Source organism: Pseudophryne corroboree, chromosome 6, assembly GCF_028390025.1.
Source record: "Pseudophryne corroboree isolate aPseCor3 chromosome 6, aPseCor3.hap2, whole genome shotgun sequence".
In the NCBI taxonomy this organism is placed as follows: domain Eukaryota; kingdom Metazoa; phylum Chordata; class Amphibia; order Anura; family Myobatrachidae; genus Pseudophryne; species Pseudophryne corroboree.
The window spans coordinates 7,372,488-7,616,406 of record NC_086449.1 but is presented as its reverse complement, the minus strand read 5'-3'; the positions used below and the strand labels follow the sequence as shown (position 1 = coordinate 7,616,406).

The window sequence follows — 243,919 nt, the reverse complement described above, 5'->3', positions numbered from 1 at the left end:
ATTGCATTACATGCACATGGGGGAGTGTTTATATTCGGAAAAGCATCTGATAGAATTACTCTAAAGAGAGTGGGTAAGGTTTCTTATGTTGATTCTTCTCTATAACATTGCGGCAGGCTGCCGAGCGTATACAGGAGGTGTGGCCGGGGGAATGCTGAGGCTGACTCCGAGAGATACTGGAATGTTTTCCTGTGACGGTGTACCGCTGTTTGGGGATGCCTCAGTTCAGTCAATCTCGGCGGAGACTGCTGGTAAATATAACTTCGTGAGTTAGTCTCCTTCACAGCGGTTGGTGACGCATTCTTTTGTGGAATGCAGTCGTTTTAACCGCTTCGATGCCGTTCTTTTTTCCTTTTCTGTGCAGACAGTGGAAGGTGAAAAGGTAAGAGTTCTGCAGCCTTGTGAGGTTCGCAGAAGCGGAGGTCGTTTTCTGTTTCTACCACATCCACCACATGTCGCTGGGTCTATCTGGCTGGAGCCCACTCCGGTGGGGACTCATCTACTACTTTTCAGTCAGTCCGGGAATAGACTAAGACCTGTGAGTTAATTATAGAATCAAACGGGGGGACATTCTGGCGTTACAGATGTTTCCCCTCACTGATTTTTCTAATAGATCTTGCCGTTTACCCTCTGGAAGGGGAGGTAGTACGCGACGCTGTACCAGAAGTGCGTCAGGTTCAGGGCATTGTCCTGCTGTCCCTGTTTAAAAGAAAATCTGAGAGGTTTAAATGCGTTGTTCTCCGCATTCAGATTACCTGGGTGGATATCCAGGATTGTCTTTGCCATTTCACCGGAGTGATGGCAGTGGGATGGTTTTCTTTCAATAGTAAGAGCCATTGTTGTTCTGTACTGGAACACTCTCCTGTTTAAGGCGAAGGCAGGACACAAGTGCAAATCGTTGGTTTCTCTCTGACTGTTTTTCAACACAAGGGACGGCGGTTGTTCCCAACGACGCACGCGTCGGAGGTGGGTATCAGAGTAGATACGGAACGGTTGAAGTTCTGTGTGTTCCTGTGGAAAGAAGTCTGAGGATCCAGAGTCGGATCAGATTTGCAGTGACAATCCATCAATATGTTCTGTTGATGAAGAAGAGGGTGCGGCCTAAGAGGCCTTTTTCGGTGAGCAGGTCAAATGCCAGACTGGTTTTCACGTGGCCAGTCGGAAATGTGGTCCGGGTCTCACCTGCGCATGCGCCGGAAGATACTCTTCATGGCCAGGGTTTCGCTCCTGTGGTGTCGGCTCAGTTCTCACCTCCTAGAGGGATGAAGGTGGAGCTATTGTCAATGAACATATGCTTCGTGATCTGTCCGTGTTAATTCTGTCGGACGACTTGACAGCAGTGGCGTAAGTAAGCCACTAGGGCAGAACAAGAAGCAAAGCGGCAATGGCAGATGCGAAAAAAAGAAAAAGTTTCCGCTGGGTGGAAAGACTGGTAAACGCTATATTAGCAGTCTTCGTTCCGGATGTGAGCGACAGAGACTTAGATTCCTCTGCAGACGCGAACTCCATCCGGGAGAAATACGGTTGTCATCGAAAAGTTTTCACTGAAGCGACAAGTCTTCGAGGAGTGCCTCAATTGGACATGTTGGCGTCTCGCCTCGACGAGAGATCTCAGTGATATTGTTCCGGGTCAGAAGACACTCAAGCTATAGCAGTGGACGTCCTCGGGACTACTTGGGTGTTTTCAGTTGGTCTATGTGTCCCCTCCGTTTTCACTCTTCTGAAGGTAATAAACGTAAGAAGAACGAAGGTTCTGGTGATCCTCATTGTTCCGGTCTAAACAAGGGGGGCTTGGTATCCAGTTCTTCAGGATGTACTCATAGAGGATCCCTGGCCTCTTCCTCTACGTGAGGAACTGTTACAACAAGATCCGGGCGTGTATCAAACCTTACCGCGGCTGCGTTTGATGGCGTGGCGGTTGAACACCATATCCTAACCAGAAAGGATATTCCCAGTGAAGTAATTTCCACACTTCTTCGGGCTTAGAAAGAAGTAACGGTAAAGCCTTACCACCGTGTTTGGAGAAAATATGTGTCTTGGTGTGAATCCAAGAAGGCTACTACGGAATATTTCAGCTGAGTCGTTCTTCTCCATTCTTTGCAAGCCAGTGTGGGTGCAGGCCTGAAGTTAGGCTCCATTTCAGTGCGTATTGGCCTTATAAATTTTCTTTCGAGAAAGACTTGACAACCTTTTTGAAAGTTCGGTCCTTCGTGGAAGGAGTACTGCACGTACAACCTCCATTTGTGCCCCTATTGGCACCGTGGGACCGTGACGTTGTGTTGCGTTTTCTTGTGTCAGAATGTTTGGCACCTTTATAAAAGGTTGTGTTAAAAATTCTCTCTTAGAGAGTGGTCATGCTTTGCCTTTGGCGTCCACAGGGCGGATGTCGGAAATAGCGTCTGGGTCTCATAAGAGCCCCTGTTTGATTTTCCAGGTGGATAAAGAGGAATTGAGAACTCGGATAATAGTTCTGCCAAAAGTGGTTTCTGTGTTTCGCAGAAACCGGCCTATTTGATGCCTGTGGTTGTTTAAGCATTGGCTGATTCAAGGTCTCTAGATGTAGTCAGGGCTTTAAATATTTATATCGCCAATTTGGCTCAGATTGGGGAAACAGAGGCTCTGTTTGTCCGGTGGCCCCAGCGTGATTGGGGCGCCTGCGTCTATGCAGTCTGTTACACGCTGGATCTGGGATACGATTCGGCGTGCTCGCTCTACGGCTGGATTGCCGTTACCGAAGTCGGTGGTGACCCATTCTGCTAGGTAGATGGGCTCTTCTTGGGCGGATGCCCGAGGAGTCTCGCGGTTTCAACGTGGCCGAGCGGATACTTGGTCGGGTTCAAACACTTTGGCTAAGCTATACAAGTTTGATACCCTGGCTGATGGGGACCTCATGTTTGCTAAATCGGTGCTGCAGAGTTGTCCGCACTCTCCCGCCCGGTCTGGAGCTTTGGTATAAACCCCATGGTTCTTACGGAGTCCCCAGCATCCTCTAGGACGTATGAGAAAATAGGATTTTAATACCTACCGGTAAATCCTTTTCTCTCAGTCCGTAGAGGATGCTGGGCGCCCGTCCCAATGCGTACTGTGTCTGCAGTTACTGGTTATGGTTACACTCTTGTGGTGTTTCTTTTCTGTCAGGCTGTTGCTGACGTTGTTCATGCCATGGCATGCAGTGTCTTATTATTGGTTGTGTTGACACACTGGTTGTGTTATGTAGTCTCTCAGCGTGTCGCTGTGTATTGTTCATGCCGTTGGCTGGTATTCTATTGAATGCCACGTTCTGCGGTATGTTCGTGGGGTGAGCTGGTATGACACTCACCGTGTTTAAACAATAAATTCTTTCCTCTAAATGTCCGTCTCCCTGGGCACAGTTTCTAACTGAGGTCTGGAGGAGGGGCATAGAGAGAGGAGCCAGTTCACACCCAGTCAAAGTCTTTTAGTGTGCCCATGTCTCCTGCGGATCCCGTCTATACCCCATGGTCCTTATGGAGTCCCCAGCATCCTCTACGGACTAAGAGAAAAGGATTTACCGGTAGGTATTAAAATCCTATTTTTATTATGGATCTGCCAAAATCCTCAAAATGTTCAGTCATCTGGGTGGTTGTTGACCGCTTTAGTAAAATGGCTCATTTCGCCCCTTTGACTAAACTACCTAGTGCCAAGGATCTTGCCACCTTATTCATCTTTCATATCTTCAGAATTCATGGTTTACCTCAGGACATTGTCTCTGATAGGTGGACCCAATTTATTGCTCTTTTTGGAGGGCTTTTTGTTCCGAGTTAGGAATTAACCTCAGTTTTTCGTCAGGTTACCACCCACAGTTCAATGGGCAAACTGAACATGTTAATCAGTCCCTTGAACAATATCTACGATGTTATGTCTCCAAGTGTCAGAACGATTGGGTTGATAATCTACCTTTTGCAGAATTTGCTCACAACAATTCTGAACATTGCTCTACTTCCAAGTCTCCATTCTTTTGTGTTTTCGGCCTGCATCCCAAATCGAATACCTTCATTCCTTCTCAGAAAGCAGATTAATCTTCCTCTACTACCTCGCATTTTAGGAAGATTTGGAAGAAGGTACAGTACATCAAGTATAGGAGAATTCTGCGGTCCGGTCTAAGAAGTTTGCGGATAAATTCTGGAGACCGTGTACGTTCAAAACGGGAGTTATGGTGTGGCTGTCTACTCAGAACATTAAACTTCGACAGCCATCCCAGAAGTTGGGGCCCCGTTATATTGGTCCGTTTCAAATCATTCAGCAAGTCAATCCTGTGGCCTTCCGTTTGCAGTTACCCAGATCCCTGACAATGAATAACACTTTTCATTGTTCCTTGCTTAAACCTGCAATTGTCTCCAGGAGGTTTTGGGCCAGAAGGACGAGGAGACCTGCTCCAGTCTTGGTTCATGGACATCAGTAGTATGTGGTGGAGAAGATCTTAGATTCCAAGTTTGTGCGTGGTCAGGTTCACTTTCTGGTCCATTGGAAGGGCTATGGTCCTGAGGAGATTCCTGAGAGAGGTCTCCATGCTCCTAGACTAAAAAGACTTTTCTTTAGAGAGTTTCCCGGGAAACCAGGATCTAGGGGTTTCATAACCCCTCGTCAAGGGGGGATGGGGGTACTGTTACAAGCCGCTAGCAGCGCGTCTGTGTTCAGCCTCAGCTGCTGTATAATTAGTAATTGGGGTAATTGCGTGAGCATCACCTAGTACCACCTAATAACCCAGATAACTGAGTAGTCTTCGTGACAATATGGCAGCAAATTTTGTTCTGGAGATGTTATTTATTCCCCCATATTTATTCACGAGCTACTCAAAGCCTGGGAACCCACTGGCCTTTACTGTACTGTCACGTCTAGTCACAGATATGTAGTGAATAGTAACAAATCATCAGTTGGGTGAGGGAGGCCATAGATACCACTGATGAAGTCCGGCCCTTTTTCACTCAGGAAGTAACCAAAACCCTGGTCCATACTCTCATGATCTCCAGATATTCCGCAACCTCCTCCATGTCTTCCTCCTCTCCAGTCCGTGCAGAATGCTCCGATGAGGCAGATCTTCCTCTACCATCACACCTCATGCACCTCCTCACTGGTTCCCATTCCCTTCAGAATTCACTCCAAGCTGCTTAACCTTCCCTACAAAGCCCGAGCACTACTGTAGTTTTGTGCTACTCATCACTGTTCCTGTGCAACTCGCACTTGTTTTTGTGCCACTCGTCTTGTCGGTTTGCTTAATTTGCACTTGTACGTGCTGCGGGTTTTTTGGTGCCATCGAAACAAACTAAACTGATGGTGAAGACTCAGACAAAACGCGTAGGGTACCCTCATGTAAGGCTCTGTCTGAATGCTATATAGACAATGGGCTTTATTCAGGTTTACTAGCAAACCAAAAAAGCAAACTAATGGCCAAAACCATGTGATCTGCAGGTGGGGCAGATGTAACATGTGCAGAGAGAGTTAGATTTGGGTGGGGGGTGTTCAAACTGAAATCTAAATTGCAGTTTAAAAATAAAGCAGCCAGTATTTACCCTGCACAGAAACGAAATAACCCACCCAAATCTAACTCTCTCTGCACAAGTTACATCTGCCCCACCTGCAGTGCACCATGGTGTTACCCAGTTGTGTGCTTTTTTGATATGCTAACAAACCTGAATAACCCACAATATACGTACTGCAAAATGAGTCGGTGTTGGCTCATTACTTTAAAGAATTTACGGGCAGATGTATTAACCTGGAGAAGGCATAAGGAAGTGATAAACCAGTGATAAATGCACAGTGATAAACGCACCAGCCAATCAGCTCCAATATGTAAATTAACAGTTAGGAGCTGATTGGCTGGTGCATTATCACCTTGCACTTATCACTGGTTTATCACTTCCTTATGCCGTCTCCAGGTTAATACATCTGCCTATTAGTGTATAACAAGATTGGGAGGTGAACGCATCTCCGCAGCATTTGACGGGCAGCAGAATGAGCAGAATGGAGTGTTCGCATGTAAGATAACCTCTGAGGTTGAGCATACCGAGATCTCCTGCGCCAAGGCTAGAGGCGGTGCAATTAATAGTGATGACAGCTACTGAGAGACACGGAGGGCTGAGAGTGGGGCTGTCTCATAGACACGGATAAAACTCGAAAACAGTCGCACTTTCAACATATTATCACTGATATTAAATATTTCACTGTAATCTTCAGGTACATGAGCCGTGTAAATATAATGCTAAATAAAGCAATTATTATGTTTTCCTCTGGTGTAGCGTCTATGGAATATTCCGGTGTGCACCACTCGTACATAATAATACGATAATAGGATTTTAATACCTACCGGTAAATACTTTTCTCTTAGTCCGTAGAGGATGCTGGGGACACTTCAAGAACCATGGGATATAGACGGGATCCACAGGAGACATGGGCACTTTAAGACTTTCAAAGGGGTATGAACTGGCTCCTCCCTCTATGCCACTCCTCCAGACTCCAGTTATAGGAACTGTGCCCAGGGAGACGGACATTTCGAGGAAAAGGATTTATTGTTAAACTAAGGTGAGATACATACCAGCTCACACCTCAAGCACGCCGTACAACATGGCATTTAATACAACGCAAGTCAACGGCATGAACAACATCAGCAGCAGGCTGACTATAACGTAACACAACATGTGTGTAACCATAACTAATAACTGCAGATACAGTACGCACTGGGACGGGCGCCCAGCATCCTCTACTGACTAAGAGAAAAGGATTTATCGGTAGGTATTAAAATCCTATTTTCTCATACGTCCTAGAGGATGCTGGGGACACTTCAAGAACCATGGGGTTTATACCAAAGCTCTAGAACGGGCGGGAGAGTGCGGATGACTCTGCAGCACCGATTGACCAAACATGAGGTCCTCATCAGCCAGGGTATCAAACTTGTAGTGTCACGATCTAGGTAATTCCTTATCAGTATTTACCTTCCAAATGCCTCCTGAGACTGTCCCAGTGTTCCAAGCCTGGATTCCATCTGCACTGTCTGTGTGCAGCACGCTGCATCTCATTGTCTCAAAACTCTTCACTGTGATTCTGGCAGCTTCATGGTTAAAGCTCACATTCAAGTTACAAACAATCTTTCCCTCCAAAAGCTACCATGGGCGCAGCCATGTTTTCCTAATCACATGTTACCTTTCAGCCTATCAGCTGCACTCTGCTCCCAGCCTGATTACACAGCAGCTGCACTCTGGTCTCTGGTTAATCAGCCAGCCAATCCCTGCTTCCTAGCAGGTATAAATATCCTGTTCCTGGGGTGGAAAGATGTCAGTGCTTCAATTGTCTTCAGTGATTCCAGTGTGCAGTTCTCCCATGGACTTTCTCTGCAGTACAGCCTGACTCCCTGGTGATTATACTCTGCAGTGTAACCTGACACTCCAGTGATTAACCCTCTACAGTCTACCCTGATTCACCTGTGTCTGAACTCCGGCTTCCCAGCAGCCATTCTCCAGCGATCCCCAGCATCACTTCATGCTTCACCTGTGCGTCTAAGTACAATAGTGCATTTCTATCTGCGAACCCCAGCTTCACTCAAAGCTTACCAACGATCCCAAAGTAACCATCCGTGTTCCGTCATCGATTCCAAGTCACCATCGGTGTTCCGTCATCGATCCCAAGTATTTCTCTGAACTGTGTTTCCTATTACCAGTACCAAGTCATCAGTATTCCTCTGAACTGTGTTTAATAAAACCTTTGAACTTTCCCTTGTTGTCGTGGTCACGCCTTCGGGCATTTGTTCTAAAGGTTCCCTGCATGTCCAAGAACCCTGTACTGCCTCCCAGGTACACATATACCTCAGCCCCTACAACTGAGGCTTCCCCCTGGTCAGCACCAGCCCTCAGTTGTGACATGTAGAACTTCGCAAAGGTGTTTGAACCCGACCAAGTAGCTGCTCGGCAAAGTTGTAAAGCCGAGACCCCTCGGGCAGCCGCCCAGGATGAGCCCACCTTTCTGGTAGAATGGGCCTTCACCGATTTCGGTAACGGCACACCAGCCATAGAATGAGCCTGCTGAATCGTATGACAGATCCAGCGCGCAATAGTCTGCTTGGAAGCAGGAGTCCCAATTTTATTGTGAGCATACAGGACAAACAGAGCCTCTGTTTTCCTAAACTGAGCCGTTCTGGCGACATAAATTTTCAAAGCTCTTAAGACATCGAGAAGCTTCGATTCCAGCAAGGCGTCAGTAGCCACTGGCACCACAATAGGTTGGTTCAAGTGGAACGATGAAACCACTTTCGGCAGAAACTGCTGATGAGTCCTCAATTCTGCTCTATCTTCATGGAAGATCAAATAAGGGCTCTTGTGAGACAAGGCCGCCAATTCAGACACCCGCCTTGCGGATGCCACAGCATGACCACTTTCCAAGTAAGGAATTTCAACTCTACCTCCTGTAAAGGCTCAAACCAATGAGATTGAAGGAACTGCAACACCACGTTAAGATCCCATGGTGCCACAGGGGGCACAAAGGGAGGTTGGATGTGCAATACGCCTTTCACGAAGGTCTGAACTTCTGGAAAGGAGGCCAATTGTTTTTGGAAGAAAACCGATAAAGCCGAAATTTGCACTTTAATTGAGCCCAACTTTAGGCCCGCATCCACACCGGCTTGTAGAAAATGGAGAAAACGTCCTAACTGAAATTCTTCCGTAGGAGCTTTCTAGGATTCACACCAAGACACGTATTTTCTCCAAATACAGTGGTAATGTTTAGACGTTACTCCTTTTCTGGCCTGAATAAGAGTGGGGATGACTTCCTTGGGAATACCCTTTCAGGCTAGGATCCAGCGTTCAACCTCCAAGCCGTCAAACGAAGTCGCAGTAAGTCTTGGGACACGCACGGCCCCTGCCGTAATAGATCCTCCCTCAGAGGAAGAGGCCAGGGATCTCCTATGAGTAATTCCTGAAGATCTGGATACCAAGCCCTCCTTGGCCAATCTGGAACAATGAGGATCGCTTGAACCTTTGTTCTTCTTATGATCTTTATCACTTTTGGAATGAGTGGAAGCGGAGGAAACACGTACACCGACCGAAACACCCACGGTGTCACTAGGGCGTCCACTGCTATTGCTTGAGGGTCTCTCGACCTGGAACAATATCTCCAAAGTTTATTGTTGAGGCGAGTCGCCATCATGTCTATTTGAGGAATTCCCCAACGACTTGTCACTTCTGCAAAGACCTCTTGATGAAGACCCCACTCTCCTGGATGGAGATCGTGTCTGCTGAGGAAGTCTGCTTCCCAGTTGTCCACTCCTGGAATGAAGATCGCTGATAGAGTGCTTGCATGCCTGTCCGCCCAACGGAGCACCTTTGTGGCCTCTGCCATTGTCGCTCTGCTCTTTGTTCCGCCCTGGCGGTTTATGTACGCTACTGCTGTTATGTTGTCCAACTGAATCAAGACGGGCCGATTGCGAAGAAGATGTTCCGCTTGCAGAAGGCCGTTATGAATGGCCCTTAACTCCAGAACGTTTATGAGTAGACACATTTCCTGGCTTAACCATTTTACCTGGAAGTTTTCCCCCTGCGTGACTGCTCCCCAGCCTCGGAGACTCGCATCCCTGGTCACTACGATCCAGTCCTGGACCCCGAACCTGCGTCCCTCTAGGAGGTGAGAGCTGCGCAGCCACCACAGGAGTGAGATTCTGGTCTTGGAGGACAGGGTTATCCTTCGTTGCATGTGCAGATGGGACCCGGACCACTTGTCCAATAGGTCCCACTGAAACACTCTGGCATGGAATCTGCCAAACTGAATGGCCTCGTAGGCCGCCACCATCTTCCCCAGCAACCGAGTGCATTGATGGATCGATACTCTTGCTGGTTTCAGAATTTGTTTGACCAGGTTCTGAATTTCCAGAGCCTTTTCCACTGGAAGAAAAACTCTCTGTAATTCTGTGTCCAGAATAATTCGACAGCCGTGTCGTCGGAACCACCTGCGATTTTGTCAAGTTTAGGAGCCAACCATGTTGCTGCAGAATTGTCAGGGAGAGCGCAATGTTCTGCAGTAATAGGTCTCTGGATCTCGCCTTTATCAGGAGATCGTCCAAGTACCGGATAATTGTGACTCCTTGTTTGCGCAGGAGAACCATCATTTCGGCCATTACTTTGGTGAAAACCCTCGGAGCCGTGGACAGACCAAACGGCAACGTCTGAAATTGGTAATGACAATCCTGAACTGCAAACCTCAGGTAAGCCTGATGTGGAGGATAAATGGGAACATGTAAGTAGGCATCCTTTATGTCTACCGTCCTTTATGTCTACCGACACCATAAAATCCCCCTCCTCCAGACTGGAGATCACAGCCCGGAGAGATTCCATCTTGAATTTGAATTTTCTCAGGTAGAAATTGAGGGATTTGAGGTTCAGGATTGGTCTGACTGAGCTGTCCGGCTTCGGTACCACGAACAGGCTCGAATAAAAGCCTTCTCCCTGTTGCGACGGGGGAACCCTGACAATGACGTGATTTCGACACAATTTTTGTATTGCAGCGCATACCACTTCCCTGTCTGAAAGAGAGCTGCTAAGGCTGATTTGAAAAATCGGTGAGGGGGGACGTCTTGAAACTCCAGTTTGTACCCTTGGGAGACTATTTCTAAAACCTATGGGTCCAGGCCCGAACGAGCCCAGAACTGACTGAAGAGCCTGAGACTGCCCCCCACTGGTGCGGACTCCCACGGAGGAGCCACAGCGTCATGCGGTGGACTTGGCAGAAGCCAGGGAGGAATTCTGCTCTTGGGAACCGGCCACGGCCGGTGATCGCTTACCCTTTCCCTTTCCTCTAGTAGCAAGGAAGGAAGACCCCCGGCCTTTTCTGTATTTATAGGGCCGAAAGGACTGCATCTGATATTGGTGTGCTTTCTTTTGTGGTGCAGGCACATAAGGTAAAAATTATGACTTACCCGCGGTAGCCGTAGATACCAACTCAGCGAGGCCGTCACCAAACAATACACCACCTTTATACGGTTGAGACTCCATAGCTTTCTTGGAGTAAGCATCAGCATTCCATTGATGAATCACCAATGCTCTCCTAGCTGAGACTGCCATGGCATTGGCCCGTGATCCCAAGAGGCCAATATCTCTCGCAGCTTCCTTTAGGTAGACTGCAGCGTCCCTGATATGACCTAGTGTCAGAAGAATGCTATCCCTATCCAGGGTATCCAATTCAGATGACAGGTTTTCTGCCCATTTTTCGATAGCACTACTCACCCACGCAGATGCAATGGCTGGTCTGAGTAGCGTACCCGTGGAGATATAAATGGATTTCAATGTATTTTCCTGCCTACGATCTGCAGGATCCTTTAGGGCTGCCGTGTCAGGAGACGGAAGAGCCACCTTTTTGGACAGCCGTGATAGAGCTTTGTCCACAATGGGGGGTGACTCCCATTTGTCCCTATCCCCAGAGGGAAATGGATACGCCACTACAATCCTTTTGGGAATCTGAAACATTTTGTCAGGATTTTCCCAAACCTTTTCACAAAGCGCGTTCAGTTCATGAGAGGGAGGAAATGTTACCTCAAGTTTCTTTCCTTTATACATACAGACCCTAGTATCAGGAACAGCAGGGTCCTCAGTGATATGTAATACATCTTTTATAGCCACAATCATGTACTGAATGCTCTTTGCCAGTTTTGGATCTAATCTGGCATCACTATAGTCGACACTTGAGTCAGTGTCCGTGTCGGTATCCGTGTCTGCCAACTGGGCAAATGAACGTTTTTGTGACCCCGAAGGGGTCTGGACTTGAAACAACACATCCTCTACGGATTTCTTCCAAGCTTGGTTCTGAGACTCAGATTTATCCAATCTTTTATTTATCAGAGCCACATTTGCATTCAAAGCACTCAAAACATTGACCCAATCCGGTGTCGGCGGTGCCGACAGGGTCACTCCCACAGCCTTTTGTGTCCCTAACACAGTCTCCTCCTGGAAAGAGCACTCCGCCTCAGACATGCCGACACACGTGCACCCACCACATGTAGATACACTGGGCCTACAGGGGACAGACCTACAGTAAAGCCTGTCAGAGAGACACAGAAGGAGATATAGCCAGCTCACACCCCAGCGCCCAAACCCGGTCTGAACACTACAGACAATGTCCCAGACCTGAAGCGCTTTTATAAACTAATATAATGCACCAAAATCGCTGTGCCCCCCCACCCCCCGTTTTTCACCCTGTTACTTGTACAGCAGTGTGAGGAAGGACCAGCGTCTCTGCAGCTTGTGAAGAGAAAATGGCGCCGGGCTGTATGCTGTGAGGGCTAAGCCCCGCGCCCGTACTGGCGCGCTTCAGACCCGCTCATTTTTAAACTTTTTTACATTGCCCAGGCACTTAGTCCGCTGTTGCCAGATAGACATTGTTACGATTCCCGTACTCCAGACCAGAGGAGATCTTATGGCAGAGGTCTGAGTACTGGAAAGATATACTGGGTGTGGGAGCAGGAGAGCCTAGTAACCCCTGGCGCCCTAACTCCGTTGTCTCGCCCGTGTTATCAGAAATCCCCTGCGAGACTATGGTTGCTTGAGCCCATGGCAGCCGCGTTCGAAGGGCGGATTATGTCTGCCCAACCCCGATGCCCCCTCAGGTCTTAATGGGAGACAAAGGGAAATCCGAGACAGGGTGATAACAAGGGGCCCTCTGACTAAGCAACCAGGCCAGGGGTTACAAGCTAACTAACTAAACCAAAAAGTATGTGCGGACTAGCCGCCAGGGAAAAGGACAACCAAAGATCCACTGATCCGTCACTCCTATCCAGCACCGCTGGATACCAGAGTGGATCAGGGGGAGCGGAATCCTCCGCAAAAGCTCCAGAACACAAAGATACAAAATAATAAACAGTAAGCGGTCAGGCCGCAACACACGGCTAGGCCGCGACTCACGAACACCACAGGATGTTAAAGGTGCTCGGTCAGACTTCAGGAAAGATGACAACTTCCGAGTACAGGATCACTGAGGACAGGAACAACCGGATTGAGCAGGACTGGAAACTCTCTGTAACCGACACAGGCAAACAGGAAGCTATCACCGGCGTCTGTGAGAAGTCCAAAGGGTGCTTATAACTGTGAGCTCCCCAATCAGGAGCCAGACTGGGTAATCACAAGTAATGCCGTGCAGCTTGCATGCTGCACGGCCAGCACACAATTATACAATTAGAAAAGACCCAGCAACGGGGAACGCGGCCCGAACGTGGCGTCCCCGTTGCTAGGGTCTGCGCGGCTCCGTGCGCCCGGCGTCCAGCGTTGCCAGGGAGCCGGCGGCTGTACGCGCACGGCGTCCCTGGTTGCTAGGCGCCGGGCCGCACCGACGAGCGGACCCCGGCGCCTAACAGTACCCCCCCCTTGAGGAGGGGTCAAGGAACCCCTAAAGCCAGGTTTCCGAGGAAATTTTCGAAAAAATGCCCTCTTGAGCCTCGGGGCATGGAGATCCTTATCCAGGACCCAAGACCTTTCTTCTGGACCATAACCTCTCCAATGCACCAAAGAATAAAGCCGACCCCGGGACAACTTGGAATCGAGAACCTTCTCCACCAAGAACTCCTGCTGACCCTGTACATCTATTGGTGATCTCCCCTGAGATGTCTTACGAGGAAATCTACTGGACGAAACATATGGTTTCAGCAATGAGCAATGGAAAGTATTTCCGATCCGTAAAGTTTTTGGTAAACGTAACCGGAAGGCAACTGGATTGACTTTTTTGATAATGTGAAATGGTCCAATAAATTTAGGACCCAATCTGGCTGAGGTTTGTCGAAGTTTAATGTTGCGAGTCGACAACCATACCCTATCTCCTACTTTAAAAGTGCACGGCCGCCGGAGCCTGTCAGAAAATCTCTTTTCCTGAAATGCCGCTTTTCTGAGAGCCAGGTGCACCTTTCTCCAAATGAGCCTAAGATGAGAGGTCAAGGTCAGTGAGGAGACAGAGGAATGTTGAAAAAAGGAATTAGCTCTGGGGTGAAAACCAAAAACTGCAAAAAATGGAGACACATTGGTGGAGGAATGACAGGCATTATTGTAAGCGAACTCCGCCAATGGAAGAAACTCAGACCAATCATTTTGGAGTTTGGCCGAGTACAACCGCAAATATTGTTTTAGTGATTGATTAACTCGCTCAGTCTGCCCGTTGGATTGGGGATGGTAGCCTGACGTTAAAGATAATTTCATCTTCAATGAGACACAAAAAGATTTCCAAAACTGTGCAATGAATTGTGGACCCCGATCGGAAACAATATCAGTGGGTAACCCATGGAGTCTGAAAACATGGCGGAGGAACAAGACTGCCAATCCCTGGGCAGATGGCAATCGGGGAAGAGCAATGAAATGGGCCATTTTACTAAAACGGTCCACTACCACCCATATGACTCGGCATCCGGCTGACAGAGGGAGGTCCACCACAAAATCCATGGAGATATGAGACCATGGCCTAAGAGGAACATTCAAGGGCATAAGCTGACCGATAGGCAAAGAACGGGAAACTTTATGCTGTGCACAGACCTGACACGAAAAAACAAACTCCTTAATGTCTTTGGAAAGACCAGGCCACCATACTGAGCGGGAGACTAATTCCAAAGTCTTAGCGATTCCCGGATGCCCGGCAACTTTGCTATCATGAAACTCCGTCAAAACAGTTGCTCTCAAAAACTCAGGGACAAAAAGACGACCAGCAGGAGTATTTCCAGGAGCTTGATGTTGAAGCAGCTTTAACTGGGTAAATAAATCCTGTGTGAGGCCTGCCCGAATGACTGAAGACGGAAGTATGGGAGTAACAGGACTGTTGTCTTGAACTGGAAGAAAACTGCGTGACAGGGCATCTGCCTTGGTATTCTTGGAACCTGGCCTGAAGGTGATAATGAATTTGAAACGAGTAAAAAATAAAGCCCAACGAGCCTGCCGGGCATTCAGTCGTTTAGCTGATTCAATGTATTGAAGATTTTTGTGATCAGTCAAAACTGAAATGATATGAGTCGCTCCCTCAAGCCAATGCCTCCACTCCTCGAAAGCCCATTTAATAGCCAGCAATTCCCGGTTACCAACATCGTAGTTGGATTCAGCAGAAGAGAATTTCCTGGACATAAAGGCACAAGGATGTAATTCAAGGGAATCCGGATCATTCTGAGATAGGATAGCCCCTACTCCAACCTCTGAGGCATCAACCTCAACAATGAAAGGCAATTCTGGGTTGGGGTGTCTGAGGACAGGGGCTGAGACAAAGGCTTGTTTCAAGGCCTGAAAAGATAACTCAGCTTCACGTGACCAATTGGTAGGATCTGCTCCCTTTTTTGTCAGTGCCACAATGGGAGCAACTAGGTCAGAGAAAGAGTGAATAAATCTTCTATGGTAGTTCGCAAACCCTAAAAAGCGCTGAATTGCTTTTAAGTTGGTGGGTTGCGCCCAACTAAGGATGGCTTGGAGCTTCTTTGGTTCCATACGGAATCCCCGAGGGGAAATAATGTATCCTAAAAAGGATACCTCCGTGACATGAAATTCACACTTCTCCAGCTTGGCATATAGGTGATTTTCACGTAATTTTTTTAGAACCTGACGCACCTGGGTAACATGTTGTTCTACAGAGTCAGAATAAATCAAAATATCGTCTAAGTAGACTACAACGAATTTTCCAAGAAATTCACGGAGCACATCGTTAATGAGATCCTGGAAAACTGCCGGAGCGTTAGACAGGCCAAATGGCATAACCAGATACTCATAGTGGCCTGACTGAGTACTGAATGCCGTTTTCCACTCATCCCCTGACTTGATTCTGATGAGGTTATATGCTCCTCTCAGGTCAATCTTAGAAAAAATCACAGCCGAACGTAGCTGACCAAAGAGGACAGAGATCAGTGGCAGAGGGTAAGTATTTTTTACTGAGATTTTATTCAAGGCTCTAAAGTCAATGCAGGGTCTGAGTGAACCATCCTTCTTCTCTACGAAGAAGAAGCCTGCACTTAAAGGGGATTTAGATGGCCTGATAAATCCTTTCCCTAGGCTTTCTTTAACATACTCATTCATGGCCACAGTTTCAGGTCCGGACAATGCATATAACCTTCCCTTAGGCAAAGTGGCACCAGGAATTAGCTCAATAGCACAATCATAAGGCCTATGGGGAGGCAGAATATCCGCATTGCCCTTGGAAAAAACATCAACAAAATCCTGGTATTCCACAGGAATGGGTGCGGGAATGGCAGCAGCTATTCTGATGGGAAGCGTAATACATTCCTTATTACAGATGGTACCCCATTGTGAGATCTCCCCCGACTGCCAATCAATGATGGGATTATGAAAGGCCAGCCAAGGGTGACCCAGAACCACTGGAACTGCTGGGCAATGGGTGAGGAAAAACTCAATTTTTTCAGAATGCAGAGCTCCTACCGAGAGTAGAACAGGAGGTGTACAGAGAGAAATAACCCCATTGGACAAGGGACTCCCATCTAAACCATGCATGGTGATACACCTACCCAAGGCTAACTGAGGAATACCTAAGGTCTTGGCCCATGTTAAATCCATAAAGTTCCCTGCAGCTCCACTGTCCACAAAAACAGAGACCGAAGAACAGAGGCTGCCAAAGGAAACTTTAGCTGGGACTAACAGTGAATTTTTTGAGGAGATAAGCTGCAGACCAAAGTGAACCCCCTCCCAATTCACTTGGTCGAGACGTTTCCCGACTTGTTCGGACAACTACGGGCAAAATGTCCCTTACCTCCACAGTATAAACAAAGACCAGAATTTTGCCTTCTGGTTCTTTCTTCAGGAGACAGTTTGGAGAGACCTATCTGCATAGGCTCCTCTATGTCCACAGGGATGGAAAAAACACAAGGAGTTGACCCGACAGATGCTCCTTTTTCAGCCCTCCGCTCTCTGAGCCGACGATCAATCTTAATAGAGAGCTCCATGAGTTTATCGAGAGTCTCAGGAGCGGGATACTGAAGGAGACTGTCTTTTATAGACTCAGATAAGCCGAGGCGAAACTGACTGCGCAGGGCTGGGTCATTCCACCCACAGTCGTTCGACCAACGGCGAAACTCCGTACAATAAATCTCTGCGGGATTCCTACCCTGTCTGAGAGCACGTAACTGACTCTCGGCGGATGCCTCTCTATCAGGGTCGTCATACAATAGCCCTAAAGACTTTAGAAAGGCGTCTACAGAAAATAAAGCCGGATCGTCTGTCTTTAAACCAAAAGCCCAGGTCTGAGGATCCCCCTGAAGCAGAGAAATAATAATTCCAACCCGCTGAGCCTCCGTACCTGAGGAGACTGGTCTCAAACGAAAATAAAGTTTACAAGACTCTTTAAAATTAAAAAACTGTTTTCTATCCCCAGAAAAACGGTCAGGCAGATGCATTTTTGGTTCAGGAATGACCCTCGGGGAAGTCCGTAACAGATCTTCCTGTGACCTCATCTGATTAAGTTCTTGAATCTGGCTAACTAGAAGCTGGCCAGGATTTGGCCCGACACCGGTGGGATTCATGAGGCCGACAAATCTCCCAACTGAACAAGGGAAAAATTACTCCTGTTTAATTTTAAATTTTAGTCTGCCGGTGATAATGTTACGATTCCCGTACTCCAGACCAGAGGAGATCTTATGGCAGAGGTCTGAGTACTGGAAAGATATACTGGGTGTGGGAGCAGGAGAGCCTAGTAACCCCTGGCGCCCTAACTCCGTTGTCTCGCCCGTGTTATCAGAAATCCCCTGCGAGACTATGGTTGCTTGAGCCCATGGCAGCCGCGTTCGAAGGGCGGATTATGTCTGCCCAACCCCGATGCCCCCTCAGGTCTTAATGGGAGACAAAGGGAAATCCGAGACAGGGTGATAACAAGGGGCCCGCTGACTAAGCAACCAGGCCAGGGGTTACAAGCTAACTAACTAAACCAAAAAGTATGTGCGGACTAGCCGCCAGGGAAAAGGACAACCAAAGATCCACTGATCCGTCACTCCTATCCAGCACCGCTGGATACCAGAGTGGATCAGGGGGAGCGGAATCCTCCGCAAAAGCTCCAGAACACAAAGATACAAAATAATAAACAGTAAGCGGTCAGGCCGCAACACACGGCTAGGCCGCGACTCACGAACACCACAGGATGTTAAAGGTGCTCGGTCAGACTTCAGGAAAGATGACAACTTCCGAGTACAGGATCACTGAGGACAGGAACAACCGGATTGAGCAGGACTGGAAACTCTCTGTAACCGACACAGGCAAACAGGAAGCTATCACCGGCGTCTGTGAGAAGTCCAAAGGGTGCTTATAACTGTGAGCTCCCCAATCAGGAGCCAGACTGGGTAATCACAAGTAATGCCGTGCAGCTTGCATGCTGCACGGCCAGCACACAATTATACAATTAGAAAAGACCCAGCAACGGGGAACGCGGCCCGAACGTGGCGTCCCCGTTGCTAGGGTCTGCGCGGCTCCGTGCGCCCGGCGTCCAGCGTTGCCAGGGAGCCGGCGGCTGTACGCGCACGGCGTCCCTGGTTGCTAGGCGCCGGGCCGCACCGACGAGCGGACCCCGGCGCCTAACAGACATATGAGGTTTCTATGCTGCCCAGGGCGCCCCCCCGCGCCCTGCACCCTGTAGTGCTGTTGTGTGTGGGAGCATGGCGCGCAGCGCGGCCGCTGTGCGGTACCTCAAAGCCGTCACTGAAGTCTTCTGATCTTCTTCTACTCACCTGTCTTCTGACTTCTGGCTCTGCAAGGGGGGTAACGGCGGGCTCTGGGAATGAACCCCTAGGCGTACCTAGTGTTCCAAACCCTCAGGAGCTAATGGTGTCCTGTAGCTAAAAAAGCAGAGCCTTTGAACTCACTAGAAGTAGGTCTGACTTCTCTCCCCTAAGTCCCACGATGCAGTGAGACTGTTGCCAGCAGTGCCCCCTGAAAATAAAAAACCTAACATAAAGTCTTTTCAGAGAAACTCAGTAGAGCTCCTCAGTGTGCATCCAGTCTGCCTGGGCACAGATTCTAAACTGGAGTCTGGAGGAGGGGCATAGAGGGAGGAGCCAGTTCACACCCCTTTGAAAGTCTTAAAGTGCCCATGTCTCCTGTGGATCCCGTCTATACCCCATGGTTCTTGAAGTGTCCCCAGCATCCTCTAGGACATATGAGAAAATAACATTTAAAATTGTTATTTGTGATTCTTTATAGTTGCCATGTACGGGTCAACCTGTTTGCTCTATGGATGTACCTGTAACTCTAAAGCAAGGTGAGGAAGAGGAGACACTGATGCAGTGACCTTTACCCTCTCACTGACACTACACACATCAAACTTCCTGCTCACTGTGTGTCTCCCTCCTCCACCCTCATACAACCACGCCACCCTCATACAACCACGCCACCCTCATACAACCACACCACCCTCATACAACCACACCACCCTCATACAACCACGCCACCCTCATACAACCACACCACCCTCATACAACCACACCACCCTCATACAACCACGCCACCCTCATACAACCACGCCACCCTCATACAACCACGCCACCCTCATACAACCACGCCACCCTCATACAACCACGCCACCCTCATACAACCACGCCACCCTCATACAACCACACCACCCTCATACAACCACGCCACCCTCATACAACCACGCCACCCTCATACAACCACACCACCCTCATACAACCATACAGCTACTCTCCAGTGGATGAAACCGAGACAACACGAAGTGTGATTACTGGCTCCATGTAGCCTTCTGAAACCTTAACAAGCCTCTCTCCTGCCATCGCTGCCTCCATCTTGCACAGAAACCAGATGCATCTCTCCAGAATCTCATTTCCTCAGCATCTAACTACGGCGGTACCTGGACAATAAGGCGTCTTTGCCATACAAGCTGCCTGGGCACTGACACCACTGCAGTTAGTGGTGAGGGGGAAACTCTAAGGAAATCACTCTTCCAACAATGGAGACCCACACAAGGTAAGTGTCTGTGGGGTGGGTGGAGCTGTTACATTGACCGTTCCGCGGCGGCAACAGTGCAAGCAGACAGAACCACTCTGTCGTGTGGGAGTGACCTGGATGTGAAGCTCCGTGTGATCGTGAGTGGTGCATGCGGGGGAAAGGAAGCCTGTCTCTGTTGCGCCTAACATGCGGCTGCTGCAAACGCAGATATAACGGCTGGAGTATAATCAATAGGCAGCATGGGTTCCACCTTCCACACACGCAAACCCCCGCATTAGCTGAATAGATACTAGCATCGGCATAAGGTAGTAAGTCAGGCTTCTGCGGTTGGCCGCAACTATAGACACACTGCATAGGCAAATGCAGGGGGGGGGAGGGGGTTCCAGTTGCCCGGAAACCCCCCTTCCCTGGCCAGCAGCCACTACATGGAGCAGATTTTCCTACGAAGCAGGAAAATAGCTTGTTACATGCTAATTATGCATCCTTAACGATGATCGCTCTAAAATCAAACATTTGGAATACCCCACTCTAGCAATCCTATGTTTGCACCTGCACTGCCTGCGACTCAGAACCCACCTTCCACCCACGCGAGCTGTGCAGGTTAGGCCCGCGGGGGCAGGTACTGTAGTGATGATGATGATGATGAGAATGTATTGGTAGCTGGGTTATTTTCTGCTTGCCTGTGTGGGTGTACCCCATGAATGGCGGCTGGTAGAGCTGTCTTGTGGTAGCGTCTATGCCCCGAGATTCTTACGGACACTGGGCAGCCTTCAGTGCACCACCCGGTATAGAGAAGAAACACCTCTGGGGACACTTACCCCAAAGGGGCCTTGCTGTGGTGAGGTGCTGAACACTCTGATGCAGTCATCTCTGTGGTCGCCTGTGATGTCCAGGAAATAGGGCAAATCCTCCTGCTGATCCCGAACGTTGGCCACATCTGTTTGCGCCTCTTCCCTAAACTTAAAGTCGGGGATCTCATAACCTCTGCACTTCATAGCCCTCTGCCTGTGAGAGAAAGCAAAGGGTGGGACTAGGATGAAGGAGAATGGCGTGTACAGTGGGATCTATGGAGTATTTGTACTGTGTTCTGTAGTTGTATCATACTCTAGTTCAGGCCTTTACTAGGGTGGTGCGGCCGGTGCAGCTGCACATAGCGCAGAATGCCCTGGGGGGTGGAACCGGCCGCTGCCACCATCTCCCTCTGCCCCTCATTGTCTCTACTTTCTCTCTTTCTTCCTCTACTCCCACTGAGACTTTGCCCTGATCTACAGATAGACCAGTTAGGAAAGATCATCACTTCCCTGGAGCTTACAAGTGTGGCCAGGAGAGAAGTGACCTAGAACCTGGGGATTGGCCGCATGTTATGTAACTCAGAAATAGACTAAGCCTGAGGTTCAGGCCAGATTAGTGGCAGAAAACGTAGGCGCATGCAACATTTGGATGTCAAATACACCTTCTGCCTGTCTCTACTGTGGGTCATCTATAGCTTGACTGAACTGACCTGAGTCCCCTCACAAAACAGCCATGAAGGCCCAAGCAGCCAGAAGTTCACTACAATGTGTAAAATACATCCCCCTATCATTAGCACAGGAAGACTAGGGTCACTTACTCGGCACAAGGAGACTAGGGTCACTTACTCGGCACAAGGAGACTAGGGTCACTTACCCGGCCACCCCAAGGGTCCTGAAGTGGACGTTTTGGGGCTGTTTTATTCATTACTGATATTAAGGGTAACATGTATCCATGTTGGAGGAAATATATTAGGTTGCGCATCATTGGCCTATGGCCTGCCTACTAATGAGGAGTGAGATTGTCCTTACGTATCTTCTTCCGTTATTACCTACAAAGTATCTCTGAATCATAATGAGCCGTGTTAGATTAGTTACTAAGGGCCTGATCATAGCCGCGTGCAAAGCCGATGTTCAGGCAGCATCGGATCACCTGCAACACGATCGACTGGCTGCATGACCCATTGTGTTGCACAAGCCGACCGCCACAGCTCCTACAAAGAGACCAATCGGAAATCCTGGCCTTGGCATTCCCCCAAAACGGAGGCGACACACCAGGGAGTTTGTTGGCCGCTTGCAGACCGGCAATAGACGTTGCTGCCTGCGCTTTAGCGTGCCACCCTGAATAAGTTCCCCCATGCTTGGCAGAGGTCAGAGATGAGAATGCACTGTGACTGACTGTTCTAGACTGCTCTGCTTCTGCCTGAGCTCCTGGATATGATGCTGCACCGCCATTACTCTCTTCTCATTTCCCAGCTTCTTCTTCCTCCTCTTCCCCCTGCACAGTTCAGATGGAGGCGGCAGAGTCTCCAGGCTCGGCGTGTTCAGGCTGCGCAGTTCCTCATTCGCACTCCATACCGGATAGCTGGAAATCTTCATGGGGTGACAGAGACAAGGAGAAGAATAAGTCAATGTAGAAAACTTTCTTTTTACGTGACAAATTGTTCTGTTCCGTATTCCCATTTATATTTATACTCTATTTCATTTTTTATTTTTTTTATACGTACGATGAAAGATTGTCAATGTTAAAATAAGAATTTACTTACCGATAATTCTATTTCTCATAGTCCGTAGTGGATGCTGGGGACTCCGTAAGGACCATGGGGAATAGCGGCTCCGCAGGAGACTGGGCACATCTAAAGAAAGCTTTAGGACTATCTGGTGTGCACTGGCTCCTCCCCCCATGACCCTCCTCCAAGCCTCAATTAGGATACTGTGCCCGGACGAGCGTACACAATAAGGAAGGATTTTGAATCCCGGGTAAGACTCATACCAGCCACACCAATCACACCATATAACTTGTGATCTGAACCCAGTTAACAGCATGATAACAGAGGAGCCTCTGAAAGATGGCTCACAACAATAATAACCCGATTTTTGTAACAATAACTATGTACAAGTATTGCAGACAATCCGCACTTGGGATGGGCGCCCAGCATCCACTACGGACTATGAGAAATAGAATTATCGGTAAGTAAATTCTTATTTTCTCTAACGTCCTAAGTGGATGCTGGGGACTCCGTAAGGACCATGGGGATTATACCAAAGCTCCCAAACGGGCGGGAGGGTGCGGATGACTCTGCAGCACCAAATGAGAGAACTCCAGGTCCTCCTCAGCCAGGATATCAATTTTGTAGAATTTTACAAACGTATTTGCTCCTGACCAAGTAGCTGCTCGGCAAAGTTGTAAAGCCGAGACCCCTCGGGCAGCCGCCCAAGATGAGCCCACCTTCCTTGTGGAGTGGGCATTACAGATTTTTGGCTGTGGCAGGCCTGCCACAGAATGTGCAAGCTGAATTGTACCACAAATCCAACGAGCAATAGTCTGCTTAGAAGCAGGAGCACCCAGCTTGTTGGGTGCATACAGGATAAACAGCGAGTCAGATTTCCTGACTCCAGCCCTCCTGGAAACATATTTTCTCTATCGTCCTAGTGGATGCTGGGGTTCCTGAAAGGACCATGGGGAATAGCGGCTCCGCAGGAGACAGGGCACAAAAGTAAAGCTTTCCGATCAGGTGGTGTGCACTGGCTCCTCCCCCTATGACCCTCCTCCAAGCCAGTTAGATTTTTGTGCCCGGCCGAGAAGGGTGCAATCTAGGTGGCTCTCCTAAAGAGCTGCTTAGAAAAGTTTAGCTTAGGTTTTTTATTTTACAGTGAGTCCTGCTGGCAACAGGATCACTGCAACGAGGGACTTAGGGGAGAAGAAGTGAACTCACCTGCGTGCAGGATGGATTGGCTTCTTGGCTACTGGACATCAGCTCCAGAGGGACGATCACAGGTACAGCCTGGATGGTCACCGGAGCCTTGCCGCCGGCCCCCTTGCAGATGCTGAAGTAAGAAGAGGTCCAGAATCGGCGGCAGAAGACTCCTCAGTCTTCTAAAGGTAGCGCACAGCACTGCAGCTGTGCGCCATTTTCCTCTCAGCACACTTCACACGGCAGTCACTGAGGGTGCAGGGCGCTGGGAGGGGGGCGCCCTGGGAGGCAAATGAATACCTATTTTGGCTAAAAATACCTCACATATAGCCTCCGGAGGCTATATGGAGATATTTAACCCCTGCCAGAATCCGTTAAGAGCGGGAGACGAGGCCGCCGAAAAAGGGGCGGGGCCTATCTCCTCAGCACACAGCGCCATTTTCCCTCACAGAAAGGCTGGAGGGAAGGCTCCCAGGCTCTCCCCTGCACTGCACTACAGAAACAGGGTTAAAACAGAGAGGGGGGGCACTAAATTGGCGTTAGAAATATATAAAAAAGATGCTATAAGGGAAAACACTTATATAAGGTTGTCCCTATATAATTATAGCGTTTTTGGTGTGTGCTGGTAAACTCTCCCTCTGTCTCTCCAAAGGGCTAGTGGGTCCTGTCCTCTATCAGAGCATTCCCTGTGTGTGTGCTGTGTGTCGGTACGTGTGTGTCGACATGTATGAGGACGATGTTGGTGAGGAGGCGGAGCAATTGCCTGTAATGGTGATGTCACTCTCTAGGGAGTCGACACCGGAATGGATGGCTTATTTAGGAAATTACGTGATAATGTCAACACGCTGCAAGGTCGGTTGACGACATGAGACGGCCGACAAACAATTAGTACCGGTCCAGACGTCTCAAAAACACCGTCAGGGGTTTTAAAACGCCCGTTTACTTTAGTCGGTCGACACAGACAGGGACACTGAATCCAGTGTCGACGGTGAATAAACAAACGTATTCCTTATTAGGGCCACACGTTAAAGGCAATGAAGGAGGTGTTACATATTTCTGATACTACAAGTACCACAAAAGAGGGTATTATGTGGGATGTGAAAAAACTACCGTAGTTTTTCCTGAATCAGATAAATTAAATAAAGTGTGTGATGATGCGTGGGTTCCCCCCGATAGAAAATTATGGGCGGTATACCCTTTCCCGCCAGAAGTTAGGGCGCGTTGGGAAACACCCCTTAGGGTGGATGAGGCGCTCACACGCTTATCCAAACAAGTGGCGGTACCGTCTATAGATAGGGCCGTCCTCAAGGACCAGCTGACAGGAGGCTGGAAAATATCATAAAAAGTATATACACACATACTGGTGTTATACTGCGACCAGCGATCGCCTCAGCCTGGATGTGCAGAGCTGGGGTGGCTTGGTCGGATTCCCTGACTAAAAATATTGATACCCTTGACAGGGACAGTATTTTATTGACTATAGAGCATTTAAAGGATGCATTTCTATATATGCGAGATGCACAGAGGGATATTTGCACTCTGGCATCAAGAGTAAATGCGATGTCCATATCTGCCAGAAGATGTTATGGACACGACAGTGGTCAGGTGATGCAGATTCCAAACGGCACAAAGGTGTATTGCCGTATAAAGGAAGAGGAGTTATTTGGGGTCGGTCCATCGGACCTGGTGGCCACGGCAACTGCTGGAAAATCCGCCGTTTTTACCCTAAGTCACATCTCTGCAGAAAAAGACACCGTCTTTTCAGCCTCAGTCCTTTCGTCCCTATAAGATCATATCTGCCCAGGGATAGAGGAAAGAGAAGAAGACTGCAGCAGGCAGCCCATTCCCAGGAACAGAAGCGTTCCACCGCTTCTGACAAGTTCTCAGCATGGCGCTGAGACCGTACAGGACCCCTGGATCCTACAAGTAGTATCCCAGGGGTACAGATTGGAATGTCGAGACGTTTCCCCTTCGCAGGCTCCTGAAGTCTGCTTTACCAAGGTCTCCCTCCGACAAGGAGGCAGTATGGGAAAAAATTCACAAGCTGTATTCCCAGCAGGTGATAATTAAATTACCCCTCCTACTACAAGAAAAGGGGTATTATTCCACACTATATTGTGGTACTGAAGCCAGAAGGCTAGGTGAGACTTATTCTAAAAATTTTTTTGAACACTTACAAAGGTTCAAATCAAGATGGAGTCACTCAGAGCAGTGATAACGAACCAGGAAGAAGGGGACTATATAGTGTCCCGGGACATCAGGGATGCTTACCTCTATGTCCCAAATTTGCCCTTCTCACTAAGGGTACCTCAGGTTCGTGGTGCAGAACTGTCACTATCAGTTTCAGACGCTGCCGTTTGGATTGTCCACGGCACCCCGGGTCTTTACCAAGGTAATGGCCGAAATGATGATTCTTCTTCGAAGAAAAGGCGTCTTAATTATCCCTTACTTGGACGATCTCCTGATAAGGGCATAGTCCAGGGAACAGTTGGAGGTCGGAGTAGCACTATCTCGGATACTGCTACAACAGCACGGGTGGATTCTAAATATTCCAAAATCGCAGCTGATCCCGACGACACGTCTGCTGTGCCTAGGGATGATTCTGGACACAGTCCAGAAAAAGGTGTTTCTCCCGGAAGAGAAAGCCAGGGAGTTATCCGAGCTAGTCAGGAACCTCCTAAAAACAGTGCATCATTGCACAAGGGTCCTGGTAAAAATGGTGGCTTCCTACGAAGCAATTCCATTCGGCAGATTTCACGCAAGAACTTTTCAGTGGGATCTGCTGGACAAATGGTCCGGATCGCATCTTCAGATGCATCAGCGGATAACCCTATATCCAAGGACAAGGGTGTCTCTCCTGTGGTGGTTATAGAGTGCTCATCTTCTAGAGGGCCGCAGATTCGGCATTCAGGATTGGATGCTGGTGACCACGGAGCCCAGCCCGAGAGGCTGGGGAGCAGTCACACAAGGAAAAAATTTCCAGGGAGTGTGATCAAGTCTGGAGACTTTTCTCCACATAAATATACTGGAGCTAAGGGTAAATTTATAATGCTCTAAGCTTAGCAAGACCTCTGCTTCAAGGTCAGCCGGTATTGATCCAGTGGGAAAAACATCACGGCAGTCGCCCACGTAAACAGACAGGGCGACACAAGAAGCAGGAGGGCAATGGCAAAAACTGCAAGGACTTTTCGCTGGGCGGAAAATCATGTGATAGCACTGTCAGCAGTGTTTCATCCCGGGAATGGAAACTGGGAAGCAGACTTCCTCAGCAGGCACGACCTCCACCCGGGAGAGTGGAAACTTCATCGGGAAGTTTTTTCCACATGATTGTAAACCGTTGGGAAATACCAAAGGTGGACATGATGGCGTCCCGTCTGAACAAAAAACGGGACAGGTATTGCGCCAGGTCAAGAGACCCTCAGGCAATAGCTGTGGACGTTCTGGTAACACCGTGGGTGTACCAGTCGGTGTATGTGTTCCCTCCTCTGCTTCTCATACCTAAGGTGCTGAGAATTATAAGACGTAGAGGAGTAAGAACTATACTCATGGCTCCGGATTGGCCAAGAAGGACTTGGTACCCGGAACTTCAAGAGATGCTTACAGAGGTCTTATGGCCTCTGCCGCTAAGAAGGGACTTGCTTCAGCAAGTACCATGTCTGTTCCAAGACTTACCGCAGCTGCGTTTGTCGGCATGGCGGTGGAAAGCCGGATCCTAAGGGAAAAAGGCATTCCGGAAGAGGTCATTCCTACCCTGGTCAAAGCCAGAAAGGAGGTGACCGCACAACATTATCACCACATGTGGCGAAAATATGTTGCGTGGTGTGAGGCCAGGAAGGCCCCACAAAGAAATTTCAACTCGGTCGTTTCCTGCATTTCCTGCAAACAGGAGTGTCTATGGGCCTCAAATTGGGGTCCATTAAGGTTCAAATTTCGGCCCTGTCGATTTTCTTCCAGAAAGAATTGGCTTCAGTTCCTGAAGTCCAGAAGTTTGTCAAGGGAGTATTGCATATACAACCCCCTTTTGTGCCTCCAGTGGCACTGTGGGATCTCAACGTAGTTCTGGGATTCCTCAAATCACATTGGTTTAAAACCAGTCAAATCTGTGGATTTGAAGCATCTCACATGAAAAGTGACCATGCTCTTGGCCCTGGCCTGGACCAGGCGAGTGTCAAATTGGTGGTTTTTTCTCAAAAAAGCCCATATCTGTTTGTCCATTCGGACAGGGCAGAGCTGTGGACTCGTCCCCAGTTCTCTCCCTAAGGTGGTGTCAGTGTTTCACCTGAACCAGCTTATTGTGGTGCCTTGCACCTACTAGGGACTTGGAGGACTCCAAGTTGCTAGATGTTGTCAGGGCCCTGAAAATATGTTCCAGGACGGCTGGAGTCAGGAAAACTGACTTGCTGTTATCCTGTATGCACCCAACAAACTGGGTGCTCTTGCTTCTAAGCAGACTATTGCTAGTTGGATGTGTAATACAATTCAGCTTGCACATTCTGTGGCAGGCCTGCCACAGCCAAAATATGTAAATGCCCATTCCACAAGGAAGGTGGGCTCATCTTGGGCGGCTGCCCGAGGGGTCTCGGCTTTACAACTTTGCCGAGCAGCTACTTGGTCAGGGGCAAACACGTTTGCTAAATTCTACAAATTTGATACCCTGGCTAAGGAGGACCTGGAGTTCTCTCATTCGGTGCTGCAGAGTCATCCGCACTCTCCCGCCCGTTTGGGAGCTTTGGTATAATCCCCATGGTCCTTTCAGGAACCCCAGCATCCACTAGGACGATAGAGAAAATAAGAATTTACTTACCGATAATTCTATTTCTCGGAGTCCGTAGTGGATGCTGGGCGCCCATCCCAAGTGCGGATTATCTGCAATACTTGTACATAGTTACAAAAATCGGGTTATTATTGTTGTGAGCCATCCTTTCAGAGGCTCCGCTGTTATCATACTGTTAACTGGGTTTAGATCACAAGTTGTACGGTGTGATTGGTGTGGCTGGTATGAGTCTTACCCGGGATTCAAAATTCCTCCCTTATTGTGTACGCTCGTCCGGGCACAGTACCTAACTGGCTTGGAGGAGGGTCATAGGGGGAGGAGCCAGTGCACACCACCTGATCGGAAAGCTTTACTTTTGTGCCCTGTCTCCTGCGGAGCCGCTATTCCCCATGGTCCTTTCAGGAACCCCAGCATCCACTACGGACTCCGAGAAATAGAATTATCGGTAAGTAAATTCTTATTTTCAGGGCCCTGACAACGTCTAGCAACTTGGAGTCCTCCAAGTCCCTAGTAGCCGCAGGCACCACAAATAGGTTGGTTCAGGTGAAACGCTGAAACCACCTTAGGGAGAAACTGAGGACGAGTCCTCAATTCCGCCCTGTCCAAATGGAACATCAGATAAGGGCTTTTTCAGGATAAAGCCGCCAATTTTGACACGCGCCTGGCCCAGGCCAGGGCCAACAGCATGACCACTTTCCATGTGAGATATTTTAACTTCACAGATTTAAGTGGTTCAAACCAATGTGACTTTTGGAACCCAAAACTACATTGAGATCCCAAAGTGCCACTGGAGGCACAAAAGGAGGCTGTATATGCAGTACCCCTTTTACAAACGTCTGAACTTCAGGGACTGAAGCTAGTTCTTTTTGGAAGAAAATTGACAGGGCCGAAATTTGAACCTTAATGGACCCCAATTTCAGGCCCATAGACACTCCTGTTTGCAGGAAATGTAGGAATCGACCCAGTTGAATTTCCACCGTCGGGCCTTACTGGCCTCGCACCACGCAACATATTTTCGCCAATTGCGGTGATAATGTTTTTGCGGTTACATCCTTCCTGGCTTTGATCAGGATAGGGATGACTTCATCCGGAATGCCTTTTTTCCTTCAGGATCCGGCGTTCAACCGCCATGCCGTCAAACGCAGCCGCGGTAAGTCTTGGGACAGACAGGGTCCTTGCTGGAGCAGGTCCCTTCTTAGAGGTAGAGGCCACGGATCCTCCGTGAGCATCTCTTGAAGTTCCGGTTACCAAATCCTTCTTGGCCAATCCGGAGCCACGAATATAGTGCTTACTCCTCTCCATCTTATCAATCTCAGTACCTTGGGTATGAGAGGCAGAGGAGGGAACACATACCCTGACTGGTACACCCACGGTGTTACCAGAGCGTCTACAGCTATTGCCTGAGGGTCCCTGGACCTGGCGCAATACCTGTCGAGTTTTTCCCAACAGTTTATAATCATGTGGAAGACTTCTGGGTGAAGTCCCCACTCTCCCGGGTGGAGGTCGTGCTGAGGAAGTCTGCTTCCCAGTTGTCCACTCCCGGAATGAATACTGCTGACAGTGCTATCACATGATTTTCCGCCCAGCGAAGAATCCTTGCAGCTTCTGCCATTGTCCTGCTTCTTGTGCCACCCTGTCTGTTTACGTGGGTGACTGCCGTGATGTTGTCCGACTGGATCAACACCGGCTGACCTTGAAGCAGAGGTCTTGCTAAGCTTAGAGCATTGTAAATGTCCCTTAGCTTCAGGATATTTATGTGAAGTGATGTCTCCAGGCTTGACCATAAGTCCTGGATATTCCTTCCCTGTGTGACTGCTCCCCAGCCTCGCAGGCTGGCATCCGTGGTTACCAGGACCCAGTCCTGAATGCCGAATCTGCGGCCCTCTAGAAGATGAGCACTCCGCAACCACCACAGGAGGGACACCCTTGTCCTTGGTGACAGGGTTATCCGCTGATGCATCTGAAGATGCGACCCGGACCATTTGTCCAGCAGGTCCCACTGGAAAGTTCTTGCGTGGAATCTGCGGAATAGGATTGCTTCGTAGGAAGCCACCCTTTTACCCAGAACCCTTGTGCATTGATGCATGGAGACTTGGCTCGGTTTTAGGAGGTTCCTGACTAGCTCGGATAACTCCCTGGCTTTCTCCTCCAGGAGAAACACCTTTTTCTGGACTGTGTCCAGGATCATCCCTAGGAACAGAAGACAAGTCGTCGGAACCAGCTGCGATTTTGGAATATTGAGAGTCCAACCGTGCTGCAGCAACACTACCTGAGATAGTGCTACACCGACCTCCAACTGTTCCCTGGATCTTACCCTTATCAGGGAATTGTCCAAGTAAGGGATAACTAAAATTCCCTTCCTTTGAAGGAATATCATCATTTCGGCCATTACCTTGGTAAAGACCCGGGGTGCCGTGGACCATCCATACGGCAGCGTCTGAACTGATAGTGACAGTTCTGTACCATAAACCTGAGGTACCCTTGGTGAGAAGGGTAAATTTTGACATGAAGGTAAGCATCCTTGATGTCCCGAGACATCATGTAGTCCCCTTCTTCCAGGTTCGCAATCACTGCTCTGAGTGACTCAATCTTGAATTTGAACCTCTGTATGTAAGTGTTCAAAGATTTTAGATTTAGAATCGGTCTCACCGAGCCATCCGGCTTCGGTACCACAACAGTGTGGAATAATACCCCGTTCCCTGTTGCAGGAGGGGTATCGTGAATATCACCTGCTGGGAATACAGCTTGTGAATGGCTTCCAAAACTGTCTCCTTGTCAGAAGGAGACATCGGTAAAGCCGACTTTAGGAAACGGCGAGGGGGAGACGTCTCGAATTCTAATTTGTACCCCTGAGATATCACCTGAAGGATCCAGGGGTCTACTTGCGAGTGAGCCCACTGCGCGCTGAAATTCATTGAGACGGGCCCCCCACCGTGCCTGATTCTGCTTGTAAAGCCCCAGCGTATACTGAGGGCTTGGCAGAGGCGGGAGAGGGTTTCTGTTCCTGGGAACTGGCTGATTTCTGCAGCCTTTTTCCTCTCCCTCTGTCACGGGGCAGAAATGAGGAACCTTTTGCCCGCTTATCCACGAAAAGACTGCGCCTGATAATACGGCGTCTTCTCATGTTGAGAGGCGACCTGGGGTACAAACGTGGATTTCCCAGCTGTTGCCGTGGCCACCAGGTCTGAAAGACCGACCCCAAATAACTCCTCCCCTTAATAAGGCAATACTTCCAAATGCCGTTTGGAATACGCATCACCTGACCACTGACGTGTCCATAACCCTCTACTGGTAGAAATGGACAACGCACTTAGACTTGATGCCAGTCGGCAAATATTCCGCTGTGCATCACGCATATATAGAAATGCATCTTTCAAATGCTCTATAGGCAAAAATATACTGTCCCTATCTAGGGTATCAATATTTTCAGTCAGGGAATCCGACCACGCCAACCCAGCACTGCACATCCAGGCTGAGGCGATTGCTGGTCGCAGTATAACACCAGTATGTGTGTAAATACATTTTAGGATACCCTCCTGCTTTCTATCAGCAGGATCCTTAAGGGCGGCCATCTCAGGAGAGGATAGAGCCCTTACAAGCGTGTGAGCGCTTTATCCACCCTAGGGGGTGTTTCCCAACGCACCCTAACCTCTGGCGGGAAAGGATATAATGCCAATAACATTTTAGAAATTATCAGTTGTTATCGGGGGAAACCCACGCATCATCACACACCTCATTTAATTTCTCAGATTCAGGAAAACTACAGGTAGTTTTTCCTCACCGAACATAATACCCCTTTTTGGTGGTACTCGTATTATCAGAAATGTGTAAAACATTTTTCATTGCCTCAATCATGTAACGTGTGGCCCTACTGGAAGTCACATTTGTCTCTTCACCGTCGACACTGGAGTCAGTATCCGTGTCGGCGTCTATATCTGCCATCTGAGGTAACGGGCGCTTTAGAGCCCCTGACGGCCTATGAGACTTCTGGACAGGCACAAGCTGAGTAGCCGGCTGTCTCATGTCAACCACTGTCTTTTATACAGAGCTGACACTGTCACGTAATTTCTTCCAACAGTTCATCCACTCAGGTGTCGACCTCCTAGGGGGTGACATCACTATTACAGGCAATCTGCTCCGTCTCCACATCATTTTTCTCCTCATACATGTCGACACAAAAGTACCGACATACAGCACACACACAGGGAATGCTCTGATAGAGGACAGGACCCCACTAGCCCTTTGGGGAGACAGAGGGAGAGTTTGCCAGCACACACCAGAGCGCTATATATATACAGGGATAACCTTATATAAGTGTTTTTCCCCTTATAGCTGCTGTATAGTTAATACTGCGCCTAATTTGTGCCCCCCTCTCTTTTTTAACCCTTTCTGTAGTGTAGTGACTGCAGGGGAGAGCCAGGGAGCTTCCCTCCAACGGAGCTGTGAGGGAAAATGGCGCCAGTGTGCTGAGGAGATAGGCTCCGCCCCCTTATCGGCGGCCTTATCTCACGTTTTTTTATGTATTTTGGCAGGGGTTAAATGCATCCATATAGCCCAGGAGCTATATGTGATGCATTTTTTGCCATCCAAGGTGTTTATTATTGCGTCTCAGGGCGCCCCCCCCAGCGCCCTGCACCCTCAGTGACCGGAGTGTTAAGTGTGCTGAGAGCAATGGCGCACAGCTGCAGTGCTGTGCGCTACCTTGTTGAAGACAGGACGTCTTCTGCCGCCGATTTTCCGGACCTCTTCTGCCTTCTGGCTCTGTAAGGGGGCCGGCGACGCGGCTCTGGGACCCATCCAAGCTGGGCCTGTGATCGTCCCTCTGGAGCTAATGTCCAGTAGCCTAAGAAGCCCAATCCACTCTGCACGCAGGTGAGTTCGCTTCTTCTCCCCTTAGTCCCTCGATGCAGTGAGCCTGTTGCCAGCAGGTCTCACTGAAAATAAAAAACCTAAACTAAAACTTTCACTAAGAAGCTCAGGAGAGCCCCTAGTGTGCACCCTTCTCGTTCGGGCACAGAGATCTAACTGAGGCTTGGAGGAGGGTCATAGGGGGAGGAGCCAGTGCACACCAGATAGTCCTAAAGCTTTCTTTAGATGTGCCCAGTCTCCTGCGGAGCCGCTATTCCCCATGGTCCTTACGGAGTCCCCAGCATCCACTTAGGACGTTAGAGAAAATAACATGGAGGAATACAGAACCAAAGATCGTGTTGGGGCGGGTCACTTTGTGTTCATTATATTCCAATGTAAAATGCATAGTTATTGGCATAAGGCATACCATGCGCACAACAATGAAGTGGAAGTATGTATTATCCCATCACACCTGATCATTAACAAAGACGACCACGTTTCTCAAAACATTTTCAGAAAGGGTTCTAGGGAAGAGATACAGTTGTGTAACAGCAGTTGCCACTGATAGGGGCCAAATGCCAAGGCCCGGACCACCAGGATGGAGACAACATGAGTGGTTCCTGGATAATAATTCTAAGTGGTGCATGTTACAGGCAGCACTGTATATCACAGTAACATACCATTTATTTAGAACCCATGTATCAATGTTTTAAGATGGACGTGCCTCTAACCTTAACCTCGCCCCCTTGTTGCTTATAGTGAGGCCTCCGTAGCAAACACTGCTAGGTGATTGTACCATGTACAAACTTAACTGTAGCACTCTCCCCAGTGCCTAACCCTCCCATCCCACAGCCTAACCCTAACACTCTCCCTAGTGCCTAATCCTCCCCTCCCACAGCCTAACCCTAACACTCTCTTTAGTACTTAATCCTCTCCCACATCCTTACCTTAAACCCTCCCCCTAGTGCCTAACCCTCCCACCCTATAGCTTAACCCTAACACTCTCCCTAGTGCCTAACCCTCCAACCCTGTAGCTTAACCCTAACACTCTCCCTAGTCCCTAACCCTCCTCTCCCACAGCCTAACACTCCCCCTAGTGCCTAACCCTCACCTCCCACACCCTAACACTCCCCCTAGTGCCTAACCCTCCCCTCCCACAGCCTAACAGTCCCCCTAGTGCCTAACCCTCCCCTCCCACAGCCTAACTCTCCCCCTAGTGCCTAACCCTCCCCTCCCACAGCCTAACAGTCCCCCTAGTGCCTAACCCTCCCCTCCCACACCCTAACACTCCCCCTAGTGCCTAACCCTCCCACCCTATAGCTTAACCCTAACACTCTCCCTAGTGCCTAACCCTCCAACCCTGTAGCTTAACCCTAACACTCTCCCTAACCCTAACACTCTCCCTAGTCCCTAACCCTCCTCTCCCACAGCCTAACCCTCCCCCTAGTGCCTAACCCTCCCCTCCCACAGCCTAACACTCCCCCTAGTGCCTAACCCTCCCCTCCCACAGCCTAACAGTCCCCCTAGTGCCTAACCCTCCCCTCCCACAGCCTAACTCTCCCCCTAGTGCCTAACCCTCCCCTCACAAAGCCTAACTCTCCCCCTAGTGCCTAACCCTCCCCTCCCACAGCCTAACCCTCCCCCTAGTGCCTAACCCTCCCCTCCCACAGCCTAACCCTCCCCCTAGTGCCTAACCCTCCCCTCCCACAGCCTAACTCTCCCCCTAGTGCCTAACCCTCCCCTCCCACAGCCTAACTCTCTCCCTAGTGCCTAACCCTCCCCTCACAAAGCCACTCTCCCCCTAGTGCCTAACCCTCCCCTCACAAAGCCTAACTCTCCCCCTAGTGCCTAACCCTCCCCTCCCACAGCCTAACACTCCCCCTAGTGCCTAACCCTCCCCTCCCACTGCCTAACACTCCCCCTAGTGCCTAACCCTCCCCTCACAAAGCCTAACTCTCCCCCTAGTGCCTAACCCTCCCCTCCCACAGCCTAACCCTCCCCCTAGTGCCTAACCCTCCCCTCCCACAACCTAACCCTCCCCCTAGTGCCTAACCCTCCCCTCCCACAGCCTAACTCTCCCCCTAGTGCCTAACCCACCCCTCCCACAGCCTAACCCTCCCTCTAGTGCCTAACCCTGCCCTCCCACAGCCTAACCCTCCCCCTAGTGCCTAACCCTCCCCTCCCACAGCCTAACTCTCCCAATAGTGCCTAACCCTCCCCTCCCACAGCCTAACTCTCCCCCTAGTGCCTAACCCTCCTCTCCCACAGCCTAACTCTCCCCCTAGTGCCTAACCCTCCCCTCCCACAGCCTAACTCTCCCCCTAGTGCCTAACCCTCCCCTCACAAAGCCTAACTCTCCCCCTAGTGCCTAACCCTCCCCTCCCACAGCTTAACTCTCCCCCTAGTGCCTAACCCTCCCCTCCCACAGCCTAACTCTCCCCCTAGTGCCTAACCCTCCCCTCCCACAGCCTAACTCTCCCCCTAGTGCCTAACCCTCCCCTCACAAAGCCTAACTCTCCCCCTAGTGCCTAACCCTCCCCTCCCACAGCCCAACTCTCCCCCTAGTGCCTAACCCTCCCCTCCCACAGCCTAACACTCCCCCTAGTGCCTAACCCTCCTCTCCCACAGCCTAACCCTCCCCCTAGTGCCTAACCCTCCCCCCCCACAGCCTAACTCTCCCCCTAGTGCCTAACCCTACCCTCCCACAGCCTAAACCTCCCCCTAGTGCCTAACCCTCCCACAGCCTAACACTCCCCCTAGTGCCTAACCCTCCCCTCCCACAGCCTAACTCTCTCCCTAGTGCCTAACCCTCCCCTCCCACAGCCTAACACTCCCCCTAGTTCCTAACCCTCCCCTCACAAAGCCTAACTCTCCCCCTAGTGCCTAACCCTCCCCTCACAAAGCCTAACTCTCCCCCTAGTGCCTAACCCTCCCCTCCCACAGCATAACCCTCCCCCTAGTGCCTAACCCTCCCCTCCCACAGCCTTACCCTCCCCCTAGTGCCTAACCCTCCCCTCCCACAGCCTAACTCTCCCCCTAGTGCCTAACCCTCCCCTCCCACAGCCTAACTCTCCCCCTAGTCCCTAACCCTTCCCTCCCATAGCCTAACTCTCCCCCTAGTGCCTAACCCTCCCCTCACAAAGGTTAACTCTCCCCCTAGTGCCTAACCCTCCCCTCCCACAGCCTAACTCTGCCCCTAGTGCCTAACCCTCCCCTCCCACAGCCTAACACTCCCCCTAGTGCCTAACCCTCCCCTCCCACAGCCTAACTCTCCCCCTAGTGCCTAACCCTCCCCTCCCACAGCCTAACTCTCCCCCTAGTGCCTAACCTGCCTCTCCCACAGCCTAACCCTCCCCCTAGTGCCTAACCCTCCCCTCCCACAGCCTAACCCTCCCCCTAGTGCCTAACCCTCCCCTCCCACAGCCTAACTCTCCCCCTAGTGCCTAACCCTCCCCTCCCACAGCCTAACCCTCCACCTAGTGCCTAACCCTCCCCTCCCACAGCCTAACACTCCCCCTAGTACCTAACCCCTCCCACAGCCTAACCCTCCCCCTAGTGCCTAACCCTCCCCTCACAAAGCCTAACTCTCCCCCTAGTGCCTAACCCTCCCCTCCCACAGCCTAACCCTCCCCCTAGTGCCTAACCCTCCCCTCACAAAGCCTAACTCTCCCCCTAGTGCCTAACCCTCCCCTCCCACAGCCTAACTCTCCCCCTAGTGCCTAACCCTCCCCTCCCACAGCCTAACACTCCCCCTAGTGCCTAACCCTACCCTCCCACAGCCTAACTCTCCCCCTTGCCTAACCCTCCCCTCCCACAGCCTAACTCTCCCCCTAGTGCCTAACCCTCCTCTCCCACAGCCTAACCCTCCCCCTAGTGCCTAACCCTCCCCTCCCACAGCCTAACACTCCCCCTAGTGCCTAACCCTCCCCTCCCACAGCCTAACTCTCCCCCTAGTGCCTAACCCTCCCCTCCCACAGCCTAACCCTCCCCCTAGTGCCTAACCCTCCCCTCCCACAGCCTAACACTCCCCCTAGTGCCTAACCCTCCTCTCCCACAGCCTAACCCTCCCCCTAGTGCCTAACCCTCGCCTCACAAAGCCTAACTCTCCCCCTAGTGCCTAACCCTCCTCTCCCACAGCCTAACCCTCCCCCTAGTGCCTAACCCTCCCCTCCCACAGCCTAACCCTCCCCCTAGTGCCTAACCCTCCCCTCCCACAGCCTAACCCTCCTCTGCCGGTCCATGCTAGAACGACAATATTTTGCATCGTCGACATTCTGCAGGTGCCAACATGTTCAGTGTCGACACCATAATGGTCAACATTGTGATTCCGACATTACAAATGTCTACACTGTAAATGTCACATTGCAACTACATCCCAGATTTCATCTAGCTTTGCCCTCAGAGTGGATGCTAGAACTGAACGGGATCCGGTCTGAAGGTCGACACTGTCTAGGTCGACAATGTTTAGGTCGACCACTATAGGTCGACATGGATGGAAGGTCGACAGAGTTTCTAGTTCGACATGTGCTAGGTCGACAGGTCTAAAGGTCGACATGAGTTTTTCTTTTTTTTTAATTTTTTCATACTTAACGATCCACGTGGACTACGATTGGAACAGTAATCTGTGCCGAGCGAAGCGAAGGCACCATGCCCGAAGCATGGCGAGCGAAGCGAGCTATGCGAGGGGACGCGGTGCACTAATTAAGGGTTCCCGGTCACTCTACGAAGAAAACGACACCCAAAAAAAATTTAAACCTCATGTCGACCTTTAGACCTGTCGACCTAGCACATGTCGACCTAGAAACCCTGTCGACCTTCCATCCATGTCGACCTAGTGACTGTCGACCTATAGTTGTCGACCTAAACATTGTCGACCTAGGTACTGTCGATTTGATGAACCACACCCAACCGAACGGCAGGTAACGTGGAATGAAGGAAAGGCAACGTGGCACCAGCAGCTGGAATCCTGACCCCAAAAACACCAGTGTGACACAATGCAGAATCCGATAGGGGTACAGCAGGTGCAGCGTTTTGATGGGACTGTCCCAGAAACAGACCTAGTGAGCACAAAGGAAATATAAGCACTTAAGTGATCTGGCATATTAACAGTGCGAAGAGTGAGACTACAGCTCAAAGACAAGGGGCACAGCCCATTAAAAGGGTGGTCATGTGACCAGATTTTTAAATTCCTGGCATTGCCATCTACAATTAGTGAGCTCGGTGATGCCAGAGAGGGGTGCCTTAGTTCCTGCCCCTCTCGGAGGTTGACACGATGACTGTTGTGCCCGTAGTCTCCTCACTGGCACTTGTTGCTTCTCTAGGGGCAGATACGGCAGTAGCTGTCTCTATACCACAGATATTACACGGTGTTCCTGCTTGCGCAGTGAGGTCTGTGACACACACTTCCTGGTATCCTATTACCAGTATTTAATTCTGACTTATTGGCATCCTGTTACCAGAATGCAATCCTGCATTATTGGCATATTGTTTAACAAATGCAATCCTGAGTTCCTGGCATTCCGTTACCAGGATACAATTCAGAGTCCTTAACATCCTGTTACTGGTATTCAGCATTAAGTTCCTGGCATCATGTTACCAATATGCTGTTCTGAGTTTCTGGCACCCTGCTACCAATGTGCAATCATCAATTTTCTGGCACATTGCTACCTTTGTGCAATCTTGAGTTCCTGGTACCTTTTTAACAGTGTGAATTCCTAATATTTGGGCATCCAGCTACTAGTGTAAAGTATTGGGTTCCTGATTCTTTGCTATCTGCATTTTTTCCTAAATTCCCGACACCCTGCTACATGTGTGCACTGCTGAGTTCCTGGCACACTGCCTCCAGTATGCAATCCTGATATCTTGAGTCTCTGCTAATGATTGGCAATTCTGAGATTGTGTAATTCTGCTATCTAAGGGCAATTCTTGACACTATGCTACCTGTGTGCAATCACGGGATCTGACACTCTGCTATCTTTGTGTAATTCTGACATGTTACTAATGTGTACAATCCTGAGTTGTTGCAATTTGCTACCCATGTGCAATCTTGAATCCTTGGCATACTGTTACACTGTGTACAATCCTGACCTCTTGAGACTCTGCTACCAGTATGCAATCCTGAGTTTTTGACACACAGCTACCTAGGCACCATGTTACCTTTGTGCAATTCAAGTCATATGCAGTCCAAGCCTGCAGAACATAATGAGATCAACCAAGGAGCAGAAAATTGCAAAACAAATCTTGTAGGCGATCAATTAATTTTAGATTAATCTATGTTGTCTTATTAGATAAAAATAAAGTGGAAGTCAGTGAAAGATATAAAAAAAAAAGTATCATTTTAATAAGCAATTTCTAAACTGGGGTAAAAGTTGCAGTATGCAATAGGTTGCGATTGAGAAGATACCAATGTAATTCTCCTGTGACTTCCAGTGAGTGGGCGCAAGCTACAGCTTGTGAGAAATTGCCAAAATCAGATGGTAAGTTTCATTACACACTGTAGAATGCACTGGAAATGAGAAGTCAAGCGAGTTTGACCTTATTAGCCCTGTTTGAGCCTTGCGTGCACATAAGATTGGGAAGGAAATAGGAGAAAAGGAGAGAGGCGAGGAAGGCCAAGAGGTTCAGTTGTTGAGAAGTTTTTATAGTAATAAAATAATTTTTGTTTTGTGACTTAAAGATATTTTCTCTTACGTCCTAGTGGATACTGGGGAACTGTACTTTAGTACCATGGGGTATAGATCGGGTCCACTGGAGCCTGGTACTTCAAAACCTTTAGTGTGTGTATGTGTGCGCTGCCTCCTCCCCTCTATGCCCCCACCCCACCAGACTCAGTTTAGAAAAATGTGCCCAAGGAGCCGGGTGCATTTCTCTGGAGCTCCAGAGAGTTTCCTTAATTTTTTATTTTAGTTATTTATTTTCAGGTAGTACTGGTTGGCAACCAGTCTACTTGCTTCGTGGGACTTAGAGGGGGGACCGAACCAACCTCCTGAGGGTTAGTGGTTCGTAATCCCAGCTGACAGGACACTGAGCTCCTGAGGTGCTGTTTCACACACCACACTGTGTGTGCCCACACCAGCAGCTTCCCGCCACCCTCTTAACAGATTCTGAAGAGTCACAGGTGCGGTGAGTGTTAACACCGGGGTCCCGGTTAGCGGGTCCCCAGTGCGGTTTGGCGGCGTGACAGAGGCGGTCACGGGCAACGAGCTACGGTGTCCACCGTGGACCACACTGGCTCAGCAGGGCGTTATGCTCCACAGGGTGCTCAGCATCTGTCAGTAGGCATTATGTTTTGCTGTATATAAACATTTCAGCCAGTATAAAACTAAGTGGGACCGCGCGCCATTACAGGGCTTCCCGGAGAGCGAGACCAGAGGCGGGAAGGCGCCATTTCCTGCTGCTGCGGATCACAAGGCTGCATGCACGCTGCTCCTCCATCGACCCAAGCTGTTACAGAATCTGTACTGGTACCAGGGGGTCATAGCAAGGGGGGAGCACATCAGCGGTAGCGCCGCTGCAAATAAGTTAATGTGATACACATACTTTACTACACACTGCGCTGCTGTGTTTGTGTGCTGGTCTCCATTTTCTCTGTGTCACTCCAGGGGCTCTCTGGGCTCTGTGTGGAGGTGTTTCAGTGGTTCTTTTGCTGTATTATCATTGTGTACAATATGTCTGTTGACATGGTTATGTGTGCTGCTGGTAACTCTACCCCTTCTTCTGCGGGGTCCCTCATTTGTGAGAGTGCTCATTATCTCCACAGGGACACAGTTCACAGGCACCTGACTGGCTAGATACTTTTAAGAGCATGATTCACAATGTGAATTCAGAACTAGCTGCAGCTAGGAAGGAGAGACAGGTGTTAAAACAGTCTGTTGATTGTATGGCTAAAGCAGCAGATTACAGAAAGGCTTTTCAGCCCCCTCTGTTGGTTTCCCATAAATGCTCACTGCAACAGGTGCTCCAATCTGATTCTGATCAGCCTGATGTAGATGACACTGATGATATGGATGAGGACAGCTCTCTGTCCCCGGGGGTGGAGGCCCTCATTTATGCTGTAAGAGAGGTTCTTCACATACCAATCAGGAGGCAAAACCAGATGAAGAGTTGTGCTTTAATGTAAAACCCAAAACCGCAGCCACGTTTCCTTTGTCAAAGGAATGGAACTACCTGGGTGAACCCTGACAAAAAATGCAAAACTCCTCAGAGGTTTTTATCTTTCTTTCCCCTCCCCGCTGATGACAGGAAGGTATGGGAAAACCCCTCCATCAGTCGATACGTCTGTGTCCAGACTGTCTAGAAAATTGGTACTGCCGGTACTGGGGGCTATATCCTTAAAAGACCCTGCTGACCGTAAGATTGAGACCACTCTTAAAGCAATATATACCGCAGCGGGCATAGCACAGCGCCCCACAATAGTTTGTGGTTGGATTTCAAGAGTAGTAGTCAAGTGGTCTGATAATATTATTAATGGACTGGACACTCTGCCCCAGGATGAGGTCATTACTCTGCTGCAACACATACAGGATGCTGCAAATTTTATGAGCAAAGCTATAAAAGAATTGTGTAAGATAAATGGCCGCACTACTGCTATGGCGGTTTCGGCCCACAGAACTCTGTGGTTACGTCAATGGTCAGCGGACGCTGATTCCAAAAAGGGTGTAGAAAATCTTCCCTTTACAGGTGATGCCTTGTTTGGAGACGAGTTAAATAAATTGATCTCTCAGGCAACAGCGGGTAAGTCTACCTATCTGCCGTCGGCTGCGCCACCTGCCAGACGTTCTTACTCAGGATCCTTCTTGCAGTCCTTTCGTGTGGCAAGGTTCAGAGACAGGGGCCGAGGGGTCTCCACCACTCCCAGAGGATCTCGTGGTAAGTCCCGCAAACCTGCAACTGCTGCATCCCTGGACCAGACCACCAGATTCTCTGCCACTAAGCCTTCCGTGTGACGGTTGGCCCCAGCAGCAGGGCGACATTCAGGTAGGTGATCGCCTTCACACTTCGCCCATGTGTGAGCGAAGTCCTGCCGGGATCCTTTGGTGAGGGACCTCATTTCCCAGGGATACCGGCTGGAATTTCAAGCACTTCCTCCTCACAGATTTTTCAAGTCAGGCTTACCAGCTTCACCCGCAGCACAAGTTACCTTGCAAGAAGCTATTCAAAAACTTTTGCAGACGGGAGTGGTGGGTCCAGTACCTCCTCCGTTACACAACAGGGGTTTTTACTCCAGTCTTTTTGTCGTTCCAAAAACCAGACGGTTCGGTGCGACCCATCTTGAACATGAAGTCCCTGAACCCATATCTACGGGTGTTCAAACTCAAAAGGGAATCCCTGTGGGCAGTGGTGGAGGAGGGGAAATTCCCGGTATCACTAGATGTCAAGGATGCTTACCTGCACATTCCCATGTGCCCCCTCATCAGGCTTACCTCGGGTTCGCCATATTGGACAACCATTTCCAGTTTCAGGCCTTACCCTTTGGCCTCTCCACAGCTCCAAGGGTCTTCACAAAGGTCATGGCGGGGATGATGCTGCAACTGCGCATGATGGGAGACAACATAGTCCCCTACTTGGATTATCTCTTGATCAAAGTTCTGTCCAGGGAATGTCTACTGCACAGCATTAACCTGACGACTCGCCTGCTTACGGATCATGGGTGGATCTTACATTTTTCGGAAATCTCACCTGGAACCTTCCCAACGACTTCAGTTCCTGGGAATGATACTGGATACAGTGTCTCAAAAGGTGTTTCTTCTAATGGACAAGGCCTTGACTATCCATGCTATGGTCCGCTCAGTACTCCGCCCTCGCAGGGTATCAATACATCTTTGCATACGCTTGCTGGGCAGGATGGTAGCTGCTTATGAGGCAATCCAATACGGCAGGTTTCATGCCCGGCCATTTCAGCTGAATTTGCTGGACAAATGGTCAGGGTCTCACCATCACATGCATCAGGACGTGACCTTATCTCCCTAACCTAGTAGAAGGCAGGAGTTTCAATATCCAGTTGTGGATTTTACTGACAACAGATGCCAGCCTTCGGGGTTGGGGGGCTGTGACCCCAGGGGCCCAGTTCCAGGGTATATGGTCAAGTCCGGAATCTGCTCTGCCGATAAACATCCTGGAACTCAGGGCGATTTACTATGCCCTTCTGCAAGCTTCCCATCTCCTGAGGGATCAAGCGATCCAGGTTCAATCGGACAGGGATCCGGTCTCTATGTCGACAGTAACTAGGTCGACAGTGTCTAGGTCGACCACTGTTAGTCGACAGTAACTAGGTCGACAGGGTTTCTAGGTCGACAGGGTCTTTAGGTCGACATGGTCTAGGTCGACAGATCAAAAGGTCGACATGAGTTTTTCACAATTTTTTTCTTTTTTTGAACTTTTTCATACTTAACGATCCACGTGGACTACGATTGGAATGGTAATCTGTGCCGAGCGAAGCGAGGCACCTTGCCCGAAGCATGGCGTGTGAAACGAGCCATGCGAGGGGACACGGTGCACTAATTGGGGTTCCCGGTCACTCTACGAAGAAAACGACACAAAAAAATATAAAAAACTCATGTCGACCTTTTGAACTATCGACCTAGACCATGTCGACCTAAAGACCCTGTCGACCTAGCGACCCTGTCAACCTAGTTACTGTCGGCCAATAGTGGTCGACCTAGACACTGTTGACCTAGTTACTATCTACCTTCCATACTACACCCAATCGGACAACACCACGGCAGTAGCGTATAAAAATCGACAAGGAGGAACAAGAAGCAGAGTGGCAATGCGAGAAGTGTCAAAGATACTCTTCTGGGCGGAGGCCAACGCAAAGGTCATTTCATTCCAGGAGTGGACAACTGGGAAGCAGACTTCCTCAGCAGACACGATCTCCATCCGGGGGAATGGAGCCTACGTCCTCGGGTGTTTCAACAGTTGATTCACCAGTGGGGCTGTCCTCAGATAGATCTGATGGCTTCTCATCTCAACAAGAAGCTACGCCGTTACTGTTCCAAAACGAGGGATCCGCAGGCTGTAGCAGTGGACGCGCTGGCGACACCATGGACGTACCAGTTTGTGTACCTGTTTCCTCCAATACCGCTAATCCCAAGGGTTCTAAAAAGACTAAGAAGGGAAGGCATTCAAGCAATTCTAATTGCCCTGGATTGGCCTCAACGGGTGTGGTATTCAGCCCTCCTAACCATGGCTCTGGAGGATCCCTGGCCTCTGCCGCTTCAACAGGATCTTCTTCAGCAAGGTCCGTTCGTCTATCCAGACTTACCGTGGCTACGTTTGATGGCTTGGAAGTTGAGAGGGAGATCCTAGCAAGAAAAGGTCTTCCCTCCTGGGTTATTTCCACCATGGTCCAGGCCAGGAAGATGGTTACGTCAAAATATTATCATCGTATCTGGAAAAAGTATGTTTCGTGGTGTGAAAGTAGAAAGGTTTCTTTCGTGGAATTTAGAATTGGTCGCTTTCTACTTTTCCTGCAAGTGGGAGTGGATATGGGCCTACGTTTAGGCTCCATCAAAGTGCAGATTTCGGAGCTCTCTATTTTCTTCCAGAAGTACAGACCTTCCTGAAAGGCGTTCTTCATATGCGACCGCCTTTTGTACTTCCACGGCTCCGTGGGATCTGAATGTGGTTTTGTCCTTCCTTCAGTCGGACTGGTTTGAACCCTTACATAGAGTGGAAATGAAATTTCTTACCTGGAAGACTGTGATGTTACTAGCATTGGCGTCTGCCAGACATGTCTCTGAATTGGGGGCCTTATCCTGTTATAGCCCTTATTTGATTTTTCATGAAAATAAGGCGGAACTCAGGACCCTGCCTCAGTTTTTGCCGAAAGTGGTGTCAGCTTTTCACGTGAATCAACCCATTATGGTTCCAGTGTTATCTGACGCTTCCGTTAGCCCAGAGTCCTTGGATGTGGTGAGGGCTCTGAAGATTTATGTCAAAAGGACTGCTCGTCATCAGAAATCTGATTCGCTGTTTGTCATTTATGATGCCACCAAGATTGGTCGTCCTGCTTCAAAGCAATATATTGCTCGTTGGCTCAGGTTGACCATTCAACAAGCCTATACTTCGGCGGCTCTGCCTTTGCCAACATTTATTGAGGCCCACTCAATGAGATCAGTGGGTACTTCCTGGGCGGATGCCCAGGGTCTCTCGGCCTTACAGTTGTGCCGAGCTGCTACATGGTCTGGTTCGAACACTTTTGTTAAGTTCTATAGGTTCGACACCTTGTCCAAGGATGACCTTCGGTTTGGTCAGGTGGTTCTGCAGGGGTCTCAGCACTCTCCCACCTGTTTGGGAGCTTTGGGACTTCTCCATGGTACTAAAGTACAGTTCCCCAGTATCCACTAAGACGTAATAGAAAATAGGAACCTGTAATTCCTTTTCTCGTAGTCCGTTGTGGATACTGTGCCCGCCTCTGTGCTTCGAATTCCTGCTTACCTGGGTAAGTGTTTTGGTTGGCCCGCCTTTGCGGTCCCCTTATGATGTTGGGGTAGCTTTGCTATCCTAGTTATGGTTGGTGTTGCTATTCTCTGTTCTGGTTAGCGTCCTCCTTTTTTCGGTTATGGTTGTGTGTTGGCTTGGTGCCTCACCGCTGTGGTACCCGTTTTATTCTCTCGTGGTATGTCCGTCTCCTCGGGCAGAGTTTCCTGGACTGAGTCTGGTGGGGGAGGCATATAGGGGAGGAGCCAGCACACACATACACACACTAAAGGTTTTGGGGTGCAGGCTTCTGTAGACCCGATCTATACCCCATGGTACTAAAGTACAGTTCCCCAGTATCCACTACGGACTACGAGAAAAGGAGATTTATGGTAGACTTACCATTGTTAAATCTCTCTCTGCGAGGTACACTGGATTCCACAGGGAATAACATTGGGGTGTAGAGTAGGATCTTGATCCGAGGCACCAACATGCTAAAGCTTTGACTGTTCCCAGGATGCACTGCACCGCCTTCTCTATAGCCCCGCCTCCAGGCACTGGAGCTCAGTTTTGTTAACCAGTCCAATGCAGTAGCAGGTAAGAGAGACGGTAGATGTGAGTCACATAGACCCACAGTCTCACGACAGGAGAAGGGACTAGCGGCTAATGCCATACAAACCCAAAGAAGCTAAGTGGGTCACGGTGGGCGCCTTGTGGAATCCAGTGTACCTCGCAGAAAGAGATTTAACAATGGTAAGTCTACCATAAATCTCCTTTTCTGCAATGGGGTACACTGGTATTCCACAGGGAATAACATCAGGGATGTCCTAAAGCAGTTCCTCATGAGAGGGGATGCACTGTAGCGGGCACAAGAATACGGGGTCCAAAGGAAGCATCCTGGGAGGCGGAAGTATCAAAGGCATAGAACCTGATGAACGTGTTCACTGAGGACCACGTAGCCGCCTTGCACAATTGTTCTGCGGACGCGCCACGGCGGGCCGCCCCAGAAGGTCCAACAGACCGAGTAGAATGGGCTTTGATAGCAGCAGGAGCTGGGAGCCCAGCCTGCGCATATGCTTGTGCAATCACCATTCTAATCCATCTGGCCAAGGTCTGCTTATTCGCAGGCCAACCATGTTTGTGAAAACCACAAAGTACAAAAAGAGAATCTGACCTCCTGATAGAGGCAGTCCTTTCCACATAAATACGGAGAGCCCGTACCACATCCAAAGATCTTTCTATGGATGACATACCAGAAGAGATGAAGGTCGGAACCACACTCTCCTGGTTAAGGTGAAAAGATGATACCACCTTAGGCAAATAACCTTGGCGAGTTCGAAGAACTGCCCAGTCACGGTGAAAAATCAGAAAGCGTGGACAACAGGACAAAGCGCCTAAGTCTGACACCCTCCTAGCAGTGGCAATAGCCAATAGAAATACGACCTTAAGCGTAAGGTATTTAAGGCCACAGACTCAAGAGGTTCAAATGGAGACTCTTGTAGGGCATTCAGAACAACAGACAGATCCCATGAAGCTACAGGAGGGACATAGGGAGGTTGAATACGTATAACACCCTGAGTGAAAGTGTGAACGTCAGGAAGAGATGCAATTTTTCTCTGAAACAACACTGACAAGGCAGATATATGGACCTTGAGGGAGGCCAGATGAAGGCCCAAGCCTAGGACTTGTCATAGAAAAGCCAGAAGCCTGGAAGTTCTGAAAGTATATGCATCATAATTCTTAGTAGCACACCAGGTGAAGTAAGAATTCCAGACCCTGTAATAAATCCTAGCCGAAGCTAGCTTACGGGCATTCATCATAGTTTGAATGACCGCCTCAGAGAATCCTTTTGCTCTCAGGAATGAAGCTTCAAGAGCCACGCCGTCAAAGCCAGTCTGGCCAGGTCCTGTACACACAAGGGCCCTGAACGAGGAGGTCTGGGCGTCGAGGAAGTAGAAGAGGACGCTCTATCGATAAACCCTGCAGGTCTGGGCCACGCTGGAGCGACTAGAAGTAGTATTCCTCCTTCTTGCTTGAACTTATGAATTACCCTGGGCAGGAGTGATACCGGAGGGAACACGTATGGCAGCCGAAAGTTCCATGGAATTGCCAGTGCATCCACGAATGCTGCTTGAGGATCCCTTGTCCTTGCGCCGAAGACCAGAACCATTGTGATTGTGTCGAGACGCCACCAGGTCTACATCTGGTAGGCCCCACTTGTCCACTAGGAGTTGAAAGACTTCTGGATGAAGACTCCATTCTCCGGAGTGTACGTCCTGACGACTGAGGAAGTCCGCTTCCCAGTTGAGGACTCCTGGAATGAACACTGCTGATATGGCTGGTAGATGGCCTCCCGCCCATTGGAGGATTTTTGACACTTCCATCATTGCCATGCGGCTTCGAGTGCCGTCCTGATGATTTATGTACGCCACCGTGTTGGCGTTGTCTGATTGTACTTGAACAGGCCTGTTCTGTACCAGAGGCATTGAACACTGCCCGCAATTCCAGAATGTTTATCTGGAGGAGAGATTCCTCCCTGGTCCACCAACCCTGGAAAGAGTGTTGCTCCAACACCACGCCCCAACCTCGCAGACTGGTGTCCGTTGTCAGGAGGACCCAGTTGGAGATCCAGAAGGGATGGCCCCTGCCCAATTGTTTGTCCTGTAGCCACCAGCTCAGTGGCAAATGGACCTCCGGAGTCAAGGAGATCATTTGAGACCTGATCCAATGAGGCAGGCCGTCCCACTTGGAAAGGATTAACCTCTGCAGAGGGCGGGAATGAAATTGAGCGTACTCTACCATGTCGAAAGCCGACACCATGAGGCCTAGTACTTGCATCGCTGAGTGTACCAACACTCTCGGGCGAGAGAGGAAGTATCTGATCTTGTACTCAAGTTTCAGGACCTTCTCCGGAGACAGATACAGTCTTTGGCTGTGTGTGTCCAGCAGCGCCCCCAGGTGCACCATGCTCCGAGCAGGGACCAGCGAGGACTTCTTCCAATTGATGAGCCACCCGTGGGCTTGTAGGAATTGGACCGACATCTCCAGTTGACTGAGGAGGACCTCTTTGGAGTTTGCCATAATCAACAAGTCGTCCAGATACGGCAGGATCCTTATTCCCTGACGACGGAGGAAAGACGTCATCACTGCCATGACCTTGGTGAAAATCCGAGGTGCCGTAACCAGTCCAAACAGTAGAGCTTGGAATTGAAAATGAAGGATGCCAATAGCAAACCGCAGATATTGGTGATGCGAAATGACAATAGGTATGTGCAGGTAAGCATCCTGTACTGTATGTCCAGGGATACCATATAGTCCATGGGTTCCATGGCCAACACAATAGAGCTCAGGGTTTCCATACGGAATTTAGACACTCTCACAAACTTGTTCAATGATTTGAGGTTGAGGATAGGCCGGAAAGACCCATTTGGTTTCGGAACAAGAAACAGGGTTGAATAGTAACCCCTGCCTCTCTGGGACAAAGGTACCGGGACCACCACTCCTGTTTCCAGGAGGGATTGTACAACCAGGTGTAGAGCTTGCGCTTTCAACGGATCCGAGGGGATAACCGTTGAAGAGAACTGGTGAGGGGGACATCGCTTGAAAGAGATTGTGTACCCGTGAGAGACAACTTCCCGCACCCAGGCGTCTGAAGTGGTCTTTAGCCAGGTCTGGGTGAACTGCAGAAGTCGGCCTCGCACCCTGGGGTCCCCCAGGGGGAGGCCCGCCCCATCATGCAGCAGGCATGTCTTGTTTGGAAGCAGGCTGGCGGGCGGCCCAGGATTGTTTAGATTTGGGCTTAGTGGTTTTGAAAGAACGAGCCTGTCTCGGGTACGCCTGACCTTTTGCTTTCCCCGGAGGTTGAAAGGACCGAAAAGTTGTACTCTTAGCCTTCGGAGCAGAAGGATTAGTACTAGGGAGAAACGCAGTCTTGGCCATCACCAAGTCAGTCACAATCTTGTTTAGAGCCTCCCCAAATAGTATGTCTCCCTTGAAAGATAGCACCTCCAAGGTCTTTTTAGAGTCTAGGTCTACTTTCCAGGACCTTAACCACAGAATCCGTCGAGCTAGGATAGATGTAATGGATGCCTTGGCCACCATGGCCCCTGCATCAGAGGCCGCCTCCTGAATATAGTGAGAGGCTGTGGTAATATACAACAGATATTGTCTGGCAGTGTCAGAAAAATCCTGAGGCAGCTCATCCTCAACTACCTGAACCCATGCTTCAATTATTTTTGCCCCCCAAGAGGCAGCCATAGTGGGTCTATATACAGCACCAGCAAGAGTGTAAATGTTAGCCAGCGCCTGACCATTGCTAAGCAACGGTCCCGGCGCGTCACGGCCGCCGCGCCTCCTCCGGTTCCCCGCACGGCGCATGGTAACGCCGGGACACCGTGCGTGCTGAGCCGCCGGGTCCATAGCAACGGGGACGCCACAGGCGGACTGCGTTCCCCGTTGCTATCCAATTAATCAAGCACCTGTCAGCGTGTGGTCGTGCAGCAGGGCAGCTGCACGACATTTTCTAATTAGGTTCTCTGCAGCCATTGGTACAGAGACCTGTTATATTCTCCCTCAGTGCTTTACACAGACGCCAGTGATAGCTTCCTGTGAGCTGTCCCTGCTCTGGAGAAATTCCCTGTCTGGTGTTCTGTGGTCTGGTCTACCTCGTCTGGTCTACCTCGTTCCTGTGGTGCTGACTCCTGGGGTCCTTCCAGCCTTCCTGTTGGTAGAAACCTGTCTTCAGATCTCGAGGTTCCTGCTCACCTGCGGTTGTTCCCCGGGGTGGACAGTGTTACCTTTGTTGCATTTTCCATTGGCGGCCTTGCCGCACATACGTTTAGTTTTTTAGTTCTGCAGTAACCCCTAGCTCTGTGTTTTGTTTAGTTAGAGGTCCCCTTGTTTCTATCCAGTCTCAGTTTACGCCTTGTCTCGTACTAAGACCGGGGGGCATCGGAGTTGGGCAGACCTAATCCGCCCTTCAAACACGGCTGCCGTGGGCCCAAGAACACATAGTCTCGCAGGCGTAGACTGACCACGTGGGTGGAACAACGGAGTTAGGGTGCTAGGGGTACTGCTTTACTTTGTCCTGAATATCAGCGTCACGTTCCTGTGCTCGGGACTTACCCACTCAATATCTTACGTTCGGAGCACAGAGAACGTAACAGTAAATAGACTTCAAGCATCCCTCCACACGCTTATCCGTCAGTTCTTTCAGTGAGGTGACAGTGGAGACAGGCAGAGTAGATGACACTACAAGACGGGCGACGTGAGAGTCCACCAGCGGTGGAGTTTCCAACTTGTTACTCAACTCCGCAGGGATAGCATAACGAGCTAGCATCTTTTTAGACAGGGAAAACTTCTTTCCTGGAGATGACCAGGATTCCTGACGTATGTCAATTAAAAGATTAGAATTTTGTAAAACTATTTTAGTAACTTTCTGCCATTTGAACTTATCCGGTTTCTTAGACGTAGCGGGGGGGGCTCAATGTCCTCATCAATTTGGAGAATCAGCTTGATAGCCTCCATTAGGTCGGGAACATCAACTTGAGTTGTAGATTCCTCATCAGAAACAACTGTATCAGTGTCTGACGGATCAGTATAATCCCCATCCTCATCGGAAGAATCATCCGAAATATTAGTGGATTGCAAGGAAGAAATGGCCCACTTAGATGACCCCTTGGCCCCAGTAGGGCGAGGGGTAGGTTTTTGTCTAACCAAAGACTGATTTAATTGTTGTAACTGGGTAGACAGAGTATCTGCCCAAGGCGGGTTTACTACAGGGACAATATGTGGCTGTAATGGCACAGGAGGTCCCACAGGGGGCGTAAGCCGTGTTACAAGCGTAGTCAGCATATTTGAAAATGCAGCCCAAGGTGGGTCTTGGTGTGCCACAGGTGCTGCAGACTGACTGGAAGGTACAGGGGACCCAGTACCTGAACCCTCGGCTGAAACCTTTTCCTCAGTCAAATCCGTGGCACCAGCACTGCATGATGCAGGAGTGTCTGCGGATTTCCCGCCTTGTGTAGCAGACATTATTGGGAATGTAGCCTTAGGGCGTAACAGTACAATATAGCCAGACAAACACAATACCTGCAAAAAAAAACCTGTATTATGTGATAGCAAATGCAGAGCACAAACAGAGGATTTAAGCGGTGTGAGTTGACTGAAACGCACAGTGACAAATACCAAACAGTATATCCTGCGGCACACTATGGGGGTCATTCCGAGTTGATCGTAGCTGTGCTAAATTTAGCACAGCTACGATCATTCACACTGACATGAGCGGGGACGCCCAGCACAGGGCTAGTCCACCTCGCATGTCAGTGCCGTCCCCCCCCCTCCCGCGCAAAAGTGCAAAGTCATCGCACAGCGGCGATGCCTTTGCACTTCAAGAGTAGCTCCCGACCAGCGCAGCTTTAGCGTGCTGGCCAGGTGCTACTCGTCGCTCCCCGGCCTGTGGCGGCTGCGTGTGATGTCACGCAGCCGCCGCAGACCGCCCCCCCCCCCAACAGTCTGGTCATGCCTGCGTTGGCCGGACCACGCCCCCTAAACGGCAGCTTCCCCTCCCGCCCAGCGACCCCCTCTGCCTCAGAGGCGATTGCTAGGCAATGACGGCTGCCATGCGCCGGCGCACTGTGACGCCCGTTCATGCACAGTTTTGACCCGATCACTGCGATGCGAGAAACTGCAGCGAGCGATCGGGTCGGAATGACCCCCTATATGTTATATGAGACCCTGACACACTGAGCCCCCCAGGGTACGGAATATAGAGATAGCAAAACGTGTGATACACAGAATAGAATCCACACAGCAGCTATAGGCACACTCAGTCACAGGTACAATGCAGAAATTATCACATATAATACAATAAAACTGCACTGGACTCGTAAATCTACAAATAGATTTGTCTGTATAGAGATATAACAATGCACAGTAAACACTGGATGTATATCACAGAATACTTGTACTAAATATTCATATAGCAGTACACTTGTTCTTAACTAACGCTGTTTAAAATGACATGTAGAATACTTAAGTGTCCTGTAAATGCACAGCGCTGGTGATGCAGGCGGTTTTACAGAGGAGACATCACCCAGCAGTCCCGGAGATCAGTCCAGCTAGTAGTGAAGATGGCGCCAAAATCTCAGCAGGGAGTGAGGGAGAGAGAGATGCAGCTCCAGGGCGGGAACACCAGCAGTAGATGGCGCCCGGAGCTGGCGGAGGGGCTACAGGTCAGCGCCTTATCCCCTCTGCTGGACTTCACCACCGGGTACTGTGGAGCCTATTACAAACAAATTTTAGTAAATCCGACCTGTGCACCCTGCCCTGGTGGATATAGTGGGGTCCCTGTACGGCCACAGTGTCCACGCCAGCTGCGCGGTCTGTCTCCTGGGACTGCGTCCGGATCGCGATTTACCGGAGGGTCCCACCTGAGGGACCCTCTTACCTCCTCCCTGTCATGCAGCCGGCAATTCAGGAGAGCAGCAGATGCGTCCTCACTGCAAGTACCCGGGAACCAGGCCGCGGGAGTATGCAGCGCCACTGAGGGAGGTGATGGAGCCACAGCACAACATGTCAGAATGACATAAAAGTGCTGCGGCCCTTGAAATCTTCCAAAAGCTCTTTTCAGGGGGATCCGGTCTCTAAGTCGACAGTAACTAAGTCGACAATGTCTAGGTCGACCACTATTGGTCCACATTAACTAGGTCGACAGGGTGTCTAGGTCGACAGGGTCTTTAGGTCGACATGTTCTAGGTCGACAGGTCAAAAGGTCGACATGAGTTTTTCACTATTGTTTTCTTTTTTGAACCTTTTCATACTTAACGATCCACGTGGACTATGATTGGAACGGTAATCTGTGCCGAGCGAAGCGGTAGCGGAGCGAAGGCACCATGCCCGAAGCATGGCGAGCGAAGCGAGCCATGCGAGGGGACCCGGTGCACTAATTGGGGTTCCCGGTCACTCTACGAAGAAAACGACACCAAAATAATATCAAAAACTCATGTCGACCTTTTGACCCTGTCGGCCTAGATACCCTGTCGACCTAGTTACTGTCGACCAATAGTGGTCGACCTAGACATTGTCGACCTAGTTACTGTCGACCTTCAATACCACACCCCTTTTCAGGGCTGCCTAGCGCAGCCCCACCTGTTAGTGACCTGCACTGCAGGCACCAATTTACAAACTGAGCTCCAGTGCCTGGAGGCGGGGCTATAGAGGAGGCGGTGCAGTGCATCCTGGGAACAGTCAAAGCTTTAGCCTGTTGGTGCCTCGGATCAAGATACAACTCTACACCCCGATGTTATTCTCTGTGGAATACCAGTGTACCCCGCTGCAGAAAAGGGATTACCGGTAGGTATTAAATTGCCATTTTTACGTATTACATCTAAGTAGACATTAGTGTGTTTACTCAAATTTTGCATTCTTTATTTTCTAAAAACCATATAAAACACACAAGGTCTGTACCGTGCCCTTAGTACACAAAATGAACTGATCAAACATGGTATTGTCACTTCATCCATTTCTCTGAGTACAATTTCAACCTCACAATGATTATCTACATACAGGGGAGACTGAATAACCACTTGGCTAATATTTTTTCCACAATCCTCTCCAAATGTTTTTTTTTTTTCTTTTTTTAAATGATTGAATTAGGCTAAAAATACTTAAAACGTATACAATATGACTTTATTAAAGAATTAGTTTTTTTTTTTAATTTGTAAAATACCTATTTATTTTTTTCAAACTTTTTCAAGACATTTCTGTAACTGTGCATCTTAATCGCAACTCGGCCTTTGTGCGTAGGAGTTTTTAGGGATATTGGCACAAAAAAGTCACTCAGCTTCTGTATGTGAACACCGCCATTGGGTGCGGCTCTGAATCGGGCCAATTCCCCTATTAAATGTGCTCTTCCCTTACCATTTATATATGTAAAACACATCAGGAATAACTGGTTTTATTAACCTACATACTTAAACATTTACTGTACTTTTCCCTGCACAAAATGACATATTCATTAAACAAGTATACATCCAAATGCACATAAACCATGAAAGAGATGGAACACTGGATAACTAACTTTATAAAGTGTATTTGGAAGGTGCAAGGGTCATTATATCGGTAGTATGACTGGCCGCTGGATCTCCACCGGTGGCGGCTCCAGGGAATCAAATGAGGGAGTCACACTAGCTGCCCCCCCCCCCCCGCCTCAAACACTGCCAAACAACATCGCTGGTCGGGACACAATGGCAGTTGGTACGGCTCCTTATTTGAATTTAGGACTATGCTGCAGCCCCACCTCCTTTGCCGTGACCAGTCTTTAGGTCGTCCCTGTCTAGGTCGACAGTCATTGGGTCGACCACTGAAGGTCGACAGTAAGTAGGTCAACACTGACTGAAGGTCGACACATGACTAGGTCAACAGGTATGGATGGTCGACATGGTCATTAGGTCAACATAGGAAAGGTCGACACAAAAAGTCAACACCATTTTTGGGGGGTTTCAGGACCTTTTTATATCTCCTCTGTCCAAGTGGGCTTAGTGTTAGTTATGGTGAGTGTAGCGAGCCAGCGTGCCCGAAGCGAGTCCCGCGAGGGGACGCGTTTCACCTGTCGGTGGTCCCAGATGACAATTCGGGTCAGAAAACCCCCCCAAAAAAACAAAAAAAATGTGTCGATCTTTTGTGTATAAAACTAATGACCATGTTGACCTTCCATACCTGTCGACCTAGTCGTGTCGACCTTAAGTCAGTATCGACCTACTTACTCTGTTGGCAGAGGGAAGGAGATGTTGGTATAAGTGAGGGAAGAGGGCCCTGCTCGTGAGAGCTTACACTCTACAGGGAAATGCAAACTACAGATTTAATAGACTTACCGCGCCGCAAACCCCAGTTTTGCAAACACTGGAAATAAAAAAATTACACGTTATTTTACCAGGAATAAGAAGAGAAAAAAAAGAGGGAGGCGACAAGGATGAGGTGCAGAGGACAACGGAGGTGGATGAGGGATGGACAGACATCACAGCAGTGACAGGGATGAGTGTAGAGGACAACGGAGGTGGACGAGGGATGGACAGACATCACAGCAGTGACAGGGATGAGGTGCAGAGGACAACGGAGGTGGACGAGGGATGGACAGACATCACAGCAGTGACAGGGATGAGTGTAGAGGACAACGGAGGTGGATGAGGGATGGACAGACATCACAGCAGTGACATGGATGAGGTGCAGAGGACAACGGAGGTGGATGAGGGATGGACAGACATCACAGCAGTGACAAGGATGAGGTGCAGAGGACAACGGAGGTGGATGAGGGATGGACAGACATCACAGCAGTGACAGGGATGAGGTGCAGAGGACAACGGAGGTGGATGAGGGATGGACAGACATCACAGCAGTGACAAGGATGAGGTGCAGAGGACAACGGAGGTGGATGAGGGATGGACAGACATCACAGCAGTGACAAGGATGAGGTGCAGAGGACAATGGAGGTGGACGAAGGATGCACAGACATCATAGCAGAGACCGGGATGAGGGGAGAAGAGGTATCTTACCACGGCTGTCTGATCAGTCTCTCCCAGAAATCAGGTCCATAGCGTTCTTTAAGAGGAGACAATGGTGAATTGGAGATAATGGGCAGTGGTTGAAATCGTGTCACTACCTGAGATCGTCTGCAGGAAGAAATATAACTAGGATTACCATACTATCCCTTTAAACTGGGACACCATGAATTACGGAGGCTCTGTGGCTGATTAAAACCAGGTGAATGCAGGCTTGAAGTCAGCCAGTCACAGAACCTGTAGAATTCATGAGTGTCTTGGTTTAAAGGGATAGTATGGCAAGCTAAATATAAGACACAGAATGCAGTCATAACGTAGGCAATAACATATAGACAATGAGGGCCTGATCCAAAGGTGGACGGAGTTGCAGCTGTGAGTGCGTCTTTTGCCGCAAGTGCGGCGCTAATCCATCACTGTGAGCATTAAGACCCTGTGGAGGCGCAGAATCTGTGCCTGAATGTCGGCCCATGTCAGTGCTACTGCATCTTTAGATTCCCACGCCTGGCTAGCCAGCTTCATTGCCACCCAGAAACACCTCTGAATCAGACCTGTAGCATTCATCATGAAATCCCAGACATCACTGGAATGCAGTAGAGCGATGCAATATTTCTGGGTTGTTGTCAGGACATTATTCATTGATGCTGTCATGATTCTGAATAACACTTATAGAACTGAAGTCCTCAACAGTCAACCTTCCCATTCCCACATCTCTCGTTTTGACCCCAGTTTGTCTTCACCGAGTGGGGAATATCAATACAGGGTCTCACCTCAGAACCTCTCTTGTCGAGAAGAGTTCTGGTGGCACTTCCCCACTGGGTCCTAAATACAGCCATGTGATTATAAACTGTGAAACATGCATTTGTTTGGAATGATAGCCATTCTCTAAAAGAACTACGACCACAGTTTGGAAACCATGTTGTCACAAACTTTCAGTGATTGCCCCAAAAAACGGTTGCTGACCCTGGTCACCACAAGTAATGGCACTTTCTTCCACAGCGGCTGGTCCCCATGAGCCTGGAGCTCCAGGAGACACTCAGGAGTTAAGCTGGGAGGACTACACTGGGATGGCCCAATTTCAAGCATTTGTTGTGCAAGGTCCATGCTCATAACAAGAGACACATATCGCTATAAGTCAAAGAGCCGTCCACAGCAGGCTGCCCCAGAATATATGTGAAACAGGACCTGGCCCTTGCCCAGCTTCGGAGATAAAGGGGTACAAAGCAAGATAAGAGTGGTATCCATTTCCCTCCCATACCCAGTACCAGGATGACCAAGAGCACCAGAGACATTCATGCTGACTGTGTCGACTGTGGGGTTACAGTTCCTGTTGGACTGGTCAAGAGGCGCCCATTGGATAACGTGGAGTTTCTTTGACATGTGTGGTTGTAGCACAGTGGGACTGATTCAGGTGTGGTTGAAGGAACTGTTGCTAGTGCTTATACAGATGCAGCATCAATAGCACTAATATAGTAATACATTAAGGAACGTTGCGCCTCCTGCTGCATTTACTGATCCCAGCTACATCCTAGAATGCAATATCGGATCATCTGCGGCACCATCATCTGGCCGCACCACCCATAGGGAAGCGCAAGCCAGCCGCCGCATCTACCTCACAGAGGCCAAATAAACGCAGGATTTTTTTTGCAATTTGGCCTCGCGCCTGCGCATTACAATCCGTGCGCACCAACAGTCATTCAGTAATCGGCCGCTGTGCAATTTCGCACAACAGCGTTCAGGTCTGAATTAGGCCGTTAAATCTATACCTTTCATGCCAGTGATTCCAAATTGGGATAAGTTCCTACAGCTGCATTCTCATTTTCCTCAGGCCAACCGAGTACTGGTGAGCAAAACGCGTTTCATGGGAAGGGGCTGCTAGAGCAATGACCTGGTTCTAGAAATCATTTCCCACCCACGTTGTCACCACTGCAACCAACTGTCCCTTTTTTTTGCAATCATTTATTATCGTTATCTACACTATAAATGATATATTTCATAAACTTACATTGCAAATGGCATTAATATTTCAAAATCATCCTCCATCTTCACAATTCAAAATTTCCAAATATTTCTACAGAAAAGCAAAAAACAAAACATTGACTAATGACAATGTCACAATGCGTCTCCTATCGGTCATCTTCGTACTAACGTTCCCTTTAACTCTTTTACTTACGCCTTTGTAACCCTTGCTGTAAATCCGCAATTGACTTGGTATACCTCCTACATTTTAAGGGGTATGGGTCGTTGGATCGACTCAACTTAGGTCGACAGTAATTGGGTCGACCACGATAGGTCAACACGCATTAGGTCGACTGGGTAACTAGGTTGACATGGTCGTTAGGTCGACCTGTACTTGGTCGACAGGTAAAAAGGTCGACATGATTTTTTGGTGTTGTTTTCTTCGTAAAGTGAAGTGACGGGGAACCCCAATTAGTGCACCGTGTCCCCTCACATGGCTTGCTTCGCTTGTCATGCTTCAGGCAAGGTTACCGTTCCCAATCGTAGTCCACGTTGATCGTAAAGTATGAAAAAGTCCAAAAAATGGGGAAAAAAGTGAAAAACTCATGTCGATCTTTTGACCTGTCGAACTAGTACAGGTCAACCTAATGACCATGTCGACCTAGTTACCCTGTAGACCTTACACATGTCCTATCGTGGTCGACCCAATGACTGTCGACCTAAGTTGAGTCGACCTAACGACCTTATCCCATTTTAAGGAGTCACTCACAGTCAATAACATTTGACACAAGCACTAACTCCCCATTACCCGGATTTTTCTTGGAAATTTTTATTTAAAAAAAAATACCATTTAGCAGATTTTATTTTAGTCTTTTATTTGCAGTGGCCAGTTTTCTGGCAGAGCTGTCCAGACAACTGCGTACATGTCCTAGTATTTGGGGGGTAATTCCAAGTTGATCGCAGCAGGAAATTTTTTAGCAGTTGGGCAAAACCATGTGCACTGCAGGGGGGCAGATATAACAGTTGCAGAGAGAGTTAGATTTGGGTGGGTTATTTTGTTTCTGTGCAGGGTAAATACTGGCAGCTTTATTTTTACACTGCAATTTAGATTTCAGACTGAACTCACCACACCCAAATCTATCTCTCTCTGCAAATGTTATATCTGCCCCCCCTGCAGTGCACATGGTTTTGCCCAACTGCTAACAAAGATCCTGCTGCGATCAACTCAGAATTACCCCCTTGGTCTCCTCTATTGCCAACAGGTGGAAGAGGCACAGTAGGTGAGAAGAGTGGACACTAGGTTGCAAGCCGTTGACAAAGGACCAAGTTCCGAAACACAGTTTTTTTTTTAATATCACTGGAATGTATGATGACGTCTAGGTTCCTGATGGTCTTCTCCTGGTTCTGGACTTTATCACTTTTGACCACTGCGGCTATTATACAAGTGTACTGAATGTTTCTATCCTGCAAGTCAGGTATTACTTTGTCTTTATAATAAAATCTAGCCTGTTATATTCCGTACTTTCATCGTCCAATCATTTTATACACAAGTTTGATGGTCCCACATCCTGGACGCTGGTAAGTGGAGGACCAGCACCGGTAGGGAAAAAATGGTCAGCTTGCGAAAATATGAACTGACCAAGCACACCAAACTGTGGGCATATTTACAGTTGAACGTATCTTACACTTGTAGTCTGGGGCATTCATGCCGGGGGCTGTACAGTCAGGGTTTGGAGGAGACGCAAGATAACCACCCTCCTTCATTGCATCTTGTTATGACTGACATGCAGTTTGATGACAGTTGTATTATCAGGAAGCATATTACCGCAGGTCCCACAGGACATGAAGTATTTTTCCGTGTGCACAGTGACGCCTAGATCCTAGCTGTTGGACAAATCTAAACGGGGTTCACGCAATTGCATGCGCAGCTGTGATTTTGCACACAGACTTGCAAAAATATGCTAATAACCCAGACGCCATCTTGTGCTTATGCTGTATGTACAAAAGCGTGAACAACCATTGCACCTTCACCAAACGCACTTTGCAAATAAATCCTCGGTGTATGCACCGCCGCTAATCCATCGCCACACGTGCGCATTATGGCTTTGGCACATGCAGTGCAGCAAAACATCGCTCCGCTGTGTCCGCAATGAACATTGTGTGCACCCTGAATCAAGCAGATCTATCCTCAAATCCCTCCCCAACTTCACTTCATATCGCCCCATTTGTTTCTGTTTTATTCATCTTTGCTAGGTGCCATATCATAGTGTATTTTTGCCTTTACCAATGCTGTGGCATTTTAGCGCTGACTGATGCTCTGTGGATTATAGAATAATAGATATCAATTACAAATATATAGACAAGGAGAAGGTTACCAGGAACACACACACACAAAAAAAACCCATTATACTGTACATGGTAAAACATAGGCAAAGTTCCATAGAAAGATAGTAGGATAATATTTATGAAATGACTGCAGGCTCTCCTAGATGTGGTTAGCAAAGGTCTATAATCAGCAGAAGCAAGTTCTTAGTAATTGCCGAGATGCTCCGATTTGCAGCAATCAGGGGTGATACCTTATATCCATACATTGGTATTGTGCGAATAGTATCGTGTCTTATTGGAACTGTACTGTAGATGCTCCTCTATGGGATACGCTTACTTCCTTTTCCACTTATTAGCTTCATTCATTATGGTTTCTGTAAACGTGGGAGTTCTGCAATCTGTATCATACATTCACAACCAAAAATATACAGATTACAGTCATCTTTAGGCACCTTAATGTCACTATAAACCCGCAATAATGGTAATTTTCCTTATTGTCCATCTACTTCTGTAGGTTCTTAGAAGCAGAGGTCGTTCCAGGTGATCTTTATCTGATTTGCACTCTACAAACCTAACTTGTAAGGAAAGAGTCTCTTTCAATACCAGCGTTTCATGGGCTACTTTCTCCCCCTGTGCCCACTTTTCCTTTCAGAGGTCCCATTAGATATTCTCTAAGATGTCTGTATTTCCTGCTGGGAAGTTTTTAGTCTAGAACATTACATGAATGCAGTGGAAGCTGTCTCTTCTCTGCTTGGCATCTTTTAAGAGCCATCGTTTCACTCTCATTTGGGGGGTCATTCCGAGTTGATTGCACGCTAGCAATTTTTTGCAGCGCACCGATCAGATAGTCGCCGCCTATGGGGGAGTGTATTTTCGCATTGCAAGTGTGCGAACGCTTGTGCAGCTGTGCGGTACAAAATTTTTTTTTGCAGTTTCTGAGTAGCTCAGGACTTACTGAGCCGCTGCGATCACTTCAGCCTGTTCATGTCCGGAATTGACGTCAGACACCCGCCCTGCAAACGCCTGGACACGCCTGCGTTTTTCCAAACACTCCCACAAAACGGTCAGTTGACACCCACAAACGCCCTCTTTCTGTCAGTCACCTTGCGATCGCCCGTGCGAATGGATTCATTAAATCCATCGCTAGGCGCCGATCCGCTTTGCACTCGTAGGACGCACCTGCGCATTGCAGTACATGAGAATGCGCAGTCCGGACCTGATCGCTGCGCTGCGAAAATCCGCAGCGTGCGATCAGGTCGGAATGACCCCCTTTATTCAAGATGCACTCTTTTTTTTTTTTAAAGTCTGTTTTTCAATCTCTCTCATTGTATCATTTTGTCAATTAAACTTTTAAGGAATACAGTCCCGATTCCATACTCTTATAAAAGTAGCGCACATCTGCACCATCACCGTACCCGATATCTGCATTTGCTACATCCGCAAAAAAAAACGGACTTGCATGCAACTTTGAATCGGCCCCATTGTAACCGCACAGCAAACTTAACTGCAACAAAATTATTTTGCATACATATTTTCTGTCTGCTGTATCTCTAAACAAAAAACGTCCACTTGACACTCACAGTTGTAGTACTTTTTAAATCTTCAGTCTTGCTGTTTATCTTCACAGCAACCTTTGGTCACCCTGGCTTGTAAGCCAAAACATCCACTACTGCAGAGATTACAGTTTCTGTAATCTACATTGCATAGCAAGTGGAGGAGCCGCACCATAGGAAAACCAGTTAATGTCTCCTGTATCAAACATTCACAACCAAAAATATACAGATTATAATAATCTTTAGGCACCTTAATGTCACTAACCCGCAATAATGGTAATTTTCCTTATTGTCCATCTACTTCTGTAGGTTCTTACAAGCAGAGGTAGTTCCAGGTGATCTTTATCTGATTTGCACTCTACAAACCTAACTTGTAAGGAAAGAGTCTCTTTCAATACTTTCTCTCCCTGTGCCCACTGTTCCACTCATTGGTCCCATTAGACATTCTCTAAGGTGTCTATTTCCTGCAAAACATCCACTACTGCTGTAATCTACATTACATAGCAAGTGGAGGAGCCGAACCATTGGAAAACCAGTTAAGAACCATATGAAAGGTTGGAATCCCATAAAGAAGTAGGCTTTTTTTAACTAGAACTAGAAGGAGTAAGTTTTGAGTTGATGAACACACTCTATGATTGGCTGTAAATTAGGAACCGGGCATCTGTTCTTGTCGGGAAAATGTACCGAAAAGAGGACCTCCTCAAACTGTCTCTGTCTTTGATAGAGATTTTAGTGAATTTGCTAAACACCGAATCAATTGCTGGAGCCTCGGAAGATGGCACAGAAGTATCGGACGGTTATTGTGGGCAAATTTTCCCCTGAGCAACCGAACCAGCCAATCTTGACAACTTGACACAAAAATCCTCAGGAAGGTCTCCAGATCCTATGCATTTTTCCAGTTGACTGTGTGTGATGAGCTAGGGAAAAGTTGAGAATATAAGTTGAGATGAATAAGACTTTGGATAGGTCCCTCCAGACCCTGGAAACAAATTCCGAGAGCAGAGATTCTTTTTTTTTTTTTTTTAAGAGTCTTTTTATTAAAAAAAATTTTTAAAGAGGAAAATCAATAGTGATACAATGTACAGAACATTAAAGGTCTAAACACTGTGAACAAGGACAGCAGGAGAGAGAGGAGAATGAGACCAAAAAACAGTATAACAACATTCAGAGACTATTTCAGGAGGTCATACAAGTATGCAAAATGAAGAGCACATATTTTAATTACAGTCCACCCCTATCTAATTATTGCTAAACCTTTGTTAGGGGATAAATCCGATTAATTCTATTGAGATAGTAGTAAAGGTCAGAGAGGATGCTGTTTTGTTGTCTTAAGCTGGATACAGTGAATACAGGCTGCAATTATTTCATGCACATTGCAGAATAGTGAGCCCAATGTAATAATCTTGGTCTTAAATAGGCCAAAACAAAGGTCTTCCTGAGAGGAAGGATCATGGAAGTGGTCACTGTGGTGTCAAGAATATATTTGGTTTCCAAAATGGTCCGACTTTCAGTTGAGGTCTCAATGTGTTTAGAGTCCAATGATCAGGACAGGTCATCATCTTAGGTCATCATCTTACGATTTCTATTTCCCAAGTACAAAATAGGAATTTAATACCTACCGGTAATTCCTTTTCTCGTAGTCAGTAGGTAATACTGGGATGGTCTTAGTACCATAGGGGTATAGATAGGGTACATTGGAGCATGGTACTTTAAAAATTCTTCAGAGTGTGCTGGCTCCTCCCCTCTATGCCCCTCCTGCAGACTCAGTCTAGGAAAACTGTGCCCGAGGAGACGGACGTACTTTGAGAGAAGGAAAATTGACAAGCAAAGTGGTGAGAACCGAACCAGCATACAACACAACAAGAGGATAGCCATGTTAACCACAACTTGCAACAAGGGTCAGTAACAGCAGACCCAACCAAGAAATACAAGAACAAGGCTTGCAGGAAAACAAATGAAGCACAGAGGCAGGCGCCCAGTATCCCCTACGGACTGCGAGAAAAGGAATTACCGGTAGGTATTAAATTCTTATTTTCTCTAACGTCCTAGGTGATACTGGGATGGTCTTAGTACCATGCGAAGTCCCAAAGCTCCCAGACTGTGTGAGAGAGTGCTGAGACCCCTGTAAAACCGAGTGACCAAACTGAAGGTCCCCTTTAGCCAAGGTATCGAACTTGTAAAACTTTACAAATGTGTTTGAAAAAGACCAAGTAGCTGCTCGACACAACTGTAAAGCCAAGACACCACAGGCAGCCGCCCATACAGAACCCACCGACTGTGTGGAGTGGGCCTGAACCGATCTCGGCAGTGGCAAGGCTGCCGAAGAGTAAGCCTGTTGGACAGTCAGACGGATCCAACGAGCAATGGACTGCTTCGCAGCAGGACATCCAATTTTGATAGCGTCATAGAGAACGAACAGCGAGTCAGATTTCCTGTGATGAGCCATCCTCTTGACATAAATCTTCAAAGCTCGAACCATGTCCAGGGACTTCAGCATAACTGACGTGTCAGACACCACGGGAACCACTATTGGTTGATTGATGTGAAACGCCGACACTACCTTAGGCAAAAACTGCGGGCGAGGCCTGAGCTCCGCTCTATCCTCATGGAACACCAGATAAAGGCTCTTACAGGATATAACCCCCAATTCCGATACACGCCTTGCAGAGGCCAAGGCCAATAACACGACAGACTTCCAAGTCAAATACTTCATGTCCACCCTATGTAATAGTTCAAACCAATCCGACTGAAGAAAGGTCAGGACCAAATTGAGATCCCACGGAGCCATGGGAGGCACAAAGGGCGGTTGAATATGAAGGACACCCTTCAAAACCGTCTGGACCTCTGGGATCACAGCCAACTGCCTTTGGAAGAAGATAGACAAGGCCGAGATCTGAACCTTAATGTAGCCTAAACGTATGCCCATATCCAAATCTGCCTGTAGGAAGAGTAAGATGGCCAAGATGAAAATCTACAGTAGAATACTGTCGGCCCTCACACCAAAAAACATATTTTTTCCATATGCGGTGGTAATGTTTAGATGTTACCACCTTCCTGGCCAGGACCATAGTCGAGATAACCTTGGCGGGAAGCCCTTTCCTGGCTACAATCTCCCTTTCAACCTCCATGCCATCAAATGAAGCCATGGTAAGTCTGGATAGACGAACGGCCCTTGCTAAAGAAGACCTTCTTGAAGCAGCAGAGACCAGAGCTCCCCGAGGAACATGGCCAGGAGGTCCGCATACCAATTCGTGGCAATGAGAATTGCCTGAAAGCTTTCCCATTTTAGTCTTTTGAGAACTCTGGGAATGAGAGGAAGTGGAGGGAACAGATAGACGAACTGGTAAACCCACTGCCCCGTCAGAGCGTCCACCGCTGCAGCCTGTGGATCCCTCATCCTGGAGCAGTAGCAATGCAGCTTCTTGTTGAGGTGAGAAGCCATCATATCGATCAGCGGGCAGCCGTTGAACCAACAGTTGACCCAACAGTTCAAACACCTGCGGGTGAAAGCCCCATTCCCCCGAGTGCAGATTGTGTCTGCTGAGGAAGTCCGCTTCCCAGTTGTCAACTCCTGGAATGAATATGGCCGACATGGCCCTGGCATTGCGTTCCACCAAGAGGAGTATCCTGGACACTTCTCGCATTGCGGCCCTGTTTTTTGTTCCTCCCTGTCGGTTTATGTACGCCACTGCCGTGGGGTTGTCCGACTGGACCTGTATGGCCTGATGTTGAAGGAGGGAAGAGGCTTGCAGAAGGGCATTGTAAATCGCCTGGAGTTCCAGAATGTTTATCGGAAGGGAAGGCTCTTAGGGCGACCACCTTCCCTGAAACTGAGCCCCTTGCATCACAGCCCCTCAACCGCGGAGGCTCGCATCTGTTGTCAACAGAATCCATGACTGAATTCCGAACCATCTGCCTTCCACTAGGTGGGAGATCTGCAACAACCATAGAAGGGAGATCCTTGCCTTTGGGGAAAAGGATATCCTCTGGTGCATGTGGTAATGTGATCCTGCCACTTGTCCAGCTGGTCTAGCTGGAACGGACGGGCATGGAATCTTCTGTACTGAATAGCCTCGTAGGAGGCCACTATCTTGCCTAGTAGGCGGATGCAATGATTAACCGAGATCTTGTGTGGTTTCAGAATGGAGCGGACCATAGACTGGAGTGTCAAGGCTTTGTCCATAGGCAAGAACACCTTCTGAGACACCATGTCCAGTATCATCCCCAGGAACTGAAGTCTCTGCGAAGGTTCCCGGTGTGATTTTTGCAGATTGAGAATCCACCCGTGACTTTGTGAGAAGTCGCATAGTCAGGTTGATGCTTTCCAACAACTGAGCCCTGGACACAGCTTTTATGAGGAGATCTTCCAAGTATGGGACGATGTTCACCCCCAACATATGGAGTTGCAACATCATCTCCGCCATATCCTTCGTGAACACTCTCTGTGCCATGGAGACAGCAAAAGGCAAGGCCTGAAACGGGAAGTGGCTGTCCTGCAGTGCAAGTCTGAGGCAATGTGAAGATCGGGATGTGAAGGTACGCATCCTTGATATCCACAGATACCAGGAACTCCCCTTCCTCTAGGCCAGAGACCACCGCTCTCAGAGTTTCCATTTTGAACTTGAACACCCGTAGGTACGGGTTCAGAGATTTCAAGTTCAAGATCAGTCGTACCAAACCGCCCAGCTTTGGTACCACGAACAGGCTTGAATAAAATTCTTTGTTTCGAAGTAGAGGAGGGACTGGGACAATAACCTGCGTTAACAGCAGTTTTGGTATGGTGTCTTGCAAGGTAACTCTTGCCACAGGTGAAACTGGTAAGCCCGACTTGAAGAATCTGTGAGGAGGGAGCGTTTGAAACTCCAACCGGTATCCTTGTGAGATTAGGCCTCGCACACAAGGATTCCGGAAAGACTCCACCCAAACCTGTTGGAAATATTAAAGCCGAGCACCCACCTGAAACTCCCCCTGCAGCTTTGGCCAACCGTCACGCGGAGGGCTTCGTTGAGGAAGAACCTGAATTCTGCTCCAGTGATCCAGCGGCCGCTGGTCTGAAGGGTTTACCTCAATTCCCTCTAGCTGCATTTGGGGCACCCATGGCCCTGCCTCTGAATCGGGGCACAAGAAAGGACTGTAGAGAGTAAGCCCATCTAGCCGGAGGAGCCACAGACGGCAGATAGGTGGACTTACCAGCCGTTGCTTGTGAAATCCACTTGTTTATTTCCTCGCTAAACAGAGCCTCCCCCATCAAGGGAAGATTCTCCATGCCCCTTTTGTACTCAGCATCCTCTGTCCACTGTAGCAGCCATTGAGCCCTGCGAGCAAACACAGCCATAGCAAGGCACGTGAATTGATTAGGCCAATCTCCTTGATTGCCTCACTCATGAAGTTAGCAGAATCCTTATTATATACAATAGAAATATTACAACCACCTGCGCACCTTGCTAATGAAAGACTGCTGGTACTTAATGTGACTTACACCAATCATGAGAATGTAGATAGAACAAAGAATAGTAGTTCCTGCACACTTATCCATAAGGGTATATGACACTTCAAATAAAATGCCTAAAATGTCTTAATTGGACATTTTAGGCATTTTATTTGACATGTCATATACCCTTAAGGATAAGTGTGCAGGAACTACTGTACTATTCTTTGTTCTATCTACAAATCCTGAATATGTTGTAGGAGTGTCAGAAGTTCATACTGAGGCATAGTGTCAAAACCCTCTATCACATTACCAGACTATTTAACAATGGCTCTAGAGATCCAACCATAAACAATGGTGGGTCTTTGTGCGACTCCCACTGCAGTGTAAATGGATTTGAGTGTAGTCTCAATCTTACGATCAGCAGGGTCTTTTAAGGAGATAACACCAGGTACAGGCAGTACAATTTTACGTGGCAGCCTGGATACTGAGGTATCCACAGATGGAGGATTCTCCCACACCTTCCTATCCTCAGGGAGAAAAGGGAAGGAGGTTAGCAGCCGCTTAGGGGTTTGAAATTTCTTGTCAGGATTAACCCACATCTCTTTAAAAAGTGTGTTTAATTCCTTAGAGACAGGAAAGGTAGCAGTAAACTTTTGTTTTACATTAAAAAACAATACCTCATCAGGTTCTGCCTCTTTATTAGGGATGTTCAGGATCTCTCTAATAGAATAGGTAAGTGCTTCCACACCCTGAGACAGAGTACTGTCTCCTTTATCAACCTCTACTTTCCCTAACACTAAATCTGGCATCTTATTATCAGAGTCAGACTGGAGCACATGGGGCAGCGTGCGTGTCTGAGAAACCAGCATAGGGGGTTGAGAGGCAGGTCTGAGATCAGAAGTCTGAACCAGAAAATCATCCATAGATTTTTTTATGGCTGGAGGACCCATCGGCCACATGGTTAATGGCAGCCACGGCACGTAAGGGGTTAACCCTTAAAGTGCCCGGCGCCATTTTAAGGACAATAGGCGCTTGGCGTCTCTGTTAAATGTACTTACGGCGCTGGGTGCGGACTGTTTAAAAATATGTTTAATAATGTGTTTTAACATGTCATATGTAGTGCTCTGTGCAGAGTTGTAGGATTGCATGTTTAAATGTATTTATATTTAAGATGTGGTCACCTGTATTTTAAAGGGAAAACGAGATTTATGGCAAGAACTTTCCGTTGTTAAATCTCTTTCTGCGAGATACAGTGGGCTCCACAGGGAATGACACTGGGGTGTAGAGTAGGATCTTGATCCGAGGCACCAACAGGCTAAAAGCCTTTACTGTTCCCAGAATGCATAGCACCGCTTCCTCTATAACCCCGCCTCCGTGCACAGGAGCTCAGTTTTTGTTAACCAGTCCAATGCAGTAGCAGGTAAAAGAGATGACAACCGGTAGTAGCCACATACATCACACTCTCACGACAGTAGAAGTGTCAGCGGCTAATGCCATACCACCCAAAGAAGCTAAGTGCGTCAGGGTGGGTGCCCTGTGGAGCCCAGTGTACCTCGCAGAAAGAGATTTAACAACGGTAAGTTCTTACCATAAATCTCATTTTCTGCTGCGGGGTACACTGGGCTCCACAGGGAATGACATTGGGGATGTCCTAAAGCGGTTCCTCATGGGAGGGGATGCACTGTAGCGGGCACAAGAACCCGGCGTCCAAAGGAAGCATCCTGGGAGGCGGAAGTTTTGAAGGCATAGAACCTTATGAACGTGTTCACTGAGGACCACATAGCCGCCTTGCACAATTGATCAAGGGTCGCACCATGGCGGGCCGCCCAAGAAGGTCCAACAGACCGAGTAGAATGGGCCTTGATGGGAGCAGGAGCTGGAAGGCCAGCCTGTACATAAGCATGTGCAATCACCATTCTAATCCATCTGGCCAGGGTCTGCTTGTGAGCAGGTCAGCCAAGTTTGTGAAAACCAAACAGTACAAAGAGAGAATCAGACTTCCGAAGGGATGCAGTTCTCTTCACATAGATACAGAGAGCCCGTAAAACATCCAAAGACCGCTCTTTGGAAGACAAGTCAGGAGAGGCAAAGGCCGGAACCATGATCTCCTGATTAAGGTGGAAAGAAGACACCACCTTAGGTAAGTACCTGGGTCGTGTTCTAAGAACCGCCCGGTCACGGTGAAAAATCAGATATGGGGACCTACAAGACAAGGCACCCAGATCCGACACCCGTCTAGCAGAGGCAATAGCCAGCAGAAACAATACCTTAAGAGAAAGCCACTTAAGGTCTGCAGGTTCAAGAGGCTCAAACGGAGACCCTTGCAACGCCTCCAGAACCACCAAGTCCCAAGGAGCCACAGGCGGCACATAAGGAGGTTGAATCCGCAACACACCCTGAGTGAACGTATGAACATCAGGTAAAGTCACAATTTTTCTCTGGAACCAAACCGACAAGGCAGAAATATGAACCTTGGTGGAAGCCAGACGAAGGCCCAAGTCCAGGCCCTGTTGTAGAAAGACCAAAAGTTTGGCCGTACTAAACTTGTATACGTCATGATTATTAGTGGCGCACCAAGCAAAGTAAGAATTCCAGACCCTGTGATAAATCCGAGCAGAAGCCGGTTTCTGGGCCTTCAACATGGTTTGAATGACCGCCTCAAAAAATCCTTTGGCCCTCAGGACGGAAGCTTCAAGAGCCATGCCGTCAAAGCCAACTGGGCTAAATCCTGATATACACAGGGGCCCTGAACGAGGAGATCTGGGCGCTGTGGAAGTAGAAGGGGTCGCTCTATCGAGAGACCCTTAAGATCTGAGAACCAATGCCGTCTGGGCCACGTGGGAGCGATCAGAAGTAGGTTCTTGCTTGAACTTCCTTATTACTCTGGGCAGGAGTGACACCGGAGGGAACACGTATGGCAGCTGAAAGTTCAATAGAATTGCCAGCGCGTCCACGAGCGCTGCTTGAGGATCCCTTGTCCTTGCTCCGAAGACCGGAACCTTGTTTTTGTGTCGAGACGCCATCAGTTCCACATCTGGAAGGCCCCACTTGTCCATGAGGAGTTGAAACACTTCTGGATGGACGCTCCACTCTCCGGCGTGTACGTCCTGGTGACTGAGAAAGTCTGCTTCCCAGTTTAGGACCCCCGGAATGAATACTGTTGATATGGCTGGCAGATGGGGTTCTGCCCACTGAAGAATCCTTGATACTTTCCTCATTGCCATGCGGCTTCAAGTGCCGCTTTGATGATTGATGTATGCCACCGTGGTGGCGTTGTCCGACTGTACTTGAACAGGTCTGTTCTGCATTAAATGCTGGGCCAAGTTCAGTGAGTTTAACACCGCCCGCAGTTTCAGAATGTTTATTGGGAGGAGAGACTCCTCCCTGGTCCACCGACCCGTAAGGGAGTGTTGCTCCAACACCGCACCCCAACCTCTCAGACTGGCATCCGTCATAAGAAGGACCCAGTTGGAGATCCAGAAGGGACAACCTCAATCGATGGTCCTGCAGCCACCATCTTAGTGACAGACGGACCTCCGGAGACAAGGATATCATTTGCGACCTGATCCGGTGAGGCAGGCCGTTCCACCTGGCAAGAATCAGCTTCCGCAGAGGGCGGGAATGGAATTGAGCGTACTCCACCATGTCGAAAGCCGACACCATGAGACCTAGCACTTGCATTGCCGAATGTATCGACACTTGTGGACGAGATAGGAAGCATCGAATCCTGTCCTGAAGCTTCAGGACTTTCTCCTGAGACAAGAACAACCGCTGGTTGTGAGTGTCCAACAACGCCCCCAGGTGCACCATGCTCTGAGCAGGGACCAGGGAAGATTTCTTCCAGTTGATGAGCCACCCGTCGGCATGCAGAAACCGTATAGTCAGATCCAGATGGCGTAGGAGAATTTCTGGGGAATTTGCCAGAATCAACAAGTCGTCCAAATACGGCTGGATTCTGACCCCTTGACGGAGTACAGCCGTCATTACCGCCATGACCTTGGTGAAGACTCGCGGAGCCGTGGTCAAACCAAAAGGTAATGCCCGAAATTGGTAATGGAGGTTGCCAACCGCAAACCTCAGGTACTGCTGATGTGACATTGCAATGGGAATATGCAGGTAAGCATCCTGTACGTCCAGGGAGACCATATAATCCCCAGGTTCCAAGGCCAGAACAATAGAGCGAAGAGTTTCCATACGAAACTTGGGAGACCCTCACAAATTTGTTCAATGACTTGAGGTTGAGAATGGGCCAGGAGGACCCATTCAGTTTTGGGACTAGGAACAGCGTTTAATAGTACCCCTTGCCTCTCTGAGCCAGAGGCACCTGTACTACCACTCCTGTGTCCAGGAGGGACTGTACCACCGAATGAAGAGTCTTTGCCTTCACCTTATCCAAAGGGACGTCTGTCAGGCAAAATTGATGAGGGGGATGATTTTTGAAGGATACGGCGTAACCTCGAGTGACAACTTCCCGTACCCAGGCATCGAAAGTGGTCTTCAACCATTCCTGGGTAAACCCTAGAAGTCAGCCATCCACCCTGGGATTCCCCAGAGGGAGGCTCGCCCCGTCATGCGGCAGGCTTGTCAGTCTTGGAAGCAGACTGACGGGCAGCCCAGGCCCGTTTCGGTTTGGGCTTAGTAGGTTTGGAAGTGCGAGCCTATTTTGGGTACGCCTGACCCTTTGCTTTCCCTGAAGGACGAAAGGAGTGAAAGGAAGTATTCTTAGCCTTCTGTACCGAAAGAGCAGTACTAGGTAGACATGCTGTTTTAGCAGACGCTAAGTCAGCCACTATTTTGTTGAGGTCTTCTCCGAAAAGAATGTCTCCCTTAAAAGGGAGCACCTCCAGGGTTTTCTTAGAGTCCAAATCCACAGACCAGGACCACAATCAGAGAATCCGTCGAGCCAGTATGGACGTAGTAGAAGCCTTGGCTGCCAGAATACCGGCATCAGAAGCCGCCTCCTTAATGTAATGAGAAGCTGTGACAATATACGAAAGACATTGTCTAGCATGATCAGAAACGTTGGAAGGCATCTCAGCTTCCAACTCCTGAGCCACACTTCAATAGCCTCTGCAGCCCAAGTCGCTGCAATGGTGGGCCGATGCGCAGCACCTGCTAGGGGGTAAATCGCCTTTAAACAACCCTCCACATGCTTATCCGTCGGCTCTTTCAGAGACGTGACAGTAGTCACAGGCAGAGCGGAGGGTACCACCAACCGCGCCACGAGGGGATAGCGTGCCAGCATTTTCTTGTGAGTCGTGAATTTCTTTCCTGTATTTTCCCAGGATTCCTGACGTATGTCAACTAAATGGTAAGAATGAGGTAAAAATAAGATTTTAAACCTACCGGTAAATCTTTTTCTCGTAGTCCGTAGAGGATGCATAGACGGGCTCCGCAGGAGACATGGGCACTTTAAGAAAGACTTTAGGTCTGGGTGTGCACTGGCTCCTCCCTCTATGCCCCTCCTCTAGACCTCAGTTAGAGAAACTGTGCCCAGAGGAGATGGACAGTACGAGGAAAGGATTTTTGTTAATCCAAGGGCAAGATTCATACCAGCCACACCAATCACACCGTATAACTTGTGTATCAAGTAAACAGTATGAAAAAATAACGTAGCATCAGTCCAACCTGATGGAACTATGGCCCTCATTCCGAGTTGATCGCTCGCAAGGCGATTTTAGCAGAGTTGCTCACGCTAAGCCGCCGCCTACTGGGAGTGAATCTTAGCATCTTAAAATTGCGACCGAAGTAATCGCAATATTGCGATTACACACCTCGTAGCAGTTTCTGAGTAGCTCCAGACTTACTCGGCATCTGCGATCAGTTCAGTGCTTGTCGTTCCTGGTTTGACGTCACAAACACACCCAGCGTTCGCCCAGACACTCCTCCGTTTCTCCGGCCACTCCTGCGTTTTTTCCGGAAACGGTAGCGTTTTTTCCCACACGCCCATAAAACGGCCTGTTTCCGCCCAGTAACACCCATTTCCTGTCAATCACATTACGATCGCCAGAACGATGAAAAAGCCGTGATTAAAATTACTAAGTGCATAGCAAATTTACTTGGCGCAGTCGCAGTGCGAACATTGCGCATGCGCACTAAGCGGAAAATCGCTGCGATGCGATGAAATTTACCGAGCGAACAACTCGGAATGAGGGCCCATAACATAACCCTTATGTAAGCAAAACTATATACAAGTCTCGCAGAAGTAGTCCGCACTTGGGACGGGCGCCCAGCATCCTCTACGGACTACGAGAAAAAGATTTACCGGTAGGTTTAAAATCTTATTTTCTTTAACGTCCTAGAGGATGCTGGGGACTCCGTAAGGACCATGGGGATTATACCAAAGCTCCCAAACGGGCGGGAGAGTGCGGAGGACTCTGCAGCACCGATTGAGCAAACAGGAGGTCCTCCTCAGCCAGGGTATCAAACTTATAGAACTTTGCAAAGGTGTTTGACCCCGACCAAGTAGCAGCTCGGCACAGCTGTAGTGCCGAGACCCCTCGGGCAGCCGCCCAAGACGAGCCCACCTTCCTAGTGGAATGGGCCTTAACCGATTTCGGTAATGGCAATCCTGCTGTAGAATGCGCCTGCTGAATCGTGTTACAGATCCAGCGAGCAATAGTCTGCTTTGAAGCAGGGCCGCCAACCTTGTTGGCTGCATACAGGACAAACAGTGCTTCTGTTTTTCTGATCCTAGCCGTTCTGGCCACGTAAATTTTCAAAGCCCTGACCACATCCAGGGACTCGGAATCCTCCAAGTCACGTGTAGCCACAGGCACGACAATAGGTTGGTTCATATGAAAGGATGAGACCACCTTAGGTAGGAATTGAGGACGGGTCCGCAATTCCGCTCTATCCATAAAAACCAGATAGGGGCTTTTATGTGATAAAGCCGCCAATTCCGAAACTCGCCTAGCCGAAGCCAAGGCTAACAACTTGACCACCTTCCAAGTGAGATATTTCAACTCCACTGTTTTAAGTGGTTCAAACCAATGTGACTTAAGGAAACTTAACACCACGTTAGGTCCCAAGGCGCCACCGGAGGTACAAAAGGAGGCTGAATATGCAGTACTCCCTTCACAAAAGTCTGTACTTCAGGTAAAGAGGCCAATTCCTTTTGAAAGAAAATGGATAAGGCCGAAATCTGAACTTTAATGGAGCCTAATTTTAGGCCCAAATTCACTCCAGTTTGTAGGAAGTGAAGAAAACGGCCTAGATGGAATTCTTCCGTAGGAGCATTCCTGGCCTCACACCAAGAAACATATTTACGCCATATTCGGTGATAATGTTTAGATGTCACGTCCTTCCTAGCCTTTATCAGCGTAGGAATGACCTCATCTGGAATTCCTTTTTCCGCTAGGATCCGGCGTTCAACCGCCATGCCGTCAAACGCAGCCGCGGTAAGTCTTGGAACAGACATGGCCCCTGTTGTAACAGGTCCTGTCGTAGAGGAAGAGGCCACGGATCTTCTGTGAGCATTTCCAGCAGATCCGGATACCAGGTCTGTGAGCATCTCCTGAAGATCTGAACACCAGGCCCTTCGAGGACAATCTGGAACAATGAGAATTGTTCTCACTCCTCATTTTCTTATTATTCTCAATACCTTGAATATGAGAGGAAGAGGAGGAAACACATAAACCGACTGGAACACCCACGGTGTCACCAGGGCGACTACTGCTACCGCCTGAGAATCTTTTGATCTGGCGCAATACCTCTGCAGCTTTTTGTTGAGACGGGATGCCATCATGTCTATCTGGGGCAGTCCCCACTGACTTGCAATCTGTGCGAAGACTTCCCGATGAAGTCCCCACTCCCCTGGATTCAGGTTGTGTCTGCTGAGGAAGTCTGCTTCCCAGTTGTCCACTCCCGGAATGAACACAGCTGACAGTGCGCTTACATGATTTTCCGCCCAGCGAAGAATCTTGGTGGCTTCCGCCATTGCCACCCTGCTCCTTGTGCCGCCTTGGCGGTTTACATGAGCCACTGCGGTGATGTTGTCTGACTGGATCAGAACTGGTTGGTCGCCTGACGTAGGGCGTTGTATATGGCCCTCAGTTCCAGGATGTTGATGTGAAGACAAGTCTCTTGACTTGTCCAGAGTCCTTGGAAGTTTATTCCCCTTGTGACTGCTCCCCACCCTCTGAGGCTCGCGTCCGTGGTCACCAGGATCCAATCCTGAATGCCGAACCTGCGTCCTTCCAAAAGGTGAGCACTCTGCAGCCACCACAGGAGAGATACCCTGGCCCTGGGGGACAGGGTGATCCGCTGATGAATTTGTAGATGTGATCCGGACCACTTGTCCAATAGGTCCCATTGGAAAGTCCTTGCATGGAACCTGCCGAAGGGAATGGCCTCGTATGTTGCCACCATTTTTCCCAGGACTTGAGTGCAATGATGCACAGGCACTTGGTTTGGCTTCAATAGGTTCTTGACTAGAATCATGAGTTCCTGAGCCTTTTCTATCGGGAGAAAAACCTTTTTCTGGTCTGTGTCCAGAACCATGCCCAAGAAGCTCAGACGAGTCGTAGGAACCAGCTGCGACTTCGGGATATTGAGTATCCAGCCGTGTTGCTGTAACACCTTCACTGAAAGTGACACACTGTTCAGTAACTTCTCTCGTGATCTCGCTTTTATGAGGAGATCGTCCAAGTACGGGATAATTGTGACACCCTGCTTGCGCAGGAGCACCATCATTTCCGCCATTACCTTTGTGAAAATCCTCGGGCCGTGGAAAGCCCAAACGGCAACGTCTGAAATTGGTAATGACAATCCTGTACCGCAAATCTCAGGTACGCCTGATGAGGTGGCTATATGGGAACATGAAGGTATGCATCCTTTATGTCCAGGGATACCATAAAATCTCTGAGCGATTCCATTTTGAACTTGAACCGTTTTAAGTATAGGTTCAGGGATTTTAAATTCAATATGGGTCTGACCGAACCGTCCGGTTTCGGAACTACAAACAGGGTGGAGTAGTATCCCTTCCCTCTCTGAAGTAGGGGAACTTCGACCACCACTTGTTGAAGACACAATTTGTGAATAGCATTTAACACTATCTCCCTTTCCAGGGGAGAAGTCGGTAGAGCCGATTTGAAAAACCGGCGAGGAGGCACCTCTTCGAATTCCAGCTTGTATCCCTGAGAAACAATTTGTATTGCCCAGGGATCCACCTGTGAATGAACCCAGATGTGGCTGAAAAGTCGAAGACGTGCCCCCACTGGGGCGGACTCCCCCAGCGTCATGCGGTGGATTTTGCAGAGGCCGGGGAGGATTTCTGTTCCTGGGAACTAGCTGTGCTGTGCAGCTTTTTACCTCTGCCCTTACCTCTGGCAAGAAAGGACGATCCACGCACTCTTTTGCTTTTATTTGAACGAAAGGACTGCATTTGATAATGTGGCGCTTTCTTAGGTTGTGAGGGAACATAAGGCAAAAAATTAGATTTACCTGCCGTAGCTGTGGAGACCAGGTCCGAGAGACCTTCCCCAAACAATTCCTCCCCCTTGTAAGGTAAAACCTCCATAGGTCTTTTTGAGTCGGCATCACCTGTCCACTGCCGGGTCCAGAGGACTCGTCTAGCAGAGATTGACATAGCGTTTATTCTGGAACCCAGTAAACTAATGTCTCTTTGAGCATCCCTCATATATAAGACAGCATCCTTTATATGGCCTAGGGTCAATAAAATGGTATCCTTATCTAGGGTTTCAATCTCCGCCGATAAAGAATCTGTCCATGCTGCAACCGCGCTACAAACCCAAGCCGACGCAATTGCCGGTCTGAGTAATGTACCAGAATGTGTGTAAATGGATTTCAAGGTAATCTCCTGCTTGCGGTCTTGAGGGTAGCCGTATCTTGTGATGGCAGTGCTATCTTTTTTGACAAGCGTGTCAACGCTTTGTCCACCTTAGGGGATGATTCCCACCGTACCCTGTCCGTTGGCGGGAAAGGGTACGCCATAAGAATCCTTTTGGGAATCTGCAATTTTTTGTCTGGAGATTCCCAAGCTTTTTCACATAATTCGTTCAACTCATGTGAGGAGGGAAAAGTTACCTCTGGCTTTTTTCCCTTATACATGTGTACCCTCGTGTCAGGGACAGGGGGTTCCTCTGTGATATGCAACACTTCTTTTATTGCAATAATCATATATCGAATACATTTAGCCACTTTCGGCTGTAACTTTACATCATCGTAGTCGACACTGGAGTCCGAATCCGTGTCGGTATCAGTGTCTGCTATTTGGGATAGTGGGCGCTTCTGAGACCCTGAAGATCCCGGCGACATAGGGCCAGACACGGGTTCACTCCCTGACTGTTCCTTAGCCTCAGCTTTGTCTACTCTCTTGTGCAATAAGTTCACACTAGCACTTAAAACATTCCACATATCCACCCAGTCAGGTGTCGGCACCGCCGACGGAGACCTCACATTCATACGCTCCTCCTCCTCTCTAGGTGAGCCTTCTACCTCAGACATGTCGTCACACGCGTACCGACACACCACACACACAGGGAACCTCTTATCTGAAGACAGTTTCCCCACCAGGCCCTTTGGAGAGACAGAGAGAGAGTATGCCAGCACACACCCCAGCGCTGTATGACCCAGGACAAAAACACAATAATATTATGTTTACCCAGATAGCGCTGTTTACATATACAATATGCGCCAATTTTGTGCCCCCCTCCTCTTTAAAACCCTCTGTCTACCGTGGTATAAGCAGGGGAGGGTCCGGGGAGCTTCCTCTCAGCGGTGCTGTGGAGAAAAAATGGCGCTGTGAGTGCTGAGGGAGAAGCCCCGCCCCCTCGGCGGCGGGCTTCTGTCCCGCTGAAAATCTTAAAATTTGGCGGGGGCTCTTATATATGTACAGTGCCCAGCTGTACATATACTTATTTTTGCCAAAAGAGGTCTATATGCTGCCCAGGGCACCCCCCCTACGCCCTGCACCCTTACAGTGACTTCCGTGTGTGAGGTGTATGGGAGCAATGGCGCACAGCTGCAGTGCTGTGCGTTACCTCAGCGAAGATCATGAAGTCTTCTGCCGCCTCTGAAGTCTTCTTTTCTTCTCATACTCACCCGGCTTCTATCTTCCGGCTCTGCGAGGGGGGCGGCGGCGCGGCTCTGGGACGGACGGCGAGGGTGAGACCTGCGTACCAATCCCTCTGGAGCTAATGGTGTCCAGTAGCCTAAGAAGCAGAGCCTTGAAACTCACAGAAGTAGGTCTGCTTCTCTCCCCTCAGTCCCTCGATGCAGGGAGTCTGTTGCCAGCAGGCTCCCTGAAAATAAAAAACCTAACAAATATACTTTCTGTCAGGAAGCTCAAGAGAGCTCCCTGCAGTGCACCCATCTCCTCTGGGCACAGTATCAAACTGAGGTCTAGAGGAGGGGCATAGAGGGAGGAGCCAGTGCACACCCAGACCTAAAGTCTTTCTTAAAGTGCCCATGTCTCCTGCGGAGCCCGTCTATCCCCATGGCCCTTATGGAGTCCCCAGCATCCTCTAGGACGATTAGAGAAACTTGTTTAACCACTTTCTGATGTTTAAACCTGTCCGGTTTCTAAGGGGCAGCATCAGGCTCTGGGTCATCAGTAATTTGAAGAATCAGCCTGATAGCCTCCAATAAGTCAGGAACATCCACCTGTGAAACAGATTCCCGATCAGAAGTATCAGGATCAGAATCTGTGGGGTCAGTATATACACCATCCTCATCAGACGAGGTGTCTGGGAAGTTGGTGGATTGTGAGGAAGTAATGGCCCGCTTAGAGGACCCCTTGGTCTTAGGCGGGAGAGGGTTAGATTTCTGTTTAGTCAGTGATTGGTTCAATTGCTGTAACTGAGTGGACAGTTGATCTGCCCATGGCGAATTAATCACAGGGACCACAATCGGTTGTACCGGCACAGGAGGTCCCATAGGGGGTGTAAATCTAGTTACCAGCGTATTCAATAGCGTTGAAAAAGTAGCCCAAGGTGGGTTATTTTGAACCCCCGTTGCTACGGTCTCACTGGGTGGTAAGGAACCCCCAGAACCTGAACCCTCTACAACTATATTAACCTCGAACGTGTCTGCAGCGTCACCACCACTCACTGTGGGATCAGCCCCAGCTCAGTCGCCCCTTGTAGCTGACATATCTGAAAGATCAATTCAAGGCAACCCAGTACAATATCAGCAGCACAGTACCCCCTGTGTAGTGTATTAGCACAAACAGAGAATTCCAGAAGTATATGGTAGCTAAAAATCACAGAGAAAAATATACAATAAGTATATCTTGTGAAACACCTATATTAAATAATAACCCTCATGCACTTAGCCCCCTCAGGTTATAGAATATAGGGATAGCAATCTGAGTGAGATACACGAAATGGAGGTCACACAGCAGCTATATGCACACACACGTAGTCACATTGTACAATGCAGAAATTAAGACATGCAATAAAACTGCACTGGACTAGCAATACAGAGTAATACTAAGTATAGCTATACACTCAATAGTGTATAGTAAAGATGCACAGTAAAGACTGGATGTATATCACAGGGTACTTGTACTACATAACCCTGACTAAATGCACTCTTTCTTAACTAACACTGTCAGCAGACATATAGAATACTTACTGTAAGTGTCCTGTAAAATGCACAGCGCTGACATGCAGGCGGCTTTACAGAGGAGGATTTACCCAATCAGTCCCAGGATCAGCTCAGCTTGTCCTAATGGTGCCCAAACGCTGACAGGGAGTGAGGGAGATATGGAGCTCCAGGGTGGGAACATTTACTATAATTGGCGCCCTGGGGCTGGCGGACGGGCTACAGGTCAAAGCCTTATCCCCCTGCTGGACTTCACCACCGGGTACTGTGGGCTATATAATAAATGGTTTTTAATAAAACTGACCTGTGCCCTTGCCTGGTCTAGTGGGGTCTCTGTACTGCCACAGTGTCCAGGCCAGCGCGCTCGGCCTGCCTTCCACCGGCCGCACCGGATCTCGGTTTCCAGAAGCTCCGCCTGGGGGACCCTCTTACCTCCTCCCTGAGTGCGGCCACGCGATCCTGGAGAGCAGTGGTGGTGTGTGACTAACGGAGAAAAACCGGAGCCTCCGCTGTAAGTACCCGGCAACCAGGGCGCGGGAGTATACAGTGATGGAGCTGCAGCAAGCGATGTATGACTGACATATAACACTCACAGTGTCACTGCTGCAGCCCTTGAAGTCTTCGATTTTTCACTTTAAAAAGCTCTTCTCAAGGCTGCTGGCGCAGCCCCCTTGTTGTATGCACTGCACTGCATGGTACCAACTACAAAACTGAGCTCCTGTGCACGGAGGCGGGGTTATAGAGGAGGCAGAGCTATGCATTCTGGGAACAGTCAAAGCTTTTAGCCTGTTGGTGCCTCAGATCAAGATCCTACTCTACACCCCAATGTCATTCCCTGTGGAGCCCACTGTACCCCGCAGCAGAAAAATGCACTTATCCCTGTCTTCTGGGAATAGGAAATAGCATGCTAATTGCAGTCTGCTAGCAGATGGGGGGAATGACAAAACCTTTTGATGTTGGACAGTGCACCGCAGGTAAAGGCTGGGTGTAAGTTCCTTAGAGAAAAATGTTAATCACAGGGAATTTCCTTATCCCATATGTAAAGTGGTATGGATTGGTATGGGTTTGGAAACCTGTATTTATTTATGTAGCTGGTTTAATTGATATACGAATCCTGAATGGTATATGCAGGAAGTATGAGAAAATAAGATTTTACTCACCGGTAAATCTATTTCTCGTAGTCCGTAGTGGATGCTGGGGACTCCGTAAGGACCATGGGGAATAGACGGCTCCGCAGGAGACTGGGCACATCTAAAGAAAGATTTAGGACTATCTGGTGTGCACTGGCTCCTCCCCCTATGACCCTCCTCCAAGCCTCAGTTAGGAACTGTGCCCGGAAGAGCTGACACAATAAGGAAGGATTTTGAATCCCTGGTAAGACTCATACCAGCCACACCAATCACACCATATAACACGTGATAGGAACCCCGGTTAACAGTATGATAACAATTGGAGCCTCTGAAGAGATGGCTCACAACAAAACCCGATTTTTGTAACAATAACTATGTACAAGTATTGCAGACAATCAGCACTTGGGATGGGGGCCCAGCATCCACTACGGACTACGAGAAATAGATTTACCGGTGAGTAAAATCTTATTTTCTCTGACGTCCTAGTGGATGCTGGGGACTCCGTAAGGACCATGGGGATTATACCAAAGCTCCCAAACGGGCGGGAGAGTGCGGATGACTCTGCAGCACCGAATGAGAGAACTCCAGGTCCTCCTCAGCCAGGGAATCAAATTTGTAGAATTTAGCAAACGTGTTTGCCCCTGACCAAGTAGCTGCTCGGCAAAGTTGTAAAGCCGAGACCCCTCGGGCAGCCGCCCAAGATGAGCCCACCTTCCTTGTGGAATGGGCTTTTATTGATTTAGGCTGCGGTAATCCTACCGCAGAATGCGCCAGCTGAATAGTGCTACAAATCCAGCGCGCAATAGACTGCTTAGAAGCAGGAGCACCCAGCTTGTTGGGTGCATACAGGATAAACAGCGAGTCAGTTTTTCTGACTCCAGCCGTCCTGGAACATAAATTTTCAGGGCCCTGACTACGTCCAGCAACTTGGAATCCTCCAAGTCCCTAGTAGCCGCAGGCACCACAATAGGTTGGTTCAAGTGAAAAGCTGAGACCACCTTCGGGATAAACTTAGGACGAGTCCTCAATTCTGCCCTATCCATCTGGAAAATCAGATAAGGGCTTTTTCAAGACAAAGCCTCCAAATCTGAAACCCGCCTGGCCGAAGCCAGGGCCAACAGTATGACCACTTTCCACGTGAGATATTTTAAGTCCACAGTCTTAAGTGGTTCGAACCAATGTGATTTCAGGAAAGCCAAAACCACATTGAGATCCCAAGGTGCCACTGGGGGCACAAAAGGAGGCTGAATATGCAGAACTCCTTTGACAAAAGACTGAACTTCAGGCAGTGAAGCCAGTTCTTTCTGGAAGAAAATCGACAGAGCCGAAATCTGGACCTTGATGGACCCCAATTTGAGGCCCAACGTCACCCCTGCTTGCAGGAAGTGTAGGAATCGACCCAGTTGAAATTCCTCCTTCGGGGCCTTCATGGCCTCACACCAAGCAACATATTTCCGCCAAATGTGGTAATAATGTCTTGCGGTGACATCCTTCCTGGCTTTGATCAGGGTAGGGATGACTTCCTCCGGAATACCCTTTTCCTTTAGGATCCGGTGTTCAACCGCCATGCCGTCAAACGCAGCCGCGGTAAGTCTTGGAACAGACAGGGTCCCTGCTGCAGCAGGTCTTGTCTGAGCGGCAGAGGCCAAGGGTCCTCTGCCAGCATCTCTTGAAGTTTCGGGTACCAAGCTCTTCTTGGCCAATCCGGAACCATGAGTATGGTTTTCACTCCTCGCAGTCTTATTATTCTCAGCACCCTGGGTATGAGAGGTAGAGGAGGAAACACATAAACCGACTGGTACACCCACGGTGTCACTAGAGCGTCCACAGCGATCGCCTGAGGGTCCCTTGACCTGGCGCAATATCTTTTCAACTTTTTGTTGAGGCGGGACGCCATCATGTCCACCCATGGTCATTCCCAACGGTTTACCCGCATTTGGAAAACTTCTGGAAGAAGTCCCCATTCTCCCGGGTGTAGGTCGCCCATCGGAGAATCCTTGTGGCTTCTGCCATCGCCATCCTGCTTCTTGTGCCGCCCTGTCTGTTTACATGGGCGACCGCCGTGATGTTGTCTGAATGGATCAGTACCGGCTGGTTCTGAAGCAGGGGCCTTGCTTGGCTTAGGGCATTGTAAATGGCCCTTAGCTCCAGAATAATTATGTGAAGCGAAATCTCCTTGGAAATTTCTTCCCTGCGTGACTGCACCCCAGCCCCGAAGGCTGGCCTCCGTGGTCACCAGGACCCAGTCCTGTATTCCGAATCTGCGGCCCTCTAGTAGATGAGCCCTCTGCAGCCACCACAGCAGCGACACCCTGTTTCTTGCCGACAGGGTTATCCGCTGTTGTATCTGTAGATGGGACCCGGACCATTTGTCCCACAGGTCCCACTGGAACGTCCTTGCGTGGAACCTTCCGAATAGAATTATGCTTCGTACGAAGCTACCATTTTTTCTAGGACTCGTGTGCTTCCACTGGAAGAAACACTCTTTTCTGGTCTGTGTCCAGAATCATTCCCAGGAACAGAAGACGTGTCGTCGGGACCAGCTGTGACTTTGGAATATTGAGAATCCAGCCATGCTGTTGTAGCACTTCCCGAGAGAGTGCTACCCCTACTACCAACTGTTCTTTGGACCTCGCCTTTATCAGGAGATCGTCCAAGTACGGGATAATAAAAACTTCCATCTTGCGAAGGAGTATCATCATTTCGGCCGTTACCTTGGTAAAGACCTTCGGTGCCGTGGACAACTCCAACGGCAGCGTCTGGAACTGATAGTGACAGTCCTGTACCACACATCTGAGGTACTCCTGGTGAGGAGGGTAAATGGGGACATGCAGGTACGCATCCTTGATGTCCAGGGAGACCCTGTAATCCCCCTCGTCCAGGCTCGTAATAACCGCCCTGAGCGATTCCATCTCGAACTTGAATCTTCTGATATAAAAGTTCAAGTATTTTAATTTTAAGATGGGTCTCACCGAACCGTTCTGTTTCGGTACCACAACCATTGTGGAATAGTAACCCCTTCCTTGCTGAAGGAGGGGCACCTTGACAATCACTTGTTGTGATTATAGTGTTGAATAGCCACCAACACCGCCTCCCTGGCAGAGGGAGGTGCCGGTAAGGCAGATTTTAGGAAACGGCGGGGGGAAGAACGTCTCGAACTCCAGCCTGTACCCCTGAGATACTACTTGAAGGACCCAGGGATCCATGTGAGAGAGCTCACTGGGCGCTGAAATTTCTGAGACGGGCCCCCACCGTACCCGGGTCCGCCTGAGCAGCCCCAGCGTCATGCTGTGGACTTACCGGACGCAGGGAGGACTTCTGCTCTTGGGAACTAGCTGTGCGCTGCAGCTCTTTCCTCTACCTTTGCCTCTCGGCAGAAAGGATGAGCCTCTAGCCCTCTTGCTTTTCTGGGGCCGAAAGGACTGTACTTGATGATACGGTGCTTTCTTTTGTTGTGGGGTAGCCTGTGGCAAAAAAGTCGATTTCCCAGCAGTAGCTGTGGAAACGAGGTCTGAAAGACCATCCCCAAACAGTTTTACCCCCTTATAGGGCAAAACTTCCATGTGCCGATTCGAGTCGGCATCGCCTGACCATTGCCGAGTCCATAACCCCCGTCTGGCGGCAATGGACCTAGCGCTTATTTTTGATGCCAGCCGGCAAATATCCCTCTGTGCATCACGCATGTATAAGACCACGTCTTTTATATGCTCTATTGTCAGCAAAATATTGTCCCTATCCATAGTTATTTTCCGACAGGGAATCTGACCACGCAGCGGGAGCACTGCACATCCATGCCGAAGCAATGGCTGGTCGCAATATAATGCCCGAGTGTGTGACTATATCTCTCAGGGTAACCCCCTGCTTTTTATCAGCAGGTTCCTTCAGGGCGGCCGTATCCGGAGACGGTAGTGCCACCTTTTCTGATAAGCGTGTAAGCGCTGTATCTACCCTATGGGGTGTTTCCCAACGTGACCTATCCTCTGGCGGGAAAGGGTACGCTGCCAATAACCGTTTAGAAATTATCAATTTCTTACCGGGGGAAGACCACGCTTCCTCACACACCTCATTTAATTTCTCAGATGCAGGAAAAACTACTGGTAGTTTTCTGTCACCAAATATAATACCCTTTTATGTGGTACCTGGGGTATTATCATAAATGTGTAATACATTTTTCATTGCCTCAATCATGTAACGGGTGGACCTATTTGAAGGGTACACTAGTCTCATCGTCGTCGACACTGGAGTCGGTATCCGTGTCGACATCTGTTTCTGCCATCTGAGGTAGCGGGCGTTTTTAGAGCCCCCCATGACATTTGAGACGCTGGAACAGGCACAAGTTGAGTAGCCGGCTGTTCTGTGTCGTCGACCTTTTGTGTAAGGAGTTGACACTTTCACGTAATCCTTCCATAAGTCCAACCACACCGGTGTCGATCCCGCAGGGGGTGACATCACATTTACAGGCATTCGCTCCGCCTCCACATCATTATCCTCCTCATACATGTCGACACAGCCGTACCGACACACAGCATACACACAGGGAATGCTCTGACAGAGGACAGGACCCCACAAAGCCCTTTGGGGAGACAGAGGGAGAGTATGCCAGCACACACCAGGGCGCTATATATCACAGGGATATCACATATAAAGAGTGTTTTCCCTTATAGCTGCCTATATACATTGTATACTGCGCCTAAATTGTGCCCCCCCTCTCTTTTTAACCCTTTCTGTAGTGTATTGACTGCAGGGGAGAGCCAGGGAGCTTCCCTCCAACGGAGCTGTGAGGGAAAAATGGCGCCAGTGTGCTGAAGGAGATAGCTCCGCCCCTTTTTCGCGGACTTTCTCCCGCATTTTATGGATTCTGGCAGGGGTTAAAAAGCACCTATATAGCCTCTGGGGCTATATATGGTGCCAGTTTGCCAGCCAAGGTGTCAGTATTGCTGCTCAGGGCGCCCCCCCCAGCGCCCTGCACCCATCAGTGACCGGAGTGTGAGGTGTGCATGAGGAGCAATGGCGCACAGCTGCAGTGCTGTGCGCTACCTTGGAGAAGACCGAAGTCTTCAGCCGCCGATTTTCCGGACCACCTTCTTGCTCTGTAAGGGGGACGGCGGCGCGGCTCCGGGAACGGACGACGAGGTCGGGTCCTGTGTTCGATCCCTCTGGAGCTAATGGTGTCCAGTAGCCTAAGAAGCCCAAGCTACCACCACTTAGGTAGGTTCGCTTCTTCTCCCCTTAGTCCCTCGATGCAGTGAGCCTGTTGCCAGCAGGTCTCACTGAAAATAAAAAACCTAACAAACACTTTCTTCCTAGGAGCTCAGGAGAGCCCCTAGTGTGCATCCAGCTCAGCCGGGCACAGAAATCTAACTGAGGCTTGGAGGAGGGTCATAGGGGGAGGAGCCAGTGCACACCAGATAGTCCTAAATCTTTCTTTAGATGTGCCCAGTCTCCTGCGGAGCCGTCTATTCCCCATGGTCCTTACGGAGTCCCCAGCATCCACTAGGACGTCAGAGAAACATTTATATTTTGAAGCTATGTGTGAAATGTCTCAAAGTGGAAGTGTAAGCTATCAGGTGGTAAGGAATGGAGTTTAAATGACCAAACTTTGGGGGTCATTCCGAGTTGTTCGCTCGTTGCCGATTTTCGCTATATTGCGATTAGTCGCTAACTGCGCATGCGCAAGGTTCGCAAGGCGCATGCGCTTAGTTATTTTATACAAAAGTTAGGTATTTTACTCACGGCATAACGAGGATTTTTCATCGTTCTGGTGATCGTACTGTGATTGACAGGAAGTGGGTGTTTCTGGGCGGAAACTTGCCGTTTTCTGGGCGTGTGCGAAAAAACGCTGGCGTTTCTGGGAAAAACGTGGGAGTGTCTGAAGAAACGGGGGAGTGTCTGGGCGAACGCTGGGTGTGTTTGTGACGTCAAACAAGGAATGAAACTGACTGAACTGATCGCAATGGCTAAGTCTGGAGCTACTCAGAAACTGCTAAGAAATTTCTATTCGCAATTCTGCTAATCTTTCGTTCGCAATTCTGCTAAGCTAAGATACACTCCCAGGGGGCGGCGGCTTAGCGTGTGCAATGCTGCTAAAAGCAGCTAGTGAGCGAACAACTCGGAATGAGGGCCTTTGTGTGTGACAGGAAGGAGGAAATTTCTTCATACACTTATATCCTTTTAAAAATGTAATTTATTTATATTTTGTAAGTTATCCTGATTAGATGGAAAGGACTCAGGGGAAACTACCCACTGAGATGCATTGTGGTATAACTGTATAAAAAGAGGAGGCCTGTGAGCTTCAGAGTGTATTATACCAACTATTTTCTGCTGTAACATCTTGCTGTATTGCTGTTGCCCCTAGCAATAGGGAAGAGTTATCTTTAGAACTATTGCAAATAAACACAATTTGCCTCAAGACGACTGCTTCATCTTGTGACCTGCAGGGCTAGGCGAAACCTAGCTCCGTTTTCCGGCTGTCCAGGGTGTAACCAGCGTCTCCAAGTTCCGCCTTCCGCCAGCTACCAGCAGAGGCCTAGTCAAACGACTAGTGGGGATTCGTCAGCACCACACAGGTGTGGTAAGGCGGCGTGTCGATGCATACAGAGCAGAACCGTGGTTCCAGACGCCACGGCAGGTTAGGAGTTTGGTTGTGGCAGCGCAGAACCCGCCCACAGGCGGTTACTGATGGTAAGCGGGAATCTCCTATGAGGCCCGGTCCCGTGTGACCTAAACATCCATTCTGTGTACTGGGGACGGGACGCGAAAGCGGTGAGTGCTTTCGTACGGGACCGTCCGGTCACAACTTGTCTTTCCTGCTTGGCAGTAGCCAGTTCAGATGATATGTTAGACATCATCCCTTTAATTTAATCCAGCCATTCTGGTTCCTGTGTGCTGCTTCCCTGTGAAGGGAGACTGCACTGAGTACACAACAGAGACTACAGGACTGACATATCACTTTCTTGCCCTATCATGTTTATACAGCAGTACACACACACAGGAGCAATGAAATATACACAGTAACCCAAATACAGCCTGGATGGAGAGAGACAGAGAGATAAACCAGCACACCCCTGCCTCAAACAGCCTATGCACAAACTAGAACCTTAGATAAGGTAACTAGTTTTTTTAGACAATATATTGCTCCCCCCTTCTACAAAACCCCCTGGTACCAGTTTACGGTGCTTTTGAGGGTCCTTGGAGGAACAGCGCTTCCCTGCATGCAGCCTGTAGTATGATGCAGCAGGAAATGGCGCCTCTGAGTTGCTGGTCCCGCTCTCATGGAAGCCCAAGCCCCCTTAATGGCGCGCGGTCCTGTACTTTATTATACTGGCAAGTCTCTCTAAGTTACAGAAAATGGGGTTAAAACCCCTTTGCTGTGTCAGTGCCAGTGTGGGTATATGCAGCAGGCACCGCAGTGCTGCGTGCCCTTATGCCACCATGTGAACCGGGGACCCGCTAACCAGGACCCCGATTCTTGTACTCGCCAGACCAGCGTCTTCAGCTGTTAGGGGTGGCGATGCTGTTGGAGTGCGCGCACACCCTGGGGGCAAGCGAAACAACACCTCAGGAGATATGTCCTGTCAGTGGTGATCCGTGCCATTAACCCTTCAAGAGGTTGGTCCGGTCCCCCCTCTAAGTCCCACGACGCAGGCAGACTGCTGCCAACCAGTGCTGCCCGAAAATAAACTAAAATAAAGTTTTGAAGAAAACTCTCTGGAGCTCCAGAGAATGCACCCAGCTCCTTGGGCACATTTTTCTAAACTGAGTCTGCAGGAGGGGCGTAGAGGGGAGGAGCCAGCACACTCTAAAGATTTTTTAAAGTGCCAGGCTCTAATGGACCCCATCTATACCCCCACGTTATAGATGAAAATAGGATTTTAATTGCATACCGGTAAATCCTTTTCTCGTAGTCTGTAGAGGATACTGGGGTTCCATTTAATACCATGGGGTATAGACAGGTCCACTAGGAGCCATGGGCACTTTAAGCATTTGATAGTGTGGGCTGGCTCCTCCCTCTATGCCCCTCCTACCAGACTCATTCTAGGAAACTGCCTGAGGAGACGGACATACTTTGAGAGAAGGATAAAGATAGTGGTGAGATTCCGAACCAGCACACACAAAACACAGAGGAAAGCCAAGCTAATCCAACTTTAAACAGGAACAGCAACAGCTGAACCAACATTACTTACCAAGTAACAGTGCAGGAAGAACGAAGCACCGGGCGGGCACCCAGTATCCTCTACGGACTACGAGAAAAGGATTTACCGGTAGGTAATTAAAAATAAGATTTTACTCACCGGTAAATCTATTTCTCGTAGTCCGTAGTGGATGCTGGGAACTCCGTAAGGACCATGGGGGGGAATAGCGGCTCCGCAGGAGACTGGGCACAACTAAAGAAAGCTTTAGGACTACCTGGTGTGCACTGGCTCCTCCCTCTATGACCCTCCTCCAGACCTCAGTTAGGATACTGTGCCCGGAAGAGCTGACACAATAAGGAAGGATTTTAAATCCCGGGTAAGACTCATACCAGCCACACCAATCACACCGTATAACTCGTGATACTATACCCAGTTAACAGTATGATAACAACTGAGCCTCTCAACAGATGGCTCAACAATAACCCTTTAGTTAGGCAATAACTATATACAAGTATTGCAGACAATCCGCACTTGGGATGGGCGCCCAGCATCCACTACGGACTACGAGAAATAGATTTACCGGTGAGTAAAATCTTATTTTCTCTGACGTCCTAGTGGATGCTGGGAACTCCGTAAGGACCATGGGGATTATACCAAAGCTCCCAAACGGGCGGGAGAGTGCGGATGACTCTGCAGCACCGAATGAGCAAACTCTAGGTCCTCCTCAGCCAGGGTATCAAACTTGTAGACTTTTGCAAAAATGTTTGAACCCGACCAAGTAACAGCTCGGCAAAGTTGTAAAGCCGAGACCCCTCGGGCAGCCGCCCAAGAAGAGCCCACTTTCCTCGTGGAATGGGCTTTTACAGATTTAGGGTGCGGCAATCCAGCCGCAGAATGTGCAAGTTGAATCGTGCTACAAATCCAGCGAGCAATAGTCTGCTTAGAAGCAGGAGCACCCAGCTTGTTGGGTGCATACAGGATAAATAGCGAGTCAGTTTTCCTGACTCCAGCCGTCCTGGAAACATATATTTTCAGGGCCCTGACTACGTCCAGTAACTTTAAGTCCTCCAAGTCCCACGTAGCCGCAAGCACCACAATAGGTTGGTTCACATGAAAAGCTGATACCACCTTAGGAAGCAATTGGGAACGAGTCCTCAATTCCGCCCTATCCATATGAAAATCAGATAATGGCTTTTTCATGACAAAGCCGCCAATTCTGATACACGCCTGGCCGACGCCAAGGCCAACAGCATGACCACTTTCCACGTGGGGTATTTTAGCTCTACGGATTTAAGTGGCTCAACCCAATGCGACTTCAGGAAATCCAACACCACGTTGAGATCCCACGGTGCCAATAGAGGCACAAACGGGGGCTGAATATGCAGCACTCCCTTAACAAAAGTCTGAACTTCAGGCAGTGAAGCCAGTTCTTTTTGGAAGAAAATGTACAGAGCCGAAATCTGGACCTTAATGGAACCCAATTTTAGGCCCGTAGTCACTACTGACTGTAGGAAGTGCAGAAATCGACCCAGTTGAAATTCCTCCGTTGGGGCCTTCCTGGCCTCACACCAAGCAACATATTTTTGCCATATGCGGTGATAATATTTTGCGATCACATCTTTCCTAGCCTTAATCAGCGTAGGAATGACTTCCTCCGGAATGCCTTTTTCCTTTAGGATCTGGTGTTCAACCACCATGCCGTCAAACACAGCCGTGGTAAGTCTTAGAACAGGCAGGGCCCCTGCTGCAGCAGGTCCTGTCTGAGCGGCAGAAGCCATGGGTCCTCTGAGATCATTTCTTGAAGTTCTGGGTACCAAGCTCTTCTTGGCCAATCCGGAACCACGAGTATAGTTCTTACTCCTCTACTTCTTAGTATTCTCAGTACCTTGGGTATGAGAGGCAAAGGAAGGAACACATACACCGACTGGTACACCCACGGTGTTACCAGAGCGTCCACAGCTATCGCCTGAGGGTCCCTTGACCTGGCGCAATATCTTTTTGTTGAGGCGGGACGCCATCATGTCCACCTGTGGCCTTTCCCAATGGTGTACAATAATTTTGAAGACTTCTGGATGAAGTCCCCACTCTCCCGGGTGGAGGTCGTGCCTGCTGAGAAAGTCTGCTTCCCAGTTGTCCACTCCGGGAATGAACACTGCTGACAGTGCTAACACATGATTTTCCGCCCATCGGAAAATCCTTGTGGCTTCTGCCATCACCATCCTGCTTCTTGTGCCGCCCTGCTGGTTTACATGGGCGACCGCCGTGATGTTGTCTGACTGGATCAGCACCGGCTGGTGTTGAAGCAGGGGTCTAGCCTGACTTAGGGCATTGTGAATGGCCCTTAGTCCCAGAATATCTATGTGTAGGGAAGTCTCCTGACTTGACCACAGTCCCTGGATGTTTCTTCCCTGTGTGACTGCCCCCTAGCCTCGAAGGCTGGCATCCGTGGTCACCAGGACCCAGTCCTGTATGCCGAATCTGCGGCCCTCTAGAAGATGAGCACTCTGCAGCCACCACAACATCGACACCCTGGCCCTTGGAGACAGGGTTATCAGCCGATGCATCTGAAGATGCGACCCGGACCACTTGTCCAACAGATCCCACTGGAAGATCCTTGCATGGAACCTGCCGAATGGAATTTCTTCGTAAGAAGCTACCATCTTTCCCAGGACTCGCGTGCATTGATGCACCGACACCTGTATTTGTATTAGGAGGTCTCTGACTAGAGATGACAACTCCTTGGCCTTCTCCTCCGGGAGAAACCCTTTTTCCTGTTCTGTGTCCAGAACCATACCCAGGAACAGTAGACGCGTCGTAGGAACCAGCTGCGACTTTGGACTATTCAGAATCCAGCCGTGCTGTTGTAGCACTTCCCGAGATAGTGCTACTCCGACGAACAACTGCTCCCTGGACCTCGCCTTTATAAGGAGATCGTCCAAGTACGGGATAATCATAACTCCCTTTTTTCGAAGGAGTATCATCATTTCGGCCATTACCTTGGTAAATACCCACGGTGCCGGGGACAGACCAACGGCAACGTCTGGAATTGGTAATGACAGTCCTGTACCACAATTTTGAGGTACTCCTGGTGAGGAGGGTAAATGGGGACATGCAGGTAAGCATCCTTGATGTCCAGTGATACCATGTAGTCCCCTTCGTCCAGGCTTGCAATAACCGCCCTGAGCGATTCCATTTTGAACTTGAACCTTCGTATATAAGTGTTCAAGGATTTCAATTTTAGAATGGGTCTCACCGAACCGTCTGGTTTCGGTACCACAAACATTGTGGAATAGTAACCCCGGCCTTGTTGAAGGAGGGGTACCTTGATTATCACCTGCTGGAAGTACAGCTTGTGAATTGCCGCCAGTACTACCTCTCCTCGAGGGCAGCAGGCAAGGCTGATTTGAGGTAACGGCGAGGGGGAGTCGCCTCGAACTCCAGCTTGTATCCCTGTGATACTACTTGCAGAACCCAGGGATCCACCTGTGAGCGAGCACACTGGTCGCTGAAGTTCCCGAGACGTGCCCCCACCGCACCTGGCTCCACCTGTGGAGCCCCAGCGTCATGCGGTGGACTCAGAGGAAGCGGGGGAAGATTTTTGATCCTGGGAACTGGCTGTCTGGTGCAGCTTTTTCCCTCTTCCCTTGTCTCTGTGCAGAAAGGAAGCGCCTTTGACCCGCTTGCTTTTCTGAAGCCGAAAGGACTGTACCTTATAATACGGTGCTTTCTTAGGCTGTGAGGAAACTTGAGGTAAATTTTTTCCTTCCCAGCTGTTGCTGTGGATACGAGGTCCCAGAGACCATCCCCAAACAATTCCTCACCCTTATAAGGCAGAATCTTCATGTGCCTTCTAAAGTCAGCATCGCCTGTCCACTGCCGGGTCCCTAATACCCTCCTGGCAGAATGGACATTGCATTAATTCTGGATGCCAGCCGGCAAATATCCCTCTGTGCATCCCTCATATATAAGACGACGTCTTTAATATGCTCTATGGTTAGCAAATAGTATCCCTGTCCTGACAGGGTAATAGACCACGCTGCAGCAGCACTATCCATGCTGAGGCAATTGCAGGTCTCAGTATAGTACCTGAGTGTGTATATACAGATTTCAGAATAGCCTCCTGCTTTTTATCAGCAGGCTCCTTCAAAGTGGCCATATTCTAAGACGGCAGTGCCACCTTTTTTGACAAACGTGTGAGCGCCTTATCCACCCTAGGGGATATCTCCTCTGGCGGGAAAGGGTACGCCATCAGTAACTTTTTAGAAATTACCAGTTTCTTATCGGGGGAACCCACGCTTCTTCACACACTTCATTCACTCATCTGATGGGGGAACAAAACACGGTCTGCTTTTTCTCCCCAAACATAAAACCCCTTTTTTGTGGTACCTGGGTTAATGTCAGAAATGTGTAACACATTTTTCATTGCCGAGATCATGCAACGGATGTTCCTAGTGGATTGTGTATATGTCTCAACCTCGTCGACACTGGAGTCAGACTCCGTGTCGACATCTGTGTCTGCCATCTGAGGTAGCGGGCGTTTTGATGGCCTTTGAGACGCCTGGGCAGGCGCGGGCTGAGAAGCCGGCTGTCCCACAGCTGTTACGTCTTCCAGCCTTTTATGTAAGGAGTTGACACTGTCGGTTAATACCTTCCACCTATCCATCCACTCTGGTGTCGGCCCCACAGGGGGCGACATCACATTTATCGGCATCTGCTCCGCCTCCACATAAGCCTCATCAACCATGTCGACACAGCCGTACCGACACACCGCACACACACAGGGAATGCTCTGACTGAGGACAGGACCCCACAAAGTCCTTTGGGGAGACAGAGAGAGAGTATGCCAGCACACACCAGAGCGCTATATAATGCAGGGATTCACACTACCCACAGTGATTTTTCCCTTATAGCTGCTATAATACACAGATTTGCGCCTAAATGTAGTGCCCCCCCTCTCTTTTTAACCCTTTGAGCCTGAAAACTACAGGGGAGAGCCTGGGGAGCTGTCTTCCAGCTGCACTGTGAAGAGAAAATGGCGCCAGTGTGCTGAGGGAGATAGCCCCGCCCCTTTTTCGGCGGACTTTCTCCCGCTTTTTTATGGATCCTGGCAGGGGTATTTTACACATATATAGCCTCTAGGACTATATATTGTGATTATTTTGCCAGACAAGGTGTTAATATTGCTGCTCAGGGCGCCCCCCCCCCAGCGCCCTGCACCCATCAGTGACCGGAGTGTGAGGTGTGCATGAGGAGCAATGGCGCACAGCTGCAGTGCTGTGCGCTACCTTGTTGAAGAACGAAGTCTTCTGCCGCCGATTTTCAGGACCATCTTCTTGCTTCTGGCTCTGTAAGGGGGACGGCGGCGCGGCTCCGGGACCGGCCGATCGAGGTCGGGCCCTGTGTTCGATCCCTCTGGAGCTAATGGTGTCCAGTAGCCTAAGAAGCCCAAGCTAGCTGCAAGCAGGTAGGTTCGCTTCTTCTCCCCTTAGTCCCTCGTAGCAGTGAGTCTGTTGCCAGCAGATCTCACTGAAAATAAAAAACCTAAAATAAACTTTCTTTTTCTAGGAGCTCAGGAGAGCCCCTAGTGTGCATCCAGCTCAGCCGGGCACACGATTCTAACTGAGGTCTGGAGGAGGGTCATGGAGGGAGGAGCCAGTGCACACCAGGTAGTCCTAAAGCTTTCTTTAGCTGTGCCCAGTCTCCTGCGGAGCCGCTATTCCCCCCCATGGTCCTTACGGAGTTCCCAGCATCCACTAGGACGTCAAAGAAATCCTATTTTCTCTTACATCCTAGAGGATACTGGGGTTCCACTTAGTACCATGGGGATGTACCAAAGCTCCCAAACCGGATGGGAGAGTGCTGAGGTTCCTGCAGAACTGATTGACCAAACTGAAGGTCCTCTGAGAGAACTTAGCAAGCGTGTTCGAACCTGACCAAGTAGCTGCTCGGCAGAGCTGTAAAGCAGAGACACCCCTGGCAGCCACTCAGGAAGAACCCACTGACCTAGTAGAGTGGCCCTGTTCAGATTTCTGAACCGGCAAACTTGCCATGGAATAAGCATGCTAGATAGTGAGCCTGATCCAGCGTGCAATTGTCTGCTTTGAAGCAGGATACCCAATTTTATTGGGATCATAGAGAACAAACAGTGAGTCAGATTTTCTGTGACGAGCTGTTCTCTTTACATACACCTTCAAAGACCTCACAACATCCGAAGACTTTGAAGTAGCAGAGCACAGCAGAATATTTTCTGCCCTCAGAGATGTATTTCTTCCAAATACGGTGGTAATGTTTAGACGTTACCCCCTTCCTGGCTTGGATCATAGTCAGGATAACTTTGTTAGGGCTCCCTCTTCTGGCTAGAATCAGCCGTTCAACTTCCATGCCGTCAAACGTAGCCGTGGTAAGTCCTGATAGACGAACGGGCTCTGTTGCAGATCCTCGTGAAGAGGTAGAGGCCACGGATCTTTGAGGAGCATCTCCAGAAGGTCCGCGTACCAGGCCCTTCTTGGCCAGTCCGGACCAATGAGTATTGCTTGAACCTTTTCCCTTTTTATCCTTTTGAGAATTATTGGGATCAAAGGAAGTGGAGGAAACACGTACACCATCTGATAGACCCATGGAGTCGTCAGAGCGTCTGCCGCCACTGCCTGTGGGTCTCTCGACCTGGAACAGTGCCGCTTGAGCTTCTTGTTGAGACGAGAGGCCATCATGTCGATGTGTGGATATCCCCACCGACATATCAAGCACCTGAACACTTCCGGATGAAGGCCCCACTCCCCCGGGTGCAGGTCATGTCTGCTGAGGAAGTCTGCTACCCAGTTGTCTACTCCAGGAATGAAGACCGCTGACAACGCCACAGTGGGTTTTTCTGCCCAGAGGAGAATTCTTGACACCTCTGACATTGCTGCTCTGCTTTTCATTCCGCCCTGTCGGTTTATGTACGTCACTGCCGTCACATTGTCCGACTGAACCTGAATGGCCCGATCCTGAAGAAGATAAGAGGCCTGCAGAAGGGCATTGTATATGGCCCTGAGTTCCTGAATGTTGATTGGTAGGGTGACTTCCTGACTTGACCATCGTCCTTGAGACTGCACCCCCTTGGTGACTGCTCCCCAACCTCTTAGGCTTGCATCCGTGCTTAACAGGATCCAGTCCTGAATTCCGAACCTCGATGAGGTGAGAAATCTGTAGCCACCACAGAAGGGAGATCCTGGCTTTTGGCGACAGACGGATCCTCTTGTGCATGTGAAGATGCGATCTGGACCATTTGTCCAACAGGTCGAGCTGGAACGGTCTTGATGAAACCTTTCGTAAGAGGCCACCATGTTCCCCAAAAGGCGAATGCATAGCTGCACCGATATCTGGGTTGGCTTCAGGACATCCCGAACCATCGCATTGAAGACCAATGCCTTTTCCAACGGAAGGAACACTTTCTGCAACTCCGTGTCCAGTATCATTCCCAGGAATGGGAGCCTCCGAGATGGCTCTAGGTGAGATTTCGGAAGGTTCAGACTCCACCCGTGATCCTGGAGAAGTTTGGTTGAGAGGCCAATGCTGTCCAACAACCTCTCCCTGGACGGCGCCTTTATCAGAAGATCATCCAGGTACGGAACTATGTTCACTCCCTGCTTGCGAAGGAGAAACATTATCTCTGCCATCACTTTGGTGAATACCCTCGGTGCCGCGGAGTGACCAAATGGCAAAGCCTGGAACTGGCAGTGACAGTCCTGCAGTGCAAACCGTAGATAAGCCCGATGAGGCAACCAGATCGGAACGTGATGGTACGTATCCCTGACACCCAGACACAAGGAATTCCCCTTCCTCCAGACCTGAGATCACCACTCTCAGAGACTCCATCTTGAACTTCAACACTCTTAAGAACGGATTCAAGGACTTGAGATTCAGAATTGGTCATACCGAACCGTCCGGTTTCGGCACTACAAACAAGCTGGAACAGTAACCCCCCTCCCCGTTGTGCAGATGAGTTGAACTAGAACAATGACTTGAGTCTGCCCCAGTCTTTGGATGGCCTGCCGTAAAGTTATACTTGCATCTTGGGAAGCTGGGAAGCCTGATTTGAAGAATCTGTGAGGTCTTGGAACTCCAGTCTGTAGCCCTGGGAAATAAGATCTATGATCCAGGGATCCCGGCCCGAACTTGACTAGATGTGACTGAAGAATTTTAGTCGGGCTCCCACCTGACAGCCCTCCAGGCATCGCGGTCCGTCATGTTGAAGGCTTTGAGGAAGCAGAGCCTGAGCTCTGTTCCTGAGCTCCTGCAGTTGCTGGTTTGCGTGGTTTACCTCTTGCATCTCTGGAAGACGTAGAATCATCTCTGGATTTTCCCTTAAACTTGGCTTCCCAAAAGGACTGTAAATTTGAAGCTGAATAAGCTTTCCTGGCTGGGGGAGCTATGGAAGGAAGATACGTAGACTTACCCGCAATAGCTTTGGAGATAAATTTGTCTAGTTCATCTCCAAACAAGGACTCTGCTGTGAATGGGCCTTCCACGCCTTTCCTGGAGTCTGCATCAGCAGTCCACTGGCGTAGCCACAAGCTCCTGTGTGCTGACACTAACATAGCAGTTATTTGCTGCAGGAGTAAAACAACATTCCCCCTAGACAAGGAATCTAAACCCTCAATTAGGGTACCTGACCATTAAGCAATGGCTTTTGTGATCCACGCACATGCAATAGGGGGTCTTTGGGCCACCTCAGCAACTATGTACAATGATTTGAGTGTAGTCTCAATCTTACGATCAGCCGTATCTTTTAGGGAGGCTGCACCAGGGACTGGCAATACAATTTTACGTGACAGCCTAGAGACTGATGCGTCCACTATTTTTTCCTATTCTCTAGGGGAAAAGATGAGAGTAACCTTTTAGGGATTTGAAATTTCTTATCAGGATTAACCAACGGTTCTTCAAACAGGGTATTCAATTCCTTTGACACAGGAAAAGTGACTGAGGATTTCTTTTTTACATTAAAATACGATTCCTCACACTCCTCTGACACCTTATCCAGAATTTGCAGAACATCTCTGATAGCCTCTATAAGAGCCTCTATTCCCTGTGACAGAGTAGCATCGCCTTCCTCCAAATCCACCTCACCCTCCTCCATGTCTGATCCGTGAGCGTCAGACTGCAGGATATGGGCCAGAGATCGTTTTTGCAGACAAATGGGAGGGGATTGAGACGCTGGTTTGGGGACTGAGTCTCTATTCATAAACTCATCCACAGTCTGTCTTAAGTATTGCGTCTCTTTCTCATTGCGGGATAGCTTTGTAGAAATATTTGAGATCATTCCCTTAATGGAAGTAATCCAATCCTGTTCAGCCCCGCTATTCTGAGAAGGTGCACTGCCGTGAGTACCCAGTAGTGAGCCCCCTGGTGAAGAGGAACACTCCGCTGTACAAGACACACACTCTTTGCCTGACATAATGTAAATGTGACAGCACACACACAGGAAAATGTTAAGCACAACTAACCCACAAAGAGCCCTTCAGGGAGACACAGAGTTATTTGGAGCTAGCCCCCACCGCGCCCTTATCGCTAATGCCAAGCTTAGCCGGGTCGCAGACTAAGTACCCTGATAGGGGACTTAGTACACTAAGAATCGCTCCCCCTCTGCTATGTCCCCCTGGTACCGCTGAGGTAATCCTCTCCAGAGGAGCTGCACATCCCTGTCAGTCAGCGTCTGTGTCCACTGCAGAGGGAAAATGTCGCTGGTGAGCTGCTGGATCCGCTCAAAGTGAAGGCCCCTCCCCTTCAGTGGTGCACGGTCTTCTCGATTTTTTTTATACTGGCTGAAGTAATCTGGTGCTTAAAATGGAGAGAAAATAAGATTTTAAACCTACCGGTAAATCTTTTTCTCCTAGTCCGTAGAGGATGCTGGGGACTCCGTAAGGACCATGGGGTATAGACGGGCTCCGCAGGAGACATGGGCACTTTAAGACCTTTAATGTGCGTGAACTGGCTCCTTCCTCTATGCCCCTCCTCCAGACTCCAGTTATAGGAACTGTGCCCAGAGGAGACGGACATTTCGAGGAAAAGGATTTTGTTAATCAAGGGTGATACACATACCAGCTCACACCACAAACACACTGTACAACATGGTATATAAGTAAACCAGTTAACAGTATGAACAACAACAGAAAACAGCAACAGCCTGATTTCAACAGTAACACAACCTGTGTGTAATCTTATCAATAACTATGTACAATTATTGCAGATTTCAATCCGCACTGGGACGGGCGCCCAGCATCCTCTACGAACTAGGAGAAAAAGATTTACCGGTAGGTTTAAAATCGTATTTTCTCTTACGTCCTAGAGGATGCTGGGGACACTTCAAGAACCATGGGGTTTATACCAAAGCTCCAGACCGGGCGGGAGAGTGCGGATGACTCTGCAGCACCGATTGAGCAAACATGAGGTCCTCATCAGCCAGGGTATCAAACTTATAGAATTTTGCAAAAGTGTTTGAACCCGACCAAGTAGCCGCTCGGCAAAGCTGTAACGCCGAGACACCACGGGCAGCCGCCCAAGAAGAACCCACCTTCCTAGTGGAATGGGCCTTTACCGATTTTGGTAACGGCAATCCAGCCGTAGAATGAGCCTGCTGAATCGTGTTACAGATCCGTGCAATAGTCTGCTTGGAAGCAGGCGCGCCAATCTTGTTGGCCGCATACAGGACAAACAGTGCCTCTGTTTTCATAATACGAGCCGTTCTGGCTACATAGGTTTTTAAAGCCCTGACCTCATCAAGGGACTTGGAATCCTCCAATACATCCGTAGCCACCGGCACCACAATAGGTTGGTTCATGTGAAACGACGAAACCACCTTGGGTGGAAATTGAGGACGAGTTCTCGCCGAAGCCAATAACATGACCACTTTCCAAGTGAGAAATTTCAAGACAACAGTCTGAAGAGGTTCAAACCAATGTGATTTAAGGAACTGTAACACCACGTTAAGGTCCCACGGTGCCACTGGGGTCACAAAAGGAGGTTGGATGTGTAGTACTCCCTTCACAAAAGTCTGGACTTCTGGAAGAGAAGCCAATTCCTTCTGAAAGAATATTGATAAGGCCGAAATCTGCACCTTAATGGAGCCTGACTTCAGGCCCATATCCACTTCTGTCTCTAGAAAATGGAGAAAACGACCCAGCTGGAAATCCTCCGTAGGAGCATTCTTGGATTCACACCAAGACACATACTTCCTCCAGATACGGTGATAGTGCTTCGCCGTTACCTCCTTCCTAGCTTTAAGTAGAGTAGGGATGACTTCCCCTGGAATACCTTTCCTAGCTAGGATCTGGTGTACAACCGCCATGCCGTCAAACGTAATTGCGGTAAGTCCTGGAACACACACGGCCCCTGTTGTAACAGGTCCTCTCTGAGAGGAAGAGGCCAAGGATCTTCCGTGAGCATTTCCTGAAGATCTGGATACCAGGCCCTTCGAGACCAATCTGGAACAATGAGTATCGTCTGAACTTTTGTTCTTCTTATGATTCTCAATATTTTTGAGATGAGTGGAAGCGGAGGGAACACATACACCGCCTGATACACCCATGGTGTTACCAGCGCGTCCACCGCTATCGCCTGAGGGTCCCTTGTCCTTGAACAATACGTCCGAAGCTTCTTGCCTATTTTAGGGAGTCCCCAGCAACTTGTCACTTCTGCCAAGACCTCTTGATGAAGTCCCCACTCTCCTGGATGGAGATCGTGTCTGCTGAGGAAGTTTGCTTCCCAGTTGTCCACTCTCGGAATGAATACTGCTGACAGGGCGCTCACGTGATTTTCCGCCCAGCGAAGAATCCTGGTGGCCTCTGCCATTGCTGCTCTGCTCCTTGTTCCGCCTTGTCGGTTTACATGCGCCACGGCTGTGACGTTGTCTGACTGGATCAGAACCGGTAGGTTGCGAAGAAGGTGCTCCGCCTGTCTTAGGGCGTTGTATATGGCCCTTAATTCCAGCACATTTATGTGGACAAGCCTTCTGGCTTGACCATATCCCCTAAAAGTTTATTCCCTGTGTGACCGCTCCCCATCCTCGGAGGCTCGCGTCCGTGGTCACGAGAACCCAATCCTGAATTCCGAACCTGCGACCCTCTAGAAAGTGAGCCCCCTGGAGCCACCACAGGAGAGAGATCCTGGCCCTGGGGGACAGGCATATCAACCGATGCATTTGGAGATGGGACCCTGACCACTTGTTCAGTAGGTCCCACTGAAAAGCTCTTGCATGAAACCTGCGAAACGGAATGGCCTCGTAGGCCGCCACCATCTTTCCCAACACTCGAGTGCATTGATGAATCGATAATCTTTTCGGTTTTAGCAGAGCCTTGACCATGTTCTGGATTTCCTGAGCTTTTTCCACTGGAAGAAAAACCCTCTGTCTTTCTGTATCCAGAATCATGCCCAAGAACGACAGCCGAGTTGTCGGAACCAACTGCGACTTTTGCAAATTTAGAAGCCAGCCGTGTTGTCAGTAATTGTTCTCTTGATCTAGCTTTTATCAGGAGATCGTCCAAATACGGGATAATTGTGACACCGTCGTTTCTGCCATTACCTTGGTGAAAATTCTCGGGGCCGTGGAAAGCCCAAACGGCAACGTCTGAAATTGGTAATGACAATCCTGCACAGCGAGTCTCAGGAATGCCTGATGAGGAGGGTATATGGGGACATGAAGGTATGCATCCTTTATGTCCAGCGAGACCATAAACTCCCCCCCCCACCACCACCCCCCCGTCCAGACTGGAGATCACCGATCGGAGAGATTCCATCTTGAATTTGAATCTCCTCAAATACAGGTTTAGGGATTTTAGGTTTAGAATTGGTCTGACCGAGCCGTCCGGCTTCGGGACCACGAACAGAGTTGAATAAAACCCCTTCCCCTGTTGTAACCAGGGAACCATGATAATCACTTGCTGTTGACACAGCTTTTGTATTGCCGCTGCAACTATTGTCCTCTCTAAGAGAGAAGCTGGTAAGGCCGATTTGAAAAATCGGTGTGGAGGCACGCCTTCGAACTCCAGTTTGTACCCTTGGGTCACAATTCCTGGCACCCAAGGATCCAGGTCCGACTGAACCCAGACCTGGCTGAAGAGCCGAAGACGTGCCCCCACCGGTGCAGACTCCCGCAGGAAAAGAACCATCAAGAACAAAGCTTCCAAGATCACAAAGACAAACAGCAGCCACCCACGCACACAAGTGTCAGGTGGCCTAAGAACGGGTGGTGTAATGGTTAGCATTATTGCCTCATGGCGATGAGGTCATGGTTTCAATTCCCACCATAGCCCTGTGTGGAGTTTGTATATTCTCCTCATGCTTGTGTGGGTTTCCCCCAGGTGCACCGGTTTCTTATCACAATCCAAATATATACTGGTAGGTTAATTGGCTACTGACAATTTTTTTTAACCCTGTTGTGTAAGTGTGTGTGTACATGTGTTAAGGGCAGACTAGATGGGCCAAGTGGTTCTTATCTGCTGTCAAACTCTACGGCCCTAACTTTCAAATCAAAAGGAAAGCCTGTTTTTAGGTGCAAAATGCCTCTAAAGGCTCCATATCTTGAAGAAAATAAGATTTTACTTACCGATAAATCTATTTCTCGGAGTCCGTAGTGGATGCTGGGGTTCCTGAAAGGACCATGGGGAATAGCGGCTCCGCAGGAGACAGGGCACAAAAAGTAAAGCTTTTCCAGATCAGGTGGTGTGCACTGGCTCCTCCCCCCATGACCCTCCTCCAGACTCCAGTTAGGTACTGTGCCCGGACGAGCGTACACAATAAGGGAGGATTTTGAATCCCGGGTAAGACTCATACCAGCCACACCAATCACACCGTACAACTTGTGATCTAAACCCAGTTAACAGTATGATAACAGCGGAGCCTCTGAAAGATGGCTTCCTTCAACAATAACCCGAATTAGTTAATAATAACTATGTACAATTATTGCAGATAATCCGCACTTGGGATGGGCGCCCAGCATCCACTACGGACTCCGAGAAATAGATTTATCGGTAAGTAAATTCTTATTTTCTCTATCGTCCTAGTGGATGCTGGGGTTCCTGAAAGGACCATGGGGATTATACCAAAGCTCCCAAACGGGCGGGAGAGTGCGGATGACTCTGCAGCACCGAATGAGAGAACTCCAGGTCCTCCTTAGCCAGAGTATCAAATTTGTAAAATTTTACAAACGTGTTCTCCCCTGACCACGTAGCTGCTCGGCAAAGTTGTAATGCCGAGACCCCTCGGGCAGCCGCCCAAGATGAGCCCACCTTCCTTGTGGAGTGGGCCTTTACAGATTTAGGCTGTGGCAGGCCTGCCACAGAATGTGCAAGTTGGATTGTGCTACAGATCCAACGAGCAATCGTCTGCTTAGACGCAGGAGCACCCATCTTGTTGGGTGCATACAATATAAACAACGAGTCAGATTTTCTGACTCCAGCTGTCCTTGCAATATATATTTTTAATGCTCTGACAACGTCCAGTAACTTGGAGTCCTCCAAGTCACTTGTAGCCGCAGGCACTACAATAGGCTGGTTCAGATGAAATGCTGACACCACCTTAGGGAGAAAATGCGGACGAGTCCGCAGTTCTGCCCTGTCCGAATGGAAAATCAGATATGGGCTTTTGTAAGATAAAGCTGCCAGTTCTGACACTCTCCTGGCCGAAGCCAGGGCTAGAAGCATGGTCACTTTCCATGTGAGATATTTCAAATCCACCTTTTTTAGTGGTTCAAACCAATGAGATTTTAGAAAGTCCAAAACCACATTGAGATCCCACGGTGCCACTGGAGGCACCACAGGAGGCTGTATATGTAGCACTCCCTTAACAAAGGTCTGGACTTCAGGGACTGAAGCCAATTCTTTTTGAAAGAAAATCGACAGGGCCGAAATTTGAACCTTAATAGATCCCAATTTGAGACCCATAGACAATCCTGATTGCAGGAAATGTAGGAATCGGCCCAGTTGAAATTCCTCCGTCGGAGCACTCCGATCTTCGCACCACGCAACATATTTTCGCCAAATTCGGTGATAATGTTGCACGGTTACTTCCTTCCTTGCTTTAATCAAAGTAGGAATGACTTCTTCCGGCATGCCTTTTTCCTTTAGGATCCGGCGTTCAACCGCCATGCCGTCAAACGCAGCCGCGGTAAGTCTTGAAACAGACAGGGACCCTGCTGAAGCAAGTCCCTCCTTAGAGGTAGAGGCCACGGATCTTCCGTGATCATCTCTTGAAGTTCCGGGTACCAAGTCCTTCTTGGCCAATCCGGAACCACTAGTATCGTTCTTACGCCTCTTTGCCGTATAATTCTCAATACTTTTGGTATGAGAGGCAGAGGAGGAAACACATACACCGACTGGTACACCCAAGGCGTTACCAGCGCGTCCACAGCTATTGCCTGCGGATCTCTTGACCTGGCGCAATACCTGTCCAGTTTTTTGTTGAGGCGAGACGCCATCATGTCCACCATTGGTCTTTCCCAACGGGTTACCAGCATGTGGAAGACTTCTGGATGAAGTCCCCACTCTCCCGGGTGAAGATCGTGTCTGCTGAGGAAGTCTGCTTCCCAGTTGTCCACTCCCGGGATGAACACTGCTGACAGTGCTATCACATGATTCTCTGCCCAGCGAAGAATCCTTGCAGCTTCTGCCATTGCACTCCTGCTTCTTGTGCCGCCCTGTCTGTTCACATGGGCGACTGCCGTGATGTTGTCCGACTGGATCAACACCGGTTTTCCCTGAAGCAGAGGTTCTGCCTGGCTTAGAGCATTGTATATTGCTCTTAGTTCCAGAATGTTTATGTGAAGAGACGTTTCCAGGCTCGTCCATACTCCCTGGAAGTTTCTTCCTTGTGTGACTGCTCCCCAGCCTCTCAGGCTGGCGTCCGTGGTCACCAGGATCCAATCCTGTATGCCGAATCTGCGGCCCTCCAATAGATGAGCACTCTGCAACCACCACAGAAGAGACACCCTTGTCCTTGGAGACAGGGTTATCCGCAGGTGCATCTGAAGATGCGACCCTGACCATTTGTCCAACAGATCCCTTTGGAAAATTCTTGCGTGGAATCTGCCGAATGGAATTGCTTCGTAAGAAGCCACCATTTTTCCCAGGACTCTTGTGCATTGATGTACAGACACCTTTCCTGGTTTTAGGAGGTTCCTGACAAGCTCGGATAACTCCTTGGCTTTTTCCTCCGGGAGAAAAACCTTTTTCTGAACCGTGTCCAGAATCATCCCTAGGAACAGCAGACGAGTTGTCGGCATTAACTGTGATTTTGGAATATTCAGAATCCACCCGTGCTGTTTTAGCACTTCTTGAGACAGTGCTAATCCCATCTCTAGCTGTTCTCTGGACCTTGCCCTTATTAGGAGATCGTCCAAGTATGGGATAATTAATATGCCTTTTCTTCGAAGAATCATCATCTCGGCCATTACCTTTGTAAAGACCCGAGGTGCCGTGGACAATCCGAACGGCAGCGTCTGAAACTGATAGTGACAGTTTTGTACAACGAACCTGAGGTACCCCTGGTGTGAGGGGTAAATTGGAACGTGGAGATACGCATCCTTGATGTCCAAGGATACCATAAAGTCCCCTTCTTCCAGGTTCGCTATCACTGCTCTGAGTGACTCCATCTTGAACTTGAACTTCTTTATGTACAGGTTCAAGGACTTCAGATTTAGAATAGGCCTTACCGAGCCATCCGGCTTCGGTACCACAAATAGAGTGGAATAATACCCCTTCCCTTGTTGTAGAAGAGGTACCTTGACTATCACCTGCTGAGAGTACAGCTTGTGAATGGCTTCCAAAACCGTCTCCCTTTCGGAGGGGGACGTTGGTAAAGCAGACTTCAGGAAACGGCGAGGTGGATCTGTCTCTAATTCCAACCTGTACCCCTGAGATATTATCTGCAGGATCCAGGGATCTACCTGTGAGTGAGCCCACTGCGCGCTGTAATTTTTGAGACGACCGCCCACCGTCCCCGAGTCCGCTTGAGAAGCCCCAGCGTCATGCTGAGGCTTTTGTAGAAGCCGGGGAGGGCTTCTGTTCCTGGGAAGGAGCTGCCTGTTGCTGTCTCTTCCCTCGACCTCTGCCTCGTGGCAGATATGAATAGCCCTTTGCTCTCTTATTTTTAAAGGAACGAAAGGGCTGCGGTTGAAAAGTCGGTGCCTTTTTCTGTTGGGGAGTGACTTGAGGTAGAAAGGTGGATTTCCCGGCTGTAGCCGTGGCCACCAATTCTGATAGACCGACTCCAAATAACTCCTCCCCTTTATACGGCAAAACTTCCATATGCCGTTTTGAATCCGCATCGCCTGTCCACTGTCGCGTCCATAAAGCTCTTCTGGCCGAAATGGACATAGCACTTACCCGTGATGCCAGTGTGCAGATATCCCTCTGTGCATCACGCATATAAAGAAATGCATCCTTTATTTGTTCTAACGACAGTAAAATATTGTCCCTGTCCAGGGTATCAATATTTTCAATCAGGGACTCTGACCAAACTACCCCAGCACTGCACATCCAGGCAGTCGCTATAGCTGGTCGTAGTATAACACCTGCATGTGTGTATATACTTTTTTGGATATTTTCCATCCTCCTATCTGATGGATCTTTAAGTGCGGCCGTCTCAGGAGAGGGTAACGCCACTTGTTTAGATAAGCGTGTTAGCGCCTTGTCCACCCTAGGAGGTGTTTCCCAGCGCTCCCTAACCTCTGGCGGGAAAGGGTATAATGCCAATAATTTCTTTGAAATTATCAGCTTTTTATCAGGGGCAACCCACGCTTCATTACACACGTCATTTAATTCTTCTGATTCAGGAAAAACTATAGGTAGTTTTTTCACACCCCACATAATACCCTGTTTAGTGGTACCTGTAGTATCAGCTAAATGTAACGCCTCCTTCATTGCCAAAATCATATAACGTGTGGCCCTACTGGAAAATACGGTTGATTCGTCACCGTCACCACTGGAGTCAGTGCCTGTGTCTGGGTCGACCGACTGAGGCAAAGGGCGTTTCACAGCCCCTGACGGTGTTTGAGTCGCCTGGACAGGCACTAATTGATTGTCCGGCCGTCTCATGTCGTCAAACGACTGCTTTAGCGTGTTGACACTATCCCGTAGTTCCATAAATAAAGGCATCCATTCTGGTGTCGACTCCCTAGGGGGTGACATCCTCATATTTGGCAATTGCTCCGCCTCCACACCAATATCGTCCTCATACATGTCGACACACACGTACCGACACACAGCAGACACACAGGGAATGCTCCTAACGAAGACAGGACCCACTAGCCCTTTGGGGAGACAGAGGGAGAGTTTGCCAGCACACACCAAAAGCGCTATATATAACAGGGATAGCCTTATAATAAGTGCTCCCTTATAGCTGCTTTATATATATCAAAATATCGCCATAAATTTGCCCCCCCTCTCTGTTTTACCCTGTTTCTGTAGTGCAGTGCAGGGGAGAGACCTGGGAGCCGTCCTGACCAGCGGAGCTGTGAGAGGAAATGGCGCCGTGTGCTGAGGAGATAGGCCCCGCCCCTTTTTTGGCGGGCTCGTCTCCCGCTATTTAGTGAATCCAGGCAGGGGTTAAATATCTCCATATAGCCTCTGGGGGCTATATGTGAGGTATTTTTAGCCTTTATATAGGTTACATTTGCCTCCCAGGGCGCCCCCCCCCAGCGCCCTGCACCCTCAGTGACTGCGTGTGAAGTGTGCTGAGAGGAAAATGGCGCACAGCTGCAGTGCTGTGCGCTACCTTTAGAAGACTGCAGGAGTCTTCAGCCGCCGATTCTGGACCTCTTCTGACTTCAGCATCTGCAAGGGGGCCGGCGGCGCGGCTCCGGTGACCATCCAGGCTGTACCTGTGATCGTCCCTCTGGAGCTGATGTCCAGTAGCCAAGAAGCCAATCCATCCTGCACGCAGGTGAGTTCACGTCTTCTCCCCTCAGTCCCTCGTTGCAGTGATCCTGTTGCCAGCAGGACTCACTGTAAAATAAAAAACCTAAGCTAAACTTTTTCTAAGCAGCTCTTTAGGAGAGCCACCTAGATTGCACCCTTCTCGGCCGGGCACAAAAATCTAACTGAGGCTTGGAGGAGGGTCATAGGGGGAGGAGCCAGTGCACACCACCTGATCCTAAAGCTTTACTTTTTGTGCCCTGTCTCCTGCGGAGCCGCTATTCCCCATGGTCCTTTCAGGAACCCCAGCATCCACTAGGACGATAGAGAAAGCGTTTTTCTGGGTCAGGGCAGGGGGAGGATCGGCATTTGACCTGGACTGCAGCATACAGATGTGTCTTCATACATCTAGCCTAGTCATATAAGAGTAATCAGCACAGTCTAATTCTTAGGATTGGCCATCGACCATCAATGATAAGAAACCATCGATGGCGGAAACCTGAATGGTTCCCCGCCACTGATGGTAGCCTTGGGCCCGAAGGTTTTTTTATTTTTAATGCTTATCGAGTGTTGCTGTGAAGATCTACTAGACGCTGTCTGCGGACACAGGAAGAGGTGTGATGGGACTGCCAGGAAGTGAGTAGGGCCGGACAGCTACAGGCCTCCTACGAGCAGCGTCTGAGTAATCTGGAGCCTTGATGGAGCAGCTGCAGCAAGGCTAGCACAGCCACAGGAGCTGCACATATCTTCTGCACACTCATAAAACGTCGATGGTAAGAACCATCAAGTGTACGTTATAGCACAGTTGTATACCGTTGATGGCTCTTGACAAGTTTTCCATTGATGGCAACCATACTGACGGCCGTCCCTACTCCTGCATTTTTGGAAGAAAAGACGGCCGCCACGAGCAGTTTTACAGGACCTGGCACGACAAGGGGCTATTTGGTGTGACTGCAGCAATTATGTATGAAGACACAGCTGTACCATAGGGGTCTATTCAATGCATGTCGGATCTTCTACGACGGAGAGTATCTGACAATGCAGTATTCAATTTGCTGGTAAATCCAACTGGTTTTGCGTTATCGACAATGCCAAATTTCAGTTTCCTTTTATGTTTTATGTATCAGGGAATAACGTATTTCATTTCCACAGGACCTAAAATGACCTAATGGGGGTGTTAGTACCTAAAGTGGCCTAGTTTGACTGTTAGAACCTAAAAAGACCTTGGGGGTCATTCCGAGTTGTTCGCTCGGTAAAAATCTTCGCATCGCAGCGATTTTCCGCTTAATGCGCATGCGCAATGTCCGCACTGCGACTGCGCCAAGTAAATTTGCTATGCACTTAGGAATTTTACTCACGGCTTTTTCTTCGTTCTGGCGATCGTAATGTGATTGACAGGAAATGGGTGTTACTGGGCGGAAACAGGCCGTTTTATGGGCGTGTGGGAACAAACGCTACCGTTTCCGGAAAAAACGCAGGAGTGGCCGGAGAAACGGGGGAGTGTATGGGCGAACGCTGGGTGTGTTTGTGACGTCAAACCAGGAACGACAAGCACTGAACTGATCGCAGATGCCGAGTAAGTCTGAAGCTACTCAGAAACTGCTACGAGGTGTGTAATCGCAATATTGCGAATACATCGTTCGCAATTTTAAGATGCTAAGATTCACTCCCAGTAGGCGGCGGCTTAGCATGAGCAAATCTGCTAAAATCCGCTTGCGAGCGAACAACTCGGAATGACCCCCCTAATTCTGTTACTTGTGATGAAACTATATACAGTAAAATAAGAATTTACTTACCGATAATTCTATTTCTCGTAGTCCGTAGTGGATGCTGGGGACTCCGTCAGGACCATGGGGAATAGCGGGCTCCGCAGGAGACAGGGCACATCTAAAAAAGCTTTTAGGTCACATGGTGTGTACTGGCTCCTCCCCCTATGACCCTCCTCCAAGCCTCAGTTAGGTACTGTGCCCGGACGAGCGTACACAATAAGGAAGGATCTTGAATCCCGGGTAAGACTCATACCAGCCACACCAATCACACCGTACCACTTGTGATCTGAACCCAGTTAACAGTATGATAACAAAACGAAGTAGCCTCTGGAAAGATGGCTCACAACAAGAATAACCCGATTTTTGTAACAATAACTATGTACAAGCATTGCAGACAATCCGCACTTGGGATGGGCGCCCAGCATCCACTACGGACTACGAGAAATAGAATTATCGGTAAGTAAATTCTTATTTTCTCTAACGTCCTAGTGGATGCTGGGGACTCCGTCAGGACCATGGGGATTATACCAAAGCTCCCAAACGGGCGGGAGAGTGCGGATGACTCTGCAGCACCGAATGAGAGAACTCCAGGTCCTCCTTAGCCAGAGTATCAAATTTGTAAAATTTTACAAACGTGTTCTCCCCTGACCACGTAGCTGCTCGGCAAAGTTGTAATGCCGAGACCCCTCGGGCAGCCGCCCAAGATGCGCCCACTTTCCTAGTGGAGTGGGCCTTTACAGATTTAGGCTGTGGCACGCCTGCCACAGAATGTGCAAGTTGGATTGTGCTACAGATCCAACGTGCAATCGTCTGTTTAGACGCAGGAGCACCCATCTTGTTGGGTGCATACAATATAAACAGCAAGTCAGACTTTCTGACTCCAGCCGTCCTAAACTATATATATATATATATATATATTTTTAGGGTCCTGACAACGTCTATTAACCTGGAGTCCTCCAAGTCCCTAGAAGCCGCAGGCACCATAATAGGTTGTTTCAGGTGAAAAACCTGACACCCCCTTAGGAAGAAAACTGGAGACGAGTCCCAGTTCTGCCCTGTCCGAATGGAAATTTAAATATGGGCTTTTGTAAGACAAAGCCGCCCATTCTGACAATCGCCTGGCCGAGGCCAGGACCAACAGCATGGTCACTGTCCATGTGAGATATTGGTCAACAGCATGTTCACTTTCCATGTGATATATTTCAAATCCACAGATTTGAGCGGTTCAAACCAATATGATTTTAAGGAATCCCAACACTATGTTGAGATCCCATGGTGCCACTAGAGGCACAAAAAGGGGTGTATATGCAATACTCCCTTGACAATCTGGACTTCAGGAACTGAAGTCAATTCTTTTCGGAAGAAATTCTACAGGGCCGAAACTTAAAACCTTAAAGAACCCCAATTTTAGGCTCAAAACACTCCTGTTTTCAGGAAGTGTAGAATTCGACCTAGTTGAATTTTCTTCGTGGGGCCTTCCTGGCCTCACCCACGCAACATATTTTCACCACATGTGGTGATGACGTTGTGCGGTCACCTCCTTCCTGGCTTTGACCAGGGTAGGTATGACCTCTTATGTAATGCCTTTTTCCTTCAGGATCCGGCATTCAACCGCCATGCCGTCAAACGCAGCCGCGGTAAGTCTTGGAATAGACATGGTACCTGCTGAAGCAAGTCCCTTCTTAGCTCCCCAGGCCCTTAGTCCTCTGTGAGCATCTCTTGAAGTTCCGGGTACCAAGTCCCTCTTGGCCAATCCGGAGTCACGAGTATAGTTCATACTCCTCTATGTCTTATAATTCTCAATACCTTGGTTATGAGAAGCAGAGGAGGGAACACATACACCGACTGTTACACCCACGGTGTTACTAGGACATCCACAGCTATCGCCTGAAGGTCTCATGACCTGGCGCAATACCTGTCCCGTTTTTTGTTCGGGCGGGACGCCATCATTTCCACCTTTGGTCTTTGCCAATGGCTCACAATCATGCGGAAAAACTTCCCTATGAAGTTCCCACTCTCCCAGGTGGAGGTCATGCCTGCTGAGGAAGTCTGCTTCCCAGTCGTCCACTCCCGGAGAGAACACTGCTGACAGTGCTATCACATGATTTTCCGCCTAGCGAAAAATCCTTGCAGTTTTTTCACTGCCCTCCAGCTTCTTGTGTCGCCCTTTCTGTTTTCGTGGGCGACTGCCGTGATGTTATCCCACTGGATCAATACCGGCTGACCTTGAAGCAGAGGTCTTGCTAAGTTTAGAGCCTTATAATTTTGCTCTTATCTCCATCTATGTGGAGAGAATTCTCCAGACTTGATCACACTTTCCTGGAAATTTTTTCCCTGTGTGACTGCTCCCCAGCCTCTCAGGCTGGCCTCCGTGGTCACCAGCATCCAATCCTGAATGCTGAATCTGTGGCCCTCTAGAAGATGAGCACTCTGTAATCACCACAGGAGAGACACCCTTGTCCTTGGATATAGGGTTATCCGCTGATGCATCTGAAGATGCGATCCGGACCATTTGTCCAGCAGATCCCACTGAAGAGTTCTTGCGTGAAATCTGCCGAATGGAATTGCTTCGTAATAAGCCACCATTTTTACCAGGACTCTTGTGCAATGATGCACTGACACTTTTCCTGGTTTTAGGAGGATCCCGATTAGCTCGGATAACTCCCTGGCTTTCTCCTCTGGGAGAAACACCTTTTTCTGGACTGTGTCCAGAATCATCCCTAGGAACAGTAGACGTGTCCTCGGAAAAGCTACGATTTTGGAATATTTAGAATCCACTCGTGCTGTCGTAGAACTATTAAAGATAGTGCTACTCCGACCTCCAACTGTTCTCTGGACCTTGCCCTTATCAGGAAAGCGTCCAAGTTTCTTTTAAGAAGAATCATCATTTCGGCCATTACCTTGGTAAAGACCCGGGGCGCCGTGGACAATCCAAACGGCAGCGTCTGAACTGATAGTGACAGTTCTGTACCACGAACCTGAAGTACCCTTGGTGAGAAGGGCAAATTTGGACATGTAGGTAAATGTCCCTGATATCCAGTGACACCATCTCGTCCCCTTCTTCCTGGTTCGCTATCACTGCTCTGAGTGACTCCATCTTGATTTGAACGCTTGTATGTAAGTGTTCAAATATTTCAGATCTCACCGAGCCGTTTGGCTTCAGTACCACAATATAGTGTGGAATAATACCCCCTCCCTTGTTGTAGGAGGGGTACTTTGATTATCACCTGCTGGGAATACAGCCTGTGAATTGTTTCCAATACTGCCTCCCTGTCGGAGGTAGACGTTGGTAAAACAGACTTCCGGAACTTGTGAGGAGGAGACGTCTCGAATTTCCAATGTACACCTGGGATATTACATGTAGGATCCAGGAGTCCCCTTGCGAGTGAGCCCACTGCGTGCTGAAACTCTTGAGATGACCCCCTACCGCACCTGAGTCCGCTTGTACTGCCCCAGCGTCATGCTGCGGACTTGGCAGAAGCTGTGAAGGGCTTCTGTTCCTGGGAATGGGCTGCTTGCTGCAGTCTTCTTCCCGTTCCTCTACCCCTGGGCAGATATGACTGGCCTTTGCCCGCCTGCCCGTATGGGGACGAAAGGACTGAGACTGAAAAGACTGTGTCCTTTTCTGCTGAGATGTGACTCGGGGAACAAAAGGTGGATTTTTCAGCTGTTGCCATGGCCACCAGGTCCGATGGACCGCCCCTTTATACGGCAATACTTCCATGTGCCGTCTGGAATCTGCCTCACCTGACCACTGTCGTGTCTTCGTCTGGCAGATATGGACATCACATTTACTCTTGATGCCAGAATGCAAATATCCCTCTGCGCATCACGCATATATAGAAATGCATCCTTAAAATGCTCTATAGACAATAAAATCTTGTCCCTGTCAAGGGTATCAAAATTTTCAGTCAGGAAATCCGACCAAGCCCCCTCAGCGCTGCACATCCAGTCTGAGGCGATTGCTGGTCGTAGTATAACACCAGTATGTGTGTATATACTTCTTAGGCTATTTTTCAGCTTCCTATCAGCTGGCTCCTTGAGGGCGGCCGTATCTGGAGACGGTAACGCCACTTGTTTTTATAAGCGTGTGAGCGCCTTATCCACCCTAAGGTGTGTTTCCCAACTCGCCCTTACTTCTGGCGGGAAAGGGTATACCGCCCATAACTTTCTATCGGAGGAACCCCACGTATCATCACACACTTCATTTAATTTATCTGATTCAGGCAAAACTACAAGTAGTTTATTCACACCCTACAAAATACCCTTATTTGTGGTACTTGTAGTATCAGAAATATGTAACACCTCCTTCATGCCCTTAACATGTAACGTGTGGCCCTAAAGGAAAATACGTTTGTTTCTTCACCGTCGACACTGGAGTCAGTGTCCGTGAGGTAAATGGGCGTTTTTACAAGCCCCTGACGGTGTCTGAGACGCCTGGACAGGTACTAATTTGTTTGCCGGTCGTCTCATGTCGTCAACCGGCTCGCAGCGTGTTGACATGATCACGTACTTCCACAAGTAAGCCATCCATTCCGGTGTCGACTCCCTAGAGAGTGACATCACCATTACAGGCAATTTGCTCCGCCTCCTCACCAACATTTTCCTCATACATGTCGACACACACGTACCGACATACAGCACACACACAGGGAATGCTCTGATAGAGGACAGGACCCACTAGCCCTTTGGGGAGACAGAGGGAGAGTTTGCCAGCACACACCAAAATGCTATAATTATACAGGGACAACCTTTATAAAAGTGTTCCTCCCTTATAGCATTTAATATATATTTATATCGCCAAATCAGTGCCCCCCCTCTCTGTTTTAACCCTGTTTCTGTAGTGCAGTGCAGGGGAGAGCCTGGGAGCCTTCCCCTCAGCCTTTCTGTGAGGGAAAATGGCGCTGTGTGCTGAGGAGAATAAGCTCCGCCCCCTTTTCGGCGGGCTTTTTCTCCCGGTTTTTAAGAACTGGCCTGGGTTAAAATACATACATATAGCCTTAATGGCTATATGTGATGTATTTATTTTGCCAATAAGGTACTTATATTGCTGCCCAGGGCGCCCCCAGCAGCGCCCTGCACCCTCCGTGACTAGGTCAGTGAGCCGTGTGACAACAATGGCGCACAGCTGCAGTGCTGTGCGCTACCTTCATGAAGACTGTGAAGTCTTCTGCCGCCTGTTTCCGGACCTCCGTTCTGCCGTCTTCTTCAGCGTCTGTAAGGGGGATCGGCGGCGCGGCTCCGGGACGAACCCCAGGCTGACCTGTGTTCCGACTCCCTCTGGAGCTCAGTGTCCAGTAGCCTAAGATCCCAATCCATCCTGCACGCAGGTGAGTTGGAGATCTCTCCCCTAAGTCCCTCGTTGCAGTGATCCTGTTGCCAGCAGGAATCACTGAATGAAACCTAAAAAAAACTTTTCTAAACAGCTCTTTAGGAGAGCCACCTAGCTTGCACCCTTCTCGGACGGGCACAAAAACCTAACTGAGGCTTGGAGGAGGGTCATAGGGGGAGGAGCCAGTACACACCATGTGACCTAAAAGCTTTTTTAGATGTGCCCTGTCTCCTGCGGAGCCCGCTATTCCCCATGGTCCTGACGGAGTCCCCAGCATCCACTAGGACGTTAGAGAAATTTACTGTGGGAATGATTAGTTTTCATATGTATTTCAGATATAAAACTCAGATATATAAATGTGTCCTGTTACAGATTGCTGCGTAGCGTATGCAGCGCTCATCCAGCCCCCGAGATTCACCGGTGCAAGCTTACGCACACACCCACAATCTATTTGCTTCGATGGGAAAGCCATGGCCGTGAATGGATCGCAGCCTCCCACGGCATAGCGCATTGCAGGTGCAAAGGCTGCCAGGAAATAGGACACAACTTTAATAAAGGCACAGTGTTTCACACAAAATGATATGTTGATTGGTTTTGTTTTATTTTCATAAATCCCTAAACTGAGGTTTTTAAAACCTATAAAAATCTAAAACATGGATTAAAAAAAATATATAATTTTAGTTTTTTAGATCCTAAAAATCCGGGGCCAAGTTATGAGTTATGAGTAAATTGCTGGGCACATTGCCATCTGTAAACCTTCAGTATCCGGACTCCAGGTCGACAACAAAAAGGTCGACACACCTTAGGTTGACATGGACAAAAGGTCGACAGGAACAAGGTCGACACGAGTTTTTCAAATTTTTTTACTTTTTTGGAACCTTTTCATACATAACGATCCACGTGGACTACGATTGGAACGGTAATCTGTGCCGAGGGGACGCAGTGCACTAATTAGGGTTCCCGGTCACTCCACGAAGAAAACGACACAAACCCCCCCCCCATAAAAAACTCATGTCGACCTTTTGTCCATGTCGACCTAAGGTGTGTCGACCAATTGGCGTCGACCTAAGGTGTGTCGATCTTTTTGTTGTCAACCTGGAGTCCCAGACCCAAACCTTCTTGAAACTGATCATCTGTGTATTGGGCCATAATAGGAAAATATTTTGGAAAATAATCTGCAAATTCTATAATCACTGTAATGAGCCCTACACACTTGACGATGTGTATGATCGATATGAACCAACGATGAGCGTCCCTGCGTCGTTCATTGTTGGTCTTCCCACGTTTAGCATAGCAAGCCAAATTGGACGATGGTTGTTAATCGTTGAAAACGAACATCGTTCAAATTGGAAATATCAGCAAGTGTGTAGGTCTATAACACTATAAGACCGATAAATTCAAGTCAACACACAACCGTCTGCACCTTTTCCTGGCCCATCTGCAGACCTGTACTGGAGACAGTGTAAACAAGTAAGGGCATATGACATTGTTCAGATACACAACCTGTCCTTTCCCCAGCCTCCTCTCCCCTCACACCCTGTCCTCTCCTCTCCCGCCCTGTCCTCTCCCCTCACACCCTGTCCTCTCCCAGCCTCCTCTCTCCTCACACCCTGTCCTCTCCCGGCCTCCTCTCCCCTCACACCCTGTCCTCTCCCGGCCTCCTCTCCCCTCACACCCTGTCCTCTCCCAGCCTCCTCTCCCCTCACACCCTGTCCTCTCCCGGCCTCCTCTCCCCTCACACCCTGTCCTCCCCCGGCCTCCTCTTCCCTCACACTCTGTCCTCTCCCCTCACACCCTGTCCTCTCCCGGCCTCCTCTTCCCTCACACCCTGTCCTCTCCCGGCCTCCTCTCCCCTCACACCCTGTCCTCTCCCCTCACACCCTATCCTCTCCCGGCCTCCTCTACCCTCACACCCCGTCCTCTCAGCCTCCTCTCCCCTCACACCCTGTCCTCTCAGCCTCCTCTCCCCTCACACCCTGTCGTCTCCCAGCCTCCTCTCCCCTCACACCCTGTCCTCTCAGCCTCCTCTCCCCTCACACCGTCGTCTCCCAGCCTCCTCTCCCCTCACACCCTGTCCTCTCAGCCTCCTCTCCCCTCACACCCTGTCCTCTCAGCCTCCTCTCCCCTCACACCCTGTCGTCTCCTAGCCTCCCCTCCTCTCTCAGCCTCCTCTCCCCTCACACCCTGTCCTCTCAGCCTCCTCTCCCCTCACACCGTCGTCTCCCAGCCTCTCCTCCCCTCACACCCAGTCCTCTCCCAGCCTCCACTCTCCTTACACTATGGGGCAGATGTATTAACCCGGAGAAGGCATAAGGAAGTGATAAATCAGTGATATGTGCAAGGTGATAAAGGCACCAGCCAATCAGATCCAGTTAATTTACATATTGGAGCTGATTGGCTGGTACATTTATCACCTTGCACATATTTATCACTCCCTTATGCCTTCTCCAGGTTAATACATCTCACACTCTGTCCTCTTTTGGCCTCCCCTCTCCTCACACCCTGTCCTCTTCCGGCCTCCCCTCTCCTCACACCCTGTCCTCTCCAGGCCTCCTCTCACCGTCGTCTCCAGGCCTCCTCTCCTCAAACCCTGTCCTCTCCAGGCCTCCTCTCCCCTCACACCCTGTCTTCTCCTCTCCCGGCCTCCTTTTCCCTCACACCCTGTCCTCTCCTCTCCCGGCCTCCTCTTCCCTCACACCCTGTCCTCTCCTCTCCCGGCCTCCTCTTCCCTCACACCCTGTCCTCTCCCCTCACACCCTATCCTCTCCCGGCCTCCTCTCCTCTCACACCCTGTCCTCTCCCCTCACGCCCTGTCCTCTCCCGGCCTCCTCTCCCCTCACACCCTGTCCTCTCCCAGCCTCCTCTCCCCTCACACCCTGTCCTCTCCCGGCCTCCTCTCCCCTCACACCCTGTCCTCTCCCGGTCTCCTCTCCCCTCACACACTGTCCTTTCCCGGCCTCCTCTTCCCTCACACCCTGTCCTCTCCTGGCCTCCTCTCCCCTCACACCCTGTCCTCTCCTGGCCTCCTCTCCCCTCACACCCTGTCCTCTCCTGGCCTCCTCTCCCCTCACACCCTGTCCTCTCCCGGCCTCCTCTCTCCTCACACCCTGTCCTCCTCTCCCCTCACACCCTGTCCTCTCCCGGCCTCCTCTCCCCTCACACCCTGTCCTCTCCCGGCCTCCTCTCTCCTCACACCCTGTCCTCCTCTCCCCTCACACCCTGTCCTCCTCTCTCCTCACACCCTGTCCTCCTCTCCCCTCACACCCTGTCCTCTCCCGGCCTCCTCTCCCCTCACACCCTGTCTTCTCCTCTCCCGGCCTCCTTTTCCCTCACACCCTGTCCTCTTTTCTCCCGGCCTACTCTTCCCTCACACCCTGTCCTCTCCTCTCCCGGCCTCCTCTTCCCTCACACCCTGTCCTCTCCCGGCCTCCTCTCCCTCACACCCTGTCCTCTCCCCTCACACCCTATCCTCTCCCGGCCTCCTCTCCTCTCACACCCTGTCCTCTCCAGGCCTCCTCTCCCCTCACACCCTGTCCTCTCCAGGCCTCCTCTCCCCTCACACCCTGTCCTCTCCAGGCCTCCTCTCCCCTCACACCCTGTCCTCTCCCGGCCTCCTCTCTCCTCACACCCTGTCCTCTCCAGGCCTCCTCTCCCCTCACACCCTGCCTCACACCCTGTCCTCTCAGCCTCCTCTCCCCTCACACCCTGTCGTCTCCCAGCCTCCTCTCCCCTCACACCCTGTCCTCTCAGCCTCCTCTCCCCTCACACCCTGTCGTCTCCCAGCCTCCTCTCCCCTCACACCCTGTCCTCTCAGCCTCCTCTCCCCTCACACCCTGTCCTCTCAGCCTCCTCTCCCCTCACACCCTGTCCTCTCCCCTCACACCCTGTCGTCTCCTAGCCTCCCCTCCTCTCTCAGCCTCCTCTCCCCTCACACCCTGTCCTCTCAGCCTCCTCTCCCCTCACACCGTCGTCTCCCAGCCTCTCCTCCCCTCACACCCAGTCCTCTCCCAGCCTCCACTCTCCTTACACTATGGGGCAGATGTATTAACCCGGAGAAGGCATAAGGAAGTGATAAATCAGTGATATGTGCAAGGTGATAAAGGCACCAGCCAATCAGATCCAGTTAATTTACATATTGGAGCTGATTGGCTGGTACCTTTATCACCTTGCACATATTTATCACTCCCTTATGCCTTCTCCAGGTTAATACATCTCACACTCTGTCCTCTCTTGGCCTCCCCTCTCCTCACACCCTGTCCTCTTCCGGCCTCCCCTCTCACCCTGTCCTCTCCAGGCCTCCTCTCACCGTCGTCTCCAGGCCTCCTCTCCTCAAACCCTGTCCTCTCCAGGCCTCCTCTCCCCTCACACCCTGTCTTCTCCTCTCCCGGCCTCCTTTTCCCTCACACCCTGTCCTCTCCTCTCCCGGCCTCCTCTTCCCTCACACCCTGTCCTCTCCTCTCCCGGCCTCCTCTTCCCTCACACCCTGTCCTCTCCCGTCCTCCTCTCCCTCACACCCTGTCCTCTCCCGGCCTCCTCTCCCTCACACCCTGTCCTCTCCCGGCCTCCTCTCCTCTCACACCCTGTCCTCTCCCCTCACACCCTGTCCTCTCCTCTCACGCCCTGTCCTCTCCTCTCACGCCCTGTCCTCTCCTCTCACGCCCTGTCCTCTCCTCTCACGCCCTGTCCTCTCCTCTCACGCCCTGTCCTCTTCCCTCACACCCTGTCCTCTCCCGGCCTCCTCTCCCCTCACACCCTGTCCTCTCCCGGCCTCCTCTCCCCTCACACCCTGTCCTTTCCCAGCCTCCTCTCCCCTCACACCCTGTCCTCTCCCGGCCTCCTCTCCCCTCACACCCTGTCCTCTCCCGGTCTCTTCTCCCCTCACACCCTGTCCTTTCCCGGCCTCCTCTTCCCTCACACCCTGTCCTCTCCTGGCCTCCTCTCTCCTCACACCCTGTCCTCTCCTGGCCTCCTCTCCCCTCACACCCTGTCCTCTCCCGGCCTCCTCTCTCCTCACACCCTGTCCTCCTCTCCCCTCACACCCTGTCCTCTCCCGGCCTCCTCTCCCCTCACACCCTGTCCTCTCCCCTCACATCCTGTCCTCTACCGGCCTCCTCTCTCCTCACACCCTGTCCTCCTCTCCCCTCACACCCTGTCCTCTCCCGGCCTCCTCTCTCCTCACACCCTGTCCTCCTCTCCCCTCACACCCTGTCCTCTCCCGGCCTCCTCTCCCCTCACACCCTGTCTTCTCCTCTCCCGGCCTTCTTTTCCCTCACACCCTGTCCTCTCCTCTCCCGGCCTCCTCTTCCCTCACACCCTGTCCTCTCCTCTCCCGGCCTCCTCTTCCCTCACACCCTGTCCTCTCCCGGCCTCCTCTCCCTCACACCCTGTCCTCTCCCCTCACACCCTATCCTCTCCCGGCCTCCTCTCCCTCACACCCTGTCCTCTCCCCTCACACCCTATCCTCTCCCGGCCTCCTCTCTCCTCACACCCTGTCCTCCTCTCCCCTCACACCCTGTCCTCTCCCGGCCTCCTCTCTCCTCACACCCTGTCCTCTCCAGGCCTCCTCTCCCCTCACACCCTGTCCTCTCCAGGCCTCCTCTCCCCTCACACCCTGTCCTCCTCTCCCCTCACACCCTGTCCTCTCCCGGCCTCCTCTCTCCTCACACCCTGTCCTCTCCCGGCCTCCTCTCTCCTCACACCCTGTCCTCTCCAGGCCTCCTCTCTCCTCACACCCTGTCCTCTCCCGGCCTCCTCTCCCCTCACACCCTGTCCTCTCCCGGCCTCCTCTCCCCTCACACCCTGTCCTCTCCCGGCCTCCTCTCTCCTCACACCCTGTCCTCTCCCCTCACACCCTGTCCTCTCCAGGCCTCCTCTCCCCTCACACCCTGTCCTCTCCAGGCCTCCTCTCCCCTCACACCCTGTCCTCTCCAGGCCTCCTCTCCCCTCACACCCTGTCCTCTCCAGGCCTCCTCTCCCCTCACACCCTGTCCTCTCCAGGCCTCCTCTCCCCTCACACCCTGTCCTCTCCAGGCCTCCTCTCCCTTCACACCCTGTCCTCTCCAGGCCTCCTCTCCCCTCACACCCTGTCCTCTCCCGGCCTCCTCTCTCCTCACACCCTGTCCTCTCCAGGCCTCCTCTCCCCTCACACCCTGTCCTCTCCAGGCCTCCTCTCCCCTCACACCCTGTCCTCTCCCGGCCTCCTCTCTCTTCACACCCTGTCCTCTCCCCTCACACCCTGTCCTCTCCAGACCTCCTCTCCCCTCACACCCTGTCCTCTCCAGGCCTCCTCTCCCCTCACACCCTGTCCTCTCCAGGCCTCCTCTCCCCTCACACCCTGTCCTCTCCCGGCCTCCTCTCTCTTCACACCCTGTCCTCTCCCCTCACACCCTGTCCTCTCCAGACCTCCTCTCCCCTCACACCCTGTCCTCTCCAGGCCTCCTCTCCCCTCACAACCTGTCCTCTCCAGGCCTCCTCTCCCCTCACACCCTGTCCTCTCCAGGCCTCCTCTTCCCTCACACCCTGTCCTCTCCAGGCCTCCTCTCCCCTCACACCCTGTCCTCTCCCGGCCTCCTCTCTCCTCCTCGTCGTCACCTTCTCTTCTTAATCGCTGAGCTCTCCCGCGTTATTTTGACTGACAGGTGACGCAGCGATAGGCGGGGTAATAAGGGTGAGTGACAGGTGATAAAGGGGTGGGCGGGATTATCAGTATGACTGACAGGTGACGCAGCGATAGGCGGGGTAATAAGGGTGAGTGACAGGTGATAAAAGGGGTGGGCGGGATTATCAGTATGACTGACAGGTGACGCAGCGATGGGCGGGGTAATAAGGGTGAGTGACAGGAGACAACGGGGTGGGCGGGATTATCAGTATGACTGACAGGGCACTCGGGAGAAAGTGTGACGCAAACTAGGCGTGGGCTCAGGGCGGCTACGTGATGACGTCGATCAGTGGGCGGGGTTTCCCGTCTCGGTGATGGCGGCTCCGGCCGGGTTAAGCAGCTGATGAGACGAGGAGGAGCCGCCGGGCACAAGATCAGGAGGAGGCCCCAACTCCCGGGAGAGGGTCCCAGGCTCCGTGTCCAGACCCAGCAACGGTACGTCTATGCCCGGGTGTAGGAACCATTACTCCCACCTAATACACTGTATACCCGGGTGTAGGGAGCATTACTCCCCCCTAATACACTGTATACCCGGGTGTAGGGAGCATTACTCCCCCTCATACACTGTATACCCGGGTTTAGGGAGCATTACTCCCCCCTAATACACTGTATACCCGGGTGTAGGGAGCATTACTCCCCTCATACACTGTATACCCGGGTTTAGGGAGCATTACTCCCCCCTAATACACTGTATACCCGGGTGTAGGGAGCATTACTCCCCTCATACACTGTATACCCGGGTTTAGGGAGCATTACTCCCCCCTAATACACTGTATACCCGGGTGTAGGGAGCATTACTCCCCTCATACACTGTATACCCGGGTTTAGGGAGCATTACTCCCCTCATACACTGTATACCCGGGTGTAGGGAGCATTACTCCCCCCTAATACACTGTATACCCGGGTGTAGGGAGCATTACTCCCCCCTAATACACTGTATACCCGGGTGTAGGGAGCATTACTCCCCCCTAATACACTGTATACCCGGGTGTAGGGAGCATTACTCCCCCCTAATACACTGTATACCCGGGTGTAGGGAGCATTACTCCCCCCTAATACACTGTATACCCGGGTGTAGGGAGCATTACTCCCCCCTAATACACTGTATACCCGGGTGTAGGGAGCATTACTCCCCCCTAATACACTGTATACCCGGGTGTAGGGAGCATTACTCCCCCCTAATACACTGTATACCCGGGTGTAGGGAGCATTACTCCCCCCTAATACACTGTATACCCGGGTGTAGGGAGCATTACTCCCCCCTAATACACTGTATACCCGGGTGTAGGGAGCATTACTCCCCCCTAATACACTGTATACCCGGGTGTAGGGAGCATTACTCCCCCCTAATACACTGTATACCCGGGTGTAGGGAGCATTACTCCCCTCATACACTGTATACCCGGGTGTAGGGAGCATTACTCCCCCTCATACACTGTATACCCGGGTGTAGGGAGCATTACTCCCCCTCATACACTGTATACCCGGGTGTAGGGATCATTACTCTCCTCATACACTGTATACCCGGGTGTAGGGAGCATTACACTCATCATACACTATATACCCGGGTGTAGGGATCATTACTACACTCATACACTGTATGGCCGGGTGTAGGGATCAAGAGACAGCCAGGGGCCGGTGCACCGATCGTTACACACAGCAGAGACAGCCAGGGGCCGGTGCACCGATCGTTACACACAGCAGAGACAGCCAGGGGCCGGTGCACCGATCGTTACACACAGCAGAGACAGCCAGGGGCCGGTGCACTGATACATTCCTGGTGTGTTCCGTTCTAACATCTCTCTCTCTCTCTCTCTCTCTCGTGCAGATTCTAAGGACAGAAGCCGCGTTTTCCCGTCTGAGAGCGCACAGTGATGGCGGCCACATGAGTACATACATTGGGAGACACTCTGGATTTATGTCACTTATTATATTATAATAGATCCCTCTGCATTCCCCCGGGATGTGCTGAATGATGACACACAGAACTAGCAGGACCTGTGGTGTCGTTCTCGCTTGGGTTAGGAAATCCCATTTGTCCTAATGTAACGGAGGAATAAGGATCCTGACTGGTTGTATATATTTCCCTGGCGCCTGGATAATCGTCTAGCCTCGCACTGTCCTAGAAGGATCCTAGTAGCCCAAACAACGCATCTGGTAGCCACTCTAATCTGCACGTGCTATATCGCCTCTGATGAGGATTGAGCGGATCTCTGAGGAATCTTATACGGGGTCTTTGTCTTACCCGGCTCCTGGTGATCTCTCACTATAGCAGTCTAGTTGTTTATGTAACGCGCTGCCTGGGGGAAGCTGATGGAGTGACAGGAATTGGATAACAGGGTAAGAGGTGCAGAACATTTGTTACATTGTGTCTGTCATTCTGTGCGCAAATCCAATTTATTTTTGATGAAAAACCTATCCCTTCACTAGTACACAGTGACATCACTGAGAGTGCAGCCTATCCCTTTAATAGTACACAGTGACATCACAGAGTGCACCCTATCCCTTCACTAGTACACAGTGACATCGCTGAGAGTGCAGCCTGTCCCTTCACTAGTACACAGTGACATCATTGAGAGTGCAGCCTGTCCCTTCACTAGTACACAGTGACATCGCTGAGAATGCAGCCTATCCAGTCACTAGTACACAGTGACATCACTGAGAATGCAGCCTCTCCCTTCACTAGTACACAGTGACATCGCTGAGAGTGCAGCCTGTCCCTTCACTAGTACACAGTGACATCGCTGAGAGTGCAGCCTGTCCCTTCACTAGTACACAGTGACATCGCTGAGAGTGCAGCCTGTCCCTTCACTAGTACACAGTGACATCACTGAGAGTGCAGCCTGTCCCTTCACTAGTACACAGTGACATCACTGAGAGTGCAGCCTCTCCCTTCACTAGTACACAGTGACATCACTGAGAGTGCAGCCTATGCCTTCACTAGTACACAGTGACATCACTGAGAATGCAGCCTATCCAGTCACTAGTAAACAGTGACATCACTGAGAATGCAGCCTATCCCTACACTAGTACACAGTGACATCACTGAGAATGCAGCCTATCCCTTCACTAGTACACAGTGACATCACTGAGTGCAGCCTATCCAGTCACTAGTACACAGTGACATCAGAGTGCAGCCTATCCCTTCACTAGTACACAGTGACATCACTGAGAGTGCAGCCTGTCCCTTCACTAGTACACCGTGACATCACTGAGAGTGCAGCCTATCCCTTCACTAGTACACAGTGACATCACTGAGAATGCAGCCTATCCCTTCACTAGTACACAGTGACATCACTGAGAATGCAGCCTATCCCTTCACTAGTACACAGTGACATCACTGAGAATGCAGCCTATCCCTTCACTAGTACACAGTGACATCACTGAGAATGCAGCCTATCCCTTCACTAGTACACAGTGACATCACTGAGAGTGCAGCCTATCCCTTCACTAATACACCGTGACATCACTGAGAATGCAGCCTATCCAGTCACTAGTACACAGTGACATCACTGAGAATGCAGCCTATCCCTTCACTAGTACACAGTGACATCACAGAGTGCAGCCTATCCCTTCACTAGTACACCGTGACATCACTGAGAGTGCAGCCTATCCCTTCACTAGTACACAGTGACATCACTGAGTGCAGCCTATCCCTTCACTAGTACACAGTGACATCACTGAGTGCAGCCTATCCCTTCACTAGTACACAGTGACATCACTGAGTGCAGCCTATCCCTTCACTAGTACACAGTGACATCACTGAGTGCAGCCTATCCCTTCACTAGTACACAGTGACATCACTGAGTGCAGCCTATCCCTTCACTAGTACACAGTGACATCACTGAGTGCAGCCTATCCCTTCACTAGTACACAGTGACATCACTGAGAATGCAGCCTGTCCCTTCACTAGTACACAGTGACATCACATCACTGAGAGTGCAGCCTATCCCTTCACTAGTACACAGTGACATCACTGTGAGTGCGGCCTGTCCCCTCACTAGTGCACAGTGACGTCACAGAAATGGCGTTATTACTGCATGTGTTTGGCTCCTCCCCTCTCGCACTATCTTACTCCAGCAATAGTCTCCACGTTACATGGTAGTGCAGCATTCTCCTAGACTTTGGGATAATGCCTCCACATTGCGGCAGGTGAGTAGAGCTCCTGCAGAATGTCCGTCTGCTCCACCGCCTCGCTCCTGAATCCCGCGTTGCCTTGCGCTGCTGGTGCGGCCGCTGCTGCCGCCATAGTTGGCGATGTTACGGCTGCGGTTGTTCCTGTGCTGGCTGACGGAGCTGATGAGGACGTCAGGGTTACTGAGGGGCAGATTTATTAAGCTCGGTGAAGTGATAAAGTGGAAGGTGATAAAGGACCAGCCAATCAGATCCTTACTGTCATGTCACAAGCTGGGTTTGAAAAATTACAGTTTGGAGCTGACTGGCTGGTGCTTTATCACCTTCCACTTTATCACTTCACCGAGCTTAATAAATCTGCCCCTCAGCCACGTAAATGGCTCGGAGGAGAGCTGCACTGAGCTGTGAACAGATCTGTGTGCTGGACTTTGCCCCAGCTCCTGGGCTCATTACGTCCCCCCTGTTGGTAAACAGTGACGGGTCAGACGCCTTGTACAATGCGAGGGTGGCATGACAGCTGGAGATTGTGTCACTCCTGATGTTTCTGTCCTGCCCAGGTCTTGGCTCTGATCAGAGGACACTACAGTCTCTCTATAATCCCTTCTAGTGATTGCAAAGCGTCCAAACTAGTCCGGCCAGCTGCTGATAACCAGCCCTGTAGAAGCAACTTGAAATATCTCTGGTCACGTGACATTTGTCCACATGACGGACTGGTGAAGACCAGGAGCAGATGTCGCCTCTTCACGTGAGTGGAGTGGTCAGCACTGGGTCACGGAGGACAGCGCGTCAGAAGAACGGGGGTCTGTGACAGGGGAATTGGCCGGGAGAGCCCTCCTCGCATGATACGGCGTTGTGACTTATTTATAGACGGGAAGCGTGCCAGCTGCAATTAAGGCGCTCTCTCACAGGATCCCTAATTTACAGGTCACCTCCGCTCCAAAGGTCAGGTGTTAGGTGTCCTCTGCAGAATTGCACACCCAGATATGTACAGATGAGGTTTTACAACGCTCACGCAGACGTGGGAATGATGGTCCACCCCGGGGGGGGGGGGGGCTGAGTGCAATTAGCCGGGACAAGGAATGGTCTCCGTGGCCTATGGAGGTGCAGCCTTCTGTATGAGGAAGCTGTCCTCCCTGGATCGTAACACCGGGGGGTGTACTGATCCTCCCTGGGGCTCATTGTTACTGCATTATGGGAGCCATGTTGCTATACTATGAACCAGGAGTGACTATATTTGGGTTATGGGTAACCGGGTCCCCCTCTCCCAGGATGGGACCCCCCCCCCCCGTGCACCACCAGGGGGAGTTACTTTAATGTGGTTGCAGTGTGCGTAGCCGCTGCTTTCTTGTAATGGCGCAAGGTACAGAACAGCGGTACATAGCGCTTGTCACATAATTGCGACCGGGACCTGAAGCGCGCGCCCCCCCCCCTTATACGTGACTGGTGTAGTGCTTGGCTGTCTGTTGTATAAAGTGATAGTTGTTGCCTCTCGGGCACCCAAAACGTTCACTTTTCACACACTTCTGCACTCCGCGTCCGGAGGCAGCGAGCAGACCGTTTGCGCTCAAACGGAGCAACAATAGAATTCCCATCTTGTAGTCGGTAACAGGAGTTCCTGGAATAATAATACCAACTGCAGCAAATAGGATCAGCAAGCCAAAGGAAATTCCCTGTTGGGGAACGCAGTAGTGATCTGCTAACCAGTTACTAGCTGATACTTCCCTAAAGTAATACCCAGAAGCTGAAGCCAAGTATAAAGACCACAAAATGTGAACAAATACCAGTAAGACATATTAAATGCTTTGCTCCGTTCGCTACAGTCTGTGTGATAATCCGAGTGAGAGTTTGCACCGTAATCTATAAACCTGTAATGTGGATTCTGTATGTAATATGCACTGATGAATCGGTAAGTAATAATGCCTGGTGTATAAATATATACTGCTAAATAGGAAGTCCTCATCCGTTATAACTCCCAGAGGCAGACAGTGTATTCCCTTAAGATACATTCATTCTGTTTATTTAGTTGATACATTGTAGCGCCGGTGACTGCCCAGGGGGGCCATGTGTAACAGTGTAGCGCCGGCGACTGCCAGGGGCCATGTGTAACAGTGTAGCGCCGGTGACTGCCCAGGGGGCCCCCGTGTAACAGTGTAGCGCCGGTGACTGCCCAGGGGGCCATGTGTAACAGTGTAGCGCCGGTGACTGCCCAGGGGGGCCCCGTGTAACTGTGTAGCGCCGCGAGTGCCCAGGGGGCCCTGCGTAACAGCGTAGCGCCGGCGACTGACATGACGCCCTGTGTAACAGTGTAGCGACTGCGCAGGGGGGCCCCCGCGTGGCGCCGGCGACTGACATGACGCCCTGTGTAACTGTATCACATTGTAGCACTAATTACAACACATTACACAACACAAGTAACACAGTAACTGAAATTACTGTAAACCTGGAATAGTTGGCACCAGGATGCAATAAGACAGGCTGGCGGCAGTGCTGCCGGAATCCCTGCGTCCTGGCGTTCATGTGGATGTTACTGTGACACCTACCTAACCACTGCAGCAGACCATGTCCACTCCCTAATGACAGCGGTGTGCCCTGACGGCATTGGCCTGTGTCGGCAGGATAATGCGCCTTGCCTTCCTGCAGAATGGTGTGAGGAACATGATAAAGTGTAAGGTGCTGACATGGCCTCCGGATCTCTATCCGATGGAGTATGTCTGGGATGTACTGGAAAAACCAGTCCGAGCCATGGAGGCCGCACCTCGCGCCTTACAGGACTTAAAAGGATCTACTGCTAACAATGGGCCAGAGCTGTTTGGGGCACGAGTGGGGCCTACACAATAGGCAGGTGGCTTTAATATTGTAGGCTATAGAACCTGTGTGCTCGCCACGCTGCCGGCATACTGTCAGCTGGGATACCATCGTCTGTATACTGACGGCCGGCGTCCCGACCATTCATTTATTAACAGTTTCTTATATAGCGCAGCGTATTCCGTTGCGTTTTGTACTGATTCCCCCCCCTTCCCCTGCATCTATCACAACCCCTGCAGTTCCCCTTTCCTGCTTGGGATCTCTCTCTCTCTCTCTCTCTCTCTCTCTCTCTCTCTCTCTCTCTCTCTCTCTCTCCTCTCTCTCTCTCTCTCTCTCTCTCTCTTCTCTCTCTCTCTCTCTCTCTCTCTCTCTCTCGTGCTTCTAGCACACTGTGGGTTATAGCTCAGTGGTAGAATGAACACTAAATGCCCGTGCCAGCTGTGTATGAGCGGTAACAGTATGATATCCCGGCGGCGAGTGCATTGTGTACCCTCGCGGGCCTGCTGCACTTGTCACGCTTTCGGTTCCCCGGAGGTTGTGGTTTGGACCTACCACCCAAGTGGGGATTCTAGCTGGGTGTCAGGATTCCGGTGTCTGTATCCCGACAGCCGGCAAATTGAATGGCTCCTGTATGAGCGTCTCTTTGGCATATGATCCTGTAATCACATTCCTGTTTCATTAGGAGAGAGCTGAGCTAGTGCAGTGCGCGTCTTCATAGCGGTCGCGTCTCCGGGGTTCTGTGTGCTAGGATCGGGAATCGGAGGTCTGGCTTGGATACCAGGAGAATGTAGGAAGCTGGAAGCCTGATGAGGATCCTCCTCATTTGGGTGATGAGTACCAGGGTTTGCAGTATATAGTGTGGAAGTGCTGCAGAGCCCGCACTCGGTCCTGGATGGATGCAGGAACTGGTATTGGTACACCGTGTAGAGTGGATGTAGATACTCGCTGGAATGAACGTTTCCCTCACTCTAGTAATACAGTATTGCAAAGAATACACCACACTGGGCTTACTAGATGAGCACAGCAGCAAAGAACGGGAACTGGTACTTGCAGCGTGAGGTGCGCTGTGTAAATAGGTTCTGGTACTTGCAGCGTCAGGTGCACAGTGTAAATAGGTACTGGTACTTGCAGCGTGAGGTGCGTGGCGTAAATAGGTTCTGGTACTTGCAGCACGAGGTGCGCTGTGTAAATAGGTTCTGGTACTTGCAGCGTGAGGTGCGCTGTGTAAATAGGTTCTGGTACTTGCAGCGTGAGGTGCGCGGTGTAAATAGGTTCTGGTACTTGCAGCGTGAGGTGCGCGGTGTAAATAGGTTCTGGTACTTGCAGCGTGAGGTGCGCGGTATAAATAGGTACTGGTACTTGCAGCGTGAGGTGCGCGGTGTAAATAGGTTCTGGTACTTGCAGCACGAGGTGCGCGGTGTAAATAGGTTCTGGTGCTTGCAGCGTGAGGTGCGCGGTATAAATAGGTTCTGGTGCTTGCAGCGTGAGGTGCGCGGTGTAAATAGGTTCTGGTGCTTGCAGCGTCGGGTGCGCGGTATAAATAGGTACTGGTACTTGCAGCGTCAGGTGCGTGGCGTAAATAGGTTCTGGTACTTGCAGCGTCAGGTGCGCGGTGTAAATAGGTACTGGTACTTGCAGCGTCAGGTGCGCGGTGTAAATAGGTTCTGGTACTTGCAGCGTCAGGTGCGCGGTGTAAATAGGTTCTGGTACTTGCAGCGTCAGGTGCGCGGTGTAATTAGTACTGGTACTGGCAGCGTCAGGTGCGCGGTGTAATTAGGTACTGGTACTTGCAGCGTCAAGGTGCGCGGTGTAATTAGGTACTGGTACTTGCAGCGTCAGGTGCGCGGTGTAATTAGGTACTGGTACTGGCAGCGTCAGGTGCGCGGTGTAATTAGGTACTGGTACTGGCAGCGTCAGGTGCGCGGTGTAATTAGGTTCTGGTACTTGCAGCGTCAGGTGCGCGGTGTAATTAGGTACTGGTACTGGCAGCGCCAGGTGCGCGGTGTAAATAGGTTCTGGTACTGGCAGCGTGAGGTGCGCGGTGTAAATAGGTTCTGGTACTGGCAGCGTGAGGTGCGCGGTGTAATTAGGTTCTGGTACTTGCAGCGTCAGGTGCGCGGTGTAATTAGGTTCTGGTACTTGCAGCGTCAGGTGCGCGGTGTAAATAGGTTCTGGTGCTTGCAGCGTGAGGTGCGCGGTGTAATTAGGTACTGGTACTGGCAGCGTCAGGTGCGCGGTGTAATTAGGTTCTGGTACTGGCAGCGTGAGGTGCGCGGTGTAATTAGGTTCTGGTACTTGCAGCGTGAGGTGCGCGGTGTAATTAGGTACTGGTACTGGCAGCGTCAGGTGCGCGGTGTAATTAGGTTCTGGTACTTGCAGCACCAGGTGCGCGGTGTAAATAGGTTCTGGTACTGGCAGCGTCAGGTGCGCGGTGTAATTAGGTACTGGTACTGGCAGCGCCAGGTGCATGGTGTAAATAGGTTCTGGTGCTTGCAGCGTCAGGTGCGCGGTGTAAATAGGTTCTGGTACTTGCAGCACCAGGTGCGCGGTGTAAATAGGTTCTGGTACTTGCAGCGTCAGTGCATCTTCTGGTTGGTGATCAGCGAGTCAGCTGACAGCAATCAAGATGGCGGCGCTCATGCACCACCAGTATGTGAGATGATGCTAGAGCTTTGCCAACCACCCGGCTGATAGACCGATACAAGACTCAGCGGCCCGTGGAAGCTCCTAAGGCAATGGAGCACAAACTGCATGCTGTGGCGTCCCGGGGGGCTGTGGGCCACTTAGAAAGCCGCCACTGGTCGGTGATCCAGGACCACATGAAATGATTAGGGTCATGTGACGGGCAGCCGCCAGTGCTGGTTTTACCTCTCATTAAATGTTTGGACAAGCAGAAGCGCATTCCTGCCCACCAACACATAAGTGACCCTAAGGGTGTCAAACAGTTTACTTTATAAGCCTTTGGCCTAGGGGTGCAGTGGAAATCAGCGCTGATACTCTGCGGGTGCCGTGATGTAAGAAAGCATTGGGCGCCACGGTCCTAAGGCCAGGAAGCGGCAGTATTGGGTCACCGGGCCTGGAAACCCGATGTGTGACAACAGCTAGCCCGTTACCCGCAGAGGGTTTCATTGTATCAGGATTAGGCGCTTCGGAGTATGCTGCAGAGAGGTTCCGCTCTCTCGCCAGGATGTCCGATCTCGTCACACGGCCGGAATTCGAACCCTGGCCCAGTAGCAGGACCCTTACCAGTAGGGCCCCCTGCTAGCGTTGCCGTGCATATTCTTCTGTTTAGGTTGTTTTCAGTGAAACCATAGAGACCCTCTATATTAGGAATCTGGCTGTAGAGTCACCCGCTGTCGGCGCAGAGGACGCAAACACCCTTACGCCGATGTCCTTCCTCACAGGAGACGGTCCCTGGTTATTGGGAGTCTCCCTCTGTATTACTGCCTGGTCTGCTCTATATACCAGGCGCCAGCTGTGCTGTAATATGTGTGACCTGTACACTCCGCCTAATGGAATGTCGGCTATGTCGGCAAAGGGGAACCTTCCTGCCGACTCTTCACCCCTTATAATGCCACGCTCGGAGGCCGGTGAGCTGACACTTACACCCCTAACCCGAGGGTCCCGGGAAACTGAGCCAAATATACACAGTGTCACTGTCATGGCCTCATTCACTCCTGTTCAGTGTCACATCTAATCAGTGGGGTAGCACTGTGTGCATGTGGATAAAAAAAAAAAAAATATATATATATATATATATAATTATATTCTCTGTATATCTCTATATATCTCTCTTTATCTTTGTGTACAGTGGGAGTAGGGGAGCTGACAATAGAGTGGGATCGGCAGGACCCGCCTGACATCTTTCATCCTGGAAACTTGTGAGCAGGAGAAATTCCTGGGATTTTTGTCCAGTAAGGCAGATATGAGAGTGGGACTGGCTCAGGACCCCTCCCCGGCCACATTTAACTCCCAAGTTCCTGTATTCCCAGCCTTCTATTCATTGCACTCCGGCCTGTTCCCCAGTCTCTGTGCTAGGGTTCTATTATCTCTGGCTCTGTCCCTCTACTCTGTGCAGTCACTACAGGAACCCACTACAGGGTATCTAGCCTGATTACTGAGAGTGTCTGCTGTCTCCTACATATCTACAGACAGCTCATCTCTGAAGGGAGTGTGCCCAATTATAGAGACCGTTCCACCTCACCACACCCGACACAACAATAGTGTTTCCTGCACACAGACTGTCTCATCTGCAGTATGTACTACTGCTGTGCACCACGCCTGTGCCACTACATACAGGGAGCCACTGACCCTATAACTTATACGTATCCTGTGTGTGTGACTCTATTATCCCATCAGAGGGGTCACTGACCCTATAACTTATAGGTATCCTGTGTGTGTGACTCTATTATCCCATCAGAGGGGTCACTGACCCTATAACTTATAGGTATCCTGTGTGTGTAACACTATTATCTCATCAGAAGGGTCACTGACCCTATAACTTATAGGTATCCTGTGTGTGACACTATTATCCCATCAGAGGGGTCACTGACCCTATAACTTATAGGTATCCTGTGTGTGTGTGGCACTATTATCCCATCAGAGGGGTCACTGACCCTATAACTTATAGGTATCCTGTGTGTGTGTGACACTATTATCCCATCAGAGGGGTCACTGACCCTATAACTTATAGGTATCCTGTGTGTGTGTGACACTATTATCCCATCAGAGGGGTCACTGACCATATAACTTATAGGTATCCTGTGTGACGCTATTATCCCATCAGAGGAGTCACTGACCCGATAACTTATAGGTATCCTGTGTGTGTGATACTATTATCCCATCAGAGGGGTCACTAACCCTATAACTTATTATGTATCCTGTGTGTGTGACACTATTATCCCATCAGAGGGGTCACTGACCCTATAACTTATAGGTATCCTGTGTGTGTGTGACGCTATTATCCCATCAGAGGGGTCACTGACCCTATAACTTATAGATATCCTGTGTGTGTGTGACACTATTATCCCATCAGAGTGGTCACTGACCCTATAACTTATAGGAATCCTGTGTGTGTGTGTGTGACACTATTATCCCATCAGAGGGGTCACTGACCCTATAACTTATATGAATCCTGTGTGTGTGTGTGACGCTATTATCCCATCAGAGGGGTCACTGACCCTATAACTTATAGGTATCCTGTGTGTGTGTGACACTATTATCCCATCAGAGGGGTCACTGACCCTATAACTTATAGGAATCCTGTGTGTGTGTGTGTGACACTATTATCCCATCAGAGGTGTCACTGACCCTATAACTTATAGGTATCCTGTGTGTGTGACACTATTATCCTATCAGAGGGGTCACTGACCCTATAACTTATAGGTATCCTGTGTGTGTGACACTATTATCCCATCAAAGGGGTCACTGACCCTACAACTTATAGGTATCCTGTGTGTGACAGTATTATCCCATCAGAGGGTCACTGACCCTATAACTTATAGGTATCCTGTGTGTGTGACACTATTATCCCATCAGAAGGGTCACTGACCCTATAACTTATAGGTATCCTGTGTGTGTGATGCTATTATCCCATCAGAGGGGTCACTGACCCTATAACTTATAGGTATCCTGTGTGTGTGTGACGCTATTATCCCATCAGAGGGGTCACTGACCCTATAACTTATAGGTATCCTGTGTGTGTGACACTATTATCCCATCAGAGGGGTCACTGACCCTATAACTTATAGGTATACTGTGTGTGTGACACTATTATCCCATCAGAGGGGTCACTGACCCGATAACTTATAGGTATCCTGTGTGTGACACTATTATCCCATCAGAGGGGTCACTGACCATATAACTTATAGGTATCCTGTGTGACGCTATTATCCCATCAGAGGGGTCACTGACCCTATAACTTATAGGTATCCTGTGTGTGTGACACTATTATCCCATCAGAGGGGTCACTGACCCTATAACTTATAGGTATACTGTGTGTGTGACACTATTATCCCATCAGAGGGGTCACTGACCCTATAACTTATAGGTATACTGTGTGTGTGACACTATTATCCCATCAGAGGGGTCACTGACCCGATAACTTATAGGTATCCTGTGTGTGACACTATTATCCCATCAGAGGGGTCACTGACCATATAACTTATAGGTATCCTGTGTGACGCTATTATCCCATCAGAGGGGTCACTGACCCTATAACTTATAGGTATCCTGTGTGTGTGACACTATTATCCCATCAGAGGGGTCACTGACCCTATAACTTATAGGTATACTGTGTGTGTGACACTATTATCCCATCAGAGGGGTCACTGACCCTATAACTTATAGGTATCCTGTGTGTGTCACTATTGTCCCATCAGAGGGGTCACTGACCCTATAACTTATAGGTATCCTGTGTGTGTGACACTATTATCCCATCAAAGGGGTCACTGACCCTATAACTTATAGGTATCCTGTGTGTGTGTGACGCTATTATCCCATCAGAGGGGTCACTGACCCTATAACTTATAGATATCCTGTGTGTGTGTGACACTATTATCCCATCATAGGGGTCACTGACCCTATAACTTATAGGAATCCTGTGTGTGTGTGACACTATTATCCCATCAGAGAGGTCACTGACCCTATAACTTATACGTATCCTGTGTGTGTGACTCTATTATCCCATCAGAGGGGTCACTGACCCTATAACTTATAGGTATCCTGTGTGTGTGACACTATTATCCCATCAGAGGGGTCACTGACCCTATAACTTATAGGTATCCTGTGTGTGTGACGCTATTATCCCATCAGAGGGGTCACTGACCCTATAACTTATAGGTATCCTGTGTGTGACACTATTATCCCATCAGAGAGGTCACTGACCCTATAACTTATAGGAATCCTGTGTGTGTGTGACGCTATTATCCCATCAGAGGGGTCACTGACCCTATAACTTATAGGTATCCTGTGTGTGTGTGACACTATTATCCCATCAGAGGGGTCACTGACCCTATAACTTATAGGTATCCTGTGTGTGTGACACTATTATCCCATCAGAGGGATCACTGACCCTATAACTTATAGGTATCCTGTGTGTGTGACACTATTATCCCATCAGAGGGGTCACTGACCCTATAACTTATAGGTATCCTGTGTGTGTGACGCTATTATCCCATCAGAGGGGTCACTGACCCTATAACTTATAGGTATCCTGTGTGTGACACTATTATCCCATCAGAGGGGTCACTGACCCTAGAACTTATAGGTATCCTGTGTGTGTGTGACACTATTATCCCATCAGAGGGGTCACTGACCCTATAACTTATAGGTATCCTGTGTGTGTGTGACACTATTATCCCATCAGAGGGGTCACTGACCCTACAACTTATAGGTATCCTGTGTGTGACACTATTATCCCATCAGAGGGGTCACTGACCCTATAACTTATAGGTATCCTGTGTGTGTGACCGTATTATCCCATCAAAGGGGTCACTGACCCTATAACTTATAGGTATCCTGTGTGTGTGACACTATTATCCCATCAGATGGGTCACTGACCCTATAACGTATACGTATCCTGTGTGTGTGACACTATTATCCTATCAAAATAAAGCGCAGCAGAATTTGCTGCGCTATTTACAATACGGGTAATAAATATTTTGTAGCCCTCTCTCCAGACATGGCCCCTGGTACATTGCAGTGGTATGTAGTTAGTACTTGGAAACCACTGACCTATAGGAATACTGCGTTCTTATAAAACATGTTTCTGGTTATCTGTGACTTGACATTTACGCTCTTTGTATTTCAGACTCGGCTGGTGTTTGCGTGAAGCATTCTGAAGATGGCCGGAGCCTCTGTGAAGGTCGCTGTCCGTGTCCGGCCGTTTAACTCCCGAGAAACTTCCCATGATGCTAAATGTGTGATTCAGATGCAAGGGAACACTAAATGTAAGCATCCTCTGTCACGGCTGGAGAGAGCAGGGGCTGCAGAGTGTGGAAGTCACGGTTGGAGAGAGCAGGGGCTGCAGAGTGTAGAAGTCACGGCTGGAGAGAGCGGGGGCTGCAGAGTGTAGAAGTCACGGCTGGAGAGAGCGGGGGCCGCAAGGGTCACGGCTTGAGAGAGCGGGGGCTGCAGAGTGTAGAAGTCACGGCTGTAGAGAGCGGGGGATGCAGAGTGTAGAAGTCACGGCTGGAGAGAGCGGGGGCCGCAGGGGTCACGGCTTGAGAGAGCGGGGGCTGCAGAGTGTAGAAGTCACGACTGGAGAGAGCAGGGGCCGCAGGGGTCACGGCTTGAGAGAGCGGGGGCTGCAGAGTGTAGAAGTCACGGCTGGAGAGAGCGGGGGCTGCAGAGTGTAGAAGTCACTGCTGGAGAGAGCGGGGGCCGCAGAGTGTAGAAGTCACTGCTGGAGAGAGCGGGGGCCGCAGAGTGTAGAAGTCACGGCTGGAGAGAGCGGGGGCCGCAGAGTGTAGAAGATACGGCTGGAGAGAGCAGGGGCCGCAGAGTGTAGAAGTCACGGCTGGAGAGAGCGGGGGCCGCAGAGTGTAGAAGATACGGCTGGAGAGAGCAGGGGCCGCAGAGTGTAGAAGTCACGGCTGGAGAGAGCGGGGGCCGCAGAGTGTAGAAGTCACGGCTGGAGAGAGCGGGGGCCGCAGGGGTCACGGCTTGAGAGAGCGGGGGCCGCAGAGTGTAGAAGTCACGGCTGGAGAGAGCGGGGGCCGCAGGGGTCACGGCTTGAGAGAGCGGGGGCTGCAGCGTGTAGAAGTCACGGCTGGAGAGAGTAGGGGCCGCAGGGGTCACGGCTTGAAAGAGCGGGGGCCGCAGAGTGTACAAGTCACGGCTGGAGAGAGCGGGGGCCGCAGAGTGTAGAAGTCACGGCTGGAGAGAGTGGGGGCCGCAGAGTGTAGAAGTCACGGCTGGAGAGAGTGGGGGCTGCAGAGTGTAGAAGTCACTGCTGGAGAGAGCGGGGGCCGCAGAGTGTAGAAGTCACGGCTGGAGAGAGCGGGGGCTGCAGAGTGTAGAAGTCACTGCTGGAGAGAGCGGGGGCCGCAGAGTGTAGAAGTCACTGCTGGAGAGAGCGGGGGCCGCAGAGTGTAGAAGTCACTGCTGGAGAGAGCGGGGGCCGCAGAGTGTAGAAGATACGGCTGGAGAGAGCAGGGGCCGCAGAGTGTAGAAGTCACGGCTGGAGAGAGCGGGGGCCGCAGAGTGTAGAAGATACGGCTGGAGAGAGCAGGGGCCGCAGAGTGTAGAAGTCACGGCTGGAGAGAGCGGGGGCCGCAGGGGTCACGGCTTGAGAGAGCGGGGGCCGCAGAGTGTAGAAGTCACGGCTGGAGAGAGCGGGGGCCGCAGGGGTCACGGCTTGAGAGAGCGGGGGCTGCAGCGTGTAGAAGTCACGGCTGGAGAGAGTAGGGGCCGCAGGGGTCACGGCTTGAAAGAGCGGGGGCCGCACAGTGTACAAGTCACGGCTGGAGAGAGCGGGGGCTGCAGAGTGTAGAAGTCACGGCTGGAGAGAGCGGGGGCTGCAGAGTGTACAAGTCACGGCTGGAGAGAGCGGGGGCCGCAGAGTGTACAAGTCACGGCTGGAGAGAGCGGGGGCTGCAGTGTAGTCTAGTGGCTCTGCTGCAGCTTGCACCACTCCCTGCTATATAGATGTCGCGGTCCATCCGTCTCGGTCACTCTGCATCACAATAATAAACAATCTCTATTCTTCTGTTGTGGGTGTTGGGCTCAGTACAGGTCACATGGTACGATGTGCGCCTATATACATTCCATGATGCAGGCTCCTGCCGTCTGTATGGCTAATCTCATTTCTTCATGTTGCAGGTATATCAAACCCTAAGCAGCCCAAAGATGCGCCAAAGAACTTCACCTTTGATTACTCGTACTGGTCGCACACTACGGTGAGGACATCACTGGTCTTGTGTCTATTTCCCTTCTGTTCTGTTTGTGTCCAGGCTCTCATGTGACCTCTGCCCTGTACGTTCTGCCCGCTCCATCCTTCTCCTGGTGATGGCCATTCTGCAGAGTGCTGCTACCTTGTGGTGGAAATACATGGCTTCCTAACGCTGCTCTGCCCACTACCCGCCATCTGCTACCTGTGACTCGTACGCGGTCGCTGGCTGCACACGTAGCGGCATCCTGGTTGATGGATAAAATGCACGCACTACAGTTACTGGCGATTCTGATAACGTTGAGTTTTTGCATAGATCTGTTTAGAATTCTGTGTTCTTCCTACGTCTGTGACCTGTGATTGCATGGCTTGCTTATATTGTACCACACACTGTCTTATGGCGGATGCAGGAGTCCTTCCTCTCTGACTCCTCTCTTCTACTGCATCCTGATACCCCTTTTCCACTAGCTCAAAAAACACTGGTAAATGCACGGTGGGGCATTTACACGTGTTTTTTGCCAGTGGAAAAGGGGTGGGACACGGGAATGATCCGGGTAAGGTTGTAGTGTAAACGGAAGCCGTGTCGATGCGCCACGGCTCCCGTTTACACTGTATGAAAGGGCGGCGCTGGGAGATCATGTGATCTCCCAGCTCCACCCCTGCCGCGTCACCAACCCAACAATATGCTGGGATGGTGACTGCTGATAGGAAAGGAGTCATCGATGCGGGTTGCAGCCGGGTAGCACCCGTCACAGGCTTCCGGCTGCGACCCGCATCGTAGATGGAAAAGGGGTATGACTCATTCATAAATGGCGCATGTGTAGCAAGTGATTGGTAGATTACTTATCGGTTGCTGGGGAATATAGGACAGCAGTTTAATAAATGCAATATATGATTTCACTATCGTGTTCTCCTATTATGTATTCTCCAGTAACTAATGTTTCTCTGACGTCCTAAGTGGATGCTGGGACTCCGTAAGGACCATGGGGAATAGCGGCTCTGCAGGAGACTGGGCACAACTATAAAGAAAGCTTTAGGTCTAACTGGTGTGCACTGGCTCCTCCCACTATGCCCCTCCTCCAGACCTCAGTTAGAATCTTGTGCCCGGCTGAGCTGGATGCACACTAGGGGCTCTCCTGAGCTCCTAGAAAGAAAGTATATTTAGGTTTTTTATTTTACAGTGAGATCTGCTGGCAACAGACTCACTGCAGCGAGGGACTAAGGGGAGAAGAAGCGAACCTACCTAACTGGTGGTAGCTTGGGCTTCTTAGGCTACTGGACACCATTAGCTCCAGAGGGATCGAACATAGGACCCGACCTCGATCGTTCGGTCCCGGAGCCGCGCCGCCGGCCCCCTTACAGAGCCAGAAGCAAGAAGTGTTCCGGAAAATCGGCGGCAGGAGACTTCTGTCTTCAACAAGGTAGCGTTCAGCACTGCAGCTGTGCGCCTTTGCTCCTCATGCACACCTCACACTCCGGTCACTGATGGGTGCAGGGCGCTGGGGGGGGGCGCCCTGAGGGCAATATAATACACCTTGGCTGGCAAATCTACACCATATATAGTCAGGAAGGCTATATAGGTGTAAAAATACCCCTGCCAGAATTCCAGAAAAAGTGGGAGAAGTCCGCCGGAAAAGGGGCGGGGCCATCTCCCTCAGCACACTGGCGCCATTTTTCCCTCACAGCTCCACTGGAAGGACGCTCCCTGGCTCTCCCCTGCAGTGTCAAGCTACATAAGGGTAAAAGAGAGGGGGGGCACTAAATTTAGGCGCAGTGTATGTATATATATATATATATATATATATATATATTTCTCTAACGTCCTAAGTGGATGCTGGGGACTCCGTAAGGACCATGGGGAATAGCGGCTCCGCAGGAGACTGGGCACAAAAGTAAAAGCTTTAGGACTACCTGGTGTGCACTGGCTCCTCCCCCTATGACCCTCCTCCAAGCCTCAGTTAGATTTTTGTGCCCGAACGAGAAGGGTGCACACTAGGTGGCTCTCCTGAGCTGCTTAGTGAAAAGTTTAGTTTTAGGTTTTTTATTTTCAGTGAGACCTGCTGGCAACAGGCTCACTGCACCGAGGGACTAAGGGGAGAAGAAGCGAACTAACCTGCGTGCAGAGTGGATTGGGCTTTTTAGGCTACTGGACATTAGCTCCAGAGGGACGATCACAGGCCCAGCCATGGATGGGTCCCAGAGCCGCGCCGCCGGCCCCCTTACAGAGCCAGAAGACTGAAGAGGTCCGGAAAATCGGCGGCAGAAGACGTCCTGTCTTCAATAAGGTAGCGCACAGCACCGCAGCTGTGCGCCATTGCTCTCAGCACACTTCACACTCCGGTCACTGAGGGTGCAGGGCGCTGGGGGGGGGCACCCTGAGACGCAATAAAAACACCTTAGATGGCTAAAAATACATCACATATAGCTCCTGGGCTATATGGATGCATTTAACCCCTGCCACAATTCACAGAAAAATGGGAGATAAGGCTCCGCCCCCTTCTCGGCGGCCTTATCTCCTGAGCACACTGGCGCCATTTTCCCTCACAGCTCCGTTGGAGGGAAGCTCCCTGGCTCTCCCCTGCAGTCACTACACTACAGAAAGGGTTAAAAAAGAGAGGGGGGCACTAATTAGGCGCAGTATTAAAGATACAGCAGCTATAAGGGGAAAAACACTTATATAAGGTTATCCCTGTGTGTATATATATATATATATATATATATATATCGCTCTGGTGTGTGCTGGCAAACTCTCCCTCTGTCTCCCCAAAGGGCTAGTGGGGTCCTGTCCTCTATCAGAGCATTCCCTGTGTGTGTGCTGTGTCGGTACGTTTGTGTCGACATGTATGAGGAGAAAAATGATGTGGAGACGGAGCAGATTGCCTGTAATAGTGATGTCACCCCCTAGGGGGTCGACACCTGAGTGGATGAACTGTTGGAAGGAATTACGTGACAGTGTCAGCTCTGTATAAAAGACAGTGGTTGACATGAGACAGCCGGCTACTCAGCTTGTGCCTGTCCAGACGTCTCATAGGCCGTCAGGGGCTCTAAAGCGCCCGTTACCTCAGATGGCAGATATAGACGCCGACACGGATACTGACTCCAGTGTCGACGGTGAAGAGACAAATGTGACTTCCAGTAGGGCCACACGTTACATGATTGAGGCAATGAAAAATGTTTTACACATTTCTGATAATACGAGTACCACCAAAAAGGGGTATTATGTTAGGTGAGGAAAAACTACCTGTAGTTTTCCTGAATCTGAGAAATTAAATGAGGTGTGTGATGATGCGTGGGTTTCCCCCGATAACAACTGATAATTTCAAAAATGTTATTGGCATTATATCCTTTCCCGCCAGAGGTTAGGGTGCGTTGGGAAACATCCCCTAGGGTGGATAAAGCGCTCACACGCTTGTAAGAACAAGGGCTCTACCCTCTCCTGAGATGGCCGCCCTTAAGGATCCTGCTGATAGAAAGCAGGAGGGTATCCTAAAATGTATTTACACACATACTGGTGTTATACTGCGACCAGCAATCGCCTCAGCCTGGATGTGCAGTGCTGGGTTGGTGTGGTCGGATTCCCTGACTGAAAATATTGATACCCTAGATAGGGACAATATATTATTGCCTATAGAACATTTAAAAGATGCATTTCTATATATGCGTGATGCACAGCGGAATATTTGCCGACTGGCATCAAGTCTAAGTGCGTTGTCCATTTCTGCCAGTAGAGGGTTATGGACACGACAGTGGTCAGGTGATGCGGATTCCAAACGGCATTTGGAAGTATTGCCTTATTAAAGGGAGGAGTTATTTGGGGTCGGTCTTTCAGACCTGGTGGCCACGGCAACAGCTGGGAAATCCACGTTTGTACCCCAGGTCGCCTCTCAACATAAGAAGACGCCGTATTATCGGGCGCAGTCTTTTCGTGGGCAAGCGGGCAAAAGGTTCCTCATTTCTGCCCCGTGACAGAGAGGAAAAAGGCTGCAGAAATCAGCCAGTTCCCAGGAACAGAAGCCCTCTCCCGCCTCTGCCAAGCCCTCAGTATGACGCTGGAGCTTTACAAGCAGAATCAGGCACGGTGGGGGCCCGTCTCAATGAATTTCAGCGCGCAGTGGGCTCGCGCACAAGTAGACCCCTGGATCCTTCAAGGGATATCTCAGGGGTACAAATTGGAATTCGAGACGTCTCCCCCTCGCCGTTTCCTAAAGTCGGCTTTACCGATGTCTCCCTCTGACAGGGAGGCAGTTTTGGAAGCCATTCACAAGCTGTATTCCCAGCAGGTGATAATCAAGGTACCCCTCCTGCAACAGGGAACGGGGTATTATTCCACACTGTTGTGGTACCGAAGCCGGACGGCTCGGTGAGACCGATTCTAAATCTAAAATCTTTGAACACTTACGTACAGAGGTTCAAATTCAAGATTGAGTCACTCAGAGCAGTGATTGCGAACCTGGAAGAAGGGGACTACATGATGTCTCGGGACATCAAGGATGCTTACCTTCATGTCCCAATTTACCTTTCTCACCAAGGGTACCTCAGGTTTGTGGTACAGAACTGTCACTATCAGTTCAGACGCTGCCGTATGGATGGTCCACGGCACCCCGGGTCTTTACCAAGGTAATGGCCGAAATGATGATACTCCTTCGAAGGAAGGGAATTTTAGTTATCCCTTACTTGGACGATTCCCTGATAAGGGTAAGATCCAGGGAACAGTTGGAGGTCGGTGTAGCACTATCTCAGGTAGTGTTGCGGCAGCACGATTGGATTCTCAATATTCCAAAATCGCAGCTGATTCCGACGACTCGTCTTCTATTCCTAGGGATGATCCTGGACACAGTCCAGAAAAAGGTGTTTCTCCCGGAGGAGAAAGCCAGGGAGTTATCCGAGCTAGTCAGGAACCTCCTAAAACCAGGCCAAGTGTCAGTGCATCAATGCACAAGGGTCCTGGGAAAAATGGTGGCTTCCTACGAAGCGATTCCATTCGGCAGATTCCACGCAAGAACTTTTCAGTGGAATCTGCTGGACAAATGGTCCGGATCGCATCTTCAGATGCATCAGCGGATAACCCTGTCTCCAAGGACAAGGGTGTCTCTCCTGTGGTGGTTGCAGAGTGCTCATCTTCTAGAGGGCCGCAGATTCGGCATTCAGGACTGGGTCCTGGTGACCACCGATGCCAGCCTGAGAGGCTGGGGAGCAGTCACACAGGGAAGAAATTTCCAAGGCTTGTGGTCAAGCCTGGAGACATCACTTCACATAAATATCCTGGAGCTAAGAGCCATCTACAATGCTCTGAGCCCAGCAAGACCTCTGCTTCAAGGTCAGCCGGTGCTGATCCAGTCGGACAACATCACGGCAGTCGCCCACGTAAACAGACAGGGCGGCACAAGAAGCAGGAGGGCAATGACAGAAGTTGCAAGGATTCTTCGCTGGGCAGAAAATCATGTGATAGCACTGTCAGCAGTGTTCATTCCGGGAAGCAGACTTCCTCAGCAGACACGACCTCCAACCGGGGGAGTGGGGACTTCACCCAGAAGTCTTCCACATGATTGTGAACCGTTGGGAAAAACCAAAGGTGGACATGATGGCGTCCCGCCTCAACAAAAAACTAGACAGATATTGCGCCAGGTCAAGGGACCCTCAGGCAATAGCTGTGGACGCTCTGGTAACACCATGGGTGTACCAGTCAGTGTATGTGTTCCCTCCTCTGCCTCTCATACCCAAGGTACTGAGGATCATAAGAAGGAGAGGAGTAAGGACTATACTCGTGGCTCCGGATTGGCCAAGAAGGACTTGGTACCCGGAACTTCAAGAGATGCTCACAGAGGACCCGTGGCCTCTACCTCTAAGAAAGGACCTGCTCCAGCAGGGACCCTGTCTCTTCCAAGACTTACCGCGGCTGCGTTTGACGGCATGGCGGTTGAACGCCGGATCCTGAAGGAAAAAGGCATTCCGGATGAAGTCATCCCTACCCTGATCAAAGCCAGGAAGGATGTAACCGTACAACATTATCACCGTATTTGGCGTAAATATGTTGCGTGGTGCGAGGCCAGGAAGGCCCCTACAGAGGAATTTCAACTGGGTCGTTTCCTGCATTTCCTACAAACAGGACTGTCTATGGCCCTAAAATTAGGGTCCATTAAGGTTCAGATTTCGGCCCTGTCGATTTTCTTCCAAAAAGAACTGGCTTCAGTTCCTGAAGTACAGACGTTTGTCAAGGGGGTACTGCATATACAACCTCCTTTTGTGCCTCCAGTGGCACCTTGGGATCTAAATGTAGTTTTGGGATTCCTAAAATCACATTGGTTTGAACCACTTTCCACTGTGGACTTAAAATATCTCACATGGAAGGTGGTAATGCTGTTAGCCCTGGCTTCAGCCAGGCGTGTCTCAGAATTGGCGGCTTTATCCTATAAAAGCCCTTACCTAATTTTTCATACAAACAGGGCAGAATTGAGGACTCGTCCTCAATTTCTCCCTAAGGTGGTTTCAGCATTTCACTTGAACCAGCCTATTGTGGTGCCTGCGGCTACTAGGGACTTGGAGGACTCCAAGTTGCTGGACGTAGTCAGGGCCCTGAAAATATGTTTCCAGGACGGCTGGAGTCAGAAAATCTGACTCGCTATTTATCCTGTATGCACCCAACAAGCTGGGTGCTCCTGCTTCTAAGCAGACTATTGCTCGCTGGATTTGTAGTACAATTCAGCTTGCACATTCTGTGGCAGGCCTGCCACAGCCAAAATCTGTAAATGCCCATTCCACAAGGAAGGTGGTCTCATCTTGGGCGGCTGCCCGAGGGGTCTCGGCTTTACAACTTTGCCGAGCAGCTACTTGGTCAGGGGCAAACACGTTTGCTAAATTCTACAAATTTGATACCCTGGCTGAGGAGGACCTGGAGTTCTCTCATTCGGTGCTGCAGAGTCATCCGCACTCTCCCGCCCGTTTGGGAGCTTTGGTATAATCCCCATGGTCCTTACGGAGTCCCCAGCATCCACTTAGGACGTTAGAGAAAATAAGAATTTACTTACCGATAATTCTATTTCTCATAGTCCGTAGTGGATGCTGGGCGCCCATCCCAAGTGCGGATTGTCTGCAATACTTGTACATAGTTATTGTTACAAAAATCGGGTTATTATTGTTGTGAGCCATCTTTTCAGAGGCTCCTCTGTTATCATGCTGTTAACTGGGTTCAGATCACAGGTTGTACGGTGTGATTGGTGTGGCTGGTATGAGTCTTACCCGGGATTCAATATCCTTCCTTATTGTGTACGCTCGTCCGGGCACAGTATCCTAACTGAGGCTTGGAGGAGGGTCATAGGGGGAGGAGCCAGTGCACACCAGGTAGTCCTAAAGCTTTTACTTTTGTGCCCAGTCTCCTGCGGAGCCGCTATTCCCCATGGTCCTTACGGAGTCCCCAGCATCCACTACGGACTATGAGAAATAGAATTATCGGTAAGTAAATTCTTTATATATATATATATATATATATATATATATATATATATATATATATACATATATACAGCTATAAGGGAAAAAACACTCATTTATAGTGGGATCCCTGTGTTATATAGTGCTCTGGTGTGTGCTGGCATACTCTCTCTCTGTCTCCCCAAAGGGCTTTGTGGGGTCCTGTCCTCTGTCAGAGCATTCCCTGTGTGTATGCGGTGTGTCGGTACGGCTGTGTCGACATGTTTGATGAAGAGGCTTATGTGGAGGCGGAGCAGATGCCGATAAATGTGATGTCACCCCCTGCGGGGTCGATACCTGAGTGGATGGTTCTGTGGAAGGAATTACGCAACAGCGTCGACTCCTTGCATAAAAGGTTTGACGACTTACCAAATATGGGACAACCGGCTTCTCAGCCTGTGCCTGCCCAGGCGTCTCAAAAGCCATCAGGGGCTCTAAAACGCCCGCTACCTCAGATGGCAGACACAGATGTCGACACGGATACTGAATCCAGTGTCGACGACGATGAGACTAATGTATCTTCCAATAGGGCCACACGTTATATGATTGAGGCAATGAAAAATGTGTTACATATTTCTGATGTTACCCCGGGTACCACAAAAAAGGGTATTATGTTTGGAGAGAAAAAACTACCAGTTGTTTTTCCTCCATCTGAGGAATTAAATGAAGTATGTGAAGAAGCGTGGGCTTCCCCCGATAAGAAACTGGTAATTTCTAAGAGGTTACTAATGGCGTACCCTTTCCCGCCAGAGGATAGGTCACGTTGGGAAACATCCCCTAGGGTGGATAAAGCGCTCACACGCTTGTCAAAGAAGGTGGCACTACCGTCTCCGGATACGGCCGCCCTGAAGGAATCTGCTGATAGAAAGCAGGAGGCTATCCTGAAGTCTATATATACACACACAGGTATTATACTGAGACCGGCTATTGCTTCAGCATGGATGTGCAGTGCTGCAGCTGCGTGGTCAGATTCCCTGTCGGAAAATATTGATACCCTAGACAGGGACACTATATTGCTAACCGTAGAGCATATTAAAGACGCACTCTTATACATGAGGGATGCACAGAGGGATATTTGCCGGCTGGCATCTAAAATAAGTGCAATGTCCATTTCTGCCAGGAGAGGGTTATGGACTCGGCAGTGGACAGGAGATGCAGATTCTAAAAGGCACATGGAAGTTTTGCCTTATAAGGGTGAGGAGTTGTTCGGGGATGGTCTCTCGGACCTCGTTTCCACAGCAACAGCTGGGAAGTCTACATTTTTACCCCATGTTCCCTCACAGCCAAAGAAAGCACCGTATTATCAGGTACAGTCCTTTCGGCCCAATAAGGGCAAGCGGGTTAAAGGCGCGTCCTTTCTGCCCAGAGGCAGAGGTAGAGGGAAAAAGCTGCAGCATACAGCCAGTTCCCAGGAGCAAAAGTCCTCCCCCGCTTCCTCTAAGTCCACAGCATGACGCTGGGGCTCCACAGGCGGAGCCAGGTACGGTGGGTGCCCGTCTCAAAAATTTCAGCGATCAGTGTGCTCTCTCACGGGTGGATCCCTGGATCTTTCAAGTAGTATCTCAGGGGTACAAGCTGGAATTCGAGACGTCTCCCCCCCGCTGTTTCCTCAAATCTGCCTTGCCAACAACTCCCTGAGGCAGGGAGGCAGTGTTAGAGGCAATTCACAAGCTGTATTCCCAGCAGGTGATAGTAAAGGTGCCCCTACTTCAACAAGGACGGGGTTACTATTCCACAATGTTTGTGGTACCGAAACCGGACGGTTCGGTGAGACCCATTTTAAATCCTTGAACACGTATATAAAAAAATTCAAGTTCAAGATGGAATCGCTCAGGGCGGTTATTGCAAGCCTGGACGAGGGGGATTACATGGTATCACTGGACATCAAGGATGCTTACCTGCATGTCCCCATTTACCATCCTCACCAGGAGTACCTCAGATTTGTGGTACAGGATTGTCATTACCAATTCCAGACGTTGCCGTTCGGTCTATCCACGGCTCCGAGGGTCTTTACCAAGGTAATGGCCGAAATGATGATACTCCTTCGAAAGAAGGGAGTTTTAATTATCCCGTACTTGGACGATCTCCTGATTAAAGGCGAGGTCCAGGGAGCAGTTGTTGGTCGGGGTAGCACTATCTCGGGAGGTGCTACAACAGCACGGCTGGATTCTAAATATTCCAAAGTCACAGCTGGTCCCTACGACACGTCTACTGTTCCTGGGGATGGTTCTGGACACAGAACAGAAAAAAGTGTTTCTCCTGGAGGAGAAGGCCAAGGAGCTGTCATCTCTAGTCAGAGGCCTCCTAAAACCAAAACAGGTGTCGGTGCATCACTGCACGCGGATCCTGGGAAAGATGGTAGCTTCCTACGAAGCAATTCCATTCGGCAGGTTCCATGCAAGAACCTTTCAGTGGGACCTGTTGGACAAGTGGTCCGGATCGCATCTTCAGATGCATCGGCTGATAACCCTGTCTCCAAGGACCAGGGTGTCTCTGCTGTGGAGGCTGTAGAGTGCTCATCTTCAAGAGGGCCGCAGATTCGGCATACAGGACTGGGTCCTGGTGACCACGGATGCCAGCCTTCGAGGCTGGGGGGCAGTCACACAGGGAAGAAACTTCCAAGGACTATGGTCAAGTCAGGAGACTTCCCTGCACATAAATATTCTGGAGCTGAGGGCCATTTACAATGCCCTAAGTCAGGCAAAACCCCTGCTTCAAAACCAGCCGGTACTGATCCAGTCAGACAACATCACGGCGGTCGCCCATGTAAACCGACAGGGCGGCACGAGAAACAGGACGGCGATGGCAGAAGCCACAAGGATTCTCCGATGGGCGGAAAATCACGTGTTAGCACTGTCAGCAGTGTTCATTCCGGGAGTGGACAACTGGGAAGCAGACTTCCTCAGCAGGCACGACCTCCACCCGGGAGAGTGGGGACTTCATCCAGAAGTCTTCCAACTGATTGTAAACCGTTGGGAATGGCCACAGGTGGACATGATGGCGTCCCGCCTAAACAAAAAGCTAGAAAGATATTGCGCTAGGTCAAGAGACCCGCAGGCGATAGCTGTGGACGCTCTAGTGACACCGTGGGTGTACCGGTCGGTTTGTGTTCCCTCCTCTTCCTCTCATACCAAAGGTACTGAGGATAATAAGGAGAAGAGGAGTAAGAACTATACTCATTGTTCCGGATTGGCCAAGAAGAGCTTGGTACCCGGAACTTCAAGAAATGATGTCAGGGGACCCATGGCCTCTGCCGCTCAGACAGGACCTGCTGCAGCAGGGGCCCTGTCTGTTCCAAGACTTACCGCGGCTGCGTTTGACGGCATGGCGGTTGAACACCGGATCCTGAAGGAAAAGGGCATTCCGGAGGAAGTCATGCCTACGCTGATTAAAGCTAGGAAAGAAGTAACCGCAAACCATTATCACCGCATATGGCGAAAATATGTTGCGTGGTGTGAGGCCAGGAAGGCCCCAACGGAGGAATTTCAGCTGGGCCGTTTCCTGCACTTCCTACAGTCAGGGGTGACTATGGGCCTAAAATTGGGTTCCATTAAGGTCCAGATTTCGGCTCTATCGATTTTCTTCCAGAGAGAACTGGCTTCACTACCTGAAGTTCAGACTTTTGTTAAGGGAGTGCTGCATATTCAGCCCCCTTTTGTGCCTCCAGTGGCACCTTGGGATCTCAACGTGGTGTGGGATTTCCTAAAGTCACATTGGTTTGAGCCACTTAAAACCGTGGAATTTAAATATCTCACGTGGAAAGTGGTCATGTTGTTGGCCTTGGCTTCGGCCAGGCGTGTATCAGAATTGGCGGCTTTGTCATGTAAAAGCCCTTATCTGATTTTCCATATGGATAGGGCAGAATTGAGGACTCGTCCCCAGTTTCTCCCTAAGGTGGTATCAGCCTTTCATCTGAACCAACCTATCGTGGTGCCTGCGGCTACTACAGACTTGGAGGCTTCCAAGTTGTTGGACGTAGTCAGGGCCCTGAAAATCTATGTTTCCAGGACAGCTGGAGTCAGAAAGACTGACTCGCTATTTATCCTGTATGCGCCCAACAAGTTGGGTGCACCTGCTTCAAAGCAGACTATTGTTCGCTGGATCTGTAGTATGATTCAGCTTGCACATTCTGCGGCTGGACTGCCGCATCCTAAATCAGTGAAAGCCCATTCCACGAGGAAGGTGGGCTGCTCTTGGGCGGCTGCCCGAGGGGTCTCGGCTTTACAACTTTGCCGAGCAGCTACTTGGTCGGGGTCAAACACATTTGCTAAATTCTACAAGTTTGACACCCTGGCTGAGGAGGACCTAGAGTTTGCTCATTCGGTGCTGCAGAGTCATCCGCACTCTCCCGCCCGTTTGGGAGCTTTGGTATAATCCCCATGGTCCTTACGGAGTCCCAGCATCCACTTAGGACGTCAGAGAAAATAAGAATTTACTCACCGGTAAATCTATTTCTCGTAGTCCGTAGTGGATGCTGGGCGCCCATCCCAAGTGTGGATTGTCTGCAATACTTGTATATAGTTATTGTTTAACTAAAGGGTTATTGTTGAGCCATCTGTTGAGAGGCTCAGTTGTTGTCATACTGTTAACTGGGTATTGTATCACGAGTTGTACGGTGTGATTGGTGTGGCTGGTATGAGTCTTACCCGGGATTCTAAATCCTTCCTTATTGTGTCAGCTCTTCCGGGCACAGTATCCTAACTGAAGTCTGGAGGAGGGTCATAGTGGGAGGAGCCAGTGCACACCAGTTAGACCTAAAGCTTTCTTTATAGTTGTGCCCAGTCTCCTGCGGAGCCGCTATTCCCCATGGTCCTTACGGAGTCCCAGCATCCACTACGGACTACGAGAAATAGAATTACCGGTGAGTAAATTCTTATTTTCTCTAACGTCCTAGAGGATGCTGGGGACTCCGTGAGGACCATGGGGAATAGACTGGCTCCGCAGGAGACATGGGCACTTTAAGAAAGACTTTGACTCTGGGTGTGCACTGACTCCTCCCTCTATGCCCCTCCTCCAGACCTCAGTTTGATACTGTGCCCAGTGGAGACTGGGTGCACTACAGGGAGCTCTCCTGAGTTTTCTGTAAGAAAGCATTTTTGTTAGGTTTATTATTTTCGGGGAGCCTGCTGGCAACAGACTCCCTGCATCGTGGGACTGAGGAGAGAGAAACAGACCTACTTCTCTGAGTTCAGGGCTCTGTTTTCTTAGGCTACTGGACACCATTAGCTCCAGAGGGAACGGTACGCAGGTCTCACCCTCGCCGTCCGTCCCAGAGCCGCGCCGCCGTCCTCCTCGCAGAGCCGGAAGAAAGAAGCCTGGTGAGTATGTGAGGAAAAGACCCATCTGAGGCGGCAGAAGACACTTGGATCTTCACTGAGCCATTGCTCCCCTACACCTCATACACTCCGGTCACTGTCAGGGTGCAGGGCGTAGGGGAGGGCGCCCTGGGCAGCAATTTAAGACTCCTATATGGCATATTAGTGTATATACATGTACAGCTGGGCACTGTACATGTATATAGAGAGCCCCCGCCATGATTTGAAATATTTCGAGCGGGACAGAAGCCAGCCGCCGAGGGGGCGGGGCTTCTCCCTCAGCACTCACCAGCGCCATCTTTTCTCCACAGCACCGCTGAGAGGAAGCTCCCCGGACTCTCCCCTGCTTGACACACGGTGAAAGAGGGTTTTTAAGTATAGGGGTGGCACACATTTAGCAAAATACATATTACAGGCGCCACTAGGTAAACACAGTGTTTTTCCTGGCTCATATAGCGCTGGGGTGTGTGCTGGCATATTCTCTCTCTGCCTCTCCAAAGGGCCTGGTGGGGAACCTGTCTTCAGAAGTGCTTCCCTGTGTGTGTGCTGTGTGTCAGTACGCGTGTCGACATGTCTGAGATTGAAGGCTCATCTAAAGAGGAGGGGGAGTATATGAATGCTAGGTCTCCGTCAGCAGTGCCGACACCTGACTGGATGGATATGTGGAATGTTTTGAGTGCAAATGTTAATTTACTGCACAAAAGATTAGACAAAGCTGAAGCTGGGGTACAGTCAGGGAGTCAACCCATGCCTGTCCCAATGTCGCCTGGACCTTCGGGGTCTCAGAAGCGCCCGCTATACCAAATAGCTGACACAGATACCGACACGGACTCAGACTCCAGTGTCGACTACGAAGATGCAAAATTGCAGCCAAGGGTGGCAAAATGTATTCGATATATGATTATCGCTATAAAAGATGTTTTGCATATCACTGAGGAACCCCCTGTCTCTGACACGAGGGTGCGCATGTTTAAGGGAAAGAAACCAGAGGTCACCTTTCCCTCCTCACATGAGCTGAACGATTTATGCGAAAAAGCGTGGGAAACTCCAGACAAAAAACTGCAGATTACCAAAAGGATTCTTGTAGCGTATCCTTTCCCGTCACAGGACAGAATACGGTGGGAATCCTCCCCTAGGGTAGACAAAGCTTTGACACGCTTATCAAAAAAAGATAGCGCTTCCATCCCAAGATACGGCTACCCTCAGGGATCCTGCTGACCGCAAGCAGGAGGTTACCTTGAAGTCCATTTACACACATTCTGGTACGTTACTCAGAATGGCTATTGTGTCGGCCTGGGTTTGTAGTGCTGTAGCAGCATGGACCGATTCCTTATCAGCAGATATTGAGACTCTTGATAAGGATACCATTTTAATGACCCTAGGGCATATAAAAGATGCTGTCCTATATATGAGAGATGCTCAGAGACATTAGTTTACTGGGTTCCAGAATAAACGCTATGTCTATTTCTGCTAGGCGTGGCTTATGGACCCGGCAGTGGACAGGTGATGCCGACTCCAAGAGGCATATGGAGTTGTTGCCTTACAAGGGTGAGGAATTGTTCGGAGAGGGCCTCTCGGATCTCGTCGCTACGGCAGGTAAATCAAATTTTTTGCCATATATTCCCTCACAACCTAAGAAAGCGCCTCATTATCAAATGCAGTCCTTTCGTCCCAATAAAAGCAAGAGAGCACGGGGATCGTCCTTTCTTGCCAGAGGTAAGGGCAGAGGGAAAAAGCTGCACACCACAGCTAGTTCCCAGGAACAGAAGTCCTCCCCGGCCTCTGCTAAATCCACCGCATGAAGCTGGGGCTCCCCTGAGGGAGTCAGCTCCTGTGGGGGCACGTCTTCGACTGTTCAGCCACGTCTGGGTCCACTCACAGGTGGATCCATGGGCAATCGAAATTGTTTCCCAGGGTTACAAGATAGAATTCGAAGAAGTGCCCCCTCGCCGGTTTTTCAAATCGGCCCTACCGAAACAACCCCTGGAAAGGGAGATAGTTTTACAGGCGATTCACAAATTGTGTTTGCAACAAGTGGTGGTAGAGGTTCCCCTGCTTCAAAGAGGGCAGGGGTACTACTCAACTCTGTTTGTTTGTGGTTCCGAAACCGGACGATTCGGTCAGACCCATTTTGAATTTAAAATCCCTGAACCTTTACTTACAACGGTTCAAGCTCAAGATGGAATCGCTCAGGGCGATCATCGCCAGCCTAGAATGGGGAGATTTTTTGGTATCTCTGGACATAAAGGATGCATACCTGCATGTCCCCATATATCCTCCTCATCAGGCGTACCTGAGAATTGCGGTACAGGATTGTCATTACCAATTTCAGACGTTGCCGTTTGGGCTTTCCACGGGCCCGAGAATTTTCACCAAGGTAATGGCGGAAATGATGGTGCTCCTGCGCAAGCAGGGTGTCGCAATTATCCCGTACTTGGACGATCTCCTCATAAAAGCGAGATCAAGGGAGAAGTTGCTGAGCAGCGTATCACTTTCACTGAATGTGTTACAGCGACACGGCTGGATTCTCAATATTCCAAAGTCACAGCTGAATCCTACAACTCGTCTGCCCTTCTTGGGCATGATTCTGGACACAGACCAGAAAAGGGTTTTTCTTCCGACGGATAAAACGCAGGAACTCATGAATCTAGTCATGAACTTGTTGAAACCAAAACAAGTGTCAGTGCATCATTGCACTCAAGTTCTGGGAAAGATGGTGGCAACATAAGAAGCCATTCCATACGGCAGATTCCATGCAAGGACCTTCCAATGGGACCTATTGGACAAATGGTCCGGGTCATGTTTGCAATTGCATCAGAGGATCACCCTGTCCCCCAGGGCCAGAGTATCTCTCCTGTGGTGCCTAAACAGTGCTCACCTTCTAGAGGGCCGCAGGTTCGGCATTCAGGACTGGATCCTGGTGACCATGGACGCGAGCCTCCGAGGTTGGGGAGAAGTCACACACGGAAGAAATTTCCAAGGACTTTGGTCAAGTCAAGAGACTTGTCTTCACATCAACATCCTGGAACTAAGGGCCATATACAACGCCCTACGTCAAGCGGAGATCTTACTTCGCAATCGAGCAGTTCTGATCCAGTCAGACAACATCACCGCACTAGCTCATGTAAACCGCCAAGGCGGCACAAGGAGCAGAGTGGCAATGGCGGAAGCCACCAGGATTCTTCGCTGGGCGAGAATCATGTAAGCGCTCTGTCAGCAGTGTTCATTCCGGGAGTGCACAACTGGGAAGCAGACTTCCTCAGCAGACACGATCTGCATCCGGGAGAGTGGGGACTTCATCAGGAAGTCTTTGCGCACATTGCAAGTCGGTGGGGACTACCCCAAATAGACATGATGGCATCCCGTCTCAACAAAAAGCTACAAAGGTATTGCGCCAGGTCAAGAGACCCTCAGGCGGTAGCTGTGGACGCCCTAGTGATACCGTGGGTGTTCCAGTCGGTATATATGTTTCCTCCTCTTCCTCTCATACCCAAGGTGTTGAGGATAATACGAAAAGGAAGAGTGAGAACAATTCTCATTGTTCCAGATTGGCCACGAAGGACCTGGTATCCGGATCTGCAAGAAATGCTCACAGAAGATCCGTGGCCTCTTCCTCTAAGGCAGGACCTGTTACAACAAGGTCCCTGTCTGTTCCAAGACTTACAGCGGCTGCGTTTGACGGCATGGCGGTTGAACGCCGGATCCTAGCGGAAAAAGCAATTCCGGATGAGGTCATTCCTACGCTAATAAAGGCTAGGAAGGACGTGACATCTAAACATTATCACAGAATATGGAGAAAATATGTTTCTTGGTGTGAGGCCAGGAATGCTCCTACGGAGGAGTTCCACCTGGGCCGTTTTCTTCACTACCTAAAAAACTGGAGTGAATTTGGGCCTAAAATTAGGCTCCATTAAAGTTCAGATTTCGACCTTATCCATTTTCTTTCAAAAGGAATTGGCCTCATTACCTGAAGTACAGACTTTTGTGAAGGGAGTACTGCATATTCAGCCTCCTTTTGTCCCTCCGGTGGCGCCTTGGGACCTTAACGTGGTGGTAAGTTTCCTTAAGTCACATTGGTTTGAACCACTTAAGACAGTGGAGTTGAAATATCTCACCTGGAAGGTGGTCATGTTGTTAGCCTTGGCTTCGGCTAGGCGAGTGTTGGAATTGGCGGCTTTATCACATAAAAGCCCCTATCTGGTTTTCCATATGGATAGAGCGGAATTGCGGACCCGTCCTCAATTCCTACCTAAGGTGGTCTCATCCTTTCATATGAACCAACCTATTGACGTGCCTGTGGCTACACGTGACTTGGAGGATTCCTAGTCCCTTGATGTGGTCAGGGCTTTGAAAATTTACATGGCCAGAACGGCTCGGATTAGGAAAACAGAAGCACTGTTTGTCCTGTATGCAGCCAACAAAGTTGGCGGCCCTGCTTCAAAGCAGACTATTGCTCGCTGGATCTGTAACACGTTTCAGCAGGCGCATTCTACGGCAGGATTGCCATTACCGAAATCGGTTAAAGCCCATTCCACTAGGAAGGTGGGCTCTTCTTGGGCGGCTGCCCGAGGGGTCTCGGCACTACAGCTGTGCCGAGCTGCTACTTGGTCGGGGTCAAACACCTTTGCAAAGTTCTATAAGTTTGATACCCTGGCTGAGGAGGACCTCATGTTTGCTCAATCGGTGCTGCAGAGTCATCCGCACTCTCCCGCCCGTTTGGGAGCTTTGGTATAATCCCCATGGTCCTTACGGAGTCCCCAGCATCCTCTAGGACGTTAGAGAAAATAAGATTTTACTTACCGGTTAATCTATTTCTCGTAGTCCGTAGAGGATGCTGGGCGCCCGTCCCAAGTGCGGACTTCTTCTGCAAGACTTGTATATAGTTATTGCTTACATAAGGGTTATGTTATAGTTTCATCGGTCTTGGACTGATGCTATGTTCATACTGTTAACTGGGTAGTTTATCACAAGTTATACGGTGTGATTGGTGTGGGCTGGTATGAATCTTGCCCTTGGATTACAAAAATCCTTTCCTTGTACTGTCCGTCTCCTCTGGGCACAGTTTCTCTAACTGAGGTCTGGAGGAGGGGCATAGAGGGAGGAGCCAGTGCACACCCAGAGTCAGTCTTTCTTAAAGTGCCCATGTCTCCTGCGGAGCCCGTCTATTCCCCATGGTCCTTACGGAGTCCCCAGCATCCTCTACGGACTACGAGAAATAGATTTACCGGTAAGTAAAATCTTATTATAATGCTGCTCACCCTCCAAACTACTGCTATACTAACATTACTAGTACTCCCATCCCCTGTACTGTTCAGCTCCACTACCAGCATTATTACTCCTCACCCATCCCCTGTACTGTACTGTACCACTCCACTACCAGCATTATTACTCCTCCTCACCCATCCCATGTACTGTACCACGCCACTACCAGCATTATTACTTCTCCTCACCCATCCCATGTACTGTACCACTTCACTACCAGCATTATTACTCCTCCTCACCCATCCCCTGTACTGTACTGTACCACTCCACTACCAGCATTATTAGTGCCCCTCACCCATCCCATGTACTGTACCACTCCACTACCAGCATTATTACTCCTCCTCACCCATCCCATGTACTGTACCACTCCACTACCAGCATTATTACTCCTCCTCACCCATCCCATGTACTGTACCACTCCACTACCAGCATTATTACTCCTCCTCACCCATCCCATGTACTGTACCACTCCACTACCAGCATTATTACTCCTCCTCACCCATCCCATGTACTGTACCACTCCACTACCAGCATTATTACTCCTTCTCACCCATCCCCTGTACTGTACCACTCCACTACCAGCATTATTACTCCTCCTCTCCCATCCCCTGTACTGTACCACTCCACTACCAGCATTATTACTCCTCCTCACCCATCCCATGTACTGTACCACTCCACTACCAGCATTATTACTCCTCCTCACCCATCCCATGTACTGTACCACTTCACTACCAGCATTATTACTCCTCCTCACCCATCCCATGTACTGTACCACTCCACTACCAGCATTATTACTACTCCTCACCCATCTCATGTACTGTACCACTTCACTACCAGCATTATTACTCCTCTTCACCCATCCCATGTACTGTACCACTTCACTACCAGCATTATTACTCCTCCTCACCCATCCCATGTACTGTACCACTCCACTACCAGCATTATTTCTCCTCCTCACCCATCCCATGTACTGTACCACTCCACTACCAGCATTATTAGTACTCCTCATCCATCCCATGTACTGTACCACTCCACTACCAGCATTATTAGTGCTCCTCACCCATCCCCTGTACTGTACTGTACCACTCCACTACCAGCATTATTAGTCCTCCTCACCCATCCCCTGTACTGTGCCACTTCACTACCAGCATTATTACTCCTCCTCTCCCATCCCCTGTACTGTACCACTCCACTACCAGCATTATTACTCCTCCTCTCCCATCCCCTGTACTGTACCAATCCAGTACCAGCATTTAGTACTCCTCATCCATCCCCTGTACTGTACCACTCCACTACCAGCATTATTACTCCTCCTCACCCATCCCATGTACTGTACCACTCCACTACCAGCATTATTACTCCTCCTCACCCATCCCATGTACTGTACCACTCCACTACAAGCATTATTACTCCTCCTCACCCATCCATGTACTGTACCACTCCACTACCAGCATTATTAGTACTCCTCATCCATCCCATGTACTGTACCACTCCACTACCAGCATTATTACTCCTCCTCTCCCATCCCCTGTACTGTACCACTCCACTACCAGCATTATTACTCCTCCTCTCCCATCCCCTGTACTGTACCAATCCAGTACCAGCATTATTAGTACTCCTCATCCATCCCATGTACTGTACCACTCCACTACCAGCATTATTACTTCTCCTCACCCATCCCATGTAATGTACCACTCCACTACCAGCATTATTACTTCTCCTCTCCCATCCCCTGTACTGTACCAATCCACTACCAGCATTATTACTCCTCCTCTCCCATCCCCTGTACTGTACCAATCCAGTACCAGCATTATTAGTACTCCTCATCCATCCCATGTACTGTACCACTCCACTACCAGCATTATTACTTCTCCTCACCCATCCCATGTAATGTACCACTCCACTACCAGCATTATTACTTCTCCTCTCCCATCCCCTGTACTGTACCAATCCACTACCAGCATTATTAGTACTCCTCATTCATCCCCTGTACTGTACCACTCCACTACCAGCATTATTATTACTCATCACCCATCCCATGTACTGTACCACTCCACTACCAGCATTATTACTCCTCACCCATCCCATGTACTGTACCACTCCACTACCAGCATTATTAGTGCTCCTCACCCATCCCCTGTACTGTACCGCTCCACTACCAGCATTATTACTCCTCCACACCCATCCCATGTACTGTACCACTCCACTACCAGCATTATTAGTACTCCTCACCCATCCCATGTACTGTACCACTCCACTACCAGCATTATTAGTACTCCTCATCCATCCCCTGTACTATTAGTACTCCTCATCCATCCCATGTACTGTACCACTCCACTATCAGCATTATTAGTACTACTCACCCGTCCCCTGTACTATTAGTACTCCTCATCCATCCCCTGTACTGTACTGTACCACTCCACTACCAGCATTATTAGTACTCCTCACCCATCCCATGTACTGTACCACTCCACTACCAGCATTATTACTCCTTCTCACCCATCCCCTGTACTATACCACTCCACTACCAGCATTATTAGTACTCCTCACCCATCCCATGTACTGTACCACTTCACTACCAGCATTATTACTCCTCCTCACTTATCCCCTGTACTGTACTGTACCACTCCACTACCAGCATTATTAGTGCCCCTCACCCATCCCATGTACTGTACCACTCCACTACCAGCATTATTACTCCTCCTCACCCATCCCATGTACTGTACCACTCCACTACCAGCATTATTACTCCTCCTCACCCATCCCATGTACTGTACCACTCCACTACCAGCATTATTACTCCTCCTCACCCATCCCCTGTACTGTACCACTCCACTACCAGCATTATTACTCCTCCTCTCCCATCCCCTGTACTGTACCACTCCACTACCAGCATTATTACTCCTCCTCACCCATCCCATGTACTGTACCACTTCACTACCAGCATTATTACTCCTCCTCACCCATCCCATGTACTGTACCACTCCACTACCAGCATTATACTCCTCCTCACCCATCCCATGTACTGTACCACTTCACTACCAGCATTATTACTCCTCCTCACCCATCCCATGTACTGTACCACTCCACTACCAGCATTATTACTACTCCTCACCCATCCCATGTACTGTACCACTTCACTACCAGCATTATTACTCCTATTCACCCATCCCATGTACTGTACCACTTCACTACCAGCATTATTACTCCTCCTCACCCATCCCATGTACTGTACCACTCCACTACCAGCATTATTACTCCTCCTCACCCATCCCATGTACTGTACCACTCCACTACCAGCATTATTAGTACTCCTCATCCATCCCATGTACTGTACCACTCCACTACCAGCATTATTAGTGCTCCTCACCCATCCCCTGTACTGTACTGTACCACTCCACTACCAGCATTATTAGTCCTCCTCACCCATCCCCTGTACTGTACCACTTCACTACCAGCATTATTACTCCTCCTCTCCCATCCCCTGTACTGTACCACTCCACTACCAGCATTATTACTCCTCCTCTCCCATCCCCTGTACTGTACCAATCCAGTACCAGCATTATTAGTACTCCTCATCCATCCCCTGTACTGTACCACTCCACTACCAGCATTATTACTCCTCCTCACCCATCCCATGTACTGTAACACTCCACTACCAGCATTATTACTCCTCCTCACCCATCCCATGTACTGTACCACTCCACTACAAGCATTATTCCTCCTCACCCATCCCCTGTACTGTACCACTCCACTACCAGCATTATTACTCCTCCTCACTCATCCCCTGTACTGTACCACTCCACTACCAGCATTATTACTCCTCTTCACCCATCCCCTGTACTGTACCACTCCACTACCAGCATTATTAGTGCTCCTCACCCATCCCATGTACTGTACCACTCCACTACCAGCATTATTAGTACTCATCACCCATCCCATGTACTGTACCACTCAACTACCAGCATTATTACTCCTCACCCATCCCATGTACTGTACCACTCCACTACCAGCATTATTACTCCTCCGCTCCCATCCCCTGTACCGTACCACTCCACTACCAGCATTATTACTCCTCCTCACCCATCCCCTTTACTGTACCACTCCACTACCAGCATTATTAGTCCTCCTCACCCATCCCCTGTACTGTACCACTCCACTACCAGCATTATTAGTCCTCCTCACCCATCCCCTGTACTGTACCACTCCACTACCAGCATTTACTCCTCCTCACCCATCCCCTGTACTGTACCACTCCACTACCAGCATTATTACTCCTCCTCACCCATCCCCTGTACTGTACCACTCCACTACCAGCATTATTACTCCTCCTCACCCATCCCATGTACTGTACCACTCCACTACCAGCATTATTACTCCTCCTCACCCATCCCCTGTACTGTACCACTCCACTACCAGCATTTACTCCTCCTCACCCATCCCCTGTACTGTACCACTCCACTACCAGCATTATTACTCCTCCTCACCCATCCCCTGTACTGTACCACTCTACTACCAGCATTATTACTCCTCCTCACCCATCCCCTGTACTGTACCACTCCACTACCAGCATTATTACTCCTCCTCACCCATCCCCTGTACTGTACCACTCCACTACCAGCATTATTACTACTCCTCACCCATCCCCTGTACTGTACCACTCCACTACCAGCATTATTACTCCTCCTCACCCATCCCCTGTACTGTACCACTCCACTACCAGCATTATTACTCCTCCTCACCCATCCCCTGTACTGTACCACTCCACTACCAGCATTATTACTCCTCCTCACCCATCCCCTGTACTGTACCACTCCACTACCAGCATTATTACTCCTCCTCACCCATCCCCTGTACTGTACCACTCCACTACCAGCATTATTAGTCCTCCTCACCCATCCCCTGTACTGTACCACTCCACTACCAGCATTTACTCCTCCTCACCCATCCCCTGTACTGTACCACTCCACTACCAGCATTATTACTCCTCCTCACCCATCCCCTGTACTGTACCACTCCACTACCAGCATTATTACTCCTCCTCACCCATCCCCTGTACTGTACCACTCCACTACCAGCATTATTACTCCTCCTCACCCATCCCCTGTACTGTACCACTCCACTACCAGCATTATTACTCCTCCTCACCCATCCCCTGTACTGTACCACTCCACTACCAGCATTATTACTCCTCCTCACCCATCCCCTGTACTGTACCACTCCACTACCAGCATTATTACTCCTCCTCACCCATCCCCTGTACTGTACCACTCCACTACCAGCATTATTACTCCTCCTCACCCATCCCCTGTACTGTACCACTCCACTACCAGCATTATTACTCCTCCTCACCCATCCCCTGTACTGTACCACTCCACTACCAGCATTATTACTCCTCCTCACCCATCCCCTGTACTGTACCACTCCACTACCAGCATTATTACTCCTCCTCACCCATCCCCTGTACTGTACCACTCCACTACCAGCATTATTACTCCTCCTCACCCATCCCCTGTACTGTACCACTCCACTACCAGCATTATTACTCCTCCTCACCCATCCCCTGTACTGTACCACTCCACTACCAGCATTATTACTCCTCCTCACCCATCCCCTGTACTGTACCACTCCACTACCAGCATTATTACTCCTCCTCACCCATCCCCTGTACTGTACCACTCCACTACCAGCATTATTACTCCTCCTCACCCATCCCCTGTACTGTACCACTCCACTACCAGCATTATTACTCCTCCTCACCCATCCCCTGTACTGTACCACTCCACTACCAGCATTATTAGTCCTCCTCACCCATCCCCTGTACTGTACCACTCCACTACCAGCATTATTAGTCCTCCTCACCCATCCCCTGTACTGTACCACTCCACTACCAGCATTATTAGTCCTCCTCACCCATCCCCTGTACTGTACCACTCCACTACCAGCATTATTAGTACTCCTCACCCATCCCATGTACTGTACCACTCCAATACCAGCATTATTACTCCTCACCCATCCCATGTACTGTACCACTCCACTACCAGCATTATTAGTCCTCCTCACCCATCCCCTGTACTGTACCACTCCACTACCAGCATTTTCTCTGACGTCCTAGTGGATGCTGGGGACTCCGAAAGGACCATGGGGAATAGCGGCTCCGCAGGAGACTGGGCACAAAAGTAAAAGCTTTAGGACTACCTGGTGTGCACTGGGTCCTCCCCCTATGACCCTCCTCCAAGCCTCAGTTAGATTTTTGTGCCCGAACGAGAAGGGTGCTCACTAGGTGGCTCTCCTGTGCTGCTTAGTAAAAAAGTTTAAGTATAGGTTTTTTATTTTCAGTGAATCCTGCTGGCAACAGGTTCACTGCACCGAGGGACTAAGGGGAGAAGAAGCGAACTCACCTGCGTGCAGAGTGGATTGGGCTTCTTAGGCTACTGGACATTAGCTCCAGAGGGACGATCACAGGCCCAGCCATGGATGGGTCCCAGAGCCGCGCCGCCGGCCCCCTTACAGAGCCAGAAGACTGAAGAGGTCCGGAAAATCGGCGGCAGAAGACGTCCTGTCTTCAATAAGGTAGCGCACAGCACCGCAGCTGTGCGCCATTGCTCTCAGCACACTTCACCCTCCGGTCACTGAGGGTGCAGGGCGCTGGGGGGGGGCGCCCTGAGACGCAATAAAAACACCTTAGATGGCAAAAAATACATCACACATAGCTCCTGGGCTATATGGATGCATTTAACCCCTGCCAATTTTTCCTTAAAAAAGCGGGAGAGAGGCCGCCGAGAAGGGGGCGGAGCCTATCTCCTCAGCACACTGGCGCCATTTTTCCTCACAGCTCCGTTGGTGGGAAGCTCCCTGACTCTCCCCTGCAGTCCTGCACTACAGAAACAGGGTAAAACGAGAGGGGGGGCACTAATTTGGCAGATAAATCTATACAGCAGCTATATAAGGGAAAAACACTTATATAAGGTTATCCCTGTATATATATATATATATATATATATATATATATATATATATATATATATATATATATATATATATATATATATATATATATATATATATAGCGCTCTGGTGTGTGCTGGCAAACTCTCCCTCTGTCTCCCCAAAGGGCTAGTGGGGTCCTGTCCTCTATCAGAGCATTCCCTGTGTGTGTGCTGTGTGTCGGTACGTTGTGTCGACATGTATGAGGAGGAAAATGGTATGGAGGCGGAGCAATTGCCTGTAATAGTGATGTCACCCCCTAGGGAGTCGACACCTGACTGGATGGTCTTATGGAAGGAATTACGTGATAGTGTCAGCACTTTACAAAAGACTGTTGACGACATGAGACAGCCGGCAAATCAGTTATTGCCTGTACAGGCGTCTCAAACACCGTCAGGGGATCTAAAGCGCCCGTTACCTCAGATGGTCGACACAGACCCAGACACGGACACTGACTCCAGTGTCGACGGTGAGGAAACAAACGTATTTTCCAGTAGGGCCACACGTTACATGATCACGGCAATGAAGGAGGTTTTGAACATTTCTGATACTACAAGTACCACAAAAAAGGGTATTATGTGGGGTGTGAAAAAACTACCCGTAGTTTTTCCTGAATCAGATGAATTAAATGAGGTGTGTGATGAAGCGTGGGTTTCCCCCGATAAAAAATTGCTAATTTCTAAAAAATTATTGGCATTATACCCTTTCCCGCCAGAGGTTAGGGCGCGTTGGGAAACACCCCCTAGGGTAGATAAGGCGCTCACATGCTTATCAAAACAAGTGGCGTTACCGTCTCCTGATACGGCCGCCCTCAAGGAACCAGCTGATAGGAAGCTGGAAAATATCCTAAAAAGTATATACACACATACTGGTATTATACTGCGACCAGCAATCGCCTCAGCCTGGATGTGCAGTGCTGGGGTGGCTTGGTCGGATTCCCTGACTGAAAATATTGATACCCTGGACAGGGACAGTATATTATTGACTATAGAGCATTTAAAGGATGCATTTCTATATATGCGAGATGCACAGAGGGATATTTGCACTCTGGCATCAAGAGTAAGTGCGCTGTCCATTTCTGCCAGAAGAGGGTTATGGACGCGACAGTGGTCAGGTGATGCGGATTCCAAACGGCATATGGAAGTATTGCCGTATAAAGGGGAGGAGTTATTTGGGGTCGGTCTATCGGACCTGGTGGCCACGGCAACGGCTGGGAAATCCACCTTTTTACCCCAGGTCACCTCTCAGCAGAAAAAGACACCGTCTTTTCAGGCTCAGTCCTTTCGTCCCCATAAGGGCAAGCGGGCAAAAGGCCACTCATATCTGCCCCGGGGCAGAGGAAGGGGAAAAAGACTGCAGCAGGCAGCCTCTTCCCAGGAACAGAAGCCCTCCCCCGCTTCTGCCAAGTCCTCAGCATGACGCTGGGGCCTTACAAGCGGACTCAGGCACGATGGGGGCCCGTCTCAAGAATTTCAGCGCGCAGTGGGCTCACTCGCAAGTGGACCCCTGGATCCTGCAGGTAGTATCTCAGGGGTACAAATTGGAATTCGAGACGTCTCCCCCTCGCCGGTTCCTGAAGTCTGCTTTACCAACGTCTCCCTCCGACAGGGAGGCGGTATTGGAAGCCATTCACAAGCTGTATTCCCAGCAGGTGATAATCAAGGTACCCCTCCTACAACAGGGAAAGGGGTATTATTCCACGCTGTTTGTGGTACCGAAGCCGGACGGCTCGGTGAGACCTATTTTAAATCTGAAATCCTTGAACACTTACATACAAAGGTTCAAATTCAAGATGGAGTCACTCAGAGCAGTGATAGCGAACCTGGAAGAAGGGGACTATATGGTGTCTCTGGACATCAAGGATGCTTACCTCCATGTCCCAATTTGCCCTTCTCACCAAGGGTACCTCAGGTTTGTGGTACAGAACTGTCACTATCAGTTTCAGACGCTGCCGTTTGGATTGTCCACGGCACCCCGGGTCTTTACCAAGGTAATGGCCGAAATGATGATTCTTCTTCGAAGAAAAGGCGTCTTAATTATCCCTTACTTGGACGATCTCCTGATAAGGGCAAGGTCCAGAGAACAGTTGGAGGTCGGAGTAGCACTATCTCAAGTAGTACTACGACAGCACGGGTGGATTCTAAATATTCCAAAATCGCAGCTGATTCCGACGACACGTCTGCTGTTCCTAGGGATGATTCTGGACACAGTCCAGAAAAAGGTGTTTCTCCCGGAGGAGAAAGCCAGGGAGTTATCCGACCTAGTCAGGAACCTCCTAAAACCAGGCCAAGTGTCAGTGCATCAATGCACAAGGGTCCTGGGAAAAATGGTGGCTTCTTACGAAGCGATTCCATTCGGCAGATTCCACGCAAGAACTTTTCAGTGGGATCTGCTGGACAAATGGTCCGGATCGCATCTTCAAATGCATCAGCGGATAACCCTGTCTCCAAGGACAAGGGTGTCTCTCCTGTGGTGGTTACAGAGTGCTCATCTTCTAGAGGGCTGCAGATTCGGCATTCAGGACTGGGTCCTGGTGACCACGGATGCCAGCCTGAGAGGCTGGGGAGCAGTCACACAGGGAAGAAATTTCCAGGGCTTGTGGTCAAGCATGGAAACGTCACTTCACATAAATATCCTGGAACTAAGGGCCATTTACAATGCCCTAAGTCAGGCAAGGCCTCTGCTTCGGGGTCAGCCGGTGTTGATCCAGTCGGACAACATCACGGCAGTCGCCCACGTAAACAGACAGGGCGGCACAAGAAGCATGAGGGCAATGACAGAAGTTGCAAGGATTCTTCGCTGGGCGGAAAATCATGTGATAGCACTGTCAGCAGTGTTCATTCCGGGAGTGGACAACTGGGAAGCAGACTTCCTCAGCAGACACGACCTCCACCCGGGGGAGTGGGGACTTCACCCAGAAGTCTTCCACTTGATTGTGAACCATTGGGAAAAACCAAAGGTGGACATGATGGCGTCCCGCCTCAACAAAAAACTGGACAGATATTGCGCCAGGTCAAGGGACCCTCAGGCAATAGCTGTGGACGCTCTGGTAACACCGTGGGTGTACCAGTCAGTGTATGTGTTCCCTCCTCTGCCTCTCATACCCAAGGTACTGAGAATCATAAGAAGGAGAGGAGTAAGGACTATACTCGTGGCTCCGGATTGGCCAAGAAGGACTTGGTACCCGGAACTTCAAGAGATGCTCACGGAAGACCCGTGGCCTCTACCTCAAGAAAGGACCTGCTCCAGCAGGGACCCTGTCTGTTCCAAGACTTACCGCGGCTGCGTTTGACGGCATGGCGGTTGAACGCCGGATCCTCAAGGAAAAAGGCATTCCGGATGAAGTCATCCCTACCCTGATCAAAGCCAGGAAGGATGTAACTATGCAACATTATCACCGTATTTGGCGTAAATATGTTGCGTGGTGTGAGGCCAGGAAGGCCCCTACAGAGGAATTTCAACTAGGTCGTTTCCTGCATTTCCTGCAAACAGGACTGTCTATGGGCCTAAAATTAGGGTCCATTAAGGTTCAAATTTCGGCCCTGTCGATATTCTTCCAAAAAGAACTAGCTTCAGTTCCTGAAGTTCAGACGTTTGTCAAGGGGGTACTGCATATACAGCCTCCTTTTGTGCCTCCAGTGGCACCTTGGGATCTTAATGTAGTTTTGGGATTCCTAAAATCACATTGGTTTGAACCACTCACCACTGTGGACTTAAAATATCTCACATGGAAAGTGGTAATGCTGTTAGCCCTGGCTTCAGCCAGGCGTGTCTCAGAATTGGCGGCTTTATCCTATAAAAGCCCTTACCTAATTTTTCATACGGACAGGGCAGAATTGAGGACTCGTCCTCAATTTCTCCCTAAGGTGGTTTCAGCGTTTCACTTAAACCAGCCTATTGTGGTGCCTGCGGCTACTAGTGCCTGGGCGGCTGCCCGAGGGGTCTCGGCTTTACAACTTTGCCGAGCAGCTACTTGGTCAGGGGCAAACACGTTTGCTAAATTCTACAAATTTGATACCCTGGCTGAGGAGGACCTGGAGTTCTCTCATTCGGTGCTGCAGAGTCATCCGCACTCTCCCGCCCGTTTGGGAGCTTTGGTATAATCCCCATGGTCCTTTCGGAGTCCCCAGCATCCACTAGGACGTCAGAGAAAATAAGAATTTACTTACCGATAATTCTATTTCTCATAGTCCGTAGTGGATGCTGGGCGCCCATCCCAAGTGCGGATTGTCTGCAATACTTGGACATAGTTATTGTTACAAAAATCGGGTTATTATTGTTGTGAGCCATCTTTTCAGAGGCTCCTCTGTTATCATGCTGTTAACTGGGTTCAGATCACAAGTTGTACGGTGTGATTGGTGTGGCTGGTATGAGTCTTACCCGGGATTCAAAATCCTTCCTTTATTGTGTACGCTCGTCCGGGCACAGTATCCTAACTGAGGCTTGGAGGAGGGTCATAGGGGGAGGAGCCAGTGCACACCAGGTAGTCCTAAAGCTTTTACTTTTGTGCCCAGTCTCCTGCGGAGCCGCTATTCCCCATGGTCCTTTCGGAGTCCCCAGCATCCACTACGGACTATGAGAAATAGAATTATCGGTAAGTAAATTCTTATTATTACTCCTCCTCTCCCATCCCCTGTACTGTACCACTCCACTACCAGCATTATTACTCCTCCTCACCGATCCCCTGTACTATACCACTCCACTACCAGCATTATTAGTCCTCCTCACCCATCCCATGTACTGTACCACTCCACTACCAGCATTATTACTCCTCCACTCCCATCCCCTGTACTGTACCACTCCACTACCAGCATTATTAGTCCTCCTCACCCATACCCTGTACTGTACCACTCCACTACCAGCATTATTACTCCTCTTCACCCATCCCCTGTACTGTACCACTCCACTACCAGCATTATTAGTGCTCCTCACCCATCCCATGTACTGTACCACTCCACTACCAGCATTATTAGTACTCATCACCCATCCCATGTACTGTACCACTCCACTACCAGCATTATTACTCCTCACCCATCCCATGTACTGTACCACTCCACTACCAGCATTATTAGTGCTCCTCACCCATCCCCTGTACTGTACCACTCCACTACCAGCATTATTAGTGCTCCTCACCCATCCCCTGTACTATACCACTCCACTACCAGCATTATTACTCCTCCTCACCCATCCCCTGTACTGTACCACTCCACTACCAGCACTGTTAGTCCTCCTCACCCATCCCCTGTACTGTACCAGCAGTATTAGTACTCCACTCCTTCTGAAGCTAGATTTGGCACATTTCCTCAATCTCCACTTGAAATTGTTTTGAACACTGCGACTCCACAGCCCGTGTTCTGGATTGTATTTGCTCAGCCTATCATTTGATGGTTGGGTGAGGAACTAAAGACTGCCTGCCTATGATGGAACTACACGTACCAGCAAGTAATACTAGTTCATCCTTTTTTAGAGTGCTGTGCTCTGTTTCTCAGTGATCAGTAGGTGGTGTATAAAGCTAAGAAAGGTCGCCTCTCTGTGCGAGATGATACGGTAATGTCATGTCCCTTCCTGTGTGACCCGGCGCCGGTGAGGAGCCGTGGGGTTCCCATTAGGTGATGAGAGCCACCTGGTGGTGACCGCTGCTTCCCATGGTTGTGGTTCGGGCAGATTTGCGGAGAATGAGTATTCAGCTTTCCTTTTCTCCTTCAGACGGAAGACCCAGACTTTGCGTCCCAGCGGCAGGTGTACAAGGACATCGGGGAGGAGATGCTCCTGCATGCCTTTGAGGGATATAATGTTTGCATTTTTGCCTATGGACAAACTGGGGCTGGAAAATCTTATACCATGATGGGGAAGCCGGAGGCAGAGCAACATGGGATCATCCCTCAGGTATTGCATGTTATGTACTGACATATTGTCACCTCTGGGGGCAGCGCAGAGTTATCTCTGATGTACTGACACTTTGCCACCACGTGGGGGCAGTGCAGGGTTTTTCAGCAGATACTGGTCATGGTATCATTAAAGGGCAATAATTATACTCTGATGTGGTAACCACAGGACACTAACGTGGGCATACGTTTTCTAAGCAGGATCAGAGCCACAGGGAAGGGGGTACTAGCCATGTGCCAGGTAGCATGAGAGCCACAGGGGAGGGGTACTAGCAGTGTGCTATACAGGATCAGAGCCACAGGGAAGGGGGTACTAGCCATGTGCCAGGCAGTATGAGAGCCACGGGGGAGGGGTACTAGCCATGCTCCAGGTAGTATGAGAGCCACAGGGGAGGAGTGCTAGCTGTGTACCAGGTAGAGAGCCACGGGGGAGGGGTGCTAGCTGTGTACCAGGCAGTATGAGAGCCACAGGGGAGGAGTGCTAGCTGTGTACCAGGCAGTATGAGGGCCACGGTGGAGGGGTACTAGCCATGTGCCAGGCAGTATGAGAGCCACGGGGGAGGGGTACTAGCAGTGTGTTATACAGGATCAGAGCCACAGGGAAGGGGGTACTAGCCATGTGCCAGGCAGTATGAGAGCCACGGGGGAGGGGTACTAGCAGTGTGTTATACAGGATCAGAGCCACAGGGAAGGGGGTACTAGCCATGTGCCAGGCAGTATGAGGACCACAGGGGAGGGGTGCTAGCTGTATACCAGGCAGTATGAGGGCCACGGGGGAGGGGTGCTAGCTGTGTACCAGGCAGTATGAGGGCCACGGGGGAGGGGTGCTAGCCATGTGCCAGGCAGTATGAGGACCACAGGGGAGGGGTGCTAGCTGTATACCAGGCAGTATGAGGGCCACGGGGGAGGGGTGCTAGCTGTGTGCCAGGCAGTATGAGGGCCACGGGGGAGGGGTGCTAGCTGTGTGCCAGGCAGTATGAGGGCCACAGGGGAGGGGTGCTAGCTGTATACCAGGCAGTATAAGTGCTGTGTAATCGGTGGACGTCTCTCCTGCCATCTCTGCAGCTCTGCGAGGATTTGTTTGCCCGAGTCAGTGATAATCGGAGTCCAGACTTATCTTACTCTGTGGAGGTGAGTGACACTCCTACATACTGCTTATATACCCTGTACCTACCCCCCTCACTGTATGTACCACATAAGTACCCCGTTCCCTGTACTGTATGTACCACATATACACCCTGTACCTACCCTGCTCCCTGTATATACTACATATACACCCTGTACCTACCCTGCTCCCTGTATGTACCACGTATACACCCTGTACCTACCCTGCTCCCTGTGTGTATCACGTATACACCCTGTACCTACCCTGCTCCCTGTGTGTGTACCACGTATACACCCTGTACCTACCCTGCTCCCTGTGTGTATCACGTATACACCCTGTACCTACCCTGCTCCCTGTGTGTACCACGTATACTCCCTGTACCTACCCTGCTCCCTGTGTGTGTACCACGTATACACCCTGTACCTACCCTGCTCCCTGTATGTACCAAGTATACACCCTGTACCTACCCCGCTCCCTGCGTGTACACCACGTATACACCCTGTACCTACCCTGCTCCCTGTGTGTGTACCACGTATACACCCTGTACCTACCCTGCTCCCTGTATGTACCACGTATACACCCTGTACCTACCCTGCTCCCTGTATGTACCACGTATACACCCTGTACCTACCCTGCTCCCTGTGTGTGTACCACGTATACACCCTGTACCTACCCTGCTCCCTGTATGTACCACGTATACACCCTGTACCTACCCTGCTCCCTGTGTGTGTACCATGTATACGCCCTGTACCTACCCTGCTCCCTATGTGTGTACCACGTATACACCCTGTACCTACCCTGCTCCCTATGTGTGTACCACGTATACAACCTGTACCTACCCTGCTCCCTATGTGTGTACCACGTATACAACCTGTACCTACCCTGCTCCCTGTATGTACACCACGTATACACCCTGTACCTACCCCACTCACTGTATGTACTAGAGATGTGCACCGGACCTTTTTTGGGTTTTGGTTGCGGATTTGGTTCCGCGGCTGTGTTTTGGATTCTGATGCGTTTTGGCAAAACGTCCCTTAAAATTTTTTGTTGTATTTGGGTGTTTTTTTTGTTGTTGTTTTTAAACAGCTTAAATCATAGAATTTGGGGGTAATTTTGATCCCATAGTATTATTAACCTCAATAACCATAATTTCTCTATCGTAATAAGTGGATGCTGGGGTTCCTGAAAGGACCATGGGGAATAGCGGCTCCGCAGGAGACAGGGCACAAAAGTAAAGCTTTTACAGGTCAGGTGGTGTGTACTGGCTCCTCCCCCTATGACCCTCCTCCAGACTCCAGTTAGATTTTTGTGCCCGGCCGAGAAGGGTGCAATTCTAGGTGGCTCTCATAAAGAGCTGCTTAGAGAGTTTAGCTTAGGTTTTTTTTTATTTTACAGTGATTCCTGCTGGCAACAGGATCACTGCAACGAGGGACAGAGGGGAGAAGAAGTGAACTCACCTGCGTGCAGGATGGATTGGCTTCTTGGCTACTGGACATGAAGCTCCAGAGGGACGATCACAGGTACAGCCTGGATGGTCACCGGAGCCACGCCGCCGGCCCCCTCACAGATGCTGAAGCAAGAAGAGGTCCAGAATCGGCGGCTGAAGACTCCTGCAGTCTTCTTAAGGTAGCGCACAGCACTGCAGCTGTGCGCCATTTTCCTCTCCGCACACTTCACACGGCAGTCACTGAGGGTGCAGGGCGCTGGGGGGGGGGGCGCCCTGGGAGGCAAATGAAAACCTTTAAAAAGGCTAAAAATACCTCACATATAGCCCCAGAGGCTATATGGAGATATTTACCCCTGCCTAAATGTACTAAATAGCGGGAGACGAGCCCGCCGGAAAAGGGGCGGGGCCTATCTCCTCAGCACACGGCGCCATTTTCTGTCACAGCTCCGCTGGTCAGGAAGGCTCCCAGGTCTCTCCCCTGCACTGCACTACAGAAACAGGGTATAACAGAGAGGGGGGGCAAAATAAATGGCAATATATTAATATAAAAGCAGCTATAAGGGAGCACTTAATCATAAGGCTATCCCTGTCATATATAGCGCTTTTTGGTGTGTGCTGGCAGACTCTCCCTCTGTCTCCCCAAAGGGCTAGTGGGTCCTGTCTTCGTATAGAGCATTCCCTGTGTGTCTGCTGTGTGTCGGTACGTGTGTGTCGACATGTATGAGGACGTTATTGGTGTGGAGGCGGAGCAATTGCCAAATATGAGGATGTCACCTCCTAGGGGGTCGACACCAGAATGGATGCCTTTATTTGTGGAATTACGGGATAGCGTCAACTCGCTTAAGCAGTCGTTTGCCGACATGAGGCGGCCGGACACTCAATTAGTGCCTGTCCAGGCGCCTCAAACACCGTCAGGGGCTGTAAAACGCCCCTTGCCTCAGTCGGTCGACACAGACCCAGACGCAGGCACTGATTCCGGTGGTGAAGGTGACGAATCAACCGTATTTTCCAGTAGGGCCACACGTTATATGATTTTGGCAATAAAGGAGATGTTACATTTAGCTGATACTACAGGTACCACTAAACAGGGTATTATGTGGGGTGTGAAAAAACTACCAGTAGTTTTTACCGAATCAGAAGAATTAAATGACGTGTATGATGAAGCGTGGGGTGCCCCGATAAAAAACTGCTAATTTCAAAGAAGTTATTGGCTTTATACCCTTTCCCGCCAGAGGTTAGGGAGCGCTGGGAAACACCTCCTAGGGTGGACAAAGCGCTAACACGCTTATCAAAACAAGTGGCGTTACCCTCTCCTGAGACGGCCGCACTTAAAGATCCATCAGATAGGAGGATGGAAAATATCCAAAAAGGTATATACACACATGCAGGTGTTATACTACGACCAGCTATTGCGACTGCCTGGATGTGCAGTGCTGGGGTAGTTTGGTCTGAGTCCCTGATCGAAAATATTGATACCCTGGACAGGGACAATATTTTACTGTCGTTAGAACAAATAAAGGATGCATTTCTTTATATGCGTGATGCACAGAGAGATATCTGCACACTGGCATCACGGGTAAGTGCTATGTCCATTTCGGCCAGAAGAGCTTTATGGACACGACAGTGGACAGGCGATGCGTAGAGGAGTTATTTGGGGTCGGTCTATCGGATTTGGTGGCCACGGCTACGGCCGGGAAATCCACCTTTCTACCTCAAGTCACTCCCCAACAGAAAAAGGCACCGACCTTTCAACCGCAGCCCTTTCGTTCCTTTAAAAATAAGAGAGCAAAGGGCTATTCATATCTGCCACGAGGCAGAGGACGAGGGAAGAGACAGCAACAGGCAGCTCCTTCCCAGGAACAGAAGCCCTCCCCGGCTTCTACAAAAGCCTCAGCATGACGCTGGGGCTTCGCAAGCGGACTCGGGGGCGGTAGGCGGTCGTCTCAAGAATTACAGCGCGCAGTGGGCTCACTCGCAGGTAAATCCCTGGATCCTGCAGATAATATCTCAGGGGTACAGGTTGAAATTAGAGACAGAGCCACCTCGCCGTTTCCTGAAGTCTGCTTTACCAACGTCCCCCTCAGAAAGGGAGACGGTTTTGGAAGCCATTCACAAGCTGTATTCTCAGCAGGTGATAGTCAAGGTACCTCTTCTACAACAAGGGAAGGGGTATTATTCCACTCTTTTTGTGGTACCGAAGCCGGATGGCTCGGTAAGGCCTATTCTAAATCTGAAGTCCTTGAACCTGTACATAAAGAAGTTCAAGTTCGAGATGGAGTCACTCAGAGCAGTGATAGCGAACCTGGAAGAAGGGGACTTTATGGTATCCTTGGACATCAAGGATGCGTATCTCCACGTTCCAATTACCCCTCACACCAGGGGTACCTCAGGTTCGTTGTACAAAACTGTCACTATCAGTTTCAGACGCTGCCGTTTGGTTTGTCCACGGCACCTCGGGTCTTTACAAAGGTAATGGCCGAGATAATATTTCTTCTTCGAAGAAAAGGCGTATTAATTATCCCATACTTGGACGATCTCCTAATAAGGGCAAGGTCCAGAGAACAGCTAGAGATGGGTTTAGCACTATCTCAAGAGGTGCTAAAGCAGCACGGATGGATTCTGAATATTCCAAAATCCCAATTAATGCCGACAACTCGTCTGCTGTTCCTGGGGATGATTCTGGACACAGTTCAGAAAAAGGTTTTTCTTCCCGAAGAAAAAGCCAAGGAGTTATCTGACCTGGTCAGGAACCTCCTAAAACCAGGAAAGGTGTCTGTACATCAATGCACAAGAGTCCTGGGAAAAAATGGTAGCTTCTTACGAAGCAATCCCTTTCGGCAGATTCCATGCAAAGGGATCTGTTGGACAAATGGTCAGGGTCGCATCTTCAGATGCACCTGCGGATAACCCTGTCGCCGAGGACAAGGGTATCCCTTCTGTGGTGGTTGCAGGAGGCTCATCTATTGGAGGGCCGCAGATTCGGCATGCAGGATTGGATCCTGGTGACCACGGATGCCAGCCTGAGAGGCTGGGGAGCAGTCACACAGGGAAGAAATTTCCAGGGAGTGTGGTCGAGCCTGAAAAAGTCTCTTCACATAAGCATTCTGGAACTAAGAGCAATCTACAATGCTCTAAGCCAGGCGGAACCTCTGCTTCAAGGAAGACCGGTGTTGATCCAGTCGGACAACATCACGGCAGTCGCCCATGTAAACAGACAGGGCGGCACAAGAAGCAGGAGGGCAATGGCAGAAGCTGCCAGGATCCTTCGCTGGGCGGAGAATCACGTGATAGCACTGTCAGCAGTATTCATCCCGGGCGTGGACAACTGGGAAGCAGACTTCCTCAGCAGACACGACCTTCACCCGGGAGAGTGGGGACTTCATCCAGAAGTTTTCCACATGCTATTAAACCGTTGGGTAAAACCAATGGTGGACATGATGGCGTCTCGCCTCAACAAAACACTGGACAGGTATTGCGCCAGGTCAAGAGATCCGCAGGCAATAGCTGTGGACGCGCTGGTAACACCTTGGGTGTACCAGTCGGTATATGTGTTTCCTCCTCTGCCTCTCATACCAAAGGTATTGAGGATTATACGGCAAAGAGGAGTAAGACTAGTGGCTCCGGATTGGCCAAGAAGGACTTGGTACCCGGAACTTCAAGAGATGGTCACGGACGATCCGTGGCCTCTACTTCTGAGAAGGGACCTGCTTCAGCAGGGTCCTTGTCTTTTTCAAGACTTACCGCGGCTGCGTTTGACGGCATGGCGTTTGAATGCCAGATCCTAAAAGGAAAAGGCATTCCAGAAGAAGTCATTCCTACCTTGATAAAGGCAAGGAAGGAAGTCACCGCGAAGCATTATCGCCGTATTTGGCGAAAATATGTTGCGTGGTGCGAGCAGCGGAGTGCTCCGATGGAGGAATTTCAACTGGGTCGTTTTCCTACATTTCCTGCAATCAGGATTGTCTATGGGTCTCAAATTGGGATCTATTAAGGTTCAAATTTCGGCCCTATCAATATTCTTCCAAAAAGAATTGGCCTCAGTCCCTGAGGTCCAGATTTTTATCAAAGGAGTACTGCATATACAGCCTCCTGTGGTGCCTAAGGTGGCACCGTGGGATCTAAATGTAGTTTTAGATTTCCTCAAATCCAATTGGTTTGAACCACTAAAGAATGTGGATTTGAAATATCTCACATGGAAAGTGACTATGTTACTGGCCCTGGCTTCGGCCGGGAGAGTATCTGAACTGGCGGCTTTGTTTTATAAAAGCCCTTATTTAATTTTCCATTCGACATAGGGCAGAGCTGCGGACGCGTCCGCATTTTCTCCCTAAGGTGGTATCAGCGTTTCACCTGAACCAGCCTATTGTAGTGCCTGCGGCTACAGACGACTTGAAGGACTCCAAGTTGTTGGACGTTGTCAGAGCCTTAAAAATATACATTTAAAGGACGGCTGGAGTCAGAAAATCTGACTCGCTGTTTATACTGTATGCACCCAACAAGTTGGGTGCACCTGCTTCTAAGCAGTCGATTGCTCGTTGGATTTGTAACAAAATTCAACTTGTACATTCTGTGGCAGGCCTGCCACAGCCTAAATCTGTTAAGGCCCATTCCGCAAGGAAGGTGGGCTCATCTTGGGCGGCTGCCCGAGGGGTCTCGGCATTACAACTCTGCCGAGCAGCTACGTGGTCAGGGGAGAACACGTTTGTAAATTTTTACAAATTTGATACCCTGGCAAAGGAGGACCTGGAGTTCTCTCATTCGGTGCTGCAGAGTCATCCGCACTCTCCCGCCCGTTTGGGAGCTTTGGTATAATCCCCATGGTCCTTTCAGGAACCCCAGCATCCACTTAGGACGATAGAGAAAATAAGAATTTACTTACCGATAATTCTATTTCTCGGAGTCCGTAGTGGATGCTGGGCGCCCATCCCAAGTGCGGATTATCTGCAATACTTGTACATAGTTATTGTTAACTAATTCGGGTTATTGTTTAGGAAGCCATCTTTCAGAGGCTCCTCTGTTATCATACTGTTAACTGGGTTTAGATCACAAGTTGTACGGTGTGATTGGTGTGGCTGGTATGAGTCTTACCCGGGATTCAAAATCCTCCCTTATTGTGTACGCTCGTCCGGGCACAGTACCTAACTGGAGTCTGGAGGAGGGTCATAGGGGGAGGAGCCAGTACACACCACCTGACCTGTAAAAGCTTTACTTTTGTGCCCTGTCTCCTGCGGAGCCGCTATTCCCCATGGTCCTTTCAGGAACCCCAGCATCCACTACGGACTCCGAGAAATAGAATTATCGGTAAGTAAATTCTTATTTTCCACTCATTTCCAGTCTATTCTGAACACCTCACACCTCACAATATTATGTTTAGTTCTAAAATTTGCACCGAGGTCGCTGGATGGCTAAGCTAAGCGACACAAGTGGCCGACACAAACACCTGGCCCATCTAGGAGTGGCACTGCAGTGTCAGACAGGATGGCACTTCAAAAAAATAGTCCCCAAACATCACATGATGCAAAGATAGATAAAAAAAAAAAAAAGAGGTACAAGATGGAATTGTCCTTGGGCCCTCATTTATGTTGTATAAACAGGACATGCACACTTTAACAAACCCATCATTTCAGCGACAGGGTCTGCCACACGACTGTGACTGAAAATGACTGGTTGATTTGGGCCCCCACCAAAAAAGAAGCAATCTCTCCTTGCACAAACTGGCTCTACAGAGGCAAGATGTCTACCTTCTCCTCATCCTCCGATTCCTCACCCCTTTCACTGTGTACATCCCCCTCCTCACAGAGTATTAATTCGTCCCCACTGGAATCCACCATCTCAGGTCCCTGTGTACTTTCTGGAGGCAATTGCTGGTAAATGTCTCCACGGAGGAATTGATTATAATTAATCTTCTCCACATTTTCTGGAAGTAACCTCGTACACCGATTGCTGACAAGGTGGCTGGCTGCACTAAACACTCTTTCGGAGTACACACTGGAGGGGGGGCAACTTAGGTAAAATAAAGCCAGATTGTGCAAGGGCCTCCAAATTGCCTCTTTTTCCTGCCAGTATACGTACGGACTGTCTGACGTGCCTACTTGGATGCGGTCACTCATATAATCCTCCACCATTCTTTCAATGGTTAGAGAATCATATGCAGTGACAGTAGACGACATGACCTTCAGTCCGGACCAGATGTCGGCACTTGCTCCTGACTGCCCTGCATCACCGCCAGCGGGTGGTTTTGGAAATTTGATCTTTTTCCTGGCAGCTCCAGTGGCGATAGAAAATGAAGGAGGAGCTGTTGGCGGGTCACGTTCCGCTTGACTTGACAAGTGTCTCACCAGCAGGTCTTTGAACATGTGCAGACTTGTGTCTGCCGGAAAGAGTGATACAACATAGGCTTTAAACCTAGGATTGAGCATAGTGGCCAGAATGTAGTGCTCTGATTTCAACAGATTGACCACCCGTGAATCCTGGTTAAGTGAATGAAGGGCTCCATCCACAAGTCCCACATGCCTAGCGGCATCACTCTGTTTTAGCTCCTCCTTCAATCTCTCCAGCTTCTTCTGCAAAAGCCTGATGAGGGGAATGACCTGATTTACGCTGGCAGTGTCTGAACTGACTTCACGTGTGGCAAGTTTTTTTTTTTTTAATAGAGTATTTTTATTCAACAATGATAAAATCGTTACAGACATTTCAGTGTACACTGGGAACTGCAATTATTATTACACTATGTTCACGCCCATATCCTTCTCAAACAATATATATACTGCATGATGAAACTGGTAATCGCAGGACCGTATGTTGTCATTCTACATATACCAGGTCCTCTGAAGTCTGCAATCAAATGTCAAACACATACTAACATTTCTTGTTTTCTCCCCGAAATACTACAATAACCCCCCAACTATAAGGCCTGATAAAGCCTACAAACCATAAACAGAGCAAATCAAAACAACTCCATCTAGCCTAGAGTCATACAGTTGTGCGAGGTGAGGTGCGTAATCCCTATAGTGTGTGATACGGGAGAGGAGCCCGGCTCGTCCCCCTGGGACCCAGGCAGCTGGGCTGTCGTAGAGGGCGTGCGGCATGTCAATTAATGAATTCTTTAAATTCTAAGGGCAGGGGAAGAATATGTAGAATTAATCCAATGGGACCATATCTTCTCATGTTTAGGAAGGGCATTATTTTTCATATAGATATATCGATCCTTCAGTACTGTGTCATTCACCAGGGCCTTTAAAGCAGACATCGTAGGGGAATGTGGGGCCATCCATGTCCGCGCAATACACACCTTGGCGAGGGCGCAGATACTGCGAGCATATAAGTCCTCCCACCTAGACCCAGATGCAGGTCCCCCCATTCCCAGAATGCAAAATCCCGGAGTCAACATTCCTCTTGGTTTCCCCGTACGTTCCAGAATCGACCCGACCCCAGCCCAGAACGCCTGTAAGGATGGACACTCCCACACCAGGTGCCAAAACGATCCGCCAGTGGCTCCGCATTTAGGACAGGCGGCTGCGCCACCAGCCCCAAATCTGGCAAGCCTATTCGGTGTCATATATGATTTATGTAATATAAAGAGTTGGATTTGCTGGAACCGTAGTGATTTGGTGGCCTGGCTCGAGTTCCCCAGCGCTACCTCCCAGTCCTCAACATCTATGGGGCCCAGATCACGCTCCCAGCGCTCCCGAAGGTTCGAGAGCGGGTCCGCATGAATTTATTTTTATAAGGTACGAGTAAGTGAAGGAGATCACCTTAACGCGACCCAGTGCGCATAGAAAGGCCTTTATGGGGAAAGGGAGGAGCGCCGGGGGAGAGTCCCCGAACTGTGATTGTAAAGCGTGCCTGAGCTGTAAATATCTGTAGAAGTAAGAGTTTGGGAGACCAAACTCCTCCTGTAGTTGTTGAAAGGACTTCATTGTACCATTGTTGTACAACTGAGATATGGAAGTTACTGAATATGGGGCCCATACCTCCCCCCCCCCCCCCCCCCCCCCTCGAGAGACCCCAGTTCAGGGAGTGATGCGGAGTGCCAAAGAGGAGTATCCGGATCCATACCATCGTGCCCGAGCATTTGTATCAAAGCCTGCCAGATCTTCATGGCCTGAACAACAATAGGAGGGGACAGCCGGGAAGTGCTCCCCCCCACCCAGAATCTGCGCCGGAGAGAGGTCCGGGTAGTAACATCGGAGAAACGCCCAGCATAGACCAGCCTTATCTCCTCCCCGCAACCAGATACTGATGTGTGCCAGCTGGGCCGCAAAGTAATATAGTTGGAAGTGAGGTAAGGCCAAGCCGCCATCAACTTTTTGTCTAGTGAGGGTATTTAACTTTATTGTAGGTCTTTTATTGGCCCATATCAGAGATGTTAGTATACTATTTAATTTCTTAAAGAAGGCCGGGAATATGTATACAGGGGATTGTGAAAGTACATACAGTAGCTTGGGCAAAATTATCATCTTAACAAGGCTAACCCTACCTGTCATTGTCAGCGGGAGTTTACACCAAGCCCTTGACTTGCGTACAATCAGCTGTACAAGCGGGTCAAGGTTCAAGGATATGAAATCCGAAGGGTCGTTAGTATCCTGGATCCCAAGATATTTAAACTGGCCTGTCCAGCTTAGCGGCAGGGAAATCTTTGGGACCCGGGGAGGAGAGCCCATAATGGGCATTATAAATGATTTGGACCAGTTTATGCAGAGACCAGAGAATCTGCTGAAGGTCTCTATGACCTGCAACACCATAGGCATATCCACACTGTAGTCGTGTAAGGAAAGTAACAGGTCGTCCGCATAAAGGGCTATTTTGTCAGTACATGGGCCCGATTCAACTCCCCCAATATCCGGGTGCGATCTGACTAAACAAGCCAAGGGTTCAGTGGCTATGGCAAACAAAGCTGGGGAGAGGGGGCATCCCCGTCTGGTGCCCCGAGTCAAAGTAAAGGAGGAAGAGATATAGCCATTAACCAAGATCCTGGCGCGTGGACTTTGATATAGCAGTTTGATCCATCGTATAAAATTAGGACCGAAGCCCATACATGTCATGACCCCCCCACAGATACGGCCGTTCGGCGCTGTCGAATGCCTTAGCCGCGTCCAGTGAAACTACAACCGCGTCCGAGGGGAAATCGTGGGGAGCCTGCAAAATAGTGTAAAGCCTGCGCAAATTAATGGACGTGGATTTCCCTGGCATAAAGCCAGACTGATCCTGGTGTATGATAGATGTAATGACCGAGTTGAGCCGGACCGCTAGGATTTTTGCCAGGATCTTGGCGTCAGTAGGGATAAGGGAAATCGGCCTACAGGACTCCACTAGTTTGAGATCCTTACCGGGCTTTGGCAGTACTATAATTACGGCCTCGGACATTGAGGGAGGAAGTTGATTGGTGGCAAATATGTCGGTATACGTCTCATGCAGCTTGGAACCAAAGAACTGTATGTATTGTTTATACAGCTCAGTGGGGATGCCATCGCTTCCCGGAGACTTGCCACTGGGGGACATTCCCACCGCTGCCGTCACCTCTTCCAAGGTTAAGGCGGCGTCTAGGATATCCCTAGCCTCGGGGGAAAGCTTAGAGAGGGGTATATTGGACAGGTACAGATCTAAGTCTTCCATGGAGCATGTCGACTGAGAGCCATAGACCTCTTTAAAGTATGAAAGGTACATCTGCGCTATGTCGGGGGTATTATCTACTATGGAGCCGTCAGGGCCAGTCATCTGCACTATCGTGGACCCAGGACGGTCGTAGTGCACCAAGTGGGCCAATAAACTACCTGGCCTGTCCGCCTGCATATATATGTTGGTGGCCCTGAACAAAAGGGAGCGCGCGTTTTTATCCGAAAGGTGAGCTTGCCAGGCCTCCTGAGCTAATAGCCAACTTGCCTTCAGCGCAGGAGTTCCCTGAGCCAAATAGCGGGTCTCCAGGTCCCTATATTCAGATTCGAGCTGTCTCTCTGTCGCCCTGTACTCTATCTTGCGGGCGGCTATTTTGCCTATCAGCGTACCACGTAGATAAGCTTTAAATGCATCCCATATAACCGGTGTCGGGGCCGAGCCCGCGTTATCCGCAAAGAACCCTTCCCACCTAAGCGGCAAATCCGGGCACTCTCCCAGCTGAACCAGTCAGGATGGGTGCAGCTTCCAGTATGACTGTCCCCTCCGGCACTCCACATCAAAAGACAGCATTAGGGGCGAATGATCGGACACCCCCCGTGCCTCATAATGAACATCCGTTATGCTAGGTAGGAGCATGGGCGAGACCAGGGCCAGGTCGATTCTGGAGAAGGAGCCATACGTACTAGAGAAACATGAGTATTGCCTAAGCGTAGGGTAGCGAGCCCTCCAGACATCTACCCACTGCATGCTATCTATATAATCCGCAAACTTAGATCGAGATATAGATTGGCCGCCCCCCGCCCCTGAATCCCAGGAAGACCTCCTCCTATCCAGAGAGGCATCCAACACGTTGTTAAAGTCCCCTAGACAAATAACAGGAGTGTGTGGAGAGGAAGCAATAAATGAAGCCGCCTTCTGCAGGACGTCATACGAGAATGGGGGAGGAACATAAACAGACAAGATAAAGAAGTTACGGGAGCTCAGCTTGCATTCCAGAAACACAAATCTACCATATGGATCCGTATTTACCGTGATTAATTAATTAATTCCGGACATTCCATGCCAAAATCTTTAAGGCAGGCATGTAAAGACCCCCCAAGGTGAAAAGGGAGCCCGCCTATCAACATTATCCGGGTATCCACCTGCCTGTGCAGAGTACTATCCCAAAAACCATATCGTCCGCAGGCCCCGGGCCCCGAGCCAAACCCCCCTAAATAGCACAACATCATCGCACAATTCAATAAATAGACATATGGAAAACAAAAAATTAAAAGAGAGAAACATAGAAAAACTGACAGCATCCCAACAACATCCCCCCCTCCCCGTATACCTGCCTGAACTGTGGCATACCTTTATCCCTAACAAAGCTCCAACCTTGGTGATCTGAAAGCCTACGGCAGTGCTATGCGTAGCACACAGATCCAAACAAAAAAAAACCCACTACAAGAAACTAATGCGTAAAAGTCACTACCCGGTAAAGTCCAGAACAACTAATGCAAAAGGAAGCTCCCCGGACTTATACTTGCATATTGTAGGCCCATGTAGAGAGAGAACTGGATGTCAATCAGTCCGGAGCCATCTGGCGGGCGCCCGGAGCGTACCTGTCCAGCCAGGCTGCCGCCTCCCTCGGAGAGTTGAAGAACTTAGTTTCCCCGTCCGCCACCACGCGTAGCCTAGAGGGAAACAGCATTGAATATGGAAGGCTCAGGTCACGGAGGCGCTTGATGGGCAGAAACTGGGCCCGATCTTTCTGGACATCCGTTGCGAAATCCGGAAACGCCGACACCCGGACACCATTTCGAAGCAGAGGGCCCTTCGCACGGCCCAGGCGCAGGACGGAGTCCCGGTCTTTATAGTGTAGAAACTTGGCAATAAATGTTCGCGGCGGTGCGCCCGGGGGCAAAGGCCGGAAAGGCACCCGGTGCGCCCGCTCCACCGCAAATTGGGATGTAAAGGATTCAGCGCCGTACGCCTCTTTCAGCCAGGATTCTAGGAAGTCTTCAGGGTGCGCCCCCTCTTCCTTTTCAGGCAGGCCCACGAATCTCGCATTATTTCTGCGAAGTCGCCCCTCCATATCCATGAGTTTAGTTTGCAGTGACGAGACTTGTTGTGTAACCGCTGAGACAGACCGTTGTAGGGGGCCGCTGAGGTCTTCCAGATTAGAGACCCGTGTTTCCGTTTCGCCGACCCTCTCCCGTACTCGCTGGACGTCCTGGCGCAACAGTGATAAGTCGCACTGCACCTTCTCCATTTTGTCCGACAGACGTTGTTCGCTGGCCGCTATGGCCTCCAGGACGTGCTGAATGGAAGGCGTAGATGGCTGCATGTCTGCGCCCGAGCCGGTCCCGGCCGGGGGAGTCGGTTTGGTAGAAGGAGAGGGCTTAGGGGACGACTGCATCGGCTGGGCAGCAGGCTGGCGGGCAAACTTCTCCAATTTAGCCACAGCTGCGCTCTGACCACCCCTCACCATAGCAACAAGGTCCGAGCAGCGCTCAGAGTCCCGATATTCAGTGTCAGAAAGCACAGCAGTAGGGGTGAGGTGCAGTATCAGCAACACTCCAGAGCACAGGACATCCAGCAGTGAAGCACAGAGAAGGGGGGGGGGGGCCAGAGGGGTCTGGGGGTGATTTTGTAGGATGTGCTACTCAGAAATAGGCAAGGGGCAAAAGGTGGGACAACCTGTGCTGGGGCAAATCTTCCAGCTCTGCAGCCCTTTCACAGGTCACACAGAGGATTTGCAGTGGAAGCAGCAGCTGCAGCCAAGATGGCCGCCGGACTTGCAGTCTCACTCCCCTCAGTATATTCACCCCAATTTCGGGGGTTAGAAGCGGCCTGGCGGGTTCCCCAGCAGGTGTAGGTGGTGGGCGCCGCACTCCCCAGGCGCCGGGTGACCCGATCTTCACCGCGGGTTCGCGCGCGCCCGCGGCAGCACAGCGGAGCTCCAGAAATCGAGGCCGGGGATTTCCCAGCGGCCTAGGCCCGAGACTCGGGCGGCAGCTGGCGCAGGCTGTCAGCTCCGGCAGGAGACGGCCGCCGCTCCCCCACGGCGATAAAGCGCGGCCCGGCCGAAAGTGAGCCTCAGAGAGGGCCCCAGGATCTCTTAAGGATTAATAGGCCGGGGAGCTCCACAACCCTGCTGCCTATCTGCTAGCCGCCGTGGCCACGCCCCCCACGTGTGGCAAGTTTTAAAGGGTTGCAGAACCTTGCACAACGTTGAAATCATTCTCCACAGCGCTTGAGTCAGGTGCATTCCCCCTCCTTTGCCTATATCGTAGGTAGCTGTATAGGCTTGAATGGCCTTTTGCTGCTCCTCCATCCTCTGAAGGATATAGAGGGTTGAAATTCACCTCGTTACCACCTCTTGCTTGAGCTGATGGCAGGGCATGTTCAGGAGTGTTTGCTGGTGCTCCAGTCTTCGGCACGCGGTGGCTGAATGCCGAAAGTGGCCCGCAATTCTTCTGGCCACCGACAGCATCTCTTGCACGCCCCTGTAGTTTTTAAAAAAAATTCTGTACCACCAAATTCAATGTATGTGCAAAACATGGGACGTGCTGTAATTTGCCCACATGTAATGCACGCACAATATTGGTGGCGTTGTCCGATGTCACAAATCCCCAGGAGAGTCCAATTGGGGTAACCCATTCTGCGATGATCTTCCTCAGTTTCCGTAAGAGGTTGTCAGCTGTGTGCCTCTTATGGAAAGCAGTGATACAAAGCGTAGCCTGCCTAGGAACGAGTTGGCGTTTGCGAGATGCTGCTACTGGTGCCGCCGCTGCTGTTCTTGCTGCGGGAGGCAATACATCTACCCAGTGGGCTGTCAGTCATATAGTCCTGAGTATGCCCTGCTCCACTTGTCCACATATCCGTGGTTAAGTGGGCACTGGGTACAACTGTATTTTTTAGGACACTAGTGACTCTTTCTGACGTCCGTGTACATTCTCGGTATCGCCTGCCTAGAGAAGTGGAACCTAGATGGTATTTGGTACTGGGGACACACTACCTCAAGAAATTCTCTAATTCCCTGTGAATTAACGGTGGATACCGGATGCACGTCTAACACCAACATAGTTGTCAAGGCCTGAGTTATCCGCTTTGCAACAGGATGACTGCTGTGATATTTCATCTTCCTCGCAAAGTACTGTTGGACAGTCAATTGCTTACTGGAAGTAGTACAAGTGGTCTTCCGACTTCCCCTCTGGGATGACGATCGACTCCCAGCAGCTACAACAGCAGCGCCAGCAGCAGTAGGCGTTACACTCAAGGATGCATCGGAGGAATCCCAGGCAGGAGAGGACTCGTCAGACTTGCCAGTGACATGGCCTGCAGGACTATTGGCGTTCCTGTCTAAGGAGGAAATTGACACTGAGGGAGTTGGTGGTGTGGTTTGCAGGAGCTTGGGTACAAGGGGAAGGGATTTAGTTGTCAGTGGACTGCTTCCGCTGTCACCTTAAGATTTTGAACTTGTCAATGACTTCTTATGAATGCGCTCCAGGTGACGTATAAGGGAGGATGATCCTAGGTGGTTAACGTCCTTACCCCTACTTATTATAGCTTGACAAAGGCAACACACGGCTTGACACCAGTTGTCCGCATTTCTGTTGAAATAATTCCACACCGAAGAGGTGATTTTTTTGGGGTATTTTGACCAGGCATGTCAATGGCCTTATTCATCCCACGGACAACGGGTGTCTCCCCGGGTGCCTGACTTAAACAAACCACCTCTCCATCAGAATCCTCCTGGTCAATTTCCTCCCCAGCGCCAGCAACACCCATATCCTCCTCATCCTGGTGTACTTCAACACTGACATCTTCAATCTGACTATCAGGAACTGGACTGCGGGTGCTCCTTCCAGCACTTGCAGGGGGCGTGCAAATGGTGGAAGGAGCCACCTCTTCCCGTCCAGTGTTGGGAAGGTCAGGCATAGCAACCGACACAATTGGACTCTCCTTGGGGATTTGTGATTTAGAAGAACGCACAGTTCTTTGCTGTGCTTTTGCCAGCTTAAGTCTTTTAATTTTTCTAGCGAGAGGATGAGTGCTACCATTCTCATGTGAAGCTGAATCACTAGCCATGAGGAAAATAGGAGAGGGCCTTAGCCGTTCCTTGTCACTCTGTGTCGTAAATGGCATATTGGCAACTTTACGCTTGTCAGCCGCTTTTAATTTAGATTTTTGGGTCATTTTACTGAACTATGGTTTTTTGGATTTTACGTGCTCTCTACTATGACATTGGGCATCGGCCTTGGCAGACGACGTTGATGGCATTTCATCGTCTCTTCCATGACTAGTGGCAGCAGCTTCAGCACTAGGTGGAAGTGGATCTTGATCTTTCCCTATTTTACCCTCCACATTTTTGTTCTCCATTTTTTTAATGTGTGGAATTATATGCCAGTAATATATCTGGAATTAGACGGCAGTAATGTCTGGAATTAGATACCACTAGATAGATACCAGATACCACTGTGACTGGAATTATGGTGACCTATGCACAGTGACAGGACACTATCACAGCACCAAGATGCAGCACAAGACACTGGACTTTTAGTCACCACAATGCAGCAATGATAATAATGAGCACAGATATTGAGCACTGTTCAGGATAATAGAACTGAGTGACATTGGGCAGCGAGAACAGCACTGGACTACTGTACTGTACTACCATATACTGGTCAGTGGTCACCACAATGCAGCAATGATAATAATGAGCACAGATACACTGCACTGTTCAGGATAATAGAACTGAGTGACACTGGGCAGTGAGAACAGCACTGGACTACTGTACTGTACTACTATATACTGGTCAGTGGTCAACAGAATGCACCAATGATAATAATGAGCTCAGATACTGAGTACTATTCAGGATAATAGAACTGACACTGGGCAGCGAGAACAGCACTGGACTACTGTACTGTACTGTACTACCATATACTGGTCAGTGGTCACCACAATGCAGCAATGATAATATAATGAGCACAGATACACTGCACTGTTCAGGATAATAGAACTGAGTGACACTGGGCAGCGAGAACAGCACTGGACTACTGTACTACTATATACTGGTCAGTGGTCACCACAATGCAGCAATGATAATGAGCACAGATACACTGCACTGTTCAGGATAATAGAACTGAGTGACACTGGGCAGCGAGAGCAGCACTGGACTACTGTACTGTACTACTATATACTGGTCAGTGGTCACCACAATGCAGCAATGATAATATAATGAGCACAGATACACTGTGCACTGTTCAGGATAATAGAACTGAGTGACAATGGACAGCGAGAACAGCACTGGACTACTGTACTACCATATACTGGTCAGTGGTCACCACAATGCAGCAATGATGATAATGAGCACAGATACACTGTGCACTGTTCAGGATAATAGAACTGAGTGACACTGGGCAGCGAGAACAGCACTGGACTACTGTACTGTACTACTATATACTGGTCAGTGGTCACCACAATGCAGCAATGATAATATAATGAGCACAGATACACTGCACTGTTCAGGATAATAGAACTGAGTGACACTGGGCAGCGAGAACAGCACTGGACTACTATACTGTACTACCATATACTGGTCACCACAATGCAGCAATGATACTGAGCACAGATATTGAGCTGAGATTTGCTGATATTGGGCTATTCGGGCAGAGACCGTAGCCACGTCCTCTCTCTATCTCGACAATGGACGAGTGAAAATGGTGGCGACGCGCGGCTCTTTATATGGAATCCGAATCTTGTGAGAATCCGACAGCGGGATGATGTTTTCCCCCGTTCGGGTTTTGCGTGTAAGGCGGGAAAACCGAGGCTGCCTCGGACCCGTGTCAACCACGTGAAGTTCGGTGGGGTTCGGATCTCGACGAACTGAACCCGCTCATCTCTAGTATGTACCACATATACACCTTGTACCTACCCTGCTTCCCGTTTATGCAGCGCATGGCATGCTCTTACGGAAGATTTAGAGTCGTACGTATTCCTGCCACATCTACACTCCCCCCCCCCCCCCCCCCCCCCTTCCCCCCTCAATCCCCTCAGTATCCCAGCATGCACCGCTGCTTCCTCTCCCGTCTTATCTGCACCCCATACATTAGTGCATTTATATCCGATAACCAGGTCAGCTACATGGAAATCTACTGTGAGAGAGTGCGTGACCTGCTGAGCCCCAAAAGTAAAGGCAACCTGCGGGTGAGGGAGCACCCTATCATGGGGCCGTACGTGGAGGACTTGTCCAAACTAGCTGTGACCTCGTATCATGACATCGCTGACCTCATGGACTGTGGGAACAGGGCCAGGTAATCCCCCCTCCCCCCCCCCCATATACACGTTCACAAGAGGGGTGACGCCTGCGGGTGCTGTATCACACGGTGTACCTACTGCAGCCTGTGTGTCCTTCTCTCTACAGGACGGTCGCTGCCACGAACATGAACGAGACCAGCAGCCGCTCACATGCCGTCTTCACCATCGTCTTCACCCAGAAGAGACACGATGAGATGACCAACCTGGACACTGAGAAGGTGCGAGAGCTCGGAACCGTTCCTGATTGGATAATAGTGTCACACACACAGGATACCTATAAGTTATAGGGTCAGTGACCCCTCTGATGGGATAATAGTGTCACACACACAGGATACCTATAAGTTGTAGGGCCAGTGACCCCTCTGATGGGATAATAGTGTCACACACACAGGATACCTATAAGTTATAGGGTCAGTGACCCCTCTGATGGGATAATAGTGTCACACACACAGGATACCTATAAGTTGTAGGGCCAGTGACCCCTCTGATGGGATAATAGTGTCACACACACAGGATACCTATAAGTTATAGGGTCAGTGACCCCTCTGATGGGATAATAGTGTTACACACACAGGATACCTATAAGTTATAGGGTCAGTGACCCCTCTGATGGGATAATAGTGTCACACACACAGGATACCTATAAGTTATAGGGTCAGTGACCCCTCTGATGGGATAATAGTGTCACACACAGGATACCTATAAGTTATAGCGTCAGTGACCCCTCTGATGGGATAATAGTGTCACACACACACAGGATACCTATAAGTTATAGGGTCAGTGACCCCTCTGATGGGATAATAGCGTCACACACACAGGATACCTATAAGTTATAGGATCAGTGACCCCTCTGATGGGATAATAGTGTCACACACACAGGATATCTATAAGTTATAGGGTCAGTGACCCCTCTGATGGGATAATAGTGTCACACACACAGGATATCTATAAGTTATAGGGTCAGTGACTCCTCTGATGGGATAATAGTGTCACACACACAGGATATCTATAAGTTATAGGGTCAGTGACCCCTCTGATGGGATAATAGTGTCACACACACACAGGATACGTATACGTTATAGGGTCAGTGATATAAGTTACAAGTTTGTTTATAAATTGGTTTTGTTTTTTATTTGTTACCTAGGTCAGTAAGATAAGTCTGGTGGATTTAGCTGGAAGTGAAAGAGCAGATTCCTCTGGTGCAAAAGGAACTCGTCTAAAGGTAAGATCCAATAAGAAAGTTGCAGAGTGACGCAGACAGAAGGGAAGTAAGTGTGTGTGTATTTATGTAGATATAGATACGTGTGTGTGTGTGTGTGTATTTATGTAGATATAGATACGTGTGTGTGTGTGTGTATTTATGTAGATATAGATACGTGTGTGTGTATTTATGTAGATATAGATACGTGTGTGTGTGTGTATTTATGTTGATATAGATACGTGTGTGTGTGTGTATTTATGTAGATATAGATACGTGTGTGTGTGTGTGTGTGTGTGTGTGTATTTATGTAGATATAGATACGTGTGTGTGTGTATTTATGTTGATATAGATACGTGTGTGTGTGTGTGTGTGTATTTATGTAGATATAGATACGTGTGTGTGTGTGTGTGTATTTATGTAGATATAGATACGTGTGTGTGTGTATTTATGTAGATATAGATACGTGTGTGTGTGTATTTATGTAGATATAGGTACGTGTGTGTGTGTGTATTTATGTAGATATAGATACGTGTGTGTGTGTGTGTGTGTGTGTGTATTTATGTAGATATAGATACGTGTGTGTGTGTATTTATGTAGATATAGGTACGTACGTGTGTGTGTATTTATGTAGATATAGATACGTGTGTGTGTGTGTGTGTGTGTGTATTTATGTAGATATAGATACGTGTGTGTATTTATGTTGATATAGATACGTGTGTGTGTGTATTTATGTTGATATAGATACGTGTGTGTGTGTGTGTGTGTATTTATGTAGATATAGATACGTGTGTGTGTGTGTGTGTGTGTGTGTATTTATGTTGATATAGATACGTGTGTGTGTGTGTGTGTGTGTTAGTGTACATTGTGATGGCTGGTTCCGGGGGTCCCTCTACTGGAAGTTCATGTATCTACAGGCAGCCCCCCTCCCCCGTGTTATGATATCTTCTAGTTCCTTTGTAAGGATATTATAGTACAGTATATGTGTCTCTTGACCAGTCTGCGTTTCTTGTTGCAGGAAGGGGCAAATATCAACAAGTCGCTGACTACGCTGGGAAAGGTCATCTCCGCGCTGGCTGAAATGGTGAGGACCGCTGTACCGTGTAGCCTGCGTGCTTGCTGTACTGTGGCCGTGTGTCCATCTACAATCATCTCTACAGTTTACTGGTGGAAACAAATTCCACCTTATTACAGATTATGAATATGATAAATCCTCCTTTGCTAAATTCTTTAGCGCAGCTCAAACAGCAGGCGATTGGCTGTGGGCGGTGCTCTCTCTCCGCACATTGCGTCACGTCTCGCTGCAGAGCACCGCTATGGGGATGGAGCACTACCCGGTGGGGGGTTATTTTGTTACGCTCTTGCCGATCCAGAGGGTGATGTGTGGTCTCTTCTATGTTGCAATAGTATCTCATTTATTACAAATTCACATTATATTAAATCCATATTGGATGGACGACATTATTGGGAATTTTATAGATTTTTATTATTTTTTTGTATCTCTGCGATTGAACAAAAACATCACAAACGTAAATGAGAAACCGGACGGGGTGTATTAGAAGTGACGCCCTGTTTTCTGTGTAATAATGATAATATTAATCCCGGCTGCGTCCCATGCTATATGCTGAATATCCCCGTATGCCTGACCGGTGTGTAAATATAACATTTATTAGGAACAAGCCTTTCTCACCTCTCTCTCTCCCTAATGCTGCATGCCGCAAAGCAGAGACATCTGCGCTCCCACAGCTGTAAGTATCTCCAGGGTCACGCCCTATAATGTCCTAGCGTGAGAGGCCGGAACACCCCACCGCTGGTTCCCACCGATTAATTTTACGTTTTTCTGGGATTTTCTCTTTTGCAGCAATCCAAGAAGAAAAAATCGGACTTCATTCCGTACCGGGACTCTGCTCTTACCTGGCTCCTGAAGGAGAATTTAGGTGAGTTTTACCCCAGGGGTTTCTAGATGGTGTCGGAGTTTTGGTGTAATATATTTTTTGCACATTAAAAGAAATAAACTTTTTACCACATTAGGAAAAGCTGCAGTCACCAACCACTGTTTATGTCCATCAGTATTCTGATACCAGAGTCCGGGGTGTGCAGCCTCCAATCAGGCATGTGGTGTATAGATTACACTCGGCAGAAAGGGTCGTCGCTCACCGGTCTTTTATTTATTGTTCTACGTGACTGACGGTGAAATGCGTCTTTGTTGTAGGCGGGAACTCGCGCACCGCCATGATCGCAGCGCTCAGCCCAGCCGACATGAACTACGAGGAGACGCTAAGCACACTCCGGTATGAGTCAAAATCTATATGGCGGAGGGGAAGGTAAAGGGACAATACTCCTGACGTAGAATGCGGAGCTGTGTGGCGGAGGGGATGGTAAAGGGATAATACTCCTGACGTAGAATGCGGAGCTGTGTGGCGGAGGGGATGGTAAAGGGATAATACTCCTGATGTAGAATGCGGAGCTGTGTGATGGGCGGGATGGTAAAGGGTAATACTGATGTAGAATGCGGAGTTGTGTGGGGATGGTAAAGGGATAATACTCCTGATGTAGAATGTGGAGCTGTGTGATGGAGGGGATGGTAAAGGGTAATACTGATGTAGAATGCGGAGCTGTGTGATGGAGGGGATGGTAAAGGGTAATACTGACGTAGAATGCGGAGCTGTGTGACGGAGGGGATGGTAAAGGGATAATACTCCTGACGTAGAATGCGGAGCTGTGTGATGGAGGGGATGGTAAAGGGATAATACTCCTGATGTAGAATGCGGAGCTGTGTGACGGATAGTATGGTAAAGGGATAATACTCCTGACGTAGAATGCGGAGCTGTGTGATGGAGGGGATGGTAAAGGGTAATACTGATGTAGAATGCGGAGCTGTGTGGGGATGGTACAGGGATAATACTCCTGACATAGAATGCGGAGCTGTGTGAGGGAGGGGATGGTAAAGGGATAATACTCCTGACGTAGAATGCGGAGCTGTGTGAGGGAGGGGATGGTAAAGGGATAATACTCCTGATGTAGAATGCGGAGCTGTGTAGGGATGGTAAAGGGATAATACTCCTGATGTAGAATATGGAGCTGTGTGATGGAGGGGATGGTAAAGGGTAATACTGACATAGAATGCGGAGCTGTGTGATGGAGGGGATGGTAAAGGGATAATACTCCTGACGTAGAATGCGGAGCTGTGTGACGTAGGGGATGGTAAAGGGATAATACTCCTGATGTAGAATGCGGAGCTGTGTGATGGAGGGGATGGTAAAGGGTAATACTGATGTAGAATGCGGAGCTGTGTGGGGATGGTAAAGGGATAATACTCCTGACGTAGAATGCGGAGCTGTGTGACGGAGGGGATGGTAAAGGGATAATACTCCTGATGTAGAATGCGGAGCTGTGTGACGGAGGGGATGGTAAAGGGGTAATACTCCTGACATAGAATGCGGAGCTGTGTGATGGAGGGGATGGTAAAGGGTAATACTGACGTAGAATGCGGAGCTGTGTGGGGATGGTAAAGGGGTAATACTCCTGACATAGAATGCGGAGCTGTGTGACGGAGGGGATGGTAAAGGGATAATACTCCTGACGTAGAATGCGGAGCTGTGTGACGTAGGGGATGGTAAAGGGATAATACTCCTGACGTAGAATGCGGAGCTGTGTGATGGAGGGGATGGTAAAGGGTAATACTGATGTAGAATGCGGAGCTGTGTGGGGATGGTACAGGGATAATACTCCTGACATAGAATGCGGAGCTGTGTGAGGGAGGGGATGGTAAAGGGATAATACTCCTGACGTAGAATGCGGAGCTGTGTGAGGGAGGGGATGGTAAAGGGTAATACTGATGTAGAATGCGGAGCTGTGTAGGGATGGTAAAGGGATAATACTCCTGATGTAGAATATGGAGCTGTGTGATGGAGGGGATGGTAAAGGGTAATACTGACATAGAATGCGGAGCTGTGTGATGGAGGGGATGGTAAAGGGATAATACTCCTGACGTAGAATGCGGAGCTGTGTGACGTAGGGGATGGTAAAGGGATAATACTCCTGACGTAGAATGCGGAGCTGTGTGATGGAGGGGATGGTAAAGGGTAATACTGATGTAGAATGCGGAGCTGTGTGGGGATGGTAAAGGGATAATACTCCTGACGTAGAATGCGGAGCTATGTGATGGAGGGGATGGTAAAGGGATAATACTCCTGATGTAGAATGCGGAGCTGTGTGACGGAGGGGATGGTAAAGGGGTAATACTCCTGACATAGAATGCGGAGCTGTGTGATGGAGGGGATGGTAAAGGGATAATACTCCTGACATAGAATGTGGAGCTGTGTGATGGAGGGGATGGTAAAGGGTAATACTGACGTAGAATGCGGAGCTGTGTGGGGATGGTAAAGGGGTAATACTCCTGACATAGAATGCGGAGCTGTGTGACGGAGGGGATGGTAAAGGGATAATACTCCTGACGTAGAATGCGGAGCTGTGTGACGTAGGGGATGGTAAAGGGTAATACTCCTGACGTAGAATGCGGAGCTGTGTGATGGAGGGGATGGTAAAGGGTAATACTGATGTAGAATGCGGAGCTGTGTGGGGATGGTAAAGGGATAATACTCCTGACATAGAATGCGGAGCTGTGTGAGGGAGGGGATGGTAAAGGGATAATACTCCTGACGTAGAATGCGGAGCTGTGTGATGGAGGGGATGGTAAAGGAATAATACTCCTGACGTAGAATGCGGAGCTGTGTGATGGAGGGGATGGTAAAGGGATAATACTCCTGACGTAGAATGCGGAGCTGTGTGATGGAGGGGATGGTAAAGGGATAATACTCCTGCTGTAGAATGCGGAGCTGTGTGGGGATGGTAAAGGGATAATACTCCTGACGTAGAATGCGGAGCTGTGTGATGGAGGGGATGGTAAAGGGATAATACTCCTGACGTAGAATGCGGAGCTGTGTGATGGAGGGGATGGTGAAGGGATAATACGCCTGATGTAGAATGCGGAGCTGTGTGACGGAGGGGATGGTAAAGGGATAATACTCCTGACGTAGAATGCGGAGCTGTGTAGGGATGGTAAAGGGATAATACTCCTGATGTAGAATGCGGAGCTGTGTGATGGAGGGGATGGTAAAGGGATAATACTCCTGACGTAGAATGCAGAGCTGTGTGATGGGTGGGATGGTGAAGGGATAATACGCCTGATGTAGAATGCGGAGCTGTGTGACGGAGGGGATGGTAAAGGGATAATACTCCTGATGTAGAATGCGGAGCTGTGTGATGGAGGGGATGGTAAAGGGATAATGCTGACGTAGAATGCGGAGCTGTGTGACGGAGGGGATGGTAAAGGGATAATACTCCTGATGTAGAATGCGGGGCTGTGTGATGGAGGGGATGGTAAAGGGATAATGCTGACGTAGAATGCGGAGCTGTGTGATGGAGGGGATGGTAAAGGGATAATACTCCTGACATAGAATGCGGAGCTGTGTGACCTAGAGGATGGTAAAGGGTAATACTGACGTAGAATGCGGAGCTGTGTAGGGATGGTAAAGGGAAAATACTCCTGATGTAGAATGCGGAGCTGTGTGATGGAGGGGATGGTAAAGGGATAATACTCCTGACATAGAATGCGGAGCTGTGTGATGGAGGGGATGGTAAAGGGATAATACTCCTGATGTAGAATGCGGAGCTGTGTGACGGAGGGGATGTTAAAGGGGTAATACTCCTGATGTAGAATGCGGGGCTGTGTGATGGAGGGGATGGTAAGGGGATAATGCTGACGTAGAATGCGGAGCTGTGTGACGGAGGGGATGGTAAAGGGATAATACTCCTGACGTAGAATGCGGAGCTGTGTGTGGGAGGGGATGGTAAAGGGATAATACGGACGTAGAATGCGGAGCTGTGTGACGGAGGGGATGGTAAAGGGATAATACTCCTGCCGTAGAATGCGGAGCTGTGTGACATAGGGGATGGTAAAGGGATAATACTCCTGACGTAGAATGCGGAGCTGTGTGGGGATGGTAAAGGGTTAATACTCATGACGTAGAATGTGGAGCTGTGTGACGGAGGGGATGGTAAAGGGGTAATAGTCCTGACATAGAATGCGGAGCTGTTGGATGGAGGGGATGGTAAAGGGATAATACTCCTGACATAGAATGCGGAGCTGTGTGACGTAGAGGATGGTAAAGGGTAATACTGACGTAGAATGCGGAGCTGTGCAAGGATGGTAAAGGGATAATACTCCTGATGTAGAATGCGGAGCTGTGTGACGGAGGGGATGGTAAAGGGTAATACTGACGTAGAATGCGGAGCTGTGTGACAGAGGGGATGGTAAAGGGATAATACTCCTGATGTAGAATGCGGAGCTGTGTGACGTAGGGGATGGTAAAGGGATAATACTCCTGGTGTAGAATGCGGAGCTGTGTGGGGATGGTAAAGGGTTAATACTCATGACGTAGAATGCGGAGCTGTGTGACGGAGGGGATGGTAAAGGGGTAATACTCCTGACATAGAATGCGGAGCTGTGTGATGGAGGGGATGGTAAAGGGATAATACTCCTGACGTAGAATGCGGAGCTGTGTGATGGAGGGGATGGTAAAGGGTAATACTGATGTAGAATGCGGAGCTGTGTGGGGATGGTAAAGGGATAATACTCCTGACATAGAATGCGGAGCTGTGTGAGGGAGGGGATGGTAAAGGGATAATACTCCTGACGTAGAATGCGGAGCTGTGTGATGGAGGGGATGGTAAAGGAATAATACTCCTGACGTAGAATGCGGAGCTGTGTGATGGAGGGGATGGTAAAGGGATAATACTCCTGACGTAGAATGCGGAGCTGTGTGATGGAGGGGATGGTAAAGGGATAATACTCCTGCTGTAGAATGCGGAGCTGTGTGGGGATGGTAAAGGGATAATACTCCTGACGTAGAATGCGGAGCTGTGTGATGGAGGGGATGGTAAAGGGATAATACTCCTGACGTAGAATGCGGAGCTGTGTGATGGAGGGGATGGTGAAGGGATAATACGCCTGATGTAGAATGCGGAGCTGTGTGACGGAGGGGATGGTAAAGGGATAATACTCCTGACGTAGAATGCGGAGCTGTGTAGGGATGGTAAAGGGATAATACTCCTGATGTAGAATGCGGAGCTGTGTGATGGAGGGGATGGTAAAGGGATAATACTCCTGACGTAGAATGCGGAGCTGTGTGATGGGTGGGATGGTGAAGGGATAATACGCCTGATGTAGAATGCGGAGCTGTGTGACGGAGGGGATGGTAAAGGGATAATACTCCTGATGTAGAATGCGGAGCTGTGTGATGGAGGGGATGGTAAAGGGATAATGCTGACGTAGAATGCGGAGCTGTGTGACGGAGGGGATGGTAAAGGGATAATACTCCTGATGTAGAATGCGGGGCTGTGTGATGGAGGGGATGGTAAAGGGATAATGCTGACGTAGAATGCGGAGCTGTGTGATGGAGGGGATGGTAAAGGGATAATACTCCTGACATAGAATGCGGAGCTGTGTGACCTAGAGGATGGTAAAGGGTAATACTGACGTAGAATGCGGAGCTGTGTAGGGATGGTAAAGGGAAAATACTCCTGATGTAGAATGCGGAGCTGTGTGATGGAGGGGATGGTAAAGGGATAATACTCCTGACATAGAATGCGGAGCTGTGTGATGGAGGGGATGGTAAAGGGATAATACTCCTGATGTAGAATGCGGAGCTGTGTGACGGAGGGGATGGTAAAGGGGTAATACTCCTGATGTAGAATGCGGGGCTGTGTGATGGAGGGGATGGTAAGGGGATAATGCTGACGTAGAATGCGGAGCTGTGTGACGGAGGGGATGGTAAAGGGATAATACTCCTGACGTAGAATGCGGAGCTGTGTGTGGGAGGGGATGGTAAAGGGATAATACGGACGTAGAATGCGGAGCTGTGTGACGGAGGGGATGGTAAAGGGATAATACTCCTGCCGTAGAATGCGGAGCTGTGTGACATAGGGGATGGTAAAGGGATAATACTCCTGACGTAGAATGCGGAGCTGTGTGGGGATGGTAAAGGGTTAATACTCATGACGTAGAATGTGGAGCTGTGTGACGGAGGGGATGGTAAAGGGGTAATAGTCCTGACATAGAATGCGGAGCTGTTGGATGGAGGGGATGGTAAAGGGATAATACTCCTGACATAGAATGCGGAGCTGTGTGACGTAGAGGATGGTAAAGGGTAATACTGACGTAGAATGCGGAGCTGTGCAAGGATGGTAAAGGGATAATACTCCTGATGTAGAATGCGGAGCTGTGTGACGGAGGGGATGGTAAAGGGTAATACTGACGTAGAATGCGGAGCTGTGTGACAGAGGGGATGGTAAAGGGATAATACTCCTGATGTAGAATGCGGAGCTGTGTGACGTAGGGGATGGTAAAGGGATAATACTCCTGGTGTAGAATGCGGAGCTGTGTGGGGATGGTAAAGGGTTAATACTCATGACGTAGAATGCGGAGCTGTGTGACGGAGGGGATGGTAAAGGGGTAATACTCCTGACATAGAATGCGGAGCTGTTGGATGGAGGGGATGGTAAAGGGATAATACTCCTGATGTAGAATGCGGAGCTGTGTGACGTAGGGGATGGTAAAGGGATAATACTCATTACGTAGAATGTGGAGCTGTGTGACGGAGGGGATGGTAAAGGGATAATACTCCTGACGTAGAATGCGTAGCTGTGTGATGAAGGGGATGGTAAAGGGATAATACTCCTGACGTAGAATGCGGAGCTGTGTGATGGCGGGGATAGTAAAGGGATAATACTCCTGACGTAGAATGCGGAGCTGTGTGATGGCGGGGATGGTAAGGGGGTAATACTCGTGATGTAGAATGCGGAGCTGTGTGATGGAGGGGATGATAAAGGGATAATACTCCTGCCGTAGAATGCGGAGCTGTGTGATATAGGGGATGGTAAAGGGATAATACTCCTGACGTAGAATGCGGAGCTGTGTGGGGATGGTAAAGGGTTAATACTCATGACGTAGAATGTGGAGCTGTGTGACGGAGGGGATGGTAAAGGGGTAATACTCCTGACATAGAATGCGGAGCTATGTGATGGAGGGGATGGTAAAGGGATAATACTCCTGACGTAGAATGTGGAGCTGTGTGACGGAGGGGATGGTAAAGGGATAATACTCCTGACGTAGAATGCGGAGCTGTGTGATGGAGGGGATGGTAAAGGGATAATACTCCTGATGTAGAATGCGGAGCTGTGTGACGGAGGGGATGGTAAAGGGATAGTACTCCTGACGTAGAATGCGGAGCTGTGTGATGGAGGGGATGGTAAAGGGGTAATACTCGTGATGTAGAATGCGTAGCTGCATGACGTAGGGGATGGTAAAGGGATAATACTCCTGACGTAGAATGCGGAGCTGTGTGATGGAGGGGATGGTAAAGGGATAATACTCCTGACGTAGAATGTGGAGCTGTGTGACGGAGGGGATGGTAAAGGGATAATACTCCTGACGTAGAATGCGGAGCTGTGTGACGTAGGGGATGGTAAAGGGATAATACTCCTGACGTAGAATGCGGAGCTGTGTGATGGAGGGGATGGTAAAGGGATAATACTCCTGATGTAGAATGCGGAGCTGTGTGACGGAGGGGATGGTAAAGGGATAATACTCCTGACGTAGAATGCGGAGCTGTGTGACGTAGGGGATGGTAAAGGGATAATACTCCTGACGTAGAATGCGGAGCTGTGTGATGGAGGGGATGGTAAAGGGGTAATACTCGTGATGTGGAATGCGGAGCTGTGTGACGTAGGGGATGGTAAAGGGATAATACTCCTGACGTAGAATGCGGAGCTGTGTGATGGAGGGGATGGTAAAGGGATAATACTCCTGATGTAGAATGCGGAGCAGTGTGACGGAGGGGATGGTAAAGGGATAATACTCCTGACGTAGAATGCGGAGCTGTGTGATGGAGGGGATGGTAAAGGGATAATACTCCTGACGTAGAATGCGGAGCTGTGTGACGTAGGGGATGGTAAAGGGATAGTACTCCTGACGTAGAATGCGGAGCTGTGTGATGGAGGGGATGGTAAAGGGGTAATACTCGTGATGTAAAATGCGGAGCTGTGTGACGTAGGGGATGGTAAAGGGATAATACTCCTGACGTAGAATGCGGAGCTGTGTGATGGAGGGGATGGTAAAGGGATAATACTCCTGATGTAGAATGCGGAGCAGTGTGACGGAGGGGATGGTAAAGGGATAATACTCCTGACGTAGAATGCGGAGCTGTGTGATGGAGGGGATGGTAAAGGGATAATACTCCTGACGTAGAATGCGGAGCTGTGTGACGTAGGGGATGGTAAAGGGATAGTACTCCTGACGTAGAATGCGGAGCTGTGTGATGGAGGGGATGGTAAAGGGGTAATACTCGTGATGTAAAATGCGGAGCTGTGTGACGTAGGGGATGGTAAAGGGGTAATACTCCTGACATAGAATGCGGAGCTGTGTGATGGAGGGGATGGTAAAGGGATAATACTCCTGACATAGAATGCGGAGCTGTGTGATGGAGGGGATGGTAAAGGGATAATACTCCTGACGTAGAATGCGGAGCTGTGTGATGGAGGGGATGGTAAAGGGGTAATACTCCTGACATAGAATGCGGAGCTGTGTGATGGAGGGGATGGTAAAGGGATAATACTCCTGACGTAGAATGCGGAGCTGTTGGATGGAGGGGATGGTAAAGGGGTAATACTCCTGACATAGAATGCGGAGCTGTGTGATGGAGGGGATGGTAAAGGGATAATACTCCTGACGTAGAATGTGGAGCTGTGTGACGGAGGGGATGGTATAGGGATACTACTCCTGACATAGAATGCGGAGCTGTTGGATGGAGGGGATGGTAAAGGGATAATACTCCTGACGTAGAATGCGGAGCTGTGTGACTGAGGGGATGGTAAAGGGATAATACTCCTGACGTATCGGGGTCAGTATGCTGTAGCAGGGCAGTTATGCGGGATATCCCCATCACACAGCTTCCATGCAGGGACAGAGCGGACAGAGCAGATAGACCTGACTGCTGCGTCTATTCCAGGTACGCTGACCGTGCGAAGCAGATAAAGTGTAACGCTGTCATTAACGAGGATCCCAACGCTAGATTAATCCGAGAACTGAAAGAGGAAGTGGCCAGACTGAGGCAGCTCCTGTACAGCCAGGGCCTGGCAGGTGAGTGCCGGCAGAATGGAAAGGGCGGATGTTCCCTGACTGGGGGGTGGCATGACGGGGAGCGTTTCCTGTCTGGTGGGTGAGAGGGGGTAGTAGAAGGGTATATAATCTCTTGCTGGTGGGTGGAATGGTGGGGAACATTCCTTGGCCTGGAGGGTTAGTGCTGGTGGTATATTGGTAGATGGTCCCTGGCTGGTGGGTGGAGTGGTGGGAACATTCCCTGGCCTGGATGGTGAGTGCTGGTAACATATTGGTAGATGGTCCCTGGCTGGTGGGTGGAGTAGTGGGAACATTCCTTGGTCTGGATGGTGAGTGGTGGTAGCATATTGGTGGATGGTCCCTGGCTGGTGGGTGGAGTAGTGGGAACATTCCTTGGTCTGGATGGTGAGTGCTGGTAGTATATTGGTAGATGGTCCCTGGCTGATGGGAGGAGTAGTTGGAGCATTCCCTGGCCTGGAGGGTGAGAGCTGGTAGTATATTGGTAGATGGTCCCTGGCTGGTGGGTGGAATGGTGGGATCGTTCCTTGTCCTGGAGGGGTGAGAGGTGGTAGTTTATTGGTAGATGGTCCCTTGCTGGTGGGTGGGATGGTGGGAACGTTCCCTGGCCTGGATAGTGAGTGCTGGTACTATGTGGCTAGATGTAAGCGAGCCTGGTAAGTAAGTGGACTTTTCTCTCGGTGGTTGAGAGCCAGTAGAATAGATGTTCATTCCTTCTGCTACGTTCTTCCATCAGTTTCTTTTCTTTTTTCTATCCATTTTGACAGACCTTGCTTTAGATGACTGCATATCTGTGCCCAATTCCCTTCCACCATCTTCTGTGCCCGTCTCCCAACCACCTGAGCCGGGATCCCCTCCTCCTCCTCTGTCCCCTCCCATCATGAATGGCCAGTCAGAGCCCTTCCCCGAGGATGCAGATGAGACTGAGATCTGTACAGAGGAAGCCATGGAGAGGCTCCAGGAGACGGAGAAAATCATTGCAGAGCTCAACGAGACCTGGGAGGAGAAGCTGCGGAAGACGGAGACCATCAGGATGGAGAGGTAGGTGGAGGACGGGGAGAGCTGCGTAGTGACCAGAACGGATGAGAGACTGATCAGGAATCTGCCTTGTTCTAGGGAATCTCTGCTGGCAGAAATGGGTGTTTGCTGTACGAGAAGACGGAGGAACGGTGGGAGTCTTTTCACCCAAAAAGGTGAGTTCTTAGTACATAAGGCAGTCACAGCCGTTACCTGTGTGTTTCTCTGTGATGTATATAGGAGGATTGGTCTCATAATACCTGTGTTCTGTACAGATCCCTCATCTGGTCAATCTAAATGAAGATCCGCTCATGTCGGAGTGTCTCCTGTATCACATAAAGGAGGGCGTGACGAGGTCAGAGTACTCTCCTTTCCCTGTTACATCTCATCACTTGTCTGCCTTGGTGTCACTGAGGACCTCCCTCCACCCTTCCCTCTCCTTCTATGTGGCCTCCCAATGCCTCTCGTTGTTAGACCTCTTCCTCACTCAGATCTTGACCTTCTTGTGTGCGTCTCTCTCTCTCTCTCTCTCTCTCTCTCTCTCTCTCTCTCATATTTCGGCCTCCTCCGGTCTTTGTCTGATCTCCTCCTCCGGTCTCTCTCTCTCTCTCTCTCTCTCTCTCTCTCTCTCTCTCTCTCTCTCTCTCTCTCTCTCTCTCTCTCTCTCTCTCTCTCTCTCTCTCTCTCAGCATGGCCTTCTCGGTCTCTGTCTCACTCTGCGTTCTCTGCTCTCGGCCTCCTGTGGTCTCTCTCCCCTTCTCCCTCTCCCCCTCTCTCTCTCTCATCTGCTACCTCTGGTCTGTCTGCCCCTCTCTGTCTTATCTGAGCCTCCCTGTCTTCTTCATCGTCGTCTTCTCCTTCATCGTCTTCATCTCGGCCTCCTCTGGTCGGTCTCTCTCTCTCTCTCTCTCTCTCTCTCATTTCGGCCTCCTCTGGTCTTTGTCTGATCTTCTCCACCGGTCTCTCTCTCTCTCTCTCTCTCTCTCTCTCTCTCTCTCTCTTTCTCTCTCTCTCTCTCTCTCTCTCTCTCTCTCTCTCTCTCTCTCTCTCTCTCTCTCTCTCTCTCTCTCATTTCTTTTTCATCCACTAGGGGGCACTGGAGTACTCTTGGGGATATAGACGGCTTAGCAGAAACAAAGGCACTGAATATTTAAATTTAGAACTCTCCACCCCTCCATATCCCCGAGTACCTCAGTGTTTTTTCTGTGCTCACAGCACTAACCAGGCTTGTGTGGAGTTCCCACACTTAGTTGAAGATTTTATTAATTTATCATTTTTACTTTTACATTTTTACTTTCTCTATCGTCCTAGTGGATGCTGGGGTTCCTGAAAGGACCATGGGGAATAGCGGCTCCGCAGGAGACAGGGCACAAAAGTAAAGCTTTCCGATCAGGTGGTGTGCACTGGCTCCTCCCCCCATGACCCTCCTCCAGACTCCAGTTAGATTTTTGTGCCCCGGCCGAGAAGGGTGCAATCTAGGTGGCTCTCCTAAAGAGCTGCTTAGAAAAGTTTAGCTTAGGTTTTTTATTTTACAGTGAATCCTGCTGGCAACAGGATCACTGCAACGAGGGACTTAGGGGAGAAGAAGTGAACTCACCTGCGTGCAGGATGGATTGGCTTCTTGGCTACTGGACATCAGCTCCAGAGGGACGATCACAGGTACAGCCTGGATGGTCACCGGAGCCTTGCCGCCGGCCCCCTTGCAGATGCTGAAGTAAGAAGAGGTCCAGAATCGGCGGCAGAAGACTCTTCAGTCTTCTAAAGGTAGCGCACAGCACTGCAGCTGTGCGCCATTTTCCTCTCAGCACACTTCACACGGCAGTCACTGAGGGTGCAGGGCGCTGGGGGGGGGCGCCCTGGGAGGCAAGATGAAAACCTTTTGTTGGCTAAAAATACCTCACATATAGCCTCCGGAGGCTATATGGAGATATTTAACCCCTGCCAGAATCCACTAAAAAGCGGGAGACGAGCCCGCCGAAAAAGGGGCGGGGCCTATCTCCTCAGCACACAGCGCCATTTTCCTTACACAGCTCCGCTGGTCAGGACGGCTCCCAGGTCTCTCCCCTGCACTGCACTACAGAAACAGGGTAAAACAGAGAGGGGGGGGCAAAAATAGTGGCAAAATTTATATTATAAAGCAGCTATACAGGGAGCACTTATAATAAGGCTATCCCTGTCACATATAGCGCTTTTGGTGTGTGCTGGCAGACTCTCCCTCTGTCTCCCCAAAGGGCTAGTTGGGTCCTGTCTTCCTTAAGAGCATTCCCTGTGTGTCTGCTGTGTGTCGGTACGTGTGTGTCGACATGTATGAGGACGATATTGGTGTGGAGGCGGAGCAATTGCCAAATATGGGGATGTCACCTCCTAGGGGGTCGACACCAGAATGGATGCCTTTATTTATGGAATTACGGGATAGTGTCAACACGCTTAAGCAGTCGTTTGACGACATGAGACGGCCGGACAATCAATTAGTGCCTGTCCAGGCGCCTCAAACACCGTCAGGGGCTGTAAAACGCCCTTTGCCTCAGTCGGTCGACACAGACCCAGACACAGGCACTGATTCCAGTGGCGACGGTGACGAATCAACCGTATTTTCCAGTAGGGCCACACGTTATATGATTTTGGCAATGAAGGAGGCGTTACATTTAGCTGATACTACAGGTACCACTAAACAGGGTATTATGTGGGGTGTGAAAAAACTACCTATAGTTTTTCCTGAATCAGAAGAATTAAAGACGTGTGTGATGAAGCGTGGGTTGCCCCCGATAAAAAGATGCTAATTTCAAAGAAGTTATTGGCTTTATACCCTTTCCCGCCAGAGGTTAGGGCGCGCTGGGAAACACCTCCTAGGGTGGACAAGGCGCTCACACGCTTATCTAAACAAGTGGCGTTACCCTCTCCTGAGACGGCCGCACTTAAAGATCCAGCAGATAGGAGGATGGAAAATATCCAAAAAAGTATATACACACATACAGGTGTTATACTACGACCAGCTATAGCGACAGCCTGGATGTGCAGTGCTGGAGTAGTTTGGTCAGAGTCCCTGATTGAAAATATTGATACCCTGGATAGGGACAATGTTTTACTGTCGTTAGAGCAAATAAAGGATGCATTTCTTTATATGCGTGATGCACATAGGGATATCTGCACACTGGCATCACGGGTAAGTGCTATGTCCATTTCGGCCAGAAGAAGTTTATGGACGCGACAGTGAACAGGCGATGCGGACTCAAAACGGCATATGGAAGTTTTGCCGTATAAAGGGGAGGAGTTATTTGGAGTCGGTCTATCAGATTTGGTGGCCACGGCTACAGCCGGGAAATCCACCTTTTTACCTCAAGTCACTCCCCAACAGAAAAAGACACCGACTTTTCAACCGCAGCCCTTTCGTTCCTTTAAAAACAAGAGAGCAAAGGGCTATTCATATCTGCCACGAGGCAGAGGAAGGGGGAAGAGACAGCAACAGGCAGCTCCTTCCCAGGAACAGAAGCCCTCCCCGGCTTCTACAAAAGCCTCAGCATGACGCTGGGGCTTCTCAAGCGGACTCGGGGGCGGTGGGCGGTCGTCTCAAGAATTTCAGCGCGCAGTGGGCTCACTCGCGGGTAGATCCCTGGATCCTGCAGATAATATCTCAGGGGTACAGGTTGGAATTAGAGACAGATCCACCTCGCCGTTTCCTGAAGTCTGCTTTACCAACGTCCCCCTCCGAAAGGGAGACGGTCTTGGAAGCCATTCACAAGCTGTACTCTCAGCAGGTGATAGTCAAGGTACCTCTTCTACAACAAGGGAAGGGGTATTATTCCACTCTATTTGTGGTACCGAAGCCGGATGGCTCGGTAAGGCCTATTCTAAATCTGAAGTCCTTGAACCTGTACATAAAGAGGTTCAAGTTCAAGATGGAGTCACTCAGAGCAGTGATAGCGAACCTGGAAGAAGGGGACTTTATGGTATCCTTGGACATCAAGGATGCGTATCTCCACGTTCCAATTTACCCCTCACACCAGGGGTACCTCAGGTTCGTTGTACAAAACTGTCACTATCAGTTTCAGACGCTGCCGTTTGGTTTGTCCACGGCACCTCGGGTCTTTACAAAGGTAATGGCCGAGATGATGATTCTTCTTCGAAGAAAAGGCGTATTAATTATCCCATACTTGGACGATCTCCTAATAAGGGCAAGGTCCAGAGAACAGCTAGAGATGGGATTAGCACTGTCTCAAGAAGTGCTAAAACAGCACGGATGGATTCTGAATATTCCAAAATCCCAGTTAATGCCGACAACTCGTCTGCTGTTCCTAGGGATGATTCTGGACACGGTTCAGAAAAAGGTTTTTCTTCCGGAGGAAAAAGCCAAGGAGTTATCCGAGCTTGTCAGGAACCTCCTAAAACCAGGAAGGGTGTCTGTACATCAATGCACAAGAGTCCTGGGAAAAATGGTGGCTTCTTATGAAGCAATTCCATTCGGCAGATTCCACGCAAGAATTTTCCAAAGGGATCTGTTGGACAAATGGTCAGGGTCGCATCTTCAGATGCACCTGCGGATAACCCTGTCTCCAAGGACAAGGGTATCTCTTCTGTGGTGGTTGCAGAGTGCTCATCTATTGGAGGGCCGCAGATTCGGCATACAGGATTGGATCCTGGTGACCACGGACGCCAGCCTGAGAGGCTGGGGAGCAGTCACACAAGGAAGAAACTTCCAGGGAGTGTGGACGAGCCTGGAAACGTCTCTTCACATAAACATTCTGGAACTAAGAGCAATTTACAATGCTCTAAGTCAGGCAGAACCTCTGCTTCAGGGAAAACCGGTGTTGATCCAGTCGGACAACATCACGGCAGTCGCCCATGTGAACAGACAGGGCGGCACAAGAAGCAGGAGTGCAATGGCAGAAGCGGCAAGGATTCTTCGCTGGGCAGAGAATCATGTGATAGCACTGTCAGCAGTGTTCATCCCGGGAGTGGACAACTGGGAAGCAGATTTCCTCAGCAGGCACGACCTTCACCCGGGAGAGTGGGGACTTCATCCAGAAGTTTTCCACATGCTAGTAAACCGTTGGGAAAGACCAATGGTGGACATGATGGCGTCTCGCCTCAACAAAAAACTGGACAGGTATTGCGCCAGGTCAAGAGATCCGCAGGCAATAGCTGTGGACGCGCTGGTAACACCTTGGGTGTACCAGTCGGTGTATGTGTTTCCTCCTCTGCCTCTCATACCAAAAGTATTGAGAATTATACGGCAAAGAGGAGTAAGAACGATACTAGTGGCTCCGGATTGGCCAAGAAGGACTTGGTACCCGGAACTTCAAGAGATGGTCACGGACGATCCGTGGCCTCTACCTCTGAGAAGGGACCTGCTTCAGCAGGGCCCCTGTCTATTTCAAGACTTACCGCGGCTGCGTTTGACGGCATGGCGGTTGAACGCCAGATCCTAAAGGGAAAAGGCATTCCGGAAGAAGTCATTCCTACCTTGATTAAAGCAAGGAAGGAAGTCACCGCGAAACATTATCACCGCATTTGGCGAAAATATGTTGCGTGGTGCGAGGATCGGAGTGCTCCGACGGAGGAATTTCAACTGGGTCGATTCCTACATTTCCTGCAATCAGGATTGTCTATGGGTCTCAAATTGGGATCTATTAAGGTTCAAATTTCGGCCCTGTCAATATTCTTCCAAAAAGAATTGGCCTCAGTTCCTGAGGTCCAGACTTTTGTTAAGGGAGTACGGCATATACAGCCCCCTGTGGTGCCTCCGGTGGCACCGTGGGATCTAAATATAGTTTTAGATTTCCTCAAATCCCATTGGTTTAAACCACTAAAAAATGTGGATTTGAAATATCTCACATGGAAAGTGACCATGCTACTAGCCCTGGCTTCAGCCAGGAGAGTGTCAGAACTGGCGGCTTTATCTTATAAAAGCCCATATCTAATTTTCCATTCGGATAGGGCAGAACTGCGGACGCGTCCGCATTTTCTCCCTAAGCTGGTATCAGCGTTTCACCTGAACCAGCCTATTGTAGTGCCTGCGGCTACAAGCGACTTGGAGGACTCCCAAGTTGTTGGACGTTGTCAGAGCTTTAAAAATATACATTTCAAGGACGGCTGGAGTCAGAAAATCTGACTCGCTGTTTATACTGTATGCACCAAACAAGTTGGGTGCTCCTGCTTCTAAGCAGTCGATTGCTCGTTGGATTTGTAGCACAATTCAACTTGCACATTCTGTGGCAGGCCTGCCACAGCCTAAATCTGTTAAGGCCCATTCCACAAGGAAGGTGGGCTCATCTTGGGCGGCTGCCCGAGGGGTCTCGGCATTACAACTTTGCCGAGCAGCTACGTGGTCGGGGGAGAACACGTTTGTAAAATTCTACAAATTTGATACCCTGGCAAAAGAGGACCTGGAGTTCTCTCATTCGGTGCTGCAGAGTCATCCGCACTCTCCCGCCCGTTTGGGAGCTTTGGTATAATCCCCATGGTCCTTTCAGGAACCCCAGCATCCACTAGGACGATAGAGAAAATAAGAATTTACTTACCGATAATTCTATTTCTCGGAGTCCGTAGTGGATGCTGGGCGCCCATCCCAAGTGCGGATTATTCTGCAATACTTGTACATAGTTATTGTTACAAAAATCGGGTTATTGTTGTAGGAAGCCGTCTTTCAGAGGCTCCTTTTATTATCATACTGTTAACTGGGTTTAGATCACAAGTTGTACGGTGTGATTGGTGTGGCTGGTATGAGTCTTACCCGGGATTCAAAATTCCTCCCTTATTGTGTACGCTCGTCCGGGCACAGTACCTAACTGGAGTCTGGAGGAGGGTCATGGGGGGAGGAGCCAGTGCACACCACCTGATCGGAAAGCTTTACTTTTGTGCCCTGTCTCCTGCGGAGCCGCTATTCCCCATGGTCCTTTCAGGAACCCCAGCATCCACTACGGACTCCGAGAAATAGAATTATCGGTAAGTAAATTCTTATTTTTTTACATCCCTTCCCAGTTTCTGGAAAAACATGGGTCCGGGATAGTGCCGCTGCAAGCAGCGCATGGCGTGTCGGTCCTCACAAAGAGCACCCTCACAGCCACAGGCAGCTCACTGCCTCCTGCAACAGCTGGACGGAGCTTACAGATAGAAGCCCCGTCGCAGCCATGAACGAGAGCTGCACAGAGCTTACAGATAGAAGCCCCGTCGCAGCCATGAAGAAGTGATCAACTGGCAGGAACAAGAGCTGGACGGAGCTTACAGAAAGAAGCCCCGTCGCAGCCATGAAGACGTGATCAGCTGGACGGAGCTTACAGATAGAAGCCCCGTCGCAGCCATGAACGAGAGCTGCACAGAGCTTACACAGCCAGGAACAAGAGCTGGACGGAGCTTACAGATAGAAGCCCCGTCGCAGCCCTCCCTACGAGACAAGGTATGCTGGGGGGAACGGGGCGGTCAGCGCGCGCTGCCGCCCCGCTGTGTGGGGACCGTTTTCTTTACCGCCGCCCGCACCCGCCGCTAAGCGCCCGCCCCAGTCGCTCCGTCCGCGCTGTACGGACTTCAAAGCCAGGGAGACCGCCGCAGCACAGCGCTCTCACTAGCACCGCCGGAAGCCGCTACACGCCGCTCCAGCCAGCGAACTCAGCTCCTCACAACGTTCCCTGCCTCCCTGCAAGGTCAGCTTCCCGGCACCCGCTCCCCGCTGCGACACGGAACACAGGGGGAGGTGGGGGGGACAAGCCACAGGCAGCGCTGCTGCAGGGAAAGATATGTTAGTTATGACAGGCTGCCACATTCATATAGGTTATATTAATAACCTAACCTTTGATTATCCCTGTATAATAGACTATTGAGCCTATATTCACACAGAATGTATTGTAACCTGATCTGGGATTATCAGTGTAAGCATGGCATGGGATCCATTTTAACCATGCTTCCTGTTTCTTCCTCTTTCTAATTCCAGAACGTTCCTGTCCTACAACACTACTCCACCTGGAGGCGCAGGGGTGTTGGTGGGAATTTTTGCTTCAGCTTTTATATAGGCTGGCAAAGTGAATGCATTTCGGCCATATATATATATATATATATGTATATTACACACCTTAAGTAACGCTTTTACTGAGCGTGCAAGTGTCGGTCTTTGTTTATTGTGTGGTTTCCACTCCGGAACCAGTTTTCATTCCTATGCTACGCAAATGTAATGGCTGGGCTGCAATTACAATTGGCCACCGTTCGACACGAGCGGTTAGATCCGAGTCTCGGAAAAGACCGTCAAATCTAACGGATATTAATTAATTGGTCTTATACTTTAACCGTTTCTGCTGTGTTGCGGTCTGACAATTCTATGCCAAACCTCACGACGCTACATAAGGGTGAGGAGGGCACATTAGACCAGCAGTCACAAGTGCGGTTTTTTTTGACAGCCCAGACATTGATAATGACCAGTGCGTCAGTCTCTGAAGTTTACAGAGACTAAGGAGCAATCGGGCTCTTATTTAGGATATCTTAATAAGATGTTAGTAGAAACGCAAAATAACCGTATAACCGGTTCTATACCTCCCAGATTTAATTCTATTGACCCGTTTCCACACAGAATCCGCCATTGGTGGATTCGTCTGTGTCAAACCTTATAAAGACCCTTCAGATGTAACATAGATTTGGGTCACTAAGGCGCTTTTTGTATGGAAACAATGACGATCACGTTATACTTATCGTTAATCAAATCGGAGAAGCTGCTAAGTATCTATGTACAGCTTCTGCTGCCGGCTGTTAGCTCGCTTCTCGCTTTTCATCGTCGCTAGTTACAGCACGACAGGTTCTCTGGCTGCGTTCTTGGCAAGCGGAGTCAGAGGTCAAAAGAATACGGTGGCCAGAAGTTGTTTGGTCCTAAAATTGACAAATGCATTTCTCAGGCCAAGGCGGAGGGGAGACAGTCTAGTTTCCTGCTATTGCCTCCACTGGTACCAAGACGGAAATACTCTGGTCCGGCGTTCACTTTAGACTTCAGTCCTGTCAAGGCTGTGGTACAGCCACGCCTTGTAACACCAGGGCGCTAAAATCATCAACAAGCCAGTGGCTTGACGGGCTCCCAGGCCATTTTGGATTTCCAATTGTGGTAGCGCGCCTTCAGATGTTACATTTGCCGGGATTCCAGACATCCACTGATGGATGTATCCGCAATTTAGTGTTAAAAGAAAGCTGTCTTCCGCCACTGCGTTTTTGTTGTCAAAACTGGACTGTCTCTGTCGGACGACAAGAAGGCTTTTGGCAGATTGCCATTCAGTCTCTGCTGGATTCAGCAGTTTTTAATTCCAGCCTGGTACACCAACAAGGTCAGGGTTGTTATTCCCATCTGTTTGTGGTACCGATTTCGGAGGGCTCCGTTTGTCTCAATCAGTAAGTCACTTACTACAGATTGAATATGGAATTTCTGCGGTCAGTATTTGCAGATTTGAAGCCACAAGATTGCATGATTGCGCTTGATTTCAAGGATGCGTACTTACTACTTACACATTTCGATTTGGTCACCTCATCAGAGGTCCTTGCGTTTTGCAATACGCCACACAGGCCCTACCGTTTGGCCTCTCGTCAGCGCCTCGGGTATTCGCCAGAGTGATGTCTGTGATAATAGCTCATCTCAGATCCCTGGCAGTGACTATCGTTCCGTACTTAGACGATCTGCTCATGAAAACTCAGTTTCAACAGATGCTCCTCCAACTTGCGCTGATAACATACACCCCGGTTGGAGTGTCAATTTCAAGAAATCGCATCTATTGCCGTCTCAACGACTTCAATTTCTAGGTATGATTCTCGATACGGTAAATCAAAGAATTTCCCTACTACAACAGAAAGTACAGATTATTTATCTGGTACAATAAGTGCTCAAGCCACGCACACTCTCTGTACATTTGTGTATTCCCCTATTAGGAACAATGGTGGTGGCTTTCGAAGTGCTTCAGTTCGGAAGTTTTCCCGCCCGTCCATTTCAACAATAGTGGTCGGCCTCGCATTCTGCAGATTTCCCACAGGGTGAGGTTGTCGGCAAGGGCGTCTCTACTCTGGGGCTCAAGGTTCACAATTTAACCGCAGGCGGCGGCTGGAATTGAATAATTCTAACGGCGAACGTGAGTCTCAGAGGTTGGGGAGCTGTAGTTCAAAATTGTCAGCGACAGGGTCTCTGGGCGGATCACGACAAATTGCTGTCTAAAAATGTCCTGGAACTCCGCGCAATTTACAATGCACTACGACAAGCATTACACATGCTTCCCTCTCAGACTGTCCAAGTGCAGTCAGACAACGCGACTGCAGTCGCATACATCAACAAGGAGGAACGAGAAGCCGCATGGCAATGCGGGAAGTAGCTCGAATCCTCAATTGACCAAAATACCACCAGGTGATATTGTCGGCAGGGTTCATTCCGGGAGTGAACAACTGGGAGGCGGATTATCTCAGCCGTCGGGATTTTCATCCAGGAGAATGGGCATTAAATCCAGAGGTGTTTCAAATGTTGGTCCACAGGTGGAATATCCGCAGGTGGACCTGATGGCATCTCGCAACAATTACAAACGCCCCAGTATGTGTCCGGAACGAGAGATCCAAGGGCAGTGGCGGTGGATGCTCTCACAATCGCGGGCCCGTACAGCCTCGTGTATCTGTTTTCACCGTTTTCCGCTGCTCTCTCAGTCGCTAAAACGGATCACAAGAGAGTCCGTCACAGTCATACTGGTGATGCCTCATTGGTCTCGGAGAGCTTGGTTCTCGGATCTCCGCGGACTACTCGCAGACGATCCTTGGCCGCTCCTACTACGTTCAGACCTGTTACAACAGGGTCCGTTCTTTTACCCCTATTTAGCGCGGCTACATTTGACGGGGTGGTTGTTGAGACCGCCCTCTTAAGAAGAGAGGGCAGTACAGTATCGGTTATACCAACCATGTTACGAGCTAGAAAGCCGGTTACGGCAGCTCATTATTACAGAATTTGGCGTGCCTATATAGGTTGGTGTGAAGCTCGGAAGTTTCCGACATCATCTTTCCAGTTATTCCGTCTTCTGTTATTTCTACAGACGGGTTTTAATGGAGGACTGCGTTTATCTACACTAAAGGTGCAGGTATCTGCTTTGTCAATTTACTTTCAAAGACGATTGGCTCTATTGCCGTCTATACACACCTTTCTCCAAGGTGTCCTCAGAGTTCAGCCTCCATTCATTCCAACTACAGCGTCATAGGACTTGAATCTGGTTTTAGATTTCTTACAGTCTTCATATTTTGAACACTTACAGCAAGTGGATATAAAGTTTCTCACTTGGAAAACAATTTTTCTTCTAGCCTTAGCTTCGGCAAGGCGTGTTTCAGATTTGGGTGCCTTGTCATGCAAGCCACCGTATTTGGTGTTTCATGATGACAGAGAGGAACTTCGTACGAAACCCGATTTCTTACCAAAGCTAGTGTCATCTTTTCACATCAATCAACCAATAGTAGTTCCTGTGTTGACAGCACATTCTGGAACTCTGAATGTGGTACGCGCATTACGCGTTTGTGTCCCGAACGTCTACAGTTCGTATTACGGATACGTTGTTTGTTCTCTATGATGCTGCCAAGTGGAGGCCAGCTTCTCAGCAGACCTTATCCAGATGGATAAAACTGACTATATTCCAGGCTTACCTTAAGGCTAGGTTACGGTCGCCTACATCAGTAATAGCTCATGCCACAGGTTCTGTGGGAACGTCATGGGCAGCTGGTCGTGGAGCTTCTACGACGCAGCTTGACCGTGCGGCTACATGGTCTTCAGTGCACATGTTTGTGCGCTTTTACAAGTTTGATACGTTTGCGGCATCAGCATCTAGCTTTGGCCGCCTAGTGTTACAGGTGTCAAACAGCTCTCCCGCCCACAGGGGAAGCTTTGGTACGTCCCAAGAGTACTCCAGTGACCCCTAGTGGATGAAAAAGAAAATAGGATTTTGGTACTTACCAGGTAAATCCTTTTCTTTGAATCCATAGGGGGCACTGGACGCCCACCCAGAGCAGTTTTACCTGGGTTGTATTAAGCTCAGGGGATCTTATGGTAACACATTTTCACCGACTGGTTCAAATTATAAGGTTCTATCGGTTATGGTGTCAACTGTTTCGTTGTCAGTAACGTTATGTGTCAACTTTGTTGTTGTCCGTTATGTTATAGGTAATTCTCCTTTGTCAACCTCTCTATAGTTCCTGTTCGGCTCAGTAAAAAACACTGAGGTACTCGGGGATATGGAGGGGTGGAGAGTTCTAAATTTAAATATTCAGTGCCTTTGTTTCTGCTAAGCCGTCCATATCCCCAAGAGTACTCCAGTGCCCCCTATGGATTCAAAGAAAAGGATTTACCTGGTAAGTACCAAAATCCTATTTTCGGCCTCCTTTGGTCTTTGTCTGATCTTCTCCTCCGGTCTCTCTCTCTCTCTCTCTCTCTCTCTCTCTCTCTCTCTCTCTCTCTCTCTCTCTCTCTCTCTCTCTCTCTCTCACCTCCTCGTGCCTCTGTTTTTCAGAATGACTGGTTCACCACTTAGTTACTTGTACCTGTGAGGATAGATTTGGTGTTTTATAGTTTAGTTTAGGTATATGTTTATATATGTAGGCGTGTACCATGGATACCCATCAGGACTGAACTGGCGGTTCTGTCCCCGCCTTATCCCTCAGCGATGAGTGGTCTGTCTACTGTGCCTCTGGGTTGAGTCCACTAGTAATTCTGCCCAGCTCTCTGTGCTGATGGCTTCTCTGGCTGCGAGGCCTCTTCTGCTTTTCCCTCTCTCTGTCTCTGCTGCTTCTGTTACTGCCCGTACGTCCCTTCTGCCCTTTGTCCAACGCTCGTGGTTCCCTCCTGGTCTTGGCGCTCCCGCGGCTTATGCAGTTGTGACTTTCTTGCAGGGTTGGTCAGGTGGACGTCGACATAAAGCTAACGGGACAGTTCATCAGGGAACAGCACTGCTTATTTCACTGCAACACCAACGCTAACGGAGAAGGTGCGCATAACCGAGAGATACACGCTTGGGCCTTGGTGTCCGTGTGCTCTCTAACCGTGTCTCCTGCTTTTCCTCTGCAGTGATTGTCACCTTGGAGTCTTGCGAGGGGGCAGAGACCTATGTCAACGGGAAGCAAGTTACCGACCTCTTGGTTTTAAAATCAGGTTGGTGACGCCATAGGGAGCTTTCGGCTTGTCCCTCCGCTCCGTGGGGGGTTACACAGAATGGGGCTACACCACCAGTGTCTCTGGTTCTCTGCAGGTAACAGAATCGTTATGGGAAAGAACCACGTTTTCCGCTTCAATCACCCTGAGCAGGCGCGCCTGGAGCGGGAGAGGAGCACAGCGGCGGCTGAGAACCAGGCAGAGCCCGTGGACTGGAACTTTGCACAGCGGGAGCTGCTGGAGAAGCAGGGCATCGATATCAAGCTGGAGATGGAGAAGCGGTAAGTCTGGCGCCGCGCCGTGTAATTACACTACAGTTACTCACTTCTCCGTACACCGTGTCCACCGCTGCTGTAATAAATATCTAGCCGTCACCAGATCATGTATGATCACTGCGTAGGTTAGTCGTCGTCGTTGCTCCATCTAATGGGTGGTTCTTGTTTCACCCGCTCAGGCTACAAGATCTGGAGTTCCAGTATAAGCGAGAGAAAGAGGAAGCGGACCTGACCCTGGAACAGCAGAGACTGGTACGATGCCCCGCTCCTACAGTACAGATGTGCTTGCCGGAGAGCTTCTGTGCCACGCGCTTATCTGAATCTCCTCCCTCTTTCTCACCATAGTACGGCGACTCGGACAGCGGAGACGACTCCGACAAACGGTCCTGCGAGGAAAGCTGGCGCCTCATTTCCTCGCTGCGGGAGAAGGTCCCAGCGGGCCGGGTGCAGTGCATCGTGAGGCGCTGCGGGCTGCCTAGCAGCGGTAAGAGGCGGGAGCCCATCAGGGTCTACCAGATTCCCCAGCGCCGGCGGCTAACTAAAGACCCACGGTGGCTGACTCTGGCGGATTTAAAAATGCAGGCGGTGAAGGAAATCTGCTACGAAGTTGCGCTGAACGACTTCAAGCACAGCCGGCAGGAGATCGAGGCCATGTCGGTCATCAAGATGAAGGAGCTGTGCCGGACCTACGGCAAGCACGACGGCAACGAGAAGGAGTGGGTGAAAGCGGTGGCTCGTGACGTGTGGGACACGGTCGGGGTCGGAGAAGAGGATGACTGTAAAGGCGGAGTACAGGATTTGAAGGCGCACATAGACAAGCTGACGGACATACTGCAGGAGGTGAAACTGCAGAACAACATGAAGGACGAGGAGATCCGGGCCTTACGGGATAGGATGATGAAGATGGAGCGTGTTATGCCGGTGACACAGGTGGGAGGTCCTGCGATACGGCTATAGTTATCCCTATTTTATTTTTTCCTGCGTTTTTATTGTGGTTTACGTTCATATTACTATAATTGTATAACTCCTAACGTTGCGTCATGACACTTGTAGGCCAGTGAGTTGCTGTAGAGTTGTTTTTCCATTTGGAGAGTTTTATTGGGTTTCCCCAAGCAGTGTTGCTATAAAGCATGGGTCTTCAACCTTCGGCCCTCCAGCTGTTGTGGAACTACACATCCCAGCATGCCCTGCTTCCGTTCTAGCATGCCGTAATAGCAACTGTGGCAGGGCATACTGGGATGTGTAGTTCCACAGCAGCTGGAGGGCTGCAGGTTGGAGACCCATGCCCAAAGTCTGACAGGTGCAGCTTACTGGCTTGGGGGGCTTCTTCTGAGACCCCCACACCGTGCGGTTGGTTCCAGTCTGCCCCTTGTACTGAAGAGACCAATGCAGATCTGCGTTTCTCTCCTATAGAGTTCTGCCATGTGTTGTGCTGTAACGCATCCCCTCCTCTTAACGCGTGCTCCTTCTCTCCCTAGGATGACGCTGCTGATGATTATTCAGATGAACAGTCTTTCTCCTGGTGCTTGAATGATAATGAACCCTTGAATAACGAGCGGGATGAAGATTCTCCCGACCATTCCCAGAAGGAGGAGCCGCGCGTGACGCAGCTTATGGAGGGTGACCCGACCTTCCGGCGGGGAAGGATGCGTTGGATAAAGCAGGAACAGACCAAGATCCAGAATCTACAGCAACAGCAGATAACTCGCTGCCTCCGGCGGCCCCCGGCACTGGAAAATTCATCCCACCGCTGGACTGCAAGCTCCGCTTCCCCTTCAAGAGCAATCCACAGCACCGCTTCTCCTGGGCGCCGGGGGCTACTTACGTGGTAGAAGAAGTGTCTTGTCCCTGGACAGTGGAAAGAAGGGGCGGGGAAGACGATGGCGACCGACGGAACGGGCCCCCGCAAAGGCGACGGGGGGAGAATGACCATCCCAGGCAGAGAAGAAACTCTCTGGATGGGGGTTCCAACAGGGGGAGGAGAACCAATCATCGCCACAACCGAGACGAAGGTCAAAAGCCTGGGAGAAGATCGCAAGGCAGGGAAGGCCATGGTCAGCAAAAACCTCACCAGTCTTCCCCGCAGGAGAGGCCCTACAAGTACCACCCATATACCGCCCCTCCGCGAATGCGTCGGCAGAACTCCGCCCCAGACCTGTGCGACAGGGAGACGCAAGTATGAAGATGGAATGCTCGTGCGTCAGTAAGAATGAGCGCGGTCGGGACAGAGGAAACCAGTAGGTTGAGAGAGGGTACGAGAATGTGGACACATGAAGGACGAAGAATCGGTTACTACAGTAGAAGAGTTCTGAAGGTTATCTGGTGGGATGTGATGAGGTTTATTCTGAACATTTTGATGCGTATGGTTTCATTTTACTCCTATTATTTTGTTTTTTTTGTTTATGATATTTTTATGTTTTTTTGTTCCTGTTTTTACTTTTGGACGTTGAGAAATTGGTCCATTGACAAAACCAGCTGCTATCTGAGGACCACAACACTACAGGAGATCACTGTCACCCGCCTGGGGCGTATGGCTTCCTATCTGGCCTACAAGCCCCGGGGTGTATATATTTACACCCTGCAACCTGAGATTACTGTACGCACAGAACGTATACTCTGTGTATGGGATATACGATTATCTGTGTGTGTATATATGTGTTTATAATTGTGTGTGTGTGTACAGAGGTGTATTTATAAAGACGTGAGATAGATATACCTACCTACACACACAGGTATTTGTATAACTGCATATATATATGTATACACCGGTGTGTGTGTGTGTGTGTGTGTGTGTGTGTGTGTGTGTGTGTGTGTGTGTGTGTATATGTACATTGGGTGTCACACTGAAGAGGCTTCTGAGCTATAGGCAATGTCCGTTCCGGGCCCCGCTGTCGTGTCTCCGCCGCTGGTGTGGGTGGAGATCACTTGCACTCATTGAGTAGATACTTATAACCCCTTACCTGTGAGTGGCCAATGCTTCGTGCTGACGATATATCTGCTGCGATGCTTCTACAGGGTCCTAAGGCCCTCAGTTTGTAATGAGCGTTGCTGCGGAGCCCCTAGCGATAACGTTCTGAAGTCTTTTCCCCTTCCCCCATATCTTTCCGTGATCCCGGAACCTTTTTGCTTTCTCCTTACGGCATTACTTTGACACTAGCAGCGTGTACGGACTTGCACTGCCTGACGCTGCCAGCGTGGAACACTTATATAGGACTATTTATCTTTTGCGTTATGTTCTCAGTGTGGGGATGATGTGTAATCACTGTCGGTGGTAAGTGGGCGTTTCCTTACCGTCTGCTCTCTTACGCTTACATTTATTGTCACACTACAACGTGGGTTATGCAGAGAGGATTCCATGAAGGTGTGTACAGATGGGGACACGGTACAGCTGCGGCTCATACGTGGCTGGGCTGGATCGTGCGTGCCGTGTTAGCTGGCCCCCGGCTGTCTTCCTATCACTGAAGAAAATAAACTGCTCATTGCTGCACTGTCATTCTTGTGTTTTGTAGAAGTATCTTCTCATCATGTGGCTGTAGGGTAACGTTATACTGGGCGCTGCGTCATGGGGTGTTAAAATAGGTGGAGATCAGTCTGTCCCTCCCCCTGCAGGGTGACAGGAGGGGGCTATAAGACTGTGCATCCCGCAGCAGGGTGACACAGAAGGGAGCTATGAGCCTGTCCCTCCCCCTGCAGGGTCACAGACAGAAGGGAGCTTTGAGCCTGCCCCTCCCCTTGCAGGGTCACAGACACAAGGATGCTTTGAGCCTGCCCCTGCAGGGTGACAGAAGGGACGTGTGAGCCTGTCCCTCCCCTTGCAGGGTGACACAGACAGAAGGGAGCTATGAGCCTGTCCCTCCCCCTGCAGGGTCACAGACAGAAGGGAGCTATGAGCCTGTCCCTCCCCCTGCAGGGTCACAGACAGAAGGGAGCTATGAGCCTGTCCCTCCCCCTGCAGGGTGACAGAAGGGAGAGAGAGAATACCAATACTGGCTTATCAGTAACATGACAACAGTGAGAGAGAATATCACCACTGGCTTATCCATCAGTTTGGCAGAAGAATGCAGGTGGATAATAAGAGTTCTAGTAAAACTTACCTTTGTTAACTCTTTCTTTGAGGTCTGTGGGATCCACAGGGATGACCTTGGGGGTATGATGATGGAGACCAGGATCAGGTACTGAACAGTTAAGCCTGTAAGCTCCCAATATGCACTGGTCCTTCTCCCTCATACCCCGCCCACAGCTCAGGCACCTCAGTTTTCTCCGGCTGGGTCCACAGGATAACATTGGGATATGCTTGAGCGTCAGCGGATTGGCACCAAATCGATCACGAGCTTTGTGGCCTCCCAGGATGCACCGGGCTCGTCCATATAATCCCGCCCACCGACTGTCAAATCAGTTTTTTGTTTGGTGCGGCAGGAGTCGGACCATGGTCACAGGGCTGCTGTGTCGGGCAGCCCTAAGAGCTTTTTTTTATTTATTTTTTCTCTAAACGTCCTAGTGGATGCTGGGGACTCCGTCAGGACCATGGGGATTAGCGGCTCCGCAGGAGACAGGGCACAAAAATAAAGCTTTAGGATCAGGTGGTGTGCACTGGCTCCTCCCCCTATGACCCTCCTCCAAGCCTCAGTTAGGTTTTTGTGCCCGTCCGAGCAGGGTGCAATCTAGGTGGCTCTCTTAAGGAGCTGCTTAGAAAAAGTTTTAGGTTTTTTATTTTCAGTGAGTCCTGCTGGCAACAGGCTCACTGCATCGAGGGACTTAGGGGAGAGAAGTTCAACTCACCTGCGTGCAGGATGGATTGGCTTCTTAGGCTACTGGACACCATTAGCTCCAGAGGGAGTCGGAACACAGGTCTCACCTTGGGGTTCGTCCCGGAGCCGCGCCGCCGACCCCCCTTGCAGATGCTGAAGATTGAAGGTCCAGAAACCGGCGGCAGAAGGCTTTTCAGTCTTCATGAAGGTAGCGCACAGCACTGCAGCTGTGCGCCATTGTTGTCACACACTTCACACCATTAGGTCACGGAGGGTGCAGGGCGCTGCTGGGGGCGCCCTGGGCAGCAATGTATAATACTTTTTATGGCTAAAAAAATACATCACATATAGCCCTTGAGGCTATATGGATGTATTTAACCCCTGCCAGATATCTCAAACTCCGGGAGAAAAGCCCGCCGGTATAGGGGGCGGGGCTTATTCTCCTCAGCACACAGCGCCATTTTCCTGCTCAGCTCCGCTGTGAGGAAGGCTCCCAGGACTCTCCCCTGCACTGCACTACAGAAACAGGGTAAAACAGAGAGGGGGGGCATTTTTTTTTGGCGATATTTTATATATTTAAGCTGCTATAAGGATACAACACTTATATAAGGTTGTTCCCATATATATTATAGCGCTTGGGTGTGTGCTGGCAAACTCTCCCTCTGTCTCCCCAAAGGGCTAGTGGGGTCCTGTCTTCAATAGAGCATTCCCTGTGTGTCTGCTGTGTGTCGGTACGTGTGTGTCGACATGTATGAGGACGATGTTGGTGTGGAGGCAGAGCAATTGCCGATAATGGTGATGTCACCCCCCAGGGAGTCGACACCGGAATGGATGGCTTTGTTTATGGAATTACGTGATAATGTCAGCACATTACAAAAATCAGTTGACGACATGAGACGGCAGGAAAACCAGTTGGTACCTGCCCAGGCGTCTCAGACACCGTCAGGGGCTGTAAAACGCCCTTTACCTCAGTCGGTCGACACAGACCCAGACACGGACACTGAATCTAGTGTCGACGGTGAAGAAACAAACGTATTTTCAAGTAGGGCCACACGTTATATGATCACGGCAATGAAGGAGGCTTTGCATATCTCTGATACTGCAAGTACCACAAAAAGGGGTATTATGTGGGGGGTGAAAAAACTACCTGTAGTTTTTCCTGAATCAGAGGAATTGAATGATGTATGTGATGAAGCGTGGGTTAACCCAGATAGAAAAGTGCTAATTTCAAAAAAGTTATTGGCATTATACCCTTTCCCGCCAGAGGTTAGGGCGCGCTGGGAAACACCCCCTAAGGTGGATAAGGCGCTCACACGCTTATCAAAACAAGTGGCGTTACCGTCTCCTGATACGGCCGCCCTCAAGGATCCAGCTGATAGGAGGCTGGAAACTACCCTAAAAAGTATATACACACATACTGGTGTTATACTGCGACCAGCCATCGCCTCAGCCTGGATGTGCAGTGCTGGGGTGATCTGGTCGGATTCCCTGACTGAAAATATTGATACCCTGGATAGGGACAGTATTTTACTGACTTTAGAGCAATTAAAGGATGCTTTTCTTTATATGCGAGATGCTCAGAGGGATATTTGCACTCTGGCATCGAGAGTAAGTGCGATGTCCATATCTGCCAGAAGAAGTTTATGGACACGACAGTGGTCAGGTGATGCGGATTCCAAACGGCATATGGAAGTATTGCCGTATAAAGGGGAGGAATTATTTGGCGTCGGTCTATCGGATCTGGTGGCCACGGCAACGGCCGGGAAATCCACCTTTTTACCTCAGACCCCCTCCCAACAGAAAAAGACACCGTCTTTTCAGCCGCAGTCCTTTCGGTCCTATAAGAACAAGCGGGCAAAAGGACAGTCATATCTGCCCCGAGGCAGAGGAAAGGGTAAGAGAGGGCAGCAAGCAGCTCCTTCCCAGGAACAGAAGCCCTCCGCGGGTTCTGCAAAGCCCTCAGCATGACGCTGGGGCTTTACAAGCGGACTCAGAAACGGTGGGGGGTCGACTCAAGAATTTCAGCGCGCAGTGGGCTTGCTCACAGGTGGACCCCTGGATCCTGCAGATAATATCTCAGGGTTACAGGTTGGAATTCGAGAAGTCTCCCCCTCGCCGGTTCCTAAAGTCTGCTCTGCCAACGTCTCCCTCAGACAGGGCGACGGTATTGGAAGCCATTCACAAGCTGTATTCTCAGCAGGTGATAGTCAAGGTACCCCTCCTACAACAGGGAAAGGGGTATTATTCCACACTATTTGTGGTACCGAAGCCGGACGGTTCGGTAAGACCTATTCTAAATCTGAAATCTTTGAACCTGTACATACAAAAATTCAAGTTCAAGGTGGAATCACTCAGAGCAGTGATAGCGAATCTGGAAGAAGGGGACTTTATGCTGTCCCTGGACATCAAGGATGCTTACCTGCATGTCCCAATTTGCCCTTCACATCAAGGGTACCTCAGGTTCGTGGTGCAAAACTGTCATTATCAGTTTCAGACGCTGCCGTTTGGATTGTCCACGGCACCTCGGGTCTTTACCAAGGTAATGGCCGAAATGATGTTTCTTCTACGAAGAAAAGGCGTATTAATTATCCCTTACTTGGACGATCTCCTGATAAGAGCAAGGTCCAGAGAACAGCTGGAGGACGGAGTAGCACTAACCCAAGTAGTGCTGCAACAACACGGGTGGATTCTGAATTTCCCAAAATCTCAGTTGACCCCGACAACACGTCTGCTGTTCCTGGGAATGATTCTGGACACGGTTCAGAAAAAGGTGTTTCTTCCGGAGGAGAAAGCCAGGGAGTTATCCGAACTTGTCAGGAACCTCCTAAAACCAGGAAAAGTGTCTGTGCATCAATGCACAAGAGTCCTGGGAAAGATGGTGGCTTCTTACGAAGCAATCCCATTCGGCAGATTCCACGCACGAACTTTTCAGTGGGATCTGCTGGACAAATGGTCCGGATCGCATCTGCAGATGCATCAGCGGATAACATTATCGCCACGGACAAGGGTGTCTCTTCTGTGGTGGTTACAGAGTGCTCATCTGTTACAAGGCCGCAGATTCGGCATACAGGACTGGGTCCTGGTGACCACGGATGCCAGTCTGAGAGGCTGGGGAGCGCTCACACAGGGAAGAAACTTCCAGGGAGTATGGTCAAGCCTGGAGATGTCTCTTCACATAAATATACTGGAGCTAAGAGCGATTTACAATGCTCTAAGCCTGGCAAAACCCCTGCTTCAGGGTCGGCCGGTGTTGATCCAGTCGGACAACATCACGGCAGTCGCCCACGTAAACAGACAGGGCGGCACAAGAAGCAGGAGAGCAATGGCAGAAGCTGCAAGGATTCTTCGCTGGGCGGAAGATCATGTGATAGCACTGTCAGCAGTGTTCATTCCGGGAGTGGACAACTGGGAAGCAGACTTCCTCAGCAGACACGATCTACACCCGGGAGAGTGGGGACTTCATCCAGAAGTCTTCCACATGATTGTAAACCGTTGGGAAAAACCAAAGGTGGATATGATGGCGTCTCGCCTCAACAAAAAACTGGACAGGTATTGCGCCAGGTCAAGAGACCCTCAGGCAATGGCTGTGGACGCTCTGGTAACACCGTGGGTGTTCCAGTCAGTGTATGTGTTTCCTCCTCTGCCTCTCATACCCAAAGTACTGAGAATTATACGGCAAAGGGGAGTAAGAACGATACTCGTGGCTCCGGATTGGCCAAGAAGAACTTGGTACCCGGAACTTCAGGAGATGCTCACGGAAAATCCGTGGCCTCTACCTCTAAGACGGGACCTGATTCAGCAGGGACCGTGTCTATTCCAAGACTTACCGCGGCTGCGTTTGACGGCGTGGCGGTTGAACGCCGAATTCTAAAGGAAAAAGGCATTCCGGAAGAGGTCATCCCTACACTGGTTAAAGCCAGGAAGGAGGTGACTGCACAACATTATCACCGCATTTGGAGAAAATATGTTGCGTGGTGCGAGGCCAGGAAGGCCCCCACGGAGGAATTTCAATTGGGTCGATTCCTACATTTCCTGCAAACAGGATTGTCTATGGGCCTCAAGTTGGGGTCCATTAAGGTTCAAATTTCGGCCCTGTCGATTTTCTTCCAGAAAGAATTGGCTTCAGTTCCTGAAGTCCAGATTTTTGTAAAAGGAGTACTACATATACAGCCCCCGGTTGTGCCCCCAGTGGCTCCGTGGGACCTTAATGTAGTTTTGGATTTTCTCAAATCCCATTGGTTTGAGCCACTCAAATCGGTGGATTTGAAATCTCTTACATGGAAAGTAACCATGCTACTGGCCCTGGCTTCAGCCAGGAGAGTGTCAGAATTGGCGGCTTTATCGTATAAAAGCCCATATCTGATTTTCCATTCGGACAGGGCAGAACTGCGGACGCGTCCTCATTTTCTGCCTAAGGTGGTGTCAGCGTTTCACCTGAACCAGCCTATTGTGGTGCCTGCGGCTACTAGCGATTTGGAGGATTCCAAGTTGCTGGACGTTGTCAGGGCATTGAAAATATATATTTCAAGGACGGCTGGAGTCAGAAAATCTGACTCGCTGTTTATACTGTATGCACCCAACAAGCTGGGTGCTCCTGCTTCTAAGCAGACGATTGCTCGTTGGATTTGTAGCACAATTCAACTTGCACATTCTGTGGCAGGCCTGCCACAGCCTAAATCTGTCAAGGCCCATTCCACAAGGAAGGTGGGCTCATCCTGGGCGGCTGCCCGAGGGGTCTCGGCATTACAACTCTGCCGAGCAGCTACGTGGTCGGGGGAGAACACGTTTGTAAAATTCTACAAATTTGATACCCTGGCTAAAGAGGACCTGGAGTTCTCTCATTCGGTGCTGCAGAGTCATCCGCACTCTCCCGCCCGTTTGGGAGCTTTGGTATAATCCCCATGGTCCTGACGGAGTCCCCAGCATCCACTAGGACGTTTAGAGAAAATAAGATTTTACTTACCGATAAATCTATTTCTCGTAGTCCGTAGTGGATGCTGGGCGCCCATCCCAAGTGCGGATTGTCTGCAATACTTGTACATAGTTATTGTTACAAAAAATCGGGTTGTTATTGTTGTGAGCCGTCTGTTCAGAGGCTCCTACGTTGTCATACTGTTAACTGGGTTCAGATCACAAGTTGTACGGTGTGATTGGTGTGGCTGGTATGAGTCTTACCCGGGATTCAAAATCCTCCCTTATTGTGTACGCTCGTCCGGGCACAGTATCCTAACTGAGGCTTGGAGGAGGGCCATAGGGGGAGGAGCCAGTGCACACCACCTGATCCTAAAGCTTTATTTTTGTGCCCTGTCTCCTGCGGAGCCGCTAATCCCCATGGTCCTGACGGAGTCCCCAGCATCCACTACGGACTACGAGAAATAGATTTATCGGTAAGTAAAATCTTATTTTATAGTCTTACCTTTTTTTGAGTGATCTTTCGTAACAGCGTCTTACACGCATATTGGAAAGAGTCGCTCCAACAACTCTCCGCCGGGTCGCAACAACGCTTACCCACGGTACAAGTGCTGTCTCGACGGGCGTCTGTGTCGGATGTTAATAGCAGGTCCAGCAGACGTTACCAAGCTGTGGCCGGAGCACGGGGAGAAGGTAAGGCATCGGTTCCGCTTAGAAAGGGAATACGGACACAGCCGCACTGATTTGGGAGGAGACTACCAAACAGTATCTGGTGCACCAACACCACGGGTGCTCTAGCGCTAGGCTTTAGGGATCAGAAGGCGCCAGGAATAGTTTGAGGCTGCGATCCCTAAGGTTGATGTCAGCAGTGGGGAGTCAGATGCTCTCCTGGTCGCCCCTCCCCCCAGTTCATGACCAGTTTCTGAGCGTCTCCCGCCATGAACTGATTGCCTCACTTCCGTCTCAGACGTTACCACAAGTGAACTCGGTCGCACCGTGGCACTGCATCTGTATACACTAAAGTTTGACCACTAAGAGACTGGGTCGCAGACACGAGCGTCTGCATGCACTAACGTTCGCTGAGCGTCTGTGTCCAATAAAAATACTGGAGCGGCAGTGTACACTAGTAGCGTCTGGATCCACTCAGCGGTTTGCTAACGTATTGATCGATCCTGGAAGTGGGGTGAGTCTCCCTGTATCCCACTCTACAGAGTTAGGGTTATACAGCACTAAAATTCTATCTACTATGTTAGTATGAATAGTTAAGTTTAGTGCCTATTGCATATGAGTTTTTGTACAATGCTGTAGTTTTCTCCGCAATTGCGTCTGAATACATTAAAATAACTGTATAGTACAGGAAACAGTAAATGTACGCCTACATACTTAAAATGTGTTTGTAGTTGATGATATTACTCATATGAGCATATTATCATGTGGCTGACTGCTAGTGTGATTGCTGACTTTATATATGTTTGTCAGTGTTTCTTTCTCTAACGTCCTAGAGGATGCTGGGGACTCCGTAAGGACCATGGGGAATGGACGGGCTCTGCAGGAGATAGGGCACTTTAAGAAAGACTTTAGGATTCTGGGTGTGCACTGGCTCCTCCCTCTATGCCCCTCCTCCAGACCTCAGTTTTAGACTGTGCCCAGAGGAGAATGGGTGCACTGCAGGGAGCTCTCCTGAGTTTCCTGCTTAGAAAGCATTTTTGTTAGGATTTTTTCTCTTTTACAGGGAGCACTGCTGGCAACAGGCTCCCTGCATCGAGGGACTGAGGAGAGAGGCGCAGACCTACTTAAATGTTAGGCTCTGCTTCCTCGGCTACTGGACACCATTAGCTCCAGAGGGAATGAACACAGGTTCGTCCTGGGCGTTCACCCCAGAGCCGCGCCGCCATTCTCCTCACAGAGCCAGAAGAAACAAAGACAGAAGACGTCTCAGGCGGCCGAAGCCTTCGGTGCTACACAGAGGTAACGCACAGCACTGCAGCTGTGCGTCATTGCTCCGCTACACCTCACACACTCCGGTCACTGTAAGGGTGCAGGGGGGGCGCCCTGGGCAGCAATAAAACACCTCTCCTATGGCAAAAGTGTATATACATGTACAGGTGGGCACTGTACATGTATATAAAAGAGCCCCCGCTATTTTTTAATAAGTTTGAGCGGGATAGAAGCCTGCCGCCGAGGGGGCGGGGCTTCACCCTCCGCACTCACCAGCGCCATTTTCTCTACACAGCACAGCTGAGAGGAAGCTCCCCGGACTCTCCCCTGCTTGACACACGGTGAAAGGGGGTTTTAAAGTAGAGGGGGGGGGGGGGGGGCACATTATTGGCGTTTATACACTACAGCAGCGCTACTGGGTAAACATTCAGTGTTTTTCTCCAGGGTCATATAGCGCTGGGGTGTGTGCTGGCATACTCTCTCTCTGTCTCTCCAAAGGGCCTCAGGGGGAACCTGTCTTCAGAAAAGAGATTCCCTGTGTGTGTGAAGTGTGTCGGTATGTGTGTGTCGACATGTTTGACGAGGAAGGCTCACCTAAGGAGGAGGGGGAGTGCATGATGGTCAGGTCGCCGTCGGCAACGCAGACACCGGACTGGGTGGATATGTGGAATGTCTTGAATGCAAATGTAAATTTACTGCATAAACGATTAGACAAGGCTGAAGCTAGGGATCAGTCAGGTAGTCAGACCATGCCTGTCCCGGTGGCACCAGGACCTTCGGGGTCTCAAAAACGCACCATATCCCAGATCACTGACACAGATACCGACACAGAGACTGACTCTAGTGTCGACTATGAGGATGCAAAATTACAGCCAAAGGTGGCGAAAGGTATTCGTTACATGATTGTGTCCCTGACACGAGGGTACACATGTATAAAGGGAAAGAGCCTGAGGTCACTTTTCCGTCCTCATTTGAACTAAGCGACTTGTGCGAAAAGGCTTGGGAATCTCCAGATAGGAGACTACAAGTTCCCAAAAGGATTCTTATGGCGTATCCCTTTCCACAAAAGGACAGGATACGATGGGAATCTTCGCCGAAGGTAGACAAGGCGCTGACACGCTTATCCAAGAAGGTGGCACTGCCTTCTCAGGATACAGCTTCCCTCAGGGATCCTGCTGATCGTAAGCAGGAGGTTACCATGAAACACATTTACACACATTCCGGTACTATCATTAGACCGGCTATGGCATCGGCCTGGGTGTGTAGTGCTATCGCAGCATGGACAGATTCCTTATCTACAGAACTTGAAACCCTAGATAAGGATTCCATTCTAATGACCCTAGAGCATATCAAAGATGCTGCTTTGTATATGAGGGATGCTCAAAGAGACATTTGTTTACTAAGCTCCAGAATAAATGCTATGTCTATTTCTGCTAGGCGACTCCTGTGGACCCGACAGTGGACGGGGGATGCCGACTCAAAGCGGCATATGGAGTCGTTGCCTTACAAGGGGGAGGAGTGTTTTGGAGAAGGCCTCTCGGACCTTGTCTCTACTGCTACGGCCGGTAAATCGAATTTCTTACCTTATGTCCCCCCGCAGCATACTAAAAAGGCACCTCATTATCAAATGCAGTCCTTTCGTTCCAATAGAAGCAAGAAGATATGGGGATCGTCCTTCCTTGCCAGAGGAAAAAGCAAGGGAAAAAAGCTGCATGCAGCTAGTTCCCAGGAGCAGAAGTCCTCCCTTACATCTGCAAAGTCCACCGCATGACGCTGGGGCTTCCCGGGGAGAGTCAGCTCAAGTGGGGGCGCGTCTTCGATTTTTCAGCCAGGTCTGGGTTCACTCACAGGTGGATCCCTGGGCTATAGAGATTGTTTCTCAGGGATACAGGCTGGAATTCGAAGACGTGCCTACTCGCCGGTTTTTCAAATCGGCTCTGCCAGCTTCCCCGTCAGAGAGGGAGTTAGTGTTGACTGCGATTCAAAAATTGTATCTTCAACAGGTGATAGTCAAAGTTCCTCTTCTCCAGCAAGGAAAGGGGTATTACTCAACCCTGTTTGTGGTCCCGAAACCGGACGGTTCGGTCAGGCCCATTTTGAATCTAAAATCCCTGAACTTGTACTTGAAAAAGTTCAAGTTCAAGATGGAATCGCTCAGAGCGGTCATCGCCAGCCTGGAGGGGGGGGATTGGATGGTGTCCCTGGACATAAAGGATGCATACCTTCATGTTCCGATTTTCCCTCCTCATCAGGCGTTCCTTAGATTTGCAGTACAGGACTGTCATTACCAATTTCAGACATTGTCGTTTGGGCTTTCCACAGCCCCGAGAATTTTCACCAAGGTAATGGCGGAAATGATGGTGCTCCTGCGCAAGCAGGGGGTCACAATTATCCCATACTTGGACGATCTCATAAAGGCGAGATCTCGGGAGAAGTTGCTGGACAGCGTGTCGCTGTCTGTGAGGATGTTGCAGGGGCACGGCTGGATTCTCAATTTACCGAAGTCCCAGCTAGTCCCTACAACGCGCCTGACCTTTCTGGGTCTGATTCTAGACACAGACCAGAAAAAGGTTTTTCTTCAGATGGAAAAGGCTCAGGAGCTCATGGCCCTGGTCAGGAACCTATTAAAGCTAAAAACGGTTTCAGTGCATCATTGCACACGTGTCCTGGGGTAGATGGTGGCATCGTACGAGGCCATCCCCTTCGGCAGGTTCCATGCGAGGACCTTTCAATGTGATCTACTGGACAAATGGTCCGGGTCCCATTTACAAATGCATCAAAGGATCACCCTGTCTCCCAGAGCCAGGGTATCTCTCCTGTGGTGGCTGCACAGTGCTCACCTCCTAGAAGGCCGCAGGTTCGGAATTCAGGACTGGATCCTGGTGACCACGGATGCAAGCCTCCGAGGTTGGGGAGCGGTCACACTGGGAAGAAATTTCCAAGGTCTCGGGTCAAATCTGGAGACTGGTCTCCACATCAACGTCCTGGAGTTGAGGGACATATACAACGCCCTACGCCAAGCGGAGGCATTGCTTCGGGACAAACCGGTTCTGATTCAGTCAGACAATGTCACGGCAGTGGCTCATGTAAACCGCCAAGGCGGCACAAGGAGCAGAGTGGCCATGGCAGAAGCGACCAGGATTCTTCGCTGGGCGGAAGGCCATGTAAGCGCCCTATCAGTAGTATTCATCCCGGGGGTGGACAACTGGGAAGCGGACTTCCTCAGCAGACACGACCTGCATCCGGGAGAGTGGGGACTTCATCCAGAAGTTTTCACACAGATCGTGGGTCGGTGGGGACTGCCTCAGATAGACATGATGGCGTCCCGTCTCAACAAAAAGCTAAAGCGGTATTACGCCAGGTCCAGGGACCCTCAGGCGGTAGCGGTAGACGCTCTAGTGACACCTTGGGTGTTCAGATCGGTCTATGTGTTCCCTCCTCTACCTCTCATACCCAAGGTGTTGAGAATAATAAGACAGTGAAGAAATGCCATCTGAATCCATGGGCGCTCAAAGAAAACAGATAAAATAAACGCTCATAGTGTATTAAGTATGAACATATAACACCGAGTCTGTAACAGTCTCCTTGTGAGTCTAATACCTAATTTGCTGGTCTACTTTTTCAGGAGTAGACAATCACGCTTTTTACAAGGGCTGGATTTCCACCAGTGTCTGATATCAGGACCTTTAAACTCCTCCTCCAGAAGTGGTACCCGAAAAGAGAGAAATAAAGCCTCCGATAGTGTAACACTTTTTAATCACAGCATGAACATATAACAATTAGCAGCAAAAGCGGGGAATGGATGGTCTCTCACCCTTTGAAGTGGTCTACAGATAACGGTAGACAAAACAGCAAGTTACAAGATGGTATGCTTGGGCGTCCCCAGACCAGCTGTCCCACTCTCCGGGTGATGTCCCAAACGTCTTCCCCACCACAAATGAATCCTCCAGCCGACGCGTTTCGACACTCAGTGTCTTCATCAAGGCATATGGAGGATATGAACTATTAATCTATTTATACCCTACCCACTTAAACTACAAGACCAGCCTATTTCCAGACATGGACCAACTGTCATCTAACATTTCTATTCCTAACATTGCTCAACAATCCCAATCAAACTCCAGTCCTCGTTTTTGCATGGATCACATTTCCCGCCCTTCACAAACAGCCTATCGCTTCTTTACATCTTTTTCCGTTGGGCGGAAGTCGTCGTCGCGGCCGCGACCGGAAGTACGTCTTCGGTGACGTCACGGCCGGAAATACGTCACTCGCATCTCCACTCTCTGATTACACCCGGATACGGCGGGTCCACAGCTTCACATGTGCTCCCGGAAGTGAGGCGTCCTTGCCTCTAACTTCTTCCTTTGTTAGATCGCTCATTGTCGGCGGTGGCCATTTTGGGATTTCTTATATGTCTATTATCAATGCAATGTTAAATCCTTTTTCCGAAGTGAAAATGCCTCAGAAGAAGGGGAAAAAAACGGGACCATATTAAGTTTCATAAAGACATATGTTAAGCCTCATAAAACATGTTAAAACATAACTTAACAAATTACAGATAATGAATTTTAAAAGCATTAAAAAATATAAAAAATTAGTAATACCTCACCCCGAATGTTTACAAAAACCACTTCAATTCGAAGTCTTTGTTAAGACCCTTAGGGGCAAGAGTGCCACAGTTAAAAATCATCCTCATTTCACTTTCGGCTAATATGAACCCCAAATCTTTTCCCCTAATGTTACCCTTGATATGTTTCAAACCATAAAAATTCTTGATCTGGGTTGTATTAGGCTCCGTACTAATTTTGATTTAAGGTTGGGGGCCCCCAACCTTAAATCAAAATTAGTACGGAGCCTGTGTCCCACATCCCCTAAAGGCCCAAGGATTACATCCACTGGTTTTTTTAGGTGTGGGGTATGTGTAAGTTGCAAGAAAGTGAAAAATACTTTCGGTATGAAAGTGATAGAGGTAAAGATAAATAACAAGATAATAAAGATAAAGGAATTGATTACGTGCCATACCTCAAATGTAGTTTACTGTATCGAATGTTCTTGTGGCAAATTTTACATCGGACGAACAAGCAGACCCCTAAAAATAAGATTAGGGGAGCATATGAGAAACATCGCAAAGGGCATGGAGACCCATGCCCTTTCTGCACATTTTAAAAATGTCCATAATTGCGATACAACCCAGATCAAGAATTTTTATGGTTTGAAACATATCAAGGGTAACATTAGGGGAAAAGTTTTGGGTTTCATATTAGCTGAAACTGAAATGAGGATGATTGATTTTTAACTGTGGCACTCTTGCCCCTAAGGGTCTTAACAAAGACTTCGAATTGAAGTGGTTTTTGTAAACATTCGGGGTGAGGTATTACTAATTTTTAATATTTTTTAATACTTTTAAAATTCATTATCTGTAATTTGTTAAGTTATGTTTTAACATGTTTTATGAGGCTTAACATATGTCTTTATGAAACTTAATATGGTCCCGTTTTTTTCCCCTTCTTCTGAGGCATTTTCACTTCGGAAAAAGGATTTAACATTGCATTGATAATAGACATATAAGAAATCCCAAAATGGCCACCGCCGACAATGAGCGATCTAACAAAGGAAGAAGTTAGAGGCAAGGACGCCTCACTTCCGGGAGCACATGTGAAGCCGTGGACCCGCCGTATCCGGGTGTAATCAGAGAGTGGAGATGCGAGTGACGTATTTCCGGCCGTGACGTCACCGAAGACGTACTTCCGGTCGCGGCCACGACGACTTCCGCCCAACGGAAAAAGATGTAAAGAAGCGATAGGCTGTTTGTGAAGGGCGGGAAATGTGATCCATGCAAAAACGAGGACTGGAGTTTGATTGGGATTGTTGAGCAATGTTAGGAATAGAAATGTTAGATGACAGTTGGTCCATGTCTGGAAATAGGCTGGTCTTGTAGTTTAAGTGGGTAGGGTATAAATAGATTAATAGTTCATATCCTCCATATGCCTTGATGAAGACACTGTGAGTGTCGAAACGCGTCGGCTGGAGGATTCATTTGTGGTGGGGAAGACGTTTGGGACATCACCCGGAGAGTGGGACAGCTGGTCTGGGGACGCCCAAGCATACTATCTTGTAACTTGCTGTTTTATCTACCGTTATCTGTAGACCACTTCAAAGGGTGAGAGACCATCCATTCCCCGCTTTTGCTGCTAATTGTTATATGTTCATGCTGTGATTAAAAAGTGTTACACTATCGGAGGCTGTATTTCTCTCTTTTCGGGTACCACTTCTGGAGGAGGAGTTTAAAGGTCCTGATATCAGACACTGGTGGAAATCCAGCCCTTGTAAAAAGCGTGATTGTCTACTCCTGAAAAAGTAGACCAGCAAATTAGGTATTAGACTCACAAGGAGACTGTTACAGACTCGGTGTTATATGTTCATACTTAATACACTATGAGCGTTTATTTTATCTGTTTTCTTTGAGCGCCCATGGATTCAGATGGCATTTCTTCACTGTCTCGTTAATTGAAGTGTTGGGTGACACTTTCTCGTCCATTCTGAGTTCAAGGGCAGCCAGTATTGGCGCACGGTATTTTATCAAAATTCATCTTTTGTCTAATGTTGAGAATAATAAGGCTAAGAGGAGTCAGGACGATCCTCATGGTTCCGGATTGGCCACGAAGGACTTGGTATCTGGATCTGCAAGAGTTGCTCACAGAAGATCCGTGGCCTCTTCCCCTAAGGCAGGATCTGCTGCAGCAGGGGCCCTGTCTGTTCCAAGACTTACCGCGGCTGCGTTTGACGGCATGGCGGTTGAACGCCGGATCCTAGCGAAAAAAGGTATTCCGGAGGAGGTCACTCCTACCCTGATCAAGGCTAGGAAGGTCGTAACATTGAAACATTATCACCGTATATGGCGAAAATATATGTCTTGGTGTGAGGCCAGAACTGCTCCTACGGAGGAGTTCCATTTGGGCTGTCTGCTTCACTTCCTGCAAACGGGAGTGAATTTGGGCCTAAAATTAGGGTCCATAAAGGTCCAAATTTCGGCCTTATCCATTTTCTTCCAAAAAGAATTGGCTTCTCTTCTTGAAGTACAGACATTTGTGAAGGGGGTACTGCATATTCAGCCTCCCTTTGTACCTCCGGTGGCACCTTGGGATCTTAACGTGGTATTAAGTTTCCTCAATTCACCTTGGTTTGAACCACTCAAGACGGTGGAATTGAAATATCTCACTTGGAAAGTGGTTATATTATTGGCCTTGGCTTCTGCAAGGCGTGTTTCGGAATTGGCGGCTTTGTCGTATAAAAGCTCCTACCTGGTTTTTCATGTGGATAGGGCAGAATTGAGGACTCGTCCTCAATTTCTGCCAAAGGTGGTCTCATCTTTTCATATGAACCAACCTATTGTCGTGCCTGTGGCTACGCTGGACTTGGGGGATTCCGAGTCCCTGGATGTGGTCAGGGCTTTGAAGATTTATGTGTCCAGAACAGCTAGGATCAGGAAGACTGAAGCTCTGTTTGTTCTGTATGCGGCCAACAAGGTTGGCGCTCCTGCTTCAAAGCAGACTATTGCTCGCTGGATCTGTAACACGATTTAGCAGGCGCATTCTACGGTAGGATTACCATTGCCTAAATCGGTTAAGGCCCATTCCACTAGGAAGGTGGGCTCTTCTTGGGCGGCTGCCCGAGGGGTCTCGGCATTACAGTTGTGCCGAGCAGCTACTTGGTCGGGGTCAAACACCTTTGCAAAGTTCTATAAGTTTGATACCCTGGCTGAGGAGGACCTCCTGTTTGCTCAATCGGTGCTGCAGAGTCATCCGCACTCTCCCGCCCGTTTGGGAGCTTTGGTATAATCCCCATGGTCCTTACGGAGTCCCCAGCATCCTCTAGGACGTTAGAGAAAATAAGATTTTACTTACCGGTAAATCTATTTCTCGTAGTCCGTAGGAGGCACTTCTCTTTTTAAACAGTCCCCAGTTGGAAAAGGGTAGTACGAATCCCATTTCCTTGGGATTTTATATTTCTTATTGGGCGTAGCCCAAGGTTCCTCCACAATTTCCGCCAATTCCTCTGACCCTGGAAATTCTACCCTCACTGTTCTTGGACGTTTAAACATAGGTGCTTTAGTTTTTACTACTGGCTCAACTGAATCTTCAAGTGACAGAATAGCCTTCATTGCTCCAATTAACTCAGCTACATCTTCTGAACTGAAGCCCTCTATTTGTTCTTCATAAGCTGAAGCAGAGTATATGGAGTCATCATCTGTTGTATCCTCCTGTGTAGCTTCCGAATTGGATGATATATTTACCTTCGGTTTATCAGCTTGTTGACTTGTAGAAGCTGTAGGGTCTATACCATAAGATGGGAGCTGCATGTAAGGGTTAATCGTGTAACCTATTCTTGTGATAGGAGCTGCAGGGGTCAACCTGTCAGCTATACTGGATAGAGTCTGTGCAAATATGGCCCAAGGTGGATCTATTTGTTGTTGAACAGGGATCTGCCTAGTAGTCTGCTGAAATGAAAAGCAATTTGCACACAACCCATTATTTCCCAAGGATTGAGTTATTAACCCAACCTTGCAGGATAAACATGTTTTAAGTGCTGGTGTTACTGTATTAACCTCGTTACCTTTGCTGCTCTTAGACATGATAAATAATCAACTCATCCACAGTACTACACAATCTGTGACTGAACACACTTTATATTGCTTAAAAAGTGATATCAATCTGATCCCCAACCCAAGCACCAGCATTGAGGTTCAGAATAAATAAGATTTAACTTACCGGTAAATCTATTTCTCGTAGTCCGTAGAGGATGCTGGGGACTCCGTAAGGACCATGGGGAATAGATGGGCTCTGCAGGAGATAGGGCACTTTAAGAAAGACTTTAGGATTCTGGGTGTGCACTGGCTCCTCCCTCTATGCCCCTCCTCCAGACCTCAGGGAAACTGTGCCCAGAGGAGACGGACAGTACGAGTAAAGGATTTTTGTTAATCCAAGGGCAAGATTCATACCAGTCACACCAATCACACCTTATAACTTGTGATACACTACCCAGTTAACAGTATGAAAGAACAACATAGCATCAGTACATGACCGATGCATCCATAACATAACCCTTATTGAAGCAATAACTATATACAAGTATTGCAGAAGTAATCCGCACTTGGGACGGGCGCCCAGCATCCTCTACGGACTACGAGAAATAGAATTACCGGTAAGTAAATTCTTATTTTCTCTAACGTCCTAGAGGATGCTGGGGACTCCGTAGGGACCATGGGGATTATACCAAAGCTCCCAAATGGGCGGGAGAGTGCGGATGACTCTGCAGCACCGATTGAGCAAACAGGAGGTCCTCCTCAGCCAGGGTATCAAACTTATAGAACTTTGCAAAGGTGTTTGACCCCGACCAAGTAGCCGCTCGGCACAACTGTAATGCCGAGGGTATCCACAGGATAACATTGGGATATGATGACGCGACAGCAGATTTGCTCGAAACGGTCAAAGCCTTTCAGCCTCCCAGCATGCAACGGGCCTGCCCATATATCCCCGCTGCCTGGCTCGGGCAAATCAGTATTTTGTTTGGTGCGGCAGGAGCTGGACCATGGTCAGAGGGCTGCTGGTTTTTAGCAGCCATAAGCTTTTTTTATTTTATTTTTATAGTCTTACTAATTTCTCTGACGTCCTAGTGGATGCTGGGGACTCCGTAAGGACCATGGGGAATAGCGGCTCCGCAGGAGACTGGGCACAAAAGTAAAGCTTTAGAACTACCTGGTGTGCACTGGCTCCTCCCCCTATGACCCTCCTCCAAGCCTCAGTTAGATTTTTGTGCCCGAACGAGAAGGGTGCACACTAGGTGGCTCTCCTGAGCTGCTTAGTGAAAAGTTTAGTTTTAGGTTTTTTATGTTCAGTGAGACCTGCTGGCAACAGGCTCACTGCATCGAGGGACTAAGGGGAGAAGAAGCGAACTCACCTGCGTGCAGAGTGGATTGGGCTTCTTAGGCTACTGGACATTAGCTCCAGAGGGACCGATCACAGGCCCAGCCATGGATAGGTCCCAGAGCCGCGCCGCCGGCCCCCTTACAGAGCCAGAAGACAGAAGAGGTCCGGAAAATCGGCGGCAGAAGACGTCCTGTCTTCAACAAGGTAGCGCACAGCACTGCAGCTGTGCGCCATTGCTCTCAGCACACTTCACACTCCGGTCACTGAGGGTGCAGGGCGCTGGGGGGGGGGCGCCCTGAGACGCAATAAAAACACCTTGGATGGCAAAAAAATGCATCACATATAGCTCCTGGGCTATATGGATGAATTTAACCCCTGCCAGAATACACAGAAAAACGGGAGATAAGGCCGCCGAGAAGGGGGCGGAGCCTATCTCCTCAGCACACTGGCGCCATTTTCCCTCACAGCTCCGTTGGAGGGAAGCTCCCTGGCTCTCCCCTGCAGTCACTACACTACAGAAAGGGTTAAAAAAGAGAGGGGGGCACTAATTACGCGCAGTATTAAAAATACAGCAGCTATAAGGGGAAAAACACTTATATAAGGTTATCCCTGTATATATATAGCGCTCTGGTGTGTGCTGGCAAACTCTCCCTCTGTCTCCCCAAAAGGCTAGTGGGGTCCTGTCCTCTATCAGAGCATTCCCTGTGTGTGTGCTGTGTGTCGGTACGTTTGTGTCGACATGTATGAGGAGAAAAATGATGTGGAGACGGAGCACATTGCCTGTAATAGTGATGTCACCCCCTAGGGGGTCGACACCTGAGTGGATGAACTGTTGGAAGGAATTACGTGACAGTGTCAGCTCTGTATAAAAGACAGTGGTTGACATGAGACAGCCGGCTACTCAGCTGGTGCCTGTCCAGACGTCTCATAGGCCGTCAGGGGCTCTAAAGCGCCCGTTACCTCAGATGGCAGATATAGACGCCGACACGGATACTGACTCCAGTGTCGACGGTGAAGAGACAAATGTGACTTCCAGTAGGGCCACACGTTACATGATTGAGGCAATGAAAAATGTTTTACACATTTCTGATAATACGAGTACCACCAAAAAGGGGTATTATGTTCGGTGAGGAAAAACTACCTGTAGTTTTCCTGAATCTGAGAAATTAAATGAGGTGTGTGATGATGCGTGGGTTTCCCCCGATAACAACTGATAATTGCTAAAATGTTATTGGCATTATATCCTTTCCCGCCAGAGGTTAGGGTGCGTTGGGAAACACCCCCTAGGGTGGATAAAGCGCTCACACGCTTGTAAGAACAAGGGCTCTACCCTCTGAGATGGCCGCCCTTAAGGATCCTGCTGATAGAAAGCAGGAGGGTATCCTAAAATGTATTGACACACATACTGGTGTTATACTGCGACCAGCAATCGCCTCAGCCTGGATGTGCAGTGCTGGGTTGGCGTGGTCGGATTCCCTGACTGAAAATATTGATACCCTAGATAGGGACGGTATATTATTACCTATAGAGCATTTAAAAGATGCATTTCTATATATGCGTGATGCACAGCGGAATATTTGCCGACTGGCATCAAGTCTAAGTGCGTTGTCCATTTCTGCCAGTAGAGGGTTATGGACACGACAGTGGTCAGGTGATGCGGATTCCAAACGGCATTTGGAAGTATTGCCTTATTAAGGGGAGGAGTTATTTGGGGTCGGTCTTTCAGACCTGGTGGCCACGGCAACAGCTGGGAAATCCACGTTTGTACCCCAGGTCGCCTCTCAACATAAGAAGACGCCGTATTATCAGGCGCAGTCTTTTCGTGGGCAAGCGGGCAAAAGGTTCCTCATTTCTGCCCCGTGACAGAGGGAGAGGAAAAAGGCTGCAGAAATCAGCCAGTTCCCAGGAACAGAAGCCCTCTCCCGCCTCTGTCAAGCCCTCAGTATGACGCTGGGGCTTTACACACAGAATCAGGCACGGTGGGGGCCCGTCTCAATGAATTTCAGCGCGCAGTGGGCTCACTCGCAAGTAGACCCCTGAACCCTTCAGGTGATATCTCAGGGGTACAAATTGGAATTCGAGACGTCTCCCCCTCGCCGTTTCCTAAAGTCGGCTTTACCGATGTCTCCTTCTGACAGGGAGGCAGTTTTGGAAGCCATTCACAAGCTGTATTCCCAGCAGGTGATAATCAAGGTACCCCTCCTGCAACAGGGAACGGGGTATTATTCCACACTGTTGTGGTACCGAAGCCGGACGGCTCGGTGAGACCGATTCTAAATCTAAAATCTTGAACACTTACATACGGAGGTTCAAATTCAAGATTGAGTCACTCAGAGCAGTGATTGCGAACCTGGAAGAAGGGGACTACATGATGTGTCGGGACATCAAGGATGCTTACCTTCATGTCCCAATTTACCCTTCTCACCAAGGGTACCTCAGGTTTATGGTACAGAACTGTCACTATCAGTTTCAGACGCTGCCGTATGGATGGTCCACGGCACCCCGGGTCTTTACCAAGGTAATGGCCGAAATGATGATACTCCTTCGAAGGAAGGGAATTTTAGTTATCCCTTACTTGGACGATTCCCTGATAAGGGTAAGATCCAGGGAACAGTTGGAGGTCGGTGTAGCACTATCTCAGGTAGTGTTGCGGCAGCACGATTGGATTCTCAATATTCCAAAATCGCAGCTGATTCCGACGACTCGTATTCTGTTCCTAGGGATGATCCTGGACACAGTCCAGAAAAAGGTGTTTCTCCCGGAGGAGAAAGTCAGGGAGTTATCCGAGCTAGTCGGGAACCTCCTATAACCGAGCCAAGTCTCAGTACATCAATGAAATGGTTCTGGGAAAAATGGTGGCTTCCTACGAAGCAATCCCATTCGGCAGATTCCACGCAAGAACTTTCCAGTGGGACCTGCTGGACAAATGGTCCGGGTCGCATCTTCAGATGCATCAGCGGATAACCCTGTCATCAAGCACAAGGGTGTCTCTCCTGTGGTGGTGGCAGAGTGCTCATCTTCTAGAGGGCCGCACATTCAGGACTGGGTCCTGGTGACCACGGACATAAATATCCTGAAGCTAAGGGCCATTTACAATGCTCTAAGCTCAGCAAGACCTCTGCTTCAAGGTCACCCGGAGTTGATCCATTCGGACAACATCACGGCAGTCACCCACGTAAACAGACAGGGTGACACAAGAAGCAGGAGGGCAATGGCAGAAGCTGCAAGGATTCTTCGCTGGGCAGAAAATCATGTGATAGCACTGTCAGCAGTATTCATTCCGGGAGTGGACAACTGGGAAGCAGACTTCCTCAGCAGACACGACCTCCACCCGGGAGAGTGGGGACTTCACCCAGAAGTCTTCCACATGTTTATAAAACTCGACAAGTATTGCGCCAGGTCAAGGGACCCTCAGGCAATAGCTGTAGACGCTCTGGTAACACAGTGGGTGTACCAGTCAGTGTATGTGTTCCCTCCTCTGCCTCTCATACCCAAGGTACTGAGAATTATAAGATGGAGAGGAGTAAGCACTATATTCGTGGCTCCGGATTGGCCAAGAAGGACTTGGTAACCGGAACTTCAAGAGATGCTCACGGAGGATCCGTGGCCTCTACCTCTAAGAAGGGACCTGCTCCAGCAAGGACCCTGTCTGTTCCAAGACTTACCGCGGCTGCGTTTGACGGCATGGCGGTTGAACGCCGGATCCTGAAGGAGAAAGGCATTCTGGATGAAGTCATTCCTATCCTGATCAAAGCCAGGAAAGATATAACCGCAAAACATTATCACCGCATTTGGCGAAAATATGTTGCGTGGTGCGAGGCCAGTAAGGCCCCGACGGAGGAATTTTCAACTAGGTCGATTCCTACATTTCCTGCAAACAGGAGTGTCTATGGGCCTGAAATGGGGGTCCATTAAGGTTCAAATTTCGGCCCTGTCAATTTTCTTCCAAAAAGAACTAGCTTCAGTCCCTGAAGTTCAGACGTTTGTGAAAGGGGTACTGTATATACAGCCTCCTTTTGTGCCTCCAGTGGCACCTTGGGATCTAAATGTAGTTTTTGGGTTCCAAAAGTCACGTTGGTTTGAACCACTTAAATATGTGGAGTTAAAATATCTCACATGGAAAGTGGTCATGCTGTTGGCCCTGGCCTGGGCCAGGTGCGTGTCAGAATTGGCGGCTTTATCCTGTAAAAGCCCTCATCTGATTTTCCATTCGGACAGGGCGGAATTGAGGACTTGTCCTCAGTTTCTCCCTAAGGTGGTTTTCAGCGTTTCACCTGAATCAACCTATTGTGGTGCCTGCGGCTACTAGGGACTTGGAGGACTCCAAGTTGCTAGACGTTGTCAGAGCCCTGGAAATATAGGTCTCCAGGACGGCTGGAGTCAGAAAATCTGACTCGTTGTTTATTCTGTATGCACCCAACAAGCTGGGTGCTCCTGCTTCTAAGCAGACTATTGCTCGTTGGATTTGTAGTACAATTCAGCTTGCACATTCTGTGGCAGGCCTGCCACAGCCAAAATCTGTAAAAGCCCATTCCACAAGGAAGGTGGGCTCATCTTGGGCGGCTGCCCGAGGGGTCTCGGCTTTACAACTTTGCCGAGCAGCTACTTGGTCAGGAGCAAATACGTTTGTAAAATTCTACAAATTTGATACCCTGGCTGAGGAGGACCTGGAGTTCTCTCATTTGGTGCTGCAGAGTCATCCGCACTCTCCCGCCCGTTTGGGAGCTTTGGTATAATCCCCATGGTCCTTACGGAGTCCCCAGCATCCACTAGGACGTCAGAGAAAATAAGAATTTACTTACCGATAATTCTATTTCTCGTAGTCCGTAGTGGATGCTGGGCGCCCATCCCAAGTGCGGATTGTCTGCAATACTGGTACATAGTTATTGTTACCAAAAAAATCGGGTTATTGCTGTAGTGAGCCATCTTTTCTAGAGGCTCCTCTGTTATCATACTGTTAACTGGGTTTAGATCACAAGTTATATGGTGTGATTGGTGTGGCTGGTATGAGTCTTACCCGGGATTCAAAATCCTTCCTTATTGTGTACGCTCGTCCGGGCACAGTATCCTAACTGAGGCTTGGAGGAGGGTCATAGGGGGAGGAGCCAGTGCACACCAGGTAGTTCTAAAGCTTTACTTTTGTGCCCAGTCTCCTGCGGAGCCGCTATTCCCCATGGTCCTTACGGAGTCCCCAGCATCCACTACGGACTACGAGAAATAGAATTATCGGTAAGTAAATTCTTATTTTTTCTGAGTGATCTTTCTAAACAGCGTCTTGTGTGTACCTTAGAAAGAGTCGCTCCAACATCTCTCCGTCGGGTCGCGACAATGCTTACCCACAAGTACAGTTCTGTTTCGGCGAGCGTCTGTGTCGGATATACTAGCAGGTCCAGCAGATGTTACCAGGCTGTGGCTGGGGCACGGGGAGAAGGTAAGGCATCGGTTCCGCTTAGTAGGGGAACACGGACACAGCCGCACTGTTTCGAGAGGAGACTACTGAACAGTCACTGATGCAGCTGCCACCGCGAGTGCACCAGCGCTAGGCCTTAGGGATCAGAGGCTCCAGGGGGGTAGTTTGAGGCCGCGATCCCTGGGGTTGATGTCAGCAGTAGGGAATCAGACGCTCCCTTGGTCGTCCCTCCCCCTGGTTCATGACCAGTTTCCTCAGCGTTTCCTGCCATGAACTGAGTTCCCGCTTCCGGGTGAGAGACTGTGTATATAAAAGGACCCAGTCGCAGCTCAGGCGACTGACTGGTGCGTCTGTGTTCACTGTAGGTTCACGGGGCGAGTGCGTACACTAATAGCGTCTGGATCCACTTGGCGTTCGCTAACGTAATTGATCGATCCTGGAAGCGGGGTAAAGTCTCCCTGTATCCCACTCTCCTGCGCTGGGTGATACAGCACTAAGGGGGTCATTCAGACCTGATCGCAAGCAGTGTTTTTTTGCAATGCTGCGACCAGGAAGTCGCCGCCTACAGAGGAGGGGGTATTCACTGTGCGGTGGTGCAATCGGATGTGCAGAGAGATGCAGAAACAAAAGTTTGTGCAGTCTCTGCACAGCCCAGGATTTACTCTTCCAGTGTGATGATAAAGGCTGGTGCTGACGTCAAAAACCCTCCCTTCCAACGGGAGAAGACTCCTGTGTTTTTCCGGACACTCCCTGGAAACGGTCAGTTGCCACCCACAAACGGCCTCTTCCTGTCAATCTCCTTGCGTTCACCAGTGCGATCGCTTTCATCGCTAATCCCATCGCTGTCCGGCGATCCCCGTCGCAGGGGGGCGACGCGCTTGCACATTGCGGTGCATGCGTAGTTCAGACCCGATCGCTGCTGAGCTAAAACACAGCAGCGATCGGGTCTGAATGACCCCCTAAGTCTCTATCTACCTTTGAGTACGAATAGTTGGATAAGTGCCTGATGCATGAGGTCTGATAA

General features: G+C 49.7%; 2 protein-coding genes across 2 annotated transcripts; one reads left to right on the top strand and one right to left on the bottom strand.

The window, feature by feature from the left end:
• Positions 1-606: 606 nt before the first annotated feature.
• LOC134933932 (protein INCA1-like) lies at positions 607-121,926 on the bottom strand. The gene is made up of 8 exons (XM_063929474.1): positions 121,836-121,926; positions 58,205-58,270; positions 56,197-56,313; positions 55,519-55,546; positions 22,089-22,282; positions 20,720-20,906; positions 1,183-1,254; positions 607-699 (listed from the first exon to the last, which is right to left on the bottom strand). The coding sequence occupies exons 2-8, from the start codon at positions 58,240-58,242 to the stop codon at positions 607-609; spliced, it is 729 nt and encodes a 242-aa protein (XP_063785544.1). The 5' UTR covers positions 58,243-58,270; positions 121,836-121,926.
• A 263-nt stretch (positions 121,927-122,189) lies between these two features.
• On the top strand, positions 122,190-219,455 carry LOC134935889 (kinesin-like protein KIF1C). The gene is given in 24 exon segments (XM_063930740.1): positions 122,190-122,377; positions 123,771-124,282; positions 136,692-136,830; positions 138,704-138,780; positions 169,508-169,687; positions 170,752-170,817; positions 188,973-189,151; positions 189,262-189,373; positions 190,300-190,377; positions 191,372-191,437; positions 192,215-192,290; positions 192,566-192,644; positions 201,423-201,553; positions 202,318-202,591; positions 202,667-202,694; positions 202,696-202,743; positions 202,843-202,922; positions 215,429-215,523; positions 215,604-215,687; positions 215,785-215,968; positions 216,142-216,214; positions 216,308-216,892; positions 217,441-217,681; positions 217,684-219,455. Coding segments are annotated over 22 exon segments (3,303 nt in total). The 5' UTR covers positions 122,190-122,377; positions 123,771-124,282; positions 136,692-136,724; the 3' UTR covers positions 218,145-219,455.
• Positions 219,456-243,919: the final 24,464 nt, after the last annotated feature.

Bases quoted from the DNA above. Each gene is read 5' to 3' on its own strand.
- LOC134933932 (XM_063929474.1), bottom strand. From the start codon at position 58,242: ATGGAGGATGATTTTGAAATATTAATGCCATTTGCAAT. The intron at 55,547-56,196 runs GTAAGATACCTC...TTTTATTTCCAG, and splicing joins AGACTGATCAGACAGCCGTG to TGTTTGCAAAACTGGGGTTT. The intron at 700-1,182 runs GTGAGACCCGGA...TCTTTTAAACAG, and splicing joins ATCTTCCGGCGCATGCGCAG to GGACAGCAGGACAATGCCCT.